Here is a 247,500-nt window from a genome sequence, read left to right as displayed (position 1 = left end):
GAGGTAGTGCTATTAGATTATCTCTGCTAATAGGCTATAGCCCACGTTCAGGAGACAGGATATTCACTTAGGCATTTTTAGTACCCCTGACTCCTCTATTTCCTCTGTGCATGAATCAGAGAGAGAGGGAGAGAGGGAGAGAGAGAGAGAGGGGGAGAGAGAGGGAGAGAGAGAGAGAGAGGGAGAGAGAGAGAGAGAAAGAGGGAGAGATGGAGAGAGAGAGAGGGAGAGATAGAGAGAGGGAGAGAGAGAGAGAGAGGGAGAGAGAAAGAGACAGAGAGACAGAGGGAGGGAGGGAGGGAGGGAGGGAGAGAGAGAGAAAGAGAGAGACAGAGAAGGGGGGAGAGAGAAAGAGACAGAGAGACAGAGAGAGAGACAGAGAAAGAGAGAGACAGAAAGAGGGAGGGAGAGAGAAAGAGACAGAGAGAAAGAGAGAGGGAGACAGAGAGAGAGACAGAGAGAGGGAGAGAGAGAGGAGAGAGACAGAGAGAGACAGAGAGAGAGACAGAGAAAGAGAGAGACAGAAAGAGGGAGGGAGAGAGAAAGAGACAGAGAGAAAGAGAGAGGGAGAGAGAGAGGGGGGAGAAAGAGGGGGAGAGAAAGAGACAGAGAGACAGAGAGAGAGACAGAGAGAGAGATGGAGAGAGGGAGAGAGAGAGAGATAGGGGGACAATAATTCACTCATTGAAGCTATAGCTGCTGTCACACAGAGGCTGCACAGTGTCCAGTTTCACAATGACCATTCGTCTCTCAACATCCGTCCGTTCACCGCCAGGAAAACGTGCAGACAGATGAGATTGATGCATTTCTTTGGGATGATATATTGTATATAAAGCTCTGGAAAAAAATTAAGAGACCAGTCTGGATTTTTCTTCAATCTTTATCCCTACATTACTTCATGGAAATGCTCTAAATGACAATATTTTTATTGTGAATTTGGTAGAAATGTTGTCAGTAGTTTTATATTATAAAATCAAAATGTTCATTCTACTCAAACATATGCCTCTAAAGAGTAAAACAAGAGACACTGAACATTTGGAGTGGTCTCTTCATTTTTTCCGGAGCTGTATATAGATTTTTTTTTAAATATTTTTCTTCTCTTTTATTAGACAGTTTTGTAGAGACAGAGATGAAATGTGTCAGAGAGGGGAATGACATGCAGAGAACGACCCGGGCTGGATTGTAACCCGGGTCTGCTGTGAAGAGGACTGAGACTCTATGAGTGGGGGCGGAGGGGGGGTGGGGGGGGGGTGTCTAATCACTACACCACAAGCACCCCAAGCTCCTTTTCCCCCCCTCTACCACTGGAAATAGCTGTTTAAATAGTAAAATAAACAAATGTCTTATTATGCCTGTGTTTCTGTATGCGCTGTCCATGGTACTGAAACTACTGCAGACAGTTCAAGGTCTTGTGTTGTTGAATTTTTTTTGTTTAAATTCTGTCCCATCATTAAAGACCTACTTCACTGGTGGAAATATGAAGGTGTATTGAACTCTGAGATCCTATGTAGTATAAATGTGCAAAATATTTTAGAAATCGGATCATCCTAGCCTGAGAAAAGGCAGATAGAGTGTTTTTTTATGGTCTCACTGTCTAACCCTATATTTTTACTAGTGTCATGTCAGTAATAGCGATTTTATAATGATAGAACGCCGGTTCCGTATGGGTGAAGTATTCCTTTAGTGTTCTTAAAGGTTCAGTAAGTGATTTGGTCCTGATAGCTATAACTTCCTGTCAGTGACTAGCAGTTAGCAGTCCCCTCCCTCGTCCCTATACGTCACCACCACATGAACACACAGCAGTCCCCTCCCTCGTCCCTACGTCACCACCACATGAACACACAGCCGTCTTCATCAGATAGTGCCGCGATGGAGAGCAGGGAGGGATAGTTCTCGAAATTCTATCTGGCAATTACTGCAAAGCTGAATGACTGGGAGACCTGTGTTATGAACTGTGCATACTGTTTAAGATAGATAGATAGCTGGATAGATAGATAGATAGATAGATAGATAGATAGATAGATAGATAGATAGATAGATAGATAGATAGATAGATAGATAGATAGATAGATAGATAGATAGATAGATAGATAGATAGATAGATAGATAGATAGATAGATAGATAGATAGATAGATAGATAGATAGATAGATAGATAGATAGATAGATAGATAGATAGATAGATAGATAGATAGATAGAGACCTGTGTTATGAACTGTGCATACTGTTTAAGTGATTGATGTATGAATGTAGAGATTTAACAGGTATATTAACCAAAAAAATATATCGCTCACTTCTCCTTTAAGGACACATTAAGATTATATCTTTGGATTTATTTTGGTTCTGGTTCTGAATGGCTGTGCTTCTGTAATGGCCTAATATTGCACACACACACACACACACACACACACACACACACACACACAGACACACACACAGACACACACACACACACACACACACACACACACACACTCACACTTATAATGTGCGTTCCAATTTCTTCAGTTTACTGCATATTGCACATATTGTAAATAAATAATTTTCTTCATGTTGCACATGTGTGTGTGCGTGTGTCTGTGTGTCTGTCTGTGTGTCTGTCTGTCTGTCTGTCTGTCTGCCTGTCTGTCTGTGTGTGTGTGTGTGTGTGTGTGTGTGTGTGTGTGTCTGTCTGCCTGCCTGTCTGTCTGTCTGTGTGTGTCTGTCTGTCTGTCTGTGTGTCTGTGTGTCTGTCTGTCTGTCTGTCTGTCTGTCTGTCTGTCTGCCTGTCTGTCTGTCTGTGTGTGTGTGTGTTTGTCTGTCTGTCCGTCCATCTGTCCATCTGTCTGTCTGTTTTTGTGTGTCTGTCTGTCTGTCTGTCTGTGTGTCTGTCTGTGTGTCTGTCTGTGTGTCTGTCTGTCTGTCTGTCTGTCTGTCTGTCTGTCTGTCTGTCTGTCTCCGTGTGTGTGTGTCTGTCTGTCTCCGTGTGTGTGTGTGTCTGGCACATATTGAAGAAATTGACCATAAAGCGACTGTGTCTCAGTGATGGGTCCTAGGCCGTTTCCCATCCCGTTGTGAAAGCTTCCACTCAGCAGGTTTCACTTCAATGTAATTAAATGGAGTTGCTACGGCTACTGTCATCCAATCACAATGCAGTATTATGTATGACCTCACACTCACTCTAGTTAATCCTACTTGTTCTAGCTTTTTACCATATATATATACTGACACGTTTATAACAAAATATGAACTATCCAGGGCAGGCTAAACTGATCTGTCAAGGGGTAGGACTAGATTAAAAAAAATTGTACTTCCTCCTACCCTCTTTCGAGCATGTGGAAAGTGTCTATTTTTTTTATTTTTTTTTAATTTAGCTATACAAAATTACTATTTGATTTTAAATTACTATTTTTTTTTACCTTTATTTCTACAGGTAAATCCCATTGAGACCGAAGACTCTTTTTCAAGGGAGACCTGTTTTCCTTTCCCACGTTACCATTCACACACACATTCATACACCGATAGCAGGCTAGCTATCGACATTCACACGAGGCAAGGTGGGTGAAGTGTCTTGCCCAAGGACACAACAACTATGACACAGGTGGCAGGGCGGGGATCGAACCTCCAACCCTTTGATCATCGGCCGACCCGCTCTACCACCTGAGCCACAGTCGCTTTTGCTTGCATGTTCGAAATAAAGACAATCAATCAATCAATCAATCAATCAATCAATCAATCAATCAATCAATCAATCAATCAATCAATCAATCAATCAATCAATCAATCAATCAATCAATCTTTTTCCACCACTCACAAAAGCAGGACGTTTAAATTGATGATGGCAGCAAGACAGACAATAAAGTGTCAGCGAGGACATTTACCGGTTAACCTATGAGTATGAATTGTAGTGGCGGCAGTGGCGAAGTGGGTAGGGAGATCGCCTCTGGAGTGCAGGGTCGGAGGTTCGATCCCCCGTCTCCCCGCCACATGTCGAAGTGTCCCTGAGCAAGACACTGAACCCCAAATTGCTCCCGATGGTTCAGAGAGCGCCTTGCATGGCAGCTACTGCCATCGGTGTATGAGTGTGTGTATGAATGGGTGAATGTGGTAAGATATGTAAAGCGCTTTGGGGCTGAGAAAATCGGCTAGAAGGCGCTATATAAGTCAAGTCCATTTACCATTTACCATAATCTTAAAGGTGCTCTGAGGAACTTTCAGTTTGTGTTCATTCTAGCGCACCCCTTTGGACAAAAGCGGTAGTTTTTTTTACTATGCCATCTGTTGTTCCTGGGCGTGAGCATACCCATGAGATTAAGAAAAACTATATAAAATAGCATGCTTTGCAGTTAGCACTGATGGTCTCGTTTGCTGTTACATGTCATTAATTATCCTCAGAGGAAAAATTAGACTGTTTCAGAAATATTTAAAAGTTCCTCATAGCACCTTTAAATACAAATGTATAGTCTGTATACGTCAAATAAGTCAAATAAATTCTAACTAACCTGCTCTGCGCCTTGGAAGCATATCCGACAGCTGGGTGTAGGGATGCACGTCTCGCTGCTGCTGTTTGAATGCATAGCCGGGGGCGCTTTACACGATTCTCCCCCGACCGCCCCATCCATCTCCACCTCCACCTCCACCCCCTCACAGGGCGAAGAAGTGTCCGCCTCAAACGATCCATCTCTGGGGCTTTGGCATCGCTCTCCCGCCTCTCCACTCTCTGTCTGGTTGTCCTTCTCTCCATCCTCCTCAAAATCACCATCTTTAGCCGGGGATGTGCGTCCTTTTTCGGCTTCATCATCCCAGGTGTGGCGCTCCTGGTTGTGGTTGTTGCTGGGGGAATTATTAGTAGCACTAGCAGCGCCTTCGCTTGCGTCCCCACCACACGCTAAACCAACCTCACCACCACCCTCCACCTCCGCCTCCGCCGTGCTCATAATACAATGAAAAGTGGGAATACAATTGCATGAAGCCACCCACAGTATAGGCTATTCTATTCCTATCCCTATCAACTACCAATGCGACACAAATTGCCTATGTGAAGCAGTTTTTTAAAAATTATTATTAGGCGCTGTTCGGAGATTTAGCCTACGTTTCTTCCTGGACACACGCACGCACGCACACACACACACACACACACACACACACACACACACACACACACACACACACACACACACACACACACACACACACACACACACACCGAGCCAAGCCCTGCTGCTGTAGGCTATACGGACCCTATGGTGGTGTGGTGGTGGCAGAAATCAGCGGCCCATCGTTGGACTGTACCCGCCGAATGCGCTTCGAAACCCCGCGGAAGCATTTCCAATTCCACGCTGCTGCAGCTTCCACACATCGCAGCAGGGGCACAGCAGCCGTCTCCTAAGCTCCAAGTATTCCCCCTCTCTCTCTCTCTCTCTCTCTTCTTTAGAATAGGCTAGTCCCTACCCAGCAAAACAGATGAGCTCCAAGTATTCCCTCTCTCTCTCTCTCCTTCCCTCTCTCTCCTTCTCCGTCTCTCTTTTTCTCTTCTTCTCTCTCTCTCTTCCTCCCCCTATCCCTCTCTCTTTCTCTCCCTCTCCCTCTCCCCCTATTTAGAATAGTCCACACTGAGCAAGACAGCTGAGCAACAGCGCTAGACGCACAAATACCTCACTTTATCTACAAAGTGCAATATGCCTATAACTGCCCTTTTACATTTTATTTATTATGACATTTCCTGTCCTCGTCTTGTTCCATATGTTTTTCTTGTTATTTCTGTCTTGTTTTTAATATTTTTTCTAACTTAATTTTTTCTTTAATGTAGGCTATAATACACCTTCAGTTGGCACTCCTAATTTCGTTGTACAGGTTATCTTAGAGGGTCCCCCCCCCCCCCCAAAAAAAAAAAACCTGGGTGGATCCCTCCTAATGTGTGCTGCCGAGTCAGTAGCTTATTCACAATTAAAAGAATCCTTCCCGAAGTCAGCTGTAAGTTTCTCTGATGAGTCTTGCACTGGCTGGAAGCAGAAAAGAGCATTTCCCCAAGGAGATGAGTAGCCTAATCAATCACATTACTATCCCATTAAAGGGGTAGTTCGGAATTTTTTATTCCCATAGGACCACATTTCCAAGTTAGCCTGGGTGTTATTTATCATTGGAGACGGTTTTCAACACATTTCATTCAGTCCTTCTAGTAGCAGAGTTCGCTGATGCTAGGCTATAGCCCAAGTCAACTGTCAATACTAGCCTGCTAATAAAACAGTCTTACCCATTCCACAGTACACCCGAGGCAAATCAATTTTAATGCCCTCAGTTCTTTTAAATCGAGTCTGAAGACTTTTCTGTTTCCATATTAACCTGTACTTTTTATTTTATTTAAATGTTTTACTTCTTTTCATTCGCTTTTAAATGTCTTCTAATGTGTTTTATGTATTTTAATCTTGCCCCTGTAAAGCACTTTGAGTGGCCTTGTGTTTGAATTGTGCTATAGAAATAAACTTGCCTTGCCTTGCCAGACTGTCGATGTAAATGTCTGTGTTGATAGAGTAATGTTAGAAATAAAACTAACCTCTGCAACTAGAAGGACTGAATGAAAATGTGTTGAAAACGTCTCCAATGATAAATAACACACAGGCTAAAAATTCCGAACTACCCCTTTAATATGATGGAGGAGAAGATAACTTTCAACAAGACGCATGCACCACCAGAGCTGTATTACAATCCTCTTTTTTTCTGTCTTCTATTTCTTTTTAAAGGTGCTCCGAGGAACTTTCAGTCTGTGTTAATTCTAGCGCCCCCCTTTGGACAAAAGCGGCAGTGTTTTTACTACGCCAGCTGCTGTTCCTGGGTGAGCGTATACCCATGACAAAGGCATTAAGAAAACCGATTGCATAAAAATAGCAGTCTTTGCATTGATGGTCTCGTTTGCCGTTATATGTAATTTATGATCATCAGAGGGAAAATGAGACTGTTTCAGAAATATTTAAAAGTTCGTCCTGTGAAGAAACTGAGAGTATAAAGTGTGAGGAATCGTCTGTCAGAAGAGACTTCTGCTTTTTCCAAGAAGAATCTTCCCCCTTTTCTTTTCTTTTCCTTTTTTTCTTCTCGTGTGAGGAGGATGTTCTCTCTCTTTCCGGGGAGCGGAGCAGCAGTAATGGACTCTAATGCAGCAAAGGAAATTATCCACTCATGTCCGATCAACTACCTACCAGCGCTCCGATCAATAGCAGCGAGTCCCTGGGGGGGTTAGGAGGGAGGGTTTGGGTTTAGGACGGGTGGCAACTAAGATAGACCACGTTTGAATTTACTTTTGGATTTTACATTTTTTTAATGAAAACATTTGAATAAGTGAGTTCATTAAAAACATTCATTTATATGAAAAAATCTATCCATCTATCTATCTATCTATCTATCTATCTATCTATCTATCTATCTATCTATCTATCTGTCTGTCTGTCTGTCTGTCTGTCTGTCTGTCTGTCTGTGTCTGTCTGTCTGTCTGTCTGTCTATCTATCTATCTATCTATCTGTCTGTCTATCTATCTATCTGTCTGTCTATATGTCTGTCTGTCTGTCTGTCTGTCTGTCTGTCTGTCTGTCTGTCTGTCTGTCTGACTCAACCTTGTCTGTTTGTCTCTCCTTTATCTCAACATTAATTTTTTCAATACGCTGAACCAAAAATCTCAACTTCTCAAGCACTTACATCAACTAAACTTTCCATAATCATTCTCAGCACTATTCTGAAGGTTACTACAGAAGGACTTGTATTCATATGTTGATATTTGTCAGATTTATGAGACATTTTCTTCTTAAAAACATGCAGAAAATGCATTTTTAAGATGTGTACAAAATCAATGTGATCAAAAGTTTTGGGCAAGAATATGAACAAAAAAAGTGTGATCATACATTTCCATAAATGCCTGACAGATCCAAATACAGTGGTGGACCAATAGACAGCCATTGCAATCTTTGAGCTTTGTCGCTAACAGCTAAAAATATACTGTTTTCCAATGAAGGTTTTGGACCAACTCCAGGAAACACAGAGGGAATAATGACCAATTCCAGCTGAGATCTAATCCACTCTAACTGAAAACCCTTCCCTCAGCAGCTTGGCACATTTGAATTAAAGGGAGCAGCTGCATCGTGAAAACATGCTTCCACAACATGTCTTCTTTCCTACTAGTATAAATTATAATTTTTACTCCCCACCCAAAGAGTCTCAGTCCTCTTCACAGCAGACCCGGGTTAGAATCCAGCCCGGGTCGTTCTCTGCATGTCATTCCCCTCTCTCTGACACATTTAATCTCTGTCTCTCTGCTGCCTGCACTATCAATAAAGCATGGAAAATGCCAAAAAAAAATCTTAAAATTTTTTTTATATATTTATAATTTATGTGAAAAACTCAGCAGCTTGTGTCCAAAATGATCCCTATTTTTTTTTTAACCTTTATTTATACAGGTAAATCCCATTGAGACCGAAGACTCTTTTTCAAGGGAGACCTGTTTTCCTTTCCCACGTTACCATTCACACACACATTCATACACCGATAGCAGGCTAACTTCACACGAGGCAAGGTGGGTGAAGTGTCTTGCCGAAGGACACAACAACTATGACACAGGTGGCAGGGCGGGGATCGAACCTCCAACCCTTTGATCATCGGCCGACCCGCTCTACCAACTGAGCCACAGTCGCCCCAATTACCCTCCGGAAACACACATGGGTCAAACCATCTAGTTAAAATAAACTGGCAGTGACCTGTTAGGGATTATTTTGGGGTTTTTTGATATTTCTCTTATTGTTTGTTTTGATATAAGTGGCATAAATAGTTTTTTATTTATTCTTTTCATACAACCTGTCTGTAACAAATGAACAACCTTGCACTTTGTAATACTGAAAACGAAATAAAAATATCTTGATTTTAAAAAAAAGTATTCACCATGACGTCCACAGTGCAAAATGCCTCTCAGCTTCTCTTCCCCGTTTATATCCTCAAGTCCTGATCAATTAGTCTATTCTCGCCGTCGGCCTGTCTGCATCCCCCCCCCAACACACACACACACACACACACAAACCAAGCGTTAACACACACACACACACACACACACACACACACACACACACACAGACCCCTTCCTACACACACACACACACGCACAACAAACAAGCGTTAACACACACACACACACAAACCAAGCGTTCACACACACACACAAACCAAGCGTTCACACACACACACACACACACTCCTACAAACACACACACACACACACAGGTTGTGTATTACCCATGTTGTGGGGGCATTACTTAGACTTACATTCACTTCCTGGAGACTTGCCCTAACCAACCACTACTTCCCTAACCCTAAACCTAAAATCTACCCTCACATTAAAGCAAGTCTTCACCCTAAAATGTCATTGTTTACGTGATGGGGACTTCCATTTTGCCCCTAGAATGAAGAAAAATCCCCTCAATATCACTGTGTAGACAAGAAAAATGTCCCCACAACATGAGTAATACATGAGCACACACACATACACACTCCTACACACACACACAGTCACTCACCACACCACACAAAGTGGTAAAAGTCAAAAACACACACACACTCACATACACCATTGCGCCGCAAACACTCTCCCTCTTCACAGTAGGAAGTGGAGAGCCACAGAACAAATGGAGTGACTGGCTCATTAAAGGAGCGGTGTGTGTGTGTGTGTGTGTGTGTGTCAGCATCCTGTTCAGCTTTACATTACGTCATCCACAGTCAGCAGCAAGTCAGTCAGTCATTGATCAATCTGATGAATCTTAAACCAAACTACTGGACCTCAACATTTTATACATCTGCCTGTCGATCTATAGTTCTAACTTTATAGCTTTTCATAATATTCTTCATTTCATAACTATTGCACAAGTAAATTAGCCATAACTTAACCATTACTTAAAGGAATACTTCACCCATAACGGAACCGGCGTTCTATCATTATAAAATCGCAATTATAATATAATGAATGAGGTTTTTCTTCCCTCTGTCTTCCCTTGGCCCAGCTGTCCTGTTAATCCTAACCCTACATGTTACCATAAAACACTCTTTATGTCTTTTCTCGGGCTAGGATGAACCGATTTCTAAAATGTTTGCACTGTGGACTTCAGAGTTCAATACACCTTCATATTTCCACGGGGGAAGTAGGTCTTTAACTACAACTTCCACTCAAACTTTTATTGTATTTTACTGTATTTTTTTGAACCAGTCGTTGATAAATCTGACTAATCGGAAAATAATTTCTTTACCTTTATTTCTACAGGTAAATCCCATTGAGACCGAAGACTCTTTTTCAAGGGAGACCTGTTTTCCTTTCCCACGTTACCATTCACACACACATTCATACACCGATAGCAGCAGGCTAACTATCGACATTCACAAGAGGCAAGGTGGGTGAAGTGTCTTGCCCAAGGACACAACAACCATGACACAGGTGGCAGGGCGGGGATCGAACCTCCAACCCTTTGATCATCGGCCGACAGCTAAACTGATTGGGCTACTGATACCAATTACGATATACTAACACAATGACCACTACACCACCAGCTCTCCCCTTAAACAGTGAGACTTATTGAAGGAAGAAAGAGTGACGGCCACATGTCCAATAAATATGAAACACATTTATTAGGTTGCATGTATTAGAAGCACATTCAATGATACACATGTAAATCTGTCGTTAGTTAAAAGGAATTGTGTTAAAGGTGCTCAGAGGAACTTTCAGTTTGTGTTCATTCCAGCGCCCCCCTTTGGACAAAAGCGGTAGTGTTTTTACCACACCAGCTGTTGTTCCTGGGTGAGCGTATATACCCATGACAAAGGCATTAAGGAAAAACTATGTAAAAATAGCATTCTTTGCACTGATGGTCTCGTTTGCTGTTACATTAATTAATGATCATCAGAGGAAAAATGAGACTGTTTCAGAAATATTTAAAAGTTCCTCGTAGCATCTTTAAGGAATTGTTTGTTGTGAAATTGATTAGAGTCCAACAGAGTAGCAACCAGCTCTTTCTTATTATCCTACCGTAGGTTTAACTCTAGCCAAAAACTTTCAATATCATTTTATCTTCTTGATTTATGCAATGGAGGTGGTTGTTACTACAGGCAAGTCAATGAGAAGACAGAGGTTAAATCTGGGAGTCTGAATGCTTGGTTTCCTACGAGGAAAAAAAAGTAAAATCACTTCTTGTATGATGTACACTCACTGGCCACTTTATTATTAGGTTCACCTGTTTAATTGCCCGTATAAAACAAATAGCTAAATCAGCCAATCACATGGCAGCAACTCAATGCATTTAGACGTGGTCAAGACAACGTGCTGAATTTCAAACCGAGCATCAGAATGGGGGAAGAAAGGGGGTCTAGGTGACTTTGAACATGGCATGGTTGATGGTGCCATAAGGGCTTGGTCTGAGTATTTCTGTATACAGCCCCGGAAAAAAATAAGAGACCAGTCTGGATTTTTCTTAAATCTTCATCTCTACATTACTTATTGAAAACGCTTTTAATGACAAAAAATGTTTTGGAATTTGGTAGAAATGTTGTCAGTAGTTTGTAGAATAAAATCAAAATGTTCATTCTACTCAAACATTTGCCTATAAATAGTCAAATGAGAGACACTGAACATTTGGAGTGGTCTCTTGATTTTTTCCGGAGCTGTATACCTCCTCATCTCTGAAACCTCAAAGCAACACCAGAATTTCCTTAAAACACATCCCAAAGTGTCACTATTATTATGCGGTGATCGAAAAGTCCAATGTATTTTTTCTTGCCACTGTATTGTGATGATTGAAAAAATTGCAAAGAAGTTAAATTTGAGAAAGTTTGGTCTAGAATATGATTTGTAATCTGAAATGCTTCTGTAGGACTGAGTTGTTCTTCTGACCCATCTTCATCATCCACCTCGTCTTCATCTGCTGGACATACTGCATGTCCTTCTGCTTGTGATGGACAGAGCCGAAGCCTGGAAGAAAGAGAGAGAGAAAGAGAGAGAGATGTTATTTCAACTTGCCACAACATGGGCGGAATGATATGCTACACCAGGCCTCACTGTTTCATTTTGTACATCTGTTTGTTATGCTATTCTGTTATATTTAAAACATTTTTTGAGAGAGAGCGAGAGAGAGAGAGAGAGCAAGCGACCGAGAGACAGAGAGAGAGAGGGAGGGAGAGACAGAGAGAGACTCTTAAAAAAAAAATTTAAATCGTGGTTGTCAGTCCGATATCCGATACGTAGATTGCAGCCATATCGGCCCCATCCCTAAAATAAAGTTGTTTGAATTGAATTGAATAAGAATAATTAAAGCCAGTGTTACCTATGATTGATTGATAGATAGATAGATAGATAGATAGATAGACAGACAGACAGATAGACAGACAGACAGACAGACAGACAGACAGACAGACAGACAGACAGACAGACAGACAGACAGACAGACAGACAGACAGACAGACAGACAGACAGACAGACAGACAGACAGATTAAAGCCAGTGTTACCTCTCTCTCCGCCCCAGCCCAGAGCCTTGTACTGTCTGAGCACTCTGCCCACTGCGTTCCTGTTGTGGGTCAACGCCACGGCCCTCTGGTCCCCGAAACGCTGCTTGTAGTAAATCATCAACGAGCGGTGGCCGATCTTTGCACCTGCAGGAGAAATATAATATAGCAAGGAATGAAAAGGCATAGCTTTTTAAAAGGTGTAAACATCTGGTCAATGATCAAATTCCTTCATGATTTTTCTCTACTTATGACATCTATTGCAGCATGTCCGTCCTGGGAGAGGGATCCCTTACTCTGTCGACTCTCCCTGAGATTTCTTCAATTATTTTTTTTTAATCCCGGTAAAGGATTTAACTGGGAGTTTTTTCTCAGCCGAGCTAAGGGTGTCATATTGTATAATTTTTCGTTTTTTTTCAAACTTTATTTCTACAGGTAAATCCCATTGAGACCGAAGACTCTATTACAAGGGAGACCTGTTTTCCTTTCCCACGTTACCATTCACACACCGATAGCAGGCTAACTATCGACATTCAAACGAGGCAAGGTGGGCGAAGTGTCTTGCCCAAGGACACAACAACCATGACACAGGTGGCAGGGCGGGGATCAAACCTCCAACCCTTTGATCATCAGTCGCCCATTGTATGAAATGTAAAGCCCACTGAGACGAATGTTTATTTGTGATTTTGGGCTATACAAATAAAAATGAGTTGATTTATTTCCATTTCGTTTGGATTCAGAGACGGGTCTTTTTGACCCTAAGAAAAAAAAAATAAAATAAAAAGGCATTACACATACATTTTTTTTTAGGATAAATGTATCTTCCGTAATTTGATTAAAAAAAAGGGAAACTTTCACATATTCTAGGTTCATTACACATAAAGTGAAATGAATCAGAATATAGAAATAAAAATTATTTTCAGAAGGTCGACATTTCGGTTTTATAAGTCCTTTTTTTGATTGTTTTTTATGTAATATTCTGGGTCATATGTAATATCATAGCAAATTGTTTCAAATAGTACACACACACACACACACACACACACACACACACACACACACACACACACACACACACACACACACACACACACACACACACACACACACACACACACACACACACACACACACACACACACACACACACACACACACACACACACACACACACACACACACACACACACACACACACACACACCTGAGGGCAGAGTGAGCTCCAGCGTGTCATCGTCGTATTCCAGAGTCTTGTCACGAGGTAATTCTTCTTCTTCCATGTCAGCGTCCTCTCCCTCCTTCTTGTCCGGGTAACTGCTCCTGTTAACGCACACACAAACAAAAACATTATAAAACTGGACAACTAAAGCTTAAAAAGGCCTTTAAGATTGTGTTTTTGTTTTGTTTAAGATTATTTTTTGGCATTTTCAAGCTTTATTAGACAGTACAGAGTTGAAATAGGGAGACGGGGAGAGAGAGAGAGAGAGAGAGAGAGAGAGAGAGAGAGAAAGAGAGAGAGAGGGGGGGATGACCTGCAGTAAAGGTCCAAGGGTCTGACTTGAACCCGCGACCACTGCAACGAAGACCGGAGCTAATATGGTACGCGCTCTATCCACTACACCAGTGCTTCTCAATTATTTTCTGTCATGCCCCCCCTAGGGGACAGAAATTTTTTCGCGCCCCCCCTAAATTGAAATACTATTGAGAACCTGCCAATATTTATTTATTTATCTGTACAAAACCACTGTATGAGTTTCTGGCACGAGCATTCTGCATACAATCACCTTATTATCAAATTAGATAACAAAAATTAGCTGAGATAACTTCTGCAGCAAAAACATTCAAAGTTCAGTTTATTAGCTCAATTTGTAAAATTTAAACAAGACTGCTCAGTCTGTGTGAATCTCAGGACAGAGAAACAAGAGCAAATGATTCACTGAGGTTTGCATTTCATTCAAAACATTTTTAAACTGTAAACATAGTTAAGGTGGTGTTTTTTTTATTATTATAGGCCAATAGGCCTTCTGTCATGCGATAACCAATAATTCATTAACGTTATTATTAGTCTACTTGCTTGATTTCTTTTTAAATAACCTACAGAGACACTTGGACATTTATTTACTGCAAATCGCGGCCTTTCGCGAGGATATGACCATACACAAGCACACACAGCGCTTGCTAGCACTAAAAAAAAATAAATAAAAAAAAAAACTTTTTTTTTTTGTCAGTTGGAAATCAAGGCAGCCCGCGCCCCCCCTGACAACTCACGGCGCCCCCCCAGGGGGGCGCGCCCCACCATTTGAGAAGCACTGCACTACACCACCGGAGCGCCCAATATATATTATATATATAATATTTATGTATGAGAGATGTACTGTATGTAATTTACTGTACCTTAATTTGTGAAATGAATTAATTTAAATAAAAATAAATAAATAAATAAAGTATATAAAATACAAAAACATTTTTTTTACCTGAAGTCGTAGAAATCTGCAAACTCGAGCGCTGCGTCTCCGTCGGTGAAGAGCTTACAGTGGCTCTTGTCTGTCATGTGACTCTGCACGGCTTCTGCTGAGTAGAAGGATCGGCCCTTCTCGTTACACCACAGACACACGTTACCAGCTCCAACCTTCTCCCCTGGAAATACAAAGAAGAAAAGATTCAGTAACATGGGATAGATTTGCCTTTTTTTGGTAATTTTTTTTCCTCTTGTTTTTTTTGTAGGTTGTGATGGTGCAGGTGTTTGTTTGTTGCGTGTTGTGAAAAGAAAAGAAAAGATTGAGTCATAAAAAAAACACTTCTAGTTCATTTCACAGGAGTTTTTTTCAGCACATACTGAATATTAATAATTAAAAAATTACAGAGGTAGCAGATGTTTATGTTATTGCACATGTATTGTGTGCATGTTTTGTTTTTATTTTAAATGTATTTATTTTTTAAAGTAATAATAATACAAAAAAAATAAAAAAATCACCAGCTAGCGGATGTTCACGTTATTGTACATGTTTTGTTTGTATGTTGTAGTTTTTTTTTTTTTTTTAAAGAGGACCTATGATGCTTTTTGACTTTTATGACCTATAAACGTTGTTATGATGATTCATAGTCATGCTTAACCATACTAAATTATCAAATAATGACTTGCATGCATTTCGACGTATTCCCTGCTGACCGTCTGGGGTGTCTGTGCAGAGCACTAAACACTATTCTAGCCAGTCGAGAAGTCACGTCTTCAAAGCGGTCTACCCTTTCATAATTTGTGACGTCGCATAAAAATTTGTGACGTGACCACGCGGATGTTTCCATGTATGGTAATGCTGTCACTTCCCTGTTCGCGTCTGCCTCGCGCCCTTATAGGTCCATGCTCGCGCTTCCCGCCACTGAAAGTGTTCCGGAAGGAAGGTAACCAATCACAACGGAGTGGGGTTTGCAGGAGGGGGGTGGGGGGGGGGGGGGTAGTGGAGATGGCCGATGCACAGGCGGAGGGAGCGGAGATTGCCGAAGCACACACACTCAAGTGTTGACAGGACGTGCTGGATCGCCAAAATAAGAGAAAGAGCTTCCCGAAAATCTACATAGTTTTTTGTGATGTGATTCGTGTCAGGTTGCTCTATAGCAGTGTAAAACAAGAAATTAAGACCAGAAAAGTAGTATAATAGGTCCTCTTTAAAGGGGCAGTGTGTAATATGACATCATCAAGAAAGTTCTAGAATGCAATGCTCCCTGGGTAACCCCACCCCTTTTGAATAACAACAGAAGCTACAGTGGCCTTCAAGTACAAGAACAATTCAAAATTTTAAACAATGCACCTGATGACATTCCAACCAACATGGATGCCTCCATAAGACTTGCCTGCTCATTGTACAAAATGTAATGTTAATATTTGTAATTCTCCGCTCAGGAGGATAATTCAGATTATTGGCAGAGGTGATTTTACACCAATGAGGACATATTTATGAATGAGGATATTGATTTTAGCTAATACATTACTTAAAATGTTACACAGTGTCCCTTTAAAGGTGAAATTTCTATAAAAAAAAAAATTATTTATTATCAAAAGAAAATTGTGTCAATAAAGACTAGTGTAGAAAAAAATTCAAATAAACCCCTCACCTAGGTATCGTACGAGGCCCTTGAGGTCGACTATGAACTCGACGTCGGGCACGAAGAATCCGTGGACCTTGGTCATGTGTGAGAGGTTCTTGTTGAGGGACTTGGAGTGGTGGCTACAGAACAGACAGTCTGTGACGGGGATGGAGCCGGGCAGAGCGGACGGCTGCGGGTCGGACACTGAGCCATCTTCATCCATCGTCTCCTCTTCCTCCTCCTCTTCCTCTTCCATTACATCATCATCTTCATCATCATCATCACCCACGTCCTCCCAGCCGTCTAGAAAGGGTTAATGTGATTTTATAAAAACAATTACTATTGCCATTGAGTCTGTTTGATACGGCCACACATGCACACACATGCGCACACACACACACACAGACAGACAGACACATTAAAAAAATAAAAAATAAAGTTTAGAAAATGTAAACAGAAAAAGCTGAGGCTGTGTTCCAGTCCCCGTACTTTCTACTATGTAGTATGGTAGAAAAAAGATTTAGGATGTCCCGATTATTGTGGTCGATTTGGTATGGTTAGAAATACAGCCGGATGTCTACTAAATCCGGACGATATTTTTAGTGTTGAGATGAGCATCCTATTTGGGCGATTCTGACCCACAATCCAGTGCTCACCAGAAGTGAGTCTACATATGAAATCAACTGGGGATGCGACGGATATAAAAGCAAGAGGCAAGATCAAGGCGCAATGTTATGATGAAATAAATTAGTAAAAGTATGTCCGAAGTGTAGCATACTGCATCCTAACTTGCTTCTTTTTATGGTCAGATGTAGAATATATATATAAAAAAAAAAAAAAGGAGTATGAGATTTGGAACGCAGGGAACAAGGGAAAAAAGCCGTAACAATAGCCAGACAGCACGCCCCTTCATTTACATTAATGAGACACTCTAATAACTAATGACAAATGAGCGTTAAAAAAAAACAAAAAAAAACGGATTTCATAGGGCCCAATTCTCTCTCTCTCTGGTCCTTACCTTCGCCGGCTGTGGCTCCCTCCTCTTCATTCCCTCTCCTCTTGGCCTGCTCCTCCAACCACATCATGCGGGGAGGTTTATCAAGCTTCTCAGGCCTCTGCCTTTTCTCTGGCTGGGCGGTCTGGCTCTTAGAGGGTCTCTGCTGCTCCTTCAATGCCTGCTGAAGGGCCTCGTTCCGGGCATCGTGATCCACCTTCTCCTCCCCACCCAGACCCTTCTCCAGGTTCTTCTCATTCATCTTCTCCACTTTCTTCTGGGCAGCGAGCACCGCCTGTTTCTCTGCCTGTGGAAAATATAAATATATTTACTCAAATAAACGCTTATAAAATGCTTAATATTTACATCAGCATCATTAGTCGCACACATTTCTTATAAATTATGAAAGAGCCCAGGGAGCCTTTAGCTCAGTTGGTAGGGCGTCCCCCCACCCCCATGGGCCTCGGCCAGCAGCGGACCCGGGTTCGATTCCAGCCCGCGGCCGTTCTCTGCATGTCACTCCCCTCTCTGCCCCATTTCAACTCTGTCTCTACACTATCAATAAAGCATAAAAATACCAAAAAAAAATATCTAAAAAAAAAAAAAAGAGCCCAGGTAAACTTTCTGAGTGAGGAGGAGAGTTGAAGCCATCCCACCACCACCACCAAGTATGTTCATGCACACTAAGCCAGACTTTGAAATGACTACATTTAAATTCCATACTTTTCTTTACTTCAGAGGAACCCTGGGATTCCTTCATTTAAAAAACACAACACAGCAGTGTCCATTGGTCATATACCTGTATGTGTTTGTGTGACTGCAGGTGGTTCTAAAAGCCCTACTAACGTCCTCCCTCCTACATACTCAACATGTATATACTACATACTGTCTACTTAACCTACTAACATCCTCCCTCCTACATACTCAACATGTACAGTATGTCACAAAAGTGAGTACACCCCTCACATTTCTGCACATATTTTATTATATCTTTTCATGGGACAACACTGAAGAAATGACACTTTGATATAATGTAAAGTAGTCAGTTTACAGCTTGTATAAGAGTGTAAATGTACTGTCCCATCAAAATAACTCGACACACAGACATTAATGTCTAAACTGAAGGCAACAAAAGTGAGTACACCCCTAAGTGAAAATGTCCAAATTGGGCCCAATTTGGACATTTTCACCTCTCCAGTGTCATGTGACTCGTTAGTGTTACAAGGTCTCAGGTGGGAGTGGGGAGCAGGTGTGTTAAATTTGGCGTTATTGCTCTCACTCTCTCATACTGGTCACTGGAAGTTCAACATGGCACCTCATGGCAAAGAACTCTCTGAGGATCTGAAAAAAAGAATTGTTGCTCTAAATAAAGATGGCCTAGGCTATAAGAAGATTGCCAACACTCTGAAACTGAGCTGCAGCACGGTGGCCAAAACCATACAGCGCTTTAAAAGGACAGGTTCCACTCAGAACATCCCTCGCCACGGTCGACCAAAGAAGTTGAGTGCACGTGATCAGCGTCATATCCAGAGGATGGCTTTGGAAAATAGACGCAAGAGTGCTGCCAGCATTGCTGCAGGGCTTGAAGGGGTGGGGGGTCAACCTGTCAGTGCTCAGACCATACGCCGCACTCTGCATCAAATTGGTCTGCATGGCTGTCATCCCAGAAAGAAGCCTCTTCTAAAGATGATGCACAAGAAAACCCGCAAACAGTTTGCAGAAGACAAGCAGACTAAGGACATGTATTACTGGAACCATGTCCTGTGGTCTGATGAGACCAAGATAAACTTATTTGGTTCAGATGGTGTTAAGCGTGTGTGGCGGCGACCAGGTGAGGAGTACAAAGACAAGTGTGTCTTGCCTACAGTCAAGCATGGTGGTGGGAGTGTCATGGTCTGGGGCTGCATGAGTGCTGCCGGCACTGGGGAGCTACACTTCATTGAGGGAACCATGAATGCCAACATGTATTGTGACATACTGAAGCAGAGCATGATCCCTTCCCTTCGTAAACTGGGTCGCAGGGCAGTATTCCAACATGATAACGACCCCAAGCACACCTCAAAGATGACCACTGCCTTGCTAAAGAAGCTGAGGGTAAAGGTTATGGACTGGCCAAGCATGTCTCCAGACCTAAACCCCATTGAGCATCTTTGGGGCATCCTCAAACGGAAGGTGGAGGAGCGCAAGGTCTCTAATATCCAACAGCTCCGTGATGTCGTCATAAATGAGTGGAAGAGGGTTCCAGTGGCAACCTGTGAAGTTCTGGTGAACTCCATGCCCAAGAGGGTTAAGGCAGTGCTGGAAAATAATGGTGGCCACACAAAATATTGACACTTTGGGCCCAATTTGGACATTTTCACTCAGGGGTGTACTCACTTTTGTTGCCTTAAGTTTAGACATTAATGGCTGTGTGTCGAGTTATTTTGAGGGGACAGTAAATTTACACTGTTATACAAGCTGTAAATAGACTTATTTACATTGTATCAAAGTGTCATTTCTTAAGTTTTGTCCAATGAAAAGATATAATAAAATATGTGCAGAAATGTGAGGGGTGTACTCACTTTTGTGACATACTGTATATACTACATACTGTCTACTTAACCTACTAACATCCTCCCTCCTACATACTCAACATGTATATACTACATACTGTCTACTTAACCTACTAACATCCTCCCTCCTACATACTCAACATGTATATACTACATACTGTCTACTTAAAAGGTGAAGTAAGCGGTTTATTTATGTTAATATAAGTGTTAAATTGCTCTTTATTCATACAGTGATCACTTACATAATGTGCGCGTTTCATAAAGCCGATCTCTCAGTCAGCTGCTTTGCATGTAATCGGCAAATAAACTTATTGGAGTATCCCGAAATTTTTATCCAATCAGAAGAGAGAACGCTACAAACCGACACTCGTCTCACTCATATATAGTATATACACTCCATGGTCTCACTGCCGGTGCACGCCAGAGCAACAGATGGGTGAATGTTTATGCGCCTACAATGGCGGAGCAGGTAAAAATCCTTCCCAATGTCTGTTTTGATGGTTTTTAATCATGTTTTATCACACTTATGGATCTGACATGATGCTAGATAACTTGCTGCTTGAAGACCGCAGTGCATTAATGTGGTGACTAGAGCTGCAACGATTAATCGATTATTAAAATAATCGCCAACTATTTTGATAATCGATTAATCGTTTTCTCTGATTTCAGCTTCTCAAATGTAAATATTTTCTGGTTTCTTTAACCCTATTATGACAGTAAACTGAAATATCTGTGTGTTTTGGATATAACAATACATTTGAGGACGTCAACATGGGCTTTGGAAAATGTATCAACATGTGCTGTTCTTAGTATTTCTATTTGAGTTTATACTGTTTTACCCTTTTATGACTGATGTTTCAGCAATCCACCTTCAAGATATGTTTCATCTGTGTCTTTGTTGTTGTATTGTCTGTATGTCTCTTTGGATTATTGAAAAAAAAAATATATATATAATTAAAAAATTAACATAAAATATGCCCCATTTAGACTATGATTCTCCACAATCTGTCTAATAAAAGAAAAACTGCAACAAAAAAAATCTTTCTAAAAAAACAAAAAACATTGCTCCTACCTGTAAAACTACTAAAAAATAATCAATAATAAAAGGTGATGTGTGGAATATTATTTACAATATGTGCAATATGCAGTAGATGGAAGAAAATGTAAAGTGTCCATTGGTCTTCGTACCTGTATGTGTTTGTGTGACTGCAGGTGGTTCTGGTAGGCGTTGGTAGTGGAGAACTTCTTGTTGCAGATGGCGCATCCCTCAGTGGAGGCCGCCTCTGTCAGCTGCTGCTCGGCTGCTACGCGCTGAGCCAACACACGGTCCTGGAAGAGAAAGGGTTGGGAGGGATTAAAGACCTAAAGACCTACTTCACCGGTGGAAACATGAAGCTGTATTGAACTCTGAGATCCTATGTAGTATAACTGTGCAAAAATGTTGGAAATCGGTTCATCTTAGCCTGAGAAAAGGCAGAAAGAGTGTTTTATGGTCTCACTGTCTAACCCTTTCACACACACACACTCTTCCTTACCTGGAAGTTTTCAGCGGTGACTGGCGGCATGTCTGCGACCTTTCTCTTCAGGTTGTAGCGATGCCAGTCGGTTTTATAATGCGCTCGCTGTATCTCGCCGTCCGCAAAGGAAACGCGGCAGCTGATGCAGGTGTAGGAGGACATCTCGACCTGCGGGGAAGTTTAGTTTAGTTTAGTGTATTTCCATCACATAGATTCACAACATGACATCGCAAAACAAAATGTAATCTTAATATATACATTGACAACACTGTCAATTGTGGCAGAAGCAAAGAAGGTGTGTGTGCGTGTGTGTGTGTGCTTCACGTGTGCTACTGATACAAAAGATCGAAAGTAAGTGCAATACAATAAATACATCCTAAGTGTTTTGGTCAAAATAAAGTGAAATAAACAGTCCGTCATACAAAGAATAGATCGCCTGCATGTGTATGTGTGTGCCTCCCTGTCTCTGTATGTTTGTGTGTCTCACTGTGTGTGTGTGTGTGTGTGTGTGTGCGTGCGTGCGTGCGTGTCATCATATTGCACATTTCATTTACTTTCGTATATTGTGTTTGTAATTTAGTTTTTTTGTTTCTCACCCTCAATGAAATATCGAGTATAAATAAAGGTTAAATAAAAAAATAAAACGTAACCTTTATTTATACTGTAGAGATCAATTGAGAGAAGACTATAATGTTGAGTCAAACAAATGCAAAGGAAAAACAACACCACATACACAATTCAAATACAACAAATACACAACTGATAAAGAGAAAAAAAACTATTGAACATTTTAGACAGTGATGATGTATAAGTATGTCAGTGCCAATGCTATCTCCTGCGTAACATTTATCATGTGCGTAGTGTTCAACAATTTAACGGAATTTGTAGCCTACTTAAATGGGGGAAAACATAACGTCTGATGTTTTAAACGCCGCGACCGTTTCAAATTTGTGTTGGATCGAACTAGTTCATATGTTGTTGATGCTACGCTCAGATAGCATGCTGCAGCTAATCGAAACACACGCAATTAAAGGGGTAAACACGTGAGAATAAACAGTTAAATAACACTCATGACAGCGACAGGGCGAGGTAACAATACGCGAGGGTTTACTTACTTGTCCAGTGAGTTGAATCCTCCGATAGAAATATACCTTTAAAGTCTTTATTAGTATTTTTTTTGTTTTGCTAAATGTGCTACTCTGAAATACACCAACACACGTAACACACGAGGGTGACTTCCTGAATCCTGCAGTCTTCTTCTTCGTGGGAGTTATTGGAGGTTGGTGAACAGCGTTTTTAGGCGCATTACCGACATCTACTGCTTCCTGTTGGTGTTTACAGGAAAATGTGCGCCTACAAATCATAGATACCCAGATAGCAGCTGACTCTGGACCGGATCCGCTTTCGAACCGGCAGATCCGTATAACAGTCGCAGCTGTTTTACAACTCCGTTCCGGATGTGGAACGCATACAGTATTCATACTCTCAGCAGTTGGCGTTCCAGGGTCAGTTAGCGGAATTAAACCGACTCTGGACCGGAGCCGCCTTCAAACCGGTAGACAGTTGGCGTTTCACTGTCAGTTAGCGGAATCAAACCGGCTCCGGGCCGGAACAGCAAATTCGTTCGTTATTTTTTCAACCGACCGTTTGGTTTAGTCCGGACCTGAGACGAGGCACAAACGGCAGCAGACGTCAGCGCACGTTGATCATCTATCGGTAAGTTGTTGTTGTTGTCAAACAGATTGTTGTTTTACTGTTATAGATATTGTACATACTTTCAGAAACTTTTGCCGTTTTAAATTGATCTTACCAGCTTGTTTGTTTGTTTTCTAGCCGCGCTAGCTAGAAAGCTAAATTAAGCTACTCACAGGTAAATAAGCTACCATCAATGCTAACGGTTAACAAGATTGTGAATAGCTTCATTTGACAGCTTAACCTCTCTATTTCAGGTTAATATATCCCCAGGAAAGTATCATGGATGGATAAAAAGGGTAAGTCATTTATTTCTGCTAAGGTCTGCCTTTACGGTACATTTAAAATGGGGTATTTTTAGGTCAAACCATAACGTTCATTTTAGTCAACTGTCATTAACGGTCTGTTCACTGTGTACAATTTTAAAAATGTGTAATTGAGACTAAAATGTAGTGTCCTGGGTAATGTACTGCAATAATCCTTTTGCATTTCTCACTTCACAACAATGATAGTAAACCACAATTTATAACATAAGTTTTTCTCCTTTTGTAGTGCTACTGTTAAGATGTTGTCACTGATAGTTGCATTAAAATACTTGTTGGCAGGTGTCACTGAGTGTTAGTTACCATAATGTTGCTTTAAGTTTGTTGGGTAGCTATCATTAGGAGCCTTTAACACCAGGCAGTGAGATGTGGTGATGGACTGCCGATAATCTGCAATGCAGTTGTTTTTTTTCCCGCATTTCAACTATTCACACCGGCACATATCACTGCCATTACACCTTGACACTGCCATTATACGTATATAAGTAGTCTAATAAGTCTAGAGGTCACAATATGGTTAACTTTTACAGCTACATCCACTGCTATACCTACATCTCACTTGAAGGCACTTTTGGGTGTTGTGGTTGATCCCAGTGAAACATTTTTCACATATTTAAATTTAAGTTTCAGGCCTGACATTGTAAGCCAACAAAATAATTGCACAATTGTATTCAAGTGTTGTCTTTTTATCTGATAAACCTTTCTGTCTTGTCAGATTTCTGCTAATGGTGCTAGGAGGACAGAACACCAAAAGAATCACCTGGAATATACTGTCAAGGATTTTGCAGATGCAGTTGCAAGAAGTCTGTTGATCAGTAAGTATTGTAGAACACAAGTGGGGCATGGCTAGTAGTAAAGAACAAAACCGTTTTGTTATTTTAAATTTCACGCTATAATCAATATTTCTTTATTATCATATTCACAACAATTACATACACAGCCGTTGGCAATAACATTTTCAAATAAAGTGTTTACAAAAATTACTTGATGTCTATTCTGTAAGTAATTGTAGGAGACAGAGAATTTCTCTTGGTGACATTCTCTCTCTCATTCTCTCCAACAGAAAGGAAGAACCGCGCTGCTAGGAGAGATTCAGACAGGAAATAGAGACGGTTTAACCTGGTTGTGATCGGCGAAGAACGTACTGAGGCCAAAGAGACATCTACCGAGGTAAGTTTCGGTTAAAGCAGTGTGCTAGTATTTTGGAGCAACATTTGTTTTGTGTTTTGAACTTTACATTTTGTTTTAGGCATCACAGCATTCCTCTGAACAATATTGGCTGACCTCATAAATACAATGTATATTGAAGTCTAACAATAATTCTTCCCAGTTTGCTTTGTTATCAAGGGACAATTTGTATACTTAATTCTACACATCAACAGTCAATACAAATATCTGCATGACTTTTGGGTCCCAAAGGACTTTGTCTCTTACCCATATGTAATATTCTATTGCAATTTGACATGGTTACAGTATTAGGTTTCCATTTATTTAAAAATCATATATTTGATCAGTTGTTACTGATTAATGAAAATGATCAACAGTCCCAGTCAAAATAAAAAGAAATGTGGATTGTACTGCATGTTTGGCATTTCATTCTGACACAGCAGCTGTCAATTTCTATTACAGAAGCAGCACTAAAAACATGCCCACCTGGCTGTGCTGATAACATATTATTTATTATTATATATTACATATTATTATAGGGGGCGCTAAATTTACACTCAACATTGCAAAGGTAAACGTATGATTTGAGGTTAATAAGTATAAGTAGAATACACTTTGACTACTGTCCAATTTTGCAGAAAGCTAAATTGTTGGAGGGTCAAAGCACATGAAATTAGAAAACTATGGCCCTGGAAAAGCTACATGTGTTTAAATTGTGTAACTAGATTTTCCCATCCTGTTACCAAATCTGTTGTTTATTCACTGTAAATATCAGTATAATTGTTCTGAAGTGTACCTTACCCATTGTGCATTAACCACAAATACAGTGGCATGTCAAATCACAAGCCCTATTTGCTTTTTTATTGTAAACTACTGATAGCACATTAAAGTGGGATACCACAACCTCATCGAAGGTGGGCTGTCTCACATATGGGAGGGACTTTCTTTAGTGCTGCTTCAGTCTGTATGGCTGTTGACAGATTGTTGAGGATTGTTGTGGCTATAACCCATGATATTAACGGTTGTAAGGCTTCACTACAAACATTGATCATTCACAAATCTTTGTATACTCTAATCATGGTCACATGTCACATACTGGACGCGGAAGCGCTTCGAAATGCTCTGAAAATCATTTGGTTGTGCACTTTGGGATATCATTTCTGAGCGCCAAGTCAGCTCCCAAAGCGCTGGTCTTACCGTGCTTTATTAAGAACCTCATGAATTTACATTGTGTGTTTGTATTTGTAACTGCTGTGCGTAAATGTACACACCTGCTCTCCTTGTGTTCCTCCTATACACTTAATTCTTATTATTACTATTATTATTATTATCATTATTATTACTATTGTTATTGTTGTTGTTTTTTATTTTTATTATTTAAGTCTTACACTTCTTATTGCCCTGTTAGAGGAGCCCAAGACTTAAGAATTCCATTGCCAGCGACTACTCTGTAATTGTTGTGCATATGACAATAAAACCATCTTGAATCTTGAATCTTGATGCATCATTTTGATATGTTTTAATCAGTTATCTTATTTTTACAGTTTTACAGTGTTTGTTGGGAGAGGGGATAGCCCCTGCTCTTCCCCTGCTTTAATAACACATTATAATCCCAATAACGTGTTTGTTTATCCAGTTTAATTGGTTTACTGTCCAATTTGCCACGAAAAAAATAGAGCAGACGCCGAAACCATCAATGTTGTGTACGCAAGGTGCGCGCCCAGTGTGGCCAACCAATGATATTCAGAGCTATTTGCGCGCTTGTGTTGCGTTATGAGGCACTTCCACGTCCAGTGTGTTTCCAGCATAAGAGGTTATTATGACTACATCTGTAGAAATACTTTTGATTAGGTTTCAGACTGGGATGTTGATGCCATTATCAGTTTAGTAATTAATGTTTATTTTATCCTTTGCAGGAATGACGCATCAATGAGTTCAGCAGGACGTCATTAATTGACATTCACTTGACATGACCTGTCAAGTGATGTGTATTGCCCGGTATTGCCTTGTCTTAAATATTTGGTTTTGGACTGTTAATTGAACTGTTGTATGGATACAATAAAAGCAGTTTGAAGAATGTGTCATGTCACTTTTCACTATATTCTGATCATGTTTAACATTAATGAGAACAATAAATAAATTACCAGGACTAACAGTGAATACATGTTTTTGTTAAAATAAAATGTAATATGAGTTTCAAAAATAGTTGTATCTAGAGTTGTATCCATTTTTTAAAATCCAATGTATGTGTATGAAAAACAATGCAGTCTTTGGAGTAGGCTACTATAGTAGGCTACTATAGAGAGCATTATACACAGATAAAATAATAAGAACTAGGAACATTGTTTATTTGATTTTTTTTAAAGTAATTTCATGACAGAAAAAGGGCATTACATGTTATCCTTTGTAATATAATGTGAATGTGTGAAGTGTACAAAAACATAATTAGAGAAATGTATAGCCAAAGAAGAATTTAATTTTAATGTAACTATGTACCAAAATCCCTATTTTTGTATACATTTTGGGTATGACTTATGACAATGCCTGCTGGTGGTGTGGATCAAACCGATTATTAATTAAAATTTAGCCCATAATAATCTACAAAAGGCTGAGTGCCGGTTTGGATCCATTTTACAGATCCGGTCCAGAGTCAAATAAACTCTGGGCCAGTTCCATTACGGACGTGCTCCAGGTCTGGCCCACCTTCGGACTGAATGACTACAAAATCACCACATCCGTTCCGGAGCTGGCCCAGTACCGGCCCAGTTGTGGAAAACGGATCCGCGACGGTATTGGCCCGTTGTGCGTAAGGACACCGGGCCGGGTCCGTTTTGCGGATCCGGCCCGGAACTTCTGCTACCTCCGGGCCGGATTTGGGCCAGATGATTTTTGCTATCTGGGTAGTATATAAAATTCAAATGTAAAAAAAAGAATACTAGTTTTTTAAAGAACAACATTTAAAACATTTGTACAAGTAGGCTATACATATCAGAATTAAGTTGTTTTCTTTATATTTAATTTTTATAAATATTAATTAAAAGCCATGTAACCCAGGGGGATTTTTTAATTTTTTTTTTAATTTTTTTTTTTATTGTTTCATACGTTTTTCACAAAACCACTAGACATAACAATCTTTCTAACTGGGCCAATGTTATTTGGAGACTTATTTGCGCCATATTTTCAAGTTTGGTAAACTTAACAGAAATAGGGTTCAAAATTAGTGGGTGATGTTCATAAAATTAGCATTACATAAAAAGTTTCTCATTAGTCCTACGTCATACGATTTTAAACCAATCACGGCAGATCTCCATCGTAACGTTCTATAAAAAAAAATTATCAAAGAGCTTTCTGGACACGGCCCGCGAAAACGGCCTCTTTAGTTCCTGGGAGCCAAAGGGTGTCTGGTCTGCGCGTAGCTTTTTGCAGTTAACTAGCTAACAATCTTTAAAGCTATTATTTGAATATCCAGCCGGTCTACATCTCTCTTTCATCTATCTAGTCATTGATGTATTGATCTATCCATCTATGCATCAATGGACCGCGTACTTTTTGTAAGCTAGCAGAGTTAACAACAACTCCCGCATTTGCAGCTCGCTCTCTCTCTCCATCTCTCCCTCTCTCTCTCTCTCTCTCTCTCTCTCTCTCTCTCTCTCTCTCTCTCTCTCTCTCTCTCTCTCTCTCTCTCTCAAACAGTTCAGTAAAGGCAATACAGCTATGGGATTTGCGACCATAGATAGTATAGTTTGCAACTCGGCAAAGTCTCGCACCTGGTTTGGACCCGTATCTCCTCTTCAGTCCATCCATCACACGTCTCGTGCCGCTGGTGAGCTCAGCCGAACGTGGACATGGACAATGTAAGTTGCTTAATTTTTTAAGTTTTTGATGCTGCTAACATTAAGCCTCTGTGTTTTTGGAGCTAACGTAGCTAAAGTTACAGTAAAAAAGGAGTACAGTAAAATGTTTTGGCTAATTCCCAACTGTAGTCCCTAGCTTATTGGGACATTCAATTTTGATTAATAATGACCCGGTTTTCAAAGGCTTTAGTTAAAGTTTAGTTTATTTCCAAAGACTCCATTTCAGATCTTCAAGGTCATATTTTATCACTTTCTGAAGTTAAAATAAATTGCTTTAGAGGCTTTAAGTTAATAAATAGGAATAGCTTATTAAGTTAAGTAAAACATTTGGTCAATGTCTGCAAAAACCACTGTACTACCACTATATAAACATTCCACAACTTTACAACAGTTTCTTATAACATGCATTGACCGTAGTAGTCCATCGCAGCGCTATCACGGTGCCAAACTGTCTGCAGAATGGAAGCAGCTGAAGAAAATTTCAACTTCAATTTTTCTCCACGACATTTCTTTCACTCCGATGACCCTTGGTTTCAAGCAGTGCAATCATAATTGAACAACAGGTGAATATTATTTAATATTACTTATTATTATTTATTTATTATAATATTGTTTATTTTGCTATTCTTAAAGGGGTTGGCCTAAATTAACATTGCGTCCCATCAGCGTAATTGTTTTTAAGTTAAGCAAGTGACTAATGATGATACATAAACTTACGCTCTCTGTCCATGGTTCTGAAACGAGACCGGAAAATAGATGCATTGTGTAGAAGGATTTGTTTTGTCGTGTTAAAAGAGATCTGAGATTTTAGATATATTTTGAAAATAAATATACCTATTTCTGCTTTTGTTGAAATGACGCGACTGCTTTAAAGAGGGTTCCTTGAGGAGGTCAGTGATGAATACAGGTGAAACAAACGGTGCAGACATTTGATTGACATTCTAGGCAGTTATCCAGCAATAGCTCACGTCAGGCAGCGATGTACGCTTATTATATCACGTTAAATGTGTGTTGTTCGTCCTGACGCGAAGATTCCGTGAATGTATCAATAAGGGAAGGGGCCGTTGGCAGAGAACAGCTTAGTGCAGGGAGTCAAGGCAAGGAATCGATTCAGTTACAGTGTCATTAGCCATGTATTAACTGAAAGCCGTCTTTAACATGATTTTAACATCACTTTTTTTTTCAATTCCCCAGATCTAAACACAGAGCCAGTGGTATTGACAAACTATGGCGGCGAAAATGTACATGACGCTTAGCCAAAGTTCAATCAAGAAGACGGACGATCTGCACCATGCTCTTTATCACACATTCCTTCCTCTGGTTCATTCACGCTCTCTCCCTAGTTCCCGCTTTCAACTCGATCAGCTGACTACGGGTAATTCTGTATTTTAGCTTACACCAATCATATTCACCCTAACCTCTGTAGGCCAATTACCTTGTTCCTGTCAAGTTTAAAACTGTCCTCTCCTTGCTGTCAGTTGTTATTTCAGTAATCGTTATTTTTGTCTGTTGAAAAGGTGAAGACACCGCTTTGCAACGGACTGAAGGAGAGACGTTTCAGTGCGCGCAGGAAGTTGGCCATCGATGGACCAGACCAAGAGGCTTCGGACTACAAGGAGTGAAAGAGTAAGTTGTAAGTTGTAAGGTGTGTAAGGTTCTGGCCCTTTAATTGTAAATTATTATATTTTATTTAAAGAATCACCAGAACACGAATAAATAAAATATACTTACTGAAAGGATGCATTTCGCCATCTCTTTGAGCGGTTATTAACCTAATTGATCAGCCTAAATTGTTAAATGAAATCAGTTTAATTGGCATGAATTTAAAGGTGAAGTAAGCGATTTATTTATGTTAATATAAGTGTTAAATCGCTCTTTATTCATACAGTGATCACTTACATAATGTGCGCGTTTCATAAAGCCGATCTCTCAGTCAGCTGCTCTGCATGTAATTGGCAAATAATTTTTTCAGGAAACATTAACGCCTACATGGAATTGGCTGTGGTATGATGGTGCACACAATAAACGTAAACATAGAGAACATCATTAAGAATAACATATACAGAAAAAAAACATTATTATATATTTATGAACCACAAAAAATTAAATTTTTAAGGACATCATCAAACAATGTTCTTTTTATTTTAGTAGTAACGGTTATAATTATAAGTTGCTTTTATACATTAAATTCACGTGGAAATGAAAGTAACAATATAAATGTTCTTATCATAATTCCTTCAAAATAAATGTTTGGATTTGGCATTTAGATGTCTGCTCCTGTCTGTTGTGCCCAAATAATCCAACAGAGGGCAGTGCTTTACTTTATGATCTATCCACATAGTTTCAAGTAGTCTTCTCACTTTGCTGCATATGCTTCAGTGCAGAGCTTAATGAGATGTGCTCGTATGATGCCCCTTTTGGGGATAGAATCATGTTTTGAAACAATACACACTTGGCCATATCTGTGCTGAAATCTGTTTCAGTTGCTATAATCATTCCTTCATACTGGGCATATAGTTATACACTCATACAATTTATAATTAAAGATTTTTGGCTAATGGGGAAATTTTGCTTAGTTTTTTTGTACAGAGCATGGACTGTTGATTTTATCCCCAATCTCTTAATTTGGGAATGAAATAAAAAAGAGATCTCATCATAAGGCAGTATGAACAGGAGGACCTTTCACTGTATGTACGTAATGGCATCTTAGTATTGTTATTAGATTAACCTTAAACAATCTTATCCCATTCTTTGAGTTCAAGATGTGATTGTGTTTGATTTATTTTAATTATAGATAAACATTATTATTATTAATTAATGTATTATTACTGGCCAGTAGACAGGGCTATTGTACCACGTCTGTGCCAATGCAGGAGAACAGCTTGTTGGCTACAGGGTTGACAGTGTATGTGCTGCTTATACGTAAAAGGAAATTAACTTAATATAAATAATCAAGCTTCTGTGTGTTATCTTTAAATCGGCGACCTGTTTCTGTCTGACATGCAAATAAAAAATCAGGAGAGCTTTGACACCTCTATTGAATATAAAAGTTGATAAAAGATTACGTTCAAAGTAAAATGCATCAATCTGGTGCACTTTGAGATGAAAAGTAAGAGGCTTATTCAACTGTGTCTTATGTGGTCGGCGCAGTCAATTTAAGGAGTTTTGGGGAGACGTTACAGTTTGTAGCAGCAATCAGCATTGTGCTGTTCCAGAGGGGGCATATTCTGTTTATACATGCTATTCCTAAAAAAAATATTAACTGTTCAATTGTACACTAAATTTAGGATTTTTATACTGCTGATTTGCAGACTGACACACACTGCACTGCACCAGCACAAGTTGGCATAGTAATACATGGACGAAATACGCTTGAAAAAAGTGCAAAAAAACACTAAGAAAATGTGTAGCACATTTGATTTAATATTGTATTTTAAAATATAGAAACAACCTGGCCTTGAATACAAACATTACAATGGATGCCCACATGAGTTTTAGAATTTACCTTAGTTCATCTTTGCATAGGTGTAATGGATATCACCTGCCATTAATTAAGGTTCGCTTTGACATGGCCATGCCACAGTATCTCTTGCCTCATTTCCTGGACATCCCCACATCCATTTCATAACGTTACTTACCTCAATGCATGCATCAGTGAATTCACGCAACCCCCCACCCTCCCCTTTTTACAAGACTTATTACAAAAGATAGGACACATAGGACACATTTTTTTAAAGATCACAAAATTAATTTGATTAAGCCTTTTAATTTACCTCTCAAAGTGCACCAGATTGATGCATTTAACTAGAAAAAGGAACAACATTTTCTCCCAGGAGGAGAATTTGTCTTTCAGCGGGGCTTTTAGATAAATCGACACTATGATACTTACTTACTTACTTAGGCCTTTAAGTTCCCCAGGGAACATAGGCCATCGATGAAAACCCTCCATCCTCTTCGGTCTTGTGCCATCCGATCTAGTTGTTGCCATGTCAGCCCTTTCGACTTCATCTCCTGCTCTGTGGTTCTTCTCCAGGTGGCTCTAGGTCTTCCCCTCTTTCTCCTGCCTTGTGGGTTCCACATTAAGGCCTGTTTTGTAATTGATTTGGGTTTTCTTCTGAGTGTGTGGCCAATCCATTTCCATTTTCTTCTCCTGATTTGGGTCTCTATTGGTTCTTGTTTGGTGAGTTCCCACAGGTTGGCATTTGATATGGTGTTGGGCCAGTAGATTCCCAGGAGGCGTCGTAGACAGCGGTTGCTGAATGTCTGTAGTTTGTTGAGTATGTTGGTGGTTGTCTTCCAGGTTTCGGATCCGTAAAGTAGAGTGGATTTGACAGTTGAGTTGAAGATTTTAAGTTTGGTCTTCAGTGATATGTTTTTTGTTTTCCAGATTTTATTTAAGATGTTAAATGTTGTCCTTGCTTTCCCAATTCTGGCTTTGGCACCCTCCTCCGATCCTCCTTCTACAGTAATTACACTCCCAAGGTATGTGAAACTGGTTACATCTTCTAGCTGGTTTTGATCCATGGTTATTGGTGTGTTGTTCTTGTTGTTGATTCGCATTACTTTGGTTTTTGATGAGTTGATTTTGAGCCCGAGTGAAGCAGCAGTTGTCTCTAGTTTGTGTGATTTTTCCTGCATCTGTTGGTGGGTGTGTGCAAGTAGTGCCAAATCATCGGCACAATCCAGATCTTCTAGCTGTTCGGTCAAGCTCCACTGTATGCCGGTTCGGCTGTTGTTGGTTACCCGTTTCATAGTCCAGTCTATGGAAAGGAGGAAGAGGAAGGGTGAAAGCAAGCATCCCTGCCGCACCCCAGTCAGGACCTCAAAGGCCTCTGATACGCATCCTTCATGGAGAACTTGGCATTGCATCCCATGGTAGGTGATCTTGATGATGCTGATGAACTTTGGTGGGATGCCGTAGTGCCCCATCAATTTCCACAGCATCTCCCGATCCACACTGTCAAAGGCCTTTTCAAAGTCTATGAAATTTATGAAGACAGGAGAGTTCCATTCGATGGATTGTTCGATGATAATCCTGAGGGTGGCTATTTGATCTCCACAGGATCTACTGCTCCTGAAGCCGGCCTGGTTTTCCCTCAGTTTCTCGTCCACCGCCTTCTGGAGTCTCTCAAGTATAATGCGGTTGAGCACCTTCCCAGGTGTGGAAAGCAGCATTATTCCTCTGTAGTTTTTGCACTCCCTGAGGTCCCCTTTCTTTGGAATCTTTATAATGTTGCCATCTCTCCAATCTGACGGGACATTTTCTTCCTCCCAGATGATTTGCATGAGATGGTGAAGCATGTTGGTGGAGGTTTCGATGTCTGCCTTGAGGCATTCGGCTGGTATCTCGTTCGGCCCCTCTGCCTTGCCTCCTCTCAGGGCCTTGATGGCACTATGATACAGCATTGTTTATTTAATTTATATAAACATAAATTCAAACTGGTGAAGCCTCAAATTAGCTTTAGCTGAAGGTTATAGTGTGACAAAGTGTATTGTGTCCCTAATTACTAACCGTGTAATTGCTTTACTTCAATTATGATACTGAAGGAGTAATTATGGTGACCATAACTCTTTTTAAATATATTACATGTGGTTATTGTATTAAAAAAAGACTTGAAGAATCAGCATTCATTCTTTAGATCCTTTATTGAACAATGAAAGTTACCCTTACACACCCAAAGTCAGAATGATATCACATGTATAACAAATTCCCTTCACCATTTTAACATATGTTTTCTTGGCAATCCCTGACACTGCTAAACATTTACTGGTCAACTCGCAGTAAGTAACACCCATGAACTGTTATGAAAAATATCCAAACAATAAAATAAAAAGACACTGTGACAACTTACAAGGAACCCCAAAAGCTTTGATAATTGATTATCTTCAGTTTTCATTTAAAACCCCAAAATATGCTATTTTTCTTATGAGATAGTATAGTGAAAATGCATGAAGCAGGGTTATGAAAAGTATGTAGGGAAGACATGCAGCAAAGGGCCAGGATTTATGGCATGCACTCTACCCAGTGAGCCACCGTTGTGCCCTTAATGCTACTTTTTTAAAGTATGGTGCAGCGCCCATACTTAAGACGTACTGCAATACGCTGTCTAGCCTCAGCCCTTGCTCTGGCATCCGCCAGATGCTGCTCTTCTTTCTCCCTCAGGGCTTTCTGTGTCTCCGCTTCTGCCTCCTGGAATATTGCGTTGGTGTAATGGCTTCCCCCGTTCTTATCTGTTATATTTCTGATCTTGTCGAGCAGCTTCCTGACCTGAGAACGATCCCCCAGGGTAGTGTCGAAGACATGGTACTCGCCGTTACAGTTGTTGACGAGTTCCTGCATGTCTTGGCTTTCCGCCAAGCACTCTTCAATTGTTTTCCCTTGAAGCAGGTCACCATAGGTGAAGAGAACCATGCTGTATTTGCTTGATTCCTCTCCAAAGATTTCCTGAATCTTCTTCACAGTATTCTTATCTTCGTCTGTGTATCTGCCCAGTTTGATGACGACCAGGAAGATATGGGGTCCAGGAGAAGCATTCTTAATGCACAGACCACGTTGTCTTTTGGTTTCCTCTTCATCAAACCTGGTGTCAAAAAGACCTGGAGTGTCGATAACAGCAATCGTTTGTCCATCTATCTCTTTAGTGGCCTTTGCAGGTTCTTTGGTCTGAGATTCAGAGGACGACATGGATTTAAAATACTCTCCTCCCAGAATGGTGTTTCCTACGGCACTCTTCCCAGTTCCAGTCTTCCCAAACATCACAATCCGGAGCTCCGTATCATTGGGACTTTCTGAGGGGATAACAGAAAACATCAACATATAGTTAGAAATGCAGATATTCACAAAATAATACAATTTTGACACCTAGGCTGATTTCACTGTGTGAGTATTTTAGAGGCTGCAGTTTGTGGTGTGACATTGAACGGTTTTGCATAATTGTGTCCACTTAGTTCATATCAACAAGGCTGAATAAGAAAAACATATTCCTGTGCAATGCATGGGATTTAAGAGAAGTTGTGTTACTCCATATAAGCACTAACCCCTTTAGACCTTTTGTTGTCAGTTGATCATTTGTAAAAGTTAATGTAAATACATTAGAGATGCATCGATCTATCAGCCATCCGATCGATCCAGGCTGATTGGCTTATTTTGCCTTGATGTGTGCTCAACCGAGCTCCTCTACTGAGCTTGTGTCAACAGCTATAATCTCAGAGACTCGACTTTCTACATGAAAAGCACTATCTGCAGTTACACTACTGCCAACCCTCCCAACCAATTTAATTTAGCCTAAGTCGTACAAATACTTTTACTATATAAAAAAGTGGTAACACTTTATAATAATGTTCATAAATAAGTCATTAGATAATGTTGAACTTGTGATTTAAAAAAAAGTTATATATATGTAGATGATTAATAAGTGCTATTATAACATATCACAAATGTGTTGTAAATCATCTATAAAGCTTTTAGTTAATCATGAAATGCTCATTAAAAAATCATTGGTAAATGATTAATAAGTCATTTACAAACCTTTCTGCATCCCCCTAATCTAAAGTGTAAGCCATTTATCAGGTTCTAACATGGAGTAGGACTGTCCTGGACAAAAATGTACATAGCTGAATCTGATTGCTCAAATCTTGCCTGTAATCAACTAATCGTCAAATCAAGCATTTTTGTTCCTGCGTATTGATCCAGGCTATTATACTGTTAATAAAAACTCGAAGACAACTTAAGCTTTTAATCAATCTCCTTAATGTAAGTCAATGACTAAAGTAGACATAAATCCTAATGCCAACTCATGAACACAAACTATAATTGGGTCTTTAAGCCCCTTAGTGTGATTTAGGAAAAAAAATGTGCCAATGAAAATATGGATCAATAAGAAGGAAGAAAATAGCATGATTCTACGATTAGTTGACTGTAGGCAAGATTCAGCTATGTTAATTTTTAGTCGAGGACAGCCCTACTACACATTAGTACCTGATGAATGGTTTACACTTTAGATTAGGGGATGCAGAAAGGTTTGTAAATGACTTGTTAATAATTTACCAATGATTTGTTAATTCACTTTTCATGATTTACTAAAAGCTTTATATAATGCATTCGTGATATGTTAACATGGCACTTATTAATCATCTACAAATATATATTACTGTTTTTGTAAATCATTATATAATGACATATATAACTTATGAATCACTTATGAATGAATGAATGAATGAATGAAGTGTTACCAAAATGGTAATTTGTTTTATAAAAGCTGAATGTTTTATAGTTTGATTTTCAGTAAAATAATGAAAAATCGGTGCACCCCTTAAATATATATTCAGATACAAGTCATAATTAACAATACGAATACATTTGATTGACTTACCATCTTTGGCTGGTGTGTTGCCCATAGTTGAATAATGGGGAGAAGAGCTGATCTGCTGCTGTTGGAAGAAGTCGAATAAAGTCTGTCCTCAACAACACTTCCTTATATAATGCAAAACACACCCATAAAACACTGCTGCTATCAAAGTTCATTGAACTCTTTAAGTTCTGCTGAAGTGGCATGTTTCAGAGAACAAATGGCCAAAGGCACTTGATGAACCAGGGATTAATTAACTATCTGTGATCTAAGACGCGCCGCTAAACGCAAAGGATTGTATGACTTTAATATTGACATGGCGATGTCATGTGTTTTTACTGTCTGTGTGGTTAGGACAGCATAACCTTGTTATTTAGCAACGTGGCCACCATGGCCTAAGTTCACTTGTTCATTAATAAAGTCTGACCATGTATCCTATAGTCAGTTAGTTTTTGAATCCAGCAAAGTAAGTGACCCAGGCGATAAGTGATCAATATTAACATCTCCTTTTGCAGTGGGCCTGTTAGTAGAAAAAAAACACAAACGTCAGTGTCAGTAGTGCCATTCATTTTCAATGTAGGCTCTCTAAAAAGGGCGACTGGAGCCTCGGCTGCAGAGAGCAGTGCCACTGCAGCCACCTGAGCGCCCACAGACACATTTGAAGCTTTTGGTGCGAGTGCAGAGCTAATCTGAAATAAGCCGTAGAGGAACTACTCCAAAAGTATTCAGAACAACCAATTTAATTTAGCCTAAGTCGTACAAATACTTTTACAAAATTTAAAATTGTAATTTTTTAAATATATTTAATGTTTTATTGTGTTGTTTTCAAAAAAAGAAAGCAAAGTTCCAAGACTATGTATATTTTAAATAAAGTTTGAAGGTGGGGAAATCTGAATCGGCAGGTTAGACTCTGTTACTAGATGTGGTTCCTTGATTTTTGCACCTTGATGTTAGAAGTAACACTTATGGCGCTTTTCCACCGCACATTCCACTCTTCTCGACTCAACTCGACTCAGCTCAACTCTGTTTTGGCAGCAACACGGGTTGTTTTCCACTGCAAATATTACCTCCTGAACGTGGGCGGGGTCGTCATACAAAGGGGCTGAAAGCCAACTCCGGAGCCAAGTAGAAAAGAGATTACGAGCAGTTGTACTATTAACTGAACCAACCGCCAAAAATACGGATGGAAAATGTTTAAGAAATACCCCTCGTATTCGGAGCTTTTAAAAGTGGAACGTCAGAAGGCAGCAGTAAGGAAATAACTGCTGCGGTGGAAATAAATCACTCGCTTTAGCGATCAACGACATATTGAAAGTAGTGATGGCAGTCTGACACTGAAGCTTCGATACGTGCTTCAAACCCTGATATACAATTCCCAAGAAGCACTGCTTCGAAGCTTGCTTCAGTACGAAAAAAATCACGTGACATATGACGTCCGAAGCAGCAACTGCTTCGTTGCCTGAATCACTTGACTGGTCCGCGGCTCGGTGGAGAAGCTTTGAGCTATAAAAGAAACCGGCTCAATCCATAAGCCGTTGAAAAACTAAGGCAGCCTACCTCAATACAAATCTTTGAGTGTTCCCCATCCCACATAATTAAGAGTTAGGCTACTCAAGCACACCCAACCAACCTTGCCCAAAGCCAGCCGGTCACCGCGGCACGGCCAAATTATTTAATGGAAAAAATTATCACACAATCGGCGCTACAACCGTTTTCGGGAGTTGTGTCCAGTATGCAATAAAACTATTCGAAATGATAATTAGATTAGGCTAGGGGATAACACACCGACTGAGGTGTGGAGGTCCGGGGTTCAAATCCCGGTCGGTGGCAGAGGTCATTATATTGTAGGTTTTTATAAAATGCTGTTTCAATTATATCCTAGCCTAAATCAGTTAGCCTATTTGGACATGGGATAGGCCAATCCTTTTAAGAACAATTTAGACATCTGTATTTTGATCAATCTTTATTCGTGAATAGATCATGATATTGAGTATTTGGGTTTGTGGGGTGTGTGTGTGCGTCAAATTATTTTAAAAGCAGGGATACTTTGAATCCACTGCAGCCTCGCACTTCGCCAGCAGAGGTCACTGTCACTGAAGCTTCGAGTAATGAACCTATTTTCGAAACATTGGCTCAACTGGTTCAATGCTTCATAAAAGCTTCATTTGCCCATCACTAATTGAAAGAGAAACTTAAATCTCCAAGTGCCAAGTGCCTCAAATAAATAAAATGTTAAGCTGAATGTTGTGCCGTGTATTTTTATCATAAAGAGCAGCGTTGTCACAACTTCAGCCGGTATTTAGTTTGTTTTCATTTGTCTGTTTTCCTGGTTTACTTTCTGTGCCACTCCCTCCTGCTCTGCACTCCCTGTTAATTACATTCACCTGGTCTGCCCCACACTCACCTGCTCCTCATTAGTCAATCAGCCTCAGTATATATCCCAGTCATTTCCCTCATTTCTCTGCCAGATCGTCTAGTTTGTCTTATGTGTTTCATAGCTATCCAGCGTCCTTATACCTGCCTGTAGTGATGGGCAAATGAAGCTTTTATGAAGCATTGAACCAGTTGAGCCAATGTTTCGAAAATAGGTTCATCACTCGAAGCTCCAGTGACAGTGACCTCTGCTGGCGAAGTTCGAGGCTGCAGTGGATTCAACGTATCCCTGCTTTGAACATTATTTGACGCACACACACACAAACCCAAATACTTAATATCATGATCTTTACACGAATAAAGATTGATCTAAATACAGATGTCTAAATTGTTCTTAAAGGGATATGCGTAGCCTTCTGTCCAGATAGGCCAACTGATGTAGGCTAGGTTGTAATTGAAACAGCATATAAAAACTTATCGCACCAGTAAGGCTATTCTTTCCCCCCGGAACGGGACTCGAACCCCGGTCTTCTACTCCCCAGTCAGTGTGTTATCCCCTAGTCTAATCTAATCGATACTTGACATCGTTCTATTACATAAATACTATACACAACTCCCGTAAACGATTGTAGCATCGATTGTGTTTTTTTAATTTCATTAAATAGCCTAATTAGGCGGTGACCAGCTGGCTTCGTGCTTGAGTAACTCTGAAAAGGGGTGATTATGTGGGATGGGGTTAGACACTTAAATATTTGTATTGAGGTAGGCTGCCTTATGGATTGAGCCGGTTTCTTTGTTTTGCTCAAAGCTTCTCCACCGAGCCGCGGGCCAGTAAGTGATTCATTCAGGCAACGAACCAGTTGCTGCTTCGGACGTCACATGTCACGTGATTTGTTTTGCTCTGAAGCAGTGCTTCTTGGGAATTGTAGATCAGGGTTGAAGCACCTATCGAAGCTTCAGTGTCACACTGCCATCACTACCTGCTTGCCTGCCTGCCTGCCTGTTCATGTTTTCGACTCACTCCTTTGGATTTTGGTTTTCCCTTTTGCCTGCCTCTATTGGACTGTTTGCCACACTACTACCTGGTTTGTCTTCACATTAAAACTTTTGTTGCTGCACCTAAACTGTTTTGTGTCATGCTATTGGGTTCTCGTCTGTCCATCCCGGAAACCTGACAAGCGTACTACTTGCATAGCCTACATATTTAATACTTAGACTAACATTTTAGAAGCGATGAATGAATGCATCCCCCGCGCTGCAGAGTCCCCCCAGCTGCTCCAAGTCGGAGACAAGTGCCGCAGTCCCATGCATCGCTCCAGTTTCCACGCAAGTTTGATAAATGAGGCCCAGTAGGCCTATTGTCCACAATAATCTTTATCGTTTTCTTCATCTGTGATTTCTGCTGAACTGCAGTGAGGCAAATCTCTGTTGACAGAGGTAGATTGTTTTTCTTTCAGGTAACCAGCCGTTGATGAGTGTTTAGGCAATGTATCTGACGCTTGGCAGCGGTAGAGATGTTTGTCTTTCAGTTAACAGAAGGGATGCGGGTGTAAGAAACTCAGTTTGATCAACAGCCAATAACAATAACGTTAGAGCCTCTCCCAGTGTTCCTCACAGGATTCTGTGTGTGTGTGTGTAAGTAATAAGTAAAGCATAGGTAAACTTTTAAAACGGAGCCATTGCTTGAATAGAGGAGACTTTGCCTTTAAATATAAATTAAATAGACAATTATGGGGGGCGCCTTTAGCTCAGTTGGTAAGGCGTCCCCCTCCCGGGCCGGGCCCAGCAGCAGACCCGGGTTCGATTCCCACCCGCGGTCGATCTCTGCATGTCACTCCCCTCTCTGCCCCATTTCACCTCTGTCTCTCTGCACTATCAAATAAAGCATAAAAATGCCCCAAAAAATATCTTAAAAAAAAAAAAAAATAGACAATTATCAGTGTGGAAAATATTCTTCATGATATCCAGGGGATCACCTTTGTATCAGCTTTAATCAAATACGCGATGCAAACTTTTTCTTTGGCATCATGTTAGTCCTTGTTGCGCCCAGCCAAACACGCTCATTCATTTCGGCCTTCTCTCCTCTGAAGCACAAAGACTTTCATCCCCCCAGGCTGATACCCATGTTAATGACTTTACACTTACAAGCCATTGGTCAGAGTTGGCTTGTAAAGCAGTGTCATCACTGCTTTATGATTCTTGTCCTGCTATATGTGGACTTGCCTTAGTCCAGTCCTTCTCAAACTTTTTCTGTCATTCCCGACTTCGGAGGTGGGGAAATGTTCCAGCTCCAACGTCCCCCATGCCTCAACAAAATGAGCTTAAAACGAAATGATCATATTTAATAAATAAAATCATGTTCTAAATCAATAACATCAACTAGGCTTACACCAACTTAACTAACATTAACATAAATGTGCATTTGTGTCATCACTTTGCAATCTGAGCAGAAAAAAAGAAAATGCATTTGGCATGAACAAGTCAGTGTGTGAGTCTTATCACTGCATTAGTGGATGTAATTGCACTGCACATCTTTTCAAAACAGGACAGCAGGCTTGACTATGCCACCCTCAAGTCATGCTAAATGTTTTTATGTATTTTACTACAATGCAAATAACCATTGTTTTCTTATTTTTTTTATTGGAAAAACAATAAAGAAAAAAAGAATGATCATGGTCATGCTCAATGTTGAGCTGAGATCTGTACGTGGTATTCAGTGAAGCAACAGCTGAAAAGCCCATCTCACAGAGAGGAGAAGTCATTGCGCACTAAGTGAGGGAATTTTCATTTTCATGTTTTCACATGTTTGCAAACAACAAACCCTGTTCACCGCTGCCAACACAGAGGTGACTCACTGCAGTTCAGCAGAATTTAGAGAAAAAAGTTTACTGAACTACTGTTGAACTTAATATGATTGGCTTCTTTGACTGTCCTGGCCATGTTTGAGTTATACAGTGTAGTGTGAAAGTTTGTGAACCCCTTGAGCCTTTTGGAATTTTATTTATTTTAACCATTATTAATTCATTTTTATCAATACTAGTTTTTTTATATGAAATAACAGATGTTTGTTTATCAATTCAACATTTTTCTTTTCCAGAAATCAACTGTTAAAACAGATAAAACAAATAATTTGACAAATGTTGTATGTGCAAAAGTTTGTGAACCCTGAGCTGCATTGCTTAAATCGAGCAAGGTAAACACAATCAGGTGGGCCAAACTGATTGATGAAATAGACCAATGTAATGAGAGATCTTCAGGGAAGAAATTGGGCGGCACTAGATAAAACAAAGATAAAACCAGGTCAGTTTAGGCCCACCAAACTGAACCCATACAGGTCAGACATGCTCAAAGGGGAAAAAATCTCAGAGGATCTCAGGAATAGAGTTTTGATGTTGCACATTTGTCTGGGGACAGCTATAAATTCATATAAAAAAGTTTGAGCTCCATCGGTCCACCGTGAGGCAAATTATCTACAAATGGAGAGCTTTAAGAGTGACTTAACATCTGCCTAGAAGTGGACTTCCTTCAACAATATCCTCAAGCGCCACAAGAAAAGTGATTTTTCAGGTAAAAGCCAACCCTTTTACCTGAAGGGGGACGCCTTACCTCAGTTGGTAAGGCGTCCCCCTCCCGGGCCGGGCCCAGCAGCAGACCCGGGTTCGATTCCCACCCGCGGTCGATCTCTGCATGTCACTCCCCTCTCTGCCCCATTTCACCTCTGTCTCTCTGCACTATCAAATAAAGCATAAAAATGCCCAAAAAATATCTTTAAAAAAAAATAGACAATTATCAGTGTGGAAAATATCCTTCATGATATCCAGGGGATCACCTTTGTATCAGCTTTAATCAAATACGCGACGCAAACTTTTCCTTTGGCATCCTGTTAGTCCTTGTTGCGCCCAGCCAAACACGCTCATTCATTTCGGCCTTCTCTCCTCTGAAGCACAAAGACTTTCATCCCCCCAGGCTGATACCCATGTTAATGACTTTACACTTACAAGCCATTGGTCAGAGTTGGCTTGTAAAGCAGTGTCATCACTGCTTTATGATTCTTGTCCTGCTATATGTGGACTTGCCTTAGTCCAGTCCTTCTCAAACTTTTTCTGTCATTCCCGACTTCGGAGGTGGGGAAATGTTCCAGCTCCAACGTCCCCCATGCCTCAACAAAATGAGCTTAAAACGAAATGATCATATTTAATAAATAAAATCATGTTCTAAATCAATCAACTAGGCTTACACCAACTTAACTAACATTAACATAAATGTGCATTTGTGTCATCACTTTGCAATCTGAGCAGAAAAAAAGAAAATGCATTTAATTTAATTTAATTTAATTTAAAATCTTTATTTAAAAGGGACAATGTACAGTTAGAACATAAATGTTGCCATTTGATGCACTATACCAGATTATAGCTTTAAGCTAATTTGCATCTGTAGTCCCTTGGCAGGTCACAAAAATACTGATAATAATTTGGCATGAACAAGTCAGTGTGTGAGTCTTATCACTGCATTAGTGGATGTAATTGCACTGCACATCTTTTCAAAACAGGACAGCAGGCTTGACTATGCCACCCTCAAGTCATGCTAAATGTTTTTATGTATTTTACTACAATGCAAATAACCATTGTTTTCTTATTTTTTTTATTGGAAAAACAATAAAGAAAAAAAGAATGATCATGGTCATGCTCAATGTTGAGCTGAGATCTGTACGTGGTATTCAGTGAAGCAACAGCTGAAAAGCCCATCTCACAGAGAGGAGAAGTCATTGCGCACTTTGTGAGGACATTTTCATTTTCATGTTTTCACATGTTTGCAAGCAACACATTCATACACCGATAGCAGGCTAAGGGTGCGAACACACTGAACTCTGACGCGTGGCGAGATTACATACAAAGTCAATGTACAAGCGCTTCGCCCCGCGAATCGCGCCAAGTGGCGGGCATTGAGTGTTACACGCGGCGCGTAGTCGTGCGTCTTTTGCGGTGCGGCGAATGCAGAAGTTGAAAATATTGAACCTTTCGCGAGTTGCCGCGCTGCGATAGCCAATCAGCATTTAGCTCCTCCCGACATCACTCACTTCTGAACGACGGACAGAGGAAAATAAAATGGAAGAAAAAATAATAATTACCGTTTGCGGGATCCCGGTGCTCTATGACACCACCAGCATCCTCTACAAAGACTGGAATACAAATTTGCGGCCGTCGCTCAGGGTGAGCGAGGAAGTCGGGCTCCCTGGTAAGTTATGTGAATATTTGTCTGTTGTACAGCTATCGGTTTTGCTTTATATGAACCAAGTTAGCACCGGTTAGCATTTGGGTAAAGCACCATCAGCATAGCAGACTGTCCCGCTCAGCGCTGGTTAGCACCAGCATAAAGCCCCTAGAGCAGGCTTTCAGAAGAACAAACCTGCGGTGAATATGACCCAATATGATCAAGCAGTGCAGCACTCAGGGCAACCGCCGCCGAGTGCAGTGTCTTTGCACCTTAACTATTGACATCCACACGAGGCAAGGTGGGTGAAGTGTCTTTCCCAAGGACACAACAACCATGACACAAGTGGCAGGGCGGGGATCGAACCGCCAACCCTTCGATCATTGGCCGACCCGCTTTACCACTTGAGTCACAGTTTGAGTTATAGAGAGCAGAGCAGAATACATAATCATTGTGTTATAATGATGATGAGTCGTTATAGCTAGATATTAGTCCCACAGAGCTGCTAGCATGGCTCTTGTCTTAAACTCAGACACAGTTACTCTGTGTTAACAGTGTTCTCAGTGTGGGGGGCGTCCCACCGGTTGGGAATAGAGACATGACAGGTGGGGCGCAACAAATGGGAGGAAAAAGCACCTTTTTTTTTACACCCACTGCTACACAGTACCTACTGGTACCAGATCATGGGACATATGCTTCGATATGTGCGATTATTGTTGACAATAGGCCTACTGTAAGGTTAAACACAGAGGTTATTGGTCGTTTTGGAATATGTTTTTCCCAATTTAAAACGTAAAAATAAAGCAGTATTGAAAATTCAGAAAATAAATCTTGTAGGCCTAGCATGCTGTTTAACTTAATAGTTGAAATAATAAATACAATGTGTTTTCCCCTTGAAAATAACTAAATGCATATCTACAAAGACAAAGACAGTACAGTGTGGCACTTCTGTAAACACTTACTGAAACGTGCCTGGGCCATCACTCTCATGCATTCATCAGACTTTTCTCTGCGCTGCCTGAGCTGTTCATATCGATAGATGTGTTGCCACGGTGAAGTAGAGTCTTAAACATTCCTAGCTTTGCACAGCACTTCTTTCTGTTACATGTCCCTACCTGAATTCCAAATATCCCCATAGAACAGCGCTGCGTTGTGTTATCATGATGATGTGTCGTTATAGCTAGATATTAGTGCAGTCTCACAGAGCTGCTAGTGTGGCTCTCGTCTTGGTTTCTTAGACAGTTACTCCAATCTTTGTTTTTACTCCAATTTCCCGGTGACCTTTACCTCTGCCACTTCAGGATCATTAAGTTGGTTCATTAAGGGCCCCAACATAGATACACACACATACAAGATTGTATATACCCTTGAATCTAATAGGGAGAGTTTAACCAGTTTTCATTTATATTATTTATGTAGAAGATTCTTATTATTTTTAAATAGTTAAATCCATTTTTACTCTTTTCCTTTAGCTGCTCAAATATCAGGACTTATTTGGAAACAGTCTGAGCCAACAGCAGTACATTTTATATGCTTTGTGTATGTTTTTTTTTCTTTTGAAGGAGAAGAAGATTAGTGTAGCTTGTGATATCATATGTGAGTTGAAATATGTCAGGCGCACCGGTGGTGTAGTGGATAGAGAGCGTACCATATTGGCTCCGGCCTTTGTTACAGTGGTCGCGGGTTCAAATCCAACCAGTGGACCTTTACTGCATGTCACCCCCCTCTCTGGTGACATCTTTCAACTCTCTCTGTCTCCCCATTTGAACTCTGTTTCTCTCCATACTGTCGAATAAAGCTTGAAAAATGCCAAAAAATAACCTATGCGAAAGGAAAGGAGATAGTGGTATCCCATAATCCTTTACTGCGGCAAGATTTAAAACAGGCCACCGCCGGAGTTTACCGACTCTACACGAATACGAACGAGAGGTAAAACAGAAGAGAGGAGAGGAGAAGAGAGGAAGATTTAACTCGGCTAAAACAAAATACCCCCCCCCCCCCCCGTCCCCCGTCCTCCATAAATAATAAAGAACTCATAAAAGACCAACATCATAATAGTTATTTTCGTAGCACATAATTTACACCATAAGAAAATAAAATACCAACTTCACATTTAATGAAGTTACTGGGGGCAGTTCATTTCAACATCAACATAAGTGTAGCCTCTTTTTATTCCACATGTGAATTGTGATATATGCGAGTGATTCTCACTCTGTTGGCGACAACCTGATTAAAATCAATATGAAACAACGCATGGATCAAACGAGCGCTTGTTGTAGTCCATTTTCGGAGAATAGTGAAGTTTCACGCTAGTGACTCACGTCAGAACTACTCGCCGTCGCGCAATGACGTCGGTTAGGAAAAGTGGAGTGGAATTCATTTGAAACAGTGCTGTCTTTTCCTATGTTCGATAGGAAGCACCTTTCATCTCTCCTTAACCCCGATGACGTTTAGGGGTTAAGGTATAGGAAAGGAGGCTTATAGGTTAGGAGATTGGACTATTCGGATTGGCCCCTGGATTTTTAACAGCACCCCTGTGGCTGATAGACAGTAGTGCAAGAAGTATTGAAGGTTTTTACTTTTGGTCAAAGTTGCAAAACAATTAGTTCTGAATTCAAAATGTTAACTAAGTAATGATTCAGATGCTGCAAAATGTACTTAAATGTAATCATTTACATCCCCACTATGTCTGTATGTCCCCACGACGTCAGTAAAACATGTTTGCAAAGGCACTGAAATCAAATAAACAAGTCTACAAACTGCATTATAACATTTTATTATTTTTTTATTATTTTTTTTATTACATTCTTGAGTTGAATTACATAAAAGTACATTTTGGTATCATTTTGAACTGATTGTGAGGCAACAGTATGGAAGCCACTAAGATTCAAATGGAAACTATTTAATGATCTTATCTGTTCATTAAATATCAAACAAATGTATTTATTTAGTGCAGCCTGATCCTGGCTTAACTTTTATTAAGAGATTGGAACATTTAATTTGTTTTCTACACCAATATTTCTATTATAATTTTTAGAGTTATACTTATCAAAGCCATTCAATTATCAATTCAAGAGGATACACTATACATTGTTGTGGCTTTATTTAAAAAAAACATGATGTATGTTAATGAATATAAGGCATGTTAAAGCAGTTAAGTAATTCTTCGCTTCCATTCGGTGAATACACGACTGATGCTTGCCGCAGCAATCTGACCTTCGTAGGTGCATTGTTAAATTATAAATAAGGTGCAAATTGAATTACCATACCATCTGATAATACTACATATTACTCTTAGTGCATTGAAAAAAAGTTTAACTTGTCCAGGGACTTGAGTATCCCAATTATGTTCATATAATAAATATATTCAAGGCATTTAAAGCTGCTCCGAGGAACTTTTAGTTTGTGTTTATTCTAGCGCTCCCTTTGGACGAAAGTGTTTTTACTACGCCAGCTGTTGTTCCTGGGTGAGCGTATACCCATGACAAAGGCATTAAGAACAACTTGTAAATCATATGTTGCCAGTTGTAATAAAAGTCACTATATAAATGTTTCATGAAAAAAAAATATATAAAATTAAAAAAGTAAATATTGAAATAAAATCAAAAAAAGTTTTCCTATGATTTTTATCCTTAAAGTCAACTATCCAACCAGTAGTAGTATTTCTTTTGTTCGAAGATTTTTTTTTTTGGCATTTTTAAGCTTTATTAGATAGAACAGAGTTGAAATTAGGCCTACGTCATACGATTTTAAAGCAATCATGGCAGATCTCCATCGTAACGTTCTATACAAAAATATCAAAGACCTTTCTGGACTAGCGCCAACAACGGGTGTCTGCGTAGCATTATGCAGTTAACTAGCTAACAATCTAAAAGCTTTTATTTGAATTCCCGGCCGATCCAAATCTATCTTTCATCTATCTAGTCATTGATGTATTGATCTATCCATCTATCATCGTGCCCATCCACCGCTAAAGATGGTGAGGTATACTTTTTTCTTTCTTTCCTTTTTCAAACTGCGGTGGACTTGGTGGTGCATCAATGCAATGGACCGCATACTTTTTCTAAGCTAGCAGAGTGAACAACAACTCCCGCATTTGCAGCTCTCTCTCTCTCTCTCTCTCTCTCTCTCTCTCTCTCTCTCTCTCTCCATCGCTATCTCAATCTCCATCTCTCTCTCTCCCTCCCTCTCTCGTAACGTAGCTAAAGTTACAGTAAAAAAGGAGTACAGTAAAATGTTTTGGCTAATTTCCAACTGTAGTCCCTGGCTTATTGGGACATTCAATTTTGATTAATAATGACCCGGTTTTCAAAGGCTTTAGTTAAAGTTTAGTTTATTTCAAAAAGACTCCATTTCAGATCTTCAAGGTCATATTTTATCACTTTCTGAAGTTAAAATAAATTGCTTTAGAGGCTTTAAGTTAATAAATAGGAATAGCTTATTAAGTTAAGTTAAACATGTGGTCAATGTCTGCAAAAACCACTATACTACCACTATATAAACATTCCACAACTTCACAACAGTTTTTTGTAACATGCAGTGACCGCATAGACAATATTCCATCGCAGGGCTATCAAGGTGCCAAACTATGTCTGCATCCCAGAATGGAAGCAGCTGAAGAAAATTTCAACTTCAATTTTTCTTCAAGACATTTCTTTCACTCCGATGACCCTTGGTTTTAGACAATGCCATCATAATTGAACAGGTGAATATTATTTATTATTATTTATTTATTATAATATTGTTTATTTTGCAATTCTTAAAGGGGTTGGCCTAAATTAACATTGCCTCCCATCAGCGTAATTGTTTTTAAGTTAAGCAAGTGACTAATAATGATACATAAACCTATATGCTCTCTGTCCATGGTTCTGAAACGAGACCGGAAAATAGATGCATTGTGTAGAAGGATTTGTGTTGTCGTGTTAAAAAGAGATCTGTAGCTTTTTATATATATTCTCTGAAGAAAATATACTTTGTTCTGCCATACCATGGCTTTTGTTGAAATGATGCCACTAAGCGGGTTTGCAAGCAGGACAGTGACGAAGACAGGTGAAACAAACAGTGCAGACAATGTTTTTAGCAAGCTTTATTAGATAGTAGAGAGTTGAAATGGGGAGACTGAGAGAGAGAGAGAGAGGGGGGGGGGTGACCTGCAGTAAAGGTCCATGGGTCGGATTTGAACCCGCGACCACTGCAACGAAGGCCGGAGCCAATATGGTATGCGCTCTATCCACTACGCCAACGGAGCGCCCTGTGCAGACATTTGATTGACATTCTGGGCAGTTATTCAGCAATAGCTCACGACAGGCATCGATGTACGCTTATTATATCACGTTAAATGTGCGTGAATGTATCAATAAGGAAAGGAGAACAGCTTAGTGCAGGGAGTCAAGGCGTTTAAAACTGTCCTATCTTTGTTGTCAGTTGTCATTTCAGTGATTGATACAAACCCTCCTCCACCCCATTCACCTCCAGTCTTCACCACATCATCCAGACCTTCATCTCTTTGCCATCACTAGTATCCATCGGGATTTTTTTCTGCACAGCGCATGATTTCGCTTCCCCCTTCCAGATGACTTAAAGATGGGGTCTAATCACCAAAGACTCTTCTAATTTCATGAGCACATTTCAATAAATACATTTTTAATTCTTTAACCTCTGAATTATTAAGTCTCTCCTGATTGAACTGGCTAAAGCACATTGAGGAGATGACATGTTATCTTTGCCAGAAGCATAGCGGCCCCACGCAGCTTGGGCTACTTTCTGGGGAAGCCGTCCACTGCTTACAGGCTAAAGATGGTAAGATATGATTGAAAACACAAGCACTAGTAATTTCTCACTAGCACTATTCATGTCTGTATTTGAATAGATTTTTAATTCAAGAATTGTGTGCGTTATTTTTGTCTGTTGAAAAGTTGAAGACATCGCAGTGCAACAGACTGAATGAGAGATGTTAAGATGTGTGCAGGAGGTTGGCCATCGATGGACCAGACCAAGAGGCTTTGGACTACAAGGAGTGAATGAGTAAGTTTTGTATTACTTACTGAATTTATAGTACTTAATATATACTCAATGAAAGGATGCATTTTGCCTTCTCTTTGAGCGGTTATAAACCTTATTGATCACCCTAAATTGTTAAATGAAATTGGGTTAATTGGCATGAATTTAAAATGTAGTTAAAATAATAATTTTTTGCCTACCAACAACCTTGTTTGGTGCCAGGAAAACCCCTACATATAATCACATCAGATATAGTTCAAATACCTTTTTCCCGATATTAAAAGTGTTTTGGGCGGCAGCTCCAAAGGCAGTGGAATAGTGGGCCTTCTTGTAAACCACATCTAATACAGAATCACGTTTATTTCAAGGAACATTAATGCCTACAAGGAATTTGCTGTGGTATGATGGTGCACACAATAACAGTAAACATGAAAACATAACTAAGAATAACATATACAGAAAAAAAACATAAAATAGTAATTTTGGCTATTTATTAACATTAACAAACAATGTTCTTTTTATTTTAGTTGTAACAGTTATTATTATAAGTTGCTTTTATACATTAAATTCACGTAGAAATAAAAGTAACAATATAAATGTTCTTATCATTATTCCTTCAAAATAAATGTTTTGATGCTGCCTTTAGATGTCTGCTCCTACCTTTGTCGTGCCCAAATAAACCACCAGAGGGCAGTGCTTTACTTTATGATTCGTCCACATCGTTCCAAGTAGTCTTCTCAGTTGGCTGCATATGCTTCAGTGCAGAGCTTAATGAGATTAATGAGATTTGCTCATATGATGCCCCTTTTCAAATCAAATCAGTTTTATTTGTATAGCCCGATATCACAAATAGACATTTGCCTCAGTGGGCTTGACATTCCATACAATATGATACAATATGACACCCTGCCCTTACACCCTTAGCTCGGCTGAGAATAGAATAGAATCGAATCATGGGGATAGAATCATGTTTTGAAACAATACACACTTGGCCATATCTTTGCTGAAAGATGTTTCAGTTGCTATAATAATTCCTTCATACTGGGCATATAGTTTTACACTTTTAATTAAAGATTTTGGCTATTGGGGAAATTTTAGTAATAGTAATACATGGAGGAAATACGCTTTAAAAAAAAGGAAAAACACTATTAGAAGATGTTTAGCACATTTTATTTAATATTGTATTTTAAAATATAAAAACAACCTGGCCTTGAATACAAACATTACAATGGATGCTCACATGAGTTATAGAATTTACCATATTTCATCTTTACATAGGTGTAGAAGCCAAATGTTATCTATAAGTGTCTGTCTGTTATGCACTGTGTGGCCATTAGGTGGCAGTCTACTCTTGCCCTATAAAGGCATGACAGGAACAATGATTGACAGGTGTTTGACCTGGAAGGGCAAACGGTTTTTGACCGCTATTGTTTTGCATCGCTATGAAGCTGCACTTTGAATGTAAATATTGCACAGTGGAATAAACTTATTGTATGCTACACAAGAAGAAGCTCTGATGATATTATTTACAACTCAAGAAAGCAAATAGTGAAGAGAAAACAAGCGCGTCAGCCAGGTATCTGGGTCGAACCATCTCAGTAGCTTGAAGCATCAGCTTAGCTGCTTTAATAATAGGTGTAATGCATATCACCTGCCATTAATTAAGGTTCGCTTTGACATGGCCATGCCAAAGTATCTCTGGCCTAATTTCCTGGACATCTCCACATCAATTTCATAACGTTATTTACCTCAATGCATGCATCAGTGACTTCACGCAACCCCCCACCCTCCCCTTTTTACAAGACTTATTACAAAAGATAGGACACATAGGACACATATTTTTTGACGATCACAAACTAATTTGATTAAGCCTTTTAATTTACCTCTCAAAGTGGACCAAATTGATGCATTTAACTAGAAAAAGGAACAACATTTTCTCCCAGGAGGAGAATTTGTCTTTCAGCGGGGCTTTTAGATAAATCGACACTATGATACAGCATTGTTTATTTAATTTATATAAACATACATTCAAACTGGTGAAGCCTCAACTACTACTGCTGCTGCTTCTACATATTTGCAATTCGCTTTTCCAGTTCTCTTTCGCGTGCTGCTTTAACCTCCATCTGTTTGTTGAGGTCCTTCTTCGATTTCTCAAATTCTTTCTCATGCTTTTCTTTTATTTCATTCTCTAATTTCTCTTGCTCTTTGCGATGCTCCTCTTCTTTCTCATACAGGACTTTCTGTGTCTCCGCTTCAAGTAGCCTCTCTGCCTCCTGGAACATTGCATTGGTGTAATGGCTTCCCCCGTTCCTATCTGTTATATTTCTGATCTTGGTGAGCAGCCTCCTGACCTGAGAACGATCCTCCAGGGTGTTATCGAAGACATGGTACTTGCCGTTACAGTTGTTGACGAGTTCCTGCATGTCTTCGTTTTCCTCCAAGCACTCTTCAATCGGTCTCCCTTGGAGCAGGTCACCAAAGGTGAAGAGAACCATGCTGTATTTGCCTGTGTCCTCTCCAAAGAGCTCCTGAATCTTCTTCACAGTATTCTTATCTTCTTCTGTGTATCTGCCCAGTTTGATGACGATCAGGAAGATGTGGGGTCCAGGAGAAGCATTCTTAATGCACTGACCAACATGTTTTTCGGTTTCCTCTTCACTAAACCTGGTGTCAAACAGACCCGGAGTGTCGATAACAGCAATCTTTTGTCCATCTACCTTATTAGTGCCCTTTGCACATTCTTTGGTCTGAGATTCGAAGGAGAAATCAGAATCGAATGCCTTTTTTCGAAGAATGGTGTTTCCTGCGGCACTCTTCCCAGTTCCAGTCTTCCCAACCAACACAATCCGGAGCTCCTTATTATTGAATACGGGACTCTCTGAGGGGATAACAGAAACCATCGACATATAGTTAGAAATGTAGATTTTAACAAAATAATACAATGTTGACACTTAGACAGGCTGATTTCACTGTATGAGTATTTTAGAGGCTTCCGTTTGTGACGTTACACTGAAAGGTGTTTCTAGTATTTTGTTCACCTAGTTCAAATCAACAAGGCTAAATAAGAAAAACATATTCCTGTGCAATGCATGGGATTTAAGAGAAGTCGTGTTACTCCATTTAAGCACTAACCCCTTTAGACCTTTTGTTGTCAGTTGATCATTTGCATAAGTTAATGCAAATATATTAGAGATGCACCGATCTATCAGCCATCCGATCGATCCAGGCTGATTGGCTTATTTTGTATTGATGTGTGCTAAACCAAACTCCTCTACTGAGCTTGTGTCAACAGCTATTATCCCAGAGACAAGACTTTTTACATGAAAACACTATCTGTAGTTACTCTACTGCCGACCCTCCCAACCAATTTGATTTAGCAGTGAGTCGTACAAATACTTTTACTATATAAAAAAAATGGTAACACTTTATAACATGTTCATAAATAAGTCATTAGATAATGTTGAACTTGTGATTTAAAAAAGTAATATATATGTAGATGATTAATAAGTGATATTATAACATCACAAATGTGTTGAAGTCATCTATAACGCTTTTAGTTAATCATGAAATGCTCATTAACCCCTTCAGACCCTGCATCCATTGGAATGGACATGACATATTTATTTCTCTAAACCAATAAATACTCTGTAATTGGATGATGTCAGCACTGCTGGTTACTGATTGGATCCTGATTATCCAATCAAAATCATGTAATGACTTTGAGCATGCTCTGAGAGAGTGAGAGACATCTGACAAGACAAGTATGGCTGAGCCAATCCGGAGAGGGAAGAGTAACTGCCCATTTTCAATCTAAAATCTACATTTATGTTCATGCTAGCCAAACAAACATGCTCTCAGTGTAATTTCAACTATTACAAGTGATAATATTTGAAGTTATTTTGAACATATGTCACGTAATTAATTTGTAGGATTTTTTCAAAGTCCGATGTCCATTACAATGGACATCAGGAGTCGGGCGAATAACCTTGTTAAAGGTTCATTAGCCTACTATAAAAAGCATGGTTATGTGTTGGAAGTTCCATGATCGTTTTACTGAAGGCAAAACTGATGTCTTTTTTATGTCATCTTATCTACAATCCTACATATATTGTCTTCATGTGCATGTTCAGATTGCGTCATAGCATTTCCCTCTCTTCTAGTAGGCACTGGGCTTTCCTGGTGATGACCCCACTGCTGTTCCCTACCCTCGCTGCGATACACATATCAAGTTGTGCATGTTCAGAACCTTACACAGACTCAAAAACATCCAGTTCCAGATGTTTAGGCCATACCTGAGGACATATATGCCTTTTATTTTTAATGTTTTTATGACATTTTATGTGCATCGTGTCCTGGCGTCCATTGGAATGGACATGAAAAAAAACTCATAAAAACACGAGTTTGAAAAAAAAAATATATCCACTCTGTTTTTATGTTCAAGAGTGGTCTGAATCAGCTAAAAAAAAAATATTTGCCCAGCAGAAAAAATGCGGGTCTGAAGGGGTTAAAAAATCATTGGTAAATGATTAATAAGTCATTTACAAACCTTTCTGCATCCCCCTAATCTAAAGTGTAAGCCATTTATCAGGTTCTAACATGGAGTAGGGCTGTCCTGGACAAAAATGTACATAGCTGAATCTGATTGCTCAAATCTTGCTTGTAGTCAACTAATCGTCAAATCAAGCATTTATGTTCCTGCTTATTGATCCAGGCTATTATACTGTTAATAAAAACTTGAAAGCAACTTAAGCTTTTAATCAATCTCCATAGTGTGTGATATGTTAACATGGCACTTATTAATAATCTACAAATATATATTACTGTTTTTGTAAATCATTAGTTCATCATTATATAATGACATATATGACTTATGAATCACTTATAAATTAATGAATGAATGAAGTGTTACCAAAATGGTAATTTGTTTTATAAATGCTAAATGTTTTATAGTTTGATTTTCAATAAAATGGTGCAACCCTTATACATGATACAAGTCATAATTAATAATATAAATACATTTGATTGTCTTACCATCTTCGGCTGGTTTGCTGGCCATAGTTGATTTATGGGGAGATGCGCTGATCTGCTGCTGATAGAAGAAGTCGTATAAAGTCTGTCCTCAACAACACTTCCTTATATAATGCAAACCACACCCATAAAACACTGCTGCCATCAAATTTCATTGAACTCTTTCGTAAGTTCTGCTGAGGTGGCATGTTTCAAAGAACAAACGCCCAAAGGCATTTGATGAAATGCAAAGGAATGTGTGACCGTTAATGTTAAAATCTACTACTATCCGTGATCTAAGACGCGCTGCTAAATGCAAAGGAATGTGTGACTGTTAAAGCTGGGGTTGAGAGTTTGCGAGAACGCTCTGCCTGCTGTAGCTCCTCCCTCCAAACGACAGCTATGCGCGTTCATGTGAATTCAGTTAATCTAATCTGGCGCTTCATCATTTTGTGTGAAAAATGGTTCAACGCGCCGAATGCACCTACGCAGGTAGTTTCCCCCCCCCAATATATTTATTCCCCTAATCAACCATGGCTGCGATCAGACCCAACCCGACACAACAGCGATCATGTCCGCACAAAAACAACAACAACACGGCCAACAATTGTGCCAAAAGACAAATAAACAGCAACTGAACGGAACAAATAGCCTTAAAACAGCATTGCAGATTCACGCCGCTCGGAAATGAACACAAACAGCAAGGCAGCACCATACCAAACACATTTACAGCAGCATTGTGTGCACGGCAGTACAAAATAAAGGCAAGTAGCCTATGTTACCCTACCTGGCTGTTACGGGACCGTGGCTGGCGTAGATAAACACCGGTGCTTCGCTGTACTTGTCGTGAAAGTTCCCCGGACTTACCCGTTATGTTTGGGTTCATTATATGGAGGTGGTGGCCGCACACAACCGGGTGAGTTAGCTCATGCTATCCGACCGGTGCTAACTTGTTTTATCGGCTAAAGCACAGCTACACATATTCACTGAATTAACCAGGAAGCCCATTCTCCTGGCTCACTTTCCCCACGTCTTCTAACCCCGAGCGGCTTCATACAGCACCAGCCGCCCGCAAATACATTTCCTCCTCTGTGTTTCTCAGCCTCTGTGTACACACTGTCCTCCCACCGTGTTAGTTGTTGGTATCCGGGGAATGGTAAATTGAGGGTTCGTTGGTGAAGACATTGCTATTCGCTGTCCGCTGTAGTAGCGCCAAACAGTAGTGTCAGACTGCTAGGGTTGTGAACGCTCACGCAACTGACGCATCAACATCGTTTCCAAGGTGAACGGACAGTCCCACAGCCAATAAGAACATGACATTTCATGAAAATTAACATGAGCGGTGGCAATTTTTGGGGGCAGCACACAGGCAGGGGGGAGCAAAGTGATGAAAAAATATTTTCAGACCACTTCACCTACATATAGCTGAATGGCTATTATGACAGTTTTGCCAAATATTACAGTGAAAAAATTACCAACCCTAGCTTTAATGTTAAAATCAGATCATTTTCTTCAGACCTTTTTGCCAAACACTGGGCCAATTAGGAGAAAACACCACAAACGGCAGTGTCAGCAGTGCCATTCATTTTCAATGTATGCTCTCTACAAAGGGCGACTGGAGCATCGGCTGCAGATAGCAGTGCCACTGCAGCCACCTGAGCGACCACAGACCCATTTGAAGCTTTTGGTGTGAGTCTCCAGTTAAGGACAATATACAGTAACACAAATAAAGCAATATCCAGCCTAATGAGATAAGCAAACATTTTACGATCAAGGGGAGAAGGCAGGGAAAAAATTGGCCAGGCGTTTAAAATCTTTGCAAAATTAAAGAGCCATCTTGGAAATGTAATAAGAGGAAGGGCCTAAAGTAATAAACCTGGGAGAAATAAATAATACTTTTTTTAAAGTATTATTTGAAGATTTAAAAGGGATCCACTGCTTAAATAGAGGGGAGACTACTTTTAAATATAAATTAAATAGACAATTATCAAAAGGCTTGAGCTAGAAATAAGTGTAAATGATACTAAAGAAACTAGAATCACAGAATGCCATGACATTCCCCATAACTTATTACCCATGCTGTAATTCCAGTTTTTAAATCAACTATGATCTATCTAGGGCTGCAACTAACGATTATTTTGATAATCGATTAATCTGTCGATTATTCTCTCGATTAATCGATTATTAATCGATTAGTGTTTTGGTCCGTACAATGTCAGAAAATGGTGAAAAATTTTGATACATTTTCCAAAGCCCATAATGACGTCCTCAAATGTATTGTTATGTCCAAAACACACAGATATTTCAGTTTACTGTCATAATAGGATTAAAGAAACCAGAAAATATTCATACTTGAGAAGCTGAAATCAGAGAATTTGGAATTTTTTTATCAAAAGATTACTCAAAACGATTAATTTTAATAATCGATTAATAATCGATTCATCGATTCATCGTTGCAGCTCTAGATCTATCTTAATTTCTTACTACTTGGACACAATTAGGTCTCAAAGATCAACTAGAAGAACTAATCTTCTACATAATAATCAAAATGAAAACTTTTAAACTGTCCATATAATATTTAAGGGTATATACATTTTGTATGTGTGTGTGTCTACGTTGGGGCACTTGTGTACTGTTGAACCATAGAATAATGTTATGATTCTGAAGAGGCAGAAGTAAAGGTTTCTCAAATTTTTCTGGTTAAAAAAAACATCAGTGGTGACTGCAGACTTGAACCTAACAATGCTTGAGTCCATTACGTGTTGATGCAAATGGTATTGTAGTTTATTTTGTTTAAAAATGAATGAAAGAAAACTGACTGCTCATACTTAAAACAAAACTATAGAGCAGAATGTGGGCTAAGCCATTGTAGAACAACTTTTTGCTGTTTTTCCTCTTCGTAACATTTATCAGTGGGCTACACTGTGTCACGCTGCTACTATGTCACCATAGTTAGCTTCTCTGAGTCACCTAACAGAAGAGATGCGTGTGAAAGAAACTCAGTTTGATCGACAGCCGATACCGATATTACATCACATTTTCTGTGAATTAATTCTCTTTAAATGGTGATGGGAGGGGGAACAGGGTCTGCTGTTTGCAAACATGTGAAAACATGAAAATGCAAGAGGACTGAACCTTTGCTCAATTATTAGGTAACCAACCGTTGAATATGTGCTTTGGCAATGTATCAGACGCTTGACAGCGCTATAGATTATTTTCTTTCATATAATAGAAGGGATGCATGTGAAAGAAACCAGTATGATCAACAGCCAATAACAATAACGTTAGAGCCTCTCCCAGTGTTTCTCACAGGATTCTGAGAGACAGTGTGTTTCTGTGTGTGTTAGTAATAAGTAAAGCATAGGTCAGCTTATAAAAGAGAGCCACTGCTTGAATATAGGGGACATTTCTTTTAAATATAAATCAAATAGACACATATCAAAAGGCTTGAGCTAGAAATAAGTGTAAATGATACTAAATAAACTAGACAGAAACTGGTTATTCACAGAGGAGAATATACAGTAACGAGTTGTCCACTAATAAAGCAATATCCAGCCTAATGAGATAAGTAAACGTTTTACGATCAAGGGGAGAAGGCAGGGAAAAAATTGGCCAGGCGTTTAAAATCTTTGCAAATGAAAGAGCCATCTTGGAAATGTAATAAGAGGAAGGGCCTAAAGTAATAAACCTGGGAGAAATAAATAATGCTTTTCTAAAGTATTATTTGAAGCTTTACCTCACAGAATGCCCTGACATTCCACAGAACCTTCATAATCTTCTAGATCAATTAAAGACAACTTATCGACCAACAAATAGGGTCAGCTTATATACAATGGTGCCAAACTGTTGAGAAGTTTGTCGAGCTTGTTCTAGGAAAGATTTTGACAAAGTTCAGGCTAAAATCTTTATAGTTTTCTTCATCTGTAACCTAAGACACGCTATTCTTTCAGGTAACAGAAGAGATGCGTGTGTAAGTAACTCAGTTTGATCAACAGCCAATGGCCGCGTTTCCCAGATTCGTTAAGAGCCTCTTTGGGCTAATTACTTCTTTGGAGCGCTCTTAAGAACGCTGTGAAAGAAGAATGCGTTTCCCAGATTTGTTCTTAGCGAAAGTAGTACTTTCACTAAGATGGAACTGTACGACGGCGCTGACCCACTCTTTCAACCTTCTTAGCGACCAAATCGTCAGTGATCATGCCGCGTCAGGGAAATTTATTTCCTCCACTTTTCGAAATAATAAAACAATGTTCAATGCGGACTATAAACTAATAGTAGAGAAAAAAAATGTTTTAATGAATTACACGTTTACGTTTTCCACACACATGTGAGTTTATAGTACTACACATAAAAAAATATCCACAACCCTGTGGCATTTGACAGATATCAAGGAAACAGATTTAATTGAACTCAGCTGAACCTCATCCAGAGCGGCTCCACCTGCTATAAAGGCGTTGCCAAAGTCCGCGCGTGTGAGAAACCATGGCTGCAATACAACAGCCTCGCCGTGCGCGAAGCCAGACGGTTTACATAAATGCATACGTGCGTCGGCACTTCTCCCCACTGGACGTGCTATCAGACCGGGCCGTCCAGGCAAAGTACCGACTGCCCCGGCCGTGCGGAGATCCAACGGCTGATCACTCTGGTGTCTCCACACACATGCAATTTTTCCTTCAGCCCGGAGATGCAGCTTCTGGCTGCGCTGCGTTTTTAAGAACATATCAACCTCTTCTGAGGTCCAACAACCCCCAGCCCCTACCCCTTTACCACCAGTCACCAAGCACTGATCACTAAACCATAAACCCACAACCACCACATCACCCATATCAACTCTCAGGCCTGAAGGCTGAAATAAATAAACAGAACCAGCAGATGTAGGCTACATGTAACGTCCTGCACACTATGAGTATTGCTGCAGTGTCCGAGTGCTTTACCTGAAAGTCTGGCACTGGAATGCTGTTGAAAGGGCGCACTATACCACACGTCATTAACCTACGCTTAGATAAATGACAAATTGCCTGGGACTTTTTGTTGCTATAGGTTTGACACTCTCATTTCAATGCAAAATGATCCACACAATACATGGTTGAAAAGGAAACCAAAGTAGTTTATTGAAACCATATGGGGGAGGGGTTACTCCGCGCTGTCTTTACTGGGCGTCTGCATCACCTGCAACGAAGGGAGATTGATTAGTGAAACCTTCGCACTCTTCCTTTTTGTTTGGTTCTGGAACTCCTGCCACTTCTTCCTCACAGCACGCCAGTCACGCAGGCCACATGGGATGGAGGGGGACATATTTTCGGCTATGGCCTGCCTAACACGGTTCTTCACCGTGATGTTCTTTTTGCCCCTTGTTCCCCCGAATAAAACTGCCCGGTGCTGCCAGACCTCGTCCACTAAGACGCCCATCTCCTCCGCGGTAAACGACGGTGCCCGCTTGTTTCTTTTGCTGCCGCTTTCTTCCACTCTCACGTGTGTGCCTATCCACGGGGTATATATGCGCTAATGGGCTTGATTACTACTTGGATACACTTGTTGCCACCCCCCCCCCCCGCACCCACACACCCCCACACACACACTATACATGCGTAGCCTAATTCCACCTGTGTGGGGGTGACCACGGGGCGCTGTGTGTGACTTATGCGCTGATAAAGAGGTGGGTGATCGATTCGCCTGGCATCGATTTATTCAGTTTCAGCACGACCGCGGTGGACAGCTCCCACCAAAGTACTTCTTTCGCTTCGTCTTACGCGTTCTCCAAAGAAGGCACTTAAGATGGCATCTGGGAAACACCCGTATCTTAACGCTCGTTCTTTGGCGAACCCTTCTTTCGACCCTTCTTTGGCCCCAAACAACGATCGAATCTGGGAAACGCGGCCAATAACAATAAACATTAAAGCCTCTCCCATTGTTTCTCACAGGAGGTTGTGTGTGTGTGTGTGTGTGTGTGTGTGTGTGTGTGTGTGTGTGTGTGTGTGTGTGTGTGTGTGTGTGTGTGTGTGTGTGTGTGTAAGTAATAAGCAAAGCATAGGTCAACTTTTAAAACAGCGCTATTGCTTGAATAGAGGAGACCTCGCTTTTAAATATAAATTAATAGACGGTTATCAGTTTGTCAAATACCGTTTGTGATATGCAGGGGCTCACCTTTGTATCAGCTCTGATCAAATAGGCAACGTAAACTTTATCTTTGGCATCATGTTAGTCCTTGTTGTGCCCGGTCAAACACGCTTATTCATTGGAACTTTTATTTTTATTTGGTTTGACTTGATTTGGCAGCTGTCTCTGTGAAGGACCTATTGTCACAAGCTATCTGTGCAGAGTACATTAGAGTCAGGCAGGCTCTGATAAGTGTTGTAGTTTTAGAATATTTTACATTACAAATCTTGAAAGTCCTGCGTCACAACCATGATACGTCAACACCGACTTACAATTTCTGAAGAAGTTATATGAAATGTTTAAATAATTTTATTTTCCTGAAGTAGTTCATACTAGTACCTATCATCAACAGAAAAACCAAACTGCTACTAGAAAAACTCTATTTGTTCTGTTTAAGAAACGTTAAATATGTCAACACCTTCAGATATCAAAAACATGTACAGTATATTCATATACATTTTGATAATGGTTTTTTGTGGCCTCTATCAGTTTTGGTGAATATTTGTGATCACTATACATCTCATGGGTCTAGCATAAAATGAGGGAACATTTATTTGTGTTTTTTGGTGTCTGACGGAGTTGACACAAAATAAATAATGGCAAGCTAAAAAGCCCATGTTAAAAAGGAGAAGCAAGGTAAAAAGTCAATTTTGATAAAAAAGGACAAAAGCTGGGAGGTTGTGTCAAACCTTAGCTCAGTAGCTTGGATACATACATGTCATTTAATTTGCTTAAACATAGGGTTTGTATTTTTTCAACATTGCACCCTGTTTTGTCCCACTTCTCAAGAATCACTGATATACTCAATGAAAGGATGCATTTTGCCATCTCTTAGAGCGGTTATAAACCTAATGGATCAGCCTAAATTGTTAAATGAAATTGGTTTAATTGGCATGAATTTAAAATGTTGTGAAAATGAAGTTTTTGCCTATACCAACAACTTTGTTTGGTGCCAGGAAAACCCTTATATAAATAATCACTTCAGATATAGTTCAAATACCTTTTTCCCAGTATTAAAAGTGTTTTTGGGTGGCAGCTCCAAAGACAGTGGAATAGTGGGCCTTCTTGTAAACCACATCTAATACAGAATCACGTTTATTTCAAGGAACATTAACGCCTACAAGGAATTTGCTGTGGTATGATGGTGCACACAATAAAAGTAAACATAAAAAACATAACTAAGAATAAGATATACAGAAAAAAAACATTATGAAATAATAATTTTGGCAATTTATGAGCCACAAAAAATTACATTTTAAGGACATCAAGAAACAATGTTTTTTTTATTTTAGTAGTAACAGTTATTATTATAAGTTGCTTTTATATATTAAATTCATGTTGATATATAAGTAACAATATAAATGTTCTCATCATAATTCCTTCAAAATAAAGGTTTGGAAGTTTACATTAGACATTGGCCTTTAGATGTCTGCTCCTGCCTTTGTCGTGCCCAAATAATCCAACAGAGGGCAGTGCTTTACTTTATGATTCGTCCACATCGTTCCAAGTAGTCTACTCACTTTGCTGCATATGCTTCAGTGCAGAGCTTAATGAGATTTGCTCATATGATGCCCCTTTTCAAATCAAATCAGTTTTATTTGTATAGCCCAATATCACAAATAGACATTTGCATCAGTGGGCTTTACATTCCATTCAATATGATACAATATGACACCCTGCCCTTACACCCTTAGCTCGGCTGAGAATAGAATAGAATCATGGGGATAGAATCATGTTTTGAAACAATACACACTTGGCCATATCTTTGCTGAAAGATGTTTCAGTTGCTATAATCATTCCTTCATACTGGGCACATGCAAACATTTATTGGTCTGGCGCATGCTCTGCTGCGACATCACTCACCGTACCTCGCTCGGCTGCACGCCACGTCTGTCTACGTCTGTCTACGTCTCGTCTCACTGTCTGTCTGTGTACGTATGGACTGGATAAACATGTCCACCCTCTACAAATCATTCATCATCCCTGTGACTATTGTATGGCTAATCTGTGATAGCCTCGCACTACAACCTGTCACTGTCAATGGATTACTCACCTATGGCCGCGATGAACTCCTGCTCCACCGTAGCTCACCGCTGTGTAGCATCAAGCCGGCGGTAGCTATCCCACCAGAGCTCCGGCCTAGGAAAAGAGGGAGACGCGGAGGTGTCCGAAGCAGACTACGGAGACGGCCTTTCAGGCCTCCTCTCCCCTCCATCATCCTCTCCAATGTCCGCTCCCTCCGGAACAAATTGGACCTCCTTCACGCCCGGTGCCGAATGGAAAGGGCCTTCAGAGACATCTGCATCATCGCCCTGACTGAGACCTGGCTGGACGAGTCGGCATCCGATGACGAGGTCAGCCTGGACAACTTCACCATCATCAGGGCAGACAGAACCAGGAAATCGGGGAAGACGAGAGGCGGCGGGCTCTGTCTTTACATCAACGACAGGTGGTGTAGCAACATCAAAACACACCGGAGGGTCTGTTCGCCCGACCTGGAAATGCTCACCGTGTCCCTTCGCCCCTACTATCTCCCTCGGGAATTCCCAACTGTTGTGGTCAGCTGTGTGTACATCGCACCCAGCGCTAACGTCAACGTAGCAGCAGAGCTGGTAGCCGAGGATGCTAACGCCATGGCAGCTAAGTACCCCGGAGCGCCAGTGCTTATTCTTGGGGACTTCAACACCTGCAGACTCGACTCCGTGCTCCCAACATTCCAGCAGTATGTTGACACTCCTACCAGAGGAAACAACATATTGGACTTATGCTACGGTAACATCTCAGACGCCTTCAGGACAACTTCATATCCACCGCTCGGACTCGCAGACCACAACGTCATCAGTTTACTTCCGCTGTACAAACAAGTACTAAAACGCCTCCCCCCACAGTCCTACAGCGCCCCACAGTGGTCGGAGGACTCCACTGCACAACTCCAAGGTTCCCTGGCATGCACCGACTGGACGATCTTCGACGGAGATTTGGACAACAAAGTCACTGCCATATCCGATTACATCAACTTCTGCATACACACCACCATACCAGTGAAAGCAATAAAAAAATACCCCAACTCAAAACCTTGGGTTACCACTGAAATAAAAAAATGCCTGAAAGAGAAGCACACAGCCTTCAGGCTCAAGGACTCAGCTGGTCTCCAATATGCAAACCGCAATATTAAAAATAAAATCTTCATGGCCAAAATACAGTTCAAAAACAACCTGGAACACAAGTTTAGCAGCATGAACACTAAGGAAGCCTTTCAGATGGTCAACACACTCACTGGTTACAAACCCACTCACAGAAAAACAAATTCACACACCACACATGCTCTCCCCACTGAACTGAACACATTTTTCAACCGGTTTGACTCACAGGATTTCACAAACAACTGCATACAAGCACTACAGGCTCTCCCCCCAATAGATCCCAATGAGTCTGCCCCCTTCACAGTGGAGGAAGTTCGGCACCAGCTCAGCCGGTGCAACCCATCCAAGGCCCCAGGACCCGACGGCATCCCAGCAAGGGTGCTGAAGACCTGTGCCGCTGAGCTGGCTCCAATTGCCCACTCCCTCTTCTGCCAATCCTACCTCACAGCCACAATACCCCTCCTCTGGAAAAGTGCAACAATAATCCCGGTACCCAAAAAATCACGACCCACCGAACTAAATCACTACCGCCCCATCGCCCTCACACCCATAATTATGAAATGCTTCGAAAAACTGCTGCTCAGGACCATCCTCCCATTCGTCAAACCTCATCTGGACCCCCTTCAAGTCGCCTACAGGGAAAAAAGGGGCACAGAGGACGCTGTCGCCTGCCTGCTGCATCTTCTTCTCCAGCACTTGGACTCCACAGGCAATTTCGCCAGGATCCTCTTTGTGGACTTCAGCTCCGCCTTCAACACCATCCAAAGACACCTGCTCATCCAGAAGCTTCACCACCTCAACACTCCACCCATCCTGATCCATCTCCTGCACAACTTCCTCAGCGACAGACGACAAGCTGTTCGGGTAGGCACATCCACATCACCCACACTCACCACCAACACCGGAGCCCCCCAGGGCTGTGTGCTCAGCCCTTTCCTTTACACACTTTACACCAATGACTGCACCAGCCCCTCCCACACCACCACCTACCTCAAATACTCCGATGACACTGCCATCCTCGCCCTCCTATCAGACAATAACTCTGTATCAGATTACCACAACACTGTCACTCACTTCTCCCAATGGTGCACACATAACTTCCTCCATCTCAACGTAGCCAAAACAAAAGAAATAACAATAGGTACCCCATCAGCCCAGCCCCCCACTCTCATCAACAATGACACAGTAGAAACAGTTGACAGCTTTAAATACCTTGGACTCACACTGGACAATAAACTCACTTTCGACCAGCACACAACGGACATTCAAAAAAGGAGCCACCAAAGACTGTATGCCATCCGTAAACTTAAAGGACTCTATGTTGCACCCCATCTCCTCCTTCTGTTGTATCAAAGTATTGTCCAGCCCATCCTGCTCTACTGTTCCACCTGCTTCTTTAACATGCTCACTGTCAAAAACCGGGTCAAACTCACACGTGTCACAAACATTGCTGCCAAATTAATCGGTCTCCCCACACCCACACTGTCAGAGCTCAATGTCAAGGCCATCTCACGCATCGCACTTACAATAGCACAGGACAACACACACCCACTCAACTGCCACTTCACTGTCATGCCCTCCGGACGCAGGTACAGGTCCCTGTTGTGCCGGAGGGCTCGCTATGGCAAAAGCCTGGTGCCTGCAGCCATAGCAGCCCTCAACAAAAGGCCAAGATAAATCACCCCAGTCCCACCCTGTTTATATATCCTGTATGTATGTTTACTTTGTGTCTGTCTATTGTCTGTCGGCGTGCAGCCCATAAATGTACATGTGATGTGGAAAAGAATTTCCCCTTGGGGACAATAAAGTCTAAAGTCTAAAGTCTAAAGTCTAAATATAGTTTTACACTTTTAATTAAAGATTTTGGCTATTGGGGAAATTTTAGTAATAGTAATACATGGAGGAAATATGCTTTAAAAAAAAGGAAAAACACTATTAGAAAATGTTTAGCACATTTTATTTAATATTGTATTTTAAAATATAAAAACAACCTGGCCTTGAATACAAACATCACAATGGATGCTCACATGAGTTATAGAATTTACCATATTTCATCTTTACATAGGTGTAATGCATATCACCTGCCATTAATTAAGGTTCGCTTTGACATGGCCACGCCAAAGTACAGCGGGTGAAATAAGTATTGAACACGTCACCATTTTCCTCAGTACATATATTTTCAAAGGGGCTATTGACTTGAAATGTTCACCAGGTGTTGGTAACAACCCAAGTAATCCATACATACAAAGAAACAAAAACAAATACGTTCAGAAATTAAGTTATGTGTAATAATGTGAAATGACACAGGGAAAAAGTATTGAACACATTAAGAAAGGGAGGTGGAAAAAGGCATGGAAAGCCAAGACAACAATTGAAGTGTATCAGTAATTAAAAAGCTATCCAGCCCCTTGTCAGTGCAAATAATATCAGCTGGTTCAGTCCCAACTGATGGCCTACAAAAAGGTATCATTTCCAAGGTGTCACACAAGACACATCTCATGATGGGTAAAAGCAAAGAGCTGTCTCAAGACCTTCGCAACCTAATTGTTGCAAGACATAAAGATGACATTGGTTACAGGCTCATTTCTAAGCTTCTGAATGTTCCAGTGAGGACTGCTAGGGCCATAATACGGAAGTGGAAAGACTATAATTTCATCATAAATGTGCCTCGATCAGGTGCTCCTCACAAGATTTCTGACAGAGGAGTGAAAAGAATGATCAGAAAAGTTGTCTTCAAAAAGCTTCAAAAAGATCTGGAATTAGCAGGTACTGTTGTGTCAAAGAAAACAGTAAATAATGCACTCCACCGCAATGGCCTGTATGCACGCTCACCACGCAAGACTCCATTGCTGAAAAAAAAGCATGTTGAAGCTTGTTTAAAGTTTGCTGCACAACATTTTGAAAAGCCAGTGAAATACTGGGAGAATATAGTGTGGTCTGATGAGAGCAACATTTTAGAGTTTGGATGCCATAATGTACACCATGTTTGGAGGAGAAATAGCACTGCACATCATCCTAAAAACACCATACTAACAGTGAAGTTTTGAGGTTTGGAACATCATGGTGTGGGGCTGCTTTTCAGCAAATGGTACAGGCAATCTAATCGAGACATTCTTGACCAAAATCTGCTGCCATCTACCAGGGTGATGAAGACGAAACGTGTGTGGACATTTCTCCAAGACAATGATCCCAAACACACAGCCAAGGAAACTCTCAATTGGTTTCAAAAAATAAATAAAAATAAAAATAAAGCTGCTAGAATGGCCCAGCCAATCACCTGACTTAAATCCCACTGAAAATCTATGGAAAGAACTGAAGATCAAGATTCATTAAAGAGGCCCACGGAACCTTCCAGATTTGAAGACTGTTTGTGTGGAAGACTGGGCCAAAATCACACCAGAGCAATGCATGAGACTAGTCTCTCCATACAGGAGGCGTATTGAAGCTGTCATTACCAACAAAGGCTTTTGTAGAAAGTATTAAATAAATATCAGTGAGCGTGTTCAATACTTTTTCCCTGTGTCATTTCACATTATTACACATAACTTAATTTCTGAAGGTATTTGTTTTTGTTTCTTTGTATGTATGGATTACTTGGGTTGTTACCAACACCTGGTGAACATTTCAAGTCAATAGCCCCTTTGGAAATATATGTACTGAGGAAAATGGTGACGTGTTCAATACTTATTTCACCCGCTGTATCTCTGGCCTAATTTCCTGGACATTTCATAACGTTATTTACCTCAATGCATGCATCAGTGACTTCACGCAACCCCCACCCTCCCCTATTAACAAGACTTATTACAAAAGATGGGACACATAGGACACATTTTTTTAAAGATCACAGAATTAATTTGATTAAGCCTTTTAATTTACCTCTCAAAGTGGACCAAATTGATGCATTTAACTAGAAAAAGGAACAACATTTTCTCCCAGGAGGAGAATTTGTCTTTCAGCGGGGCTTTTAGATAAATCAACACTATGATACAGCATTGTTTATTTAATTTATATAAACATACATTCAAACTGGTGAAGCCTCAAATTAGCTTTAGCTGAAGGTTATAGTGTGACAAAGTGTATTTTGTCCCTGAATTACTAACCGACCGTGTAGTTGCTTTACTTCAATTATGATACTGAAGGAATGATTATGGTGACCAATAGCTCTTTTTTATATATGACATGTGGTCATTGTATTAAAAAAAGACTTGAAAAATCAGCATAGTTTTTTAGATCCTTTATTGAACATGAAAGCTTTACACACCCAAAGTCAGAATGATATCACATGTATAACAAATTCCCTTCACCATTTTAACATATTTTTTCTTGGCAATCTCTGACACTGCTAAACATTTACTGGTCAACTTGCAGTAATTTATACCCATGAACTGTTATGAAAAATAACCAAACAATAAAATAAAAAGACACTGTGACAACTTACAAGGAACCCCAAAAGTTTTGATAATTGATTATCTTCAGTTTTCATTTAAAACCCCCAAAATATGCCATTTTTCTTATGAGATAGTATAGTGAAAATGCATGAAGCAGGGTTATGAAAAGTATGAGAGAAGACATGCAGCAAAGGGCCAGGATTTATGGTATGCACTCTACCCAGTGAGCCACCGTTGTGCCCTTAATGCTACTTTTTTAAAGTATGGTGCACCCAAGCGCACACCCACCCCCACTACGTTGTACAATGTGGTGTCTAGACTCAGCCGCTGATCTGGCCTGCGCCGCCTGCTGCTTCTGCAGATTTGCAATTCGATTTTCCAGTTCTCTTTCGCGTGCTGCTTTAACCTCCATCTTTTTGTTTAAGTCCTCCTTCCATTTCTCAAATTTTTTCTCATACTTTTCTTTTATTTCATTCTCTAATTTCTCTCGCTCTTTGCGCAACTTCTCTTTGTCCTCCTCCAGGAGTCTCTGTCTCTCTTCTTCAACTGCCCTCTCTGCCTTCTGGAACATTGCATTGGTGTAATGGCTTCCCCCGTTCCTATCTGTTATATTTCTGATCTTGGTGAGCAGCTCCCTGACCTGAGAACGATCCTCCAGGGTATTATCGAAGACATGGTACTTGCCGTTACAGTTGTTGACGAGTTCCTGCATATCTTTGCTTTTCTTCAAGAACTCTTCAATCGGTCTCCCTTGGAGCAGGTCACCAAAGGTGAAGAGAACCATGCTGTATTTGCCTGCGTCCTCTCCAAAGAGCTCCTGAATCTTCTTCACTGTCTTCTTATCTTCTTCTGTGTATCTGCCCAGTTTGATGATGATCAGGAAGATGTGGGGTCCAGGAGCAGCAAACGTAATGCACTGACCAACATGTTTTTCGGTTTCCTCTTCACTAAACCTGGTGTCAAACAGACCCGGAGTGTCGATAACAGCAATGTTTTGTCCATCTACCTTATTAGTGCCCTTTGCACATTCTTTGGTCTGAGATTCGAATGAGAAATCAGATTTGAATGCCTCTTTTCGAAGAATGGTGTTTCCTGAGGCACTCTTCCCAGTTCCAGTCTTCCCAACCAACACAATCCGGAGCTCCTTATTATTGAATACGGGACTCTCTGAGGGGATAACAGAAACCATCGACATATAGTTAGAAATGTAGATATTCACAAAATAATACAATGTTGACACTTAGACAGGCTGATTTCACTGTATGAGTATTTTAGAGGCTGCAGTTTGTGACGTTACACTGAAAGGTGTTTCTAGTATTTTGTTCACCTAGTTCAAATCAACAAGGCTAAATAAGAAAAACATATTCCTGTGCAATGCATGGGATTTAAGAGAAGTCGTGTTACTCCATTTAAGCACTAACCCCTTTAGACCTTTTGTTGTCAGTTGATCATTTGCATAAATTAATGTAAATATATTAGAGATGCACCGATCTATCAGCCATCCGATCGATCCAGGCTGACTGGCTTATTTTGCATTGATGTGTGCTAAACCAAACTCCTCTACTGAGCTTGTGTCAACAGCTATTATCCCAGAGACAAGACTTTTTACATGAAAACACTATCTGTAGTTACTCTACTGCCGACCCTCCCAACCAATTTGATGTAGCAGTAAGTCGTACAAATACTTTTACTATATAAAAAAAGTGGTAACACTTTATAACATGTTCATAAATAAGTCATTAGATAATGTTGAACTTGTGATTTAAAAAAGTAATATAGATGTAGATGATTAATAAGTGCTATTATAACATATCACAAATGTGTTGTAAATCATCTATAACGCTTTTAGTTAATCATGAAATGCTCATTAAAAAATCATTGGTAAATGATTAATAAGTCATTTACAAACCTTTCTGCATCCCCCTAATCTAAAGTGTAAGCCATTTATCAGGTTCTAACATGGAGTAGGACTGTCCTGGACAAAAATGGACATAGCTGAATCTGATTGCTCAAATATAGCCTGTAGTCAACTAATCGTCAAATCAAGCATTTATGTTCCTGCTTATTGATCCAGGCTATTATACTGTTAATAAAAACTTGAAAGCAACTTAAGCTTTTAATCAATCTCCATAGTGTAAGTCAATGACTAAAGTAGACATACATTCTAATGCCAACTCATGAGGACAAACTATATTTGGGTATTTAAGCCCTTTTGTGTGATTTAGGAAAAAAATGTGCCGATGAAAATATGTATCAATGAGAAGGAAGAAAATAGCATGATTCTACGATTAGTTGACATAGGCAAGATTTGAGCAATCAGATTCAGCTATGTTAATTTTTAGTGTAGCCCTACTACACATTAGTACCTGATGAATGGTTTACAATTTAGATTAGGGGATGCAGAAAGGTTTGTAAATGACTTATTAATAATTTACCAATGATTTGTTAATTAACTTTTCATGAGTTACTAAAAGCTTTATATAATGCATTTGTGATATGTTAACATGGCACTTATTAATCATCTACAAAAATATATTACTGTTTTTGTAAATCATTAGTTCATCATTATATAATGACATATATAACTTATGAATCACTTATGAATCACTTATAAATGAATGAATGAATGAAGTGTTACCAAAATGGTAATTTGTTTTATAAATGCTGAATGTTTTATAGTTTGATTTTCAGTAAAATATTGAAAATCGGTGCACTCCTTAAATATTTAGATACAAGTCATAATTAACAATATGAATACATTTGATTGTCTTACCATCTTCGGCTGGTTTGCTGGCCATAGTTGATTTATGGGGAGATGCGCTGATCTGCTGCTGATAGAAGAATTCGTATAAAGTCTGTCCTCAACAACACTTCCTTATATAATGCAAACCACACCCATAAAACACTGCTGCCATCAAATTTCATTGAACTCTTTCGTAAGTTCTGCTGAGGTGGCATGTTTCAAAGACCAAACGCCCAAAGGCATTTGATGAAATGCAAAGGAATGTGTGACCGTTAATGTTAAAATCTACTACTATCCGTGATCTAAGACGCGCTGCTAAATGCAAAGGAATGTGTGACTGTTAAAGCTGGGGTTGAGAGTTTGCGAGAAAACAGCCGTTGGGATTCCAACGGCTGTTTCCCAATGCTCTGCCTGCTGTAGCTCCTCCCTCCAAACAACAGCTATGCGCGTTCACGTGAATTCAGTTAATCTAATCTGTCGCTTCATTTTGTGTGAAAAATGGTTCAACGCGCTGAATGCACCTACGCAGGTAGTTTCCCCCCCGATATATTTATTCCCCTAATCAACCATGGCTGCGACCAGACCCGACCCGACACAACAGCGATCATGTCCGCACAAAAACAACAACAACACGGCCAACAATTGTGCCAAAACAAATAAAAACAAATAAACAGCAACTGAACGGAACAAATAGCCTTAAAACAGCATTGCAGATTCACGCCGCTCGGAAATGAACAAAAACAGCAAGGCAGCACCATACCAAACACATTTACAGCAGCATTGTATACAGGGCAGTACAAAATAAAGGCAAGTTGCCTACATTACCCTACCTGGCTGTGACGGGACCGTGGCTGGCGGGAACACTGCTGCCATCAAATTTCATTGAACTCTTTCGTAAGTTCTGCTGAGATGGCATGTTTCAAAGAACAAACCCCAAAGGCATTTGATGAAATGCAAAGGAATGTGTGACCGTTAATGTTAAAATCTACTAATATCCGTGATCTAAGACGCGCCGCTAAATGCAAAGGAATGTGTGACACTTAATTTCTTACTACTTGGACACAATTAGGTCTCAAAGATCAACTAGAATAACTAATCTTCTACATAATAATCAAAATGAAAACTATTTAAACTCTCCATATAATATTTAAGGGTATATACATGTTGTATGTGTGTGTCTACGTTGGGGCCCTTGTGTACTGTTGAACCATAGAATAATGTTATGATCCTGAAGAGGCAGACGTAAAGGTTTCTGGGACATTGTAGAATGTTGTTTCTCAAAATGTTCTGGTTAAAAAAAACATCAGTGGTGACTGCAGACTTGAACCTAACAATGCTTGAGTCCATTACGTGTTGATGCAAATGGTATTGTAGTTTATTTTGTTTAAAAATTAATGAAAGAAAACTGACTGCTAATACTCAAATCAAAACTATAGAGCATAATGTGGGCTAAGCCATTGTAGAACAACTTTTTGCTGTGTTTTTCCTCTTCGTAACATTTATCAGTGGGCTACACTGTGTCACGCTGCTACTATGTCACCATAGTTAGCTTCTCTGAGTCACCTAACAGAAGAGATGCGTGTGAAAGAAACTCAGTTTGATCGACAGCCGATACCGATATTACATCACATTTTCTGTGAATTAATTTCTCTTCAAATGGTGATGGGAGGGGGAACAGGGTCTGCTGTTTGCAAACATGTGAAAACATGAAAATGCAAGAGGACTGAACCTTTGCTCAATTATTAGGTAACCAACCGTTGAATAAGTGCTTAGGCAATGTATCAGACGCTTGACAGCGCTATAGTTTATTTTCAAAGAACAAACCCCAAAGGCATTTGATGAAATGCAAAGGAATGTGTGACCGTTAATGTTAAAATCTACTACTATCCGTGATCTAAGACGCGCCGCTAAATGCAAAGGAATGTGTGACAGTTAATGTTAAAATCAGATCATTGTTTTATTGATGGCATGTTCACGTTTGAGTTTTTTTTATTTCTTAGGTGCGACGTCATGTATTTTTACTGTCTGTGTGGTTAGGACAGCATAACCTTGGTATTTAGCGATGTGGCCACCATGGTCCAAGTTCACGTGTTCAATAATAAAGTCTGACCAGGCATCCTATTGTCAGTTTGTTTTTCAATCCAGCAAAGTAAGGGACCCAGGTGATCAGTGAACAAGATAAACGTCTCCTTTTTGCCAAACACTGGGCCAATTAGGAGAAAACACCACAAACGCCTGTGTCAGCAGTGCCATTAATTCTCAATGTACGCTCTCTACAAAGGGTGACTGGAACCTCGGCTGCAGAGATTCATTTGATATATGTTATGTTTTATAGTGTGGTTTTCAAAAAAGAAAGCTAAGTTCCAAGTCTTTGTATATTTTAAAACCAATACAGATTACTTCACATGTTTGTGTTGATTCATTTCTCTTTAAATGGTGATGAGAGGGGGAACAGGGGTTTGTTTGCAAACATGTGAAAACCTGAAAATACAAGAGGACTGGACCTGTGCTCAATTATAAAAAAAAAACGAATGGGACAATGAACGGTTGCATTACACTTACGGTTAGAATTAAAACATAAAGGCTGTTACATACTCCGCGAGAAGAAAGAACAAAGTTCTCGGTGACAGAGCTGCAAGAAGAAAATGACGTAATTTTCTTCTCTCAGCTCTTGTTTAGCTGTTCTCGCAGCTTGTTCTCGACACATCACCCGGGCCGAACTTTCTTCTCGCAGCTTGTCCGAGAACTATTGTGTGATTGGTCAGTCTGAAGTCAATGAGGAAAGCGAAGTGAAATCAGCTGGCGCTACTGAGGCAATTACCATGGTAACAATGCGCCGCGGTGAGGAGTTCGGCAGTTGAGTTCTCGTGAAGTATGTAATGTCAGACCAGAAAAGAACTTCTCGCAGCTCTGTCACCGAGAACTTTGTTCTTTCTTCTCGCGGAGTATGTAACAGCCTTCAGGGTTCAAACTAAATGAGGAAATAAAGAAAGTTGACCAACAAATACGGTCAGCTTAATTAGAAGTGTGCCAAATGTTTGCCAGATTCTCATTTGCCACATTTGCCACATTGGCACATTTGGTGCAGGGAGCAAAGATGACGCAGGCGATTCCAATATTTTGTTTTAAGCTTATTTGGTTGAGGCATGGGAGACGGATGGGGCTTGAAATTCTCCACCTCCCAAATTGAGAATTACAGTAAAAGTTTGAGAAGCACTGGACTAAGGCACACCCACATTAAGCTGTGATGACACTGCTTTATGTAAGTATCAAGTCATTAACATGGGTATCAGCTTAGGGGGATGAAAGTATTTGTGCTTCAGAGAGAAGGCCAAAAGTAGGTTGAAAACATTATATGTAGCAGTACAGAACATTTGGTGTTTTTTTTTGGGCGACTGTGGCTCAGGTTGTTAAGCGGGTTGGCCAACGATCCAAGGGTTGGCGGTTCGATCCCTGCCCGGCCACCTGTGTCATGGTTGTTTTGTCCTTGGGCAAGACACTTCACCCACCTTGCCTTGTGTGAATGTCTATGATTGCTGTATGTTTGAGGTGGTGGTCGGAGGGGCCGTTGGCGCTGAATGGCAGCCACGCTTCCGTCAGTCTGCCCCAGGGCAGCTGTGGCTACTATCGTAGTTTACCAACACCGGAATGACTGTGTGTGACCGAATGGAACCTGGAACCCTGTAAAGCGCTTTGAGTCACAGAGAAATAAAGCGCTATATAAATCCAATCCATTATTTATTTATTTTTAAGTCAAACCAAATAAAAATAAAAGTTCCAATGAATAAGCGTGTTTGACCGGGCACAACAAGGACTAACATGATGCCAAAGATAAAGTTTACGTTGCCTATTTGATTAGAGCTGATACAAAGGTGAGCCCCTGCATATCACAAACGGTATCTGACAAACTGATAACCGTCTATTAATTTATATTTAAAAGCGAGGTCTCCTCTATTCAAGCAATAGTTTTAAAACTTGACCTATGCTTTGCTTATTACTTACACACACACACACACACACACACACACACACACACACAACCTCCTGTGAGAAACAATGGGAGAGGCTTTAATGTTTATTGTAATTGGCTGTTGATCAAACTGAGTTACTTACACACGCATCTCTTCTGTACCTGAAAGAAAAGCGTGTCTTAGGTTACAGATGAAGAAAACGATAAAGATTTTAGCCTGAACTTTGTCAAAATCTTTCCTAGAACAAGCTCGACAAACTTCTCAACAGTTTGGCACAATTGTATATAAGCTGACCCTATTTGTTGGTCGATAAGTTGTCTTTAATTGATCTAGAAGATTATGAAGGTTCTGTGGAATGTCAGGGCATTCTGTGAGGTAAAGCTTCAAATAATACTTTAGAAAAGCATTATTTATTTCTCCCAGGTTTATTACTTTAGGCCCTTCCTCTTATTACATTTCCAAGATGGCTCTTTCATTTGCAAAGATTTTAAACGCCTGGCCAATTTTTTCCCTGCCTTCTCCCCTTGATCGTAAAACGTTTGCTTATCTCATTAGGCTGGATATTGCTTTATTTGTGGACAACTCGTTACTGTATATTCTCCTCTGTGAATAGCTTAGTTTCTGTCTACTTTCTTTAGTATCATTTACACTTATTTCTAGCTCAAGCCTTTTGATATGTGTCTATTTGATTTATATTTAAAAGAAATGTCCCCTATATTCAAGCAGCGGCTCTCTTTTACAAGCTGACCTATGCTTTACTTATTACTAACACACACAGAAACACACTGTCTCTCAGAATCCTGTGAGAAACACTGAGAGAGGCTCTAACGTTATTGTTATTGGCTGTTGATCAAACTGGTTTCTTTCACATGCAACCCTTCTATTATATGAAAGAAAATAATCTATAGCGCTGTCAAGCGTCTGATTCATTGCCAGAGCACTTGTTCAACGGTGGTTACCTAATAATTGAGCAAAGGTTCAGTCCTCTTGCATTTTCATGTTTTCACATGTTTGCAAACAGCAAACCCTGTACCCCCTTCCATCACCATTTGAAGAGAAAATAATTCACAGAAAATGTGATGTAATATCGGTATCGGCTGTCGATCAAACTGAGTTTCTTTCACACGCATCTCTTCTGTTAGGTGACTCAGAGAAGCTAACTATGGTGACATAGTAGCAGCGTGACAGTGTAGCCCACTGATAAATGTTACGAAGAGGAAAAACACAGCAAAAAGTTGTTCTACAATGGCTTAGCCCACATTATGCTCTATAGTTTTGTTTTGAGTATTAGCAGTCAGTTTTCTTTCATTCATTTTTAAACAAAATAAACTACAATACCATTTGCATCAACACGTAATGGACTCAAGCATTGTTAGGTTCAAGTCTGCAGTCACCACTGATGTTTTTTTTTAACCAGAAAATTTTGAGAAACAACATTCTACAATGTCCCAATGAAAACCTTTACTTCTGCCTCTTCAGAATCATAACATTATTCTATGGTTCAACAGTACACAAGGGCCCCAACGTAGACACACACATACAACATGTATATACCCTTAAATATTATATGGACAGTTTAAATAGTTTTCATTTTGATTATTATGTAGAAGATTAGTTATTCTAGTTGATCTTTGAGACCTAATTGTGTCCAAGTAGTAAGAAATTAAGATAGATCATAGTTGATTTAAAAACTGGAATTACAGCATTCACATTTGGCAGTACTGAAAGAAGTATTGAGATTTTTACTTTGGTAAAAGTGGCAAAAATCCACAATGGAAGGCAGGTGATTTTCAAGTCTTTGAGCAAAACTTTTGCATTATTAGGATTCACACCTTGCAGAGGGTTTTCCTGGTTTCAATATCAGAGCTATAAGGGCTCTTTGTAGGGACAGTGTCAGCTGACCCTCCAGAACTGTCTCATTAAACATATCTCATAATGGGACAAGTATTTTATCCATTACCGTTTTATAAATATTGATAGGTATACTATCTGGGCCCGACACCTTTCCTCCCTTCATACTCACAATGGCCTCAGATAACTCTGATATTTTAATATCCTCTTTATCTTCCTCCTCCAAGGAATCTTTAATTGATCTAGAAAATGATAATAGTTATTTGGAATGCCAGGGCATTCTGTGATGTAGAGCTTAAATAATACTTTGATAATTGTCTATTTAATTTATATTTAAAAGTAACGTCCCCTCTATTTAAGCAGTGGCTCCCTTTTAAATCTTCAAATAATACTTTAAAAAATGCATTATTTATTTCTCCCAGGTTTATTATTTTAGGCCCTTCCCTTATTAAATTTCCAAGATGGCTCTTTCATTTTGCAAAGATTTTAAACACCTGGCCAATTTTTTCCCTGCCTTCTCCCCTTGATCGTAAAACGTTTGCTTATCTCATTAGGCTGGATATTGCTTTATTTGTGGACAACTCGTTACTGTATATTCTCCTCTGTGAATAGCTTAGTTTCTGTCTATTTTCTTTAGTATCATTTACACTTATTTCTAGCTCAAGCCTTTTGATATGTGTCTATTTGATTTATATTTAAAAGAAATGTCCCCTATATTCAAGCAGCGGCTCTCTTTTATAAGCTGACCTATGCTTTACTTATTACTAACACACACAGAAACACACTGTCTCTCAGAATCCTGTGAGAAACACTGAGAGAGGCTCTAACGTTATTAGTGTGAATGCTGGAGCATTCACACTATTGTTATTCAAATCTTTATTATTATTAGTGTGAATGCTGGAGCATTCACACTATTGTTATTCAAATCTTTATTATTAGTGTGAATGCTGGAGCTTCCAGCATTCACACTATTGTTATCCAAATCTTTATTGGTGTGAATGCTGAAAGCATTCACAGCATTGATATTCTGCGTATTTGGTGTGAATGCTGAAAGCATTCACAGCATTGATATTCTGCGTATTTGGTGTGAATGCTGAAAGCATTCACAGCTTTGATATTCACCGCATTTATTATTCTTATTCTTATTATTCCGCCCGCTTTTCATGCACGTCCATATCTTCAACATGCTTCATTCCACAAACTTCCTTCAACTATCCTCATATTCAGCCCATTTTCCACATGTCTGCTTTCATTCAAAAATTTCAAAAAAATTAATAACTTCATAATTAATAGCAATTAAACAAAAATTATTTAACATTGAAGCGGATGGGAGCAGCATTCCAAACCGCTAAAACTTCCTCTGCTTTGAAACCTATCTCCTCCCGCATTTTTTCAGCTAGAGACTCCATTCAAACGTTAAACAATTCACATTAATTACAGCTATTAAATTCTTATTCAACTTTTTAAAATCTTCAACTGTCTTTGAACAAACACAGTTTTAGTTTTAAGCTTTTTTCAACCTCTTTCTAAATTTATAATGGGATCCGGATGGGACGGAATGTTCAGAGGCAGAGTGGGGAAACCAACTGTTACAGTGTAGAACTGGTGTAAAAATACACCAAAACCTTCCACATAACTGCCTCTCACTCCCACAAATTAAACCCTACGTGGATAATTTTTACATCAAAAGGTAGGACATATTCTGCCGGTCGCATAGATGTGACTACTGAAGCAATCGGACCTACACAATGGGAGGTCTGGGCTTCCAAGCTAAATGGTGTCCAACCAACTGCCGCCTTGATAACTGAGACATGACATTTCTGGAGAAAGGCAGACTGTACCACACCTTTAAAATGCTCTGGTTCTCATATTCTTCACATTACAGGCACAATCTTCACACTGTGTCTTCATCAGATTCTTCTGGTTCTGACAATAAAATAATTTTGTCAGTTAGACTCAGGGTCCGTCAGTTAGAGGCAGCGGTTTGAGGTGACGTTTTGGATGAAATTACCTCTCTGAGGCCTCTAAAAGGTGGGATTTCTGCCTGATCACAGACCCTCAATAAGACATACACTCACCTTGGTGACTCACTCTGCCCATTAAAGGGCAATTTCACTTTTTTTCTAGATTTTTTTTCTTCTTTTTTCCGCTTTATTAGACAGTTCGGAGAGGCACAGTTGAAATGGGGCAAACACTCTGCTCTTTGAAGGCCTATTTCACACATGAAAAAAAATGTCATGTCTTTCAATAATAATTTTATCTAGAAATGTTTAAATATTCCACATTGTTTCAATTAGAGTTCAACAATTCACTACCGTTCATACTTTAGACTATTTCTTACTTTTCCACATCTTCATAGTCCTTTAGCTGATTCATATACATTCTCTCTCTAGGTCGTCCTCAGACGAGCCCTCCATCAAGCCATCAATGTACTTTAGCTCCAAGTCTATTCAATTACTATTTCACAGTTTTAAGTTTTTTATCCATATCTTGGAATCTTCTGATTCTCACGGTATCTTCATTTTGTCTGTCAGACAAACGGTTTGCGTGTGAGAGGCAGAAGTTTGAAGGATGCGTTTCGCTCAGCTCTAAAGGTGGAGAGGGACCACAGCTGTTACCAATTGGCCCTGATTAGCTCACCACCGCGCCATAGGAATATAGAGTTCTCTTTATAGATGTGACCTGCTCTGGTAGACTCAACAAGTTTGGTGGCTTATGCCTCATTTCCACCGAGTAGAGCGGGTCGGATCGGAGCGGCTCAGAGCGGGACAGCTCACTTTTAAGAATCTCGGTGTTGTTTCCACCGCCGACCCTACCCTTACTGGTAGGGCGGGGTTTAGGCTGGACTGCGATAGCCGCCGCCAGATTGTGGGTCAAACTATCGGGCTGTGGAACAACTGTGGTCAAGCCAGCGGTCTCTTGTTTTTGCTTGGTCAAACCAGCCGCTTCTTTATTTATTCCCCCCTGTGTTGTGAGCACAGAGACGGCTCGATGCAACTGATAAGAGACGGTGAGCGAACAGCGCTGGCTGCGGCAGCTACGTGACATTGTAGCAGTGGGACACAGTGTAGCCAACTGATTCATTTAATGACGAGGAAAAACACCACACAATAAACAGTGCCGCACTCACATTGTCGCCAAAACTCTCTTCACTCTAGCCGAGGTGACTACACACGGCGGAAATGATTAAAACCAGCCGCTTCTTTATTCATTCCCCCCGTGTTGTTGTGAGCGTGTATTTACTACTATCTATGGCGTAAACACACAGAGACGGCTCGGCGCAACTCACATAGACAGTGAGCGAACAGTACTGGCTGCGGCAGCTACGTGACTGTGGGACACAGTGTAACCAACTGATTAATTTATTGACGAGGAAAAACACCACAAAATAAACAGAGCTGTGCTCACATTTTCGCCAAAACACAAGACTATCTTCACTCTTGCCGAGATGACTACACATGGCGGAAATGATTCTTTCGACCAATCAAATGACGGCTCCGCCGTTTCGGCACCCTTTCAGGCGGCCAGTACCCCTACGGAGGAGTACTGAGATTTGGAGCGGCTCAGAGCGGTTAGGTGCGCTTAAACCGTACCCTACCCAACTTTTGGCAAATGAAAAGCCAAACTACCCGGACCGAACCGCTCCGATCCGACCCGCTCTACTCGGTGGAAACGAGGCATTAGTGGTTTAAGCCTAGGTCTCGCAGCCTGAAGATCACAGGTTGGAATCCTAATTAGGGAATGACATTTTCACCTTAAATCTTTGTGTGAAGGGGAACATGTCTCGTGGTAAGTGCATATGACACATTAGGCATATCTATATTTTTATTTATTTATTTTATTTTTTTAAAACCCGGAGCTTAAAGTTGGTGGTTCAAGTCCCAGTTACCGCAAAATTTAGACTTACACGGAGTTTCTTCTAACTTTGCACAAATGTTTATTATGACTCAATTATAACCCCAGAGGAGTTTAGAGGTCAAAGGTCAAGTTTCAAGGTCATAATTCATCAATTTTTCATAAATTGTATTATTCAATCATTCTATTCATTCAGATATATTCATCCTTTGTTCTTCATCAACATTCAGCAGTGAAGTTTATTCAGCATCAGCTTCAGTTCAGCAGCGCAGCATTCACACCGCAATTTCTTCAGGAATTGCATTTCTAGTTATTCTTATTATTATTATTCCGCCCGCTTTTCAGGGCCGGCCATATCTTCAACATGCTTCATTCCACAAACTATATTCAACTATCCTCATATTCAGCCCATTTTTCACATGTCTGCTTTCATTCAAAAATTTCAAAAAAATTAATAACTTCATAATTAATAAGCAATTAAACAAAAATTATTTAACATTGAAGCGGATAGGAGCAGTATTCCAAACCGCTAAAACTTCCTCTGCTTTGAAACCTATCTCCTCCCGCATTTTTTCAGCTAGAGACTCCATTCAAACGTTAAACAATTCACATTAATTACAGCTATTAAAAACTCATTCAACTTTTTAAAATCTTCAACTGTCTTTGAACAAACACAGTTTTAGTTTTAAGCTTTTTTCAACCTCTTTCTAAATTTATAATGGGATCCGGATGGGACGGAATTTTCAGAGGCAGACTGGGGAAACCAACTGTTACAGTGTAGAACTGGTGTAAAAATACACCAAAACCTTCCACTTAACTGCCTCTCACTCCCACAAATTAAACCCTACGTGGATAATTTTTACATCAAAATGTAGGACATATTCTGCCGGTCGCATAGATGTGACTACTGAAGCAATCGGACTTACACAATGGGAGGCCTGGGCTTCCAAGCTAAATGGTGTCCAACCAACTGCCGCCTTGATAACTGAGACATGACATTTCTGGAGAAAGGCAGACTGTACCACACCTTTGAAATGCTCTGGTTCTCATATTCTTCACATTACAGACACAATGTTCACACTGTGTCTTCATCAGATTCTTCTGGTTCTGACAATAAAATAATTTTGTCAGTTAGACTCAGGGTCCGTCAGTTAGAGGCAGCGGTTTGAGGTGACGTTTTGGATGAAATTACCTCTCTGAGGCCTCTAAAAGGTGGGATTTCTGCCTGATCACAGACCCTCAATAAGACATACACTCACCTTGGTGACTCACTCTGCCCATTAAAGGGCAATTTCACTTTTTTTTCTTGATTATTTTTTTCTTTTTTCCGCTTTATTAGACAGTTCGGAGAGGCACAGTTGAAATGGGGCAAACACTCTGCTCTTTGAAGGCCTATTTCACACATAATTTTTTTTTTCATGTCTTTCAATTATAATTTGATCTAGACATTTTTAAATATTCAACAACATTCCTATTAGAGTTCAACAATTCACTACTGTTCATACTTAAGACTATAATTACTTTTCCACATCTTCATAGTCCTTTAGCTGATTCATATACATTCTCTCTCTAGGTCGTCCTCAGGCAGCAGTTTAGACTTATGCGTTCATTTAAAACCTCTGTCTGTGTGATCTGGTTGGGGACAGAAGTGTCTGTACGTGTGTAGATTAGCAGCTGTTTACACTTGACACTGATTAGCTCTCTGTCACCATGGTGACACCATTGGCACGTGCACCTGTCTTTGACTCAAAACTCCAATCCCTTAAAGCCTGTTACATACTCCGCGAGAAGAAAGAACAAAGTTCTCGGTGACAGAGTTGCGAGAAGAAAATGACGTTCGAGACCTCCCCGGAGTAAGACATTTTTGAATTTAAAGTGCAGGTAAACTTTGCACACATGTCAATCATGACTCAAAGATGACCTCATATGATTGTAGAGAACCAACATTCCAAATAATACACATTTTTTTATACATTGTATTATTCACCTATGCTGCAGTGTCTAATTTTTTCACTGTAATATTTGGCAAAACTGTCATAATAGCCATTCAGCTATATGTAGGTGAAGTAGTCTGAAAATATTTTTTCATCACTTTGCTCCCCCCTGCCTCTGTGTGCTGCCCCCTAAAATTGCCACCGCTCATGTTAATTTTGACCAATCAGAGCAGGCTCAGATACTCCGTTCTTATTGGCTGTGGGACTGTCTGTTCACTTGGCAACGACGTTGATGCGTCAGTTGCGTGAGCGTTCACGACCCTAGCAGTCTGAAACTACTGTTTGGCCCTACTAAGGCAGACAGCGAATAGGCCTCTGGCCTCCCGTTACACTGAGCGGACTACAGGGACAGGGACAGGCCGTGTAGCAGCATGACCATTGACCTTACATGGAAAATTTGCTTGGTTCAACTTCACGCAATCCAGGAAATTTGGCACTAAGGGTCTAAAATGCATGTACGTCATTATCAGACACTTGGGTATCATTTAGCATCACTATATAACATCATATAATATATAACAACATATATGCATCTGGGTTTCCTACACAATATTCAAAAGAAGATCTGCATCGATGGAGGCTCCAGCCCTACTTTTGACAGGTGTCTGACACAGTTATTGGTATGCATATGCATAGAGGGTAGCCTACAATGTAACATATATTCGAACAAACATGTTGTTTTACACTTGTTGATTTGATTATGCCATCTTCTCTATCTTAAGAGGTCAATACGATTATCATCAATATCCTTTCTGAAATGTTTTGTGTACAGGTTTATCATAAAATAACTGGGACTTGAAGGTAAAGTGATAGGTATTATCAAATTTGAATATTGCGGTTTAAAATAATAATGTGGTGAAATTTTATTTTATGGTGAGAAATAAACACTGAACAAACTAGTGTCTCACTAGGTTTCTCCGTTTCCGTCTGACCAGGGCAAGTCTTTCAGTCTTACCTTTTAAAATATCACCTCCTCTCCTCCTTATAACACAAATCTGGTGGTGTACTGGAAAGTGCTTTGGATTGTGGTCTCAAAGGTCACAGGTTCAAGATAAGTGTTTGCCATCAAATTTTATCCTGCTAAATGTGCATCTGACTTAGCCTGGAAATCCAGACCCTGATATCTTGAACGATAGAGGGTCTGGCCACGATCAATAGTAATTTCCAACTCAAGGGGCGGCTCCTACTCGTGCATTTCAAATGACACTGCACGCAGTTGGATAGCACTACAACCAATCAGAGCGATGCACAAGGTGACGTAAGCCCCTTTCGTTTAGCAAACAGCTGTTCAACTGTTAAATTAAACGTTTGCCGTGGTCGGTCGGCAAAACAGAACATTCCACTTACTTGCTAATGAAAGATTTGAGTGCCGTCTTCCAAATCGTAAAGGGTCGAGGCCAAAGCAGTCTCAAACTCACACAACATATCCGCAGCCATCTTTGATGTTTACTATCACGGCTTCGACGTTGCATGCACGTCACTGTCGTCATCCGGTTACGTCCTCCCCGGAGTACCATATAAAGGGCTCTGGCGCGCCCATATTAGATAGAACCAATTGAAACCACCAGCCAGATTTCTGGTTTTCTTGATAAAGCTTCAACGGAGCGTGTCCAGACCAACACGCGCAGCAAATTTAATTTGCCAGCGCTGGGAATGCCAGGCGACGTCTGACTGGGAACATGAGTCATACTAACTGTGGGTGGAAGAGTGCATAGTCGATTAACCCTGAAATACAAAGGTCGGCGGTTCAAATCCCGGCTGGCGCTTAATTTTAGACTTACACAGATTTTCTTAAAAATGTGCACATATGTTGATTATGACTCACTAATGACCTCATAGGAGTTCAAAGGTCAAATTTAAAGGTCACTGTGACATTGCCTTTTGTGACTGCAGTATTTTATGAACGCTTCCACGGTTTTTCTTCAAATTTTGCAAAATGTTGATTCTGACTCAAAGATGAACTGATAACATTTATCATAGTTTAAGGTCATAATTAATTCATAAATTCATCTGAAAAGTCCATTCAAACTTCCAAATATTCCACATTTTTCAAACATTCTATTGTTCAACCATTCTGTTCATTCAGATATATTCATCCTTCGTTCTTCATCAACATTCAGCAGTGAAGTTTATTCAGCATCAGCTTCAGTTCAGCAGCGCAGCATTCACACCGCAATTTCTTCAGGAATTGCATTTCTAGTTAGTGTGAATGCTGGAGCTTCCAATTCACACTATTGTTATCCAAATCTTTATTAAACTTATTTTTCCGCTTCCGTACGTTTTTTGGCTCTCTTCAACTCCTTCAAATCTTCAGCTATTTCAACCATACAAATACCAAAATGTTCAGCTCTTTAAGGACATGTTTGGACCTCTTTTAACATTTTTCTACCTTTTAAACTTTTTAAAATATTCAGCTTTTTAACCAACTTTTTTAACACTGAAGCGGATGGGAGCAGCCTCCAAACCCTTCAAAAGTGTAACTCCTTCAAATTTTCAGCTATTTAAACCATTCAATAATCACAATGTTCAGCTCTTTCAGCACACTATTAAACACATTTCAACATGTTTCAATCTTTTAAAATATTTAAAATATTCAGCTTTTTAACAAATTATTTTAACATTGAAGCGGATAGGAGCAGCATTCCAAACCGCTAAAACTTCCTCCACTTTGAAATGTATCTCCTCCGGCATTTTTTCAGCTACAGACTCCATTCAAACGTTAAACAATTCACATTAATTACAGCTATTAAATTCCTATTCAACTTTTTAAAATCTTCAACTGTCTTTGAACAAACATAGTTTTAGTTTTAAGCTTTTTTCAACCTCTTTCTAAATTTATAATGGGATCCGGATGGGACGGAATGTTCAGAGGCAGAGTGGGGAACCAACTGTTACAGTGTAGAACTGGTGTAAAAATACACCAAAACCTTCCACATAACTGCCTCTCACTCCTACAAATGAAACCCTACATGGATAATTTTGACATCAAAATGTAGGACAGATTCTGCCGGTCGCATAGATGTGACTACTGAAGCAATCGGACCTACACAATGGAAGTTTTGGGCTTCCAAGCTAAATGGTGTCCAACCAACTGCTGCATATCAGTGTATTACAGGACCAAAATAACTGAAGACACTGTCATCAACTGTTGCCATAGAAACCAGTAACATCCCATGTGAAACTGTGTGTGTGTGTGTGTGTGTGTGTGTGTGTGTGTGTGTGTGTGTGTGTGTGTGTGTGTGTGTGTGTGTGTGTGTGTGTGTGTGTGTGTGTGTGTGTGTGTGTGAGTGAGAGAGTGTGAATGTGAAGAGACGTGCAGTGAGGTTTATGGCTGGTGAGGCACTGTCTTTTTTTTAATCCTAATGTTTTTTGGGCTTTGGGGTGAAGAGGAGAGATATGGCACAGTTCTAAATGAAATAGTAATTTATTTACTTGATTAAATATGCAATAATATCTAATATTAATTGCATAGTTTGTCTCGCTGCAGTTATACCATTGTGTAGGCTATTTGAAATAGATAATTTAAAAAAAAACTCATCTCCTTTTAAACTTATTTTACACAAGTATGACCTTTATAAACTTAGACTTTATAAACCTTTAGTTTTTCCACTTTTGTTCAACTTTTCAACTCAGCAGGAAATGCTTTTTTTCAGATCGTTCATTGAACGCGTGTTATCTTTGTCCTGTGGGTGGCAGCAATGTGCTGAAAAGGCATACAGTCTGCCGGAAATTAAAAGAAGAAGAAGAAGCCGCCTCCGCTTCCGCCTCCGTTCTATTATTATTATCACCGCAATCTTTTATTTTATGTTGTAGCTTACTGAGTTGTCGTAGCAACCTAGGCTCGGACTGCTGCATTCCTCTAAGCATCTATGCTCAAAAGAGACAGTGCTGCTGCTGCAGATACCTGACATGGATGGTTAAGTCGATGTGCAGAAAGTCCCAGAAAGTGTTGCCTTTCAAGATAGCCTATTCAGCTAACTGGAGCTACCGCCAACACCGGTAGCGGCAGCTCCGGTTAGCTGAATAGGCTATCGGTAGCTTTAGCTACCTGTGTTAGACCCGGACATTATTCTCTGGACTTGTCTTTCCACCCCAGACTTTACTGCTTTCTACTTTTTCTCCACCAGGTAAGTTTTGCCTGACGTGACTAACTTCTCTCCTGAATCTAACTGTCGCTGTGTGTTGAAGATTGGAGCATCGTACATTGGATGTGCATTGTGCACTATATTTTTCTTCCTCTTTTTTTTTTTTTTCAGATTGTGGAATATTTATTGTTCGTGTGGATGAACTGGACTGGACTGTGTGAGTAAGTGTAACCAGGGTCAAACGACGTGTTTTAGTTGTGTTGAAATGTCACCAAATGCTGATTAATATGAACCAGTATGTGTTTAGGTACATTTTGTAACCTGGCTATGTTAATGTGTTTATTATACCTGTACTGTAGCTTTAAGAGAAGTCCGTGTTTAGTGACGTGAATGCAGCGCCAAGCTCAGTCTGCACCAACCTTACTGAGTGGAGGTATGTTGTTGTGTTTGTCGTCATATTTTAGCATATACATGGTTTCGTATACAATGAAAATGTTTACTGTGCAATTTAATGTGTTAGGAATTAAGTATGTGAACATGCTTCAGCGATGTTTTATCAGCTAGCACTTTGTAAATGCACTTTGAGAGTTTTATTGTATACATGTGCGTCAGAGTACTACAGTTTTTCCCCGTGTGTGTGTTTGTTTGCTAGGAGGGAATGTGGTCCTGTCTACGACCGGTTACATGCAGTGACACGTTTTTCTTTGGCTTGTGCAGGTATGAATGTTTTATCTGTTCTGTGTATATTATCTCATGTCATGTTTATGTTTGTGGGAATGCAGCAAATTGCATTTAGTATGTTATTTTGATTATTATTATTATTATTATTATTATTATTATTATTATTATTATTATTATTATATAAGCTCAGAATGCTGTTATCTGTCTCAGTGGAGGAGGGAATGTGGCCCTGTCTACGACCGTTTACATGCAGTGACACGTTTTTCTTTGGCTTGTGCAGATGTCAATAAATGTGACCAGCCAGCCTTCCTTGTGGTCCAGCCTTCCTTGTGGTCCAGCCTTCCTTGTGGTCCAGCCTTCCTTGTGGTCCAGCCTTCCTTGCATCCAGACACCCAGAACACAACGCAGACCATTGTATCCGTTAACGGATGTGCGCCCCTTCATTAACAGTAGCAGTGCGGGCACACCCGTTACATAAGCACAGTGTGAGTACTGCTCTAAGAATGTATGTTTTGCCTTTTAATACTGTTTTAATTGTTTAACTGTGCGTGCGTCCAAGATATGGGCATCGGTCAGTCATCGCTAGTTAGTTTAGATCAAGGATAGCGTATTAGCCTGCCTCAGTTGACAGTCACAAGATAAACTTTACGACATCACCAAACGCTCCAGTGGGCATGCTAGGACTTGTTTATTAACCACCTTATGTTGCACTCTCTATTTGTACCCGTTATGTTATTTAAGAATCAAATGCATTTGTTTAACTTCTTTTATAGGCCTATACTATCTATGCTTCTAAAGTGTCTTCTTCATCAGATTTTTACAGGTTGTTTTTATTTGTAATGTTTCTATTTTACTTGTCGTTTTATACACATATATTACATACTATTTACTTTTTTTTTTTTTGAATATTAATACTTAATAATAAAACACAAAAAAATGTATTCCTTAATTTGTATTTCTAGTTTTGTTTCTGTCTTCCCTTCTATCTGCTGAAACGTATTAATTCTGCATGTGCCTGGTTATCCTGCACTAGCTTTGTCTGTCAAAAGGCCGTTGTAAACTGTTTTTTAAAGGTTCTATATTAATAAAGTTATTTTTATTATCTATTGTCATTGTTGTCATTATTATTGTAATTGTAATTATTATTGTGAAATAGTCTGTACTGGCTTTTCAGAAGAAGGACCAGACTCCACCACAAATTCCATCATAATGAGGAGGTTTCAGTTTCAGAAAATAGGTCCTGGACCAGCATTACGGCCTACATGACAGTATATCCATAGACAAGCGCTTCTCCATATTACTTGATAGTTTGTTGTCACAGGAATGAAGTCTCAGATGTACAGCATTGGCTGGACAGTAGAAGAGAACTTCTGGTCCACCTAGGTCTGTGCCCCTGCGGCACGGGGTGGGAAACCCCCTGACCCCTGGTCCAGGTCCCTGGACCAGGTCTCCGGGGCCCTTAGCAACAGGTCTACCAGGAAGATCTGATAGGGGGATGTGGAGGTTGAACCTATCACAGCCCCCCGCCACCACCATATAAATATGATCCGAGCTTTCATCTGTTCTCTTTCAATTCAACAATTGATCACTACAAGGTAAGTGATCTATCTTCTATCTCATAAACTGTATATTAAGCTAGCTCGCTTTTTAAATTAATTACAATTCACACACATATAACCCCACATATATATATATAACCCTATATATATAAATATATATATAGGCCTATATATATAGGGTTATATATGTTAGGGAATACCATAGACTGTAAAATTGTAAAAAACAGATTGAAATAATTTTTTTAATCTGATTTTTTTCCTCCCTCCTTTTGTTCTCTTAGTAATTTTCCCACAGTACATTAACACTTAAAATGGTCAAAACTAAAAAAAAAAATAATAAGAACATATCTTTGGTAATAATCCAACTGATTTGACACAAAGGCAGACACAATTGTCTTCCCGCCCCTTACAAAACCGTTAGGACTACGTCATCAAAAGTCCATTGGCGCGTAAGGCCCACCCACGTCAACTGATGATCATATACTGTATCAAGAGAGATTTCTTTATAGGTCCATGATCAAGATCAAAACGCAATACTTTTAATAAGTTAAATGTCATAGTTAACGTTTTAAACTTATATTCGTTTTAAACTACAATTCTTCCGAGACGAGAGTTGCTTTTATGCCCGGCCGGCCCGCGGTGATTTTAAGGTGGACTGAATGAATCACGACGGCAACTCGTGCACTGAGTAACATGAAATAAAACGGCCCACCTTAAAGTTTCCGGTAGCTGTCACAGTGTTCAAAGATTGTATATACTGGCGTGTAAGCTATATGTGTGTGTTGGAATCAGACATAATCACGAGCATTGGTCTCTCTATTTCTCTCTAGCCAACTGCTAGAGAATTATTTATTAATAATCTCTACCCTGTGTGTGTAATTTTAATTAAAATAAAATGAGCTGTGAGTTTGCTTTTTGTACTTGAACTAAAACTCTCTCTCTCTCTCTCTCTCCCTCTCTCTACACTGCTCCTCATTCAAGTCATCTGAAAATCAAACGTAAGTTAACACATGAATTTTGGTATTGACAATTAAACTGATATAGGCCTAACATAACACAAACACTCAAAAAGTGTGATATATTCCAAGACCAATTTGTGTATGTGGGTCATTCTTCAACTACGGTGATTTTTGTGATGTAAACAAAAGCACTTTTCTTATTTTTAAAGCGTGTCACTTAATTTACACTATAATGACTCTTTGAAAAATAAATGGTATACCAGTCAATATTTTTACTATACAAAAAGTTGTGTTTTATATTTGTTTTTGGCTATAGATCCTTTCCCCAGGTCCAGTTTTGGATATTCAATTGAAAATTAAATACTGATATAGTATTACTTTAAACATCTGGCTAGAGGAGAAATTCAACTTAAACCAAGAATATGTTTATTGGTTGTCATTTCCAAACAACTCATATTTCCTTTAAGTGATTAAATTATGAGAAAATAAACATGTTATATAAAAAAAATCAGATGAATAACCCCTTCTGACAAAGATGCTGAACACGCATTACTCTCTAGCTTGAAACTTTGACGGGTAACAAAAAAACTGGTTAACACTGTTTGTTTGTTTTTCTTTGTTACAGAATGGCATTAGCGAAAATTGTTTTCGGAGATAATGAGTTGGACCAGCGGCCCCCCCCACTCCACATTATGGTGCTCGCCAGCAGGGAGGAGGAAAGGGTCCTCAGCTGGACCTTCCGGGATGGGACGGCCACACCGGGGCAAATTAAAACGAACATGGTGATCTGCGTGACCGACGGTCAGTCGGTCACGCAGATCACCATGTTCGAAGAACATTCGAAAAAAATAGCAGTCAACAAGGGGTACTACCTCAGGGGCTTCTCCCTGAGAGGTAGTACCCCTCCATGGAGGATCATGGTGTCCCCGGGGACGGAGGTATTTCAGGCCGCCCCCCTGGAGGTGTCGGAGGAGCTGAGGGAGGAAGCTGGGAGGCTCCTCCACCCTACCTCAGCGGAGGTATCCCTTCACCGGGCGGATCAGGTGGAGGGATACCTCACCGTCGAGGGAGAGGTGGTGGAGGTCAGTTCATTCATTTAAAAACTATGATTTGATTTGATAAAAAGCTTTAAATGTTATTAACACAGATCTATTCTCCCTGTGGTGCAGCTCTCCCAGCTTCGGCAGGTGCGGGCCGGGAGGGAGGACGTGCCCCTAACCATGATGAAAATTAGACAGGTAGGCATTTATAACACTTAAGGCAAATCAGTGAGCAGTGGGCATTTCAGGGTTGATGGCTTAAGGTGTAATCATTGATTCTGGAGAATCAATTATTGTCAAAATCAGTTATATCTCCACAGAATCGGCAACCTGTGAATGCTGAAAAATCCAGTGATAATTCACAGCCTAGGCTCTGGCACGTTGTTAGGAAACTTGTCACATTGCTACTTGTCCTTATCATATATCTGAATATATGTCAATGGTTCCATATCCTTAAAGAAATATGGAGTCTAAAGTGAATCTGATCTTGACATTTTTTACCTCTTATGTGAAACTCATCCCTCATTGATGTGTCAAACTGTTTCATAATGAGATACTGGGTCACAGTGCAGTCATTGCAAATCCAAAAGGAAATACAATTCTACAGATTACCATCTAACAGACAGGAAATCTTTGTTTGAAATTATTTTTGTTTGGTAGATATTAGAGGGTTATAGGTTTTTATTTAAGGAAATATTATTATGGCCAATGGGAATATGGACATTTTTTTCTTCTCTTAAAGGACGGCAGGACAGTTGCTGTCTCCCTATGGAGGCAGGCGGCCTTGTTCCCCCTTCGGGTGGGTGGACACGGCAAGTTCACCCACCTGAAGGGGGCGAGGAGCAATTATGGCTTCAGGCTGCAGTCCACCGCCCTCACAAAACTTGGGGTATGTTCTCTTTTTTTACTTCCTTTTTTGTCAGAGGATTTGATGTCTTGTTTCTAGCATGCAAAGTGTACACTGAAATATAAATGATTCCTAAATTCAACTTAAATATTAACAACATGACTTTAATTAATAATTATAAGAGGCGTAATACTTATTCAGAAGTTTAAAAAGATCCAATTCCGTAAAGCTCTAACACAAGAAGTCAGTTACTTTTGGTCACATGTATCTTTTCAATTCATCCATGTAATAATTATATATTCAAATGAGGACACTACAGTACATTAATTAGATTGGACCAATATTTGCTACAAGCCCATTCCAAAATTGTATATATTAAAAGTTTTCACAGAAATCTTAATGTAGGTACTCAATTCATTAACACAATGCTCCTGATAATAGTAATGCATTATGGGGCTAATGAAAAAATGTATAGACATTGGATTGTTTAGAAAACCACAAATGGCTTACCATTTAAAACACACAATTAATCAAGGTAACATTTGATCTGAAACTGGGTTTTTCAAGCAAAATGTTTAGTTTAATAGGAATTTTAAAAACAAGTGTGTGGCCTAAAAAGAAATGGTTGAAATGCAAATTATTTTGACCAAGAATGAGTTGTGGCTTCCAGACTCTTGACCAGAAAATAAAGTGTATTAAATGTGTTGTTCAATAACAGCACAGGACTCTCAACGTATTATTATTTCCTCCCTACAGGAACCTTCGACCAGCGGCACCCAGGATCTCACAGTCCTGGGTGCCTACGAGAGTAGGCCGGGCTTTTTTAAGCTTCTGCTTCCGGACGACACCTGCCTGGAGGTCCAGGCCTTCCTTTGGCTGCCTCTGGCCGACGGCCTCCAGGCAGGCTCAGTGCAATTGAAGGCGGTGGTCGAGGGGAGGACCATAATTGAATTTGTTGAATAAATAAAAAAAAAAAAATAATAATAATTCACAAATGTTCTGTTTTTTCTTTACCTTTTTCACTGTTTTTAAACGTAGCTAGGTTGGTTGGTAGTGAGCCCGGTAAAACAGCATTCGCAGCGGGTGCTTTTCAACAAACGCTGCGTCCAGGCAGTAGTAGGCAGTAGTGAATTGAAGATTTGTCATTTAGTGTGTTCGTATTTTTTCTGTAGTTTTACATTGCATTGCATTTTACATTGCTGTAAAGGAGAAGTATAGTGTACTCCCGCCATAGAATAAATGTAGTCCACGGTTTCTGTGACAGAGCTGGTTCTTCACTGCACCCTGCACCTGCTGCCTTTCCAGAACCTGTGAGAAGATCTCTGAAGATGGAGCAGCCTGGAACTCGCCTGGCAGTCACAGCTTCAAGCACACAATTTGGTTTCCAGTTTTCAGATAGTGATTATTATAAGTCTAGACAAAGTCAGATCAGTACTCAATTCATAATCTTTTTGATTACAGTCAAATAGGTGACATACTCAGTCATGTTTATTTGTTAAGTATCTCAAAAAGCTAAGATAGATTTTGACTAAATTTGGTAAAGAATTGGGCCACAGACCAAGGATAAGGTTACTAGTTTAGTTTTGTGTTTTGTTTTATAAAGTCTTGTTCTGGCAAACACCTGAGGATTGGGGGTAGTTTTATCTAGAGCCAGATCCAAAATTTAACATTTTCTCTTAATAAAATATCTGAGGATTAAACAGCTATACTTGGAAAATGGTGTTGAAAAAGTGTAAACTGTGTGTGTGTGTGTGTGTGTGTGTGTGTGTGTGTGTGTGTGTCTTCGAAAAATTAACGATAAGTATAATTGTACAAGCTGTATAATGTAATGCCAGATTCCCCGAGTGTACCTGAACGCCTCAAACAATCCAACTCTACGTCAGCTTCACGTTCGCACTGCGCTACACTCTGTTGCGGCCTCCTGTCACGGTGAGTCATCGCAGATCTCTCTGCTAACGTAAATAAGCACTACATATGAACGTTTTATGGTTTTAAATGACAGGATGGAGTTGTAATTAATGTCTAGTTTACATTTGGTGGTGGGGAGAGATACTGACTTTGTGGAGCTCAAAATAAATACCAAATGTTCAAGTATCTTATGAGGTTAATGTTAGCTAACTAGCTAGCGCCGTTGCTAACGATAAACTGGCGATCGCTGTTGCTAACTAACTGACACAAACGGTTTATTTGAGTAGCAGCAAGTGAACTGATATTAGCAGAATTAAGGCTTATGTCAGCTAATGTTTGGTCTCTGGGTTAGTTTTAATCAGCCATTGTATCTGTTAGCCATCTTCCTCTTATATACAGCAAGCTATCTATCAGGCAAACTTGTAACTTAGGTTAGCTGCATTAAGCTATGTACATCATGACTCATTGTGCGTCCGTCTCGCGCTCACACGTTAACTTGGTCGCTCGCCTGTCATAGCTTTTTACAAATCCACGGTTATTCAGGTTGAACAGGAGATCGCTAAAGTTTAGGCTTTTTACTTTTGAAGGTTTCATTCCACCTACTTAGGAGCATTACTCACGTCCACTTACGTCAATTTTCACAAGGAAGTCATTAAAAAAAAAGTTTTTAGTTTGTTAGATTTTTTTCTTCTAAACGGTTAGTAGGCACCTGCTATATCCCTATGTATAAACCATGCTCATATACTCTTTTAGAGTAACTTATATATGTACTCTATTAAGAGTCCAGTCTGGATTTTTCTTCAATCTTCATTTCTACATTACTTAATGGAAATGCTCTTAATGACAATATTTTCAGGGGGAATTTGGTAGAAATGTTGTCAGTAGTTTATAGAATAAAACCAAAATGTTCATTTTACTCAAACATATGGCTATAAATAGTAAATAGTGAAACATTAATATGTGAAGTGGTCTCTTAATTTTTTCCAGAGCTGTATGTACATTTCTGTGTGCTGCTTTTTGCCATTCTGGCCAGATGATTAACTGCATTTTGTTGTCTATTTAGTCAGACATCAGTCATTGAATATATACCTGAATATAAACCAATTGATTCTGCATATTAAAGATGTAGATTTTACTATTGTCATCATCTAAACACTTTCTTGAAAAGTATACAAAATAAGATATATTCTATCTTTGGCTAGATGCTATATTTATTCTGAATAGTTTGAACTCACCCACTGTAACATATTGTTTTTTCTCTTGTTTTTTCTCTCATTTAACGGAACATGAATCCAGCCTTGACATTTTTATCGGTAAGTAGAATTATTGTAAGTGAACATGACAACAGACCACAACACATCTGGGCACAATATAGAAAATATTCTACTTTATCTCAATAATTTGTATTTAAAATGAATCAAGCAAAAGTATTGACAACCCTGAATAGTACTTCGAATTCAAATGAGCTGTGAGTTTGTTTTTCGTATGTGAACTAAAACTCTCCTTCTCTCCCTCCCTCCACTGCTCCTGCAGATCGCATCTCGTCCTTGACTCCTTCTCAGAAGTGTAAGTTCACACTCACATGAATTGCATAATAAGAAAGTTAAGAGGTTGTTTCATTGTGTCTTTAAAGGTGCAGTGTGTAATATGACATCATCAGGTAAGTTCTAGAATGCAATGCTCCCTGGGTAACCCCAACCCTTTTGAATAATAACAGAAGCTACAGTGGCCTTCAAGGACAAGAACAATTCTAAATTTTAAACAATGCACCTGATGACATTCCAACTATGACACTTCCAAAATGGCGGTGACAAGGCCTTGGTCCAAAGTATGGAGAAATATGGACATATATGAGACCCTTTCAAAGGAAAAAAATAATAATTCTAAAAAAGAAAATTCAGCTATTATGCACTAAATTAAACGTACTTATGGATATTATAATTATTTTCTACAAAATCTGCTAGGAAATAAAACCCAAAATTCTACACACTGCAGGTTTAAAACATTGTTTTTCCTTTTTAAAATGATGATCTTAATACCAGAAGTAGCTGCAGTAACATGCAGTGTTTCCCACTAATGCATCAGACTGTGGCAGCCCATCACAGTCTAAAATTATTTTTTTTAAACATTAAAGATCTTTACGTTGTACTTTGCGTTTCAACAAAGTTTTTCCCCTTCAGTTTCCCTTCACCCCAAGCCCAATCCCCTCCCACTGCTATAGGTGTGTGAACGCTCTCCAGCCTCACACACAGACAGCAGGCTGCTGCTGTAGTGAGAGCATCTGAGACGCAGCACAGCTAAGAACTGAGGATGTTTGAGGCAAAGCCGCTGAAAGAAACGGCTCTACTCACATCCATCTCATAACGTGCATGGATGTGAGTAGAGCCACGTTATGAAAATGTGGCTCTACTGTGGTCACCGCAACAACCGCACGTGACGTCACTGGACCAGGTGAAAGGGTGAACCAGCCAATTTAGACCGTCATATGTAAAATATGTGACAAAAAGAGCTTATCGCACTGTTGAGCCACCCTGAGTCACTGCAGGGACAGCCCTATTGTACACTGGACCTATTTTAAAATGTGTTTTACCACCGAAACCAGGTGCCCTATTGTAAACTGAATTTCATATAATACACGATTAAAAGGATACGATTTTGCCTTGTTGACAACAGCATGTTGTATCTTAAAGTTTTTTAAGTAAGTAATTTATTTAAAACATTTTAACTCCCTGGAACACTCAGAATCTTGAATGAGTCTTTGACAACCCTGAATAGTACTTTGAACTAAAATGAGCTGTGAGTTTGTTTTTCGTATGTGAACTAAAACTCTCCTTCTCTCCCTCCCTCCACTGCTCCTGCTCCATGTCTCCAACTGCAGATCGTTCTTGACTCCTGACTCAGAAGTGTAAGTTCACACACACATGAATTTTGGTATTAACAATTAAACTGATATTTTATTGATGTACGGTTTGACCTATTACTGCTTCATGCCTCACCCCAATGGCATGAATTGCATAATAATAAAGTAAAAAGTAGCTGCAGTAACCGGCATATACTGTATAGTATTTTAGGGATAAAAATATGAGACAGTAAAATATATTATAGTAAATAAATGACGAACCAAAACTGAACACAGTTTGGATTGAAATTGAGTTTCTGTTTTTCAGCAATGAAAGTAAAATCTCTTTTGTCTTCCTCTGTCTTGTCTCTCCTTGCAGCGTCCTCCTAGCTGCAGTCTATCACTGTTTGTGACACTGTGGCAACTGTGCAGTAAGTTAACTGTGTGTGTGTGTGTGTGTGTGTGTGTGTGTGTGTGTGTGTGTGTGTGTGTGTGGAATGTAATGTTTGTCTGAATCAATGGTCTGCCCTGAAGATTTCAGTTATAATATGGCACTTATACAACCTCTGTTGTGATTAGTCAATCATGGCATTTTTAGGTCAGTTATTTCTAGCTGTGTGTGTGGCAGAGAGCTGCCCTAACTAAGGGGCCACTCACACTAGGGCCGCGGCCCCGTGCCAAAGCTCATTAGCATACTAAAGTCTAGAACGTTTGGCTAGTGTGACCACGGCAACTTGTATTCCAGCACGGAACAGCCCCTTGGCCACGGCACACCTGGGAGAGGTGTGCCGTGGCCAAAGTACAGATGCTAATGAGATGACACGCGCACAAGCAAGCGCACAGGCGGCGTTCCTGACGTGAATTTATTAAGGATGCATAGTCCGTTAACGTCCGCTGCCTTACTAGTCGGCACCAGAATTGCCCACCACTTGGACAAAACTACATAAAATGTGTGAGAATTAACGTGTGTGTAGGCCTAGGTGTGGGCTATAAAAAGAGGGAGAGAGCTAAATAGGTGAGCCCAGAAAGCACAGCAAAAAGGTTTTCGTGTTTACTCACGTTCGTCAGATGATTTTTTTCTTTTTCCTCCCGTCAGCTGTCATAACTGCCTTTACGCATGGCGGTGGAGACGCACCCAAAACAACACACCGCGGCCCGGTGATAAGGAAACAGTAGCCTACACTAAGGTTTAACAAGAAACTTTATAAAGACACTTAAAAAAACGATCTCTGCCCATACTAAAAGTTCTGACTTGGATTACTTGATGGAGCGATGTGTGTGTATAAAACCATCCGGTACGTATGGTCTGATGACGGGCCGTTATATTAATAATAAACAGCGTGCTGCACAAATATGAGACTGTCCACCGCGACCTATTACGTCAAGGCTACATTTTTTTTTAAAAAACAATAGCTTAAGGATTCTCGTTGCTCTAATGTGGAAGTGGAATATATGATGCAAATTTGGCCGGATGAAAATATTTACAAACAGTCGTATAGCCTACAAGTAGACTAAGCTCCAAATCCTAAACGCGCACGGTGACGTAGGCAAGGTGCAAGTGTGCCCAGGCCACGAGCAGTGTGACCACGGGCCAGCGAGGGGAGTGGGGAGGGGGGGATCGTGCTGAATCGTGCTGAGCACGGAACAGGCAAACGGCCCTAGTGTGAGTGCGCCCTAAGAGACTAGCTCACAGCCAACCAGTCACACACACACACACACACACACACACACACACACACACACACACACACACACACACACACAGGTGAAGCTTGTAAGTGAGCCCCAGCACTTCTGCTCTCAATACACTGGCCAGGTTAATTATGTGAGCCATGCACGGGATATCCGTGATCCTCAAGTACCTCTCTACACCATTGACATAGTTGGTCGCATTGTCAGTTGTGATGGCAACGTTCAAGCAAAGGCATTTACAAAAAATAATACCCATAACAGGTTAGAATATTAAGGGCTGTCTAATATTCGTTCGCATATTGATTTATTTTTTACTTTATAATATTGTTCATTCATAATTATGAAACGATGATTTACAAAACAGTAATATACAGCGGGTGAAATAAGTACTAAACAAGCTTCAACAAGCTTTTTTTTCAGCAATGGAGTCTTGCTTGGTGAGCTCACATACAGGCCATGGCAGTGGAGTGCATTACTTACTGTTTTCTTTGAGACAACAGTACCTGCTAATTGAAGCTCTCCACAAGTGGTCCTTGGCTCTTGGACAACTCTATAAAAAATACTTGAAACCAACTCAATCTCTTAATCAATCTACTAAGTGTGAGTGAATGACTAAGGTAGACATATATTCTTATGCTAACTCAAGAAGACAAACTATATAATAATATAGTACACCTGTTCAATTGCTTATAAAAACAAAAAGCTAATCAGCCAATCACATGTCCGCAACTCAATGCATTTAGACGTGGTGAAGCTGAAACAGAGCATCAGAAAGGGGATTTTAAGTGAATTTTAAAGTGGCATGATTGATGGTGCAAGGCAGGATGGATCCATGCTTTCATGTTGTTTACGCCAAATTCTGACCCTGCCATCTGATTTTCGCAACTGTTATGTTGAGAAATGTCAAGAATAAAGACGAATACTCCAAAATGCTATTGGAGTTAGTGGGACATTAATGTATTTTCAGCATACTACAATTGACGTTCATGTATTGGGACATCCTTAATCTTTTTCTGGCGTACTAAATAGTAGGGAAGTATGGGGATTGGAACACAGGGTGTGTGTTTATAAATGAACATGGTAATCTCGCAAAGCAAATATGAATTAATGAACGGGGGGTGGGGGGATATGATTACACAATGATGTTGATAAAAACCTGATCAATCGTATAAGACTTGGTTAATTCTTGGGACAGCCCTAAACATGTGTATAGAGCTATATCATGAAAGAAAAGATACAAAAAAAATACCTTTTTAATAGTATTTATTTTAAAAAGTTTTCTCTGAAATGTCTAATATCATTTTCCATTTTGTCTTGCAGGTGTGCTGCTGCTGCTGCTCTCCCTCTCCTCTATCTCTCAGTTCTATCTCTCCTGTCCATCTACTCCTCACCACTACATACTGGAATTATCTATCTATCCTATCAAATCTACTATATCTATCTTTTTGTTGGAAGCTCTATCTTGCTATCCCATCTACCCAGCTTTACCTCCATTATTCTATCTTTTTGTTGGCTTCAAAAGAACAAAATATTTTGGAATTGAATATCACAACCCACTGTTTTGGAATTGAATATCACAACCCACTGTTTTGGAATTGAATATCACAACCCACTGTTTTGGAATTGAATATCACAACCCACTGTTTTGGAATTGAATATCACAACCCACTGTTTTGGAATTGAATATCACAACCCACTGTTTTGGAATTGAATATCACAACCCACTGTTTTGGAATTGAATATCATAACCCACTGTTTTGGAATTGAATATCATAACCCACTGTTTTGGAATTGAATATCATAACCCACTGTTTTGGAATACCATTTTCAGAAAGCTTTTGTGAATATAACATAAACTCCTGTGTTCTAGGTTAATCAATCTGTGGATCTTTGAGTCTCTCAGGTTGCAACTTCTCTCTCCTCATACTTGGTTGTGTATAATACATTATTGGAAGATAATACACAAGAGATTACTGGACTGAAAATCCATATTTTATACTAGTACACTATTGTTCCTGAACTTCCTGCTGTGAAACGAAAGTTTGTCCCCAAGGGTTTGTTTTGATTGCAGCTATCTTCACACTTGACTGCACATTAACTATTATCTGTTATTGTTTACTAGACTTGTGTAACTGTACTTCTGCTAAAAATACAAGACATACATATTTAAATCCCTGATTTGCATATAATTGTACCTCATTGACTATAGACCTATTTACATTGTTTGAATCGGTATACATGCTTTGCTTTTTTGGACATTAATATACTGTGATAAATAAACCAGCTGTATTGAGAAATTGGTTGCTTTGAGTCTGAATACTAAAACTAAACTTGAACGGTTTACAGAATTTAACATTGATATTTTGTTTATTAAATTGGTTGTGTACAATAAAAGTCAAACGGTAACATCAGTGGGTTTTGAACACAACAACAATGCCAAAGAAGAGTAAGAATTCCAGAGCTGTAAGCCATCGCTGGAAGAAGTCGGGTGAGATTCACAGTGCAACAGTTGAAGGAGCCGAATGTGTTGGTCTTCAGAGCAGTGATGGAGAGAGGCCTGCAGCAACTCAACCTCAACAGTGTGATGCTCCATGTGAACTACAGGTAGCTGATGCTGAGAGGAGGCGTATCATTGATAAGCAGTGTGTAGCAGAGCAATCTAATGCTAACCAGGTAAACCACACGGGTCAGAGCCACATGCCGTCTGTACCAAGAGCAGGTCTGTCCTATGCTGATGCTTTGAAGAGAGGACGTAACACAGATGACCAGCCTGGTGGAACAGCTCCTCATGCAGACTGGGTGAACCTGGGAGATCAACCATCTGAGCAGCACGTCCAAGCATCCCGCAGCCAGGCTTCCCATAAATACGGCGAATACAGGAACAAGCAGTGCACCTGCAACTCACTCACATTTTTAGCATTCCTTCACGAGAATGAAAACATCACCACAGCAGATCTCAATGATGTTTTGGATAAAGGTAACGTGATGTATAAAGCTGCCAGGAAAAGGTTCCCTACACACATACATTTGGCTACTGATGAGCTCCCTGATACTGTGCCAGCACGCAGATCTGTAAGTGATGTGGACATGACAATCTTTAGTAGGTATGGTACATTAGCAGGCCCACCACCTGGCGCTGTAGACAGCTTTCTGGATCTAGAGGCAGGACTGAGCTGCTTGCTATCGGATGTGCAGTATGCACTGCTGTTGATGACATCGTTATGTATTGCAGTTTTCAGAACCAGGTCAGGCAGATATGGTTTCTTTGACCCACATTCCAGAACATCCAAAGGTTTGCCCCGACTCCTGGGTTCGTACACTCCTGGTACTGCTGTCATGCTGACGTTCACTCATCTCAGTGATATGATCGACCGCCTCCTGCAGTATCACAGAATGCTGGGCACACAGTCCAACTGTACATATGAGCTGAAGCCTGTTGAGTTTAACAATATGACCATGGCCATCCAGAACAATGCTGTAAGAGAGACAGAGAGACAGCCTACAACTCACACTGCTGCTGTTTCAACTGCTCTGTTGGAGATTGCTCTTCAAAATGAGGCTGCAGAGGTAACTACTGAAGTATCTGAAAACATAGTACAGGGGCTGTCCACTCCTATGGAAACTGAACCAGAACCATCAAGTAGATTCAGCTTGAATTCTGTCACCTCACATGGTGCTCCTCAAAGTGATTCACACTTTTATGTCCCATTGATGAATCCTATTGCCAGTGAAAATGCCGTGCCAGTTATCTCCTGTGAACTTAGTAAACGGCAAAGGAGAAAACTTCACAAAGTGAACACGACCGACAAAACCAAAGCTATAAAAGAGACGGAGACTCATCCTTCAGCTCACAATGGCGCTGTTTCACCTGCTCTGCTTAATGATGCTCAACTGGTAAACACTGATACCACTGATGTGTTCACTAACATCACTTATGCACAATCTGAAAGACAACAAGAGGTTTGCCTTAAATTCCTTAACAACCAAACTGAACCAGAACTAACCAATGAATTCAGCTTGAATTCTGTCATATCACATGACGCTCCTCAGAGTCATTCAAACGTATTGGCTTCATCGTTAAATGCCAGTGATAATGTGTTAACTAATGTCTCCTGTAATCTTTCAAAACATAATAAACAGCAAAGGAGAAAATTTAAGAGGAGACAAATGCTCTCTGAAAAGGTCTCACAAAGGAAGGAGAATCAAAAGAGAAAAGAAAGGGAAAAGTATGCTTCAAATGAAAAATACAAAGCAAAGAAAATGTCTTACTCAGGCAGAAAATATATGAATGAAAAATCAACTAAGGGTAAACGAGAGTCCAACCGCTATCAAAACAATACTGAATTTAGACAAAAGAAAATAAATAATATAAAATCCCGTTACAGAGTAAATGTTGAATTCAGACAGAAGCGTAAACAATATATTACCAACCGATACAAAAGCAATGTAGAATTCAGACAAAGGCAAAAACAATATATTACCAACCGATACAAAGACAATGCTGAGTTTCGACAGAAGAAAAATCAGTACATCACCAACCGATACAGAGACTGTGCGGACTTCAGGCTAAGACAGCGATCTTTCATCACTGAACGTTATGCACGTGATCCAGCATTCAGGTTAAGACACAGAGAGATAATGAGACAATTAATGCGAGACAGGTATAATAACAACCTTGCATTTAAGAGTATGCATAACATGAGGTGTGCCACAAAAATAAGAAGGAAATACAGACGGATAAATAGACAAACATGTGAGAGTGATGACCCTTTAATCAAAGAAGCTATATCTGTTTTCAGATCCCATATAAAGGTCGGCCCCACTTTTGTGTGCACTGTCTGCCATAAATCTTCATTTCCAAACCAAGTAAAGCAATGTACAAGGTCAAAATATGTAAAGAAGCCAGATGTGGCTGCAGCATGCTTGACAGGAAAGTATGTCCATGTTTGTGGTGATGAATGCAGAAATGAACAGTGTAAGATGCCTGATGAGAGGAAGACAGAATGGATTTGTCACACCTGCCATAATCATCTTAAAAATGGAGCCATGCCACCCCTCGCTATAGCTAACAACTTGGAGCTAGCTGATATACCTCCTGAACTGTCTGATCTCAACATACTGGAGAGACATCTCATTGCTAAATGCATTACGTTTGCTAAAATCATTCCTCTCCCAAAAGGGGCTCAGAAATCTATTAGGGGTAATGTAGTGTGTGTGCCATCTGAGGTACAGGAGACAGTCAACGCTCTGCCCAGACTGAGAGGTGAATCGCAGGTTTTGAGGGTCAAACTGAAGAGACGTTTGTGTTACAAAGGTCACCAGCTCTTCCAGACTGTAAACTGGTCTAAACTAGTGCAGGCGCTGCATAAACTAAAAGAAATTCACCCACAGTATGACGACATAACTATCAGAGAGGAGGCGGAGTTATGCGACCCAACACTTCCTGATGATGATGATGATGATGATGATGATGATGTAACAATGGAGGATGATGATTACGATGAGGATGATATGATGGAAATTGACGTGTGTGAAAGCATTGCACTGTGTGAGGAAGTAAGGGAAAATGAGCAACAGAACACTGACGTGCTGCGTTGTGATGGAAATGAACCAGAGCAGACTGATGATACAGAACTTGAAGGTGACATGCCTAATGGTGGTCTGGCTTTAGAATCCTGCCTTCAGCCATGTGATGTTTCAGAGGAGATAATGTGTTTCAGTGAAGGTATCTACTCTGTTGCCCCTGCAGAAAGAAACAGTCCAGTCGGTTTCTTTAGAACACCTAAACTTGAGGCCATAGCTTTTCCTGCTCAGTTCCCAACGGGTCAAAACACACTGGATGAGAAGAGACCAATTAAATTATCTCCCAGCAGTTATTTTAAAACCAGGCTTTTCGGTGTTGATGGTCGTTTCGCCAGGGATACAAATTATCTGTTTTTCGCCCAATTTGTGACAGAGATACACTTGGCCACTTCCAGCATGCAGATCCAGTTACGTAAAGGGAAGCCTTTCACCAGAGATGGACGGAGAATAACCTCAGGAATGTTACAAGACAGGCGCGAGGTTGAAAGACTGGTGCGAAATAAAGATGCAATCAGATTCATGCAGCCGCTACGTGGGACCCCGAGCTACTGGGAAAAAACAACCAGAGATTTATTCTCCATAATTCGTCAATTAGGATCTCCTACATTCTTTTGCACATTTTCTGCAGCTGAAATGCGTTGGCCTGAGGTGATAGAGGCAATAAAAGCTCAGCAGGGTGAGGAAGTCAATTTTGATGAGCTAGACTGGGGGACCAAATGCAATATTTTGAGAAGTAATCCGGTCACAGTCCTAAGATTATTTGACAAACGTGTTGAGGCCCTATTCAGAGATCTAATCTTGTCTCCTGCACAACCACTGGGGAAAGTCGTGGACTATTTTTGGAGGCTGGAATTTCAAAACAGAGGAAGCCCTCACATACACGGACTCTTATGGGTAGAAGGTGCACCTGTGTTTGAGGAAGATGATGATTTGACTGTGTGTAATTTTGTGTCAAAATACATCACCGCTCAGCTCCCTGACCCACATAAACAACCTGATCTGTACAAAAAAGTCACAGAAGTGCAAATGCACAGCAAAAACCACTCAAGGACATGTTTCAGAAGTTCCAACTCTGGCTGCCGTTTTGGATTTCCCAAGCCCCCTTCTGGAGAGACAATGATAACTAGACCTGGGGAAGATGATGGTTTAGCAGAACTGGAATTAGCAAAGAGAACGCTCGCTCCACTGACCAAGCTGCTGAATGAGCCTGAAGCTGCTTCCCTAACTTTACATCAGCTCCTAGCTAAATGTAACTTAACACTGAGTGAGTACGAGCTATGCCTCAACAGAATAAACAAATCGAGTGCGTTGATACTGAAGCGTGATCCAAAGGACTGCTGGGTAAATGGATACAATCCGTGTCTACTCGAAGCTTGGGACGCTAACATGGACGTGCAGTACGTACTCAATTATTTCAGTTTGATACACTACATCTGCACATATATATGCAAAAGTGAGAACTCTGTAAGTGAGTATCTAAAAACCCTGATTCAGAACTCAAACAAAGACCATGTCAATGAGTGTGATGAAATGAGAGAAATCATGCAGGCTTATTCCAAAAAGAGAGAAGTCAGTGCTCAGGAGTGTGTGACTCGAGCATGCGGTATTAGCATGAAGAAATGTTCACGTGGAGTCACGTTCATTCCCACAGACAACAACCCAGTGAAAATGAGCCGCTCCCTGTCAAGCCTGCAAAACACAACATCAGAAAGTGATAACGTGTGGATGACGTCTCTGACAGACAAATACAAATCCAGACCTGAAACACCAGAGTTTGAGGAGATGTGTCTGGCTGATTTTGTATCCAAAAGCAGGATTGTTTATGGCCAACAGACAAAAGGTAAATGCGCTTTGCCCCTGCTGAATGACATGGGATTTGTTCAAATGAGGAAAAACGAAAAGCCTGCTATCATCAGATTTTACCGCGCGTCACAGGAGAAAAAACCTGAGCAGTTTTATGCCACATTACTAAAACTGTACATTCCTCACCGGTCAGACCACGAACTGAAGAGAACAACATACGAGTCCTTCTACAAATCTGGCCGTGTTTTGCTACCCGGCTCACAGTGTCCTGAGATGGCCAGAATCATTGTCAAACGAAACAGAGACAACTATGAAAAACACAGTGAAGTAATAGAGCAAGCAGTCGAGGAATTTGAACAGAACAGAGGTGTGATTGATGAATGGTGTAATCTGGCCCCAGAATCTGAAGCTGTCAGGTTGGAGTGTATTGAGGAACTACAAGCGAGAGAGCCAGACCATGACAATGTGCAGGAGAATGTGCCAGAATACAGTAAACAGGCTGATGCTGCTACAGAGGCCAGAGCCATCCGAGAGCCCCCTGCTATAGACCCAATGCTGTTACGCCAAATGTATCAGAATCTGAACCAGAAACAGGCTTGTGTATTCTATGCAGTTAGAGAATGGTGCATTAACCGTGTCAGTGGCCTCAATCCAGAGCCTTTTTTCTTGTACATAAATGGAGGAGCTGGAACAGGAAAGTCACATCTCATCAAGTGCATATTTTCCGAGGCGTCTAAGATACTGTGCAAGCTGCCGAGACATGCTGAGGAGGCCGACATATCAAACCCCACCGTCCTCTTGACTGCGTTCACTGGCACTGCTGCCTTTAACATCTCAGGTTCAACACTGCACTCTCTCCTCAAGCTGCCCAGAAGCCTCAGACCCCCATTTCAAGGACTTGGCAACAAACTGGATGAAGTTAGATCAGACCTTTTAAATGCTGAGATCCTTGTTATCGATGAAGTGTCGATGATTTCAAAGTCCCTTTTTGCCTATGTGGATGCCAGATTGAAACAGATCAAAGGAAGCCGGAGACCATTTGGAGGGATGTCAGTCTTAGCAGTTGGAGATTTTCATCAGCTCCCACCGGTGCGACAGTCCAAGACCCTCTGTGTGTTTGAGCCTTCTGAGATTGACCTGTGGAAGGAAAACTTTCAGATGATCACTCTGACTGAGATCATGCGTCAGAAAGATGATGTTGCCTTCGCAGAGATGTTGAACAGGATCCGTGTGAAAGGAAAGGCAGACAAGTTAGCTGAAGCAGACAGAGCTTTGCTGTCACAGACCATCACCGAACCAGAGCTTTGTCCAAATGATGTCCTGCATATTTTTGCTACTAATAAACAAGTAGATGGACACAACTCTGCAATATTAACTCTGCTCCATTCTCATATCACCACCATTGATGCAGATGACTTCAAGAAAGACCCACATAGTGGACAAATGGCACGACAGACCAAACCATTTAAAGGAGGCAATAATGAGTTACCAGACACTCTAAATGTTGCTGAAGGTGCTCGTGTCATGCTCACAAGAAACATCGATGTGTCTCAAGGATTGGTGAATGGATCTTTTGCTACACTAGGCAGGATAGTAACCTCTGATCTATCTGGGTTTCCACACGTCACTATGCTTGGGCTCAAGATGGATGATGAAACAGCTGGGATGAATTACCGTAACAGAGCATCAGGAGGACCTGAAAATCTGGTGTACATAGACAGAGCCGAGGACAATCTGAAGCAGAAAGGAGTGGTACGCAGACAGTTTCCTGTTCGACTTGCCTTTGCATGTACAATACACAAGGTCCAAGGCATGACGAAGACATCAGCTGTGGTATCACTGAAGCGCATTTTTGAACCAGGCATGGCGTACGTAGCGATCAGCAGAGTCACCTCTCTCCGTGGACTTCACATGCTGGACCTGGACGAGAGTAAAATATATGCCAACCCAGAAATCACTGAAGCCCTCCAGACCATGAGAGAAGTCAGCTTCGACGATATGATGCCTCTTCTGCATATGAAACAAACACCGGACAGACCTGGCAGCCTAACTATCGTTCACCACAACACAGAGGGACTGCCATCTCATGTGAATGACATCAAGAGCCATCACGAACTGTGTCTCTCAGACATTTTGTGTCTCACGGAAACTCACCTGCATGGCTCCTTTGTTGCAGAGAGTCTACAATTGGAGGGTTACAATCTTTACAAGCGCAACAGACACCTGTCCTACACAAACTTTCCACAAATGGCCAGCAGACATGGTGGTGGAGTTGCTGTTTATGTGAGAAACCACATTCAAGTAAGTGAAAAACAGTATGTACATAATGTAACTGACCTGGAGTTTGTGGCATTGAAGGTTGAAGCCCCAGTGAGTGCATTGCTTGCAGCTGTTTACAGACCTCCAGACTACAGCATGAGATCATTTCTGTCGAACCTGGGAAGCCTTTTGGACTCGTTGGAGATCCTGGATATTCACCCCATCATTGTCTGTGGCGATTTCAATGAGAATCTCCTGTCCAACGCAAGTAAGCCAATATTTGAGCTGTTTCAGTCTAGGGGATACGCGCAACTCATCACTGCTGCAACAACAGAGAAGAACACACTGCTGGATCTGATCTTCATCTCTCAGCCACAGCGTTGTCTCCATTCAGGGGTAATGAAGACATATTACAGTTACCACAATCCTGTATTCTGTGTAATCTCCTCCAACAGTTCTTAAACAAGTCAGCAGGATTTTGAGGATATTTTTAGAGTCTAATTTTTTGAAACACAGTGTTGGAATCAAAAGGAGAATGTAAGGATGACTATGACAGGTAACAAACAGTAAATGTACAGAGATTTAAACTACAAATACAGTCCACATTTATCCAGAGCAGGGGGTCATCTGTGCAGCCAGGCTTCAAAACCTTGCCAGGCTGTCCCAGTCACTTTGAGGCTGGGAGGGAGGGAGGGTGGACCAGATGATCCCCTGCTCAAAACTTGATTTGACTGCTGCAATGTGATGGAGAAAATAAGAGCTACGAGGTGTTTCTCACATGGTTTTTCTTTTGGTACATAGCATAAGTATTTGTAACATTCACGCTTTCTGTTCCAGTAACTCCATTAAGTCTTTGACATGGCAGGTAGGAAGTGTGAAACCCCACACTTCCTACCCATACGCCCTCTGGCAGGGAGGGTGGCAGAGGGTGTATGGGTCACCTGGCGACACATGCCAGCTGTGGCCTCGGCTCCTTCAAAGACCGTGAGGTTCGGCACACACCCCAGCCGACCAGCTGCAGCAGCATCAGTTTAACAGTCAAGGAAAGGACCAGGACAGACCATTCACTGCTGAACCACACAGAGACAGTTCTACTCCCTCTCTGTCGAAATGTTCTCCAAAGCAGTGGATGAGATAACACCTGCCGGCCTTTACCTCACCTTCTCTCTGAGACACTGCTCATCAAAGCCACAGACTGGATGCTGCTTCACCGTCTGACCTGTCAAACAGCAGCAGACCCACCATGTTGGATCAGCTGCATCGCTGCTAGACCACACAGAGACATGTGTCCTTCCCTCTGCCAGTACCGATGTTTCTCCACAACAGAGCGCAAGGTATTAGGAATTTTCTTAAATATTTTGGTTTATTAGTTGTGATGTCACAGTTGTTGCTTGACTTTAAAGTTACAGCTCAGAGTTTAATAGTATAATTTTTCTTCATCAGGTCTTGCTCTGCTGTGATGCCTCCACTTCCCAGTGGAGACGGTCGGAACAGACTGATCCTCCAGATCATCTCTCTGTACGAAACAGCGCTGGACTGAATGTGTTCTACCCTGCAGCACTTTTAAAGGTATTTTAATATTATCCCATGGTCTTGGTGAATATTGGATTATTGCCGTCATGTTTCCCATTGACTTCTGGCTTTAAATTCGATGCCAGTCTTTGTTTCATGCAAATAGACCCAGTATAACCGGATATGCAATGATCTAAACTTGATACAAAACTATTTTATTTTCTTCCGGTAGGTGAAGTTTTTTTCACAGCCTTCGGTTTAATAACTAACTTTTCTTTCATTCGTAACAGCTTCATCCTCCAACCTCCAGATCACCATCTGAGCACAGATAGGTTCAGTAGTGTAACTACTGCAGATCTTTTGGCAAGTGATGAGGTGAAGTGCTGCAGGGAAACACAGCCGCACATCAGTCATCAGGGAGTCGTCACTTTCAAAGTGACAGTTCCTCCCAGGTGCAGCATCAACAAGTGGAAAAGGTGATTAGACCAACCTGATAAAACAATGGCACCTGTTTGTGTATGCTGTTTGAATGAACAACTTCAGAACGAGAGTACTCAAGTTTTTCACTGTTTTTCTTTTTAGGGCCTCTCCTCCTCCATGTCCTCCCACCAAACAAATGACTGGAAGCAGCTACAAACATGTCCAATGTCCTACAGCCCTTTACCTCCTCTTTGTTTTGTTTTGTGCCTACAATGGCCAGAGTTAATAAACATTTTTACTGATTACTAATCTCTTCCTTTTGTGATCAATTTAGTGTTCTGTATGTTTATTTCACATGTACGCAGTGGGGCAAGGGGAACAATTTGGAATGGGGCAAACACTCTGCTCTTTGAAGGCCTATTTCACACATTAAAAAATTTTTCATGTCTTTCAATCATAATTGTATCTAGAAATGTTTAAATATTCAACATCATTCCTATAGGAGTTCAACAATTCACTACTGTTCATACTTAAGACTATTTCTTACTTTTCCACATCTTCATACTCCTTTAGCTGATTCATATACATTCAAGCCATCAAGGTAGTTTAGCTCCAAGTCTATTCAATTACTATTTCATAGTTTTAAGTTTTTTATCCCTGTCTTTCAACTTATTGATAATTTCAGCAAGAAATGTTATTCAAACATCTATATATTCAACTTTTCAACTCCTTTTAAACTTATTTTACACAATTATGACCTTTATAAACTTCAACAACTTTATAAACCTTTATAGACCTTTTTCAAATCTTCATACTCAGCTATCCAGTTTAGCGTAAGCTGTTTCAGCATTCACACGCATTTTCAGCAGGAAATGCATTTTGCTTTTTCTTCAGGAATTGCATTTCTAGTTAGTGTGAATGCTGGAGCTTCCAGCATTCACACTATTTTTATCCAAATCTTTATTATTCCACTTCTTCCGTACGTTTTTTGGACCTTCATACCTCCTTCAAATCTTCAGCTATTTTAACCATACAAATACCAAAATGTTCAGCTCTTTAAGGACATGTGTGGACCTCTTTTAACATTTTTCTACCTTTTAAACTTTTTAAAATATTCAGCTTTTTAACAAATTATTTTAACACTGAAGCGGGTGGGAGCAGCATTCCAAACCGCTAAAACTTCATCCTCTTTGAAACCTATCTCCTCCCGCATTTTTTCAGCTAGAGACTCCATTCAAACTTTAAACAATTCACATGAATTGCAGCTATTAAAATCCTATTCAACTTTTTAAAATCTTAAACTGTCTTTGAACAAGCACAGTTTTAGTTTTAAGCTTTTTTCAGCCTCTTTCTAAATTTATAATGGGATCCGGATGGGACGGAATGTTCAGAGGCAGAGTGGGGAAACCAACTGTTACAGTGTAGAACTGGTGTAAAAATACACCAAAACCTTCCACATAACTGCCTCTCACTCCCACAAATTAAACCCTACGTGGATAATTTTTACATAAAAATGTAGGACATATTCTTCCGGTCGCATAGATGTGACTACTGAAGCAATCGGACCTACACAATGGGAGGTCTGGGCTTCCAAGCTAAATGGTGTCCAACCAACTGCCGCCTTGATAACTGAGACAGGAAATTTCTGGAGAAAGGCAGACTGTACCACACCTTTAAAATGCTCTGTTTCTCATTCTCTTCACATTACAGACATAATCTTCACACTGTGTCTTCATCAGATTCTTCTGGTTCTAACAATAAAATAATTTTGTCAGTTAGACTCACGGTCCGTCAGTTAGAGGCAGCGGTTTGAGGTGACATTTTGGATGAAATGACCTCTCTGAGGCTTCTAAAAGGTGGGATTTCTGCCTGATCACAGACCCTCAATAAGATATACACTCACCTTGGTGACTGACTCTGCCCATTAAAGGGCAATTTCACTTTTTTTTCTTGATTATTTTTTTCTTTTTTCCACTTTATTAGACAGTTCGGATAGGCACAGTTGAAATGGGGAAAACACTCTGCTCTTTGAAGGCCTATATCACACATCATTTTTTTTCATGTCTTTCAATTGTAATTTTATCTAGACATTTTTAAATATTCAACATCATTCCTATAAGAGTTAAACAATTCACTACTGTTCATACTTAAGACTGTTTCTTACTTTTCCACATCTTCATACTCCTTTAGCTGATTCATATACATTCAAGCCATCAAGGTAGTTTAGCTCCAAGTCTATTCAATTATTATTTCACAGTTTTAAGATTTTTATCCATGTCTTTCAACTTCTTCATAATTTCAGCAAGAAATGTTATTCAAACCTCTATATATTCAACATTTCAACTCCTTTTAAACTTATTTTACAAAATTATGACCTTTATAAACTTCAACAACTTTATAAACCTTTATAGACCTTTTTCAAATCTTCATACTCAGCTATCCAGTTTAGCGTAAGCTGTTTCAGCATTCACACGCATTTTCAGCAGGAAATGCATTTTCTAGTTAGTGTGAATGCTGGAGCTTCCAGCATTCACACTATTGTTATCCAAATCTTTATTAAACTTATTAAACTTATTTTTCCGCTTCCGTACGTTTTTTGGCTCTCTTCAACTCCTTCAAATCTTCAGCTATTTCAACCATACAAATACCAAAATGTTCAGCTCTTTAAGGACATGTTTGGACCTCTTTTAACATTTTTCTACCTTTTAAACTTTTTAAAATATTCAGCTTTTTAACCAACTTATTTAACACTGAAGCGGATGGGAGCAGCCTCCAAATCCTTCAAAAGTGTAACTCCTTCAAATTTTCAGCTATTTAAACTATTCAATAATCACAATGTTCAGCTCTTTCAGCACACTATTAAACACATTTCAACATGTTTCAATCTTTTAAACTATTTCAAATATTCAGCTTTTTAACAAATTATTTTAACATTGACGCGGATAGGAGCAGCATTCCAAACCGCTAAAACTTCCTCCGCTTTGAAACCTATCTCCTCCCGCATTTTTTCAGCTACAACCTCCATTCAAACGTTAAACAATTCACATTAATTGCAGCTATTCAATTCCTATTCAACTTTTTAAAATCTTAAACAGTCTTTGAACAAACATAGTTTTAGTTTTAAGCTTTTTTCAACCTCTTTCTAAATTTATAATGGGATCCGGATGGGACGGAATGTTCAGAGGCAGAGTGGGGGAACCAACTGTTACAGTGTAGAACTCGTGTAAAAATACACCAAAACCTTCCACATAACTGCCTCTCACTCCCACAAATTAAACCCTACGCGGATAATTTTTACATAAAAATGTAGGACATATTCTGCCGGTCGCATAGATGTGACTACTGAAGCAATCGGACCTACACAATGGAAGTTTTGGGCTTCCAAGCTAAATGGTGTCCAACCAACTGCCGCCTTGATAACTGAGACATGACATTTCTGGAGAAAGGCAGACTGTACCACACCTTTAAAATGCTCTGGTTCTCATATTCTTCACATTACAGACATAATCTTCACACTGTGTCTTTATCAGATTCTTCTGGTTCTAACAATAAAATAATTTTGTCAGTTAGACTCACGGTCCGTCAGTTAGAGGCAGCGGTTTTAGGTGAGGTTTTGGATGAAATGACCTCTCTGAGGCCTCTAAAAGATGGGATTTCTGCCTGATCACAGACCCTCAATAAGACATACACTCACCTTGGTGACTCACTCTGCCCATTAAAGGGCAATTTAACTTTTTTTCTTGATTATTTTTTTCTTTTTTCTGCTTTATTAGACAGTTCGGAGAGGCACAGTTGAAATGGGGCAAACACTCTGCTCTTTGAAGGCCTATTTCACACATCATTTTTTTTTTCATGTCTTTCAGTAATAATTTTATCTAGACATTTTTAAATATTCAACATCATTCCTATAAGAGTTAAACAATTCACTACTGTTCATACTTAAGACTGTTTCTTACTTTTCCACATCTTCATACTCCTTTAGCTGATTCATATACATTCAAGCCATCAAGGTAGTTTAGCTCCAAGTCTATTCAATTACTATTTCATAGTTTTAAGATTTTTATCCATGTCTTTCAACTTCTTCATAATTTCAGCAAGAAATGTTATTCAAACCTCTATATATTCAACTTTTCAACTCCTTTTAAACTTATTTTACACAATTATGACCTTTATAAACTTCAACAACTTTATAAACCTTTATAGACATTTTCAAATCTTCATACTCAGCTATCCAGTTTAGCGTAAGCTGTTTCAGCATTCACACGCATTTTCAGCAGGAAATGCATTTTCTAGTTATTAGTGTGAATGCTGGAGCTTCCAGCATTCACACTATTGTTATCCAAATCTTTATTAAACTTATTTTTCCGCTTCCGTACGTTTTTTGGCTCTCTTCAACTCCTTCAAATCTTCAGCTATTTCAACCATACAAATACCAAAATGTTCAGCTCTTTAAGGACATGTTTGGACCTCTTTTAACATTTTTCTACCTTTTAAACTTTTTAAAATATTCAGCTTTTTAACCAACTTTTTTAACACTGAAGCGGATGGGAGCAGCCTCCAAACCCTTCAAAAGTGTAACTCCTTCAAATTTTCAGCTATTTAAACCATTCAATAATCACAATGTTCAGCTCTTTCAGCACACTATTAAACACATTTCAACATGTTTCAATCTTTTAAAATATTTAAAATATTCAGCTTTTTAACAAATTATTTTAACACTGAAGCGGGTGGGAGCAGCATTCCAAACCGCTAAAACTTCATCCGCTTTGAAACCTATCTCCTCCGGCATTTTTTCAGCTACAGCCTCCATTCAAACTTTAAACAATTCACATGAATTGCAGCTATTAAAATCCTATTCAACTTTTTAAAATCTTAAACTGTCTTTGAACAAGCACAGTTTTAGTTTTAAGCTTTTTTCAGCCTCTTTCTAAATTTATAATGGGATCCGGATGGGACGGAATGTTCAGAGGCAGAGTGGGGAAACCAACTGTTACAGTGTAGAACTGGTGTAAAAATACACCAAAACCTTCCACATAACTGCCTCTCACTCCCACAAATTAAACCCTACGTGGATAATTTTGACATCAAAATGTAGGACATATTCTTCCGGTCGCATAGATGTGACTACTGAAGCAATCGGACCTACACAATGGGAGGTCTGGGCTTCCAAGCTAAATGGTGTTCAACCAACTGCCGCCTCGATAACTGAGACAGGAAATTTCTGGAGAAAGGCAGACTGTACCACACCTTTGAAATGCTCTGGTTCTCATATTCTTCACATTACAGACATAATCTTCACACTGTGTCTTCATCAGATTCTTCTGGTTCTAACAATAAAATAATTTTGTCAGTTAGACTCACGGTCCGTCAGTTAGAGGCAGCGGTTTGAGGTGAGGTTTTTGATGAAATTACCTCTCTGAGGCCTCTAAAAGGTGGGATTTCTGCCTGATCACAGACCCTCAATAAGACATACACTCACCTTGGTGACTCACTCTGCCCATTAAAGGGCAATTTCACTTTTTTTTCTTGATTATTTTTTTCCTTTTTCCGCTTTATTAGACAGTTCGGAGAGGCACAGTTGAAATGGGGCAAACACTCTGCTCTTTGAAGGCCTATTTCACACATAATTCTTTTTTTCATGTCTTTCAATTATAATTTTATCTAGACATTTTTAAATATTCAGCATCATTCCTATAAGAGTTAAACAATTCACTACTGTTCATACTTAAGACTGTTTCTTACTTTTCCACATCTTCATACTCCTTTAGCTGATTCATATACATTCAAGCCATCAAGGTAGTTAAGCTCCAAGTCTATTCAATTACTATTTCATAGTTTTAACATTTTTATCCATGTCTTTCAACTTCTTCATAATTTCAGCAAGAAATGTTATTCAAACCTCTATATATTCAACTTTTCAACTCCTTTTAAACTTATTTTACACAATTATGACCTTTATAAACTTTAACAACTTTATAAATCTTCATAGACCCTTTTAAACTTTTTCAAATCTTCATACTCAGCTATCCAGTTTAGCGTAAGCTGTTTCAGCATTCACACGCATTTTCAGCAGGAAATGCATTTTCTAGTTAAACTTATTTTTCCGCTTCCGTACGTTTTTTGGCTCTCTTCAACTCCTTCAAATCTTCAGCTATTTCAACCATACAAATACCAAAATGTTCAGCTCTTTAAGGACATGTTTGGACCTCTTTTAACATTTTTCTACCTTTTAAACTTTTTAAAATATTCAGCTTTTTAACCAACTTATTTAACACTGAAGCGGATGGGAGCAGCCTCCAAATCCTTCAAAAGTGTAACTCCTTCAAATTTTCAGCTATTTAAACCATTCAATAATCACAATGTTCAGCTCTTTCAGCACACTATTAAACACATTTCAACATGTTTCAATCTTTTAAACTATTTCAAATATTCAGCTTTTTAACAAATTATTTTAACATTGACGCGGATAGGAGCAGCATTCCAAACCGCTAAAACTTCCTCCGCTTTGAAACCTATCTCCTCCCGCATTTTTTCAGCTACAACCTCCATTCAAACGTTAAACAATTCACATTAATTACAGCTATTCAATTCCTATTCAACTTTTTAAAATCTTAAACAGTCTTTGAACAAACATAGTTTTAGTTTTAAGCTTTTTTCAACCTCTTTCTAAATTTATAATGGGATCCGGATGGGACGGAATGTTCAGAGGCAGAGTGGGGGAACCAACTGTTACAGTGTAGAACTCGTGTAAAAATACACCAAAACCTTCCACATAACTGCCTCTCACTCCCACAAATTAAACCCTACGCGGATAATTTTTACATAAAAATGTAGGACATATTCTGCCGGTCGCATAGATGTGACTACTGAAGCAATCGGACCTACACAATGGAAGTTTTGGGCTTCCAAGCTAAATGGTGTCCAACCAACTGCCGCCTTGATAACTGAGACATGACATTTCTGGAGAAAGGCAGACTGTACCACACCTTTAAAATGCTCTGGTTCTCATATTCTTCACATTACAGACATAATCTTCACACTGTGTCTTTATCAGATTCTTCTGGTTCTAACAATAAAATAATTTTGTCAGTTAGACTCACGGTCCGTCAGTTAGAGGCAGCGGTTTTAGGTGAGGTTTTGGATGAAATGACCTCTCTGAGGCCTCTAAAAGTTGGGATTTCTGCCTGATCACAGACCCTCAATAAGACATACACTCACCTTGCTGACTCACTCTGCCCATTAAAGGGCAATTTAACTTTTTTTCTTGATTATTTTTTTCTTTTTTCCGCTTTATTAGACAGTTCGGAGAGGCACAGTTGAAATGGGGCAAACACTCTGCTCTTTGAAGGCCTATTTCACACATCATTTTTTTTTTCATGTCTTTCAGTAATAATTTTATCTAGACATTTTTAAATATTCAACATCATTCCTATAAGAGTTAAACAATTCACTACTGTTCATACTTAAGACTGTTTCTTACTTTTCCACATCTTCATACTCCTTTAGCTGATTCATATACATTCAAGCCATCAAGGTAGTTTAGCTCCAAGTCTATTCAATTACTATTTCATAGTTTTAAGATTTTTATCCATGTCTTTCAACTTCTTCATAATTTCAGCAAGAAATGTTATTCAAACCTCTATATATTCAACTTTTCAACTCCTTTTAAACTTATTTTACACAATTATGACCTTTATAAACTTCAACAACTTTATAAACCTTTATAGACATTTTCAAATCTTCATACTCAGCTATCCAGTTTAGCGTAAGCTGTTTCAGCATTCACACGCATTTTCAGCAGGAAATGCATTTTCTAGTTATTTTTACTTCTTCCGTACGTTTTTTGGACCTTCATACCTCCTTCAAATCTTCAGCTATTTTAACCATTCAAATACCAAAATGTTCAGCTCTTTAAGGACTTGTTTGGAGCTCTTTTAAAATGTTTCTACCTTTTCAAATATTTCAAATATTCAGCTTTTAACAAATTATTTTAACATTGACGCGGATGGGAGCAGCATTCCAAACCGCTAAAACTTCATCCTCTTTGAAACCTATCTCCTCCCGCATTTTTTCAGCTACAACCTCCATTCAAACTTTAAACAATTCACATTAATTACAGCTATTCAATTCCTATTCAACTTTTTAAAATCTTAAACAGTCTTTGAACAAACATAGTTTTAGTTTTAAGCTTTTTTCAACCTCTTTCTAAATTTATAATGGGATCCGGATGGGACGGAATGTTCAGAGGCAGACTGGGGGAACCAACTGTTACAGTGTAGAATTGTTGTAAAAATACGCCAAAACCTTCCACATAACTGCCTCTCACTCCCACAAATTAAACCCTACGCGGATAATTTTTACATAAAAATGTAGGACATATTCTGCCGGTCGCATAGATGTGACTACTGAAGCAATCGGACCTACACAATGGGAGTTTTGGGCTTCCAAGCTAAATGGTGTCCAACCAACTGCCGCATAGACATGACATTTCTGGAGAAAGGCAGACAGTACCACACGTTTAAAAGGCTCTGGTTCTCAAATTATTCACACTACAGACACACTCTTCACACTGTGTCTTCATCAGATTCTTCTGGTTCTAACAATAAAATAATTTTGTCAGTTAGACTCACGGTCCGTCAGTTAGAGGCAGCGGTTTGAGGTGAAGTTTTGGATGAAATTACCTCTCTGAGGCCTCTAAAAGGTGGGATTTCTGTCTGATCACAGACCCACAATAAGACATACACTCAGCTGGGTGACTCACTCTGCCCATTAAAGGGCAATTTCACTTTTTTTTCTTGATTTTTCTTTCTTCTTTTTTCTGATTTATTAGCCAATTTGGAGAAACAAAGTTGAAATGGGGCAGAAACTATGCTATCTGAAGGCCTATTTCACACATTAACATTTTTTTCATGTCTTTCAATTATAATTTTATCTAGAAATGTTTAAATATTCAACATAATTCCTATTAGAGTTCAACAATTCACTGCCGTTCATACTTAAGACTATTTCTTAATTTTCCACATCTTCATACTCCTTTAGCGGATTCATATAAATTCAAGCCATCAAGGTAGTTTATCTCTAATTCTATTGAATTACTATATACAGTTTTAAGTTTTTTATCAATGCCTTTCAACTTATTGATAATTTCAGCAAGACATATTATTCAAACCTCTATTTATTCAACTTTTCAACTCCTTTTAAATTTCTTTAATACAATTATGACCTTTATACTCTTTAACAACTTTATAAACCTTTTTAAACTTTTTCAAATCTTCATACTCAGCTATCCAGTTTAGCGTAAGCTGTTTCAGCATTCACACGCATTTTCAGCAGGAAATGCATTTTCTAGTTGTTATTGGCTGTTGATCAAACTGGTTTCTTTCACATGCATCCCTTCTATTATATGAAAGAAAATAATCTATAGCGCTGTCAAGCGTCTGATTCATTGCCAGAGCACTTGTTCAACGGTGGTTACCTAATAATTGAGCAAAGGTTCAGTCCTCTTGCATTTTCATGTTTTCACATGTTTGCAAACAGCAAACCCTGTACCCCCTTCCATCACCATTTGAAGAGAAAATAATTCACAGAAAATGTGATGTAATATCAGTATCGGCTGTCGATCAAACTGAGTTTCTTTCACACGCATCTCTTCTGTTAGGTGACTCAGAGAAGCTAACTATGGTGACATAGTAGCAGCGTGACACAGTGTAGCCCACTGATAAATGTTACGAAGAGGAAAAACACAGCAAAAAGTTGTTCTACAATGGCTTAGCCCACATTATGCTCTATAGTTTTGTTTTGAGTATTAGCAGTCAGTTTTCTTTCATTAATTTTTACACAAAATAAACTACAATACCATTTGCATCAACACGTAATGGACTCAAGCATTGTTAGGTTCAAGTCTGCAGTCACCACTGATGTTTTTTTTTAACCAGAAAATTTTGAGAAACAACATTCTACAATGTCCCAATGAAAACCTTTACTTCTGCCTCTTCAGAATCATAACATTATTCTATGGTTCAACAGTACACAAGGGCCCCAACGTAGACACACACATACAACATGTATATACCCTTAAATATTATATGGACAGTTTAAATAGTTTTCATTTTGATTATTATGTAGAAGATTAGTTATTCTAGTTGATCTTTGAGACCTAATTGTGTCCAAGTAGTAAGAAATTAAGATAGATCATAGTTGATTTAAAAACTGGAATTACAGCATTCACATTTGGCAGTACTGAAAGAAGTATTGAGATTTTTACTTTGGTAAAAGTGGCAAAAATCCACAATGGAAGGCAGGTGATTTTCAAGTCTTTGAGCAAAACTTTTGCATTATTAGGATTCACACCTTGCAGAGGGTTTTCCTGGTTTCAATATCAGAGCTATAAGGGCTCTTTGTAGGGACAGTGTCAGCTGACCCTCCAGAACTGTCTCATTAAACATATCTCATAATGGGACAAGTATTTTATCCATTACCGTTTTATAAATATTGATAGGTATACCATCTGGGCCCGACACCTTTCCTCCCTTCATACTCACAATGGCCTCAGATAACTCTGATATTTTAATATCCTCTTTATCTTCCTCCTCCAAGGAATCTTTAATTGATCTAGAAAATGATAATAGTTATTTGGAATGCCAGGGCATTCTGTGATGTAGAGCTTAAATAATACTTTGATAATTGTCTATTTAATTTATATTTAAAAGTAACGTCCCCTCTATTTAAGCAGTGGCTCCCTTTTAAATCTTCAAATAATACTTTAAAAAATGCATTATTTATTTCTCCCAGGTTTATTATTTTAGGCCCTTCCCTTATTAAATTTCCAAGATGGCTCTTTCATTTTGCAAAGATTTTAAACACCTGGCCAATTTTTTCCCTGCCTTCTCCCCTTGATCGTAAAACGTTTGCTTATCTCATTAGGCTGGATATTGCTTTATTTGTGGACAACTCGTTACTGTATATTCTCCTCTGTGAATAGCTTAGTTTCTGTCTATTTTCTTTAGTATCATTTACACTTATTTCTAGCTCAAGCCTTTTGATATGTGTCTATTTGATTTATATTTAAAAGAAATGTCCCCTATATTCAAGCAGCGGCTCTCTTTTATAAGCTGACCTATGCTTTACTTATTACTAACACACACAGAAACACACTGTCTCTCAGAATCCTGTGAGAAACACTGAGAGAGGCTCTAACGTTATTGTTATTGGCTGTTGATCAAACTGGTTTCTTTCACATGCATCCCTTCTATTATATGAAAGAAAATAATCTATAGCGCTGTCAAGCGTCTGATTCATTGCCAGAGCACTTGTTCAACGGTGGTTACCTAATAATTGAGCAAAGGTTCAGTCCTCTTGCATTTTCATGTTTTCACATGTTTGCAAACAGCAAACCCTGTACCCCCTTCCATCACCATTTGAAGAGAAAATAATTCACAGAAAATGTGATGTAATATCGGTATCGGCTGTCGATCAAACTGAGTTTCTTTCACACGCATCTCTTCTGTTAGGTGACTCAGAGAAGCTAACTATGGTGACATAGTAGCAGCGTGACAGTGTAGCCCACTGATAAATGTTACGAAGAGGAAAAACACAGCAAAAAGTTGTTCTACAATGGCTTAGCCCACATTATGCTCTATAGTTTTGTTTTGAGTATTAGCAGTCAGTTTTCTTTCATTAATTTTTACACAAAATAAACTACAATACCATTTGCATCAACACGTAATGGACTCAAGCATTGTTAGGTTCAAGTCTGCAGTCACCACTGATGTTTTTTTTTAACCAGAAAATTTTGAGAAACAACATTCTACAATGTCCCAATGAAAACCTTTACTTCTGCCTCTTCAGAATCATAACATTATTCTATGGTTCAACAGTACACAAGGGCCCCAACGTAGACACACACATACAACATGTATATACCCTTAAATATTATATGGACAGTTTAAATAGTTTTCATTTTGATTATTATGTAGAAGATTAGTTATTCTAGTTGATCTTTGAGACCTAATTGTGTCCAAGTAGTAAGAAATTAAGATAGATCATAGTTGATTTAAAAACTGGAATTACAGCATTCACATTTGGCAGTACTGAAAGAAGTATTGAGATTTTTACTTTGGTAAAAGTGGCAAAAATCCACAATGGAAGGCAGGTGATTTTCAAGTCTTTGAGCAAAACTTTTGCATTATTAGGATTCACACCTTGCAGAGGGTTTTCCTGGTTTCAATATCAGAGCTATAAGGGCTCTTTGTACGGACAGTGTCAGCTGACCCTCCAGAACTGTCTCATTAAACATATCTCATAATGGGACAAGTATTTTATCCATTACCGTTTTATAAATATTGATAGGTATACCATCTGGGCCCGACACCAGGTTTATTATTTTAGGCCCTTCCTCTTATTACATTTCCAAGATGGCTCTTTCATTTTGCAAAGATTTTAAACGCCTGGCCAATTTTTTCCCTGCCTTCTCCCATTGATCGTAAAATGTTTGCTTATCTCATTAGGCTGGATATTGCTTTATTTGTGGACAACTCGTTACTGTATATTGTCCTTAACTGGAGACTCACACCAAAAGCTTCAAATGGGTCTGTGGGCGCTCAGGTGGCTGCAGTGGCACTGCTATCTGCAGCCGAGGCTCCAGTCGCCCTTTGTAGAGAGCATACATTGAGAATTAATGGCACTGCTGACACTGCCGTTTGTGGTGTTTTCTCCTAACTGGCCCAGTGTTTGGCAAAAAGGAGACGTTTATCTTGTTCACTGATCACCTGGGTCCCTTACTTTGCTGGATTGAAAAACAAACTGACAATAGGATGCCTGGTCAGACTTTATTATTGAACACGTGAACTTGGACCATGGTGGCCACATTGCTAAATAACAAGGTTATGCTGTCCTAACCACACAGACAGTAAAAATACATGACGTCGCACCTAAGAAATCAAAAAAACTCAAACGTGAACATGCCATCAATAAAACAATGATTTGATTTTAACATTAAAGCTAGGGTTGGTAATTTTTTCACTGTAATATTTGGCAAAACTGTCATAATAGCCATTCAGCTATATGTAGGTGAAGTGGTCTGAAAATATTTTTTCATCACTTTGCTCCCCCCTGCCTCTGTGTGCTGCCCCCAAAAATTGCCACCGCTCATGTTAATTTTGACCAATCAGAGCGAGGCTCAGATTCTCCGTTCTTATTGGCTTTGGGACTGTCCGTTCACCTTGGCAACGACGTTGATGCGTCAGTTGCGTGAGCGTTCACGACCCTAGCAGTCTGACACTACTGTTTGGCGCTACTACGGCGGACAGCGAATAGCAATGTCTTCACCAACGAACTATCTATACTATACTATCTATGCAACAAACCATCAATTTACCATTCCCCGGATACCAACAACTAACACGGTGGGAGGACAGTGTGTACACAGAGGCTGAGAAACACCGAGGAGGAAATGTATTTGCGGGCGGCTGGTGCTGTATGAAGCAGCTCGGGGTTAGAAGACGTGTGGAAAGTGAGCTAGGAGAATGGACTTCCTGGTTAATTCAGTGAATATGTGCGGCTGTGCTTTAGCCGATAAACCAAGTTAGCACCGGTCGGATAGCATGAGTTAACTCACCCGGTTGTGTGCGGCCACCACCTCCATATAATGAACCCAAACATAACGGCTAAGTCCGGGGAACTTTCACAACAAGTACAGCGAAGCACCGGTGTTTATCTACGCCAGCCACGGTCCCGTAACAGCCAGGTAGGGTAATGTAGGCTACTTGCCTTTATTTTGTACTGCCGTGCACTAGTTTTGTTTTTGTCAAGGAAATGTATGACAAAATATCGTCGTCAACAAACCTTTATCACGTGACAGAAACGAGACGAGACGCAACGTAAATGGTGGTCATGTGACGAAGACCATAATCAAATATATAATGCTTTATTGTTGACGAATAAAAACGGGACTAAATGTGGTTTACAAAAACTCTGCTAAAATATCTCTGCATGTTCATTGACAAAAACGAGAGGACACGAAATTGTATAAGGCTATTTTGTCTCGCCATTATTATTATTTTTGCAATATTTCTGTTTCCTGAGTCTCGGGGCTGCAAACAGGCTACGGCTTCAGAATAAAAGCATTTCACTGGATTAACATGAGCATTTAACTAGACAAACGTGAGTTGGCTTTTATTTTGAAATAGCAGGAAGTTAGCAGGCGACGTTACTTCCTCAATCCCCACTCGCGGCAATATGGAAGCTGCAGCTGCGGCGGTGGGTTAACTTTAATGACTAACCAGCTGCAGCCTGAAGTTACTGTATAGGCTAACTGTCAATATGCGGCCAAACATACTCACGTCATCTTGACTGGATTCCTGTCAGATATTAACCATGACTCCTGTGTTCCCTGCTCTCCTGATACATGCAAAGTCATGTCGAAAAAGTATTTTCAGAGTAGTAGCCCTGTTTGTGGACGTCTATCCATCAAAACTATGACGTAGGTCCTTAGCAACGGTCATTATACCCTTGACAGAGGTCTGTCTTGCTGGAAATAACAGACCTGTGGAATGCCGTGATTTACATAGGATTTTCAATGTGCCATGTAATAAGTTCTGTCAACGAATTCCACTGTATGCAGACTGTGCTTCCAATCGCATGGTTCAAACCATTTGTGTTATATCTTGTAATACAAACTCTGACTTCAGTTTACAAGCAAGACAAGTCATAGGCTACACAAACATTTTATTTGCACTTTGTTATTATGTCATTGTAGCTCTAGCATTCAAGAACCTTGTTTCTCTTAATTAAACTTGAATGTAATGTACATTTTTTTCTGGTATTGTCATTTGAAGCTATTTTATTTAGACCTATTTATTTCATGTAAATGTATGTCAGGAGATTTTGAAAAACAAAGAGAAGCTGTCCGAGCTCCGCCAGACTGCTGTTCAGTTTGAGGAATCCGGCACTCTTACATGTTTGGTAGCTCAAATAAATACGATGTAAATTCAATCAGAGTGTCTTCTGTGTCTGGAATTGCATGTATTCTTGAGTCTATAAGGTAAAAATAATATAATAAGATAAGATAACCTTGTTTGACTTGTGAAATGGGGGACTTAAAGGTGCAGTGTGTAATATGACATCATCAAGTAAGTTCTAGAAAGTTCTAGAATGCAACGCTCCCTGGGTAACCCCACCCCTTTTGAATAATAACAGAAGCTACAGTGGACTTCAAGGACAAGAACAATTCTAAATTTTAAACAATGCACCTGATGACATTCCAAAAACATGGATTCCTCCATAAGACTTGCCTGCTCAATGTACAAAATGTAATATTAATATTTGTAATTCTCCGCTCAGAAGGATAATTCAGATTATTGGCAGAGGTGATTTTACACCAATGAGGAAATTTTTATGAATGAGGATATTGATTTAAGCTAATAAATTACTTAAAATGTTACACAGTGTCCCTTTAAGGCTATTTGTTCCGTTCGGTTGCTGTTCATTTGTCTTTTGGCACAATTGTTGGCCGTGTTGTTGTTGTTGTTGTTTTTGTGCGGACATGATCGCTGTTGTGTCGGGTCGGGTCTGATCGCAGCCATGGTTGATTAGGGGAATAAATATATCGGGGGGGAAACTACCTGCGTAGATGCATTCGGCGCGTTGAACCATTTTTCACACAAAATGAAGCGCGAGATTAGATTAACTGAATTCACATGAACGCGCATAGCTGTCGTTTGGAGGGAGGAGCTACAGCAGGCAGAGCATTCTCGCAAACTCTCAACCCCAGCTTTAACTGTCACACATTCCTTTACATTTAGTGGCGCGTCTTAGATCACGGATAGTAGTAGATTTTGACATTAACGGTCACACATTCCTTTGCATTTCATCAAATGCCTTTGGGCGTTTGTTCTTTGAAACATGCCACCTCAGCAGAACTTACGAAAGAGTTCAATGAACTTTAATGGCAGCAGTGTTTTATGGGTGTGGTTTGCATTATATAAGGAAGTGTTGTTGAGGACAGACATTATACGACTTCTTCTATCAGCAGCAGATCAGTGCATCTCCCCATAAATCAACTATGGCCAGCAAACCAGCCGAAGATGGTAAGACAATCAAATGTATTTATATTGTTAATTATGACTTGTATAAGGGTTGCACCATTTTATTGAAAATCAAACTATAAAACATTTAGCATTTATAAAAGAAAATACCATTTTGGTAACACTTGTTCATTTATAAGTGATTCATAATTGATTCATAAGTCATATATAAGTCCTTAGATAATGATGAGCTAATGATTTACAAAACAGTAATATATATTTGTAGATGATTAATAAGTGCCATGTTAACATATCACAAATGTGTTGTAAATCATCTATAAAGCTTTTAGTAAATCAGGAAAAGTTCATTAACAAATCAATGGAAAATTATTAATACATCAGATAAAATCCTTTCTGCATCTTCCTAATCTAAAGTGTAAACTATTCATCAGGTACTAATGTGTAGTGGGGCTGTCCTCAACTTAAAATGAACATGGTCGAACCTGAATGCTCAAATATTGCCTGTAGTGAACTTATCGTCAAATCATGCTATTTTCTTTTTTTCTTATTGATCCATATTCTCATTTGCCACATTGCCAAACATTTTTCCTAAATCACACAAAGGGGCTTAAAGACCCAATTATAGTTTGTCTTCATGGGTTGGCATGAGAATATATGTCTACTTTAGTCATTAACTTACACTATGGAGATTGATTAAAAGCTTGAGTTGGTTTGAATTTTTTTATTAACAGTATAATAGGCTGCATCAATAAGCAGGAAAAAAATAGCTCGATTTGACGAATAGCCGACTATAGGCAAGATTCCACCAATCAGATTCAGCTATGTTAATTTTTTGTGTAGCCCTACTACACATTAGTACCTGATGAATTGTTTACACTTTAGATGAAGGGGATTTTTTAATGATTATTTCATGATTCACTAGAAGCTTTATAGATGACTTAGAACATATTTGTGATATGTTATAATAGCACTTATTAATCATCTACATCTATATTACTGTTTTGTAAATCATTAGTTCATCATTATCTAATGACTTATTTATGAACATGTTATAAAGTGTTACCACTTTTTTTATATAGTAAAAGTATTTGTACGACTTACTGCTAAATGAAATTGGTTGGGAGGGTCGGCAGTAGAGTAACTACAGATAGTGTTTTCATGTAAAAAGTCGTGTCTCTGGGATAATAGCTGTTGACACAAGCTCAGTAGAGGAGCTCGGTTGAGCACACATCAATACAAAATAAGCCAATCAGCCTGGATCGATCGGATGGCTGATAGATCGGTGCATCTCTAATATATTTGCATTAACTTGTGCAAATGATCAACTGACAACAAAAGGTCTAAAGGGATTAGTGCTTAAATGGAGTAACACGACTTCTCTTAAATCCCATGCATTGCACAGGAATATGTTTTTCTTATTTAGCCTTGTTGATTTGAACTAGGTGGACAAAATACTAGAAACACCTTTCAGTGTAACGTCATGAACTACAGCCTGTGCTAATCAATAAATATAGCTTGTATCATATATATTTACATTAATTTATGCAAATGATGAGGCAATCACAATAGGTGGGGGGCAGTGCTTAAATGGAAAACCTGAACTTTTCTCAAATACCCAGCATTTTCCTAGCCTGGAAATCTAGACCCATATCTAGAAAGATAAAGGGTCTGGCCACGATCAATAGACCTTCCATACTCAAGGGGCGGCACCTACGTGTGCATTTCAAATACCACTGCACGCAATTGGATAGCACTACAACCAATCAGGACACCCCGTTCGTTTAGCGAACAGCGAGGTTAACTAGTAGATTAAACTTTTGCCATGGTAGGTCGGCAAAACAGAACATTCCTCTTTCTTGCTAATGAAATATTTGAGTGCCGTCTTCCAAATCATTAAGTGTCGAAGCCAAAGCGGTCTCAAACTCAAACAACATATCCGCAGCCATCTCTGTTGTTTACTATCACGGTTTCGACGGCGCATGAACAGCACTGTCGTCATCCGGTTACGTCCGCCCCAGAGCACCATACAAAGGGCTCTGGCCCGCCCATATCAGAAAGAACCAATTGAAACGTGGCGCAGAATTTTCTGACATATTTAAGTATCCAGACCAACAGGCGTCAGGTCTGGATTTCCAGGCTAGCATTTTCCTGCATTGCACAGAAATGTGTTTAAGCCTTATTTAGCCTTTTTGACATGAACTAGGTGGAAACAGTTATGCAAAAACCTTTCAGTGTAACACCACAAACTGCAGCGTCTAAAATACAGTAACATCAACACATGTCAAATGACAAAGTTGTATAATCTTGTGAATATCTACATTTCTAACTATATGTTGATGTTTTCTGTAATCCCCTCAGAGAGTCCCATATTCAAGAATAATCAGCTCAGGATTGTGTTGGTTGGGAAGACTGGAACTGGGAAGAGTGCCGCAGCAAAGACCATTCTGGGAGGAGAATATGAGTCCTCCTCTGAATCTCTGACTAAAGAATGCGCAAAAGCCTCTGCTAAGATAGATGGACAAAAGATTGCTGTTATCGACACTCCAGGTCTGTTTAACACCAAGTTTACTGTAGAGGAAACCAAAAAACATCTTCGTCAGTGCATTATACATGCTTCACCTGGACCCCACATCTTCCTGATCGTCATCAAACTAGACAGCTTCACAAACGAAGATGAGAATACTGTGAAGAAGATTCAGGAGCTCTTTGGAGAGGACGCAGGCAAATACAGCATGGTTCTCTTCACCTTTGGTGACCTGCTCCGAGGGAAATCGATTCAGGCGTACTTCAAGGAAAACAAAGACCTGAAGAAACTCCTCGACAACTGTAGCGGCGAGTACCATGTCTTCGATAGTACCCTGAAGGAGCGTTCTCAGGTCAGGGAGCTGCTCGACAAGATCAGAAATATAACAGATAGGAACGGGGGAAGCCATTACACCAATGCAATGTTCCAGGAGGCAGAGAGGCTACTTGAAGCAGAGACACAGAAAGTCCTGTGGGAGAAAGAAGAGGAGTTGCGCAAACAGCGAGAGGAATTAGTCAAGCTAGTAGACAATGACAGAGAAAGGGTTAAGCAAATTGCAGCTTTGCGGAAGCGGCAGGAAAAGCAGGTCAGAGCATTAGCTGAGGCTTCAGATCCAAATATTAACATATGCAAAAGCATGTGAAAAAGTAGCATTAAGGGCACAAAGGTGGCTCATTAGGTAGAGTGCATACCATAAATCCTGGCCCTTTGCTGCATGTCTTCTCTACATTCTTTCCCTGACTCTGCTTCATGCATTTTCACTATACTATATCCTAAAGCATAAAAAAGGCAAAAAATAAGATAAAAAGCATTATTTTGGGGGGTTTCAATAAAAACAGAAGATAATTCATTCATCAAAACTGTTGGGATTCCTTGTAAGTTGTCACATTGTCCTCTTTTATTTTACTTTTTTTAGTGATTTATAATAACTGCTGTTCATGGGTGTTACTTACTGCGAGTTGACCAGTAAATGTTTAGCAGTGTCAGGGATTACCAGGAAAAAAATGTTAAAATGGTGAAGGGAATTTGTTATACATGTGATATCATTCTGACTTTGGCTGTGTAAAGCTTTCATGTTCAATAAAGGATCTAAAGAATGATTTCTCAAGTTTTTTTTAATACAATAACCACATGTCATATATTAAAAAAGAGTAATTTGTCAGCATAATCACTCCTTCAGTATCATACTTACTTGAAGTAAAGCAACTACACGGTTAGTACCATATTGGTCCGACTATAAGACAGGGTTTTTTCCCCGGAAATAGGTCTTAAAAAGTCGGGTCGTCTTATATTCGTGGTCTAATATTCGACATCCAGTAATGGACTGACCGTTACCAGAGCGGTCATTCAGCTTAAGGGCCTGTGTCCAAGTTGTGTTTATTTATTTATTTTTTTAATTCGGGTGGAACACTGGCTGTGCACTCGGAAGAAGCCGGGACATGTGTGTGTGCAACGGGAGAGGGAACGCTGTGTGTCCGGTGTGTCCTATTTAGTACTATTTTCTGGAATAAATATTTTAAATAAAAAAATATAAATATAAGATAGAATATACTATAAAATACAATATAAAGAAGTGTGTCCTATGTGGTATATCATTTGACACTGGGTCACATAACGTGAAAGCTATTGAAGAAACATTTTTTACTTTGTATTAAAATATTTGTTTGAAAAAAATTAGCACAATTCAGTATAATTTTTTTATTAAAATGTTCAATAACATGACCAAGTCATCATGAAGGTATTTAATAAAGATCGTCTTTGTGTAAACTAGACAAGAAAGTAAGTATGCCGGTTACGCACGAGGCTGGTAGGTGTTACCTTTTTTTGGGAGGTAGGAGGGGTGTCAGTCTGTCGAATATCCAACTTAAAACTAAATTCACCGCTGTCATAAACATTACTTATACTTTGTTTGAGGTAAGTCACGTTATGAAATGGATGTGAGTATGCCTAAAGCATTTTGTTGCATTATGTTTTAGCTTGCAGCAGTTTTGAAATCCATATATCCTTTATTAATCAGGCATTGTGCTGTGGACACTTGCCTTGCATGTTTTAGATGTGTCTCTGTCACCTGATTCAAATAAACAATCAGTTCAGTTCCAGTAAGGTATTATATTATAATTAAGTTCAAATCCCCTACATACCACTCACCAATGCTCAGTTAAACAGTAGGCTTGTGCATTTGGCATACTTAATATGATGAGCACAAATGTCTCTGTTTGGCATTTCTGCTGACAGAACCCTTGTATATTTGTCATTTTTCAGCTCTCCCTTTTCTTCATCCTCTGCTTTTTTTTCCTCCTCAAAATGCTCGGCCCCGACCATTACTGTGCTGTGCAGCAGCTTTTATTCTTCTTATTCCGAAGAAATCCATGTTCCCATGACCAAACTTTACACACAAGTCCAGTCATGCTACAACTTTGCAACTTAGGTCAAACTGTTGCCTCAATAGAGCAGAAACATCTGCTTTAAACCTGCAGTGTGTAGAATTTTGGGTTTTATTTCCTAGCAGATTTTGTAGAAAGTAATTATAATATCCATAAGTACATTTAATTTAGTGCATAATAGCTGAACATTTTTTTTTTAATTATTATTTTTTTCCTTAGAAAGGGTCTCATATACACTGTGTGCACAATTATTAGGCAAGTTGTATTTTTGAGGATTAATTTTATTATTGAACAACTACAGTGCTCTCGGTCAATCCAAAATGTTAATAAACCTAAACCTGAATGTTTACAAAAGTAAAAGTGAGGTTTTGTCTTTCTTACGAGAGTATATGTTTTGCTATTATTAGGCAACTATTAGTGTGCAGAATTATTATGCAACTAAATAAAAAAACAAAAATGTTCCCATCTCACTTGTTTATTTTCATCTGTTAAAGTGAGAATAATAAAACAACTCAAAATTTACAAATAAAAATTTCCGACATGTAAAAAAAAAAAACAGTGACCAAAATAGCCACCCTTCTTTTCAATAACTGTCACAAGCCTTCCATTCATGGAGTCTGTCAGTTTCTTGATCTGTTGACGATCAACTTTTTGTGCAGAAGCAACCACAGCCTCCCCGACACTGTTCCGAGAGGTGTACTGATTTCCTTCACTGTAAATATCCCGTTTAAGCAGGGCCCACAGGTTCTCAATAGGGTTTAAGTCAGGTGAGGAAGGGGGTCATGTCACTATTTTTTCATCCTTAAGGCCTTTACTGGCTAGCCATGCAATTGAGTACTTCGATGCATGTGATGGAGCATTGTCCTGCATAAAAATCATGGTCTTCTTGAAAGATGCTGACTTTTTCCTGTACCACTGCTTGAAGAAAGTATCATCTAGAAACTGGCAGTAGGTTTGGGAGTTGATTTTGAGGCCATCTTCAACCCGAAAAGGTCCAACTAGCTCATCTTTAAAGGCAACTATTAGTATTCCCATTTTGTATTGATGAACACAGGTTAAAGGAATTTTTGATAAAGCAAGTATCTGTGATACGAACAGTATCTTATATTTTATTTTGGATAAAAAGTAAACATTTAATTACTTACCTTTTTGTTTGTCTGCTTACTCATACATGAATTGGTGATATTGTGCATGTTAAGAAATATTAAGGGTACTGTTTGCATTTGTAAATTAGTATAGGGAATCCAAGCTAATATTAAAGAAAACAAGTTGGGTTAAAGAACCTAGGGCCCTGCCCTCTATATTATTGGGGTAAAAGGGGCTACATGCCGTTGATGAGTGTTTAGGCAATGTATCTGCCGCTTGGCAGCGGTAGAGATGTTTGTCTTTCAGTTAACAGAAGGGATGCGGGTGTAAGAAACTCAGTTTGATCAACAGCCAATAACAATGACGTTAGAGCCTCTCCCAGTGTTTCTCACAGGATTCTGAGGGAGCGTATGTGTGTGTGTGTGTGTGTGTGTGTGTAAGTAATAAGTAAAGCATAGGTCAACTTTTAAAACAGAGCCATTGCTTGAATAGAGGAGACTTTGCCTTTAAATATAAATTAAATAGACAATTATCAGTGTGGAAAATATCCTTCATGATATCCAGGGGATCACCTTTGTATCAGCTTTAATCAAATAGGCGACGCAAACTTTTGTTTTGGCATCATGTTAGTCCTTGTCGCACCCAGCCAAACACGCTCATTCATTTCGGCCTTCTCTCCTCTGAAGCACAAAAACTTTCATCCCCCCAAGCTGATACCCATGTTAATGACTTTACACTTACAAGCCATTGGTCAGAGTTGGCTTGTAAAGCAGTGTCATCACTGCTTTATGATTCTTGTCCTGCTATATGTGGACTTGCCTTAGTCCAGTCCTTCTCAAACTTTTTCTGTCATTCCCGACTTCGGAGGTGGGGAAATGTTCCAGCTCCCACGTCCCCCATGCCTCAACAAAATGAGCTTAAAACGAAATGATCATATTTAATAAATAAAATCATGTTCTAAATCAATAACATCAACTAGGCTTACACCAACTTAACTAACATTAACATAAATGTGCATTTGTGTCATCACTTTGCAATCTGAGCAGAAAAAAAGAAAATGCATTTGGCATGAACAAGTCAGTGTGTGAGTCTTATCACTGCATTAGTGGATGTAATTGCACTGCACATCTTTTCAAAACAGGACAGCAGGCTTGACTATGCCACCCTCAAGTCATGCTAAATGTTTTTATGTATTTTACTACAATGCAAATAACCATTGTTTTCTTATTTTTTTTATTGGAAAAACAATAAAGAAAAAAAGAATGATCATGGTCATGCTCAATGTTGAGCTGAGATCTGTACGTGGTATTCAGTGAAGCAACAGCTGAAAAGCCCATCTCACAGAGAGGAGAAGTCATTGCGCACTTTGTGAGGACATTTTCATTTTCATGTTTTCACATGTTTGCAAGCAACACATTCATACACCGATAGCAGGCTAAGGGTGCGAACACACTGAACTCTGACGCGTGGCGAGATTACATACAAAGTCAATGTACAAGCGCTTCGCCCCGCGAATCGCGCCAAGTGGCGGGCATTGAGTGTTACACGCGGCGCGTAGTCGTGCGTCTTTTGCGGCGCGGCGAATGCAGAAGTTGAAAATATTGAACCTTTCGCGAGTTGCCGCGCTGCGATAGCCAATCAGCATTTAGCTCCTCCCGACATCACTCACTTCTGAACGACGGACAGAGGAAAATAAAATGGAAGAAAAAATAATAATTACCGTTTGCGGGATCCCGGTGCTCTATGACACCACCAGCATCCTCTACAAAGACTGGAATACAAATTTGCGGCCGTCGCTCAGGGTGAGCGAGGAAGTCGGGCTCCCTGGTAAGTTATGTGAATATTTGTCTGTTGTACAGCTATCGGTTTTGCTTTATATGAACCAAGTTAGCACCGGTTAGCATTTGGGTAAAGCACCATCAGCATAGCAGACTGTCCCGCTCAGCGCTGGATAGCACCAGCATAAAGCCCCTAGAGCAGGCTTTCAGAAGAACAAACCTGCGGTGAATATGACCCAATATGATCAAGCAGCGCAGCACTCAGTGCAACCGCCGCCAAGTGCAGTGTCTTTGCACCTTAACTATTGACATCCACACGAGGCAAGGTGGGTGAAGTGTCTTTCCCAAGGACACAACAACCATGACACAAGTGGCAGGGCGGGGATCGAACCGCCAACCCGTCGATCATTGGCCGACCCGCTCTACCACCTGAGCCACAGTTGCCTCGTTTGAGTTATAGAGAGTAGAGCAGAATACATAATCATTGTGTTATAATGATGATGAGTCGTTATAGCTAGATATTAGTCCCACAGAGCTGCTAGCATGGCTCTTGTCTTAAACTCAGACACAGTTACTCTGTGTTAACAGTGTTCTCAGTGTGGGGGGCGTCCCACCGGTTGGGAATAGAGACATGACAGGTGGGGCGCAACAAATGGGAGGAAAAAGCACCTTCTTTTTTTTTACACCCACTGCTACACAGTACCTACAGGTACCAGATCATGGGACATATGCTTCGATATGTGCGATTATTGTTGACAATAGGCCTACTGTAAGGTTAAACACAGAGGTTATTGGTCGTTTTGGAATATGTTTTTCCCAATTTAACACGTAAAAATAAAGCAGTATTGAAAATTCAGAAAATAAATCTTGTAGGCCTAGCATGCTGTTTAACTTAATAGTTGAAATAATAAATACAATGTGTTTTCCCCTTGAAAATAACTAAATGCATATCTCCATAGGTCAAAGACAGTACAGTGTGGCACTTCTGTAAACACTTACTGAAACGTGCCTGGGCCATCACTCTCATGCATTCATCAGACTTTTCTCTGCGCTGCCTGAGGTGTTCATATCGATAGATGTGTTGCCACGGTGAAGTAGAGTCTTAAACATTCCTAGCTTTGCACAGCACTTCTTTCTGTTACATGTCCGTACCTGAATTCTAAATATCCCCATAGAACAGCGCTGCGTTGTGTTATCATGATGATGTGTCATTATAGCTAGATATTAGTGCAGTCTCACAGAGCTGCTAGTGTGGCTCTCGTCTTGGTTTCATAGACAGTTACTCCAAACTTTGTTTTTACTCCAATTTCCCGGTGACCTTTACCTCTGCCACTTCAGGATCATTAAGTTGGTTCATTAAGGGCCCCAACATAGATACACACACATACAATATTGTATATACCCTTGAATCTAATAGGGAGAGTTTAACCAGTTTTCATTTATATTATTTATGTAGAAGATTCTTATTATTTTTAAATAGTTAAATACCCGTCCCCCATAAATAATAAAGAACTCATAAAAGACCAACATCATAATAGTTATTTTCGTAGCACATAATTTACACCATAAGAAAATAAAATATTAACTTAATAATAATAATAATAATAATTAATTTTATTTAGAGGGCGCCTTTCTTAGCACCCAAGGTCACCTTACAGGGCAGTTTAAAAACAAAACAAACAAAATCAGCAATCATAGAAAACACAAGAACAAGATACATTGAACAATTTACATAAGTGGGGTGAAATGGGTTAAATGGAATATGTCAGATTAAAAAGATGTGTTTTGAAACGGGACTTAAAAGTGGAAAGAGTGTCAGAATTACGGATGTCAGGTGGGAGGGTGTTCCAGAGGTGGGGGGCAGATCGGCTGTATGCCCTGGACCCCATGGTAACCAGGCGGGTGGGTGGAACAGTGAATTGAATGGAAGAGGAGGACCGGAGAGTGCGGGTGGGTGTGTTGGTGTGCAGGAGGTCACATATGTATGGAGGGGCGAGGTTGTGGAGGGCCTTGAAGGTGAGGAGCAGAATCTTAAAGTTGATGCGGGTCTTGACTGGGAGCCAGTGAAGCTGCTGAAGGACAGGAGTGATGTGATTAATGGAGGGGGTTCTGGTGATGATGCGAGCAGCAGAGTTCTGGACCAGTTGGAGTTTACGGATGGACTTGAGGGGGAGACCGAAGAGGAGGGAGTTACAATAGTCGATGCGGGAAGTGACCAGATTGTGGACAAGGATGGTGGCAGTGTGGGGGGTAAGGGAGGGGCGGAGGCGGTTGATGTTTCGAAGGTGGAAGTAGGCAGTCCGGGTAATGTTATTGATGTGGGGTTGAAATGATAGTGTGGTGTCGAGGATGACACCCAGGCTCTTAACCTGGGGGGAGGGGGAAACAGTGGAGTTATCAATGGTGAGAGAAAAGCTGTCGGTTTTGGATAATGTAGATTTGGTGCCAATGAGGAGAACCTCGGTTTTGCTGCTGTTTAATTTCAGGAAGTTTTGAGTGAACCAGGTTTTTATTTCTGAGATGCAATCAGTAAGGGAAGTGGGCGGGAGAGTGGACGAGGGCTTTGTAGCGAGGTAGAGCTGGGTGTCATCAGCATAACAGTGGAAATTAATGTCAAATTTGCGGAAGATATTGCCGAGGGGAAGGAGGTAAATGATGAAGAGTAGGGGCCCCAGGACCGAGCCCTGGGGAACACCTGAGGTGACGGGGGAGGGGATGGATTTAAAAGACTTTACTTGAACAAATTGAGTACGGCCAGAAAGATAAGATGTGAATCAATCTAATGGAGTGTTGGTGATGCCAACGGAGGATAGTCTGTTGAGCAGGGTAGTGTGACAGATGGTGTCAAAGGCTGCACTCAGGTCCAGGAGGATGAGGATGGTGAGTAGTCCAGAATCAGCTGCCATAAGGAGGTCATTGGTGATTTTGATGAGTGCAGTTTCAGTGCTATGGAGTGGGCGGAATCCGGACTGGAACTGTTCATAAAGGTTATTGTCAGATAGGTGAAAATGGAGTTGGGAGGCCACTGTCTTTTCCAGGATTTTAGAGATGAAGGGAAGATTGGATATGGGACGGAAGTTGTTGAAGTTGGAGGGGTCTGCACCAGGTTTTTTCAGAATTGGGGTGATGGCAGCAGTTTTGAAGGATGTAGGGACAGTTCCAGTAGTAAGAGAGGAGTGGATGATTGCAGAAATGAGAGGAACTAGGGAGGGGAGGGAGGCCTTAACCAGATGTGTGGGTAGGGGGTCAAGTTGACAGGTGGATGGCTTGGATTTCCGAATGAGTTCAGTGATTTCTGAGATAGTAGGGAGCTGGAAGGAGGAGAATGAATGTGTGGAAGGGTGAAAGTCGGCTGATATATTGAGATGAGGGGTTGATCCAAGGTGCTGGTGAATGTTTTTGATTTTATCGATGAAAAAGGACATCATGGAGTTGCAGAAGGAGGTTGTGTACAGGTGAGGGGGGAGAGAATCCTGGGGTTGGGTAATTTTGTTAAGTAGGGAAAAGAGTGACTTAGAGTTTCCTTTGTTGGCAGTGATCATATTGGAGTAGTAGTGGGTTTTAGTGCTGGCAATAGAGTCTTTATAATGCAAGATGTGGTTCTTGTACATCTCTTTGTGAATACTGAGACCAGTTTTCCTCTGAAGACGTTCAAGTTGCCGACCTTTGGCTTTCATTAAACGGAGATTGGGAGTGAACCAAGGGGCAGAGATGGAAAAGGAAACAGATCTGGTTTTTAATGGGGCAAGGGAATTAAGGATATTATTGAGTCCAGTGTTGTAATGAGAGACCAGTTTATCAGGGGTGGATAGATTGTGAATGTCAGGGAGGCAGGAGGAGTGGATTCTTGAAGTGAGAGTGGCAGGGTCAATATTCTTTATATTACGAAATGAAATATGGCAGGGTTTTTTTGAGATGGAGAGAGCGAGTTTAAATGTAAATGAGAGGAGAAAATGGTCAGTTATGGGGAGTTCATCAGCTGTGAGATCAAGGGGGGTGACACCAGAGCAGCAGATTAAGTCCAGAATGTGTCCTTTGGAGTGTGTGGGGAAAGTGGTATGTTGTTGACATCCAACACTATCTAAACAGGAAGTAAAGTCTTTGGTGAGAGGCAGATTGATATTGTCCATGTGAATGTTAAAATCACCCAGTAGAATTATGTTTGGTGAGAGAGAGGATAAATGGGTGAGAAAGGCAGCAAAGTCATTTAAAAATTCACTATTCGGTTTAGGGGGGCGGTAGACGGTAGCAATGATGGTTGGAGTGGGACCAGACAACTCGCAGACAACAGATTCAAACGAGCTGCAGACAGGCACTGACACCGGCGAGACCTTCAACTTATCACGGTAAATCATCACGAGACCTCCTCCCCGGCCAGAGCCACGGGGTTGACAGATGTAAACAAACCCGCTAGGAGTGGATTCAATCAGCTGAGAGAAGTCGTTTGGCTGTTGCCATGTCTCGGTTAAACATAGAAAGTCTAGCTTGCGATCAGTGATGATATCCTGGATGAGATGTCCTTTGCCTGTCAGTGAGCGGATATTAAGCAGAGCGAAGTTGAGTGCGGTGTTGTCACAGCTGACGGAGCTAGCAGACCGAGCTAGGCGGGCTAACACACCGTGGTCGACGCTGTGGTCGACAGCCCGGCTGGTTGAGCGTGGAGGGGGAGGAGAGCTGGACCAGATGGACTTAATTCCTGTAGAGCTGTTGTGGTGGAAATTCCTGCGGGACCCTCGGTGGATGTATCTCCGGCGGGGCTGGAAGGCGATGTCCGGGTGAAGGTGGAAAGCCTCCGGCGGAGGTCCGGGCAGGTGACAGCGGAGCCGGAGCAGGTCAATGGCTGAGTACTGGAGCAAACCCGTCACTGGTAGATGAGCAGGCATTAATACGATCCAGACACAGACAAACCAGATGTATGTCCTAGTGGCCCATATTGTAGACTTTGGCAGCATCAACGGCCAGCCAACGGCCAGTGGAGACGCCAGTTGAGTCTCAAACCGGAGCAAAGCAGGTAAGCTAGCCGCCAGTGAATTGTAATTTTCACAGAAACAGTAGTGCGAGAAGATCGTAGAAATAATTCAAATTATGCCAATTACAATGTCCGATTAGGTCACAGAATCATAAAATAAATGTTGAAAGTATGGAGAGTTCAAAAGTTTAAAGAAGTTACCGCATCAAGTTGCCAGCGTTCACTCGTTGCCATAACACTTCACATTTAATGAAGTTACTGGGGGCAGTTCATTTCAACATCAACATAAGTGTAGCCTCTTTTTATTCCACATGTGAATTGGGATATATGCGAGTGATTCTCACTCTGTTGGCGACAACCTGATTAAAATCAATATGAAACAACGCATGGATCAAACGAGCGCTAGTTGTAGTCCATTTTCGGAGAATAGACTAGTGTAGTTTCATGCTAGTGACTCACGTCAGCAATACTCGCCGTCGCGCAATGACGTCGGTTAGGAAAAGTGGAGTGGAATTCATTTGAAACAGTGGTTGCGTTCCGAATCGCATACTCTTTCTTTTTTCTATTCTACATACTACATCCGACGATAAAAAGAATCTAGTTAGGATGCAGTAGGCATACTATTGGGACATACTTTTCTCTCTTATTTCATCATAACATTGCGCCTTGATCTTGCCTCTTGCTTTTATATCCGTCGCATCCCCGTTTGTTTTCATATGGAGGCTTCGTCGATGTTACGTCACTTCACTTGCGCACTGGATTGTGGGTCAGAATCGCCCAAATAGGATGCACTTTTCAACACTAACAATCTTGGCTGCATGAAGTAGGACATCCGGGTACTTCTAACCATCCTAAATCTGGCCACAAGAATCGGGACATCCTAAATCTTTTTTCTACATACTATATAGTAGAAAGTATGCGATTCGGAGCGCAACCAGTGCTGTCTTTTCCTATGTTCGATAGGAAGCACCTTTCATCTCTCCTTAACCCCGATGACGTTTAGGGGTTAAGGTATAGGAAAGGAGGCTTATAGGTTAGGAGATTGGACTATTCGGATTGGCCCCTGGATTTTTAACAGCACCCCTGTGGCTGATAGACAGTAGTGCAAGAAGTATTGAAGGTTTTTACTTTTGGTCAAAGTTGCAAAACAATTAGTTCTGAATTCAAAATGTTAACTAAGTAATGATTCAGATGCAGCAAAATGTACTTAAATGTAATCATTTACATCCCCACTATGTCTGTATGTCCCCACGACGTCAGTAAAACATGTTTGCAAAGGCACTGAAATCAAATAAACAAGTCTACAAACTGCATTATAACATTTTATTATTTTTTTATTATTTTTTTTATTACATTCTTGAGTTGAATTACATAAAAGTACATTTTGGTATCATTTTGAACTGATTGTGAGGCAACAGTATGGAAGCCACTAAGATTCAAATGGAAACTATTTAATGATCTTATCTGTTCATTAAATATCAAACAAATGTATTTATTTAGTGCAGCCTGATCCTGGCTTAACTTTTATTAAGAGATTGGAACATTTAATTTGTTTTCTACACCAATATTTCTATTATAATTTTTAGAGTTATACTTATCAAAGCCATTCAATTATCAATTCAAGAGGATACACTATACATTGTTGTAGCTTTATTTAAAAAAAACATGATGTATGTTAATGAATATAAGGCATGTTAAAGCAGTTAAGTAATTCTTCGTTTCCATTCGGTGAATCCACGACGCAGCAACCTGCCCTATGTAGGTGAATTGTTAAATTATAAATAAGGTGCAAATTGAGATACCATACCATCTGATAACATTTTACTCTTAGTGCATTGAAAGAAAATGTTTAACTTGTCCAGGGACTTGAGTATCCCAATTATGTTCATATAATAAATATATTCAAGGCATTTTAAGGTGCTCCGAGGAACTTTCAGTTTGTGTCAATTCTTGAACCCCCTTTCGACGAAAGTGTTTTTACTACGCCACCTGTTGTTCCTGGGTGAGCGTATACCCATGACAAAGGCATAAAGAACAACTTCATAAAAATATCATTCTTTGCACTGATGGTCTTGTTTGCTGTTACATGTAATTTATGATCATCAGAGGAAAGATTTGACTGTTTCAGAAATATTTAAAAGTTCCTTGGAGCACCTTTAAGTATTTTGAAGTCTGTTAGTAGCTTGTACAGCCATATGGTTAGTGGTAATGAAATCCACAATAATGATCAAAACACAAAAAAACACAAAAAAGTTAAACATGTAAACATTGGAAGCACTGGAAGTAAAATGTTTTAATGTTTAAATATATTTGTGTTTCAAAATGATATTCCCATGCAAAAGCATTGTTGCCAGTTGTAATAAAAGTCTCTATAAATGTTTCATGAAAAAAAAACATATAAAATTAAAAAAAAAGTAAATATTAAAATAAAATTTAAAAAAAAGTTTTCCTATGATTTTGATCCTTAAAGTCAACTATCCAGCCAGTAGTAGTATTTTTTTAATTCGAAGATAATTTTTTGGGCATTTTTAAGCTTTATTAGATAGTACAGAGTTGAAATTAGGCCTACGTCATACAATTTTAAACCAATCACGGCAGATCTCCATCGTAACGTTCTATAAAAAAATATCAAAGACCTTTCTGGACTAGCGCCAACGACGGGTGTCTGCGTAGCATTATGCAGTTAACTAGCTAACAATCTAAAAGCTATTATTTGAATTCCCGGCTGATCCAAATCTCTCTTTCATCTATCTAGTCATTGATGTATTGATCTATCCATCTATCATCGTGCCCATCCACAGCTAAAGATGGCGAGGTGTACTTTTTTTCTTTCTTTCCTTTTTCAAACTGCGGTGGACTTGGTGGTTCCTCAATGGACCGCGTACTTTTTCTAAGCTAGCAGAGTGAACAACAACTCCCGCATTTGCAGCAATTGCTCTCTCTCTCTCTCTCTCTCTCTCTCTCTCTCTCTCTCTCTCTCTCTCTCTCTCTCTCTCTCTCTCTCTCTCACACAGTTTAGTAAAGGCAATAAAGCTATGGGATTTGCAACCAGTTTGGAACGCGGCAACTTCTCGCACCTGGTTTGGACCCGTATCTCCTCTTCAGTCCATCCTACACACGTCTCGTGCCGCTGGTGAGCCGAACGTGGACATTGACAATGTAAGTTGCTTAATTTCCTACATGTGTAAGTTTTTGATGCTGCTAACATTAAGCCTCTGTGTTTTTGGAGCTAACGTAGCTTAACTTACAGTAAAAAAGGAGTACAGTAAAACGTTTTGGCTAATTTCCAACTGTAGTCCCTAGCTTATTGGGGTATTCAATTTTGATTAATAATGACCCGGTTTTCAAAGGCTTTAGTTAAAGTTTAGTTTATTTCCAAAGACTCCATTTCAGATCTTCAAGGTCATATTTTATCACTTTCTGAAGTTAAAATAAATTGCTTTAGAGGCTTTAAGTTAATAAATAGGAATAGCTTATTAAGTTAAGTAAAAAATGTGGTCAATGTCTGCAAAAACCACTATACTACCACTATATAAACATTCCACAACTTCACAACAGTTTCTTATAACATGCATTGACCGTAGTAGTCCATCGCAGCGCTATTACGGCGCAAAACTGTCTGCAGAATGGAAGCAGCTGAAGAAAATTTCAACTTAAATTTTTCTCCACGATATTTCTTTCACTCCGATGACCCTTGGTTTCAGGCAGTGCAATCATACTTGAACAGGTGAATATTATTTAATATTACTTATTATTATTTATTTATTATAATATTGTTTATTTTGCATTTCTTAAAGGGGTTGCCTAAATTAACATTGCCTCCCATCAGCGTAATTGTTTTTAAGTTAAGCAAGTGACTAATGATGATACATAAACTTACGCTCTCTGTCCATGGTTCTGAAACTAGCCCCAAAATAGATACATTGTGTAGATGGATTTGTTTTGTCGTGTTAAAAGAGATCTGAGATTTTAGATATATTTTGAAAATAAATATACCTATTTCTGCTTTTGTTGAAATGACGCGACTGCTTTAAAGCGGGTTCCTTGAGGAGGTCAGTGATGAAGACAGGTGAAACAAACAGTGTAGACATTTGATTGACATTCTAGGCAGTTATTCAGCAATAGCTCACGTCAGGCAGCGATGTACGCTTATTATATCACGTTAAATGTGTGTTGTTCGTCTTGACGTGAAGATTCCGTGAATGTATCAACAAGGGAAGGGGCCGTTGGCAGAGAACAGCTTAGTGCAGGGAGTCAAGGCAAGGAATGGATTCAGTTACAGGGTCATTAGGCATGTATTAACTGAAAGCCGTCTTTTACATGATTTTAACCTCACTTTTTTTTCATTTCCCCAGATCTAAACACATAACCAGTGGTATTGACAAACTATGGCGGCGAAAATGTACATGACGCTTAGCCAAAGTTCAATCAAGAAGACGGACGATCTGCACCATGCTCTTTATCACACATTCCTTCCTCTGGTTCATTCACGCTCTCTCCCTAGTTCCCGCTTTCAACTCGATCAGCTGACTACGGGTAATTCTGTATTTTAGCTTACACCAATCATATTCACCCTAACCTCTGTAGGCCAATTACCTTGTTCCTGTCAAGTTTAAAACTGTCCTCTCCTTGCTGTCAGTTGTTATTTCAGTAATCGTTATTTTTGTCTGTTGAAAAGGTGAAGACACCGCTTTGCAACGGACTGAAGGAGAGACGTTTCAGTGCGCGCAGGAAGTTGGCCATCGATGGACCAGACCAAGAGGCTTCGGACTACAAGGAGTGAAAGAGTAAGTTGTAAGTTGTAAGGTGTGTAAGGTTCTGGCCCTTTAATTGTAAATTATTATATTTTATTTAAAGAATCACCAGAACACGAATAAATAAAATATACTTACTGAAAGGATGCATTTCGCCATCTCTTTGAGCGGTTATTAACCTAATTGATCAGCCTAAATTGTTAAATGAAATCAGTTTAATTGGCATGAATTTAAAGGTGAAGTAAGCGATTTATTTATGTTAATATAAGTGTTAAATCGCTCTTTATTCATACAGTGATCACTTACATAATGTGCGCGTTTCATAAAGCCGATCTCTCAGTCAGCTGCTCTGCATGTAATTGGCAAATAATTTTTTCAGGAAACATTAACGCCTACATGGAATTTGCTGTGGTATGATGGTGCACACAATAAACGTAAACATAGAGAACATCATTAAGAATAACATATACAGAAAAAAAATATTATTATATATTTATGAACCACAAAAAATTAAATTTTTAAGGACATCATCAAACAATGTTCTTTTTATTTTAGTAGTAACGGTTATAATTATAAGTTGCTTTTATACATTAAATTCACGTGGAAATGAAAGTAACAATATAAATGTTCTTATCATAATTCCTTCAAAATAAATGTTTGGATTTGGCATTTAGATGTCTGCTCCTGTCTGTTGTGCCCAAATAATCCACCAGAGGGCAGTGCTTTACTTTATGATCTATCCACATAGTTTCAAGTAGTCTTCTCACTTTGCTGCATATGCTTCAGTGCAGAGCTTAATGAGATGTGCTCGTATGATGCCCCTTTTGGGGATAGAATCATGTTTTGAAACAATACACACTTGGCCATATCTGTGCTGAAATCTGTTTCAGTTGCTATAATCATTCCTTCATACTGGGCATATAGTTATACACTCATACAATTTATAATTAAAGATTTTTGGCTAATGGGGAAATTTTGCTTAGTTTTTTTGTACAGAGCATGGACTGTTGATTTTATCCCCAATCTCTTAATTTGGGAATGAAATAAAAAAGAGATCTCATCATAAGGCAGTATGAACAGGAGGACCTTTCACTGTACGTACGTAATGGCATCTCAGTATTGTTATTAGATAAACCTTAAACAATCTTATCTCATTCTTTGAGTTCAAGATGTGATTGTGTTTGATTTATTTTAATTATAGATAAACATTATTATTATTAATTAATGTATTATTACTGGCCAGTAGACAGGGCTATTGTACCACGTCTGTGCCAATGCATGAGAACAGCTTGTTGGCTAGAGGGTTGACAGTGTATGTGCTGCTTATACGTAAAAGGAAATGGACTTAATATAAATAATCAAGCTTCTGTGTGTTATCTTTAAATCTGCGACCTGTTTCTGTCTGACATGCAAATAAAAAATCAGGAGACCTTTGACACCTCTATTGAATGATAAAAGTTGTCATTACAGGCTCAATCTCTGAATGATGTCAGTAAATCAATGTGCAATTCATATATTTTTAATAAATATTTTAATTTAAAAATAAAAATAAATTCTTTAATAGTCCATACCCTCTATCGTTCTAGATATGGGTCTGGATTTCCAGGCTTCCAGGTGAGTGAGTGTGTGCATGGCATGTCCCCCAGGAAAATTTGTTTACCTTTCATCGTAAAATGCATCAATCTGGTGCACTTTGAGATGAAAAGTAAGAGGCTTATTCAACTGTGTCCTGTGCGGTCGGCACAGTCAATTTAAGGAGTTTTGGGGAGACGTTACAGTTTGTAGCAGCAATCAGCATTGTGCTGTTCCAGAGGGGGCATATGCAGTATATACATGCTATTTCTAAAAAAAATATTATCTGTTCAATTGTACACTAAATTTAGGATTTTTTATACTGCTGATTTGCAGACTGAAACACACTGCACTGCACCAGCACAAGTTGGCATAGTAATACATGGACGAAATACGCTTTTAAAAAGTGCAAAAAAAACACTCTTAGAAAATGTTTAGCACATTTTATTTAATATTGTATTTTAAAATATAGAAACAACCTGGCCTTGAATACAAACATTACAATGGATGCCCACATGAGTTTTTATAATTTACCATAGTTCATCTTTGCATAGGTGTAATGCATATCACCTGCCCAGGGCTCCAGAGTGCGCCTAATTTGGGCGCACATGCGCCCAAAAATCTGTGGAGTGCGACCAGATATTTCCACTGGTCGCACCAGTGCACCTGAAATTGATCACGTCATATTAACTGTAATATTGGGTGTTGTGCTGCACGATTCATCTAATTGCGATGTGAGCAGCTAGTGCAATTACATAACCGCAAAATTGGCTGCTGCGATTGCGATTCAATGTAGGATAACGCGCGTGTGTCTATACGTTACAACTGCTCCTCTCGTCTTTTTGGTAGCGCCCCTCTGACAGTGTGTGTGTGCGTGTGTGTGTGTGTGTGTGTGTGTGTGTGTGTGTGTGTGTGTGTGTGTGTGTGTGTGTGTGTGTGTGTCGGTGTGTGTGTGTATCTGCGCGCGCACCTACACGGCGTGCAAGACGGTTGCCGAGTCGACAGCAGAGTAAACAAACAAACATGGACGCCGACGCGCAGCAGCATCCACGCTGAACTGTGACGGAAAACAAAGGCATATAAAAGAGTTGCCTACCATGAACTGTCTTTGGGTTGAAAAAAAACTCCTTCAACTCAGTATCCGTCTACCTGTAGTCCAAAAAAATTTAAAAAAAATGCGCACAGCTGCTGCTGCAGACGGGCTCGGAGAGTCGGCACCGTGCGCATCAACAGTCATTCAAAGCAGACGGTGTAGAAAGTCCTGTCAGTTAAAAATAGTTATCCAGTTTTCAAATCCATGTTAAAATCGGCAGGATATAGCATGTGATATAGAGCTAGTTAGCTTAAAAAAAAGTTGCTAACGGTGTCAAATGTGTTGTGTTCAGGTCACCTCGGTAATATACATTTTAGGCAAAGGTAAATAAAAGGTCATCATGGTGTGTTCAAATGTAACAAAAAAATAATAATTTTTGGTTTTTGGAGAGAAATTTTAATAATACAGTTTTGGTGAAAAACTTGTTTTTTCAGCAATATAAAATAGATAGTAGCCTAACTATGGAATTATGACCTGTTTAACATCCTATCTTGAGCTCTGATCATCTTATGGGCAATTAAGGCAATAATACCAGTTATCTTTCAACAAAATAATAGAAAAGTATGGATAGTGGTATCGATAAAGACCCGGATCGATAAGGAGACTCGATAATGCTTATAGAGACTATTGTCTTTGGAGGAATGCATTTATTTTAATGGGGAAGTATTTTTTTTTTTTTATTACATTTTTTAACTATAATTTTTATTATTTTGAAAACAGTATAGGCCTAGTAGAAGCTTTATTTTTTATATTTTCACTGATTCTTAATATGTGCTTGTTTTAAATTGAGATCAGGTATCGAAGCTGTCAATATTCTCAAATCTTCCTTGAAAACCAAGAAAGTAGAATCATAATAGCCTACCATTTATTATATTGCGTCGCAAATCGCAATATTGGCCACTATAATCGCATTTCTCTAATTCATGCAGCACTAATTTGGTGCACCCAAAATATATGCTGGTGCACCTAGATGAAAAAGTTAGGCGCACCGGTGCACCCAATGAAAAAAGTTAGTCTGGAGCCCTGCACCTGCCATTAATTAAGGTTCGCTTTGACATGGCCACGCCACAGTATCTCTTGCCTCATTTCCTGGACATCCCCACATCCATTTCATAACGTTACTTACCTCAATGCATGCATCAGTGAATTCACGCAACCCCCCACCCTCCCCTTTTTACAAGACTTATTACAAAAGATAGGACACATAGGACACATTTTTTTAAAGATCACAAAATTGAAAAAGGAACAACATTTTCTCCCAGGAGGAGAATTTGTCTTTCAGCGGGGCTTTTAGATAAATCAACACTATGATACAGCATTGTTTATTTAATTTATATAAACATAATTCAAACTGGTGAAGCCTCAAATTAGCTTTAGCTGAAGGTTATAGTGTGACAAAGTGTATTGTGTCGCTAATTACTAACCGTGTAGTTGCTTTACTTCAAGTATGATACTGAAGGAGTGATTATGGTGACCATAACTCTTTTTAAATATATTACATGTGGTTATTGTATTAAAAAAAGACTTGAAAAATCAGCATTCATTCTTTAGATCCTTTATTGAACATGAAAGCTTTACACACCCAAAGTCAGAATGATATCACATGTATAACAAATTCCCTTCACCATTTTAACATATTTTTTCTTGGCAATCCCTGACACTGCTAAACATTTACTGGTCAACTTGCAGTAATTTATACCCATGAACTGTTATGAAAAATAACCAAACAATAAAATAAAAAGACACTGTGACAACTTACAAGGAACCCCAAAAGCTTTGATAATTGATTATCTTCAGTTTTAATTTAAAACCCCAAAATAATTTTCTTATGAGATAGTATAGTGAAAATGCATGAAGCAGGGTTAGGGAAAGTATGTAGGGAAGACATGCAGCAAAGGGCCAGGATTTATGGTATGCACTCTACCCAGTGAGCCACCGTTGTGCCCTTAATGCTACTTTTTTAAAGTATGGTGCAGCCCCCACGATCATAATGTACATGAATAGGGTGTGTAGCCTCAGCCAATTTTCTGGCATCTGCCGCCTGCTGCTTCTCCAAACCTGCAATTTTCTTTTCCATTTCACGTTCGTGTGCTTTGCTTGCCTTGAACTTTTCCATGAAGTTATTCTCCATTTGCTCATATTGTTTCCTAAACTTTTCTTCTATGCGTTTCTCTACTTTCTCTCGCTCTTTGCGATCCTCCTCTTCTTTCTCCTTCTGGATTCTCTGTCTGTCCGCTTCAAGTTCCCTCTCTGCCTTCTGGAACATTGCATTGGTGTAATGGCTTCCCCCGTTCTTATCTGTTAAATTTCTGATCTTGGTGAGCAGCCTCCTGACCTGAGAACGCTCCTTCAGGGTATTATCGAAGACGTGGTATTGGCCGTTACAGTTGTTGACGAGTTCCTGCATGTCTTTGCTTTCCGCCAAGCACTCTTCAATTGTTTTGTCTTTGAGCAGGTCACCAAAGGTGAAGAGAACCATGCTGTATTTGCCTGATTCCTCTCCAAAGGTTTCCTGGATATTCTTCACAGTCTTCTTATCTTCGTCTGTGTATCTGCCCAGTTTGATGATGACCAGGAAGATATGGGGTCCAGGAGAAGCAAACTTAATGCACTGCCCAAGATGTTTTTTGATTTCCTCTTCAGTAAACCTGGTGTCAAACAGACCCGGAGTGTCGATAACAGCAATCTTTTGTCCATCTACCTTATTAGTGGCCTTTGCACATTCTTTGGTCTGAGATTCGAAGGAGAAATCAGATTTGAAATACTCTCCTCCCAGAATGGTGTTTCCTACGGCACTCTTCCCAGTTCCAGTCTTTCCAACCATCACAATCCGGAGCTCCGTATCATTGAATATGGGACTTTCTGAGGGGATAACAGAAAACATCAACATATAGTTAGAAATGTAGATATTCACAAAATAATAAAATTTTGACACTTAGGCTGATTTCACTGTGTGAGTATTTTAGAGGCTGCAGTTTGTGACGTTACACTGAAAGGTGTTTCTAGTATTTTGTCCACCTAGTTCAAATCAACAAGGCTAAATAAGAAAAACATATTCCTGTGCAATGCATGGGATTTAAGAGAAGTTGTGTTACTCCATATAAGCACTAACCCCTTTAGACCTTTTGTTGTCAGTTGATCATTTGTAAAAGTTAATGTAAATATATTAGAGTTGCACCGATCTATCAGCCATCCGATCGATCCAGGCTGATTGGCTTATTTTGCCTTGATGTGTGCTCAACCGAGCTCCTCTACTGAGCTTGTGTCAACAGCTATAATCTCAGAGACTCGACTTTCTACATGAAAAACACTATCTGCAGTTACACTACTGCCAACCCTCCCAACCAATTTAATTTAGCCTAAGTCGTACAAATACTTATACTATATAAAAAAGTGGTAACACTTTATAATAATGTTCATAAATAAGTCATTAGATAATGTTGAACTTATGATTTAAAAAACAGTAATATATATGTAGATGATTAATAAGTGCTATTATAACATATCACAAATGTGTTATAAATCATCTATAAAGCTTTTAGTTAATCATGAAATGCTCATTAAAAAATCATTGGTAAATGATTAATAAGTCATTTACAAACCTTTCTGCATCCCCCTATCTAAAGTGTTAACCATTCATCAGGTACTAATGTGTAGTAGGGCTGTCCTGGACAAAAATGTACATAGCTGAATCTGATTGCTCAAATCTTGCCTGTAGTCAACTAATCGTCAAATCAAGCATTTTTGTTCCTGCGTATTGATCCAGGCTATTATACTGTTAATAAAAACTCGAAGACAACTTAAGCTTTTAATCAATCTCCTTAATGTAAGTCAATGACTAAAGTAGACATAAATTCTAATGCCAACTCATGAACACAAACTATAATTGGGACTTTCAGCCCCTTTGTGTGATTTAGGAAAAAAAATGTGCCAATGAAAATATGGATCAATAAGAAGGAAGAAAATAGCATGATTCTACGATTAGTTGACTATAGGCAAGATTCAGCTATGTTCATTTTTAGTCGAGGACAGCCCTACTACACATTAGTACCTGATGAATGGTTTACAATTTAGATTAGGGGATGCAGAAAGGTTTGTAAATGACTTGTTAATAATTTACCAATGATTTGTTAATTCACTTTTCATGATTTACTAAAAGCTTTATATAATGCATTTGTGATATGTTAACATGGCACTTATTAATCATCTACAAAAATATATTACTGTTTTTGTAAATCATTATATAATGACATAAATAACTTATGAATCACTTATGAATGAATGAAGTGTTACCAAAATGGTAATTTGTTTTATAAATGCTGAATGTTTTATAGTTTGATTTTCAGTAAAATAATGAAAAATCGGTGCACCCCTTAAATATATATTCAGATACAAGTCATAATTAACAATATGAATACATTTGATTGACTTACCATCTTTGGCTGGTTTGCTGGCCATAGTTGAATAATGGGGAGAAGAGCTGATCTGCTGCTGTTGGAAGAAGTCGAATAAAGTCTGTCCTCAACAACACTTCCTTATATAATGCAAACCACACCCATAAAACACTGCTGCCATCAAAGTTCATTGAACTCTTTAAGTTCTGCTGAAGTGGCATGTTTCAGAGAACAAACGGCCAAAGGCACTTGATGAACCAGGGATTAATTAACTATCTGTTATCTAAGACGCGCCGCTAAACGCAAAGGATTGTATGACTTTAATATTGACATGGCGATGTCATGTGTTTTTACTGTCTGTGTGGTTAGGACAGCATAACCTTGTTATTTAGCAACGTGGCCACCATGGCCTAAGTTCACATGTTCATTAAAAAAGTCTGACCTTGTATCCTATAGTCAGTTCGTTTTTTAATCCAGCAAAGTAAGGGACCCAAGCGATAAGTAAAAAAAAAACACAAACGTCAGTGTCAGTAGTGCCATTCATTTTCAATGTAGGCTCTCTAAAAAGGGCGACTGGAGCCTCGGCTGCAGCCACCTGAGCGCCCACAGACACATTTGAAGCTTTTGGTGCGAGTGCAGAGTTAATCTGAAATAAGCTGTAGAGGAACTACTCCAAAAGTATTCAGAACAACCTATTTAATTTAGCCTCAAGTCGTTCAAATACTTTTACTAAATTAAAATTTGTCATTTGTGTATATTCTAAATATAGATCGAAGGGAGAAAAAAAATCTGCTACTAGATTTGGTTGCAGGTTATTGCATCTTGATGTAAGAAGTAAAGACAAAAATAGTAAAAACAGCGTTTTGTGACAATGAGTTTTGACCACCATCCCTCCTACCCTGAACACCCCTTGTTAAAAATATGTTCCAGCGGCCCTGCTCAGGTTACACTCTCCATATAAGATTCAAGTGTATACATCATGTATGTGTGTGTGTATCTTTGTTGAGGCCCTTGTGAACTGTTTATCCAAAAAATTATTTAATGAGCCAGAAGTGAAGTAAAAAAAAGATAAGAGTAACTGTGTCTGAGTTTAAGACAAGAGCCATTCTAGCAGCTCTGTGGGAATAATATCAATCAATCAATCAATCAATCAATCAATCAGCTGTATTCAAGAGACTCGAGGTTCATTTAAAAGACATACAACATTCACGTTAAAGGAGACAATTATACCAATGTTTCCTCATGGATGACTGGTAACGTACAGTACTGAGACCAGGATTAGTCAGCAGCATTATTATGAAGTTGGGAGAATCATTCAGTCGACAGATACATACAGTGTGATATTAGCTACACTGGTTGTTTTGGGATAAGTGATTTGTTTTTGTTTTTTGTTTGTTTTCTTCCTTGTTTTCGTTTGTTGGTTTATTCAATATTTTTGTAATTTAAAAAAAAATTATGAGGCTTTGTACATTTTGTATATATCAGAGTATTGTATAAATATAAATAATGTACATTATGATAATTAAGAGCCGTTGAATAAGGGGTGGGGATACATAAGCTTAGGCTTCCTCTCACTCCTTTTCGAACAAAGACACAACATTTATTTTTATAAATATTGTTTATGACACTTTATAATTATTGTTTTTTGTGTTTTATGTATTTGTATGATATGTCATACTTGCTTTGTTATTTTTTATTTTATATTTTGTTCGAAATAAAGACGAAATGAATTAAATGAAAATACATTTATACACCATAATTCTTAAAAGAGCATGGAAAGTGTGAACCTGGAGCTTTTTGATGCTCGCCTTCTTAAACTTAACCCACAAAGGGGCAGTATAAAGAGGCGTACAGTAGTCCCTAAAGAGGGTCACCTTAATAATATCTATATCTTAATAATATTGATAATATCTAGCTATAAGGAACCACATCATTATAACACAATGATTATGTATTCTGCTCTGCTGTCTATAACTCAAACATGGCCAGCAAAGTCAAAGAAGCCAATCATGTAAAGTTCAACAATAGTTCAGTAAACAGTTTCCTCTCAATTCTGTGATTTCTGCTGAACTGCAGTGAGTGACCTCTGTGTTGGCAGCGGTAGAAATGTTTTTCTTTCAGGTGACAGAAGAGATGCTTGTGAAAGAAACTCAGTTTGATCAACAGCCGATACGGATATTACTTCACATGTTTCTGTTGATTGATTTCTCTTTAAATGGTCATGGGAGGGTGAACAGGGTTTGTTGTTTGCAACAAAACATGAAAATGAAAATGTCCTCACAAAGTGCGCAATGACTTCTCCTCTCTGTGAGATGGGCTTTTCAGCTGTTGCTTCACTGAATACCACGTACAGATCTCAGCTCAACATTGAGCATGACCATGATCATTCTTTTTTTCTTTATTGTTTTTCCAATAAAAAAATAAGAAAATAATGGTTATTTGCATTATAATAAAATACATAAAAACATTTAGCATGACTTGAGGGTGGCATAGTCAAGCCTGCTGTCCTGTTTTGAAAAGATGTGCAGTGCAATTACATCCACTAATGCAGTGATAAGACTCACACACTGACTTGTTCATGCCAAATGCATTTTCTTTTTTTTGCTCAGAATGTTGTGCCGTGTATTTTTTATCATAAAGAGCAGTGTAGGCCTACTACATATTTAATACTGTGGCTAACATTTTGAATGAATGCAGCCCCCGTGCCTCAGTGTCCCCCCAGCTGCTCCAGACGGAGACAACTGTATGGGCAGAGATATGTGTCAGTAGAACTTGAATTCGAATTGATCGACTTGAATATGAATTGATCAACCTGCATTTGAATTATTGATACTTGAATTCGAATTTATACACTTGAATAAAATTAACCCATTTGAATTTGAATTAATTATACTTGAATCTGAATTTTCTCTACTTGAATTTGAATTTATACACTTTTATATGAATTAATCCATTTGAATTTGAATTAATTATACTTGAATCTGAATCAGTTAATATTTGAAATGACACATTCAAATAAAAGTTCTAAATTCAAGTAGAAGAAATTCAGATTCAAGTAAAAATGTGCACATCCGGTTTCTTTGAGGAAGAGCAATCGAGTGCAGATCTCTGATCCTAGGCTACAGCGTCCGGGCGGTGACCGTTGTTTAACGTTCAGGAAATATAGAGTCATAAATTAGTTTGTTTAATCATCATCTGTGTTTTTGACCTCTTGTTTTATAATCGAAGTATCTTTTAGAACACTAATCACGTTTGAGTAATGAAACTGAAAGTAGTTATAATATCGCCAATAGGCTAGGCCTAGGCCTATATCAATGAAAACAGACGGTCAAACAGCGTCCAAATTAGCTAAAATCCTAAATACAATAAACAGTAACATGGCAAACTTATTTTTCGGCAAGCTCTAATTCATTATTTAGGCCTATTAATTTTTTCACACGTTTACATGTTTAGAGGCGAAGGATTCCTCCGACGCTCTCTGTCCGGCTTATCAGAAAGCACTCAGCTGGAGGATTAAATGCTTAATTTCCTGCATTCGGGTGAATTTGTATTCACTAAACACCTTTCTTCTGTGCAAATGAACAGTAGCCTAGTGCAAATAGACCGAACTCTGATGTGTGACTTTATTCTTGTGCCCCGCTGTGATCGCTCTCGCTGTCATCTCTCCTATACTCTGGTTTGGTCGTGGCATAGCCTCATACTCGCTGCTGTCCTCGGCATTTGAGACGCAGCATTTATTTAATGCTCAAAGTTAATCACATAACCTAGTGCTGAAACGAAAGCTATCAAGGCCGTGGTTTAAGGCTGAAATTATAACCGGGGCAGTGCACGTTAACGTTGTCGAGGGGAAGGCTTCCGCGATCTCCGTTAGTTTCAGTTTACAGCCGACAAAGTTACAATCACAACGACCGCATAGACAGAGCATGGACAGCGTTTTAATGAAGCCTCGCATTCTTATTATCATAAGGGCGTTGATGCAAATGATGAAATCTAAACATTGCGGCGGCCCTAGTGGTGCGTAAAAGGACAGCGCAGTTGGCAATCTCTCCTCAGTACACTACCGCAGCTAAAAAGCCACAGTAAAAGTCGATCGCACAGCCGATTCCTGCCTCTGACACGTTGACTCGCAACATAATGAGTCGAGGCTTTAGGGTGTTGTTCTCCGGGGATGCAGCTAGATATATTGGAGGCTTTGGCGATTTCCCGTGCCTCTATTTTCTCTCCACACAAAGCGTTATCTCTCCCATTGCACGCACGCCCCGGCCGCTTCTGAGAGCACAGCCAGTGTTGGTTCCACCCGAAAAAATAAAATAAATACAACTTGGACATAGGCCCTGAAGCTGAATGACCGCTCTAGTAACGGGCAGCCCATTACTGGATGCCTAATACTAGACCCCGAATATAAGACGACCCAACTTGTTTACGACCTTACGAAGTGTTAATAGGCTATGTTCGCCTTTACTTGATGCATGTGCGCTCACCGGCCGGCGGGGACACAATTCTTATCAGCGGTTACTTGGCACGATACCGGCACACACCTTGGAGGAGCAGGTGCGCAGGTGAACATTGCATCCTGTCAGCGCGTCTCTCTCTCTCTCTCTCTCTCTCTCCCCTGTGGTAGGGCTCTTAGCAGACGGAGGGAACGTATAGTGACTATGTTGAAGTTATCTACTGCTTTGTGCCATTAACCTGGATTTTTAATGATAACCTAATGTTCATTAGTGCGCGCCCCAGCACTCTGACTCTACCGAAGTGCGCATGGGAAGGCGGGGCACAAACGTAATCTTGTCCTGGGCACGGGGAAGAAATGCGACGGGCATAGGCCTGCCCTATACTGTAGCCTATACAGTATATAGCCTATATATAAGCTATATACTATATAGGCTATTATAGTGTATATTGTATGCTCTGTCAAGTTGATGTGAGGGAGGAGGAGATGGGAAAGAGGACATAGGCTATGAGACTGTTTACAGAGCAATCGCGGGAAAAGTGTAGTGGGGCGGAGAGGGGGTGCAGGCAGTGGTGAGGGGGGGTGCGGCCGCACCCCTATACTTCCAACGTCCCATTTATCTTCATCTCTTATTTATTGTAGCCTAAGTGTTTATGAATGACTGCACGTACAGTTGTCAGATTGCGAACAGTTGAAATAAATTAGGCCTAGGCCTATGTGTTTCAAAGGGCATAGTTTTTAGTAATTTAGTAATTGGGTTAATTGTATTCAAGTGTATAAATTTGAATTCAAGTATCAATAATTCAAATGCAGGTTGATCAATTCATATTCAAGTCGATCAATTCGAATTCAAGTTCTACTGACACATATCTCTGCCCATACAACTGCCCTTACGCAGTCCCATGCAGCGCTCCAAAGTGGCCGGTGTGTGCACTATTGAATCAGTGCTCCTACTCAGTTGCACACCATAAGATGCACATTTTTAAGTGATTAATATCTTTATTTCGGTCTGAGCAAACACTGCATTTGCATTACCTTCTAATAATTGTCCAACAAAGTAATCGGCTACCGGGCACAGCCTGCACTGCGAGTCCATGCTGTTTACAAACTTGCGTACACGAGCTGAGAGCTGGCGTGGGATTTGAGCGTATCCTACACTCACGTCCATATTGATAAATGTTTTTTCTATGTTGGTTTATTGTGTTGACATGACATATTGCATGTCTGTACATCCTGGGAGAAGAATTTGTGCTCTGTTCACCCTGTTGTTCTCTATTTCTCGAGAGTGACCCGTTTCATATAAATGATCCCTTACATAACGACACATCATCATGATAACACAATGATAATGTACCCACACATGCTGTGCCCTCTGTAACGCAAACATGGCCAGCAAAGTCAAAGAAGCTAAACTGGTTAAGTTCAACAGTTTTCTCCAATAGTTCAGGGAACTTTTATCTCTAAATTCCTTTTTTATCTTGATCAGTGTTGCTGAACTACAGAGTCACCTCTCTGTTGGCAGCGGTAGATGTTTATCTTTCAGGTAACAGAAGAGATGCGTGCGAATGAAACCCAGTTTGATCAACAGCCAATACTGATTACATCAAGAGCTTGATAGAGCAGACATGACGCCTCCAAATACAGTTGTTTATAACGAGGCCTCCTGCATTTTGAATGAAGTCTGTAACATTTCCCAACGTAGAAACATATTATCCATTTATGTTTACAATCTATCCAAAATTCTGTCAACCTGCTAGAACGGTTTATGCTGTAAACATGACACACAGTATATTGCATGTCACTACTATTTTATTTAAATGTTCATAGATTAGGCTACATAATAGACTACAGTGCATCAGTATTTCTGAGTGCGTTTCCAAATGTTTTTTTTTCTTTTTAAGATAACTTTTTGGCATTTTCAAGCTTTATTAGACAGTACAGAGTTGAAATGGGGAGACAGACAGAGAGGGGGGATGACCTGCAGTAAAGGGTCGGATTTGAAACCGTGACCACTGCAACAAAGATTGGAGCCAATGTGGTACGTGCTCTATCCACTACGCCACCGGAGCACCCCTTCCAAATGGTTTTAAATTAACTCACTAATATCTCATTGAGAAAAAAGTATTAAATAATGATATACTGAACATCAAAATACTGAGTAAAGTTTAGAAAGAATGAATTACAATGTTAAGTCTTTAACTGAATCAAGGGTCTAAGGATAGAAGGTTTGGAATGCTGCACTGATTGTATGGGCTATATAACCAGAACTAGCAACCTGACAATAATAATAATAATAAATCTAATATCAGTCATTCAGACGTTTAGTTTTTAAGGACAGCTTTTATTATACAACAAAGGATCAAATGTAGTTTTTAATTTTCATCAGAAAGTCCAGGGTAAAGTCCAGGGGGGCGGGTCACACAATATATATATTTGTACTTTTATTTAATTTCTTTAACAGATGTTTCCTTTTACAGCTATTATTTTTTATTATTATTTTTTTTACACAACATTATTTTATAATTGATAGATTGTTTAAACAATAACCTATCCATTCAAAATCTCACCTATTTGGCTTAGGACAGGCTGTTATGAACACTTTTCTAGTCAGTATTTTTGACTATTTCAAAGAACTGTTGTCATTTCTTGTAAATGCTGATGGGAGGGTGAACAAGGTTGGCTGCTTACAGACAAAAGGTTGGGTGTAACCAGAGGGGTATACTACGAAGCGAGATTAAGGGCTGAGCGAGGTCTGTTGAGTCTAAAGCGGTCTAAAGCCAGAGTTTTCAGTATCACAAAAGGTGGCTCTCTTTTTACCTGGCTAGATCATCGTGGTAACAGAGGCTGCACGGCTAACCTGCCCAGACCAGTTTTTGTTCCAGAGTTTGAGTTTAAATTCGGCTCTGCCCTTTAAGGAAACTTCACCTTTTGAAATCCCACGGACCTGACTTTATTGTCTGAGTGATACTTCTCACTGAGTAAACTTGTTAAATCAGTAAACTTATTGATCAGTAAGTTAATGAACGAAACAAAGCCGTGACATAAGGCTTACATTAGAGTGAACTGTAACATCGCGCTGCGGCTTTTTGCATAGTTATTGATGCAGAAAATGTAAAATAGCCTATAGACCTACTGTATGCAGCGCCACTCTAGCTCTCACCTCAAATGATTTTACCTGGCGATCTACACACACTGGCTCTTAATGAAGCGTTCTATAAAATCACAGGTTGCAACATTATTTCACTGTAGGCTTCTTTCTTTTCATCAGTAGCGATTACAGTTGGGACGTGACAGGTGACAGCTGTCACAGTTCGGACTTCGCTGCAGACTCGCAGGTTAAGCTTCTCACAGTAGATTCATATTTGTCCGGAAAATACAGACTAGCCAACAGGTTTTGTATCTAGGCTATTTATTTTAATGGTATTTATAAGATGCAAATAAAGGGCTATTAGCCTAAATCAAAATCAAAATTTTATTAATTTTGATGTGGCCCAAAACTAACGTGATTCTCCACATAGGCTATGCTATTCATTAGGGGACAGTGTCAGATTTAAATCAGATTCTTAAGTGTAGGATTATCAACTTTGCTAAATAGTGTTTTGTTTAAATCCGAGTTCAACCTTTAATTTCTTTATAATGTTAAGTTACGCACTGCGAGAACGATCTGTAAAATAAATTAATCAATTCAGTAGCCCAATTTTCTGACAACATTCCACTCTATCCTTATTTGCAGTAAGAGTTTTTTTCGGCTCACTGTTTTCTGCTGTTCTGTGATAATTCAGACTGACAAACTCTTCCTCTTGAGTGAAGTCAGCGAAGTCAGCTGCTCGCAATTATTCCGTTAGTGTAAAGTTAGCGGCACAAGATCAGTCCAGTCTGTGCGGAAGCAGAGTCAAATGACGGCCAAACGCCCCCTCTCATGGGGACGCGCACAGAGCCTGAAGCTGAAACCCTCGTTCAACATAAGAGGTTGTTCTATTTCGTCCCTACTGACCGCCAGAGGCGGTGCTTTCAGCACTGGATGTTCCATCGTGCGCATGCGCAGGTCGAGATCTTATACCAAAATAGTCACCTGTGACACCTGGGTGACCCCGGGAATGTCTATATATTCCGGAAGTCACTCGAGGATCTGTTCCTTCTATCTTCTCACGGACTACAGGGCTCAACGCTAAGGTTTTTTTTCACTTGCCCGGTCGGGCCAGTGGGTCTGAATTCTACTTGCCCGAAGTAAATTTTTACTGGCCCCTATACAATTTTTTTTTCTATTAGTAGTGTTCAAATAATTGTTATATTTGCTCTTTATTGACAATATAAACAAATCATGGGCAGTATTATAGATGAGTTAAGGGTCATACTGAAAGTGGAGGCTATAATTCAAATATTATTTGAGTTGGAACATTTGTAAAAAAAATTGTTTCTAAACCTACAATAACTGCAAACGAGACATGTTTTATGCAAACAAAAATCATGTAAAGAACTTTAACAGCACTTATTTTTATTTGTTTTACCTTATTCCTTTTACAACAGCAATTCTTTAAAACTTCTTTCTGCAAAACATTTTTTTAGACCTGCAACAATTAGTTTTAAAGTTTTTTTTTTTTTTTTTTTACTATAGGCTATTATTTTAATGTGTGTATGAGTGATTTTGATTTGATTCAAAATCTCAACATTTGGCTCAGGACAGGCTGTTTTGAACACTTTTCCAGTAGCTTACTTTTAAGCTTCCACTGCCTCATGGTATGTGAAGTCAGACACCTCTGGGCCATTTATTGAGATCTATGCAGGCTGTAAAGATGTTCCTCTGATAACTGCTGCTGATGTTTGTGTTGAACAGCACATTAACTGGTAGGCTACTAGCAGCAAAGCTAACTTTAGCATCCTCGCTACTACTAGATTCACGTTGGGTGCATAATGCATTTAAAAAACGCGGATATTTTCGCTGCTTTTCAGACGGTCGGGGTCGACTTCACTCCATTTATAATTTACTCGTTGGCTTTTGGACTTTCTGTCACACCAACCTACTGCATGTAGTTCTCTTCTCTACCTCTCTAACTGGGTGTGTGTGCTCACCGGTGTTGTGCCGAGTCTGCGTGAATGTGTGTGTATCGGCGGGGGAGCCCCCCCCCTTCACCAAACGGAGCAGAGAGGAGAGGAGAGATGCAACGTAGCAGACACTACGCGCACACAAATTAGCGTTAATGTAATAATTAGCACCAGTTAAATATGAAAATAGACCATAAATAGATTACTTGTATTTGGCGATTAAAATAAAATAAAAATAAGAAACTCAAGAATTTCAGCGGAACCTCCCAGTTGCCCGGTCGGGCATGCCAGTTGTCATAGTTACTGGCCCGACATGGCATTGTACTTGCCCCGGGACGTCGGGCAATCCTTATTGTTGAGCCCTGGACTAGCAGGTCACACACATTGTTGTGTGTATACCATTAGCTTGTCGCAAGTAGCTTTGTAACCTAAGGGTTGGTGCTTTGATTTGACTTCGTCCACCAAAGGCTGCGACTTGCAATTCGTTCGACTTCGGCTGCGGCCGGTCAGGGGTGAGTAAAGTGTGAAGGCTACGCGTAGCCGGTGGCTATCGCGGAAGCTAATATCACCTTTCCACCTTGCTTTAATTGAGCTGTCAGGCGGCGGCTGGTTTCACAGTCGCCGTGTTATTCTTTCGTTCGCACCGTTGCTTGTGTGTTTTTCGCTAAGCCCGGTTGCTAATTGTATGCTCGAATGTATTGTTTTTATAGCATTGTTGACTGTTGCTCGGGTGCTAAGTTCGCCTAGACCGGTTGCTTACTTTGATTTAATCGACAGCGAGCGGCTTCTGTCGATTAAATCAAAGTACAATGCTACAGTATTTTGTAGCATTGTCGCACTGTTGCTCGGCTGCTGAGTTCGCCTAGAGTGGTTGCATAGGCTACTTAATTTGCTCGTCAAGTGGGCGGCTTCGGGCCAGAAGTCGCTTTCACTGTTGTATTTGAGCTGTTTCGCACCAGTCGTGTGCTCTCACCTAAGCCTTGCGTTGCATAGCTTACTCTATTTGCTTGCCAGTGGGTGAGCCGTGCCACACACTAGTATTCTGTTGTATACACTGTATGCTGCTGTATTGCTCGCCGGTGGGCGAATTAGTTTCCTAAATCGCCTTCACCGTGTTATTTTAGCCGTGTCACACTGTTGCGCGTGTGTAGGCTGCTGTAGTGTGTCGCCAGTTGGCAGCTTAGTTTCACACCGCTGTATTATTATAGCCGTGTCGCACCGTTGCACGGTGGATCACGCCTTGGTTGCATAGGTTATATATTTGCTCGCCAGTGAACGTCTTGGGTTTCCAAGTGTTGCCGTCACTGTGTTATTTAAGGCGCATCGTTGCTTGGGTGTGCTCTCGCCAAAGGCTCGATTGCCTAACCTTCATTGATTTGCTCTTCAGTGGGCGGCTGGGGTTACCAAGAACCGCTGACACTGCCAGGGGACTACAGATAGAAAATAGCCCTTTGGCTAATTCTAGCATTTTTAACCCATGTAGGATCATGTGTTTTATTAAGATGCACTGTCCCCTTCTTAAATAAACTAAGAATTCAATTGAACTGTGTTATTTAGGGGGTCGCATTGTTGCTTGGGTGCGCTCTCGCCTAAAGCTCGATTGCCTAGCTTACTGTAACTTGCTCGCCAGTGGGCGGCATAGTTTTACACCGCCACTGTATTATTCTAGCGGTGTCGCACCGTGGCTCGGTTGCTCTCGCCTGAAGCCCGGTTGCATACCTTAATCAGATGCACATTTTAATTGGCTCGACAATGAGCAGCTTAGGCCTCCTAAAGTCGCCGTCACTGTTACTTTTAGGGGTGTCGCTCCGTTGCTCTGGTGCTTACGCCTGAAGCTCGGTTGAGTAGGCTACTAATTCATTTAGCCTAGCCTGCTAAATTGCTGACATGCTAAACAACCATAATTGTGACGCCTTCATGGCCTCCCTACAGTGGAGAATGGCCATGACAAGTGCCCTGCAGGTCTCGGGGTGAGCACCTGAGGGAAGAACTGTCAGATAACCCATGCATGAACTATAGTTTCATGCCTCAGGCACTGAGGCTTGCTAGGTAGAAGCTCTCCTACTAGCCTCCAACCAGCTCAGGGTACCAGCGGCAGTGAGTAGCCTTGCGGCTGTGCATCCTTCCTACTCAGGGGATGACATGCTGTCCACAGCTGCGTCCTGTAATGTCATAGGGTCAGTGTCCGTACGTGACTTGCCAAGTATTGGGTTAGATGAAGCTCTGGTTTCATCTGCACCTGTGAATACCTTTTTTCGGCGGGCCCTCAATACTCCGTTTTATCTGGGCCTCCCTCTGAGCCTTACTTCGCAGAGCTCCGTAGATGCTTGCCGGATTTTAGGGCTCTCCCATCACACAGCAGAGCTCTGGCAGCCATGCACAATGCTGATAGTTAGGGCTTGGACTGGTTAGCTCTAATTGAGCCTGCTATAGCATCCCTGGTTGTCTCCCCAGACGAGGCTCTGAGAACCGAGGTGCGCTGCCTTCGGCCCCAGTGCTGGATACAGACGACCTCCTTACTAGGAGTTACGACATTGCTGCCCGTGTGGGCCGTCTTGGGAATTTGCTTTCTCACATAGTCCTGGCTTGGTCCCAAACCATACAGGGGCCAAGTGCTGGTCAGTCAGCACGGACCCTCGGTGATGCTTCACTGCAGACTTTACATTATGACTTAGGGAGCTAGGCAGGTTGATGCCAACTGTGACATGGCGCGCCGCCAGGGTTGGCTGGCGCAGTCGTCCCAGTCGGAGGTGTGTCAACAGACACTCCGTTCTCTTCCAGTGATCCCAGGGGCCAGCAAGTGTTGACCAGGCTAGACAGCAGTTGCATGCTGCGACATGCACCTGTGCCTGATTCCAGGCCGGGAACCTCTGTGGTACCCCGTGCCGATAGCTTTAATCACATTCAGGTGGACAATCAAGGGGCCCGTGCTTCTCAGCACATTCTGAACAGCGCCGTAACACCGCGCTACTGTCTGCATTTCAGGCGCCAGGAGGTCGGCGTCCAGCCACCGCCCTCCCCCAGAGTCCATGGGGGTGCTGCTCGGTATGTTCAACTCAACCTAATTTCAGGTACCAAGAAGTGGGGCGGGTTCGCCCCGTTCTGGACTAAGAGGGCGGAATCAGTGCCTCACGATTCTTCCTTGCCACATACTGCGTGTTGCAGGTGTCCTCCAGTCTATCGCTCAGGCGGACTGGGTTGTGTCAATAGCCCTGAAAGACGCTACTTTCAAGTCCCTACTGCCCAATGTCACAGGTGGTCCTCCCCTTTGCATTTCTGGGCAAGGTGTACCAATTCAGGGTTCTTCCGTTTGGGCCGTCCCTGGCTCTGCATATATTAAACAGTGTGTGGCAGCATCCCTGTCACCATTACAGCTCAGCGGTATGGTGAGCAGGCGGTCAGGGACACAGCCACGCTCCTCAGCCATGGGAACAGGCTTGGCCTTACGATCAATCTTACAAAGGGCAACCTTACACCATGTGTTGGGTTGTGAGTTACTTGGGGCTGGTGCTCGACTTGGCGGCAATGCAAACCTGCCTTTCTCCAGAGTGTGTAGCTACCATTCGGCAGCTACTACAGCACTTCATGCTGGAATACAGCCTCTTCCTTCGACTGATAGGTATGCTGACCTCGGCATCCATGAGGGTCAGACTAGGCCTTCTCAAATTGAGCTCTCTTCAGATCTGGGCGATTGGTGTCCACTTGGACCCCAAGTGGCAGAGACGCAAGATGGTCAGGGTGTCTGGGCAGTGCCTTCGGGCCCTCAGACCCTGGAGAGAGAGGGCATCCCTGATTGCAGGGTCGCCCTTAGGGAGGAATCTCCCGGCATGAGGTTGTAGAGACAGACCCCTCCTTGTCAGGCTGGGACGCAGTCTGTTAGTGCACGACTGTCTGAGGCCAGTGGGATGCCCAGCAGAGACTGGAGCATGTTATAGGCTGGAACTCCTTGCAGGGTTCTTAGCACTCAGGCTTCAACCACCAGGTGGGCACCATATAGAAGCTGGGCCTGCGGGTTACGCAAGGGCTCCTTATGGGGGTACTCCACCATTATCTAAGCTGTCCATGTTCCAGGTGCCTGGAACACAGCGACAGACCTTCTCTCTCGCCAAGGGCCACCCCCCGGAGAGTGGAGACTCCATCCGGAGGTGGTTGGCATGATTGGGACAAGTATGGCAGGGCAGTGGCATATCTCTTTGCTTCCGAAGAGACGACCCGCTGTCCCCCTTGGTCCTCCTAGATGGAGAGCACCAGTCCCCTGAGACAGGATGCTCTGGCTAATGCTTGGCCAGTCAGCCTTCTTTATGCATTTCCTCCAATTCTCTTTTTACTGGCAACACTGGACGGGGTCCAGCATTGCAGTTACAGCCTACGTTTGGTGGCTCCACATGGGCCAGGAAGGCCATGGTTCCCAGCGTTACTAAAACTCCTCAAAGGAGTCCCTTGGTGCCTTCCAGAGAGACAGGAACTTCTGTCTCAGGTAGGCGTACACATGTAGGGCACCCGAACTCGGGGCGCCTGCAGCTGGGTGTGTGGCTCCTGATAGCCAGGACCCACTGTTGACGTATTGCGACAAGTCAGAGGTCCATACCTTTTTTAAGTTCAAAGGGGCACTCTCTGCTATATGACTCTATGCAAACAGGTGGAGGTTGTTTGCACAATAGTACATGGCGAAGTCCAAGGGACTTGCTCATTGAGAGTGATACTACACTTTCTGCAGTCTGTGTGGGCAGCAGGAGAGCTGCTTCCACCCTGCGCGTTTATGTGGCTGCGATATCGGCCGCACGTGCAAGGGTGGATAACCAGACGGTAGGGTCCCACTACCTAGTCAGGCAGTTACTGAAGGGAGGCCAGAGGCTTCATTGAGCCACCACGACCCCTGAAGGCACCATCAGGGGACTTACAAGTAGTCCTGAGGGCCTTAGGTCTACCCCCATTTGAGCCGTTGAGTCAGGCAGACCTGACGCGGCTGTCTATGAAGACGGCATTCCTCCTTGCCGTTGCGACTGCAAACGGTCGATGAACTCCATGCCTTGTCAGTGAGCCAGGCGTGCTTGCTCTGGCATGTAGAAGGGTCAGGAGTGGTGCTCTCGCGAAATCCATCCTTCCTATCCAAACGATTGTCTCCCCACGTGGCAACACATCTATCGATATGAACAGCTCAGGCAGCGCAGAGAAAAGTCTGATGAATGCATGAGAGTGATGGCCCAGGCACGTTTCAGTAAGTGTTTACAGAAGTGCCACACTGTACTGTCTTTGACCTTTGGAGATATGCATTTAGTTATTTTCAAGGGGAAAACACATTGTATTTATTATTTCAACTATTAAGTTAAACTTCATGCTAGGCCTACAAGATTTATTTTATGAATTTTCAATACTGCTTTATTTTTACGTTTTAAATTGGGAAAAACATATTCCAAAATGACCAATAATCTCTGTGTTTAACCTTACAGTAGGCCAATTGTCAACAATAATCGCACATATCGAAGCATATGTCCCATGATCTGGTACCTGTAGGTACTGTGTAGCAGTGGGTGTAAAAAAAAAGAAGGTGCTTTTTCCTCCCGTTTGTTGCGCCCCACCTGTCATGTCTCTATTCCCAACCGGTGGGACGCCCCCCACACTGAGAACACTGTTAACACAGAGTAACTGTGTCTGAGTTTAAGACAAGAGCCATGCTAGCAGCTCTGTGGGACTAATATCTAGCTATAAAGACTCATCATAATTATAACACAATGATTATGTATTCTGCTCTGCTCTCTATAACTCAAACGAGGCGACTGTGGCTCAGGTGGTAGAGCGGGTCAGCCAATGATGGAAGGCTTGGCGGTTCGATCCCCGCCCTGCCACTTGTGTCATGGTTGTTTGTCCTTGGGAAAGACACTTCACCCACATTGCCTCGTGTGGATGTCAATAGTTAAGGTGTAAAGACACTGCACTCGGCGGCGGTTGCCCTGAGTGCTGCGCTGCTTGATCATATTGGGTCATATTCACCGCAGGTTTGTTCTTCTGAAAGCCTGCTCTAAGGGCTTTATGCTGGTGCTAACCAGCGCTGAGCAGGACAGTCTGCTATGCTGATGGTGCTTTACCCAAATGCTAACCGGTGCTAACTTGGTTCATATAAAGCAAAACCGATAGCTGTACAACAGACAAATATTCCCATAACTTACCAGGGAGCCCGACCTCCTCGCTCACCCTGAGCCACGGCCGCAAATTTTTATTCCAGTCTTTGTAGAGGATGCTGGTGGTGTCATAGAGCACCGGGATCCCGCAAACGGTAATTATTATTTTTTCTTCCATTTTATTTTCCTCTGTCCGTCGTCCAGAAGTGAGTGATGTCGGGAGGAGCTAAATGCAGATTGGCTATCGCAGCGCGGCAACTCGCGAAAGGTTCAATATTTTCAACTTCTGCATTTGCCGCGCCGCAAAAGACGCGCGACGTACAGATCTCAGCTCAACATTGAGCATGACCATGATCATTCTTTTTTTCTTTATTGTTTTCCAATAAAAAAAATAAGAAAACAATGGTTATTTGCATTGTAATAAAATACATAAAAACTAGGGCTGTCAAGCGATTACATTTTTTTATCTAATTAATTACAGGCTCTGTGATTAATTAATCTAAATTAATCGCATACTTATATGACACTTTTATACCTGTTTATAAACAGCCTACTACAGTTTGTTTCTCTCTCTCGCGCGCGCTCGCTCGCTCTCCGTCTCTCGTAACTTCTGTCTCCTCCCCTCAGCCAGCTTTATACATGAACTAGCGCCGAATTTTCTCAAAAAAACAAGCAGACTAAATGACGACTTTCCATCTCCCACAACAGACAGCGCGGCACTGCCACCATTTCGTAGCCTACTCATAGGCAAACATATTGAGACACACACACACGGGGCGGGTGGTTTATGCGAGACAGCTAGCAAACAAAATTTGAGGAAGATTGAGAGATAGGCCTACTGTTTTGAACCTAGCCTACATTGTTGCACCCACTAAATCAATAATGCACAGACACTGCGGAGAATTAAGTAAGATGTCTTCCTACCTTCATGCTTATTTGCCGATGCATCCCATAAACCGTCCATAGAGCCCTCGAGTTGGCCCCTTTCCCCTGCTTCTCTCTTTATTCTCCCTTTTACCCACGCGCCAGCTATAGGTGCAGCTCCGCTATCATCTCACCACTTTTGCACCGGGTCAAAGTGCATTATAGAAGTGCGATTAATCTGCGTTAATTTTTTTAATCGCATTTTTCTGTGATTAATTAATCGAAATTAACGCGTTAATTTGACAGTCCTAATAAAAACATTTAGCATGACTTGAGGGTGGCATAGTCAAGCCTGCTGTCCTGTTTTGAAAAGATGTGCAGTGCAATTACATCCACTAATGCAGTGATAAGACTCACACACTGACTTGTTCATGCCAAATGCATTTTCTTTTTTTCTGCTCAGATTGCAAAGTGATGACACAAATGCACATTTATGTTAATGTTAGTTAAGTTGGTGTAAGCCTAGTTGATGTTATTGATTTAGAACATGATTTTATTTATTAAATATGATCATTTAGTTTTAAGCTCATTTTGTTGAGGCATGGGGGACGTTGGAGCTGGAACATTTCCCCACCTCCGAAGTCGGGAATGACAGAAAAAGTTTGAGAAGGACTGGACTAAGGCAAGTCCACAAATAGCAGGACAAGAATCATAAAGCAGTGATGACACTGCTTTACAAGCCAACTCTGACCAATGGCTTGTAAGTGTAAAGTCATTAACATGGGTATCAGCCTGGGGGGGATGAAAGTCTTTGTGCTTCAGAGGAGAGAAGGCCGAAATGAATGAGCGTGTTTGGCTGGGCGCAACAAGGACTAACATGATGCCAAAACAAAAGTTTGCGTCGCCTATTTGATTAAAGCTGATACAAAGGTGATCCCCTGGATATCATGAAGGATATTTTCCACACTGATAATTGTCTATTTAATTTATATTTAAAGGCAAAGTCTCCTCTATTCAAGCAATGGCTCCGTTTTAAAAGTTGACCTATGCTTTACTTATTACTTACACACACACACACACATACGCTCCCTCAGAATCCTGTGAGAAACACTGGGAGAGGCTCTAACGTTATTGTTATCGGCTGTTGATCAAACTGAGTTTCTTTCACCCGCATCCCTTCTGTTAACTGAAAGACAAACATCTCTACCGCTGCCAACACAGAGGTGACTCACTGCAGTTCAGCAGAAATCACAGAATTTAGAGGAAACTGTTTACTGTACTATTGTTGAACTTTACATGATTGGCTTCTTTGACTTTGCTGGCCATGTTCTTTCTTAACCTTTATTTATACAGGTAAATCCTATTGAGACCAGAGACTCTTTTTCAAGGGAGACCTGTTCCCATTTACACGTTACCATTCATACACCGATAGCAGGCTTACTATTGACATCCACACGAAGCAAGGTGGGTGAAGTGTCTTGTTGATCAAACTGAGTTACTTACACACGCATCTCTTCTGTTACCTGAAAGAAAAGCGTCTCTTTGGGAACACAGATCAAGAAAAACGATAAAGATTTTAGCCTGAACTTTGTCAAAATCTTTCCTAGAACATAAACTCCTCAAACATTTGGCACACTTGTATTTAAGCTGACCCTATCCCTTGGTCAACTTTCTTTATTTCCTCATTAAGTTTTCACTCTCATGTTTTAACTCTTAAATGTGATGCTACCGTTCATTGTCCCATTTGCGTTTGCGTTTTTTTAAATAATTGAGCACATGTCCAGCCCTCTTGCATTTTCATGTTTTCACATGTTTGCAAACAACAAACCCTGTTCACCCTCCCATGACCATTTAAAAAGAAATCAATCAACAGAAACATGTGAAGTAAGATCCGTATCGGCTGTTGATCAAACAGAGTTTCTTTCACACGCATCTCTTCTGTCACCTGAAAGAAAAACATTTCTACCGCTGCCAACACAGAGGTGACTCACTGCAGTTCAGCAGAAATCACAGAATTTAGAGGAAACTGTTTACTGAACTATTGTTGAACTTTACATGATTGGCTTCTTTGACTTTGCTGGCCATGTTCTTTCTTAACCTTTATTTATACAGGTAAATCCTATTGAGACCAGAGACTCTTTTTCAAGGGAGACCTGTTCCCATTTACACGTTACCATTCATACACCGATAGCAGGCTTACTATTGACATCCACACGAAGCAAGGTGGGTGAAGTGTCTTGTTGATCAAACTGAGTTACTTACACACGCATCTCTTCTGTTACCTGAAAGAAAAGCGTCTCTTTGGGAACACAGATCAAGAAAAACGATAAAGATTTTAGCCTGAACTTTGTCAAAATCTTTCCTAGAACATAAACTCCTCAAACATTTGGCACACTTGTATTTAAGCTGACCCTATCCCTTGGTCAACTTTCTTTATTTCCTCATTAAGTTTTCACTCTCATGTTTTAACTCTTAAATGTGATGCTACCGTTCATTGTCCCATTTGCGTTTGCGTTTTTTTAAATAATTGAGCACATGTCCAGCCCTCTTGCATTTTCATGTTTTCACATGTTTGCAAACAACAAACCCTGTTCACCCTCCCATGACCATTTAAAAAGAAATCAATCAACAGAAAATGTGAAGTAAGATCCGTATCGGCTGTTGATCAAACAGAGTTTCTTTCACACGCATCTCTTCTGTCACCTGAAAGAAAAACATTTCTACCGCTGCCAACACAGAGGTGACTCACTGCAGTTCAGCAGAAATCACAGAATTTAGAGGAAACTGTTTACTGAACTATTGTTGAACTTAACATGGCTTCTTTGACTTTGCTGGCCATGTTTGAGTTATAGAGAGCAGAGCAGAATACATAATCATTGTGTTATAATGACGATGTGTCGTTATAGCTAGATATTAGTCCCACAGAGCTGCTAGCATGGCTCTTGTCTTAAACTCAGACACAGTTACTCTTATCTCTTTTTTACTTCACTTCTGGCTCATTAAATATTTTTTTGGATAAACAGTTCACAAGGGCCTCAACAAAGATACACACACATACATGATGTATACACTTGAATCTTATATGGGGAGTGTAACCTGAGCAGGGCCGCTGGAACATATTTTTAACAAGGGGTGTTCAGGGTAGGAGGGATGGTGGTCAAAACTCATTGTCACAAAACGCTGTTTTTACTATTATGGCGCTTTTCCACTGTGTGGTATCAGCTCAATTTGCCTCGACTTAATTCGCATTTTTGGCGTTTCTACCGCAAAAACATGGTGTCTGCTTTTTTGGTATCGCCTCGCTCGAGGTTCCAAGCGAGCTGAGCCGATTCTAAAAGGTGACGTCAGCAGACTGCCGGCCACTGATTGGCCAATCATTCTATTGTATATATTCCCAATCTTTCTGGGACTTTGAGTGTATTTTGTCTCGCCGCGTGCAGCCTTCTCTTGCTCTTTCATTTGATTTTTATCACAGATCTGAAAAAACATAATGAAATGTTTATTTATGCCCTAAGCTCACCCAGTTGTGTTGGTTGTTGGGGATGTTACTTTAAACATACTGTACACGACACGAGAGGAGAAAAGTAGGGCAGCTAGTTAGCCAGCTGGGACAGAAAGTATAGCATATTATCCTGAAACAAGCACTAAACAGTCAACTTTATGATGCCCGTGTTTACGTGCATAAGGATACGTGACGCATCCCTACAGCTGACTGAGTGGCAGAGTCACACATCGGTAAACCAATCCTCCCTTTTAATGGCCCGTAGCAATATTCTTCTACTTCTTTCAGCAAACAGATACGAGGGGGTATTTCTTAAACATTTTCCATCCATATTTTTGGCGGTTGGTTCAGTTAATAGTACAACAACTGCTCGTAATCTCTTTTCTACTTGGCTCCGGAGTAGGCTTTCAGCCCCTTTGTATGACGAACCCGCCCACGTTCAGGAGGTAATATTTGCAGTGGAAAACAACCCGTGTTGCTGCCAAAACAAAGTTGAGCTGAGTCGAGTTGAGTCGAGAAGAGCTACATGTGCGGTGGAAAAGCGCCATAAGTGTCTTTACATCTAACATCATGGTGCAAAAATCAAGCAACCACATCTAGTAACAGAGTCTAACCTGCCTAAACTTTATTCAAAATATACATAGTCTTGGAACTTTGCTTTCTTTTTTTGAAAACAACACTATAAAACATAAAATATATTTAAAAATTAAAAATTTTAATTTAGTAAAAGTATTTGAACGACTTGAGGCTAAATTAAATTGGTTGTTCTGAATACTTTTGTAGTAGTTCCTCTACATCTTATTTCAGATTAACTCTGCACTCGCACCAAAAGCTTCATATGTGTCTGTGGGCGCTCAGGTGGCTGCAGTGGCACTGCTCTCTGCAGCCGAGGCTCCAGTCGCCCTTTTTAGAGAGCCTACATTGAAAATGAATGGCAATACTGACACTGACGTTTGTGTTTTTTTTACTTATCGCTTGGGTCCCTTACTTTGCTGGATTAAAAAACGAACTGACTATAGGATACAAGGTCAGACTTTTTTAATGAACATATGAATTTAGGCCATGGTGGCCACGTTGCTAAATAACAAGGTTATGCTGTCCTAACCACACAGACAGTAAAAACACATGACATCGCCATGTCAATATTAAAGTCATACAATCCTTTGCGTTTAGCGGCGCGTCTTAGATAACAGATAGTTAATTAATCCCTGGTTCATCAAGTGCCTTTGGCCGTTTGTTCTCTGAAACATGCCACTTCAGCAGAACTTAAAGAGTTCAATGAACTTTGATGGCAGCAGTGTTTTATGGGTGTGGTTTGCATTATATAAGGAAGTGTTGTTGAGGACAGACTTTATTCGACTTCTTCCAACAGCAGCAGATCAGCTCTTCTCCCCATTATTCAACTATGGCCAGCAAACCAGCCAAAGATGGTAAGTCAATCAAATGTATTCGTATTGTTAATTATGACTTGTATCTGAATATATATTTAAGGGGTGCACCGATTTTTCATTATTTTACTGAAAATCAAACTATAAAACATTCAGCATTTATAAAACAAATTACCATTTTGGTAACACTTCATTCATTCATAAGTGATTCATAAGTTATTTATGTCATTATATAATGATTTACAAAAACAGTAATATATTTTTGTAGATGATTAATAAGTGCCATGTTAACATATCACAAATGCATTATATAAAGCTTTTAGTAAATCATGAAAAGTGAATTAACAAATCATTGGTAAATTATTAACAAGTCATTTACAAACCTTTCTGCATCCCCTAATCTAAATTGTAAACCATTCATCAGGTACTAATGTGTAGTAGGGCTCGCCTCGACTAAAAATTAACATAGCTGAATCTTGCCTATAGTCAACTAATCGTAGAATCATGCTATTTTCTTCCTTCTTATTGATCCATATTTTCATTGGCACATTTTTTTTTCCTAAATCCCACCTATAATTGGTCTTAAAGACCCAATTATAGTTTGTGTTCATGAGTTGGCATTAGAATTTAGTAGTCTACTTTAGTCAATGACTTACACTAAGGAGATTGATTAAAAGCTTAAGTTGTCTTCGAGTTTTTATTAACAGTATAATAGCCTGGATCAATACGCAGGAACAAAAATGCTTGATTTGACGATTAGTTGACTACAGGCAAGATTTGAGCAATCAGATTCAGCTATGTAAATTTCTGTCCAGGACAGCCCTACTACACATTAGTACCTGATGAATGGTTAACACTTTAGATAGGGGGATGCAGAAAGGTTTGTAAATGACTTATTAATCATTTACCAATGATTTTTTAATGAGCATTTCATGATTAACTAAAAGCTTTATAGATGATTTATAACACATTTGTGATATGTTATAATAGCACTTATTAATCATCTACATATATATTACTGTTTTTTAAATCATAAGTTCAACATTATCTAATGACTTATTTATGAACATTATTATAAAGTGTTACCACTTTTTTATATAGTATAAGTATTTGTACGACTTAGGCTAAATTAAATTGGTTGGGAGGGTTGGCAGTAGTGTAACTGCAGATAGTGTTTTTCATGTAGAAAGTCGAGTCTCTGAGATTATAGCTGTTGACACAAGCTCAGTAGAGGAGCTCGGTTGAGCACACATCAAGGCAAAATAAGCCAATCAGCCTGGATCGATCGGATGGCTGATAGATCGGTGCAACTCTAATATATTTACATTAACTTTTACAAATGATCAACTGACAACAAAAGGTCTAAAGGGGTTAGTGCTTATATGGAGTAACACAACTTCTCTTAAATCCCATGCATTGCACAGGAATATGTTTTTCTTATTTAGCCTTGTTGATTTGAACTAAGTGGACACAATTATACAAAACCGTTCAATGTCACACCACAAACTGCAGCCTCTAAAATACAGTAAAATCAACAAACATGTCTAAATGTGAAATGTTGAATAAAAAGTTGTATAATCTTGTGAATATCTACATTTCTAACTATATGTTGATGTTTTCTATTATCCCCTCAGAAAGTCCCATATACAAGAATAAACAGCTCAGGATTGTGTTGGTTGGGAAGACTGGAACTGGGAAGAGTGCCACAGCAAACACCATTCTGGGAGGAGAGTATTTTAAATCCATGTCGTCCTCTGACTCTCTGACTATAGAATGTGCAAAGGCCACTAATAAGATAGATGGACAAAAGATTGCTGTTATCGACACTCCAGGTCTGTTTGACACCAAGTTTACTAAAGAGGAAACCAAAAAACATCTTGGGCAGTGCATTAAGAATGCTTCTCCTGGACCCCATATCTTCCTGGTCGTCATCAAACTGGGCAGATACACAGACGAAGATAAGAATACTGTGAAGAAGATTCAGGAAATCTTTGGAGAGGAATCAAGCAAATACAGCATGGTTCTCTTCACCAATGGTGACCTGCTTCAAGGGAAAACAATTGAGTCGTGCTTGGCGGAAAGCGAAGACCTGAAGGAACTCGTCGACAACTGTAACGGCCAATACCACGTCTTTGATAATACCCTGAAGGAGCGTTCTCAGGCCAGGGAGCTGCTTGACAAGATCAGAAATATAACAGATAGGAACGGGGGAAGCCATTACACCAACGCAATGTTCCAGGAGGAAGAGAGGGCACTTGAAGCGGAGACACAGAAAGCCCTGAGGGAGAAAGACGAGGAGCATCGCAAAGAGCGAGAGAATGTAGTCAAGCTAGCAGATAGTGACAGAGAAAGGATTAAGCAAGTTGCAGCTTTGCGGAAGCAGCAGGAACAACAGGTCAGAGCATTAGCTGAGACTTTAGGTCCAAATATTAACGTATGCGAAACCATGTGAAAAAGTAGCATTAAGGGCACAACGGTGGCTCACTGGGTAGAGTGCATACCATAAATCCTGGCCCTTTGCTGCATGTCTTCTCTACATTATTTCCCTGACTCTGCTTCATGCATTTTCACTATACTATATCCTAAAGCAAAAAAAAGGCAAAAAATAAAATAAAAAGCATTATTTTGGGGGGTTTCAATAAAAACAGAAGATAATTAATTTATCAAAACTGTTGGGGTTCCTTGTAAGTTGTCACATTGTCCTTTTTTATTTTACTTTTTTTAGTGATTTATAATAACTGCTGTTCATGGTTGTTAATTACTGCAAATTGACCAGTAAATGTTTAGCAGTGTCAGAGATTGTCAAGAAAAAACATGTTAAAATGGTGAAGGGAATTTGTTATACATGTGATATCATTTTGACTTTGGTTGTGTAAGGGTAGCTTTCATTGTTCAATAAAGGATCTAAAAAATGAATCCTGATTTTTCAAGTCTTTTTTTAATACAATAACCACATGTCATATATTAAAAAAGAGTAATTTGTCAGCATAATCACTCCTTCAGTATCATACTTACTTGAAGTAAAGCAACTACATGGTTAGTACCATATTGGTCCGACTATAAGACAGGTTTTTTTTCCCCGGAAATAGGTCGTAAAAAGTCGGGTCGTCTTATATTCGTGGTCTAACATTCGACATCCAGTAATGGACTGACCGTTACCAGAGCGGTCATTCAGCTTAAGGGCCTGTGTCCAAGTTGTGTTTATTTATTTTTTTTTTTTATTCGGGTGGAACACTGGCTGTGCACTCGGAAGAAGCCGGGACATGTGTGTGTGCAACGGGAGAGGGAACGCTGTGTGTCCGGTGTGTCCTATTTAGTACTATTTTCTGGAATAAATATTTTAAATAAAAAAATATAAATATAAGATAGAATATACTATAAAATACAATATAAAGAAGTGTGTCCTATGTGGTATATCATTTGACACTGGGTCACATAACGTGAAAGCTATTGAAGAAACATTTTTTACTTTGTATTAAAATATTTGTTTAAAAAAAATTAGCACAATTCAGTATAATTTTTTGATTAAAATGTTCAATAACATGACCAAGTCATCATGAAGGTATTTAATAAAGATCGTCTTTGTGTAAACTAGACAAGAAAGTAAGTATGCCGGTTACATAGGAGGCTGGTAGGTGTTACCTTTTTTGGGAGGTAGGAGGGGTGTCAGTCTGTCGAATATCCAACTTAAAACTAAATTCACCGCTGTGATAAACATTACTTGTACTTTGTTTGAGGTAAGTCACGTTATGAAATGGATGTGAGTATGCCTAAAGCATTTTGCCTGGGGTTGCCAAGGTGGGACGCAGTGTGGCGTTGTCATGTCAGAGAAAACCTTAATTAATGGCAGGTGATATGCATTACACCTATGCACAGATGAAACATGTAAAATTCCAAAACTCCTGTGAACATCATTGTAATATTTGTATTCAAAGCCAGGTTGTTTTTATAATTTAAAATACAAAATTAAATTAAATGTTTTAGCTTGCAGCAGTTTTGAAATCCATATATCCTTTATTAATCAGGCATTGTGCTGTGGACACTTGCCTTGCATGTTTTAGATGTGTCTCTGTCACCTGATTCAAATAAACAATCAGTTCAGTTCCAGTAAGGTATTATATTATAATTAAGTTCAAATCCCCTACATACCACTCACCAATGCTCAGTTAAACAGTAGGCCTGTGCATTTGGCATATTTAATATGATTAGCACAAATGTCTCTGTTTGGCATTTCTGCTGACAGAACCCTTGTGTATTTGTCATTTTTCAGCTCTCCCTTTTCTTCATCCTCTGCTTTTTTTTCCTCCTCAAAATGCTCGGCCCCGACCATTACTGTGCTGTGCAGCAGCTTTTATTCTTCTTATTCCGAAGAAATCCATGTTCCCATGACCAAACTTTGCACACAAGTCCAGTCATGCTACAACTTTGCAACTTAGGTCAAACTGTTGCCTCAATAGAGCAGAAACATCTGCTTTAAATCTGCAGTGTGTTGAATTTTGGGTTTTATTTCCTAGCAGATTTTGTAGAAAGTAATTATAATATCCATAAGTACATTTAATTTAGTGCATAATAGCTGAACATTTTTTTTTTGAATTATTATTTGTTTCCTTAGAAAGGGTCTCATATACACTGTGTGCACAATTATTAGGCAAGTTGTATTTTTGAGGATTAATTTTATTATTGAACAACTACAGTGCTGTCGGTCAATCCAAAATGTTAATGAACCTAAACCTGAATGTTTACAAAAGTAAAAGTGAGGTTTTGTCTTTCTTACGAGAATATGTATATGTTTTGCTATTATTAGGCAACTATTAGTATGCAGAATTATTCTGCAACTAAATAAAAAAACGAAAATGTTCCCATCTCACTTGTTTATTTTCATCTGTTAAAGTGAGAATAATAAAACAACTCAAAATTTACAAATAAAAATTTCCGACATGTCAAAAAAAAAAACAGTGACCAATATAGCCACCCTTCTTTTCAATAACTGTCACAAGCCTTCCATTCATGGAGTCTGTCAGTTTCTTGATCTGTTGACGATCAAGTTTTTGTGCAGCAGCAACCACAGCCTCCCCGACACTGTTCCGAGAGGTGTACTAATTTCCTTCACTGTAAATATCCCGTTTAAGCAGGGCCCACAGGTTCTCAATAAGGTTTAAGTCAGGTGAGGAAGGGGGTCATGTCATTATTTTTTCATCCTTAAGGCCTTTACTGGCTAGCCATGCAATTGAGTACTTCGATGCATGTGATGGAGCATTGTCCTGCATGAAAATCATGGTCTTCTTGAAAGATGCTGACTTTTTCCTGTACCACTGCTTAAAGAAAGTATCTTCTAGAAACTGGCAGTAGGTTTGGGAGTTGATTTTGAGGCCATCTTCAACCCGAAAAGGTCCAACTAGCTCATCTTTAAAGGCAACTATTAGTATTCCCATTTTGTATTGATGAACACAGGTTATAGGAATTTTTGATAAAGCAATTATCTGTGATACGAAGAGTATCTTATATTTTATTTTGGATAATAAGTAAACATTTAATTACTTACCTTTTTGTTTGTCTGCTTACTCATACATGAATTGGTGATATTGTGCATGTTAAGAAATATTAAGGGTACTGTTTGCATTTGTAAATTAGTATAGGGAATCCAAGCTAATATTAAAGAAAACAAGTTGGGTTAAAGAACCTAGGGCCCTGCCCTCTATATTATTGGGGTAAAAGGGGCTACATGCCGTTGATGAGTGTTTAGGCAATGTATCTGACGCTTGGCAGCGGTAGAGATGTTTGTCTTTCAGTTAACAGAAGGGATGCGGGTGTAAGAAACTCATTTTGATCAACAGCCAATAACAATGACGTTAGAGCCTCTCCCAATGTTTCTCACAGGATTCTGAGGGAGCGTATGTGTGTGTGTGTGTGTGTGTGTGTGTGTAAGTAATAAGTAAAGCATAGGTCAACTTTTAAAACAGAGCCATTGCTTGAATAGAGGAGACTTTGCCTTTAAATATAAATTAAATAGACAATTATCAGTGTGGAAAATATCCTTCATGATTTCCAGGGGATCACCTTTGTATCAGCTTTAATCAAATACGCGACGCAAACTTTTGTTTTGGCATCATGTTAGTCCTTGTTGCGCCCAGCCAAACACGCTCATTCATTTCGGCCTTCTCTCCTCTGAAGCACAAAGACTTTCATCCCCCCAGGCTGATACCCATGTTAATGACTTTACACTTACAAGCCATTGGTCAGAGTTGGCTTGTAAAGCAGTGTCATCACTGCTTTATGATTCTTGTCCTGCTATATGTGGACTTGCCTTAGTCCAGTCCTTCTCAAACTTTCATTCCCGACTTCGGAGGTGGGGAAATGTTCCAGCTCCAACGTCCCCCATGCCTCAACAAAATGAGCTTAAAACTAAATGATCATATTTAATAAATAAAATCATGTTCTTAATCAATAACATCAACTAGGCTTACACCAACTTAACTAACATTAACATAAATGTGCATTTGTGTCATCACTTTGCAATCTGAGCAGAAAAAAAGAAAATGCATTTGGCATGAACAAGTCAGTGTGTGAGTCTTATCACTGCATTAGTGGATGTAATTGCACTGCACATCTTTTCAAAACAGGACAGCAGGCTTGACTATGCCACCCTCAAGTCATGCTAAATGTTTTTATTAGGGCTGTCAAATTAACGCGTTAATTTCGATTAATTAATCACAGAAAAATGCGATTAAAAAAATTAACGCAGATTAATCGCACTTCTATAATGCACTTTGACCCGGTGCAAAAGTGGTGAGATGATAGCGGAGCTGCACCTATAGCTGGCGCGTGGGTAAAAGGGAGAATAAAGAGAGAAGCAGGGGAAAGGGGCCAACTCGAGGGCTCTATGGACGGTTTATGGGATGCATCGGCAAATAAGCATGAAGGTAGGAAGACATCTTACTTAATTCTCCGCAGTGTCTGTGCATTATTGATTTAGTGGGTGCAACAATGTAGGCTAGGTTCAAAACAGTAGGCCTATCTCTCAATCTTCCTCAAATTTTGTTTGCTAGCTGTCTCGCATAAACCACCCGCCCCGTGTGTGTGTGTCTCAATATGTTTGCCTATGAGTAGGCTACGAAATGGTGGCAGTGCCGCGCTGTCTGTTGTGGGAGATGGAAAGTCGTCATTTAGTCTGCTTGTTTTTTTGAGAAAATTCGGCGCTAGTTCATGTATAAAGCTGGCTGAGGGGAGGAGACAGAAGTTACGAGAGACGGAGAGCGAGCGAGCGCGCGCGAGAGAGAGAAACAAACTGTAGTAGGCTGTTTATAAACAGGTATAAAAGTGTCATATAAGTATGCGATTAATTTAGATTAATTAATCACAGAGCCTGTAATTAATTAGATAAAAAAATGTAATCGCTTGACAGCCCTAGTTTTTATGTATTTTATTACAATGCAAATAACCATTGTTTTCTTATTTTTTTTATTGGAAAACAATAAAGAAAAAAAGAATGATCATGGTCATGCTCAATGTTGAGCTGAGATCTGTACGTCGCGCGTCTTTTGCGGCGCGGCAAATGCAGAAGTTGAAAATATTGAACCTTTCGCGAGTTGCCGCGCTGCGATAGCCAATCTGCATTTAGCTCCTCCCGACATCACTCACTTCTGGACGACGGACAGAGGAAAATAAAATGGAAGAAAAAATAATAATTACCGTTTGCGGGATCCCGGTGCTCTATGACACCACCAGCATCCTCTACAAAGACTGGAATAAAAATTTGCGGCCGTGGCTCAGGGTGAGCGAGGAGGTCGGGCTCCCTGGTAAGTTATGGGAATATTTGTCTGTTGTACAGCTATCGGTTTTGCTTTATATGAACCAAGTTAGCACCGGTTAGCATTTGGGTAAAGCACCATCAGCATAGCAGACTGTCCCGCTCAGCGCTGGTTAGCACCAGCATAAAGCCCCTAGAGCAGCCTTTCAGAAGAACAAACCTGCGGTGAATATGACCCAATATGATCAAGCAGCGCAGCACTCAGGGCAACCGCCGCCGAGTGCAGTGTCTTTGCACCTTAACTATTGACATCCACACGAGGCAAGGTGCCTTCAGGGGTCGTGGTGGCTCAATGAAGCCTCTGGCCTCCCTTCAGTAACTGCCTGACTAGGTAGTGGGACCCTACCGTCTGGTTATCCACCCTTGCATGTGCGGCCGATATCGCAGCCACATAAACGCGCAGGGTGGAAGCAGCTCTCCTGTTGCCCACACAGACTGCAGAAAGTGTAGTATCACTCTCAATGAGCAAGTCCCTTGGACTTCGCCATGTACTATTGTGCAAACAACCTCCACCTGTTTGCATAGAGCCATATAGCAGAGAGTGCCCCTTTGAACTTAAAAAAGGTATGGACCTCTGACTTGTCGCAATACGTCAACAGTGGGTCCTGGCTATCAGGAGCCACACACCCAGCTGCAGGCGCCCCGAGTTCGGGTGCCCTACATGTGTACGCCTACCTGAGACAGAAGTTCCTGTCTCTCTGGAAGGCACCAAGGGACTCCTTTGAGGAGTTTTAGTAACGCTGGGAACCATGGCCTTCCTGGCCCATGTGGAGCCACCAAACGTAGGCTGTAACTGCAATGCTGGACCCCGTCCAGTGTTGCAAGTAAAAAGAGAATTGGAGGAAATGCATAAAGCAGGCTGACTGGCCAAGCATTAGCCAGAGCATCCTGTCTCAGGGGACTGGTGCTCTCCATCTAGGAGGACCAAGGGGGACAGCGGGTCGTCTCTTCGGAAGCAAAGAGATATGCCACTGCCCTGCCATACTTGTCCCAATCATGCCAACCACCTCCGGATGGAGTCTCCACTCTCCGGGGGGTGGCCCTTGGCGAGAGAGAAGGTCTGTCGCTGTGTTCCAGACACCTGGAACATGGACAGCTTAGATAATGGTGGAGTACCCCCATAAGGAGCCCTTGCGTAACCCGCAGGCCCAGCTTCTATATGGTGCCCACCTGGTGGTTGAAGCCTGAGTGCTAAGAACCCTGCAAGGAGTTCCAGCCTATAACATGCTCCAGTCTCTGCTGGGCATCCCCCTGGCCTACGACAGTCCTGCACTAACAGACTGCGTCCCAGCCTGACAAGGAGGGGTCTGTCTCTACAACCTCATGCCGGGAGATTCCTCCCTAAGGGCGACCCTGCAATCAGGGATGCCCTCTCTCTCCAGGGTCTGAGGGCCCGAAGGCACTGCCCAGACACCCTGACCATCTTGCGTCTCTGCCACTTGGGGTCCAAGTGGACACCAATTGCCCAGATCTGAAGAGAGCTCAATTTGAGAAGGCCTAGTCTGACCCTCATGGATGCCGAGGTCAGCATACCTATCAGTCGAAGGAAGAGGCTGTATTCCAGCATGAAGTGCTGTAGTAGCTGCCGAATGGTAGCTACACACTCTGGAGAAAGGCAGGCTTGCATTGCCGCCAAGTCGAGCACCAGCCCCAAGTAACTCACAACCCAACACATGGTGTAAGGTTGCCCTTTGTAAGATTGATCGTAAGGCCAAGCCTGTTCCCATGGCTGAGGAGCGTGGCTGTGTCCCTGACCGCCTGCTCACCATACCGCTGAGCTGTAATGGTGACAGGGATGCTGCCACACACTGTTTAATATATGCAGAGCCAGGGACGGCCCAAACGGAAGAACCCTGAATTGGTACACCTTGCCCAGAAATGCAAAGGGGAGGACCACCTGTGACATTGGGCAGTAGGGACTTGAAAGTAGCGTCTTTCAGGGCTATTGACACAACCCAGTCCGCCTGAGCGATAGACTGGAGGACACCTGCAACACGCAGTATGTGGCAAGGAAGAATCGTGAGGCACTGATTCCGCCCTCTTAGTCCAGAACGGGGCGAACCCGCCCCACTTCTTGGTACCTGAAATTAGGTTGAGTTGAACATACCGAGCAGCACCCCCATGGACTCTGGGGGAGGGCGGTGGCTGGACGCCGACCTCCTGGCGCCTGAAATGCAGACAGTAGCGCGGTGTTACGGCGCTGTTCAGAATGTGCTGAGAAGCACGGGCCCCTTGATTGTCCACCTGAATGTGATTAAAGCTATCGGCACGGGGTACCACAGAGGTTCCCGGCCTGGAATCAGGCACAGGTGCATGTCGCAGCATGCAACTGCTGTCTAGCCTGGTCAACACTTGCTGGCCCCTGGGATCACTGGAAGAGAACGGAGTGTCTGTTGACACACCTCCGACTGGGACGACTGCGCCAGCCAACCCTGGCGGCGCGCCATGTCACAGTTGGCATCAACCTGCCTAGCTCCCTAAGTCATAATGTAAAGTCTGCAGTGAAGCATCACCGAGGGTCCGTGCTGACTGACCAGCACTTGGCCCCTGTATGGTTTGGGACCAAGCCAGGACTATGTGAGAAAGCAAATTCCCAAGACGGCCCACACGGGCAGCAATGTCGTAACTCCTAGTAAGGAGGTCGTCTGTATCCAGCACTGGGGCCGAAGGCAGCGCACCTCGGTTCTCAGAGCCTCGTCTGGGGAGACAACCAGGGATGCTATAGCAGGCTCAATTAGAGCTAACCAGTCCAAGCCCTAACTATCAGCATTGTGCATGGCTGCCAGAGCTCTGCTGTGTGATGGGAGAGCCCTTAAATCTGGCAAGCATCTACGGAGCTCTGCGAAGTAAGGCTCAGAGGAAGGCCCAGAGAAAACGGAGTATTGAGGGCCCGCCGAAAAAAGGTATTCACAGGTGCAGATGAAACCAGAGCTTCATCTAACCCAATACTTGGCAAGTCACGTACGGACACTGACCCTATGACATTACAGGACGCAGCTGTGGACAGCATGTCATCCCCTGAGTAGGAAGGATGCACAGCCGCAAGGCTACTCACTGCCGCTGGTACCCTGAGCTGGTTGGAGGCTAGTAGGAGAGCTTCTACCTAGCAAGCCTCAGTGCCTGAGACATGAAACTACAGTTCTTGCATGGGTTATCTGACAGTTCTTCCCTCAGGTGCTCACCCCGAGACCTGCAGGGCACTTATCATGGCCATTCTCCACTGTAGGGAGGCCATGAAGGCGTCACAATTATGGTTGTTTAGCATGTCAGCAATTTAGCAGGCTAGGCTAAATTAATTAGTGGCCTACTCAACCGAGCTTCAGGCGTAAGCACCAGAGCAACGGAGCGACACCCCTAAAAGTAACAGTGACGGCGACTTTAGGAGGCCTAAGCTGCTCATTGTCGAGCCAATTAAAATGTGCATCTGATTAAGGTATGCAACCGGGCTTCAGGCGAGAGCAACCGGGCTTCAGGCGAGAGCAACCGAGCCACGGTGCGACACCGCTAGAATAATACAGTGGCGGTGTAAAACTATGCCGCCCACTGGCGAGCAAGTTACAGTAAGCTAGGCAATCGAGCTTTAGGCGAGAGCGCACCCAAGCAACAATGCGACCCCCTAAATAACACAGTTCAATTGAATTCTTAGTTTATTTAAGAAGGGGACAGTGCATCTTAATAAAACACATGATCCTACATGGGTTAAAAATGCTAGAATTAGCCAAAGGGCTATTTTCTATCTGTAGTCCCCTGGCAGTGTCAGCGGTTCTTGGTAACCCCAGCCGCCCACTGAAGAGCAAATCAATGAAGGTTAGGCAATCGAGCCTTTGGCGAGAGCACACCCAAGCAACGATGCGCCTTAAATAATACAGTGACGGCAACACTTGGAAACCCAAGACATTCACTGGCGAGCAAATAAATAACCTATGCAACCAAGGCGTGATCCACCGTGCAACGGTGCGACACGGCTATAATAATACAGCGGTGTGAAACTAAGCTGCCAACTGGCGACACACTACAGCAGCCTACACACGCGCAACAGTGTGACACGGCTAAAATAACACGGTGAAGGCGATTTAGGAAACTAATTCGCCCACCGGCGAGCAATACAGCAGCATACAGTGTATACAACAGAATACTAGTGTGTGGCACGGCTCACCCACTGGCAAGCAAATAGAGTAAGCTATGCAACGCAAGGCTTAGGTGAGAGCACACGACTGGTGCGAAACAGCTCAAATACAACAGTGAAAGCGACTTCTGGCCCGAAGCCGCCCACTTGACGAGCAAATTAAGTAGCCTATGCAACCACTCTAGGCGAACTCAGCAGCCGAGCAACAGTGCGACAATGCTACAAAATACTGTAGCATTGTACTTTGATTTAATCGACAGAAGCCGCTCGCTGTCGATTAAATCAAAGTAAGCAACCGGTCTAGGCGAACTTAGCACCCGAGCAACAGTCAACAATGCTATAAAAACAATACATTCGAGCATACAATTAGCAACCGGGCTTAGCGAAAAACACACAAGCAACGGTGCGAACGAAAGAATAACACGGCGACTGTGAAACCAGCCGCCGCCTGACAGCTCAATTAAAGCAAGGTGGAAAGGTGATATTAACTTCCGCGATAGCCGCCGGCTACGCGTAGCCTTCACACTTTACTCACCCCTGACCGGCCGCAGCCGAAGTCGAACGAATTGCAAGTCGCAGCCTTTGGTGGACGAAGTCAAATCAAAGCACCAACCCTTAGGTTACAAAGCTACTTGCGACAAGCTAATGGTATACACACAACAATGTGTGTATACCATTAGCAGGTCACACACAACAATGTGTGTGACCTGCTAGTCCGTGAGAAGATAGAAGGAACAGATCCTCGAGTGACTTCCGGAATATATAGACATTCCCGGGGTCACCCAGGTGTCACAGGTGACTATTTTGGTATAAGATCTCGACCTGCGCATGCACACGATGGAACATCCAGTGCTGAAAGCACCGCCTCTGGCGGTCAGTAGGAACGAAATAGAACAACCTCTTATGTTGAACGAGGGTTTCAGCTTCAGGCTCTGTGCGCGTCCCCATGAGAGGGGGCGTTTGGCCGTCATTTGACTCTGCTTCCGCACAGACTGGACTGATCTTGTGCCGCTAACTTTACACTAACGGACTGATTGCGAGCAGCTGACTTCGCTGACTTCACTCGAGAGGAAGAGTTTGTCAGTCTGAATTATCACAGAACAGCAGAAAACAGAGAGCCGAAAAAAACTCTTACTGCAAATAAGGATAGAGTGGAATGTTGTCAGAAAATTGGGCTACTGAATTGATTAATTTATTTTACAGATCGTTCTCGCAGTGCGTAACTTAACATTATAAAGCAATTAAAGGTTGAACTCGGATTTAAACAAAACACTATTTAGCAAAGTTGATAATCCTACACTTAAGAATCTGATTTAAATCTGACACTGTCCCCTAATGAATAGCATAGCCTATGAGGAGAATCACGTTAGTTTTGGGCCACATCAAAATTAATACAATTTTGATTTTGATTTAGGCTAATAGCCCTTTATTTGCATCTTATAAATACCATTAAAATAAATAGCCTAGATACAAAACCTGTTGGCTAGTCTGTATTTTCCGGACAAATATGAATCTACTGTGAGAAGCTTAACCTGCGAGTCTGCAGCGAAGTCCGAACTGTGACAGCTGTCACCTGTCACGTCCCAACTGTAATCGCTACTGATGAAAAGAAAGAAGCCTACAGTGAAATAATGTTGCAACCTGTGATTTTATAGAACGCTTCATTAAGAGCCAGTGTGTGTAGATCGCCAGGTAAAATCATTTGAGGTGAGAGCTAGAGTGGCGCTGCATACAGTAGGTCTAGGCTATTTTACATTTTCTGCATCAATAACTATGCAAAAAGCCGCAGCGCGATGTTACAGTTCACTCTAATGTAAGCCTTATGTCACGGCTTCGTTTCGTTCATTAACTTACTGATCAATAAGTTTACTGATTTAACAAGTTTACTCAGTGAGAAGTATCGCTCAGACAATAAAGTCAGGTCCGTGGGATTTCAAAAGGTGTAGTTTCCTTAAAGGGCAGAGCCGAATTTAAACTCAAACTCTGGAACAAAAACTGGTCTGGGCAGGTTAGCCATGCAGCCTCTGTTACCACGGTGATCTAGCCAGGTAAAAAGAGAGCCACCTTTTGTGATACTGAAAACTCTGGCTTTAGACCGCTTTAGACTCAACAGACCTCGCTCAGCCCTTAATCTCGCTTCGTAGTATACCCCTCTGGTTACACCCAACCTTTTGTCTGTAAGCAGCCAACCTTGTTCACCCTCCCATCAGCATTTACAAGAAATGACAACAGTTCTTTGAAATAGTCAAAAATACTGACTAGAAAAGTGTTCATAACAGCCTGTCCTAAGCCAAATAGGTGAGATTTTGAATGGATAGGTTATTGTTTAAACAATCTATCAATTATAAAATAATGTTGTGTAAAAAAAATAATAATAAAAAATAATAGCTGTAAAAGGAAACATCTGTTAAAGAAATTAAATAAAAGTACAAATATATATATTGTGTGACCCGCCCCCCTGGACTTTACCCTGGACTTTCTGATGAAAATTAAAAACTACATTTGATCCTTTGTTGTATAATAAAAGCTGTCCTTAAAAACTAAACGTCTGAATGACTGATATTAGATTTTATTATTATTATTATTGTCAGGTTGCTAGTTCTGGTTATATAGCCCATACAATCAGTGCAGCATTCCAAACCTTCTGTCCTTAGACCCTTGATTCAGTTAAAGACTTAACATTGTAATTCATTCTTTCTAAACTTTACTCAGTATTTTGATGTTCAGTGTATAATTATTTAATTTTTTTTTTCTCAATGAGATATTAGTGAGTTAATTTAAAACCATTTGGAAGGGGCGCTCCGGTGGCGTAGTGGATAGAGCGTGTACCACATTGGCTCCAGCCTTCGTTGCAGTGGTCATGGTTTCAAATCCGACCCGTGGACCTTTACTGCAGGTCATCCCCCCTCTCTCTGGCTCCCCATTTCAACTCTGTACTGTCTAATAAAGCTTGAAAATGCCAAAAAATAATCTTAAAAGAAAAAGAAAAAAAAACATTTGGAAATGCACTCAGAAGTACTGATGCACTGTTGTCTATTATGTTGCCTAATCTATGAACATTTAAAAAAAATAGTAGTGACATGCAATATACTGTGTTTACAGCATAAACCGTTCTAGCAGGTTGACAGAATTTCAGATAGATTGTAAACATAAATGGATAATATGTTTCTACATTTGGAATTGTTACAGACTTCATTCAAAATGCAGGAGGCCTTGTTAGAAACAACTTTATTTGGAGGCGTCATGTCGGCTCTATCAAACACTTGATGTAATCAGTATTGGCTGTTGATCAAACTGGGTTTCTTTCGCACGCATCTCTTCTGTTACCTGAAAGATAATCATCTACCGCTGCCAACAGAGAGGTGACTCACTGCGGTTCAGCAACACAGATCAAGATAAAAAGGAATTTAGAGATAAGAGTTCCCTGAACTATTGGAAAATCATTGTGTTATCATGATGATGTGTCGTTATGTAAGGGATCATTTATATGAAACGGATCACATGGACAGACATGCAATATTTCATGTTTACATAATAAACCAACATAGAAAATATTACAGTATAATCGTGGTAACACAATTTTAGATTTTAAACATACATGTTTAATATGTTTCCACATTTGGACATTTCCCTGACTTCTTTCAAAATGATGTAAATGAGGCCTAGTTATAAACAACTGTATTTCCTTAATGTTGTAATTAAAACCCTGAATGTGGGTCACACCGTTCATTGTCACATTTGTTTTTTTATAATCGAGCACAAGTTGAACATCCAGTCCTCTTGCATTTTTATGGTTACTTGTTAGCTGTTGCCTGTAAACAGCAAAGCCTGTTCAGTCTCCCATCAGCATTTAAAGAGAAATGCCAGCAGTTCTTTTAAATTGTCAAGCGTAACACTTCCTGACATTTTCAGGCTCACTGGGCCCTTAATTCAAGTTAACATTCAAAGTTTACCCAGGACTGCATTTTTATTATATTAGCCATTTTTAAATTCCATTTCATATTTTGCATTCCAGGGAGCTAGAAATCTAAGGATGTAGTACATAACTTTAATGAAGCATTAAAGTTGACTTACCGTAACCATAAATGTTATTGCCATGCAAACATCTTGCAAAAAGAGAACTGTTGGCACGGATGTAATTGAAATTGTCATAGGTTTACTAAACCACTGGATAGGCTTAAACAATAATTTTGGACTCATGTAGCTGCATTTCCTGGAATAAACAAAAACATGTGGAGTGGATTTGTGCACGAGGAGAGCAAATCAAATAAATGAGACTACGAACTGCGTTATACAATTTTATTGACATTCTTGAGTTTAATTACATAAAAGTACATTTTGGTATCATTTTGAACTGATTGTGAGGCAACAGTATGGAAGCCACTAAGATTCAAGTGTAAGGAAATGGAAAAAAATTAATGATCTTATAATTTTATTAAATATCAACAAATTTATTTATTTAGTGCAGCCTCATCCTGGCTTAACTTTTATCAAGAGATTGGAACATTTAATTTTTTTTTCTACAGTTATCACATCTGAACTGAAAAATTAACTGCAGCCACTTTAAAGTCCTCTTAGACACTGATACACCAATATTTATATCATCATTTTTAGAGTTATGCTAATAAAAACCATTCAATTATCAATTCAAGAGGATACATTATACATTGTTGTGGCTTTATTAAAAAAAAACATGATGTATGTTAATGAATATAAGGCATGTTAAAGCAGTTAAGTAATTCTTCGCTTCCATTCGGTGAATCCACGACTGATGCTTGCCGCAGCAATCTGACCTTCGTAGGAGCTTTGTTAAATTATAATTAAGGTGCAAATTGAAATACCATACCATCTGATAACATTTTACTCTTAGTGCATTGAAAGAACATTTTTAACTTGTCCAGGGACTTGAGTATCCCAATTATGTTCATATAATCAATATATTCAAGGCATTTAAAAGGTGCTCCGAGGAACTTTCAGTTTGTGTTTATTCTAGCGCCCCCTTTGGACAAAAGTGTTTTTACTACACCAGCTGTTGTTCCTGGGTGAGTGTATACCCATGACAAAGGCATTAAGAACAACTATAAAAATAGCATTCTTTGCACTGATGGTCTCGTTTGCTGATACATGTCATTTATGATCATCAGAGGAAAGATTTGACTGTTTCAGAAATATTTAAGTATCAGTATAGTAAGTACAGAGCATCGTTAAGTATTTTGAAGCCTGTTAGTAGCTTGTACAGCCAAAAGATTAGTGGTAATGAAATCCACAATAATTATCAAAACACAAAAGAAAAAAAAAAAGTTAAACGCATGTAAATCATATGTTGGAAGCACTGGAAGTAAAATGTTTTAATGTTTAAATATATTTATGATTCAAAATGATATTCCCATGCAAAGCATTGTTGCCAGTTGTAATAAAAGTCTCTATAAATGTTTCATGAAAAAAAAACATATAAAATTAAAAAAGTAAATATTAAAATAAAATTAAAAAAAAAGTTTTCCTATGATTTTTATCCTTAAAGTCAACTATCCAACCAGTAGTAGTATTTTTTTTCTTCCAAAGATTAATTAGACAGTACAGAGTTGAAATGGGGAGACAGACAGAGAGAGGGGGGGATGACCTGCAGTAAAGGTCCACGGGTCAGATTTGAAAACCGCAACCACTGCAACGAAGGCCGGAGCTAATATCCACTACACCACCGGAGTGCCCCGAGTAGTAGTATTTTTAGGGTTTTAAGGTGTTTGATTGCCTTTGTCATTCCATTTGGATGTCAGCGTCCTTCTTTGTTGTGAGTTGTAGCAGTGGCTTGAGAGTTTGAAACCAAAGCCAGACAGTTATATATATATAAACAGATATGGTTATAGTATATATCACCTCAGAGAAGCACTTTCGCTGCAAGTTAAGAATACATTTCTAATTTATTTTTATTATTATTATTCAAAATTCAATGTTTATTTTTTTTGTCTGTGTTTTTAGAAAATTTACTTTTTATATTAAGATGGAGTTGTTGAGAAGGTCAATTTTAGAGGTTTAGGACAAATGTATTGGGATAATTGTATTTAAAGCCTCCTATTAAGCATTTATAAGAGTTGTTTAATGGTTTATAACACAATATAAATCAGTTGTATGCTGATAAATACATTTTAAGTGTGCAAACAGGTAATAAATGACAGTTGTAATAATTTAAAATGTATTGAATAATTGCAATTATTTCTTTAATTACATATTGTAAGTTAGATTTGTTTTTATTTATATTAATTAATTAAGGAAGTATTTATTTTGAAATACTTGATTTAGACTATCAATGAGCAAACATCTGAACTTCTTTGCACATTTTAAACACACTTATGAACAGTTATATATCTTCCTTTTGAGTTTCTGTTCATGATAGTAATGCTTTATATGATTATAGAGGATTACAGAAATGTTGAGCCATTCGCCAATGCTTGTTAAAGTCATTCTATAGTTGTTCAGAAAAAACTTTACATATGTTACTATGTTATAGTGTGTTGAGAACCACCACAAGTGTTTAAATATGCTGCTTATGAATGATAAATGTATCTAACAATCAAGTGTGATCAGGTAATTAAACTTGCAGTACAAAAAACAAATTCAGCCACAGCAATTGATTTAAACCTAAAGTAGGAGCTTAGTCTTGAATCCATCTAAAAAACATTTAAGGCCGGGATCCGATCAAACAATATTGTTGTATTTTTATAATGGTCACTGTGTTAGATTAGGTGATCGTACATTTTCGCAGTGACTTGCAAAAAAAATCAGAAAATTGTGTGCAAGATTATGCATGTTCACAATGGTCTTCTATGTTGTTTGATGTGACACATTATCGCCACCTTCTGGCCTGGCATGATTATGACAGTTTTGCTTTTATTCTGTTTGATTGTGCCCTGGAAAAAAATCAGAGTCAGGGTTTTTCTTAAATCTTCATCTCTACATTACTTATTGAAAATGCTCTAAATGACAATATTTGTATTGTGAATTTGGTAGAACTGTTGTCAGTAGTTTATATTTTAAAACCAAAATGTTCATTCTACTCAAACATATGCCTGTAAATAGTAAAATGAGGGACACTGAACATTTGGAGTGGTCTCTTAATTTTTTTTCTGAGCTTTATGTACACATTCTATCTAGACATTTTTATTTGTTTTACTTTTTGTCCTCACAAAACAACTTCTTCACTTTACATAGTTTTTTGTTGGTTTTTGTTGCATTGATGGTGGGAAGCCTCAGATTCAAAAATCTTCATGCCCTGCACTATTTCTTTTAACAAATTTTTATATATTGTGTTTGTGTGTATACTGAGATGCTGCTACAATTTTGTTGTACAATGACAATAAAGGATTCTGATTCTGATACATCTGCTGTGGATGTTGAGACAGTTGATTTGAATCATCGACGTTTAGGTAACAGCCCTAATCTCTACATCTGTTGGATCCGGCCGTTATCTGTCTGAAATCATTTAGACTGATCTCGACATTAAGGCTCAGATGATTCTGATAAAAGTGACATCAATCTCAATCTCCCAAATTTGACGAACTGATCAGTTTTAAAATCTTGACGTTAGCTCTACAGGAAAAACGATAAATGGAAACATTGTTTTCCTCGATTTCTCACAACCCCCCCCCCCCAAAAAAAACCCATCTCTCCTTCACTACATGTCCTCTGTAAACCCCGTCCTTCTCCCTTTGCCGACCGTACTTTTAATCAATCAATCAATCAATCAATGACGCCTCAGAAGTTTGGAGAAGAATCCAAAAGAGGATCCCGCGGGCTTGTCACTTTGGGCTCGATCCTCATCTACTGCCTGGACCTTCTCCCCTCCTCCGAGACCCAGCTCCCCTTCCAGTTGCTCCAGCTCGGATTGGTCTAGCAGCTCAAAGTCCTCCACATCGCTGTCCGAATCCTCTAGCTCCAGCAGCCTGTTGCATTCTGGGAGTTTGAGTTTTGGCCGATCGGTGGATTTGGAGTCTTCGCTGAACGCCGTGAAACCAACCGCCGCTTCTATCCGCTCCTGGATGGCGGCTGTTACCGCGGCGGCAATGGCGTCGCCCGCCATCTGGTTGGCTAATTCAAGGGCTGTGTTGATTGGTTGGTCTGTGTGAGCAAAGGCTGTTTGCTTTGATTTGATTGGCTGCTGATGATGATGAGGCAGAGGTGAGGGTGAGGGGAGGCCGAGGCTGAGGCTATCGTCATCGTCACCGTTGGTCGTTGCGCCGTTGTCAAGAGAAGGGAATTCATGAAGGCCACCTGTGAAGGCTTCTTCTCTGTCCAGGTCTGTGAGAATGAAGTTAAAAAGACAGTCAGATGTATCCATTCTAGAAATCAAATATCTAAAAAGATTTGGGGGGTGTTTTTTAAGCTTTTATTTGACAGTTTGAGAGACAGAGTGGAAATGGGGAGAGAGAGGGGGATGACATGCAGAGAACAGCCCGGGCTGGATTTGAACCTGAGAACCCTGACTGAAGGCTGTTACATACTCCGCGAGAAGAAAGAACAAAGTTCTCGGTGACAGAGCTGCGAGAAGTTCTTTCTGGTCTGACATTACATACTTCACGAGAACTCAAGTGCCGAACTCCTCACCGCGGCGCATTGTTACCATGGTAATTGACTCAGTAGCGCCAGCTGATTTCACTTCGCTTTCCTCATTGACTTCAGACTGACCAATCACACAATAGTTCTCGGACAAGCTGCGAGAAGAAAGTTCGGCCCGGGTGATGTGTCGAGAACAAGCTGCGAGAACAGCTAAACAAGAGCTGAGAGAAGAAAATGACGTAATTTTCTTCTCTCAGCTCTGTCACCGAGAACTTTGTTCTTTCTTCTCGCGGAGTATGTAACAGCCTTAAGCCTTTATGGTACAAGCCTTACCCACTACACCACAGCAGCCACACCCCATAAATCTAATATTCTTGCTCTAAAACCATATTCGTCTGTATCTGTATGTGTTGTGGAGCTGATAAAACGTACCCTCTGAGTTCTCAGTCTGCGGTGTGTGTCCTTCTGACAGGTTGAAAGTGCCGTTGTCCGTCCACGTCACATCAGACACTTCTGTGTCCGACACAGACATCTCCTTACACACTGTAGAGTCAAGCTGTCGGGGGGAGAAAACAAACAGATACCTTAGATATGACTGGAGACAAACACACACACACACACACACACACACACAGTCCCTATCAACAACAATGTGGAAATCCAATGACTTCCTACTTGTGTTTGTCTCGTCTGTGCAGTCTTAAATGTGAACACTTAAATGGTCATGTATTTCACCTGTCTTGTCCTGTATTGCATCACGTAAAAAAAATATTAATTAATTAATAAAAAAAGATATAACTCTGGACTTGGAACACTGACTGTATGCAGTATAACGAAAATGTGTAAGGCCGTTAAGTTTGTCCGTTCTGTGCTACTGTAGAAACATGGCGGTGCAACATGACGGCCCCACACTTATTTAAACATACTTATACAGTTTAGGACAGATATATCAGCCCCCCTATGAATGTTTTTTTCTTAAAGTATTTCCTCAAGTGCTGGGAAACAGAGCAAGGAATTTTTAACACAGCTTTTCCAAACATCCTACTTTTATTTTGGATTATAACATTAGTTTACTTTGCACAAAGAAACAAAATTATTTCACAAATAACAAAAACTACCAAGGTCAAAATTAGGCCGCGATGCTGATGTAAATCATGTGTACTGAATTTGAATTAGCTTTAACTGTGTGTGTGTGTGTGTGTGTGTGTGTGTGTGTGTGTGTGTGTGTGTGTGTGTGTGTTTATCCGTCCCTGTGAGTCAACAGAGGCATAATTAGATTGAGCTGAGATGATCAACATACCTTGGGAAACATGGAAGAAAGGTCAGACTCGATGCCTTCTTTCTCAGAGTCAGCCTGTGTCATTCTTTTCTCTGGAAAGAAGAAAAAATATTTAGTTTTCTCATCCAATAAATAAAGTAGAAGCTGATAAAGCACAATAATGTATGTGTGGGTATCCATACACTATGATAGACCATCATATGCACAACCAACTTTTATTCACACAGCTTTTGTACGTCATATCTTTGTTGAAAGAAAACCGTGTGTACACTGTATCAAATAGTCATTGTTATATGATGTAAAAACATATTTATTCCAATATTATTTTGAAGACTGACTCAACATGATAACTTAATAGCAATCTAAAATCTAGTAATTCTGCCCTCTACACCCCAGAAATCTGTGAATAAACTTGTGACACACCCTGGAAAATTTGGCCAGTGATGGACAGGGCTACATAATTTTGAGTTTTTTCTATACTCTATTACTATATATAGTTATAACATGTAAATTATATTTTATTATAAGGGATTTCGTTTGTAAATCTAAAGTATTTACATTTTTTGTAAACAAACAGGGGAGAAAACTGTTTCACTGTTTCATTGACGTGATCTATTTAAAGACCAAATCAAAACATGACATATTAACATGTGTCATAGTTACCATGGTTTTCTTTGATTTTCTGAAGAAACTCTCCGATGCCAAAGTCCAGCTTCTGCAGAACTGGCTTCAGCCACAGAGCGACCTCATGAGATGACATCAAAGGCCACAGGAACACGCCCAACACTGCAGGGAGAGAGAGAGAGAGAGAGAGAGCGAGAGAGAGAGAGAGGGCAAGAGAGAGAGGACAAGAGAGAGAAATATGAGGCAAAATACCATGCCAATGCCATAAAAACACACTAAAAAGTGATTTTAACTTCATATGCAGGAACACGTTCTCACCATGTTGGTATACAGTAATTAATGCCATTAATAAGAATATCTTACTGAGGCTTCGTGTTAAATCATCCAGGAACTTGCAACACTTTTTTTTAAATACTTTATTTTTTGATTTTTTTTTAAAGAACGCATACACACACACAACTGAAAAAATTAAAACAATTAATAAATAAAATAAACAACCAACTCTACTTTACAGGTTTTTAAGGATATTGGTTAAACTATAGGTAAATGTTAAGCAGAAAGTTAAAAAAGTCAACGAGGTGTCATGTAGGTCCCTTCAGTACTGTTATATAGTCAAGGAAAGGCTGACATATCTGTTTAAATGTTTCTGCTTTCCCTAATAAAATTGTGTCTTTGCTGATGGTGACTAGCCTTAGTGGGACAAATGTTTATCCATATTTTTTGGATTTGCCAGAATCAGACCACAAATTAATTATCTTAATATCGTAGAAGTAGCACAGTAAATTTAATGCTACATATCTTATAATTCCACTAGAGGACAACCTAACCCCCCCAAAAAAAGCAGCCACCCTCCAAGCTGTGTAGGCATACAAATCACTTTTCCTTGCTTGAAATGGTGTCTTAATGTGCAAAAAAATGTAGTTCACTCACCTAGAATATATGAGATAACAATCCCTGGAATGTAACGTCCTAAGACAGCGAAGAAGGTGCAAAGACTGCAAACCAGCAGGCAAAACTAGAAGAGACAGAGAGCAAACACAAAGGTTATTTTCTGATTGGTTACGGTATAGAGGTTTCAACATTTTGGAAAGCATGATTAAAGGTGTTACGAGGAACTTTTACATATGTCTAAAACTGTCAAATGTTTTCCTCTGACGATCATAAATGACAGCAAAAGAGATCATCAGTGCAAAGGATGCTATTTTTATAGATTTTCATAACGCCTTTGTCATGGGTCCTTCACCCTTGAACTAAAGCTGGTGTAGTAAAACACTTCCGCTTTCGTCCAAAGGGGGGCGCTAGAATGAACACACTGAAAGTTCCTTGGAGCACCTTTGATTATCTGATAAGATGATGCAATTTGTCAAATTGTATGAAATTGTATTTTAAGAATTTCATCATTTAGAAAAAACTAATCAAAATATATTTTACATAAAATAACAAGACAGTAGATGTAGCTTTACATGATTTTTCTTTTTTTTATTTAAAGCAATATATTCTCATCACTTCACAGACCTGCTTCAATCATGTAAATTCCCAATGAGTATTAAACCTGCAGTGTGTAGAATTTTGGGTTTTATTTCCTTGCAGATTTTGTAGAAAGTAATTATAATATCCATAAGTACATTTAATTTAGTGCATAATAGCTGATTTTTTTTTTTTCATTATTATTATTTTTTCCCTTAGAAAGGGTCTCATATATGTCCATATTTCTGCATATTTTGGACCAAGGCCTAGTGCCGCCATCTTGAAAGTGTCATAGTTGGAATGTCATCAGGTGCATTGTTTAAAATTTTGAATTGTTCTTGTCCTTGAAGGCCACTGTAGCTTCTGTTATTATTCGAAAGGGTTGGGGTTACCCAGGGAGCGTTGCATTCTAGAACTTTGTAGAACTTTCTTGATGATGTCATATTACACACTGCACCTTTAAATGTCCTGAAAATCACATTAATCTGAGGTTAGTTATTTTTTGGTCTGGTGCCTCTGCCTTATATTTACCTTTCCTGGGTTTTGCTGTTTGAAAGCCGAGGTCTCCTGGAGGAAGAGTTTGAGGGAGTCTCTGAGCTGAGGTCCAGACCGACTGTCCTGGCCTGAGTCAATGATCTCCCAGCTGCAGGGACAGACAGACAGAAAGACAGACAGACAGACAGACAGACAGATAGGAGGCGCAATGTTAGGCATCTTTAAAATATCTCACTTAGACGCACAAAGAAAAATCTTTCTTTAACTTTGATCAAGTTATTTTAGTTGCCTTAAGGTGCTCCAAGGAACTTTCAGTTTTTGTTCATTCTTGCACCCTCTTTGGACAAAAGCGGTAGTGTTCTTACTACATCAGCTTTTGTTCCTGGGTGAGCGTATATACCCATGACAAAGGCATTAAGAAAAACTATAAAAATAGAATTCCTTGGACTGATGGTCACGTTTGCTGTTACATGTAATTTATGATCATCAGAGGAAAAATTTGACTGTTTCAGAAATATTAAAAAGTTCCTCGTAGCACCTTTAACTGATGTCAAACAGCTGAAGCTCATTGGCTTAAACAGCACTTTGTTCAACATGTGTGGCTTTTAAAATGTGCTCTACAAATTAAGCGACATGGCACAGTTGGTATGTTCAGATGACCATGATGTAATCACTTATACAATGTGCAGTGAGTGACTAAGCTATAAAAAAAAAAATAGTCTCCATATTTATCTTCACCACTAGATGGATTGAAGAGGTTTATTTTGAGGCTCAGGATACCACCGGTGGAGGGACATTGATAAAATATACCCTGCGTTCCAAATCACATATTTTTTTCTTTTTACTACACTACATACTAAAGTACAGAAGAGTTTTAGGGCCACAGACAGGAGAGAAAAATAAATCAGATAAGGATAAGGATTTTTTTTTTTTTTTTTTCATTATGTCGAGAAATGTCAAGAATAAAGACGAATACTCCAAAATGCTATTGGAGTTAGTGGGGCATTTATATATTTTCAGCATACTACAATTTACGTGCATGTATTGGGACATCCTAAATCTTTTTCTGGCATACTAAACAGTAGGGAAGTATGGGGATTGGGACGCAGGGATAAATCAAGAAATAAAGCCAGTCCAATGTAAATGTCATAGTCTAAATTAAGAAAAGCCTCCTATAAAACTGTCCACATGAGTATGGGTATGGGAATGTCTGTGGGAGTGCTTTCCATTTAGCTTCAGTTCCCGTGACTCCTGGAAACAATTTACAGCAACAAATTCATATAAAATACCTCCCTCATATCCTTTAACAAATTCAGACATATTATATCAAATCTACCAAACTCTACCTGTAACGGTTTTAACTAGACTATATTGTACTTTCACCCATTTTATTTTGATTGCTGCCACTCTACATCTATGTCTAAATGTGGCAATTGTTTTTTTTTCTTTATCAGCTTGTTGTGTATTTGATGTATTTGCATTTTATATTGTGTTTGTGTTGTTGTTTTTGCTTTGCATTTGTTTGACTCAAAATCATTGTAAATGAGGGTCACACACACACACACACACACACACACACAGACACACACAGGCACACCCCTCAATTGATCTCTACAGTATAAATAAAAGTTCAATTAAATTTAATGAAGGTAACACCTGGTGAGGTATGAAACTTTCCTCTCCAGCAAAAAAAAAATCTTCTCCGGTTCAAGATCTCACTCTCAGCTCTCATGCTTTCTTCAAATGACACAGCTATAAAACGCGCACGTGGCTCATGTTAAGTTCATGTGCCATTAATAGATATATGACTGTGCTGTTCCCTCTCTTACCAGCCTTTATCAGTTTGATTTAATAAATTAAGAGAAATGATTGAACAAATTCATTTGGTGGCCACTAATATAACATGTCCTTTCTCTTTTTGCCCTCTCCCAAAGTGTCTGAAAAATGTCTGTAATTTTACGACTTCTTTCCAGTTGACTTTTTATCACGTTGTCCGACCATATTTGAGTTCAAAACCTTGCCTTATCCAGGGCGTTCTGGTGGTGTAGTGGGTAGCGTGCATATCATGTGGGCTCAGTCCTTGTTGCAGTGGTCATGGGTTCGAATCCGACCCGTGGACCTTTGTTGCATGTCATACCCCCTGTCTCTCTCTGTCTCCCCATTTCAACTCTGTTTCTCTCCATCCTATCAAATAAAAAAAACTTTGTCTAACTATTTTTTATCTACAGCGGCTAATTTCTCCTCTTTGTCTCTAGCAAAAAAAAGGAACTGGTCCCAAAGTCCGAACCATCCAAAAATGGAATCATTTCATACTGGACTCTGACCGAACAATGCTTCAGTATAATCCGGACCGAGAATACCTCTTTAGGTCAGACCGAGATCCACCTGTTCAGTCCTGACCATGGTGGGAGGTTTCAATGTTATTTAGGTTTTGGATCTAACAGAAAAGTCTGAAAGTCAGGACCAAACAAGGTAGGAATGAAAGCCCCCTTAGTCAATGTCCCCCTTTGGTTAACAAGTGGCTTAGGCTAACAAGTGGGCTACTGAACTAACTCAACAGCTTTCCTCAGATTAAATGACAATGTCCTAAATTTATGTCCGACAGACGATAGAAACTGCACGTCCAGGGGAGGCAGCTGTCCTGGAAAAAAACAGGCTGGAGTGGAATCACCATGGAGATCTGGTTACTAAAACAGCAAAGCTAAGTTTCCGCCAGTTACCCCCGCCAGCTGTTAGCTTCCTGTGCTAATTGGAAACATGTGATTATGGTTCTCAGGGGAGGCTCAGCATGTTGAAGATGCCCATGACCCATCCCAAGACAGAAACAGCCATTCAAGGCCCGTCACCACCAACAACAACAACCAGAGACTCTAGGCCGTACAGAAGCTTTGTCTATCCAGTATGGGATGGTGATAGCAAAAACAAAGATTCTTAAGGTTTGGAATAAGTAGATAGCCCACCCCTCCCCCCAAAAAAAGATTAAACAGATATGGCAGCCTTTCCTTGACTTTATAACAGTACTGAAAGGACCTATTCGACCCCTTGTTGACTTTACATTTTTTTGCTTAACATTTAGATAACCTATAGTTTAAACAATGTCCTTAGAAAACCTGTACAGTAGAGTACGCCATGTTGGTTGTTTGTCTTGTCTTTTGTTTATGTGTTCACTTTTTCAGTTGTGTGTTTGTGTGTGTGTGTTCTGAAAATAAATCAAAAAATTATTAAGTATTTTTTAAAAAGATGCCCTGCCCATGTCAAATGTGTTTGCCAAACAAGCAGTAAAATAATATTCTAGTATAGATGTCTTCATTGATTTTGATAGCTTTCATCCTATTATCCCATATACAAATTTCACAATTTATACACATTTTTGACAATTTATGGTCACGACACAGCTCGAGCACAAATTGTGTAAACAACGTTCTTCATATATACAAACAGACACTGAGCATTCTGCCGACTCAGCATCCCAGAACTGTTGGAGATCCCATTGAAATTAATGCGAAGAGTGGTTCTATTTTGCAGGAATTTGTTGGCAACAATACTTACCCTGCGTTCCAATACCCATACTTCCCTACTATTTAGTATGCCAGAAAATGATTTAGGATGTCCCAATACATGCAAGTCAATTGTAGTATGCTGACAATACATAAATGCCCCACTAACTCCAATAGAATTTTGGGGTATTCATCTATATTCTTGGCATTTCTCGACATAATGAAGAAAAAAAACTTCCTTATCTGATTTTTTTTCTCTCCTGTGGCCCTAAAACTCTTCTGCACTTTAGTATGTACTGTAGTAAAAAGAATAAGTATGAGATTTGGAACGCAAGGTTAGTGTCAACAGCTAGGGTAGCAGCCTATCTGACTCTGTGCACTGGTTCTTATGTGGTGCATTGATACATGTCAGCACCCTCACATGCTCAGAATGTATAGTTAAGTTTCACGACATCACAGATTGAGTATGGAAGAGTTATGTTTGTTTTCGTGGAGACCTTCTCTTTTCTTGGACAAGGTTACAGGGTTCAACGAGTGTACAGTTGACCATGTTCACAAGCATTTATTTTAAAGATTTTTTTTGGCATTTTCAAGCTTTATTTGATAGTACAGAGTTGAAATGGAGAGAGAGAGGGAGGGGGGGGGGGGTTTGACATGCAGTAAAGGTCCACGGGTCGGATTTGAACCAGCGACCACTGCAACGAAGGCCGGAGCCAATATGGTACACGCTCTATCCACTACACCACCAGAGCGCTTGTTCACCAGCATTTATGGAAGAATAATTGTGGAGTACAGCTGGAAATTAGACGAATAGGCTAAATCTGCTCCTTTCACTGTACAGTTAAACAAAGGGGACTGTCCACGAAACTATAAACAAATAAACTAAATGACAATGACCATTGTAGTTCAGCATGTTTGGCCAATCGATTAAGTCGATTGTGTACATTTTAACGTGCTAGTATAAGTATAATAAGTATGTAAGTATTAGGGGTGTACACGTGTAACCGCTTGGTAAATCATACCCGGTTAGGAATAATCAATAAACGAAAACCGTTTTTTTTTTTTTTTTTTTTTTAGTTTGGAAAATGAGTGCGGTCGACATGTGCTACTGTAGGCTACTAAAGCAGATAACACAACTCATTATTGTGTTTGGTTACAATATTCATTCATTGAACTATTTAACTCTTTCCTTTTCATCTCCGTCTCAAACAGCTGGTCCGATCAGCTGTTCGGCTCGTGAGCCCAACGGCCCGACAGCGGGAGTCAGTCTAATGACAGATGATCACTAGGCAGTTATGATCACTTCGAAGTCAAAAACAAAATGATTAAATAAAGGCCTCTGTGCCTCTCTGTCTATCCGTCTGCCTGACTTTCTCACTGCACACTGCACACAACAGCATCGGCAAAATAAATAATAATTACGTCGACACCCCCCTCCCCTTCCCCCTCCCCATATCAAACGGTTAAACGTGTACACGAAACATTTACAGCCGTGTAACCGTTTAGAATTTTTTGTAAACGTTCACACCCCTAATAAGTATAAGACTTTTTTGTGAAAAGTACCACCATAGTCATGATGAGAATTCATACTCTGGAGGAATTAATGTGTTCTCCAAATGGCATGATGACCAATGGCAATCAATCTAGATGTGGTTCAGATACTGTATTCTCAGACAATCTAGCTTAAAAGGTGCTACGAGGAACTTTTAAATATTTCTGAAACAGTCTAAACAGTCTCTAATTTTCTGAGGAAGTAACACACGGCCAAGCGTACACCCGTTGAACCCCATCACCCTGTCAAAAAAAAAAAAAAAAAAGAGTAGGCTATGTCTCCACGTCAGCGAGAACACAATCCCAACTCTTCCACACTCTGGGCAAACTGCTATGTCGTGAAACTTGACCATACATCCTCCAAGATATATCCAGGACTTGCATTTCTTTCCAGGCAAACGTCCGTCTTTCGAGGAATAGAGAAAATGCCTATCCTGTGCATCCCTTACTGCTTTTTAATTGCTTCACCGTATCGTTATCACATGTTCGACTCATCATGTTTACTTGGAATTCGGCCTCGTTCTAGAAGGCATGGCATGTGCCTGGAAGTGGAGATGGGAGCAGCAGAGTTGGCCTTTCGTCATAACTGATATGTGAGTCAAGACTGGGCGCATATAAGATACTGTTGTAGCCTGTCGTGACCTGTTCTGTTTGCTCCTGTGTAAGATACTCCCTGCGTTCCAAATCTCGTACTCTTTCTTTTCTCTATTCTACATACTACATCTGACCATAAAAATTATCTAGTTAGCATGCAGTATGCTACACATGGGACATACTTTTACTTTACTTTACTTTATTTCATCATAACAGTGCACCGTGATCTTGCCTCTTGCTTTTATATGACCAAGCATCCCCGGTTGTTTTCATACGGAGGCGCACTGGATTGTGGGTCAGAATCGCCCAAATAGCATGCTGGCTGTTTTCAACACTAAAAATCTCGGGTGGATGTAGTAGACATCCAGATATTTTTGGCATACTAAATCTGACCACAAGAGCTATAGTTCCAGGGTGAGCGTACCCATGACAAAGGCCAAACCAAAGAATCTTGATGAACTCTGGGAGGCATGTAAGACTGCTTTCTTTGCTATTCCTGATGACTTCATCAATACATTGTATGAATCAATGTCGTACCGCATGGATGCAGTCCTTCAAGCTCATGGAAGTCATACAAGATATTAAATATGGATCTCACAGCAACACTACTTAATTCACTGATGTTATGCAACATATTGTTGTATTTGAAGTAAATTATTTGTTAAATTTTCACATTACTCTCTGTAGGCGACAAAACTTTTGTCCTGCCAACATCTGACCTTTCTGTGTTCATTAGATGATCAATATTTCTTCAGTGAAGCAAATTTATTTTAGTTTATTAAAAATAATTTGGGAGGGTTAGAGCTTTCATATGAGCCATTTTCTAAAACCAATGAATTAATTAAAAGTCAGGTTATAAGCTGTTGTTTCTTCAAAATGGATAAGTGACAAGACTTTTGTCAGGGACTGTATGTCCCCATCAGTTTCTCTTGTCTGCCTGCGTCCGTTTGATCAATTTGAGAGGAATAACTGTCACTACTGGACACTATTGGAATACATGTCCCCACCTTTCATGCCGTGTTGAGGAATTTAATTTACAAATGTACTGTATGTGTCAACTTCTAGAGTCAAAAAACAAAGTAATAATTGCACTCACTGACACTAAACAGAGCGATACAAGGGGTTGTGGAAACATTGGAATCGATGCTTGTATGTATTTTAATCTGTGTTAATCTAGTATTTGTATTGTCTTTTATATGGAACTTTGTGTCCGGAATAAGGTATAAGGTATATTCATTCATACTTGGCCTTATCGACGTGGGTTGCAAATCCTGACATGTTTCAGCCCCTATACTGTCACATGCTGTCTGAGCTCCACAAACACTTTGGATACTTGGAAGAGAAGTTATCAGGTTTCATCAACACAGACCACCACTGTCCGCTCACTGGTGTGTCAATCAATCAGGGTGGATGTTTGGTAACACCTTACAATAAGGGTATATTAATTAACTAAAGATGTTATGCTTAGTTAATGCTTATAACGGTTAGTTTATGCTTATTAAACTTTAGCTAAATATTAATGCTTAGTTATTAATGGTAAGTTAATGTTTGGTTAGGCATTGGCTAACCATTAACTAACCATTATGCTTAGTCACCTAATGCTTAGCTTAGCATTAAAGTTTAAGTTTTAGTAAACAATCAAATCTATATTTTGCATCAGTTAAGCATTTACTAAGCATTATGGTTACTTAATGGTTAGTTAAGGCTTATTAAGCATTTCCTAAGCTTTTATTAATGGTTATTTAATGATGATTTAATGTTTAGTATGCATTAACTTACCATTAAGTAACAGTTCATTAGTGTACTCTTATTGTAAAGTGTTACTGGAAGTTTTATAACAACAGTCTTAAAGACGCCAGTCATCGTCACTCCAACTCTCAACAGAGATCTTAACCAAAACAACAACAACAACGTCAGAGGCCTGGGGGGAGGGGGGGGCACTCGTGGCACAGTGTTTAGGCCCCCCAACCCCCTCCCCCATAGTCTCAGTCCTCTTCACAGCAGACCCGGGTTAGAATCCAGCCCGGGTCAGTTCTCTGCATGTCATTCCCCTCTTTGCCCGATTTCAACTCTGTCTCTCCAAACTGTCTAATAAAGAAAAAAAAATGCCCAAAAAATAATCTTAAAAAAACAACAACAAAAAAACGACGCCCCTGTCGGTTAAGAAGAGTGGCGGCAACACACACAAGCAGCTGTCGGGCAGATATCACTTTTTACCCAATCGGTAATCTCTGAAACAACACAGGCAGCGGCACGTCTGAGCCTCTAACAAGCCTAGTGACTGCGCTTTTAAAAATAGAGCGAGACTAACAATGTGTGGAATGGCGGCAAAAAAAAACTCCCGGCTCTTGACTTGTGTGTTTGGAAAGAAAAGGAGGGAGGGAAGGAGGGAGGGAGGGAGGGAGAGAAGGAGGGAGGAAAGGAGGGAGGGGGGGAAGGAGGGAGGGAGGGAGGGAGAGAAGGAGGGAGGAAAGGAGGGAGGGAGGGAGGAAGGGAGGGAGGGAGGGAGGGAGAGAGGGAGGGAGGGAGGAAGGGAGAGAGAGAGGGAGGGAGGGAGGAAGTGAGGGAGGGAGGGAGGAAAGGAGGGAGGGGGGGAGGGAGGGAAGGAGGGAGGTGTGACAAGTTTAAAGTTTACCCACCTGTCTGTGAGGATATATACCACAGGGAGGGAGTGAGGGAGGGAGGGAGTGAGGGAGGGAGGGAGGGAGGGAGAGAGGGAGGGAGGGAGGGACGGAGGGAGAGAGAAAGGGAGGGAGGGAAGGAGGGAGAGAGAGAGGGAGGGAGAGGGGTGTGACACAAGTTTAAAGTTTACCCACCTGTCTCTGTGGATATATCCCACAGAAAAAAAACCCGCGACTTTGATGCAACTAATACCTGTTTATGTCCTGCATACGTACTCATAAACGGTAAGATGACATTAATGGAGTGAGAAACTAAATGCCTTCGCTAAAGGCCAGTCTCCATGGGTCCGTCCAAGACACGAATCCAAAAAGCTGGAGGTAACATAAGATGCCAGTGTTATGGACGAAAGGGGCAGTGATGACGCAACGGTGTGTTACTGCTTTCCAAGTATATCTTTGCCGTGTTTGTTGATCATGTTGTTGTGAATTAACGTGAGCTGAGGTCATAAAGTAAATTAAACAGTGATTGCAGAATTTCAAACACAGACAGAATTCAGTCCCGATTAGGTGATAGAATTAAGCATTAGATTAGGTCAAGTGAAAATAGAGTGGTGGAGACATGATACCTTTCTTGATTTCTCTCTTTCTCTACAGTTTCCATCAACTATGTCTCCATCTACAGTAATACAGCCAAGCAAATCCTATCCCTTCATCTGATTGGTTCCTAATGTATGCATTATGTATTAAAGACCTACTTCACCAGTGGGAATATGAAGGTGTATTGAACTCTGAGATCCTATGTAGTATAAATGTGCAAAATCTTTAGAAATCGGTTCATCCTAGCCTGAGAAAAGGCAGAAAGAGTGTTTTATGGTCTCATTGTCTAACCCTACATTTTGCACAGTTGTGATGTCACTGAGAAATTTCACCAAAATATTTTCTTTCAGTTGCCACTTCTCTTCCTAGAGTCTTCAGTTAATATAAACCTTAATAACTGGGAAATTATTTCTGAAAATACATTGTTTCTGCGTCTGAGTTTTTCAAATGTTTCAATTCTTTGAGCACCTCAAATAAATAAATATCCATTTGCTTCAATTGTGTTTGGGGGTGAAAGAAATATCTGAGTCATACTGTATACTGTATCAATAGCTCGAAAACCTTGAAAAACTATCAGCAAGACAATATCCCACGCGAAAATCCTTTAAAAGAGAGAAAAATAAACCGGCTATAACTCTTTTAAATCTTCTTTAAACTTTCTTTACCAGAACACACACACACACACACACACACATTTAACTCCAGTCATACCTCAGTCCTGCCCCATGATCTTCGGGAGACATCTTGAGAGCTTCTAGTGCCTTCAGTTCAGATTTGACGACACAATTAGCGCCGCAGCCAATCACTGGATAGTTGAAATGATAACTCTTTAGCAAGGCAGTAATCAAGATACCGCAAGACTACAGCTAACAAACAACTTGTCCAACTAGCAATAAAAAAAAAATATTGGAACAAACTCAGAGGTTTGAACCGAACTCGAGCTTTTTTTTTTACGTGCAACGCGACGTGAGAGAGAGCAGTTTGTGTTTATCCTGAATGAAGCCGCGGTTGGAGTATTTCAAGCGGCCCGGTCTAAAAATAGGACCAAGTCACACACTACATACCACCTGGCAGTCACCAGGAGGAGAAACGGATGGGTTGGGTTGGGGGGCTGGGGGGGGGTCGAAACAGCAACACCCCTCCCAAAAAACCCCGACACTATAGACCCCTCCCCACCCCCCACACACACACACACACACACAAACAAGCACACACACACACACACGCAAACACACACACGCCTCCTCTTGTGACAGACGAGAAGGATGTGTTTGACTGTCTTGACACAATATTGTTTGTGTGCTGACGACAGCGTTTCCTATAAACTGCATTGTTTATTGATGATGTAATAACTTTTTAAACCATAACGTATTTCTTTATGTATTGTCCATGTTCAGCCTCATGGTAAACATAATGTCGGGGACAAAGGACATTAGAGATGTCGTGGTAAAACGAGACGGGTAAAGTAATGAGTTAGATATTGGCCAAATGTAATATTTTTGAATGTAATCAACCGGCTAGTTTAATGACGGTGTGTGTATATATAAGTTAAAATGTTGACCCTATTCACCTGCAGCGTCTAGTCTTAAATGTGCAGTGTGTAATATGACATCATCAAGAAAGTTCTACAAAGTTCTAGAATGCAACGCTCCATGGGTAACCCCAACCCTTTTGAATAATAACAGAAGCTACAGTGGCCTTCAAGGACAAGAACTATTCTAAATTTTAAACAATGCACCTGATGACATTCCAACTATGACACTTTCAAGATGGCGGCACTAGGCCTTGGTCCAAAATATGCAGAAATATGGACATATATGAGACCCTTTCTAAGGGAAAAAATAATAAGTCAAAACATTTGTTTCAGCTATTATGCACTAAATTAAATGTACTTATGGATATTATAATTACTTTCTACAAAATCTGCTAGGATATAAAACCCAAAATTCTACACACTGCAGCTTTAAATGAATAATTTCCTCATGACATAACACTTGGTCGAACCAGATTTCAACGTGTTACCAAACCAGCAACACACAAAAAATGTATACGATGTATTTTAAGACCTACTTCGACCGAAATATGAAGGTGTATTGAACTCTGAGATTCCATGTAGTATACATGTGCAAACATTTTAGAAATCGGTTCATTCTAGCCCGAGAAAAGGCAGAAAGAGTGTTTTATGGGCTCACTGTCTAACCCTACATTTTCCTACGTGTGACATCACGCGTAGGGTTAGGATTAACAGGACAGCTGGGCCAAGGGAAGACTGAGGGAAGACTGAGGGTAGAAAAACCTCATTCATTATATTATAATAGCGATTTTATTATGATAGAACGCCGGTTCCGTATGGGTGAAGTATATTCCTTTAAGTGTGCGATTTGAACCTGAAAAATCCCAATCATCTCAAACACGTCGACTCTATGACGCTTGTTTGTATGTCACGTGATCACATCATTTGACTGTGATGAAACACTGGTGACTGGTTTGTTGTGTTGTTTTCTACCAGCTGGCATTTCGACCAATCAGAGGCCTCGCTCCGACGCACACCCCCTTACGTGTCAAGTGATCTGATTGGCTCAAACCTGCTTCATGTTGCACCTCTGAATCCGTGGAGAGACAGCTGAGTCACACACACTAACACACACAAACACACACCGAACAGACACACACACACACACACACACACCGAACACACACTAACACACACCGAACACACACTAACAGACACACACACACACCGAACACACACAAACTCACTGTCTCACACACACACACACACACACACAGTAATCATAAAAACACACACTCTCACACACTCACTGTCACACACAGTAATCATAAACACACACTCACACACACACTCTCACACACTCACTGTCACAAACACACACACACTCACACACACACACACACACTCTTACACACACACACTGCGCTCGGGTTTCACAACTCTTCAGACACTTTGTATTTGTTGTGGGCACAAACAGCAGCACAGCGACTCCTTCCTCAAAGCAATAAAAAAACAAAATCTATTTAAAATCACGCGACGCTCGTCCACATGAAGGAATGATGTATCACGGTATCATCATGTGTCAATCAAATAATCATGATGTATTTATATAGCACCGTTCAAACCAATCAGATTCAGTTCTAAGACGTGCTATATACATTGATTACAACACATCTTAAACCTGCAGTGTGTAGAATTTTGGGTTTTATTTCCTAGCAGATTTTGTAGAAAGTAATTATAATATCCATAAGTACATTTAATTTAGTGCATAATAGCTGAAAAAAAAATGTAATTATTATTTTTTCCCTTAGAAAGGGTCTCATATATGTCCATATTTCTGCATATTTTGGACCAAGGCCTAGTGCCGCCATCTTGAAAGTGTCATAGTTGGAATGTCATCAGGTGCATTGTTTAAAATTTAGAATTGTTCTTGTCCTTGAAGGCCACTGTAGCTTCTGTTATTATTCGAAAGGGGTGGGGTTACCCAGGGAATGTTGCATTCTAGAACTTTGTAGAACTTTCTTGATGATGTCATATTACACACTGCACCTTTAAGCTATATCGGTAACTTTTTCATATAAATGAATGTCCGTTATATTCAAAACCATCGCCACATGAGTTGACACAAAGTTGATAAAGCCTATCTGCTCCACAAAACTCTCTCTGTATTTCTCAGTATGGCAGCGTTTACAAACTGGTGTCCCTCCCCCGCCCCTGACACAGGTGCAGGAGCTCAGAAAAATCCCAAGAAATGTTTCAGTTGTTGATTCTACTGCTAAGAAAAAAAAACCTGGATGTACAGCAGAAGGTATAAAATCCATGCCTCATCACTTGAAGGCTTGCCTCATGTTGATGCACCGACAGTGTTGTTGTAATTACTCAGAATTCCTAATGAGGGCAACAGAAGTTACCCAATAGAGCTTTAAACTGTTTAATAATAATTATAATAATAGAAATAATAGAAATACTAAAATGGATCAAAAAACGAATTGATAGAGTAAGTAAGTAACTAAGTAAGTAACAAATAAAAATATATATTAATTTAATAAATATTTTTATTTTTTATTTTTTTATGGAAAAGGGGTAGGATTAAATAAGTGTATACTTCTTCCTGCTCCTTTTCAGGCATATCTCAGCAATACAGATAATTTTTTTTTTTTTTTTTTTTTGTGAAAACATAATTTGTTTATTGTATTTCCATGCTTTTCATTTTGTTTTGTATGTTTGATATGTCTGAAATAAATTGAATCAAATCAAAACATTTAATAATAAGTATAGAGTAACTTGTTTAAAATGATGTCAAGGAAAAACAATAATAACTACAAGGGCAAGATTGCGGTGTTAGCCATTGTTATAAGAGGGTGTCATGTGTGTCAAAGTCACCCACTTGGTTGACCTATAAAACAGAACATGATGTGTAGATATATATGTCAATGCACACACAAAACCACACACACACATAGACACTCAAACACACACACAACCACCCACACACACACACTTACTCAACCAAACACACACACACAACCACTCACACACACACACACACACACACACTTACTCAACCAAACACACACACACACACACACACACACGCACACACAACCCCCCACACACACACACACACTTACTCAACCAAACACACACACACACACACACACACGCACACACGCACACACAACCCCCCACACACACACACACACTTACTCAACCAAACACACACACACAACCACACACACACACACTTACTCAACCAAACACACACACACAACCACACACACACACACTTACTCAACCAAACACACACACACACACACACACACACACACACACACACACACACACACACAATAACAAGAGGCAGGGACACTGTTTGTTCACACATCCCAGCTGTCAGTTCACATTTTGGGTCAACAGCTAATCTCTGTCGAGCCTGAGCCGGAGACTTCCTCTGAGCTGATGTACAATTACCCACAGAGGCATGTCTGACAGACCAGGACAGGTGACCACAACACAATCCCACCCTGCTGGCCAAATGTCACACACACACACACACACACACACACACACACACACACACAGACTCATACAGTCACACACAAACACACACACACACACAGACTCATACAGTCACACACAAACAAACACACACACAGACTCATACAGTCACACACAAACACACACAGACTCATACAGTCACAAAGACACACACAGACTCATACAGTCACACAGACTCATACAGTCACACAGACTCATACAGTCACACAGACTCATACAGTCACACACAAACACACACACAGACACACACACACACACACACACAGACTCATACAGTCACACACACACACAGACTCATACAGTCACACACACACACACAGACTCATACAGTCACACACACAGACACACACAGACTCGTACAGTCACACACAAACACACACAGACTCATACAGTCACACACAAACACACACCGACAGAGGAAGAGACAGACAGACAGACACACACAGAGAAAGAGAGAGAGAGAGACACACATACCCTGACAGAGAAAGAGAGAGAGACAGAAAGACAGACAGACACAAACATACACACAGACAGAGGAAGAGAGAGAGAGACAGACAGACATGCACACACATACACACACACACACACAGACAGACAGTCACACACACACACACACACAGACAGACAGTCACACACACACACACACACACAAACAAACATACACACACTGTCAGACAGAGAGAAAGAGCGAGAGAGAGAGAATAAAGAAAAGGGTAAAGAGAGATATTAAAGGGGAAGTCAGCCGGTTCTGGAGAAAGCTTGTTGACAGATTTTTGTCAAAATCAGTGAATATCACCTCACTATCCACTACCTGTCCCTACTGTGTATCTGGCGTAAATACACAGTGTAGGCCAGGGGTGGGCAATATGTTTTTCCAGTGGGCCATACTGACTCCGTTAAAGTAAGTGAAGGGCCACACAATTGGAAATAAAATTTAAACATGAAATATTTAGTGCAGAATTACTTTAAACTACCGGTACATAGATTTGGTGGGCTTGATTGTGTTATTCACTAGCCCTTTTTAAACAAATACATGATCATGAATATTACAATTAACAACTCTGCAACAATTAACTATGATTCAGTGAGACTGTTATATTTGTGTAACAGACCTGCATCACTCAATGAAGAAAATATTAGGCTTTTCATATGATTTTATTTATGGAGAAACACACAACTCCTTTAAATTACAACTGTGAGAAATTACTCACATTGCAAAAACAAAAAAAACATTGCATCCAGCTGTTGTAACTAAATTATTGCATTGAAATGCTCATCAGAAAAAAAATAGACAGTGGTTTTTAATACTCACACTGTTTTAACAACTCTGGCAGTTATCTTGCTGCCGATTGATAGTGCACAAATTGTCTCTGTATCCGTGAAGCTCCAAAAAGTCCGAATGGACCCGTGTATGTGTCCACTGTCTGTGTACATGTCCACAGCTTTGTGCACACGCGGAGTAAGGGTTGTCAGTTAATGGGAACAATGCAGACGGTCACCTCCCTTTGCAAGATCATCAAAGTCTGGCGTCATGTGTGATGTTGCAATGCGCAACACAGAGGACAGATGTTCATCCGTCAGACGTGATCTGTAACGTGACTTGTTGTAGTTCATCACGGAAAATGTTTGTTCGCAGACATAGGTGGAGCCAAACAAAACGAGCATCATCCGTGCATGCCTGCGTAGGTTCGGGAACTGCGTTTCGTTCAGTGAGCCATAGAAGCTGTCCAGTGTGGAGGTGCTGAACTTCTCTTTCAGAGTCAGATCGCACTGGATGTCAATCAGTTCGAGTTGCACATCTGGGGGCGCTTTCTCGCTGTCGAATGAGAAGGGAGTGGACACCAGCTCCAGTTCTGGTTCAATCTTCTCAAAGTCAGAGAAACGGCGGTTGAACTCATTGTGGAGGTGTGTCAGAGTAGTGGAGTATCTGTCAGTGTGGCGCGGTGGCACATCCAGTGTAGCCAGCGTTGGGAAATGTGTGAAACACTTGTTGCTCATATGTCGAGAAAACAGGATCAGCTTGGCTTTGAACGCTGTCACGTGTGAATACAGCTCATGCACAAATGCGTTCTTCCCCTGTAACTTCACATTTAGATCGTTTAAATGGCTCAGTACATCCACCCCAAATGCAAAGTCACACATCCAATCCAAGTCTTGCAACTCTGTAAACTCGTCTGCTTTACCTACATTCCCCAGAAACGTCACGATCTCTCCTTTCAACTCCCACACACGATGCAGCACCTTTCCCAGGCTCAGCCAGCGAACACTGGAGTGGTACAGCACGTCCGTGTGCTCTGCTCCACTTTCCTCCAGCAACTGAATAAACTGGCGGTGGTTGAGCCCTCGGGCCCGGATTAAGTTTACGAGTTTTACCACCGTTTTGGTGACATGATCCAGTTGCAACACAGATTTACACAGGGATTCTTGGTGGATGATGCAGTGTAGGAAAATCAAATGTGAGTTGGGATTGTCATCTTTCACCCGGTCCTGTATCCTCCGCAAAAGTCCGACGTTTTTACCGGTGAGGTTCGGAGATCCATCAGTGGTCACGTTCAGTAATTTAGTCCATGGCAGGTTGTATCTCTCCAAACATCCTGACACGCATTCGTAGAGGTCACAGCCCCGCGTTGTCCCTCTCATCGATTCCATGGCAAGAAATTCCTCCACGATTTCAAACTCATCAGTGATCCCTCTTATGAAAATAAGTAGCTGGGCGGTGTCTTTGATATCGGTGCTCTCATCCAGAGCTATGGAAAAATAGGTGAAGTCGGCTGCTCTCTTTAGCAGTTTATCAGACAAGTCTTTATCAATCACTTCCACACGCCTGGTAACGGTCCGACGAGACAGACTGATTTTTTCAAACTGACTTTTATTGTCAGGGCACAGGATGCTAGCAGTCTCAACCATACAGTCTTTCACAAACTCGCCCTCTGAGAACGACCTGCTGTGTTTGGCTAGCTTATGAGCCAGCATGTAGCTTACTTTTGTGACTGTCTCTTGTATGGCCGTCTGCTTCACAAAAGTATTCTGACGGGCGGTTAAATCGGAGGACAATTTCAGGGCCTTTTGTTCTCTCTCCTGCGACGATAGGTTGGTGGCATAGTTGGCATGCTTGGTCGAAAAATGTCTCTTAATATTATATTCTTTGAAAACGGAAATTGCATTTTGGCATATTAGGCATACAGCCTTTGAACCCACATGAGTAACAAAATATTTAGAAGTCCACTCGGTGTTAAAAACACGACATTCCGAATCAACTTTCCTCTTTTTCACAGCACTCATCCTGATGATCATCAAACTGTCTATGCAAGAGTCAAGGAAGCGCATTTTCACCCATTCCAAATTAAAATAGCGCCCTCTGTTGCAATCAGATCGTATAGCAGTTCAAACTCATAAGCCTCTATAATGCGGGATTTTTTTTTTCTTTTTCTTCTTCTTCTTTTCTCCGTGGATGTCGCGGGCCGGACTGAGACAGCCCACGGGCCGGGTCTGGCCCGCGGGCCGTAAAATGCCCATGTGTGGTGTAGGCTCTGTAAACGGGTATGTAAACAAAGGGGCCCACTGTAGCTAGCAACATCAGTCAGTTTACAGAGCCTAGGCTGTGTATTAACACTGGAGCATTCTCCAATACTGATTCCAAAACATTGCAAACATTGCATTCAGTCTATATAACTTGAATTTTGTCTTGTGTGAGATGCCCATGACCTGGACAATGGACCATCGCATACCGTTTGGTCGTGATGTATGTCTTGCACCGGCTTCTGAGCCACTCCTTCTGTTCGCTGATTGGACCGGCAGAAATCTGGCTGGAGAGAACCCACTAATATACCGCAAACCCAGACTGACTACTGAAGGGAAATGAAAATTAAGCGGAAGTGTGTAGGCGGGCGGTGCCAGGCTAGTTGCATCCAGCCTGGCACCCACAAATCCCTGTCACCTCCACTGACTCCAGAAGAAGCCGTCAGGACTCACAGTGGCATCGAGTGACAGACAGACACACGCACACACTCCATCTCTTATAAAATGGGGGCGACAGGGTGAACTAGGTGACCAGTGTCTCTCTCACACACACACTCACACAAAATCACACACACACACACTCACAGAAACACACACGCACACACACACTCACAGAAACTCGCACAAACAACTGTCACAAACCAGGTGACCAAGTACTAAACTAACATTCATTTTACTCTTTTCTTATTGTGACTGTGCAGTCCCTCCCAAGGTTCAAAACACAATATAACTATGTTCAAAACAAGATTTCTAAGAGGTTCGTACTAGAGACTAGAGATGCACCCTCTATGAGTCCTGATCTGGTTTTAATACCTGGATTTGGATCACTGCAGATATCAGGCGCCACCCAGTGGTAAAAATCAGTCACATACACATGAGAGAAGGGATTATTGTCCCTGTGTTCCAATACCCATACTTCCATACTATTAAGTATGCCAGAAAAAAGAATAAGGATGTCCCAATACACGCATGTCAATTGTTGCATGCTGAAAATACATAAATGCCCCACTAACTCCAATTGCATTTTGGAGTATTGGTCTTTATTCTTGACATTTCTCGACATAATGAAAAAAAATCTTCCTTATCTGAATTTTTTTTTCTCTCCTGTGGTCCTAAAACTCTTCTGTACTTTAGTATGTAGTGTAGTAAAAAGAAAAAGTAGGTGATTTGGAACGCAGGGTAAGGATGTCCCAATAAACACATGTCAAATGAAGTATGCCATAAAATACCGGGATGCCCTGATACATCCAATTGCATTTCTAAGTATAGAAACCAGCATGATTTAGTATGTAGTATGGTAAAAGGGAAAAGTATGCGATTTGGAACGCAGGGTAAGTGTAAATCAAGCAAGAAACATGGACTATAAATATGCAATGTGTGCTTTCCATTTGTCCATACTAAGAGACGGAAAAATGTCAAAGACTGACTTTGTGTCAAACCGTTTCAGGAAGCTAAAGTTTCGTAGAAAAACTAAAAATGTACATCAATTTGAAAAAGTCAACGGCCGCGATGATTTAAGATTTCCCTTTATTGGAGCTAAAAGGTCCAAAAAACGTAAAGAAAAATGGCAGATTAATTAAAAAAAAAACGGTTTGTGGATAGGAGAGTGTTTTTGTACTTCATGGTACAGTAAACAGGATTGTTACAGACTGCACCCACGTGTTTACTCCGACATAGACAGAAATCTTGTAATATTCAGACTTTATTATCCAAAAAGTTCACAGTTCTTTTCCCCCTATAGTGTCCTTCTCATACCCCATCTCAATTAGTGGACTAATCTGTCAACATAACACACAAGGTGAGCGTGTAAGGGTTAGGGTTAGGGTTAGGGTAATTTGTGACATTTCTACCAAATTCCCCTGAAAATATTGTCATTAAGAGCATTTCCATTAAGTAATGTAGAGATGAAGATTGAAGAAAAATCCAGACTGTTCTTTTTCTTTTAACTTTTTTTAAAAACTTTATTTAACCAGGCAGGTAATTAATAACAAATTCTTAATTACAAAGACGGCCTGGCCATATGTGTGTGTGTGTGTGTGTGTGTGTGTGTGTGTGTGTGTGTGTGTGTGTGTGTGTGAAATACAGAGTGATTTGTTGTTGAACTACGGAACAAAACATTACATCATCATAGCTGCTGCGTTTATCCCAACTAATCTGTCAACATAACACACAAGGTGAGCGTGTGAGGGTTAGGGTTAGGGTTAGGGTAATTTGTGACTTGAAACTATCTGTTTATTGTATGAGACCTCACATGGTTTTGTGCTCAGAGAGAATTAGATTAGACACGGTCATTTGGGATCAATTGGTTCTGTAGCAAGAGACCACTCCACATGTTCAGTCTCTCTCGTTTGACTATTTATAGGCATAATGTTTGAGCAGAATGAATATTTTGGTTTTATAAAATAAAGTACTGACAACATTTCTACCAAGTTCCCCCCAAAAATGTTGTCATTAAGAGCATTTCCATAAAGTTATGTAGAGATGAAGATTGAAGAAAAATCCAGACTGGTCTTTTTTTTTATATACTTTTTTTAAAAACTTTATTTAACCAGGCAGGCCATTAATAACAAATTCTTAATTACAAAGACGGCCTGGCCGTGTGTGTGTGTGTGTGTGTGTGTGTGTGTGTGTGTGTGTGTGTGTGTGTGTGTGTGTGTGCGTGCGAAATACAGAGTGATTTGTTGTTGAACTAAGGAACAAAACATTACATCATCATAGCTGCTGCGTTTATCCCAACTTGACCCAGAATCTGAAAGAGAACAGACTTGAAACTGCTCCAGGTAAAATCACTTTTCTCCAGGAACGTAATCTCCGTTACCAGCAGTTAACATACTCCTACTTCCTACATAGAAATAAAAGTTTATACTAGTGGATGCTGCTATTACATCTACGGTGCCCACCATCTCTACCATTGTGTCCTTGAGCAAGACACTTAACCCCAAACTGCTCCAGGGGCGCTGTACTATGGCTGACCCTGCGCTCTGACCCCCTCTGGAGTGTTTGTCAAAATCCGTGAATATCTCCTCATGATCCGCTACCTGTTGCTACAGAAATTGAAAAAAAAAATATCCACTGTTAATACATACTGTAGCCTAGGCTCTGTAAACTGGTATGTAAACAAAGGGGGCCCGTGTAGCTAGCAACATGCCCTTTTACAGAGCTTAGGCTGTGTATTAACAATGTTTTTTTTTCAGCGCGCACACAGTATGGACAGGTAGCGGATCATGAGGAGAAATTCACTGATTTGGACAAAAAGTGATTTATTTGAAACTATAAATAAAGTCTAGTCTTATTAGTTTATACTGATTTAGTTCATTTATATAACTGATCTCCTGAATTCAAATTAACCACGCTATCCTGTAGCTAAGCTAATTAGCTAGCCTGCTGACTGTCCTAAATAAATGAAAACACATAATTTGTTTAGTTTTGAAAAAAAGCTTCAACCCTGCGCACCAACTGTTCACTCAACCGATAAGAAGATCCCTTCCTCCAGAATGAGATCTCAGATGTCTCAATTCACTGCCCGACAGCGCGCACGCACACACACACACACACACACACACACACACACACACACACACACACACACACAGTCTCACACACACACACTGTCAGAAACACACACAAACACACACAGACACACAAGCTCTGTCAAACACTCTGTCAAACACACACACTGTCAAACACACACACACACAGTCTTAAAAATACACACACACACAAACACACAGTCTCACACACACACACAAACTCTCACACACACACACAGTCTCACATACACAGTGTCACACACACACACACACACACACACACACACACACACACACAGTCTCACTCACTCTCTCTCACACACACACACGCCCTTCAGATAGAGTTCAGTGTCCTACCTTGCAGTCATGCTGCGCCATAAGTGAGCTCCTGTGGAAAAGAACACATACATTATTCATCATCATAGAGTAGGTCACATCATCAGAAAAAAACCATAATGATAGAGATAGTGGTCAAAATGGCTACTAAAAATAAAAGGCAGTTGTTAAAATATAAATTAATTATTCATAGGAGAAGTTATAATTGTTGACAGGTTATGAAACAAGCCCATTTGTCATGTAGGATGGTAGGATGGCCTAGACCCTAGAGGAAAAGTGGCCGACCAGTAACCATGAGGTCTCTGGTTCCTCCTCCCAGTAACCATGAGGTCTCTGGTTCCTCCTCCCAGTAACCATGAGGTCTCTGGTTCCTCCTCCCAGTAACCATGAGGTCTCTGGTTCCTCCTCCCAGTAACCATGAGGTCTCTGGTTCCTCCTCCCAGTAACCATGAGGTCGCTGAAAAAACTAGTGGTGGGTGCTAATACATCTACGGTGCCCACCATCTCTACCATTGTGTCCTTCAGCAAGACAAGTCACCTCTCTTCAGACTGCACTTTGACTAGGAAAAAACATTAAACAATAAATAGGCCTACATTTTGCACTTGTTACACCTCCATGTAGCACTTAAAGGCCTACTTCACCGGTGGGAATATGAAGGTGTATTGAATTCTGAGATCCTGTGTGATGTCACAAGAAGGAAACTGTAGGGTTAGACAGTGAGACCATAAAACACTCTTTCTGCCTTTTCTCAGGCTAGGATGAACCAATTTCATTTTTTTTGCACATTTATACCACATAGGATCTCAGTTCAATACACCTTCATATTCCCACCAGTGAAGTAGGCCTTTAAGTGTGGCGCTTTGGTTTATTTGAAGCTATAACTGACTTGATTCCTGTTGTTCTGAGTTTGTACCTTCATGGTTGAATGCACTTAATGGAAGTCGCTTTGGATAAAAGCTAAATAAAATGTAATGTAGGCTCATGTAATATAGATATAGTGATATAGATACAGTAATATAGATATAGTGATATAGAAGGTGTTGTGATGTCTGTTACCTGTGGATCTGGACTTAGCGATGTCCCTGGCTGTAACCGTGACGACCAGCAGAGCCAATAGGACGGCCAGGTGGCTGAAGGCTCGGAGGGGACTGAAGGCCACACAACTATGGACAAACAAAATGTGTGTAATAAGTTTAACTGTTGTGTTTTACTGTGTTTAAAAGTGTTTGTCTGTTTTTTAGAGTATTTATTATATATCATATACTGTATATATATTATATAGCTAGATTTTTTTTATAAATGCTGCTACCAAGTTTTTTTTTTTCTTTTTACTTTTATTTTAGTGGTTTTACAATTTTTACACATATGGACAAAATACAGAACAAGTAGACACATACAATATCCATCCCCTCCCCCCTCCCCCCTCCCTCACACAAACAGACAAGAAGACAAGGCTTACAAAAGACCAGAAACAAACAAACAAGACAAAATAATCAAGAAAACAAGCAACAAATACATAAAAAACTGAAAAAAATTGGGGCAAATCTCACATGTCCATCACGATCTGCTACCAAGTTTTGTTGTATAAAATGCGATGGCAAATACAAATATCTATCTTAAAACAGAGGTTTCACTGCCATCAGACACATTACGTTGTATCTTTTTAATTTTTTTTTTTGGACATAAAGCAATTTACAAAACAAAACTAAAAGTTCCTCGCAGCACCTTTAAAACATTGTAGAGAAATGTTTTAGATCACGTTGTATGAGGAGTGTTGTTCAACGAATGTGGCTTTTTTTTATCAACTTAACTTTCCATAATCATTCTCAGCACTATTCTGAAGGTTATTACAGAAGGATTTGTTCATGTGTTGTCAATTGTCTAAGGTTAATTTTGATAATTAACCCTAATTTTTCATATTAAAAACAGGTTGAAAATGTATTTTTAAGACCTGTACATGCATGTTATTTTTTTTAAATCTATAAAATAAAATAAAAGCTGTATCCAAAATCAGTTATTTAAAAACTATAGACCCTTATATGAACATCTAGATTTTTAAAGAGATGACATTCACACATAATTACCTATAGATAATGCCAAATTAACATAGGCTATTTATTCGAATATCTAAAAAAATAATCGAAAAAATTATTATTTTAATGTACATACGTAATCAACTGGCAAAGTGTTATCACAATATCTACAGTTACAGAAAAAAATCAGTCTGGATTTTTCTTCAATCTTCATCTCTACATAACTTATTGAAAAATGCTTTTAATGACAAAAAATGTATTGGAATTTGGTAGAAATGTTGTCAGTAGTTTATATCATAAAACCAAAATGTTCATTCTACTCAAACATATGCCTATAAATAGTAAAATGAGAGACACTGAACATTTTGAGTGGTCTCTTAATTTTTTCCAGAGCTGTATAAGTTAAATAGTTTACCCTATTCGCCTTCAGTGTCTCGATTTAATTACCAGCAGCTCCGTGTGTGATATCCTAAGATCCCTGAGTCATGATGCTGCCTTACCATAACACCGTATTGGCTGCCGCAAACAGCGCCGAAGTCCTGCATGGTCTCTGTCTCCAGTTGACCACCAGACTGAGGAGGCGACACCGACACCCAGCAGGAGCTTGGCCGGGGGATGAGCTCTCTTCGCCGGCTTGAGCCTGCCTCGACCCCCCGCCTCCGCCTGGTTCCTGGTTCCCCAGCATTGGAATACAACCGGGGGCCCCGTCCGATCCACGGCGCTCCGCTTCTCCCAACAGAGATAGATCGGTGTCAAGTTAACGCTACCGGTCAAGTTTACGGTAATGGTATTGGTGTTTGGGTTTTTCAAAATAAGACAGCGTGTTTGTGTTTGTGTGTCTCTCTCTCTCTCTCTCTCTCTCTCTCTCGCTCTCTCTCTTTGCCAGTCTGTCTGTCTGTCTGCATCTCTACATAACTAATTGAAAATGCTCTTAATGACCTTTTTTTTTTTGGAATTTGGTAGAAATGTTGTCAGTAGTTTATAGTAGGCCTACAAAAGCAAAATGTTCATTCTAATCTACTCAAACATATGCCTATAAATTGTCAAACAAGAGACACTGAACATTTGGAGTTGTCTCATAATTTTTTTTCCAGAGCTGTATCTCACTCTCTCTCTCTCACTCTCTCTCTCTCTCTCTCTCTCTCTCTCTCTCTCCCTCTCTCGGTATTTTTTATATTCCATTGCATTTCATTGAGCGATCAAATATTACTTTTATTGTGAAGGACCGAACTGGCATTTTTCCCTGTCTGATGTTTTCTAACTTGAAGCTCCAGACTTCAGCTGCTGATTAATTCTGTTGTGGTTCAACTCATTGACGTCAGCCTTTGTGTGCGTGGGCGTGTGCACGTGAAGATTTATCTCATCGTGACGTAATTTGTTTGTGCTATCTCTTATATATCTACATGACTAAATGCATTCAGTTGCTGCCATGGCTGATAAGTTATACAGCTCTGGAAAAATGTATGGGACCAGTCTGGATTTTTCTTAAATCTTCAACTCTACATTACTTATTGAAAATGCTCTTAATGACAATATTTTTAAAGTGAATTTGGTAGAAATGTTGTCAGTAGTTTATATTATAAAACCAAAATGTTCATTCTACTCAAACATATGCCTATAAATAGTAAAACGAGAGACACTGAACATTTGGAGTGGTCTCTTAATTTTTTCTGGTGCTGTATCTACATGAATAAAAGCATTGCATTGCTGCCATGTGATTGGCTGATAAGTTATACTGTATGTGTCAACAAAAAATTGAACCAATGTACCTGATAAAGTGGCCGGTGAGTTTATATATCTTCATGTAGAATATTGTTGATATGATGATGATAAGTAAGTGGCTGTTTACATTACACTGAAGCTTTTGATGGGACTCTGAACAAAAACAACAACAATGCTGTACATGGAGAAATAGCAATACAAATAATAAATGTAGTAAAATAGGATACTGTGTGTGACGGGAGAATTAGTTCCAGTGATGTTTTACTTAGACATCTGTGAATTGTATAATGTTCTTTCCTTCTGTTAGTTAAGTACCATTTATAAGGGGTGGGCAATAAAGAATGGTCGTGGGAAACAGCTCCCAAGACTTCCTCGAGAGTTTAATTGCTTTATGACCTAACATATGTTAAGGTGTTTTCTATCATGTGTCGTTTGGATTTGTCAGAGAATGGCATCATTATGGGCTTAACCAACCCTATGATGGGCTATCGGTTCACATCCAGGCTTCCAAAGCATTGGCATGATAGCTTGCACCTATTTTAGTACAGTATTTTATTGAGTAATGTATTTTAATGTGTTCTATGTGTGTGTGTATGTTGGATGTGAGTGGACCATCTGAGTCCTTAATAAAGATTATTTTTATCATGTGTTTACCAAATGGATGTATTTGTGTTGACACTTAAACTGATGTAACAGATGTAAACCCATTTAGTTGCATATAAGGCTGCAAGTTTGAAGTGATGTTTTTCATTCCTCCGACCCTCATCATTCATGGGAAGAGTGGTCTGACCCTTTTCAGCTGAATCGAATTATGATTTCTGTTTTGTTTGATCTACTTTTATTAAATTGTTTAGATTGAGAAGTCTCAGTTCATTTATTCCCACAAGGTTTAACGAATTAAAGCAAAACTTCCACGACACTGTGCATGTAATAGAACAATGTTAAATATAATGGGGGCGCCCTTAGCTCAGTTGGTAGGGCGTCCCCCCCATGGGCCTCGGCCAGCAGCGGACCCGGGTTCGATTCCAGCCCGCGGTCATTCTCTGCATGTCACTTCCCTCTCTGCCCCATTTCAACTCTGTCTCTACACTATCAATAAAGCATAAAAATGCCAAAAAAAATATCTTAAAAAATAAAAAAAAATAAAAAAATATATAATAACAAATATGTATACGCAATATGTACATTTGTAATTTATTCCACTTTCCACTCTGTCACTCCACGCCAGTCCGCCAATATTCTCCAAACACATCCGTACACACCTGGGCTGTGTTTGAAAAGCCCTACTAACGTCCTACTCATACTCATTTTGACGTCAATTTGAGTATGTGACGGTTGTGTATGCGAGTTTGTGTACGCGAGAAATGCCCGGATGAGTACTAACTTCCAGGAAGATTTTCACAAAAAAAATCTATGGAGAAAAAAAGTCAAGCACTTAGTGATACAAAAGACTGTACAGAGAACAATCACACACACACGCACACACACACACACACACATGCACACACACACACACACACACACACACACACACACACACACACACACACACACAAACTCATTCATAGGTTTTCAAGCATGCATTCACACAAAGACACAAATAAACTCTAATTTATTGCATGCACACTCACAGCATGTGTGTGTGTGTGTGTGTGTGTGTGTGTGACTGTGACTGTGTGTGTGTGTGTGTGTGTGTGTGTGTGTGTGTGTGTGTGTGTGTGTGTGTGTGTGTGTGTGTGTGTGTGTGTGTGTGTGTGTGTGCCAGCCACTAATTGGACTGAATTTCACTGAGCAACAAAAAGATCAGGCTCGAAAATTCCAGCTCTGGTTTGTACAGGCTTTGCTTTGTCTGTGTTTGTTCTCTTCTAATGCTGTGTTAACAGTTATCTCTCTCTCTCTCTTTCTCTCTCTTTCTCCCTCTATCTCTCTCTCTCTATCTCTCTCCCTTTCTCTCTCTTACTTTCTCTCTATATCTCTCTTTCTCCCTCCCTCTCTCTCTCTCTCTCTCTCTCTCTCTCTTTCTTTCAGTCTCTCTCACTTTCTCTTTCTTTTTTTTCATGCGGCCTTTGAAAAAAAAAAATGTTTCGTTGCCCCAAACGAAGCACCAGTACCCCAACTGCTCAGAGGCCACAGCTACCAAGGGACTTCCCACATCAACTTCCAAATCTTTCTTTCTCTCTCTCACACACACACACACACACACACACACACACACACACACACACACACACACACACACACACACACGCACACGCACACGCACACGCACACACACACACAAACATATACATACACTGCAGAGGAGCCTATTTGGACGGACACAATGAACCCTAGACCTTCATTCGAGTGGACAACGTTTCCATCCATGGGGAACTTGCCTCGTCAATTTCCACCCAACCTGGACCCAAACTTTTTTTGACTGGATTTTACTTCTGAATCAAACCCCTGTGTGTGTGGGGGTGTGTGTTAAAAAAAAGGATGATTGATTTACATGGGACAGACGATAGCGGAGGTGGCAATGGTTGTGGCTATGTGGACATTCTCACCACGGAAGAACTGGAGTGTAAAATCTGCTACTATGCGTACAATCTCGGAGGTCGCAGGCCCAAAGTGCTCGAGTGCTGCCACCGTCTGTGCGCCAAATGCCTGGCGAAGATATTGGATCTTGGTGAATCGCCTCCGGACGCGCTGGTGTGCCCGTTCTGTCGCTACGTCACCAGCCTGCCAGGTGAAGCCGTGAGCAGTCTGCCGGATGACTGTAACATGGTGGCGACGCTGGCTCTTCACTCTAGGAATCAAAGAAACCGCCACTACAGTCATCAGGAGGAGCTACTGTTAAGCCCCAAACGCCTCAGCTCTCTAACAGGTGTGTGCTTTTATTTATCTATCTATCTATCTATCTATCTATCTATCTATCTATCTATCTATCTATCTATCTATCTATCTATCTATCTATCTATCTATCTATCTATCTATCTATCTATCTATCTATCTATCTATCTATCTATCTATCTATCTATCTGTCCGTCCGTCCGTCCGTCCGTCCGTCCGTCCGTCCGTCCGTCCGTCCGTCCGTTTGTTTGTTTGTTTGTTTGTTTGTTTGTTTGTTTGTTTGTTTGTTTGTTTGTTTGTTTGTTTGTTTGTTTGTTTGTTTGTTAGTTGTTAGTTTTTCCTGAATCTTCATCTCTACATTACCTATTGAAAATGCTCTTAATGACAAAAACTGTATTGGAATTTGGTAGAAATGTTGTCAGAATTTTATATTATAAAATCAAAATGTTCATTCTACTCAAACATATGCCTATAAATAGTCAAACAAGAGACACTGAACATTTGGAGTGGTTTCTTAGTTTTTTCCAGAGCTGTAGCCTATGTTTGACACCTTTAGCGGATTGTTTTAAAGGTGGAGTCAGTGATTCTGGAGAATGCTTTTTGTCAAAATCAGTGAATATTTCCTCACGGTCCGCTGTGTGTGCGTGAAGAAAAATCCAATGTTAATACACATCCTATAGGCTCAGTAAACAGGCATGTTGCTAGCTATGGTGGGCCCCCTTTATTTGCACCCATAGTTAACAACATACCAGTTTACAGAGCCTAAGCTGTGTATTAACACCAGATTTTCTTTTCAGTGCACATACACAGAGTACTGACAGATAGCGGATTGTGAGGAGATATTCACTGGTTTTGACAGAAAGTGATTTGTGCTTCTCGAATCACTGACTTCACCTTTAAGTCAAGTTGACTGACATCATCTTAATAGTGGAGCAGATAAGTGCTACAATCTTAAAATCTGTGATACAAGCGTGAACATTGGCATGAGCAGTCTACATGGGTCACTTGACAAGAAAATTGTCAGAGGCAAAAACATTTTAATAAATTCACTATTTCAAATGTCTAGGGCAGTTTTCTTTGTCCAGTGACCCATGGAGACTCATGCTCATGCCAATTTTCACGCTTGTATCATCAACTGAAAGATTCTGATAGGCATTTATCTGCTCTACTGATAATGAGAATGTCAATGTTTAATTCAGATGACAACTTAGCTTTTTTGTGGTTTTAATATCTTATGGTAAATACAGTGGTGGCCAGAATTATAAGAACAGAACACGTGACTGATCTTTTTCTTTTTTACCTCCAAAACGTGATTTCATTTAAAAATATAGTCATTTTAGAGCATTTATAATAAATAATATAGAGAGGAAGATTTAAGAAAAATCCAGACTGGTCTCTTAAATTGTTCCCTGGTCTGTAATGTGTGTGTAGTTGTGTATCTATTTGATCGATCAAAATAAATAAACTAATCTTAACATCAACAGGTAGCAGCCAAGCTGTTGTGACGTCCCCTTCCTCGCCTTCAACCTACTCGTCCATCCGCGGCTCTCCTAACTTTGTGGTCATAACTATCATGGAGCCTCCGCCACAGCTGTCTACATCCACCCACCACCACCACCTACCCTCCTATCAACCTCACCAACCCCACTCACGAGCACCAAACCTGGGCTACCGATCATCCAGCCTGGACTCCATGGCTTCAATCACCCAGCGGTGGACTGTGTGGAACTGTGCCGCCTTGCTTTGTCAAACGTCTGCCCGTGTTTTGGTGTGGGTTTTGGGGCTGCTGTATTTCAGTTCGCTGCCCATGGGGGTCTACTTACTCATAATGCAGAGGACCACCATCGGAGTGCTACTGGTTAGCCTTGTTCCAGCTAGCCTTGTCTTGATTATGGTGTATGGGTTCTGCCAGTGCATTTGTCATGAACTGTGGGACTGCATACCGACGTAATGGCACCAGATCAATGCAGTTTGTGTTTAATGTGTTTGACCAAGGCTGTAATTATAATGTATTTTGAGGGGAAAAAAATCCATCCCCACAATATTCAAATATTTTGATATTGTCCCAAACTAAAGAAGACCTAAACAGACATGGAATCATTAATTTAATATAATAATATAATAAATATATACAATTAATAGTAATTAGAATGGTAGGACATGTGTTTTAAAATGTTGGAATATTAACAATATTAATAATATTTCTGTCAGAGTTCTATCTCTCTCTCTCTCTCTCTCTCTCTCTCACACACACACACACACACACACACACACACACACACAACAACAACAACAACAACACACACGAAATATCGACTAAATGCATTACGGTCTTGTGCTTGACAATGGATCTCCAGAATGAACTAATGGGGATGTTACTGTGTAACTGACCATGTACTGTACATGTCCTTTTCTTTATTGGAGAATAGAGCAAGAACATTATGTACGCATTACAAGTGTAGCTCATAGTTTAGAGCTGTTCTTTATTATACATGTTAATTTGTGCTTTGTTTACCGTAGCTAGGTAGTCAACTAATTACCCTCAAAGTTACAGATTTAGCTCAAATGTCTGCTAAATGTTTTGTAGGCTATACTAGTCTATAGTTGTAGTGAGAAACCTAAATGTATTTAAAGGAATACTTCACCCATACGGAACCGGCGTTCTATCATTATAAAATTGCTATTATAATATAATGAATGAGGTTTTTCTTCCCTCAGTCTTCCCTTGGCCCAGCTGTCCTGTTAATCCTAACCTCTTAAATGTAGGGTTAGACAGTGAGACCATGAAACAGTCTTTCTGCCTTTTCTCAGGCTAGGATGAACCGATTTCTAAAGATTTTGCACATTTATACTACATAAGATCTCAGAGTTCAATACACCTTCATATTTACACCGGTGAAGTAGGTCTTTAAGGTCTCTGACAGCTGTGCATCTCATTTATTATCTAACAGTGGTTTTCAACTTTTTATTAGATTGTTCCACAACCAGAAATGTATCAAATGTAAACTTTAAAATTAAAAATCCTGAAAAATTCTTGAACACTTTTAAGCAGGAGGTTGTTCTCAAATATGAAAAACACTTTTCTGTACTTAAAGGTGCCGTGTGTAATATGACATCATCAAGTAAGTTCTAGAAAGTTTTAGAATGCAACGCTCCCTGGGTAACCCCAACCCTTTAGAATAATAACAGAAGCTACAGGGGCCTTCAAGGACAAGAACAATTCTAAATTTTAAACAATGCACCTGATGACATTCTAACTATGACACTTTCAAGATGGCGGCACTAGGCCTTGGTCCAAAATATGCAGAAATATGGACATATATGAGACCCTTTCTAAGGGAAAAAAAATAATTAAAAAAAAAAATTTTCAGCTATTATGCACTAAATTAAATGTACTTATGGATATCATAATTACTTTCTACAAAATCTGCTAGGAAATAAAACCCAAAATTCTACACACTGCAGGTTTAAAGAAGGGAGATCGATGTGTATTATGCCCATGAAAGAGTATTCTGGAAGAGTCATAAATATAAAAAGGATATAGCTGCAATTATAGTATTATCCTGAAATAAAATTGTAACCAGTTAAAGTTTTAGAACACCTAATTTTTTTCCAGTTTTTTATTGCAATTTCTACAGTTTTATGTCGCAAAGAACTCTTAATCTAACAATCTCTCTAACAAGCAAATCGATCTACGACTTCCTGCGGGTCAATGTTCTGCAAATAATGCTTCAATCAGTGAGAAAAACATTTAAGTTTGTATTTAAAGGTGCTACAAGGAACTTTTTAAATATTTCTGAAACAGTCTAATTTTCCTCTGATGATCATAAATGACATGTAACAGCAAACGAGACCATCAGCGCAAATAATTGTATTTTTATATAGTTTTTCTTAATGCCTTTGTCATGGGTATATACGCTCACCCAGGAACAACAGCTGGCGTAGTAAAAAACACTAACGCTTTTATCCAAAGGGGGCGGCTAGAAATCACACAAACTGACATTCATTGCAGCACCTTTAATTAATGCAGATTTGGTTCTGTCTGCAATGCACTGAATTGTATTTACTCATTTCTCATTGTCTGTGGTGATGTCGAGCCTGAGCCACTAGAGGGGGCAGTTATGGGAAATCCTGCATTGATAGTCAATATCCATCATTTTATACAGTTTGTTAATGTTTGTAATAAATGACTGGAAATGGTCTGATGATTCTCCAGAAGATCTTTGACCCTGTTTGCTTCCGTCAATAAAAACGGTGATGAAATTATGGAGAAAAATTTGTTATGAGATTTCAGGGAAAGCAGAGAAGTTTAAACAGATATGTCAGCCTTTCCTGGACTATATAACAGAAGGGACCTACATGACACCTCGTTGACTTTTTATTTTCTATTTAACATTTGCCTATAGTTTAAACAATGTAATTGGAAGTCCTTAGAAACCTGTAAAGTAGAGTAGGCCATGTTAGTTGTTTGTTTTATTTTGTCTCTTGTTATTGTGTTCACTTCTTCAGTTGTGTGTGTATGCTCTCTTTAAAAAAAATCCAAATATGAAGTATTTTAAATAATAATAATAATTGTGATGAAATGATTCAGACAGGACAGACTCTTGCAGCTCTTATTGTTTTTAGTCAAGGGATGAAATAAAGTGTTGGCACTTTAATAACTTTAAAATCAAATGAAACTCTCCTGCTGTTATTATGACTTATTTGATCGTGTCAGGGCCAGAAAAAAACATTTTGTGGGGTCCAAAATTGAGCCCCCTGCCCCAGTTTCTCCCGCTGTCTATGCATTGTGTGTGTGTGTGTGTGTGTGTGTGTGTGCGTGTGTGTGTGTGTGTGTGTGTGTGTGTGTGTGTGTGTGTGTGTGTGTGTGTAACCCAATGTAATGCAATGTGTGTGTATAACTTTGTAATAAAAGATTACTTTGCGATCAATTAAGCACAGGTTAATGTAGAAATGTGCACCGTGTAAGTACAAGGTAAACTAAAAAGTAATAAAGGTTTGAAAACTAGATGTTATAGGTTACAAAATAATGCAGTTGTACTTTAAAGCTCTAGTGTGTAACTTCTGTCGCCCCCCATGAGGAATTCTGAGGAATTACAACAACACTGTCGGTGCATCTACATGAGGTAAGCCTATTGAGTATTTTTTCCATCACTGTCAAGAAGCCGTAAACACTTAGGATCTTTTCCCAGAACAGTTTGTCCCCCGTTCTGATGATAAACAGTCCGGGCCTTCAACTCTCTCTGTTTTCCAAAACACTGACTCTAACCCTGTGTTCCAAATCACATACTCTTTTCTTTTTACTACACTACATACTAAAGTACAGAAGAGTTTTAGGGCCACAGACAGGAGAGAAAAAAAATCAGATAAGAAAGATTTTGTTTTCATTATGTCGAGAAATGTCAAGAATAAAGACGAATTCTCCAAAATGCTATTGGAGTTAGTGGGGCATTTATGTGTTTTCAGCATACTACACTTGACGTGCATGTATTGGGACATCCTAAATCTTTTTCTGGCATACTAAATAGTAGGGAAGTATGGGAATTGGAACGCAATGCCTGTGTTTTCCAAAACACGGACTCTTGAATCTGACTCAGAGCAAGTGCTTCCCTGCAGACACACATACACACACACACACACACACACACACACACACACACACACACACACACACACACACACACACACACACACACACACACACACACACACTTCCCTACAGGGAGCGTAACATCATTTCAGATTCCTTCTCTGTGATGCAAGGCACATTCCCACATGTTGGTGTTGTGAGGCGGTTTCACAGGCTCTGCTAGCCAAACAAGATGAAAAAAAGATCTAAAAAAAAAAAATCCCTTTAGTTTAGCCAGTACTAGACTACCTCGTAAACTCTGCTAATGAAAACAAAAAACAACATGTCAACATTAATTCACTGGCCACTTAAATGACGCTATAATTATTTATATTTATAATAATAAATATAATATATCATTGACACATCTTAATTTTTTTTTTTTTTTTCACATGCATCCGCTCGCATACACATGCTCGCACGCACACACGCATACATTCGTTTAATTTTTGTGTTGTTTCTTATTTATTACACCCTGTCCAGACCTCTACGCCCGTCCCGACTAGTTTTTAGTGCTTTAGTGTTTTCTATTTTGTTACTGTACATAGGCTGTGCATTTGTACATCCGTTTTATATTTGTCTAAGTGAGTCATGCTTGTGTATTTGTTATTTATACCTTTACTCCTAGTGGGGCCTCTTGGACCAGATCAATATTGTAAATAAGAAACTGTTCTTAATGTTTTATCTGGAAAAATAAAGGTTAAATAAAAAAAAAAATAAAAAAAAAATAAAAATAAAAAAAAAAATAATAATAATAATAATTGATAGGTTTTATATAGCGCTTTATTGCCTAGGCACTCAAAGACGCTTTACAGGGTTCCTGGTTCAATTCGTTCACACACAGTCATACCGGTATAATTAATTATGCTATGATAGTGGGTTTTTTTTGACAGTGTGTTTTGGCAGTGTTTTACCTTACAAGCAAGGCTGGATTACCAACTTTCAAAAAGCCCCAGACCTCCAAATACAAAGGCTCTGAGTGCCAGTAGACTACCTTAAAACTAAGCCAGTGAAAACAAAAACATGTTAACATTAATTCCCTGGCACTTAAATTATGCTATCATAATTGTTTTTGTAGTGTGTTTGGCAATACCGATAATTCTACTTTATGTACCTGTACTGTCTTGTACCTGTGCATATGGCAATAAACAGGCTATTATATTCTATTCTATTCTTATGACATCTATTGCAGTATGTCCGTCCTGGGAGAGGGATCCCTTACTTTGTCGACTCTCCCTGAGATTTCTTCAATTTTTTTAATCCCAGTAAAGGGTTTTTACTGGGAGTTTTTTCTCAGCCGAGCTTAGGGTGTAATATTGTATCATATTGTATGAAATGTAAAGCCCACTGAGACAAATGTATTTGTGATTTTGGGCTATACAAATAAAACTGATTTGATTTGATTTGATTTTTACAAGCAAGGCTGGATTAGCAACTATAAAAACGCCCCAGACCCCCATATACAAAGGCTCTGAGTTCAGTGTGTGCTAATGAGTTTAGGGTCTTTTGATCAATGGTACCTTTGGTGATATGCTAAACAGCACAATGTTAACTGACTGAAAAGATAAGATCACATTCAACCCTACCGATAAGTCTTGTGGAGTAGACACTGTGAAAATTGAGTCTTTCTCGACTTCTTACTCCAGTCTTCAAATTAAATTATGTTGACATTATTATACATTTGGCAGTTTTGCAGTTGATAAAAACAAAACAAGAGGTTTTAAAATGATAATAAAAAAGTATGCATTTGTGCAGCAGATTAAAAGGCATTAAAAAATGAGTTAACAAATGTAAAATAGTAAACAAAGTATAAGTAACAATGTATAGAAAATATGTAAACAGGTTTACAAAAGTAAGTGAACCAAAAGACAGTCTTATATAATAAATAAGTCTAAAAAAACACAGTGGTAATGCACCTAGTGAACATTGAATAGTGATATTATACATGAAATGGACAATGATATTGGTTCTTAAGAAAGGAAGGAAAAAACACCAACAAAAGAAAAATATTTATAAAAATAAACGAAAATAAACCAACCCTTGTGTATAATTTTAAGTACGCTATAATATGTTATAAATATTATAACAATATAATAATTTTATTTTTTAATCAATATTTCACATTCCCATAGGAAGTGACTGGAGCGGCTCTAAGCCAATGAGATTCGCGGATAACCCTCCGACAACAAACAAAAGATCTAGCTAGTTGCTAGCTGAGCTCATTACATTGAGTCGATCCGTGTATCCCAACGTTAGCATTTAACTCTAGTAGCTCTCCTCTTTTAAATTAACTTTCTGCTGACATTTCGCGGTGGACAGTCGTATTTTCAGCGTCTCTATATCCGTGGCTAAGTGTCAGCTAATGTCAACCTGAGCCATTTTTTTCTTTCTTGAGTCTTAGCGATCGCTTTTGCCTTTTCGCTAGCCCGAGCTAATCGCGTTAGCTTCGGGTTAGCTTGCTATCAGGCTAAGCTAGGCTAGCCCTCTCCCAACCCTTCAACCAAGCGAACGACCTCCCTCTAAAAAAAACAAAAAACTTGACACTGAGGGGGATTTTAGTGAGATTTGGCTTGTTTCCTTGACAACAGGCCAAGTCGTTTGTGGTTGCCATGTCTGGGCAATCGTCGGGTTGCGGGTTTTTGATGTCGGTTGTCGTACACGGAGACTCCACTCTGAACGAACAGGAAAAGGAGTTGAATCAGCGACTGCGACGGTTGTACCCGGCCGTTAACGAGACAGAAACCCCGTTGCCTCGCTCCTGGAGCCCCAAGGATAAATTCAGCTACATCGGCCTGTCCCAGAACAACCTCCGTGTGCACTATAAAGGTATTTAAATAAAAAAAAAAACATTACAAGACACCAGTCCCACCAAACCCTCCTAGTTGGCTAAAAACAAAGTAGGCTAAGCTAATATAGCTTCAGTAACAACAAGACAGGCAGAGGACATTTTGCAACCAACCCGACCAGCTGGCGAGGTGTATCCAGTGCCAACATATAAGCTATCCCGCTATCTCTCTCTACACACACACACACATATTATTTACGTAATGGTATTAACAGGGCGATATAACCTTATATATATATATAATGACAGCTATGTTAACTGTCTAATTGAAACCGTCAAAATCTGCCAATCTGTCTTGTGTTTTTTGAAAACAACAAATAACATTCGACTGCTAAAATATAAGCTATCTCGCTATCTCTCTCTACACACACACACACTATTGACGTAATGGTTTTAACAGGGCGATATAACCTTATATATATAATGACAGCTATATTAACTGTCTTGTGTGTTTTTGAAATATAACGAATACATCTAAATAGAGTAGAGTCATCCTTAAAAACAGTACTGTGCACCCAAAGGCCTTAACATTCTTTAATGTCTTATATATTTCTATATAGATGGATGGATAGATACTGTATTGATCGCTAAAGGAAATTCTGACGTCTAGTAGGAGCCTACATAAGAAAACAACAACCCCCTTCCCCCACTGTCACGTTATAACCGTACCAAACTTAAAGTATTACATTAAACCCTGTAAAAAAAACTAAGTGTAACAAATTAACTTAAACATTGAAGAAAGAGGCATTCAAACTGTAATTGACACCTTTTTGAAATACTAAATTATGCCTTTCAAGTGATGAGAAATAAGGACAGTATGTGACAAGACAACAGTACAGCAACGCCTGAATGTGGATTGTTTAAAAAAACACATCTATCTATCTATCTATCTATCTATCTATCTATCTATCTATCTATCTATCTATCTATCTATCTATCTATCTATCTTATAAACAAACAAATAGTGCAATGTGCAAACAATTTGAACGTAGGGATTAAACCTGCAGTGTGTAGAATTTTGGGTTTTATTTCCTAGCAGATTTTGTAGAAATTAATTATAATATCCAGAAGTACATTTAATTTAGTGCATAATAGCTGAAGAAAATGTTTTGAATTATTATTTTTTCCCTTAGAAAGGGTCTCGTATATGTCCATATTTCTGCATATCTTGGACCAAGGCCTATTGCCGCCATCTTGAAAGTGTCATAGTTGGAATGTCATCAGGTGCATTGTTTAAAATGTAGAATTGTTCTTGTCCTTGAAGGCCACTGTAGCTTCTGTTATTATTCGAAAGGGTTGGGGTTACCCAGGGAGCGTTGCATTCTAGAACTTTGTAGAACTTTCTTGATGATGTCATATTACACACTGCACCTTTAAGCCTATTTAGAATAAAATAAATATAATTTTAAATGAAATGGTGAATGAGTGTACATAATGATAATTTGGGAGATTTTAAATGGTGTTATAAATATTTACGTGTATATGTTCGAATATAAACAGATATAAAGCTAATGAAAGTGGCTAGGCTAACGTAGCATTATTAGGTAATTAACTGACAGGAAATACTCAATTGTCAAATACCCTGATTCAGCCAGAGTTACTTAGAAGACTTGTCTCCCTATAAAGCAGTTATTGATGACAGGTTAGCCATAGGTAGCTATTTTCAGCTAAGGGCTTCAATATCAGGTGTTGTGTCTGCTATTCAGGCTGTTGAAAAAGGAATACTTCACCCATACGGAACTGGCGTTCTATCATAATAAAATCACTATTATAATATAATGAATGAGGTTTTTCTTTCCTCAGTCTTTCCTCAGTCTTCCCTTGCCCCAGCTGTCCTGTTAATCCTAACCCTACATTTTACCATGTGTGATGTCACACGGTAGTAGGGCTTTTAGTATGAGTAGGACCTTAGTAAGGCTTATAGTATGAGGAGAACGTTAGTAGGGCTTTTAGTATGAGTAGGACGTTAGTAGGGCTTTTAGTATGAGTAGGACCTTAGTAGGATTTTTAGTATGAGTAGAATGTTAGTAGACATTTGTGTGTGACCCTGGTTCTCGTGTGTGTGTGTTTTGAAGGTCATGGCAAAACCCCCAAAGATGCAGCCTCGGTACGGGCCACACACCCCATCCCGGCGGCCTGCGGTGTTTACTACTTTGAGGTGAAGATCATCAGCAAAGGCCGAGATGGGTAAGTACGCACAGCATAACGCAAAATACAGCTCTGAGCCACTCCACATATTCAGTGTCTTTTGTTTTTAATATTTATTGGTGGCTTTTGTTTGAGTAGAATGAACATTTTGGTTTTATTCTACAAACTACTGCTGACAAATCTACCAAAATCCCCACCCCCCCCCCCCCCAAAAAAAAACATGTTGTCATTAAGAGCATTTCCATTAAAGGGGCACTGTGTAATATGACATAATCAAGAAAGTTCTAGAAATTTCTAGAATGCAACGCTCCCTGGGTAACCCCAACCCTTTAGAATAATAACAGAAGCTACAGTGGCCTTCAAGGACAAGAACAATTCTAGATTCTAAACAATGCACCTGAAGACTTGCCCTCTCAATGGAGAAAATATAATATTAATATTTGTAATTCTCCGCTCAGGAGGATAATTCAGATTATTGGCAGAGGTGATTTTACACCAATGAGGACATATTTATGAATGTGGATATTTATTGATTTTAGCTAATACATTACTTAAAATGTTACACAGTGCCCCTTTAAGTAATGAAGAGATGAAGATTGAAGAAAAATCCAGACTGGTCTCTTTATTTTTTTCCAGAGATGTACATATATTTTTTTAAGGTATTTTAACTTTTTATTGATGGATGTAAGGAGAGAATACAGAGTTGAAATTGGAAGACAGACAGAGAGAGAGAGAGAGGGGGGGGGGGATGACCTGCAGTAAAGGTCCACGGGTCCAATTTGAACCCTGCAACAAGGACAAAGTATATGTGGCTTGGTTCAAGTGAAGGCATTGTCTGTCTCCAACAAAATGTCTCCACAACTATTAAAGGTGTAATCAGCGATTCTGGAGAAAGCTTATTTAAACACAATAGCAAAAGACCTACTGACAAGCACTTCCGCGGTGGTTTGCGCATGTTCACTGCATGGTTTCATCCCCCCTCTCTCTCTCTGTCTCCCCATTTCAACTCTGGACTATCTAATAGAACTTGAAAATGCTTAAAAATGATCGTTAAAAATAAATAAATTCAGTCACTTAACCCATTTAGATGTGTTCGCGTATATACCTTTTTTTTTTTTTTTTTTTTTATTTATAGAGTATTGCATACATCAAAACATTGTTTACAAGTTATTTCTTGTTGTTGATTACTGAAAATAAAAAACAGTACAAGTGAAACAATCAATGATCGTAACCAGCAAAACCTTAATACTCCCCTTTCTGTTTTTTTTTTTTTTTTTACTTTTCTAGAACAATGTAACAGGGATGCATTGACAATAATAATATATCAATATATCAAAGAGAGAGAAGAGAAAAATAAAAATAAATAAATAAAGAAAGAAAGACACCTTTTGAAGGGGGATAACCTAGCACCTTTTAGAGTGGGTGTATTTTTTACATCAAATAAATAAGAAAAATAGAAATAGGAAAAACGTAGCATGTTTTTTCTAGATTAGAAATAATAGACATAAATAAGAATACAAACAAAAACAAATACAAATAAAAAGGGCAACAATCCATCACATGTAGGGGTTCGGTTTGGGAGATTTTTCTTCCCTTAATCCATCGGAGCTATATAATTTGTCTGCGTCTTTTTCATGAACAAAGTCCAATTTTCCCATATCTTAGTGAACTTGTCCATTTGTAAATTAAGTGAGAAGGTTATTTTTTCCATCAGATAAATGTCATTAATTGTGTCTGCCCATTCTTCTAATGTGGGAGGATCGGGATGCAACCAATGTCTAGTAATGTTTTTCTTAGCTACTGTTATCATTATTTGAAATAAATATTTATCAATATTTCTCATAAAAAAATCAGCTTTACCTAGAATAAATGTTTCGAAGTTATTAGGAATTTTCGTGTGGAATATTTTTTCCATTGTTTTATGTACCTCTGACCAAAAATGTTTTAACCCTGGGCATTCCCAAAATATATGCCAATGGTTTGCATCCCGATTTCCACAGCCTCTCCAGCATTTAGAGTCTCCTCCAGAGTAATGGGCTTTTAGTTTTGGGGTAATAAAAAATCTTACTAAGCACTTCCATGCGAACTCCCTCCATGTGTATGAACTAGTACATTTCCATTGTGAATCACAGTAGTTATGCCATTCCTCTATTGTCATCTCAAAGTTTCCCTCTCTTTCCCATTTATTTTTTATGTATTCTGTAGAGTATGTTTTTTTTGTCAAGAAACCTTTATATAATCTAGAAACTGTACCTTTGTTAGATTCACCTGAATAGGCCCTTAAAATTTCTTTCAGCACCGGGTCTTCCAAATCTATTGGATTTTTTTTTCTACATTTATCAAAATAGTTACGCAACTGTAAATACCTAAAAAAATCTTGTTGCTCTAAGGAGAAGTCTTTTCTTAGAGTTTGGAAATCTTTCAATTGCCCTTTTTTTGTAAGTGAGTAGAAGGTTGTAATCCCTTTGTCTATCCATGTTTTAAATCTAAGATCTAATTGATTGGGTTTAAAGTCAGAGTCATACGCACTCCACCTAATTATCCATAATTTATCCGTTAATTTATATTCTGTCTTGATTGTATTCCAAACTTTAAGTTGAAACTTAAGCCATGGGTTTTTCAATGTATCCATTATTCGGCCTGACTCTTTATTTCCCAAGACTGCCTGAATAGGGGAATCTTTAATTAAACTCTTTTCAATGTCCTTCCATCTTGCATTATAGTCCTGATTGCATAAATTCAATAAGGGCCTAATTTGGGTTGAGTAAAAATAATCTCTCAAATGAGGAACTCCCATTCCACCTTCTTTTTTCGGGAGTTGCAATGTCTTGAATCGCACTCTCGGTTTTTTCCCTTGCCAAATAAACCTCGAAAGAATTTTATCCCAGTCGTGGAATTGCATTTTGGAAATTTCCACGGGGAGAGCCTGAAACAAAAACAAAATTCTAGGAAGAACATTCATCTTGATGGATTCTATTCTTTGAGTCAAACTCATAAAAGGGTTGGAATTCCATCTTAATATGTCAGATTTGATCTTATTCAGGAGTGGGTCATAATTAATTTTTTTAATAGTTGTAATTTCTTTTGGTAATAATACCCCAAGATATTTTATTGCCGTTTGGTCCCACTTCAGATGAAATCTGTCTTGTAAAGCTCTTGGTGGAGTATAGTTTACTCTTAAAATTTGAGTTTTTTGGATGTTTAATTTATATCCCGCATATTTGCCAAATGTTTCTAACAAATCGAATAATTCAGGTAGAGATTCAGAAGGTTCACTTAAAAACATCAAAATATCGTCCGCGTATAGCGCCACCTTGTGTTCATCATTATTTATGCTAATTCCTTTGATACTGTTTCTTTGCCTGATCCATTGAGCCAGCGGCTCAATATATAATGCAAAAAGAAGTGGTGACAATCCACAGCCCTGCCTAGTACCTCTTTCTAACTTAATAGATTTTGATAGATGTCCGTTTATTTTAATTTGGGCGGATGGGTTATTATAAAGAGAGCTGATACCTTTGATAAAATTTTTATGGAAGCCAAATTTTTCAAGGACCCTGTACAAAAACTCCCAGCTTACTGAGTCGAAGGCCTTTTCCGCATCTAGACTAACCAATAAGGCCTGTAAATTTTGTTCTTGAATATGGCTTAATATACTTAGTGAGCGTCTTATACTATCATGCGTTTGTCTCTGTGAAATAAATCCAGTTTGATCTGTGTGAATAAGCATGGGAAGGACTGCTTCGACTCTTCTTGCTAGGATTGATGTATATAATTTATAATCGACATTAAGGACAGAAATTGGTCTAAATGATCCACAGTCTAATCTATCTTTTCCCTCTTTGGGGATTACTGATATAGTAGCTTCTCTCCACGTAGGGGGGACAATGCCTTCTTTTAATGCTTTATTAAATATATGGAGGAGGCTTGGTTTTAATTCAGTCCTAAAAGTCTTGTACCATTCGGAGGAGAATCCATCCGGTCCCGGAGACTTGTTGGATTTTAGCTTAGAAATCGCTTTATCCAATTCTTCCACTGTTATGTCTGCCATCAATTTATTACTTTGGTCTTCGATTAAGGTGGGTAGGTTAAGAGAATCTAAGAATTGTTTAATATTTTGCTCCCCCTCCAATTGTGGTTGGGTATATAATTGATTATAATATTTTTGGAAGGCTGTTTGTATTTCTTCTCTTTTGAATACCAAGGTCTTTGTATCCGGGTCTCTAATTTTATAGATAGTACTGTCTGCTTTTTGTTTTTGTAATTTTCTCGCTAAAAATTTTGCAAATTTTGTACCAGCTTCATAGTATTTTTGTTTTGTATAAATCATATTTTTTTGTATCTCTTGAGTATATAAGGTATTTATCTCCCTCCTGATGTCCTTTAATTTTACTGCCACATTTGCGTTTAGGTCCTTTTTATGTTTTGTCTCAAGCTCTCCCAGTTCTTCGTTTAATTTTGCTAATCTCAGTTGTCTTTCTTTCTTTTTCCTTGCACAATAAGAAATTATTTTCCCCCTTAGAACAGCTTTTAAAGTGTCCCATACAATTTCTGAGGCAACTTCTCCATTATTATTTTCTTTAAAGAATTGTTCTATTTCTTTCTTTATTTGTGTTTTAAATGGCATATTATTAAGGATACTTGAGTTCAATCTCCATAAAGTATTTCCTACTTGGCTGTTTATTTGAATTGTTACCATAACTGGGGCGTGGTCTGACAAATCAATATTTCCATGTTCACACTGTTCCACTCTATGACGGTCTCTCTTGTAAATAAAAATATAATCAATTCTTGTATACACGTCATGAGGATGAGAATAATGGGTATAATCACGCCCTGTCGGGTGTATTTCTCTCCAGAGATCTATCACCCCCAGTTCTGACATAAGAATTTTAATTTTTTTGTGAGTTGAGGTTTGAGTATTCATCCTCGAGGAGTCTAACCTCGGATTGATACGTATGTTCCAATCACCCCCGCATATAAGGATGCCTCTTGCTTCTGACATTAAATCAAATATTTTCCTATAAACAGAAATGTGACTGCCTGGAGGAATATAAACATTTAGTATTGTTATTTCAGTATCTTCTATCTTCCCTGAGACCAACACATATCTTCCTTCTTTATCTTTTATCTCTGAGGTTTTCTCAAACGGGACTCTATTGGATATCAAAGTGGCTACTCCTCTTCTATGGCCTGATTTGTATGATGAGTAAAATACTTTTGAAAATCCCATCCTTTCAAGTTTTTCATGCTCAACTGAGTTAAGATGAGTTTCCTGTAATAATGCAATATGTGCTTTTTCTTTTTTCAATTTATTCAGAATCTTACTTCTTTTTATTGGGTTAAGGAGTCCATTTATGTTATATGAAATAATCTTAATTTTTTGGTTATCTGTCATAGGCTTTTTGTGCTACGTTGATCCCCTCCTGCCTTCTCCCTCTTGGTGGTGTTGTTATTTTTTTAAGAACATTATGCATCCCAAAAACATTTATGAACCTTAAGAACAAAACTATATACAAAAATAAGATGAACTTCAATCTTATTAGAACCATTCTACCTGTTTTAGCGTGCGTTGCTTCCTTTGGTGAGGCTCGGTCTAATCGAGCCTTTCTAGTGCCCCTGGTGTTAAGGCACTCATGAAGGGAAAATCCACTCTTTCCAGAGAGAGGAGCCCTAAAAGATGGTTGCATATCGTCCATTGACATGCAGACTGCATCTTTGTGTCCCGACTACTTTCTAGTGTTATCTGTAGGAGTCCTCAGTATTTGTGACTCAAAACAAATCAGAACTATCTCAGCCCTCGCAGTTCAAGCTAGGAAATACACATTGCTTATAACAGTCTTATAGTTCCAGGTTAGCTCTTAATAGGTCCACAAAAAACTATATTGTTCAATTAAATCAGGTTGCTAGGCTTGAACCACATAAATCAGGCTAATATTTACTTGGTGGAGTGTGTGTTTCGTTTGAATTCCTGCAGTTTTTCTCTGATGGACCGCTGTCTGGTTCTCCCTTCTCGTTGCGTCTCTGCGGCTGTGCCCGCTGTCACCTTCGGGTCCCCGGCCACCTGCCATGCCGAAATGAGTTGAAGCTCCCGGTCATCTTGGTCGAGTGGTGCCGTGATGACGGTGACCGGTAGTCCCCGCAAAGCCATGTCCTCCGTTGCCTGCGCCGCGCTCTGGTACAGCTGGATGCCATCGTTATAGTAGACTCGAAGTTTTGCTGGGTAGGGGGTTTGGAACTTGATTTTCCGCTCCTTCAGTATCTTCTTCGCCTCAAAGTATTCAAAGCGATGTTTAAGCACCGCGGGTGGATAGTCATGGTCTATGAAGAAGCGGGTGTTGTTGTAGTAAACAGATTTCTTCTGCCATGCTCGGCGGATCACCTCTTCCTTTACTCTGTAGCTAGCAAACTTAGCAACAATAGACCGGGGCTTTGACCGTGCGTCCCCTGGTTTAGCTGCCTGAACTCGGTGAGCTCGCTCGATCCGGACCTCCATGTCCTCCGAAATATCCAATGTTTCTCTCAGTAGTTTCTCTAGGAAGCCACACATGTTCTCGCCCTCATCCTTCTCGGGTATACCATAAATCCGTAGGTTATCCCGGCGGGCTCGCCCTTCTTGGTCAATTAGCTTAGCCTCGGTGTTAGCTTGGCGATGCATTAGCTTTTTCATGAGCCTGCCCATAGCCTGTAGTGCTGTCTCGGCTTCTTCAATCCTACCTTCAGCTTCATCGAGTCTGTCGTTTGTTCTGCGTTGTTCTTCTTTTATCTCTGAGAGTTGTTGTTTATTGTCGCGCCTGAAGTCTTTTATCTCCCGCAATATGCAGCTCAAAGTAGTATGCTCTGCCCCATCATCCTCACTAGGCCCGTGGGTAGGGGAGCTACTCGGGCTAGCTTGCGTTAGCTGAGACCATTCTTCCTCATTCCGTGTCTCTGTTGCGACCTGAGTTCTCCTACTTGCTTTCTTACTAGCTCTGCCCTCTGCCATATTTGTTTCAGTTCGTTGTTCGGGATATTCTCAATGTTTTTAGGGCTATTTTCTTAACAAGTCGGGGAGCGCAGAAGTCAAGCAGCCATCTTGTGTCACGTTCAAGGCGGAACCCCCTTGACTCTCGCGTATATACCTTTAAAGGGACACTGTGTAAAGCTGAGAACACACCGGGCGCGTTGGCGCTTTGGGCCAAAGCGACCAACGCGCCCGATCTGGCGCGTGGTCATTTTGTGTCAAAAAATTGTCCAACGCGCCCAAAAGCAACGCGCCTACGTCATGGCCTACGTAGATGAGCCCGCACAAAACTTATTTTCCCCTGCTTTTTCTATTGCTGATCAACCATGGCTGAGATAATCCCCATCGCTGCGCTCTATCTTTTGTGGGAGTCCGAGGAACGGAGCTACGCAGCTAGTCTCCCCCGATATATTTATTCCCCTAATCAACCATGGCTGCGATCAGATCCGACCCGACACAACAGCGTTCATGTCCACACAAAAACAACAACAACACGGCCAACAATTGTGCCAAAAAACAAATAAACAGCAAGTGAACGGAACAAATAGCCTTAAAACAGCATTGCAGATTCACGCCACTCGGAAATGAACACAAACAGCAAGGCAGCACCATACCAAACACATTTACAGCAGCATTGTGCACAGGGCAGTAGAAAATAAAGGCAAGTAGCCTACATTACCTGGCTGTGACGGGACCGTGGCTGGCGTAGATAGCCTATAGGGCAGGCATAAACACCGGTGCTTCGCTGTACTCGTTGTGAAAGTTCCCCGGATTTAGCCGTTATGTTTGGCTTCATTATATGGAGGTGGTGGCCGCACACAGCCGGGTGAGTTAGCTAACGCTATTCGACCGGTGCTAACTTGGTTTATCGTCTTAAGCACAGCCACACATATTCACTGAATTAACCAGGAAGCCCATTCTCCTGGCTCACTTTCCCCACCCGAGCGGCTTCATATCACCAGCCAGCCGCATTTCCTCCACGGTGTTTATACAGTCTCGCACACACAGCGGTGATTATTTGCTCCTGGTTCACTTTCCCCACGTCTTGTAACCCCGAGCGGCTTCATACAGCACCAGGCAGCCAGCCGTAAATACATTTCCTACTCGGTGTTTGCCTCTGTGTTGTCACGGTCTCGCACACACAGCGGTGATTATTTGCGCCTCCATTTTGTCTCAGATTTTTCTGTCCTCCGGCTCTCTGCCAGTGACGTAGGGTCAAGCTCACCGCTGATTGGCCAACGCGGCTAAACGTCACGCGCCGGAGCGTTGAAAGTTCAATATTTTCATCTTTTTTTGACGCTTTGCCGGCGCGGTGACGCTTTGGCGACGCTTTGCCAGCGCGGTGACGCTTTGGCAACGCGCCCAAAGTGCCCAAAGCAACGCTTTGCCGCGGCCAACGGATCCTCGCGCCCCAACCAATGGTTCCCTATGCAAAAATAGGATTTTTCAACGCGCCCACCACACCCAACGCGCCCGGTGTGTTCTCACCTTAACATTTTAAGTAATTTATTAGCTAAAACCAATATCCTCATTCATAAATATGTCCTCATTGGTGTAAAATCACCTCTGCCAATAATCTGAATTATCCTCCTGAGCGGAAAATTACAAATATTAATATTACATTTTGTACATTGAGCAGGCAAGTCTTATGGAGGAATCCATGTTTTTGGAATGTCATCAGGTGCATTGTTTAGAATTTAGAATTGTTCTTGTCCTTGAAGGCCACTGTAGCTTCTGTTATTATTCTAAAGGGTTGGGGTTACCCAGGGAGTGTTGCATTCTAGAACTTTCTAGAACTTTTTTGATGATGTCATATTACACACTGCACCTTTAAGACCGGATGTCTGCAGGTTTTGTATGATGTCATTGTGTTAAAGTCACATGACTGATGAAATGTGACGTGATTCGCTGAAATGAACACATGTGGAAGGCAGTTTTCATCGTTTATTTTTTATTTTTTTATATTAAAATGGGCAAAGGCAATGATTTAGAAGTATACAGATTTGCAGTTATTTTTCTTATTTTTTTGTTTATTGATTTGTATTTTCTTTTTTAATACACTTAAACCCACAGTGTGTAGAATTTTGAGTTTTATTTCCTAGCAGATTTTGTGGAAAGTAATTATAATATCCATAAGTACATTTAATTTAGTGCATAATAGCTAAAGAAATTTTGAATTATTATTTTTTCGCTTAGAAAGGGTCTCATATATGTCCATATTTCTGCATATTTTGGACCAAGGCCTAGTGCAGCCATCTTGAAAGTGTCATAGTTGGAATGTCATCAGGTGCATTGTTTAAAATTTAGAATTGTTCTTGTCGTTGAAGGCCACTGTAGCTTCTGTTATTATTCGAAAGGGGTGGGGTTACCCAGGGAGCGTTGCATTCTAGAACTTTCTTGATGATGTCATACTACACACTGCACCTTTAACTTAATGTAAACTAAAAATAGTGTATTGGTGCATCTCTCTACCTTGGAAACATCCCTGGGGGTTTCCCTGTTATTCCACATCCTAACACACTGTCCCTGGTCTGTTCACAGGTACATGGGGATCGGCCTCTCAGCTCAGGGTGTCAACATGAACAGACTGCCCGGTAAGACCACACGTTAGTTTCCTCGTGTGTGTGTGTGTGTGTGTGTGTGTGTGTGTGTGTGTGTGTGTGTGTGTGTGTGTGTGTGTGTGTGTGTGTGTGTGTGTGTGTGTGTGTGTGTGTGTGTGTGTGTGTGTGTGTGTGTGTGTGTGTGTGTGTGTGTGTGTGTGTGTGTGATTATTACCTGTGTATGTATATATATGTGGCCTCGCTTGAAATTACAATGTCACTGTGGATGAAAAAATTTAAGTTTTCTCTAAAACAGTAGAAAATAAATCACTTGCATTTCTTGCTAATCAGAAAAATGATTCTAAATATTTCCATTTGAAAAGTAGAACAATTAATTGAATCTCTTTTTAACAAATACTTTAAACTTTCCATGTGAAAATAGGTACCTGACTTGATACTTGAATTTCGGTTTCGATGTGATTTCCGATGAATTGCTTAGCCTCAGTTCAGAGTGCAGCGCTGTCTGTCTATGCTGTGATGTATGTGGCAACGTCAGGATTAACTTTGCAGCTCAGCAGTAACTCACACCGCCCTGCCACTTGGTTTCGTGTGTGTGTGTGTGTGTGTGTGTGTGTGTGTGTGTGTGTGTGTGTGTGTGTGTGTGTGTGTGTGTGTGTGTGTGTGTGTGTGTGTGTGTGTGTGTGTGTGTGTGTGTGTGTGTGTGTGTGTGTGTGTGTGTGTGTGTGTGTCTCTCTCTCAGTCCCAAGGCCGTTCATACTGCAGTTCCCACTCCTTACTGTCTCAGAATTCTCTTCTAATTTTACATAACTAACACGTTTGAGCTTTACTGAAGACTTGTATTTTTATGTATTTTTTTTTTTTAATTGTCTTCTTAAACCTGCAGTGTGTAGAATTTTGGGTTTTATTTCCTAGCAGACTTTGTAGAAAATAATTATAATATCCATAAGTACGTTTAATTTAGTGCATAATAGCTGAAGAAAAAATGTAGAATTATTTTTTTTCCCCTTAGAAAGGGTCTCATATATGTCCATATTTCTGCATACCTTGGACCAAGGCATGAGCGCCGCCATGTTGGAAGCGTCATGGTTGGAATGTCATCAGGTGCATTGTTTAGAATTGTTCTTGTCCTTGAAGGCCACTGTAGCTTCTGTTATTATTCTAAAGGGGTGGGGTTACCCAGGGAGCGTTGCATTCTAGAACTTTCTAGAAATTTCTTGATGACGTCATATTACACACTGCACCTTTAAATGCAATTTATTTTAACTTTTTAAAGGTTGTCTGCCTGTTTTCGCTCTTTTGTTGTTTACCGCCCCTCCTGTATAGAAAACACTAAATGGGAAAGTGTGTGTGTGTGTGTGTGTGTGTGTGTGTGTGTGTGTGTGTGTGTGTGTGTGCATGCATGCGTCAAGCGTGCGTGTGTGTGTGCATGCGTCAAGCGTGCGTGTGTGTGTGTATGCGTCAAGCGCGTGTGTGTGTCTGTGCGTGCATCAAGCGTGTGTGTGTGTACATACGTGTGTGTGTGTGCTTACGCGTGAGTTAGTGTGTCTGTGTGTTTGTTTTTGTTATAACCTTTTCACTGCTTCTCACTCTTAACACTTCCATGTCCTTTTTTTTCCCCCAAGGTTGGGACAAGCACTCGTATGGTTACCACGGAGACGACGGCCATTCTTTCTGCTCGTCCGGCACCGGCCAACCGTACGGGCCGACGTTTACAACGGGCGACGTGATTGGCTGCTGCGTGAACCTCATCAACAACACCTGCTTCTACACAAAGAATGGACACAGCCTAGGTAAGGAACAGGCAGGCAGACGCACAGGCAGACGCACAGGCAGACAGACACACGCGCCCATGCACTCACTCACTCACTCAGTCACTCTCACACACACACACACACACACACACACACACACACACTGTGGAGAAGTGGTTGCTATAAGAGCGCTATCACGAGACAGACACACATGCACAAACACAGACACACACACAGACAATGTGTTGTCTACGTCTCTGTAATGTCCACCTGAATTTGTGACAGCGGCATCGGAGAATTATTAAGAAGACAGGTTATTAGGAGTTATCTGGTAAAACCATTTAGAAATAACTTTTAAAGTGTGTGTGTGTGTGTGTGTGTGTGTGTGTGTGTGTGTGTGTGTGTGTGTGTGTGTGTGTGTGTGTGTGTGTGTGTGTGTGTGTGTGTGT

General features: G+C 40.0%; 10 protein-coding genes and 1 long non-coding RNA gene across 14 annotated transcripts in view; 5 read left to right on the top strand and 6 right to left on the bottom strand.

The window, feature by feature from the left end:
• The window catches only part of marchf11 (membrane-associated ring finger (C3HC4) 11), a gene marked incomplete at both ends in the record, with an annotated part of 10,953 nt that extends 6,038 nt beyond the window's left edge, over positions 1-4,915 (bottom strand). Inside the window, one exon of the mRNA XM_080034156.1 lies at positions 4,481-4,915. Coding sequence (XP_079890282.1) covers positions 4,481-4,915 — 435 coding nt within the window. The remainder of the gene's footprint in view (positions 1-4,480) is intronic.
• Positions 4,916-10,602: 5,687 nt separating this feature from the next.
• Positions 10,603-22,873, bottom strand: znf622 (zinc finger protein 622). The gene is made up of 9 exons (XM_080033534.1): positions 22,755-22,873; positions 21,658-21,807; positions 21,311-21,451; positions 17,595-17,877; positions 16,604-16,879; positions 14,968-15,130; positions 13,698-13,813; positions 12,497-12,640; positions 10,603-11,962 (listed from the first exon to the last, which is right to left on the bottom strand). The coding sequence occupies exons 2-9, from the start codon at positions 21,799-21,801 to the stop codon at positions 11,829-11,831; spliced, it is 1,401 nt and encodes a 466-aa protein (XP_079889660.1). The 5' UTR covers positions 21,802-21,807; positions 22,755-22,873; the 3' UTR covers positions 10,603-11,828.
• A 228-nt stretch (positions 22,874-23,101) lies between these two features.
• Positions 23,102-26,874, top strand: LOC307255944. Its single transcript, XR_013845049.1, has 6 exons — positions 23,102-23,355; positions 23,473-23,509; positions 23,589-23,630; positions 24,370-24,469; positions 24,718-24,824; positions 26,738-26,874. It is a non-coding gene; the product is annotated as an uncharacterized lncRNA (long non-coding RNA).
• A 7,438-nt stretch (positions 26,875-34,312) lies between these two features.
• On the bottom strand, positions 34,313-37,163 carry LOC307255081 (GTPase IMAP family member 4-like). Its single transcript, XM_080033686.1, has 2 exons — positions 37,048-37,163; positions 34,313-35,464 (listed from the first exon to the last, which is right to left on the bottom strand). The coding sequence occupies exons 1-2, from the start codon at positions 37,070-37,072 to the stop codon at positions 34,734-34,736; spliced, it is 756 nt and encodes a 251-aa protein (XP_079889812.1). The 5' UTR covers positions 37,073-37,163; the 3' UTR covers positions 34,313-34,733.
• A 14,357-nt stretch (positions 37,164-51,520) lies between these two features.
• Positions 51,521-151,610, bottom strand: LOC307255682 (GTPase IMAP family member 4-like). 3 transcript variants are annotated; one of them, XM_080034429.1, is made up of 3 exons: positions 151,536-151,610; positions 149,804-149,964; positions 51,521-53,309 (listed from the first exon to the last, which is right to left on the bottom strand). In XM_080034429.1, the coding sequence occupies exons 1-3, from the start codon at positions 151,558-151,560 to the stop codon at positions 52,674-52,676; spliced, it is 822 nt and encodes a 273-aa protein (XP_079890555.1). In that variant the 5' UTR covers positions 151,561-151,610; the 3' UTR covers positions 51,521-52,673. The 3 variants fall into 3 exon arrangements, with proteins under 3 accessions (XP_079890555.1, XP_079890554.1, XP_079890553.1); XM_080034428.1 differs by lacking the exons at positions 149,804-149,964; positions 151,536-151,610 and adding an exon at positions 55,639-55,902 and having other exon boundaries at positions 51,521-53,485; XM_080034427.1 differs by lacking the exon at positions 51,521-53,309 and having other exon boundaries at positions 148,649-149,964.
• LOC307255681 (GTPase IMAP family member 7-like) lies at positions 69,130-72,327 on the bottom strand. Of its 2 annotated transcripts, none has more exons than XM_080034425.1 (2): positions 72,046-72,327; positions 69,130-70,442 (listed from the first exon to the last, which is right to left on the bottom strand). In XM_080034425.1, exons 1-2 carry the CDS (start codon positions 72,094-72,096, stop codon positions 69,555-69,557), a joined length of 939 nt encoding a protein of 312 aa, XP_079890551.1. In that variant the 5' UTR covers positions 72,097-72,327; the 3' UTR covers positions 69,130-69,554. The 2 variants fall into 2 exon arrangements, with proteins under 2 accessions (XP_079890551.1, XP_079890552.1); XM_080034426.1 differs by having other exon boundaries at positions 69,130-70,465; positions 72,072-72,322.
• On the top strand, positions 126,825-130,566 carry LOC307255683 (GTPase IMAP family member 7-like). Its single transcript, XM_080034430.1, has 2 exons — positions 126,825-126,984; positions 129,301-130,566. Exons 1-2 carry the CDS (start codon positions 126,960-126,962, stop codon positions 130,107-130,109), a joined length of 834 nt encoding a protein of 277 aa, XP_079890556.1. The 5' UTR covers positions 126,825-126,959; the 3' UTR covers positions 130,110-130,566.
• Positions 151,611-172,860: 21,250 nt separating the features above from the next.
• LOC307256078 (GTPase IMAP family member 7-like) lies at positions 172,861-175,739 on the top strand. Its single transcript, XM_080034944.1, has 2 exons — positions 172,861-172,904; positions 174,497-175,739. The coding sequence occupies exons 1-2, from the start codon at positions 172,880-172,882 to the stop codon at positions 175,312-175,314; spliced, it is 843 nt and encodes a 280-aa protein (XP_079891070.1). The 5' UTR covers positions 172,861-172,879; the 3' UTR covers positions 175,315-175,739.
• Positions 175,740-192,533: 16,794 nt separating this feature from the next.
• Positions 192,534-219,685, bottom strand: retreg1 (reticulophagy regulator 1; the record flags this gene model as incomplete). Its single annotated transcript, XM_080034759.1, has 8 exons — positions 219,584-219,685; positions 218,548-218,578; positions 197,247-197,358; positions 196,179-196,263; positions 195,288-195,410; positions 194,646-194,716; positions 193,778-193,901; positions 192,534-193,087 (listed from the first exon to the last, which is right to left on the bottom strand). The coding sequence occupies exons 2-8, from the start codon at positions 218,556-218,558 to the stop codon at positions 192,534-192,536; spliced, it is 1,080 nt and encodes a 359-aa protein (XP_079890885.1). The 5' UTR covers positions 218,559-218,578; positions 219,584-219,685.
• A 5,075-nt stretch (positions 219,686-224,760) lies between these two features.
• rnf182 (ring finger protein 182) lies at positions 224,761-227,065 on the top strand (the record flags this gene model as incomplete). Its single annotated transcript, XM_080034155.1, has 2 exons — positions 224,761-225,148; positions 226,599-227,065. The coding sequence occupies 2 exons, from the start codon at positions 224,761-224,763 to the stop codon at positions 227,063-227,065; spliced, it is 855 nt and encodes a 284-aa protein (XP_079890281.1).
• A 5,922-nt stretch (positions 227,066-232,987) lies between these two features.
• The window catches only part of ranbp9 (RAN binding protein 9), a 29,963-nt gene continuing 15,450 nt past the window's right edge, over positions 232,988-247,500 (top strand). Inside the window, exons 1-4 of the mRNA XM_080033903.1 lie at positions 232,988-233,569; positions 235,664-235,775; positions 245,281-245,333; positions 246,923-247,101. Coding sequence (XP_079890029.1) covers positions 233,353-233,569; positions 235,664-235,775; positions 245,281-245,333; positions 246,923-247,101 — 561 coding nt within the window. The 5' untranslated portion in view covers positions 232,988-233,352. The remainder of the gene's footprint in view (positions 233,570-235,663; positions 235,776-245,280; positions 245,334-246,922; positions 247,102-247,500) is intronic.

This window comes from Ammodytes marinus (genome assembly GCF_949987685.1).
Source record: "Ammodytes marinus genome assembly, chromosome: 9".
NCBI lineage: Eukaryota > Metazoa > Chordata > Actinopteri > Uranoscopiformes > Ammodytidae > Ammodytes > Ammodytes marinus.
Note: the sequence above shows the minus strand (reverse complement) of the source record. Positions and strands in the feature narration are given on the sequence as shown.

What these genes read in the sequence shown, in the direction of transcription:
- znf622 (XM_080033534.1), bottom strand. Translation starts at nt 21,801, where the DNA reads ATGTCCTCCTACACCTGCATCAGCTGCCGCGTTTCCTTTGCGGACGGC. An exon ending in GCAGATTTCTACGACTTCAG is followed by an intron (nt 13,814 to 14,967) that starts GTAAAAAAAATG and finishes GTGCGTTAACAG; the next exon opens with GAGCAGTTACCCGGACAAGA. An exon ending in GGGCTGGGGCGGAGAGAGAG is followed by an intron (nt 11,963 to 12,496) that starts GTAACACTGGCT and finishes TCTTTCTTCCAG; the next exon opens with GCTTCGGCTCTGTCCATCAC.
- LOC307255081 (XM_080033686.1), bottom strand. Translation starts at nt 37,072, where the DNA reads ATGGGCAACACACCAGCCAAAGATG. An exon ending in CAACACACCAGCCAAAGATG is followed by an intron (nt 35,465 to 37,047) that starts GTAAGTCAATCA and finishes TTATCCCCTCAG; the next exon opens with AAAGTCCCAATGATACGGAG.
- LOC307255681 (XM_080034425.1), bottom strand. Translation starts at nt 72,096, where the DNA reads ATGGCCAGCAAACCAGCCGAAGATGGTAAGACAATCAAATGTATTCAT. An exon ending in CAATCAAATGTATTCATATT is followed by an intron (nt 70,443 to 72,045) that starts GTTAATTATGAC and finishes TTCAATAATAAG; the next exon opens with GAGCTCCGGATTGTGTTGGT.
- LOC307255683 (XM_080034430.1), top strand. Translation starts at nt 126,960, where the DNA reads ATGGCCAGCAAACCAGCCGAAGATG. An exon ending in CAGCAAACCAGCCGAAGATG is followed by an intron (nt 126,985 to 129,300) that starts GTAAGACAATCA and finishes TAATCCCCTCAG; the next exon opens with AGAGTCCCATATTCAAGAAT.
- LOC307255682 (XM_080034427.1), bottom strand. Translation starts at nt 151,560, where the DNA reads ATGGCCAGCAAACCAGCCAAAGATG. An exon ending in CAGCAAACCAGCCAAAGATG is followed by an intron (nt 149,965 to 151,535) that starts GTAAGTCAATCA and finishes TTATCCCCTCAG; the next exon opens with AAAGTCCCATATTCAATGAT.
- LOC307256078 (XM_080034944.1), top strand. Translation starts at nt 172,880, where the DNA reads ATGGCCAGCAAACCAGCCAAAGATG. An exon ending in CAGCAAACCAGCCAAAGATG is followed by an intron (nt 172,905 to 174,496) that starts GTAAGTCAATCA and finishes TTATCCCCTCAG; the next exon opens with AAAGTCCCATATACAAGAAT.